This window comes from Salmo trutta, chromosome 24 (genome assembly GCF_901001165.1).
Source record: "Salmo trutta chromosome 24, fSalTru1.1, whole genome shotgun sequence".
NCBI lineage: Eukaryota > Metazoa > Chordata > Actinopteri > Salmoniformes > Salmonidae > Salmo > Salmo trutta.
In genome coordinates, this window is record NC_042980.1 from 9,924,387 (window position 1) to 10,192,398 (window position 268,012).

The following is a 268,012-nucleotide window of genomic DNA, read 5'->3' on the forward strand; positions in this document are numbered from 1 at the left end:
GATACATTGAAGCAACACCTCAAGACATCAGTCAGGAAGTTAAAGCTTGGTCGCAAAGGGGTCTTCCAAATGGACAATAACCCCAAGCATACTTCCAAAGTTGTGGCAAAATGGCTTAAGGACAACAAAGTCAAGGTATTGAAGTGGCCATCACAAAGCCCTGACCTCAATCCTATCCAAAATGTGTGGGCAGACTGAAAAAGTGTGTGCGAGCAAGGAGGCCTAGAAACCTGACTCAGTTACACCAGCTCTGTCAGGAGGAATGGGCCAAAATTCACCCAACTTATTGTGGGAAGCTTGTGGAAGGCTACCTGAAACGTTTGTCCAAAGTTAAACAATTTAAAGCCAATGCTACCAAATACTAATTGAGTGTATGTAAACTTCTGACCCACTAGGAATGTGATGAAAGAAATAAAAGCTGAAATGAATCATTCTCTCCACTATTATTCTGACATTTCACATTCTTAAAATGAAGTGGTGATCCTAACTGACCTAAGACAGGGACTTTTTACTAGGATTAAATGTCAGGAATTGTGAAAAACTGAGTTTAAATGAGTTTGGCTAAGGTGTATGTAAACTTCCGACTTCAACTGTACATCTAGGATACTCTTCCGTGAAAATGAAGTTATTGAAACTCCCTACCATATTTCTTTCCACTTCAGACATTGTTTCTTTAATGAAGTACAATATACCACAGTAGGCCTACTGGCCTTGTAGTCCGGTAAGAAAATTCTCTCAACTTTTTTCTCATTCATCTGGTGTGGACAGTGCGCATGGGCTGTTTATTTTTATTTGTAAATATTGGCTGAACAAGAGATCAGCTGGCGATAAACTAGTGGCCAACCTTTGTTGCAATAGGCCCCTATGTTTATCTAGAAAGCTAGTATCCATGTGTTCTTTCAAAAATGTCACCTTGGATAATCAAATCTATTTGTACTGTTTGTCCATTTTAGAGCGGTTTCAGATAGCAAAAACAACCTTGATTCTCTCCTTATCTTCTCCCTCAGTCATCAGGTGTGGACGGTGTGTTCGCTGAAGTGAACAGCAATATTTACAGCTAAAAATAAACAGCCCGTGCGGAAAAGTATTCACACAATAGCGCCAGCAATATGCTGAGACCTTGGAGCACAAAGCCAATTTTCACCATGGCAACAGAACACTTTGTTGAAAAAAATGGGGGGAAAGTATGAGAATTATTGGCATGGTCTCTAAGTGAAATAAACTGCAGATCAAAGCGCTCTGTGCAGTACAGTCCATAATGGGATTATTGAACTGAGCCCATTGAGAGTTTGATGTTAATTTCAGGGTTATTGATTGGTTTGAAATGTAATAGAATGAAATGCATTTCTGAAATCAATTGCACATCTGAAACAATAGAAGGAGGAAGAGATACCTTTTTGCTCGGTAGCATTCTATACGATCTTTGGCAGGATTCTGATCTCAAATGTGAGGAGAGAGAGGTGAGCCGAGAGAGGAGGAGGAAAACACCCACGAGTACAAGAGCTCCAGGGCTACCTAAAACCCTGAGTTAATGAAATCAGCTGCAGTGGGGGAGGAACTGGTGTGTGTGTGTGTGTGTGATGGGGGAGGGAAGTGGCAAGTAGATAGGAAAGAGGTGGGCTTGTATATAGAATATCTGCCAGTGTGTGTGCGTGCGTGTGTGCGTATACAAACCACCATGTGTGAGATAAGTGTGCTGCCGATGTACAGAGATACATCGGCTGATGGATGAAGCAGAAATTGTTGCTGCTATTTTTATCTGTCCTCATGGAACAGCCACTATCTGCGGCAGAGTGGGCCATGGAGTTGAGTGAAAGGGGGATAGGAGTCAGCCAGGACACACACATTCAATGGACAAGAGGTCTATTATTCCAGTTTAAAGCTCTAGCTTTTCTCTGACCCAGTGCTGCAGTTGTGTTAGTTGCAGCAATGAAGGTCTTGCTGGTACACAATCTGTGTGTAGTGCAAGTGAAAAGGGACTGAGATTTAGGTCCAATGCACTCACAGATACGCAAACACACACACACACACTTAAATACATACACACACATACACAACCGTTGTGTATTCCCCCTAACCATTGAGCCTGAACGAAATACAGCCAACTCTCCATCACTACCACATGAAATAAATGCCGTACCCTCTGCCTATTCTGAACCGTCCTTACTCCCATCCAGTCCTCCTCATCCCATCCTCATCCACTGACTTTGGGTCCCTATACCTTTACGCATAGGCTATTTATATCCTTCTGCCACTTTAAATAGCTCCATCATCCGGTGCACGGCTGGCACCCCACATCTCCTCTGCAGCATAGAGCTGCAGTACATCGGGCTGGCAGTGCTGCACGGGTACACCATGGCAGAAACAGGATGAATGGCAATGCAGTGTGTGTGCTCAATGCAGGGGGTTTCAGTGCCTAGAGCACACAGAGAGAGAAGAAAAGAGAAGAAAAGAGAAAGTGAAAGGGTAAGAGAGAGAGAGAGAAAGAGATACTACTCCAAACAGCAGGAGAGTATGGAAAGGGAGAGCAGAGATTTTGAAAACAGATATCCCTTTGTGATAGTTTTTGTAGACACTTGGTTATCACTGTAATTTCCTTCAAAGTGAGTGAGGATTGCCATCCAACCATCTTACCCAAACATGAAGATAATCAAAAGCACACAGTGCACACACTCCATCTCTACCCCAAGACTCACAAACAGACAGGAAAAACGAACCCAAAGCTTACCTGGGTGTGTGTCCTTCTCTTTGAGCCAGCGATATGTTTTCTTACCTGAGTTATTTCACTCTCTAAGGTGTGCTCTGGATTGTTCCGTTATAATTTATACCCAAAGTAAACGTAGTATCAGACACATTGGTCCTTTATTCAGTCCACAGATGGACTCAGTCCACAGATGTCACCTCGTGGCAATTTTATGACTACAACAGACATATTTTGACGAATGGAATGAAAAGTAGAGAACACATCAATATTTTGATATTAATATTTTACTATTTGCTGTGTTTTTGTAGCTGTGATCACAACCTTATTTTTTGCTAGTTCTGCAACCTAGTGTTGTTAGGACACGTCCATACCACATAGAAAAACAATGCTCCCAATAGACGGGTTAGCGGAGATCACGAAAACAATGTGCATGCTTCCATGGAGCAGAAGTCAGCGTGTTGTTGTGATTCTGGATGGCCAGACTGCTAGCAAGAATGACAAGAAACTGCCATGTGGGGAATTGTAAGTGGATCGTTTCAGCTCATTTCATCTTGTTATTGATACTGTTTCTTGTTTCGAGGTGTTTTGACTGATTTCATATCAATGCTTATATGACTAAAATTTGCTAGTTAACTAACCAACAACTGTAACATTGTATTTGAGAGACAAGTGCTCATTGTGCAAATGTATTTATGTTTTCAATAAACATTGTAAATGAAATATAGCTTACATTTTGTGAACAATCTAAGCCAACCCCACTGTTTTGCCCCATAATTGCACATGCCTCGGTTTTGTTGCTAAACCATTAGAATTAGAGAAGTCATTCTACTCTGGTAGAAGATCTTTAAGTGATAATGCCCGAGAAGCATTATCTTGAAGGATATAATGGACAACACCAGCTTCGAGGGCATTATCACTTTTATACAACGGGTTACCAACATATTCAAATCATTATTGACATATTTTCATAAATATTCATATATACTATTTCAACCTTCCAAGAGACATAGTCCCGACACAAATCTAAGACTGGATGTTCGTTCGATCGGCTCGATTGCCAGAGACGCGACCCAGTCGTTAAGTCTTTTTGTTCTGTATCTATGGATGTGACCCAGTCGTTCGTTGTAAATGTTCCATTGCCATACTGGCTGGCAACATTCTTACCCCTTGCTTGCTAGCTAGCCAACTCTGGCTAACTTACAGTCAAGTTGAACAGTGCAGCCAGAATAACAGCAAATTAGCTGCATATGTGTTTGTTTAACCGGTTTTCTAGTTGCATTTATTTGGATACATCCATTTTGGGCTCCCGAGTGGCACAGCGGTCAGTGCAAGAGGCGTCACTAGTGATGCACCGATATGACATTTTTGGCCGATACCGATATGTCTGAGTGTTTGAGCGCGCCCCTGGCTATCCGTCAGAAATTTGTGCAGTCTGGTTTGCTTAATATAAGGAATTTGTAATGGTTTAAAACCAAATACTTTTACACTTTTACTCAAGTAGTATTTTACTGGGTGTCTATCACTTTTACTTGAGTCATTTTCTGTTAAGGTATCTTTACTTTTACTCAAGTATGACAGTTGAGTACTTTTTCCACCACTGTGAACGACCAACTTGACAGAGCTTGAATAAATACTGTACAATCCAGGTGTGGAAAGCTCTTAGAGAAAGACTCACAGATGTAAACGCTGCCAAAGGTGATTCTAGCATGTATTGACTCAGGGGTGTGAATACTTATGTTAATGAGATATTTCTGTGTTTAATTTTCAATACATTTGCAAAAATGTTTAAAAACATGTTTTCACTTTGTCATTATGGGGCATTGTTTGTAGATGGGTAAAAAAATTGTTTTTAATCAATTCTGAATTCAGGCTGTAACACAGCAAAATGTGGAATAAGTCAAGAGGTATGAATACTTTCTTATGGCACTGGATGTAATGTACAGTGAGGGAAAAAAGTATTTGATCCCCTGCTGATTTTGTAAGTTTGCCCACTGACAAAGAATTTATCAGTCTATAATTTTAATGGTAGGTTTATTTGAACAGTGAGAGACAGAATAACAACAACAATATCCAGAAAAACTCATGTCAAAAATGTTATAAATTGATTTGCATTTTAATGAGGGAAATAAGTATTTGACCGCTCTGCAAAACATGACTTAGTACTTGGTGGCAAAACCCTTGTTGGCAATCACAGAGGTCAGACGTTTTGTCTATGGGATTTGTGGGTAGTTGTTCCTTGTGTAGCTGTGTGCCTTACAGTACTGTTTCTCGTCGTTGTTTTGTTGTATTAAGTGTATTAAGTATTAAGTGTATTAATTGTTTTGTTTTCTTCTCATTAAATAAAGAAGATGAGCATACACATTCCCGCTGCGCCTTGGTCCCATCTTTACAACGAACGTGACAGAACTACCCACCACCAACGGACCAAACAGCGGGCCCAGGAGGAGCAAGGATCCTGGGCCAGGGAGAGAAGGGAGTGGAGGACATCATGGACATGGGAGGAGGTAATGGCAGGGGACAAGACCCTGCCATGGAAACAGGTAGAGACAGCGAGGGAAGAATGGCGTCAGTACGAAGAGCGAGCCCAACGAAGGAAGCACGAGAGGCACCCCCAAGAAATTTGGGGGGGGCACACGGGGAGTGTGGCTAGGTCAGGCAATAGACCTAAGCCAACTCCCCGTGCTTATTATGGGGAGCAGCGGATCATGAGAGCGCCTGTCTATGCGGAAGTGCGCATGATCTCGCCCATGCGCACGCACAGTCCGATGCGAGCGATTCCAGCCCCTCGCAAGTGCCATGCTAGAGTGGGCATCCAGCCAGGTAGGAGTATGCCTGCGCAGTACATCTGGCCACCAGTACGTCTCCTAGGCCCAGGCTACCCTGCGCCTGCTCTACGCATGGCAGCCATCAGGCCTCTGCACAGCCCAGCTCGCCCTGTGCCAGCACTCCGCTCGTGCAGGGCTACTGTTACCACCCAGCCAGGATGGGTTGTGCAGGCTGTGCGCTCCAGACCTCCAGTGATTGTTCATGGCCCGGTGTATCCAGTTTCTGCTCCTCGCACTAGCCTTGAGGTGCGTGTTTCCAGTCTGGCGCCTCTAAAGCCAGCACCATGCACTAGGCCTCCAGTGCGTCAGCCCAGTCCAGTACGTCCTGTTCCCGCTCCTCGCACTAGCCTTGGGGTGCGTGTCTCCAGTCTGGTACCTCCAGTACCAGCCCCACGCACCAGGCCTTCAGTGCGCAGTCCCCGTCCAGAGCTTCCGACGACAGTTCCCCGTCCAGAACTTCCGGCGACAGTTCCCCGTCCAGAGCTTCCGGCGACAGTTCCCCGTCCAGAGCTTCCGGCGACAGTGCCCCGTCTAGAGCTTCCAGCGACAGTTTCTCGTCCAGTGCTTTGGGCGATGTTCTACAGTCCGGAGCCTGCAGAGACGGCCCACAGTCCGGAGCCTGCAGAGACGGCCCACAGTCCGGAGCCTGCAGAGACGGCCCACAGTCCGGAGCCTGCAGAGACGGCCCACAGTTCGGAACCGGCGCAGCCAGAGTCGCCCCACAGTCCGGAACCGGCGCAGCCAGAGTCGCCCCACAGTCCGGAACCGGCGCAGCCAGAGTCGCCCCACAGTCCGGAACCGGCGCAGCCAGAGTCGCCCTACAGTCCGGAACCGGCGCAGCCAGAGTCGCCCTACATTCCAGAACCGGCGCAGCCAGAGTCGCCCTACAGTCCGGAACCGGCGCAGCCAGAGTCGCCCTACAGTCCGGAACCGGCGCAGCCAGAGTCGCCCTACAGTCCGGAACCGGCACAGCCAGAGTCGCCCTCCAGTCCGGAGCTCCCAGAGTCGCCCTCCAGTCCGAGGTCTCCAGCGACGCGCATCAGCCCGAGGTCTTCAGCGACGCGCATCAGCCCTCCGAGGTCTCCAGCGACGCGCATCAGCCCGAGGTCTTCAGCGACGCGCATCAGCCCTCCGAGGTCTCCAGCGACGAGCCTCAGCCCGAAGTCTCCAGCGACACGCATCAGCCCTGAGTCTTCAGCGGGGGTGGACAGGTTAGGTTGGGGACTAAGGCCGGGTCCTGAGCCACCTCCGTAGTTGGAGGATTGGGGAGGGGGGGTGTAGCACGGGAGCCGTCGGTGACAGTAGCCACCCTCCCTTCCCTCCCTTTAGGTTGGGATTATTTGTTTTGGGGTTTATTTTTGTGTTTTTTCTGTTTAAGGTGCATCCGGGGTCTGCACCTTTGGGGGGGGTACTGTCACGTCCTGACCAGTAAAGGGGTTGTTTGTTATTGTATTTTGGTCAGGGCGTGGCAGGGGGTGTTTGTTTAGAGTGTTACGGGGTTTTTTGGTTCATGTTCTATGTTAGTGTATTTCTATGTTTGTTCTAGTTAGTCTATTTCTATGCTTAGTTTATTTGTTTGACCTTCAATTGGAGGCAGCTGTTTCTCGTTGCCTCTAATTGAAGGTCCTAATTAATAGGGGTGTTTTGTCTATGGGATTTGTGGGTAGTTGTTCCTTGTGTAGTTGTGTGCTTTACAGGACTGTTTCTCGTTGTTGTTTTTTTGTATTAAGTGTTTTGTTTTGTTTTCTTCTCATTAAATAAAGAAGATGAGCATACACATTCCCGCTGCGCCTTGGTCCCATCTTTACGACGAACGTGACATCAGTACTGTATTAATGAGGTTTGTGGAGTATTCTATAGGCCCAAAACAATATCACCGCATATTGGCTTTGCTTGACTTGCTCTGCCAATGCCAACCATTTAAAAATATATATATATAAACATTTGGGATAGGCTATATGATAACACTGGTAATATATCAGTTGTTTTATTACTTTTGAAGCACAGCTGAGTGAGCATACATTTAAATAATTTGCTTTTTATTTTTATTCTACTGGGATGGTGGTGCCTGCATCTGATGGTCAGTGTCAGTGGAGGGAGAGAGCAGCAGTCTGATGGTCCACCTCAGCGTCCCTCCCCTTACCCTTTCCTCCTCTGACACTGACTAAAAAGGGACACACACTTTCAGCTGATGGCAAAACTCGAGTCGTACCGCCTCATGCACAAATTCATGTTGTTACTCCTATGAAAAGAGAAAGTAAAATATTCCTCAATATTAAAAAAGACCCATGCCATTAATAATAACAACAACGCAAGCCTATAGATACACTTTCCTACTCATTCATTACAGCTGCAGTGCTGGTTGTAGCTCAAGTGGAAGTATGAAGAACGTGCATTTTATGGCATATAAAAGTGTTGAATAAAAAGACAGTGCTGAGTAAGATCTTAAACATGAACTTGCTCATAAAAACAGCAGCTCTTTGCTGTATTCATTGGCAGTTTCGCTCTGGTTATGCTTTTAAACGTTTTGACATTTCACAGTAATAGCATTCTTTTACGCCTGCTACGTTACTGAAAACATGGTAATCTGAGCCATCCGATTGGCCAGCAGTAGGCCTATAGTGCACTTGAATTGCTCTCTGGGCCTGCTGGGAAGGCAGAGTGTGAAACTCGTCAAAAGGAGTAGACCAAGGTGCAGCGTGTTGAGTGCTCATGATAAATATGTATTATTATACTCAAAACACTATACAAAAACAATAAACAAAGAAACACGAACGTCACGTTCTGTAGGCTTCACTGGGCAATACAAAAACAAGATCCCACAGACCCAGGTGGAAAAAAAACCCTACTTAAGTATGATCTCCAATTAGAGACAACGAGGACCAGCTGCCTCTAATTGGAGATCATCCCCAAACCAACATAGAAATACAAAAACTAGAACCTAACAACATAGAAATAGAATAAACCCCCCTGTCACGCCCTGACCATGGTCAGGATATGACACAGAGTGTATCTTCAGACACATGAAATGGCGTGCAGGACAGGTGAATCCGGTGCACCTACCACCAACAGCGCTAGACAAATGTAAAAAAAATAAAAAATAGGAACGCAAGACTTAATCGTAGGGGTTTTTACATAAATGTTTGGCGATCGAGTAGAAATGCCTTGGAGATCAACCGGTTGGTGACTACTGGCCTATGGTGTCATGAGACTTCTCAAGTAACCCCTATAGAAAGGCCAAGTACCCCCAGGGGTCGCAGTACCACTGGCCTACAGAGTAATATGAGAAGAGTGCAATTGCTGAACTTATGTAGATATTCTAAACAAAGTGTTTTGATTACTTTCAAGTGTAACAGTTACGTAGAATAAACCATCTTTCACATAATACTGTAGAAGCCGTGTTCTGCTAATATAACAGTGTGCAAATATTATACTTGTCTTTTATCTTGTATTGTCAAGCCGATACAGATGCTGTACCTATCAGCATTTTGTTGAGTGGTGCTGGGGCTACCTTGCCGAACATGAGTGCAAGATCTCTCACAATTCAGACCATAGTGTCAACCTGTCTGTCAATCAGAGGACTCCATTGGAGAATCTCAATTGCATACTCCTCGCCTCCACTCCCCTCGCCTTCTCAAAACCCATTGGATGAGAAGGTCCCTCCCCTCTGACCTCCAATGGGTTTTGAGAAGGAGGCGAGGAGTGAGGATGCGAGGAGTATGCAATGGAGATTCTCCCCATGACAAAAGCATCTCTTTTGTCCTCCATCTGTAGAAAAACGACGAAGAGTTGATGAGTGATACACTAAACACTTGTGATGTCCTGTCTTATTAGTAATCACATTTTGTCCCTTCTGAGGTGTTTTCCAACTCCTGATTGGCATGGCAACATAGATCAGCTCCAGGCCCCCCGCGTCAGAGATACTGGTCATGAAGGAGCCTTACTTCGGCATCCTATATCATATATGCGACCCAGTTCCTATATCACAGAGGGAGGGAGAGAGAGAAAGACTGGCACATAATACTGTAGTCATGGAAGCCAACAGTAAATACACAGTTGAACATAGCCAATCAGAGATCCTCATTCACAGTTATTCACAAGGGACACTTGCCAGCATGGCACTGACTGGTTGGCATTAATCACTCAGACCCAGGAGTAGTCCATTGGCACAGTGGAAGGGGGCACCTCCTTACAACATACAAGACACACATCTACACACAATACTGATTACATTATGAATGGTGGTTAGGTGAACTCCAAGACAGATACTGTTTTGACCATTGACCAGATCAAATTTTACCATCCTGATTCAAGAGTCCATTACTCTGAAGCGGGACTGGTGCCACTGCCTCAGCCTTTTATAATTGCTCCTGATATGATAAGGGGGTTCCCACAATGCTGCTGAACAACAAATTGAGAGCTTGGGACTATAAGGTTCTATCTGCAAAAAGATGATTCTGTAATAATTTGTCTTTAAAGTTCCAAACCGTCATTGGTTTGAATTGTGTCAGCAATTTTTATCTTGTATTCTTTTGAACTTGAAAGCTAATGTTAACTAGCTAACGTTGCCCATGAAAGGAAGTTAGGCTAGTAAAAAAGCATTTTAGCCAGGTAGCTAAAATGTAAGCGTGTACTGTGTAAGAGTCATAGATCATCAACATTAATTTATCCTTTTTAATTATCTCTCTTTTTAACCTCTCTGGGCTCAACAGCCAGTGTAATCCCGTGGCGCGATATTCAAATACCTTAGAAATGCTATTAATTCAATTTCTCAAACATATGACTATTTTACACCATTTTAAAGACAAGACTCTCGTTAATCTAACCACACTGTCCGATTTCAAAAAGGCTTTACAACGAAAGCAAAACATTAGATTATGTCAGCAGAGTACCCAGCCAGAAATAATCAGACACCCATTTTTCAAGCTAGCATATAATGTCACATAAACCCAAACCACAGCTAAATGCAGCACTAACCTTTGATGATCTTCATCAGATGACACCCCTAGGACATTATGTTATACAATACATGCATGTTTTGTTCAATCAAGTTCATATTTATATCAAAAACAAGCGTTTTACATTAGCATGTGACTAGCATGTGACTAGCATTCCCACCGAACACTTTTGGTGAATTTACTAAATTACTCACGATAAACGTTCACAAAAAACAACAATTATTTTAAGAATTATAGATACAGAACTCCTCTATGCACTCGCTATGTCCGATTTTAAAATAGCTTTTCGGTGAAAGCACATTTTGCAATATTCTCAGTAGATAGCCCGGCATCACAGGGCTAGCTATTTAGACACCCAGCAAGTTTAGCACTCACCAAAGTCAGATTTACTATAAGAAAAATGTTATTACCTTTGCTGTTCTTCATCAGAATGCACTCCCAGGACTTCTACTTCAATAACAAATGTTGGTTTGGTCCCAAATAATCCATAGTTATATCCAAATAGCGGCGTTTTGTTCGTGCGTTCAAGACACTATCCGAATGGTAAAGAAGGGTGACGAGCACGACGCATTTCGTGACAAAACATTTCTAAATATTCCATTACCGTACTTCGAAGCATGTCAACCGCTGTTTAAAATCAATTTTTATGCCATTTTTCTCGTAAAAAAGCGATAATATTCCGACCGGGAGTGGTGGTTTTCGTTCAAAGAGAGAGAAAATAAAAACATCTCGTGCCCTCGTGCACGAGCCCCAGTCTGATGGTCCTCTGACAGGCCACTATCCAAACGCGCTAATGTGTTTCAGCCAGGGGCTGCCTCGATATCATTCAGCTTTTTCCCGGGTTCTGAGAGCCTATGGGAGCCGTAGGAAGTGTCACGTTACAGCAAAGATCCTCAGTCTTCAATAAAAAGAGCCAAGATGAACAAGAACTTGTCAGACAGGCCACTTCCTGTTCAGAATCCTCTCAGGTTTTTGCCTGCCATATGAGTTCTGTTATACTCACAGACACCATTCAAACAGTTTTAGAAACTTTAGGGTGTTTTCTATCCAAAGCCAATAATTATATGCATATTCTAGTTACTGGGCAGGAGTAGTAACCAGATTAAATCGGGTACGTTTTTTATCTGGCCGTGTAAATACTGCCCCCTATCCCCAACAGGTTAAATTGACACTATGAAATGCAATAACAAACCTTTTAACCTTTTTAAATGCATCACGTAGCCCACTATTTATTATCACCTTTCATAAACTGTGTGGTTCAAGCCCTGAATGCTGATTGGCTGACAGCCCGTATACCACGATTATGACAAAAGTTATTTTTACTGCTCTAATTACGTTGGTAAACAGTTTATAATAGCAATAAGGCACCTCGGGTGTTTGTGATATACGGCCAATATACCATGGCTAAGGGCTGTATCCAGGCACTCCGCTTTGCGTCGTGCATAAGAACAGCTCTTAGCTGTTGGCGTAACGTGACTATTTATTCATGTGAAGACTGTTATATTATCAAATCAATTCTCTATGTGTAATTATTTCGTGATTAAACTAATCATGTAAACAGTAATCAACTAGGAAATCGGGGCACCACGGGAAAATGTTGTTTAAAGAGTTACTATTTCCCGAATTTAATTCTCTTCAGATATTTTCATAACTTATCAATTACAGTCACGTATTAATGTATTATTACCTCAGTCATATTCTGAATGTCGCAAACCCTTGGATATATGCATGAACCCTAGCATAAATGATGAATCAGCAATATCCAAATTAGTTTAATTATTTATTTACTAACTAAATAATCACACAGAATTACATGAACACACACACAGGATAGGTTATACATTGGTTACTACATATTGCAATGAAAAGATGCCTTGGTAGACAATGGAAAGGGGTGGGGACAAATATAGAGTGCGAAATACAGAATGGACCCACTACACAGAGTTGATAACTATGCTCATGGAAATGCTAATATTTTACAGATGAACAGCCACTCATTCAAAAATAAATAGCAATTTACATATTTACAAGTGTAGGCCTTTGTTATCCTGTTGAGGATCTTATCCCGATCTAATCCCGGTATTGGGATTCATTGTCATGTGACCATGGCGGGGAATTCAAAACTGCAAGAGTAATCATTTCAAATAATCAAATAATCAACTATTTTCCTCCATTTGAAAGATATATCTCCTAAATCTAACCACGCTGTCCGATTTTCAGAGGCATTACGGAGAATGCATAAAGTTAGGTTATGTGAGGAGAGTACATTGACAATAGCTGCGTGTAATGTTTAGCCAATTCAAAGAAGGGCATCAACAGACAGAAAACTAGCTAGAATTATGCACTTACCTTTGACAATCTGCATCAGATGACACTCATAGGACATTATGTTAAACAATACATGCATTTTTAGTTCCATCAAGTTCATATTTATATCCAAAAACAGCATTTACAGTCGCGGTGAAATTCAGAATTTTTTTCGGCTCGAATGCACCCAGTGAATCCAGCATTACAAATCACGGAATTACTATTCGAAAACATTGGTAAATTATAATATTGTCATTCAAAGAATAATATATTATCATCTCGTAATTGCTACCGAATGGCCAGATCTCAAAATAACTTTACTGGGAAATCACATTTTGCATAAACTGGGTACTATGCTAACAACAATAAGCTATATGCTAAGCTAAGCTAAGCTATACCGTTAGCATTAGCATCATCTAATATCGATAATAACATTCTAAATATCCCCTTACCTTTGATTATCTCCATCAGAAGGCGCTGCCACAGATCCCAGGTCCAGAACAAATGTGGTTTCTTTTGACAAAGTTCATAATTTATGTCCAAATAGTTAGCGTTCAGTAGGCTCCCACAAAATGAGGTGGGCAGTGTAAAGTCACGTCGAAAAGCTAAAGAAAACCTAGTAAATAATCTATTTACGTTTGTTTAAACATGTCAAACGTTGTTTAGCATGAATCTTTTGGTCCATTTTTAACGTGAAACATCAGTAAACATCGGTAATATTTTCACACAACCTATCAAGTGTCTAGAATAAACGATTATGACAAAGGCACTCTTCTCAGATTCATGCGCAGGCGCAAAAAATGAAGTGATGACGTGTCAACTTGTAAGCTTTCTAATTCGGTCTGTATTCATGACAGATGCTTCCAACAACTTTCTAAAGATCGTTGACATCTAGTGGAAGCCGTAGGAGTTGCGAACTGAATCCTTTCTCACTGTGGTATCTTTAAAACAATGACACTAAATAGTACAGTCACAAAATTCTCATTTTTTTAAATCTATTTTTCACAGGTTTTTGCCTGCAATATGAGTTTTGTTATACTTACAGACACCATTCAAACTGTTTTAGAAAATTCAGAGTGTTTTCTATCCAAACCTAAACAATAATATGCATATTCTAGCTTCTGAGTTGGTGTAGGAGGCAGTTAAAAATGCGCACATATTTTTTTCCAAAATTCTCAATACTGCCCCCTAGCCCGTAGATTGGTGGAGGAGGAATAATGGTCTGGTGCTGTTTTTCATGGTTCGGGCCCCTTAGTTCCAGTGAAGGGAAATCTTAATGCTACAGCATACAATGACATTCTAGACGATTCTGTACTTCCAACTTTATGGCAACAGTTTGGGAAGGCCTTTTCCTGTTTCAGCATGACAATGCCCCAGTGCACAAAGCGAGGTCCATTCAGAAATGTTTGGTCGAGATTGGGGTGGAAGAACTTGACTGGCCTGCACAGAGCCTTGACATCAACCCCATCGAACACCTTTGGGATTAATTGGAACGCTGATTGAAAGACAGGCCTAATCGCCCAACATCAGTCCCGACCTCACAGTCCCTGCAGCAATGTACCAACATCTACTGGGAAGCCCAGAAGAGTGGAGGCTGTTATAGGAGCAAAGGGGATCAACTCCGTATTAATGCCCATGATTTTGGAATGAGATGTTCGACTAGCAGGTTTCCACATGCTTTTGGTAATGTTGTATATTTAGCTTACAATGATTTCTTTGCGACTTGCGGTAACTCGCCATGGTTCTAAATCAATAGTTGTTAAGTATTCTAAAAATGTTGGAAAGATTAACTTGCTTGACCATGCTGTAGGTTATGTAACTGTTTGTTACATGCAATATGCTTTGTGGACTTCACCGGACAGAGGTTGTTCTCCGGTTTTGTGATGAAACAAAGGTGTGGTTGAATTTATTCTGCCACTGTCTCTTGCTAGTGTCTCAGACTTAAGCATATATATATATATAACGGTTGCAAGGCATATGAACTAACAGGTTATAGTGCAAACAACGCAATTATCACAACACAAATATGTAATATGCTTTTTTTCTGGCTTGGCTTCCCCAGTGATTTTACCTACGCACCTCTACTGTACACGATAGAATTTAACAGAGGGGGGCATCGTTTACTACCTAAATTACTTGGATCATCTGGTTACCTGTCACGATTGTCGTAAGGAGTGGACCAAAACGCAGCGGGAAAATGTATACTCATCTTCTTTTTTTTTTTTTTGAAGAAGGAAAAAACAAAAATAAACACATATACAAAACAAACGACTCCAAACAGTCCCATCAGGTGCAACAAACACTAAACCAGGAAATAACTACCCACAAACCCCCATAGAACAAACACCCCTATAAATAGGACCTTCAATCAGAGGCAACGAGAAGCATCTGCCTCCAATTGAAGGTCAACCCAATAAACACCACATAGAAATAGACCAACTAGAAATAACATAGAAAGACACTAACATAGAACATAACCCAAACAACCCCGAAACACCCTAAACAAACACTCCCTGCCACGCCCTGACCAAACTACAATAACAAACAGCCCCTTTAATGGTCAGGACGTGACATTACCGTGCAGCTCAGTTGGTAGAGTATGGCACCACGTTTGTGGGTTCGATTCCCATGGGGGACCAGTACGAAAAAAGTATTAAAATGTATGCACTCACTACTGTAAGTCGCTCTGGATAAGAGCTATATTACTAAAATGTTACCACCTGTGTTTTGAATACATTGAACTCAATGACAAAACAGACTGTGGAACGCCTTTTCACGCATAGATTTATTTGTCAAGGGGAGGGTAGAGTGAGGATTGAGGAGGAGGGGTGACACTTGACTAGTGCAGGGTTAAAACTTGACTTGGTGAGGTCTGAGGAGGATGAATGATGAAGTTCCCAATATAGTTCCTCCTGAAAAAACCCAACCTCTTCAAGGTCATAATACTAAAAATCAGTGCTTGACTTGGGCAGGAACTCACCGGAGCTGAGTACCGGAACTTCACATTTTCTACTGCTTGAACTCCTGTTCCTCTTTATAAAGTATAAGCTTAAAAGTATTGTGGAGCTCCTGCACCTAAATATAAACAGTACCAGCACCCAAAATGAGTACCGGCACCTACTTCAGTCCAAGTCAAGCACTGCTTATAATAATATGACTATTTTGTGTTAAAATAGCAAATATTTCCTTGTTTCTAAAGCCAATTCTAAAGTATAGCTTCACCAGGTCATCTAACGTAGACATTTAAACAGTGACTCAGAGCAACAGAGAGCCAGGGAGGCATCCCACTGGACAAAACTGGTTGAATCAACGTTGTTTCCACTTCATTTCAACCCAAAAATGTAATGTGATGACAATGAATCAATGTAGAAAACTGATAGGATTTGCAAAAAGTCAACATGGGAATGTCTTGTTTTTTTCACCTAACTTTTAAGCTAAATCCAATGACAGGGTTACATTTTTGTTTTATTTCACATTCAATTCACGTTAGTTGACAACTCAAGCAAATGTAAATCAAAACTAGATGCTGAACTGACGTCTGTCCTCAGTTGGATGCAATTAAGCAAATCCCCTACTTTAATATTAAGTATAAATTCATACAATTTTGTCATGCCCTGACCAGCAGAGGGTGTTGTTGTGTAGTTTTGGTCAGGACGTGGCAGAGTATGTCTGTGTATGTGTGTTCTGGGTGTTGTATTTCTATGTGGGTCTGTGTGGCTCCCGATCAGGGACAGCTGGTGATTGTTGTTCCTGATTGGGAGTCATATATTTAGGAGTATGTTTGTCACTTGGGTTTGTGGGTGGTTGTGCTAACACTGCTTTTTGTTTGTAGTAAGCCTGTTAGCCTGCCGTGAGTTTCGTGTTTATTGTTTTCCTGTGTATACTTTGCTTTAATTTATTATTCTTTACATTAAAAGATGAGTATCCACATTCCACCTGCAGTTTAGTCTGTTCAACAATTATGACAAATTTTGACTTTGTTCTCAAAATATTCTGAGTTTATTCTCAAAGTTTAATTCCAACTTTATTCCCCAAATAATAATAGAAATTGAGATTTTGAAGTACTATTCATGCAGGAAAAAAAATCCATCACATCTTTTTATAATTTTTTTGCTTGGCCCTAATACTCTTTCAGTACAAATGTGTAGCCTACAGGAATATTGCATTTGATAAATGACCATGTTTTATTAGGACAAGTAAAGTGATTAATGGTTACATCAATTGGAAACGAAAAATGGATCCTACGCCATGATTTCTTCTATTCATGTCACGTTCTGACCAGTAAAGGGGTTATTTGTTATTGTAGTTTGGTCAGGACGTGGCAGGGGGGGTATTTGTTTTATGTGGTTCGGGGTTTGTTAATTAATATATGTGTTTATGTAGAGGGGTGTTTGGTTAGAGTATTCCGGGGTTTTAGGGTTATGTTCTTTATTTCGTATTTCTATGTTCTGTCTATGTTGTGTATATCTTTGTTGGCCTGGTATGGCTCTCAATCAGGAACAGCTGTACATTGTTGTTGCTGATGAGAGTCATACTTAGGTTGCCTGTTTTCACCTGTCCCTTGGTGGGAAGTTGTGGTTGCATAGCTGTGTATTTTAGCCTGCAATCCTGTTCGTTCGATGGTTTTCTTTGTGTTCAATAAAAGTCATTATGAGCACTCAACCCGCTGCGCCTTGGTCCACTACGTACGACGACCGTTACAATTCATAAAATGTGTATGGTATGGCTCATTGCCATGTTGATTTGCCATGGGTAAATGAGGAAATTAAATACTTTATTTTATTTGTACGGAATGATTGTCAAATATATAAATCAACCTTAGTCTGCTCAAGAAGCAAGATTAAAATGTTCCGACGATAATACCCACCAGAGGGTGAAATCGTCTTGAAAAATGTTGCAATCAGGACTAAAAGATAATGCCTAATCTGATAGTTATGAGCGGTAAATCGGTGGTGAATGATGATTGCAATTAAGATCAGCTGTGCTGGGGATTTTAGAGCATGGTTGAATGAGAAATCAGCTGGCGAAAGTCTAGCGGCCATTAGTGGTTGCAGTTGGCCCCTTGGAATTGCAACCTGTCAAAATCCTGAGGGATTGAATGTTTAGGTTGTAAACCGTTTACCATACCGACTTTTCTGACACTCAAAATAGGTATTGTATGTGTATTGTCTCTAAACTGTTTCATAGTCAACTTTTCCAAAATATGGAGACATAGTATACTATCACCAGTGACATCTTGTTTTGTGATGTCTATATTTTTACATCTACTCTCATGTGCAGGATAACGAACGGTATAAAATTGTGTATCAATAGCACTTTTTAGTCAATATTTTTTCAGAGCCACAGTTCATTTTAAAGGGGCAATCTTGGATTGATAGATTCATTTTGGACTTTTAATTAATGATATATAGCCATTGATTGTTTAAGAATGTAACTCACAAATGCATCATGAGCATAGTTCAACTGTCTTACTTCATCACAACCATAAATATAAGCTTGTTTTACTCCACTGTTTGTAAACCATCCAATTGTAAACAAAGACTGTATAACTTGAAAACATGGTTAAAACGGTCATTTTGATCTCTTGGATGATCAGTCCTTCCATCCATAGCTCTGTCTATGAATTTGAGAGTGGTTACATTTATTGAGCCCCACCCCTCAGCTGTTGTAACGGCCGTCGTCAGAATTAGACTAAGGTGCAGCAGAGGATGTGTTCATCATTAGAATTTTAATTCAAAAAGAGAACACTTTACCAAAATTACCAGAAACAGTCCTGTCAGGAAACACACTGAACAGAAACAATTACCCACAAAACCCAAAGGAAAAACATGCTCGTTATGTGTGACTCCCAATCAGCAACAACAACCTTCAGCTGTGCCTGATTGGGAGCCACACACGGCCCAAAACAAAGAAATACAAAAACATAGAAAAAGGAACATAGAACGCCCACCCAATGTAACACCCTGGCCTAACCAAAATAAAGAACAAAAACCCCTCTCTATGGCCAGGGCGTTACAGCTGCTCACCAAAATGTTGCCGGGTGTCTGCTTTGTTGTTGTTTGAATCCCAGAATGCCCCCTTTTAACTTACTCTGGTGTATGACAGTTTGAGAATATGTCTTCTCTAGGCCTCAACCTCCAAGCTATCTTATGATAATGGTAAATGAATCAATGAACTAAAATGAATGTATTTATAAACTAATGTCACAATAGTCAGTTCTACCCATAGTCTGACACAATAACATCCAGATAGCCTTGTTGCCACATTTTAACTTCCTCTTTCAGAATCATGTACTGTAGCATTTCAGTTTACATTTACTATGACTGTGATGTGGTTGTCTTACCTAGCTACCTTAAAATGAATGCACTAACTGGACTTTGGATAAGAGAATCTGCTAAATGACAAAATGTCAAATGTAATTATACTTTGTCAGAAGTTGTCTTGTTCAGCTTCTCTTGTTATGATGGTAAGTATCAGGAAATTCCACATATACAAAATTATGCTGAGACTCACTTTTTCACTTACAAATGTATGCCAAGCAAACCATTGTTTGAAAAGTTAAACAAACCATACAACTCTATGCACAAGGACTACTAAACAAACATGCCTTCCAGTTGTTCTATAGCTCACTCAAAGAGGAAGGTCATAAGGTCATAGTTCTACATCCCTATTACACACATGCCTGAGATGGTTCATACCAAAGATGATCTATTATTATGAATATTATAAACTGGGTGGTTCGAGCCCTGAATGCTGATTGGCTGAAAGCCGTGGTATATCAGACCATATATGTATGCCGAAACATTTATTTTTACTGCACGGCTAAAGGCTGTGTCATAGAACAGCCCATAGCCGTGGTATATTGGCCATATACCACACCCCCTCGGGCCTTATTGCTTAATTATATTATACACTGTGTGTACAAAATACTTGCAGTGGATTTAACAAGTGGCATCAGTAAGGGATTATAGCTTTCACCTGGATTTACCTAGTCAGTCTATGGAAAGAGCAGGGGTTCTTTAAAAGTGTTTTGTACACTTCCTCTATGTTCATACTATTTCCCTCCATAGCCTTCCTGTCATGTGGGTGGTTGTGTTTCACAAGCTAACTGACATTCATCTCAAGCAGTCAGTCACCCACATAGAGAACACACCCATGACAGTGAGTTGAGGGTTACATAGGAGCTGCAGCACCTTGACTTTTGTGAGTAGCATCCTTACTGCTGTATTTAAGATGTATGTTTGTTGATTCATGCAAGGTTACTGGGCACAATAACCTTTTTATTAAGCCTACTTTATAACTGATTACTAAATGTAACTAATGGGACATTCTATCTTTAGGAAAAGCATACAGATACTAGTTTTTAATGTGATAAACTAGAGTTGATCAAAGTAGAAAATAATGTACTTTTGTGGTATATCAGATCAAAGATTTAGGTTCAGGATTTACAATTGTCAGACTATAAGGATTTATATAAAATATATCAATCAAATGTATTTCTAAAGTCCTTTTGACCTCAGCAGATGTTACAAAGTGCTTTACAGAAACCCAGCCTAAAACCCCAAACAGCAAGCAATGCAGATGTAGAAACACTGTGGCTCGAAAAAACTCCCTAGAAAGACAGGAACCTACTATAGGAAGAAGAGAGGAACCAAGCTCTGTGAGGTGTAAAAGAGAGAACCATTACACTTGAGCCATATACTGTATGATTATTCCATATACTACAGCACATATTTGGTTCTTTCTATAAAATCTGCCCATTTTTTTCATGTCATTACATTGAGATATAAGGGGGAATCATGGCTATATTCAATAGAATTCATGAATTGATTTAAAACCTATGTTTAATCTTTTATCATGGTTGGTGTCGTGATGGATTTGTCCAAAATCATGTGACATAAACATTACTTTTCTGTCATCAAAAAGAAAGGAGGACCAAGGCACTCTTCATATAATTAATTGAAATGCCTTTATTTGTATGGCATGTTCAATGGAAACTAAATGTTAAAACTCTGACGTGTTTCAGCGGCATAGCCTTTGTGAAAGAGCACCTTCTGTCTACTAAAGTCTACTACTGTGTACCTTAGCAGGGCTTCCCTTCCTTTTGTATTACTTTTCTGTCCTTGCATTGTAAGTTGTCCTTATATCATATATTAAGCATTAGACATTGAACTTCAACCCTGTAATAATCCTGGATCTAGGTGTTTTTTGTATAGAGATCTCAGAAATGCAGTGTAACTATGTAACATTTGGCGTCTTCTTATATTACGGGGTGAAAACAGTTTTCATAGGCACACTAATTCAAAATAATAAATGCAATTGCTAAATCAAATGCCTCTAAATGAAAGATACTTAAAACGTGCATTGATACTTATTGAATGCGCATTTGGTGTCCAGCTGATTTGTTACGCCTTGATATTTTCACATATCATCATCTAATCTATGAAGGAATTTCCCGAATGACAGTCAAGTGACGAACAGCTGTTGTTTTCATATGTTTTTTATGCCTCTGATTGGACACTGAGTCAACTGTATGCAATTGTGTAGGCTAAACTATTGTGCAACACCCAACGCTATTCCTATTAATTATTCTGGGTATAATGACAACAAAATACGTAGCCTAGAGGGTTAATTCACAATATGATCTGGTAATGAAATAACATGACAAATATATTTATTTTTCCATGTTACACCTGCAATTTTAAACAATACAAGGGGCTTGAAGAAGCCTACTTTAACTTGAATTTGGAGTTCAGAAATGTAAGTACTGGAATAGGCCTACCTTGTAAACCAGACATTTCCTCGACTTGTTGCTTGAAAAGTTGTAGCCAATTTCTAAGTTCTCCTACTCCTTTACAGTTAGCCAATATTTCATTTTTGATCCTTTTTGGGAGAGATGTGGCCACTTTCATTGGTTTCCCGCCACTTCAATTGAAGGGTGTTGTGCGGTTATTATGAGGACGACAACAGGTAATGCTGGCTTCAACTTGGATTTCTTGGATTTCCATACAAATCCTTCCATTAAAAAAGGAGCCTGGTTTATGGTCACTTTCTCATTATAAAAACAGCAATGGTGAGATTCAAATGGTGAGATTAATGCTAGAGCAATTCATGGCTGTATTGTGTGCCTGTGTCGGCCACATAGGCTATAGAAAAATCGCCATACATGCAACAAACATAATATTTTGTCAGGCAATGTCCACATTATTCTCACATATTTTAGAATGAGGTAATAATTTGAATGTTTTCGTTTCAAACCATTTTGAAATGTTTATCCCAATGTCACACTTTGGCCCATTATTTTTTAGAAAGACCTATTTACAGCTAGACGTTGACCCAATGTTTAACTGTCATAGATCATTTCGTTGATTTATCAATACATATACAAATAAAGATTTGCAAGAGGAACTAACATTGTAACTCTAATGCAATGTCTTTGGAGGAACAGAAAAAACTCCTAAGCAAAGATGACTCTCGATGAACTAGAAATAATGTAAAATATCATAAAATGACAGTAGCTATCCAATAGTATACAAACAAAAGCTCACAGACTGTTTTTTCCGGCTAATATTAGTTTCTCTATAGCCTAACGTGGAGCATTTAATGATTCTAATATTAACCCATTTAGTTGACACACATTTGTGGCGGATTGCTCACCACTTACTAAATGATAGTGAGGCAAGAAACATTGCTTAAGTACTGCGAGTTAACCATTTGAGAAGTGAGATATTTCACAAGAGTATGGGTCGTTCCAACTTAAAAAGCAAAAGAAAGAGGATTTCAACACCCACCGTCTCAGATTGTTCTAAAATAACTTCTGTAGTTAGTAACATATATGATTAGCATTCCAGAAACATTATTTTGTTGAAATATAATGTGATCTCTGAGAAATTAAGCTAATTTAAGCAAATATAACTCAGAAGCCAAATGAGAAAATAAACCAAATTAGCCATTTTCATTTATAGGATTCAGATAATATTCAATACATGTAGTACCCAACATCCAATTTGGATCTTCCTACATTTAAGTATGAATTAAACATGAAGAATCAAAAACAAATGGTCAAAAGCCACACACGGACCCTCCACACCACATGCCAATCACACCCCAACAACAATTATACAGTATCATTCTCTATGTCTGACAAGTAGTATGAAGCTGTGGCTTGGAGTATTGCTTCTCCATAATATGTAATGTACTCCCTGTGAATCTGGTGATGTTTTTTCCCCCTGATCAGAGAAATTGTCATTGAAGTCACTTCCATTATTTACCATAACGTACCAGGTTCTGAACACTAGATGATGCTGTTCCTGCTATACCATCACACTGTTATCCATTTTGCTGGTCTCTTGTGTTTATTAAAATAGAGCACAACATTTCCTTTACAACTTTGGGTAGAAAACCAATAGATTTGTCTCAATATGAAAATGTATTGTGTGATCATCCTCACAATTCAAGCCAGTCCTATATAGTGTACTGTATTTAACTTCTATGGGCTAGGTGGGACGCTAGCAAAAATCTCATCATTTCATTTTCTCAAACAATCAACTATTTTACACAATTTTAAAGATAAACTTTTCGTTAATCTAACCACATTGTCCGATTTCAAAAAGGCTTTACGGCGAAAGCATAAAATTAGATTATGTTAGGACATAAGCTTCACAAGAAAAACCACACAGCCATTTTCCAAGCAAGGACATGCATCACAAAAACCAAAAATACAGCTAAAATATTCACTAACCTTTGATGATCTTCATCAGATGGCACTCATAGGACTTCATGTTACACAATACATGTATGTTTTGCTCGAAAAAGTTCATATTTATATCCAAAAATGATGTTCAGAAAATGTATTCCCACCAAAACTACCGGTGAATGAGCACATCAATTTAGAAAAATACTCATCATAAACGTTGATAAAATTTACAACAGTTATTGAAAGAATTATAGATATACTACTCCTTAATGCAACCGCTGTGTCAGATTTTAAAATAACTTTACGGAGAAAGCACATTTTTTCAATATTCTGAGTACATAGCTCAACCATCAAAGCAAGCTATACAGATACCCAACAAGTTCTGGGGTCAACTAAACTCAGAATTAGTATTATAAATATTCTCTTACCTTTGCTGATCTTTGTCAGAATGCACTCCCAGGACTCCTACTTCCACAAGAAATGTTATTTTTGTTCGAAATACTCCATATTTATGTCCAAATACCTCTGTTTTGTTCGTGCGTTCAGATCACTATCCAAAGGCATAACGCGCGAGTGTAAATCCAGACACGAAAAGTCAAATAGTTCCATTACCGTTCGTAGAAACATGTCAAACGTTGTTTACAATCAATCCTTAGGGTCTTTTTTAACATAAAACAACGATAATATTCCAACCAGACAATAGCGTATTCATTACAGAGGAAAAAGAAGGAGCGGTGCGCAAAACGTGCCCACGCAGTAAACAACTCACTGGTCCCAGGCAGTCCACTCATTGACTGAGCTCCTATTTTCTGCCCAGTAACAGGAGAAGGATGAAACACGTTTCTAAAGGCTGTTGACAGCCAATGGAAGCCTTAGGAAGTGCAACATGACCCCACAGACACTGTAGTTTCAATAGGGATTCAAAAGAAGAACTAGAATTCTCAGATTTCCCACTTCCTGGTTGGATTTTTCTCAGGTTTTTGCCTGCCATATGAGTTATGTTATACTCACAGACATCATTCAAACAGTTTTAGAAACTTCAGAGTGTTTTCTATCCAAATATACTAATAATATGCAAATATTTTACTCTGGGCCCGAGTATTAGGCAGTTTACTCTGTGCACTCTTATCATCTGAAAATGAAAATACTATCCCATATACCTTAGAAAGTTAATCTAATACCTTTGGAATATAGACCTTGTAATATAAGGATTTAATCCTTTTCCCATGATTGGATGTTGAGATCCGAGATGAATATTTCATTTGCTGATGATCACATACTTTTCATGGGTCAATCAAGCTGCCATCTGGCATTATAGTTCTATAGGCGGAACTTCTATATTGTGAGCTTATCTGTCCTCTTCTGAAGGATTTACCATAGAAATACATATGCAGTGCCTGTGGATGTTGGCTCTTAATTTGACATATATTTATTGAAAATTATCTGACTCCTGTAAAATCGCCAATTTGGGTGCAATCAATTAGCTTAATTTCTCAGAGATAAAATAATATTTCAACAACATAACGTTTCAGGAATGCCAATCTTACTTTTTTCTAAGTGAAGCAACAATTACAGAACAATCTGAGATGGTGGATGTCATGGATTAATGAAATGCTAGAATGACTCGTATGGGCCTATTTCCCAGAACCAGATCAAACCTATTCCTGTATTAAGAGTACTCTCAGCGGAGATTCTACATTTTTTTTACCTTTATTTAACTAGGCAAGTCAGTTAAGAACAAATTCTTATTTTCAATGATGGCCTTGAGCATAGTTTTCAGCCCCATACAGTGCCTTGCAAAATAATTCATCCCCCTTGGCATTTTTCCTATTTTGTTGCATTACAACCTGTAATTTAAATTGATTTTTATTTGGATTTCATGTAATGGACATACACAAAATAGTCAAAATTGGTGAAGTGAAATGAAAATATATACTTGTTTAAAAAAAAAAAAAAAAAATGTAAACTGAAAAGTGGTGCGTGCGTATGTATTTACCCCTTTTGCAATGAAGCCCCCGAAATAAGATCTGGTGCAACCAATTACCTTCAGAATTAGTTCAATAAAGTGTGTGCAATCTAAGTGTCACATGATCTCAGTATATACACACCTGTTCTGAAAGGCCCCAGAGTCTGCAACACCACTAAGCAAGGGGCACCACCAAGCAAGCGTCACCATGAAGACCAAGGAGCTCTTCAAACAGGTCAGGGACAAAGTTGTGGAGAAGTACAGATCAGGGTTGGGTTATAAAAAAATATCTTAAACTTTGAACATCCCACGGAGCACAATTAAATCCATTAATAAAAAATGGAAAGAATATGGCACCACAACAAACCTCCCAAGAGAGGGCCGCCCACCAAAACTCACGGACCAGGCAAGGAGGGCATTAATTAGAGAGGCAACAAAAAGACCAAAGATAACCCTGAAGGAGCTGCAAAGCTTCACACATTTGCTCATTATTCTTTTAAAAATTATTCAAGCTCTGTCGAATTGGTTGTTAACCATTGCTAGACAACCATTTTCAGGTCTTACCATAGATTTTCAAGTACATTTAAGTCAAAACTGTAACTCGGCTTTCAGGAAGATTCACTGTCTTCTTGGTAAACTACTCCAGTGTAGATGTGGCCTTGTGTTTTAGGTTGTCCTTCTGAAAGATGAATTCATCTCCCAGTGTCTGGTGGAAAGCAGACTGAACCAGGTTTTCCTCTAGGATTTTGCCTGTGCTTAGCTCCATTCCATCATTTATTTTCCCTGAAATATTCCCCAGTCCTTAATGATTACACACATACCCATAATATGATGCAGCCACCGCTATGCTTGAAAATGTGGAGCGTGGTACTCAGTAATGTGTTCTATTGGATTTGCCTCAAACATAACTTTTTTTTCCTGAATACAAAGTGTTAATTGCTTTGCCACATTTTTGCCAGTATTACTTTAGTGCCTTGTTGCATGTTTGGGAATATTTGTATTCTGTGCATGCTTCCTTCTTTTCACTCTGTCAATTAGGTTAGTATTTTGGAGTAACTACAATGTTGTTGATCCATCCTCAGTTTTTGCCTATCATAGCCATTTCACTCTGTAACTGTTTTAATGTCGCCATTGGCCTTATGTTGAAATCCCTGAGTGGTTTCCTTCCTCTCTGGCCACTGAGTTACGAAGGATGCCTGCATATTTGTAGTGGCTAAGGGTGTTGATACACCATCCAAAGAGTAATTAATAACTTCACCATACTCAAACGGATATTCAATGTCTGCTTTTTTTTACCCATCTACCAATAGTTGCCTTTCTTTGTGAGGCATTGGAAAACCTCCCTGGTCGTCGTGGTTGAATCTGTTTTAGAAATTCACTGTTCGACTGAGAGACCTTACATGTAATTGTATGTGTGGGTTACAGAGATGAGGTAGTTATTCTAAAATCATGCTAAACACTATTATGGCAAACAGAGTGAGACCAGTTTAATCCATTGTACATTCAGGCTGTAACAGTAGCTATGCTTTGGAATGATCATTTTATCTTCTTTAGTCTCTCCATTCTTATTAGTGGATTTGTCTTCAGTATGTGTGGTTTTAGTTCATGGAGTTCCATATGCAAACCCTCTTTATCTGTGTTGCTGTCACAGTTGTGTGGAGAGACGGACCAAGGCGCAGCGTGCTCTGAGTTCCACATATTTTATTGAGTGAAACTTACAAAACAAAAGGAAACAAACAACTAACCGTAACATCAGCGGTGCTACATGCACTAACTCAAAACAAGATCCCACAAAACACAGTGGGGAAATGGCTGCCTAAATATGATCCCCAATCAGTGACAACGATAAACAGCTGCCTCTGATTGGGAACCATACCAGGCCAACATAGAAATAAAACACCTAGACAGAAACACCCCCCCCCCCCCCCAGTCACACCCCGACCTAACCAAAATAGAGAATAAAAAGGCTCTCTATGGCCAGGGCGTGACAGTTGCTCACTAATTTCCATTATAGCAGCCCAATGTCAGAAAATGGAACTATTGATTCCTCCATGAGAAAAGATTAAGTGTCATGTAAGCAAAATGGATATTTAAAGTAATTAATTTACAAAACACAGTGTATAACCATGTATGGCCTGTTTACTTCAACGCTGTAATGGTGTGAAGCCGTGAGTCCACAAAAACAAGTAACTATGGCAATAGTAGTCTCCATTACCACAAACAGAACGAGCACATAATCATTATGACCAGTGCTAATAAATGCCAGAGCCATATATTTAAAGAGTTACTTAAGTCCAACTTTTAGAGTTTTAAATATTGTTTTAATTCTAGACATTCAGTTACATACTGTATAACATTGTTTAACCTGTCTGGGCTAGGGGGCAGTATTGAGAATTTTGGAAAAATATGTTCCCATTTTTAACTGCCTCCTACACCAACTCAGAAGCTAGAATATGCATATTATTGTTCAGGTTTGGATAGAAAACACTCTGAATTTTCTAAAACTGTTTGAATGGTGTCTGTGAGTATAACAGAACTCCTATGGCAGGCAAAAACCTGACAAGGTTTCAAGCAGGAAGTACCCTGTCTGACAAGGAGTCGTGCGTCTTGCATCTTTTTATTGAAAAGTAAGGATCTTAGCTGTAACGTGACAATTCCCAGGGCTCCAATAGGCTCTCAGAGCCCGCGAAATAACTGAAGGTTTACGAGGGAGCCTCAGGTTGAAACATATTATCGCCTTTTGTAAGTGGATGCTCCGAGGACCTTTGAATGATGCGCGTGCATGAATCGCTTCTGAGGAGAAATTTTATTCGGCTGTTTAGGCTCAATGCATACTCCCGGTCGGAATATTATCACTTCTCTACGACATAAATGGCATAAAAATTGGTTTTAAACAGCGGTTGACATGCTTCGAAGTACGGTAATGGAATATTTAGACATTTTTGACACGCCAATGCGCCATGCGCGAAACCGGGAAGAAGCATTCTAGAACTCACGAACAAAACGTCGCTGTTTGGATATAACGATGGATTATTTGGGACCAAACCAACATTTGTTATTGAAGTAGAAGTCCTGGCAGTGTATTCTGATGAAGAACAAGCAAGGTAAGAACATTTTTCTTATAGGAAATGTGATTTTGGTGGATGCTGACCTGGGTGGGTATCTAAATAGCTAGCCCTGTAATGCCGGGCTATGTACTTAGATTATTGCAAAATGTGCTTCATCCGAAAAGCTATTTTAAAATCGGACATATCGAGTGCATAGAGGAGTAATGTATCTATAATTCTTAAAATAATTGTTATGCTTTTTGTGAACGTTTATCGTGAGTAATTTAGCAAACTGTTAGTAAATTCAACGGAAGTTTGCCGGGGGTTATGCGTTTTCTGAACGTCACATGCTAATGCAAAAAGCTGTTTTTTGATATAAATATGAACTTGATTGAACAGACATGCATGTATTGTATAACACAATGTCCTAGGTGTGTCATCTGATGAAGATCATCAAAGGTTAGTGCTGCATTTAGCTGTGGTTTGGGTTTATGTGACATGATATGCTAGCTTGAAAAATGGCTGTCTGATTTTTTCTGGCTGGGCACTCTGCTGACATAATCTAATGTTTTGCTTTCGTTGTAAAGCCTTTTTGAAATCGGACAGTGGGGTTAGATTAACGAGATTCTTGTCTTTAAATAGCTGTAAAATAGTCATATGTTTGAGAAATTGAAGTAATAGTATTTCTAACGATTCAAAAATCGCGCCACTGGAATATCAGTAGCTGTTACGTAGGTGGGACGAAATCGTCCCACATACCCCAGACAGGTTAATACTGCAGATATAGAAACAATCGAAAAAATACATCCACAGGGAAAATCACACGCAGGATATCAAAGTTATATGCTTTGTATTTGTAACGGCTGTCGTGAGAGAGAGTAGACCAAGGTGCAGCGGAGTTAGTATTCATCATTGAATATTTAATAGCAGAAAGAACACTATACAAAAATAAGCAAACCGACAGCCAAACAGTCCTGTCAGGTGCAAACACTAACAGAAACAATTACCCACAAAACCCAAAGGAAAAACATGCTCCTTATGTGGGAGCCACACACGGCCCAAAACAAAGAAATACAAAAAACCTAGAAAACGAACATAGAACGCCCACCCAATGTAACACCCTGGCCTAACCAAAATGAAGAACAAAAAACCCCTCTCTATGGCCAGGGCGTTACATTATTTTAATTTATTTAGAGCCAGCACATTAACACCCATTTTTGTGCTAGCTCTAAAGAAATGAAAATATTAAGCATATAACATTGATATCCTGCGTGTGCTTTTCCCTGTGGATGTATTTTACATTTCCTCTTTTTTGGAATTTGCACAGCAAACATTTTACTTGGAACAATTTATTATGATCTTGGCTGCAATGAGTTTTGTTTGAAGATACTTTTTGAAGATACTTTTTGAAGATACTATTAACAACAAGCACTGTGGGTGTGAATGTTTGTGAAAGTTTCCAGGCCTGGCGATATTGTGGTGGCTATTGTTGATGTTCTCTTTTTTTCTTCATTTCTTTGACTCTGAACTTCTAATGGATCCATCTCAGTTTTATTTTGTTCAACTGCCCTTAAAAGTGAGACTGTTGATCACATCCACCAATATTGTTTTTGCTCAGACAGTGCGTTGTACAGTGGCCATATAATGTGCATCAGATTGTAATGGTGTAAGACCTCTTAAAGTGTATGTTCATCTACAGCGCATGCATCTTTTACTGGTACTGGAATGGTAAAAGATATATCACTGGATATCTAAAAGGTGTGCCTGTAATAGTCTTCGACATGGTCAAGGTTGATGGACTGACGGCTGTTCCCTCTTTCTGTCACCAGGAAATGTATAAGTGTGTGTCTCTCCTACTCCTGCTGACGGGCAGAGGTGGTAAGTTTTTACAGTCATCAAATCCCCTCTTGATATTGAAAAGTCTCACAATTACAAAATGAGAGTCATCCTGCGTGTGTGTGTGTGTTTACCCTAGTTCTCTCCCAGGAAGTGGAAGTATGTTCCAAAACGGTGATCAACTCCTGCAGCGACTGCATCAGATCAGGAGCGTACTGCACGTGGTGCAAACAACTGGTGAGGAGCACAAATATGTGTGACAGTAGTGCTAAAACTAGAGACGTAAACTACGAGAGTAAGGTGTGGGCCCAAATGCTAACACCTTTGTGAGTTCCCATGTATGTATAAAAGCTGTGTGGGTACACTAGGTGTCGGTGGTGGAGAAAGTACCCAATTCTCATACTTGAGTAAAAGTAAAGAGGCATTACCTTTTTAGAAAATAACTAAAGTAAAAGTGTAAGTCACCCAGTAAATTATTACTTGAGTAAAAGTCTAAAGGTATTTGGTTTAAAATATACTTAAGTATCAAAAGTAAAAGTATAAATTATTTCAAATTCCTTATGTTAAGCATACCAGATGGCACTCAGACATCATTTACAAATTAGTTTTTAGTGAGTCCCCCAGATAGGAGGCGGTAAGGGTGACTCGGGATGTTCTCTTGATAAGTGTGTGAATTGGACCATTTTCTCATCCTTCTAAGCATTTAAAATGTAATGAGTACTTTTGGGTGTCAGGGAAAATGTATGGAGTAAAAAGTACAATATTTTCTTTAGGAATGTAGTGAATAAAAGCAAATGTTGTCAAAAATATTAATAGTAAAGTACAGAAGCCACCAAATAATGACTTGGTGGAGTATTTTTACGTAATTACTTTACACAGCTGCTAGTTGCTAGCATTATGCATTTGGCTGTCTATGTAAAGAAGTATATGCAAACAGAGCTGAGAATATGCATGAAGGTGTTAAGCCACAGTATGTGGGTTGGTGTGCTAGCATATGCATGTGAAGACCCCATTTTATTTCCATCATTTGAATAATAGTCATTTACATCTAAATGTGTAACTGTGCACAAGGACAGTCAACTGCAACAACGTTTACAGAGAATGGGCAACTGAAGAAAAAGTAACATTTTGAGTTACAGGATAGTTTGTTGATAGTCTGATAGAGCGTCTACAGACATGGTTGACATATCTAAGGGCCCTAACCATTCAAAATTAATCCAAACACACTTATTTTAAATCCAGAGTTTATGTCTGTCCCATTCCCAGAACTTCACCAATCCAGGTGAGCAAGAAGCGGCTCGCTGTGACACCCGGGCTCAGCTAGAAAAGAGGGGCTGCATTGAAAAAGACATCATATCCCCCCAGAATAACCTTACTGTGACTAAGAACACCCCCCTGTCCACCAATGCATTTGTCAAGGACGAACCCATCCAGCTGCGTCCTCAGGAGGTCAATCTGGAGCTCAGACCAGGTGGGTGTTCTCAAAATGGCCAAATTGTCTTTTTCTTCTTCTTTGGTGGAGTTTAACGGTGGATGGCTTCCAATGTTAGTGGTGCATTACAGCCCAAACTGGGTTCTAAGATGACTGGCATGTTTTGAAAATGGATAAAATCATGTAGTTGGATGAAGGACTAAAAGGCTGTTTTAGCATGGGCAGCGCTATTATAGACTTTCAGCATTTTGAAGTAGTCAACTGGGTGGGACTTCCTATGGGTTAAGGAAGGATCATAGAATTACATCCAGGTCACCACCAGGGATCTGCCAATTAATTAAACTCCTCAGCAATCATTCCATAACTGCGTGTGGCAGTAAATACCTAACCTTGGCTTTATGCCCTCTGTCCAACTCTATGGCTGGAACATATTAAAAGTAGCCCTAAGTAATCAAACAGAATGAAATTATCTTAAAATAGCAAATAAATAACCTACATTTCATCATCACATTATCATCACATTATCATCATGTGCTTTTGACTTTACATATTTTTATGTGCTTGAGATTTCAGTTTTCACCTTGATTTTGCTTTGTTCAGGGCTGCCTCGGACGTTCAGACTGGACTTTCGGAGAGTGGAGGGCTATCCTGTTGATCTCTACTACCTGATGGATCTCTCCTACTCCATGGAGGACGATCTGAGGAGCATCAAGACTCTGGGAAACGAGCTCTTTAAAGCTCTGCAAGGCATCACAAAACAAGGGCGAATAGGTGATATCATCAAATATTATTTGACTCTTTTATTTGCATTTGTTTTAGCATACCTTGGGTGCCAGGTTGGTGGGATTTACCCTTTTGGGACGTTTCTATTAATTCCATTCCAACAGCAGAACTAAAGTATTTCAAATTATTTCAAATAGTATTTGAACCAAGGTCTGTCTCAGCCTCAATTCCTAGTCTATCTATGAGTGTCCATGAACCTTATTTTTATAACCTTTATCTTTTGCTGCAGGCTTCGGCTCTTTCGTAGACAAGACTGTCCTGCCTTTCACTAACACCAACCCAGAGAAGCTGAAGAAGCCATGCGCCGAAAAGGAGCAGTTCTGTCAACCTGCCTTTGGCTACAGGCATGTTCTTAGCATGACAGAGAACAAAGCTGACTTTAATAGGGAGGTAGACAAGCAGCGCATCTCTGGGAACTTGGACTCCCCTGAAGGGACGCTGGACGCCATCATGCAGGCAGCAGTATGTGGGGTAAGAGTAGTCTAATCCCACAGGGAAAAAATTGATTGAACCAACGTTCTATCAACATACTGACATTGAACATCAATATAATGTTTGGTTAACCTATTGTCAAAGCAGCATTGTGTATCATAGATAAGTACATTCTGTAGATAGATAGGTAGATGGGGAAGTAGTTCACTTCTGTAACACCAATCTCTTTTTGCTATCTTCAGACACAACACTCCCTCACACATGATAGGCTGAACATAGCACTGCATGAGGCTTGCATGCGGGAACAGTAGATAAAGTGACTCACACTTCCTCTGTGAGTGTGACTCAAAAAACTCCAATGTGGGATGTAGACTTTTTCACATCTTTTCCATCCATTTTACATGAAGCCTCCAATTGTTTTCCACAGGACAGGATTGGCTGGAGGAATAGCAGCACTCGGCTAATCGTCCTGAGCACCGATGATGGCTTCCACATGGCAGGGGATGGCAAGCTGGCTGGCATACTGGAGCCCAACGACGAGAGATGTTACATGGACAACCAGCTGTACACTAAGAGCAATGACATGGTATGTGATGGTGACATGGGACACATTCAGTATGATTGGTCCTTACCAAGACTTTGATATACTGTACTGGATATGAAAAATACCATAAGAGAATATAAAAAATATGTAATGAATGCAACAGCATGACTGGACTGAACTAAAGCCTGTACTGTATATTCCAACCGTTTTGGCCCTAAACAATTACATTCTTGAGGTTGTACAAGTTAAGTGTCTCTGTATGTAGGACTACCCATCTGTTGGTCAAGTGGCTTCACAGTTAGAGAAGAACAACATTCAGCCAATCTTTGCTGTGACAAAGAGCATGGAGAATGTATACAGGGTAAGTGGACTCTTTCTTTCCTTCGATCTTTCTTTCTTTTTTCTTCCTCAGTTTTTCTATTGTTATAAACGCCAACATATGTAATGCAGTAACCTATTAATACTGCCACATAATAATGAAGAGTATCCTAAATAACTCTCACAGTACACCTGACCCCCCCCCCCCCCCCAACAAAAAATACTCTGTTGAGGGAAAATGTACTTGATTCAATTGTGATGTGTTGTTGTCTCGCCTAACTATCTTCCAGGAACTCAGTAGAATGATCCCCAAGTCTGAGGTGGGAGTATTGTCAGAGGACTCCAAAAATGTTGTTGAATTGATCCAAGCTGCCTACAATGTAAGACATTTACAATTGTTGTTTCATTCTTATTCAGATATTTACAATCTTTTGTTATTCATTTAACAAATCTCTTTTAAAAAGATGGTACTCCAATAATTATGTGTTTAATGTGTAGAACCTTACTTGATTTTTATCATAAACCTCTAGTATCTCTAGGAATAAAGTGTCAGTTTGGATTTGCTTGGGATGATTTATTTCTGGTGATATAGCATTGGTGTCAACTCTGAGACTGTTTTGTGTCTGACACAGAGGCTCTCCTCCAAAGTGACGGTGACACATGATGCTCTCCCTGACAATGTGAGAGTCACTTACACTCCACTCTGTCCTGGAGGGGGACCCGCAGGGGACAAGGGGGTCTGTGATAACGTCAAAGTAGGAACATTGGTAAGAGCTCAGAAGCAAAAGACTATCACATACCAAAAGATTATATGGTAACACTTGATAATAACTGAAGTATTAATCAACTATTGATAAAACAGTAATATGTATTTCATTTTTTGTAAACACTTATGTACATTTATAGTAATTATAAGCAACATAATTAATAGAATGGCTAATTAGTGACATTTATTATAAAGTGTTATACTTTGGTATTTGGAATTTTATTAGGATCCCCATTAGCTGTTGCAAAAGCAGCAGCTACTCTTCCTGGGGTCCACACAAAACATGAAACATGACATAATACAGAACATTAATAGACAAGAACAGCTCAAGGACAGAACTACATCAATTTAAAAAGAGAGATACTGGTACAGTATGCATAGTAATTATATCAGCCCTATGATTACAATGAAAAGCAAGACGTGCCGCTCTGTTCTGGGCCAGCTGTAGCTTAACTACGTCTTTCCTTGCAGCACTCGACCACACGACTAGACAATAATCAAGATAAGACAAAACTAGAGACTGCAGGACTTGCTTTTTGGAGTGTGGTGTAAAAAAAGCAGAGCATCTCTTTATTACTGACAGACCTCTCCCCATCTTTACAACCATTGAATCTTTATGTTTTGACCATGACAGATTACAATCTAAGGTAACACTAAGTAATTTAGTCTCCTCAACTCCTCAACAGCTACCCCATTCATTACCAGTTTCAGGTGAGGTGTAGAACTTAGGGAATGATTTGTACCAAAAACTACCAAAAAGAGATGTTCAGGACCAGTTTATTACTGCCCCCCCCCCCATTCCAAAACAGACTGCAACTCTTTGTTAAGGGTTTCAGTGACTTCATTAGCTGTGGTTGTTGATGCGTATATGGTTGAATCCTCAGCATACATGGACACACATGCTTTGTTTAATGCATGTGGCAGTTCATTGGTAAAAATATAATAGAGTAGAGGGCCTAGAGAGCTGCCCTGTGGTACACCACACTTTACATGTTTGACATTAGAGAAGCTTCCATTAAAGAAAACCCGTTGAGTTCTATTAGATAGATAGCTCTGAATCTACAAAATGGCAGAGGTTAAAAAGCCATAACACATACAGCAGCAGTCAAAAGTTTAGACACAGCTACTCATTGAAGGGTTTTTCTTTATTTTTAATATTTTATACATTGTAGAATAATAATGAAGACATCAAAACTATGAAATAACACATATGGAATCATGTAGTAACCAAAAAAGTGTTAAACAAACCAAATATATTTTTGATTTTTGATTCTTCAAAGTAGCCACCCTTTGTCTTGATTCAGCTTTACACACTCTTGGCATTCTCTTAACCAGCTTCACCTGGAATGCTTTTCCAACAGTCTTGAAGCAGTTCCCACATATGCTGAGCACTTGTTGGCTGCTTTTCCTTCACTCTGCGGTGCGGTCCAACTCATCCCAAACCATCTTAATTGGGTTGACGTCGGGTGATTGTGGAGGCCAGGTCATCTGATGCAGCACTCCATCACTCTCCTTCTTGGTCAAATAGCCCTTACACAGCCTGGAGGTGTGTTGGGTCATTGTCATGTTGAAAAACAAATGATATAGTAGTCCTACTCAGCGCAAACCAGATGGGATGGCGTATCGCTGCAGAATGCTGTGGTAGCCATGCTGGTTAAGTGTGCCTTGAATTCTAAATAAATCACAGACAGTGTCACCAGCATAGCATCCCCACACCATCACACCTCCTCCATGCTTCATGGTGGGAACCACACATGTGGAGATCATCCGTTCACCTAGTCTATGTCTCACAAAGACATGGCGGTTGGAACCAAAAATCTCACATTTGGACTCATCAGAACAAAGGACAGATTTCCACCGGTCTAATGTCCACCGCTCGTGTTTCTTGGCCCAAGCAAGTCTCTTCTTATTATTGGTGTCCTTTAGTAGTGGTTTCTTTGCAGCAATTTGACCATGAAGGTCTGATTCACACAGTCTCCTATGAATAGTTGATGTGGAGATGTGTCTGTTACTTGAACTCTGTGAAGCATTTATTTGGGCTCCAATTTCTAACTCTAATGAACTTATCCTCTGCAGCAGAGGTAACTCTGGGTCTTCCTTTCCTGTGGCGGTCCTCATGAGAGCCAGTTTCATCATAGCGCTTGATGGTTTTTGCGACTGCACTTGAAGAAACTTCCAAAGTTCCTGAAATTTTACGGATTGACTGAAGTAATGATGGACTGTTGTTTCTCTTTGCTTATTTGAGCTGTTCTTGCCATAATATGGACTTGGTCTTTTATCAAATAGGGAGATATTCTGTATACCACAACTACCTTGTCACAACACAATTGTTTGGCTCAAATGCATTAAGAAGGAAAGAAATTAACATTTAACAAGGCACACCTGTTATTTGAAATTCATTCCAGGTGACTACCTCATGAAGCTGGTTGAGAGAATGCCAAGAGTGTGCAAAGCTGTCATCAAGGCCAAGGTTGGCTACTTTGAAGAATCTCATATATAAAATATATTTTGATTTATTTAACATTTTTGGTTACTACATGATTCCGTGTGTGTTATTTCATAGTTTTGATGCCTTCATTATTATTCTACAATGTGAAAAATAGTCAAAATAAAGAAAAACCCTTGAATGAGTAGGTGTGTTCAAACTTTTGACTGGTACTGTATGTTTTTTCAACAACAGGTTATGGTCAATATTATCAAAGGCTGCACTGAAATCTAACAGTACAGCTCCCACAATCTTCTTATTATCAATTTCTTTCAACCAATCATCAGTAATTTGTGTCAGTGCAGTACATGTTGAATGCCCTTCTCTATAAGCATGCTGAAAGTTTGTTGTTAATTTGTTTACAGAGAAATAGCATTGTATTTGGTCAAACACAATTCTTTCCAACAGTTTACTCAGAGCTGGCAGCAAGTTGATCGGTCTGCTGTTTCAACCAGTAAAGGATGGTAGCTGACTCTATAGCCACTCATATCTGTCATATCTTTCATCTGAGCCTACAGGAAAGTCTTTGTCCTCAGGCCTGTAGGGAAGCCAAAGTAATTACCACTCTTGGGTAGCGAAATTACTTTGGCTTCCCTACAGGCCTGAGGACAAAGACTTTCCTGTAGGCTCAGATGAAAGATATGACAGATATGAGTGGCTATAGAGTCAGCTACCATCCTCAGTAGCTTTCCATCTAAGTTATCAATGCCAGGAGGTTTGTCATTGTTGATCGATAACAATCATTTTTCACCACTCCCACACTAACTTTACAAAATTCAAACTTGCAATGCTTTTCTTTCCTAGTTTTTTTATGCATGAATACAATGGCTCACTGTTTGTTGCTGGCATTTCCTGCCTAAGTTTGCACACTTTGCTACATGTAAGGAAGTAATCATTAAAATAGTTGGTGAATAAGCCATCTGATTCGATGAAAGATGGAATTAAATTTGTTTTTCCTGCCCATAATTTCATTCAAAGTACTTAAAAGTTTTTTTCCATTATTCTTTATATCATTGATCTTGGCTTTATAATACAGTTTCTTCTTATTTTTGTTGAGTTTAGTCACATCATTTCTCAATTTGCAGGAAGTCGGCCAGTCAGATGTGCAGCCAGACTTATTAGCCACTCCTTTTGCCCCATCTCTTTCAACCATACAGTTTTTACATTCCTCATCAATCCATGGAGCCTTAACAGTTCCAACAGTCAGTTTCTTAACAGGTGCATGTTTATGAATAATTGGAAGAAGCAATTTCATAAATTCATCAGTTGCAGTATCTGGATGCTACTTATTAATCACATCAGACCAACAAATATTTTTAACATCATCCACATAAGAGTCAAAGCAAAATCTTTTGTATGATCTTACACAATATTTTTTTACACTCTTATTCACTATTTTAGATCCATTTAGTTAAATGATAATAAATAGCAAAAAACATTATCCAAACGCAAACCACAAATGTACTCATTGCGTCTCCTGAATTCCTCTCAGGTGTCTTTCAACGTAACAGTGACGGCAGATGAATGTATAGACAGGGAGGTGTCTTTTCTGATTGGCCCATTGGGCATTAAAGACAAGATGAAGGTGAGCTTGTCGACTCACTGCGAGTGTGAATGTGATGACCCCAAGGAGAAGAATCACACGTACTGCAACAATAAGGGCAAAGTCAACTGTGGCATGTGCAGGTAAGACGGGCATTAGCTGGGATATAAAACAAATAGCATGTGCTTTTGTTTTCTCAATATTTTCCAACTTATGTTGATATAGTCAATATTGAATCCAATATATGATGCATGATTTCCCCTTCATCCCCCTAGAAGTGCATTGAGTCACCTGAAAAACCAAGGGCCTTCTGAGAAACATGGATTGATATGATCCATCTATTCCATTCTATTTTCTATACTGTATTTCTATTCTCTGTATTCAGGGGGAACAAAAAGCCGACACAATTTTGGGGGGTGGTAAATGTAAAGTCTTCACAAGCAATCAGTACAGTAGGCTATTTCCTCCCAACTCTGTGCAGTTGCAAAGCCGGCTTCGTGGGTCAGAGGTGCGAGTGCTCCATTGGGGAGAAGGATGAGAGCTCTCTGAGGGCGGCATGCCGGAAGGACAACGGCACGGAGTGCGAAGGACGAGGGGACTGTGTGTGTGGCATTTGCCAGTGCTACGCCCTACAAGGCGGCAGCACCTACTACGGCACGCACTGCGAGTGTGAAAACGAGAGCTGCGAGAAGTTTCAGAACAAACTGTGTGGAGGTGCAGTCTGATAAAATATATGAAAATATCAATAAATAAATAAAATAGATAAATAGATATATACAGAAACATTGGAAATATAGATGGAAATATATTTACAGTACATGTACTGTATAACAATAGAAAGAACAACTGCGATCTGTTAATGACAGTCTCATTATGACTGAGGGTACACATGTGAAGTATTAAAATAATACAAAGAGGAATTCTGACCTAAAATCACGTCTCTGTGTTGAAGGGAACGGGAAATGCCGTTGTAAAAATTGCGACTGCAGCCCCGAGTACGAAGGCACCGCCTGCCAATGCAAGAAGTCGGACGAGCAGTGTCGCACACCAAGCGGGAGTGTGTGCAGCGGCAGGGGCACATGCCAGTGTAACCAGTGCAAGTGTATGGAGGGCTACCAGCGGCCCTACTGTCTGACCTGTCCCGCCTGCCAGATTCCCTGTATAACCAAGGGGTAAGACGGCATGGGCCCACCTTTTTCACTCACTCAACCACTGTCTTCACTGGCCCCTTTAGGTGATGTTGTTGGATCCATCGTGTACATGTTAAATTGCATCACAACCATAGGACAAACAAAGATGGTTACCATTGACCGTAAAGGATGACTGGTAGAATAGAATGTAGCACTTAAAAATATAATTTCTGCGTGTTGCCATCTTACTCAAAACGAGGGGTTTTGGAACCAAAGCATGTGTTAAAGTCCTTAAGGGAGAAGACAAAATGTTGAGCAAGGAAGTTTTCCACTCTCTCCCTCGTTCTTCTATTTTCAGGAAGTGCATCGAGTGTCTGGGCTTTGCGACAGGCCCGTTCAGTAAGAACTGCTCCCAGACCTGTAAGAGTATTAATGACTTTGAGATAGTGGAGACATTGCCACCTGGTAAGCCTTGTGACGTGAGGGATGTGGAGAACTGCCGGGTGTTCTTTACCATTAAACAGTTGGATGGAGAGGACAACTACTCTGCCCAGATACTAAAGACCAGAGGTAAGAGACGTATGTCTTGTGCAACTAAAAAGTATGCCCATGTTACCTTCATTGCCCACAGAAAACAGAAATGTCTGCTAGGGTTTTAATTGACTGACCACGTTGTTTGATGGGCATCAAGATAAAGCCTCCAAGGCACATTGAAAGCATCTGAATCACAGTGTCCGAGAGATGTTTGCTACCAAATGTTTTCACAGTAAACGTAACATGCTATAGCCTTCAGGACTGCCTAAAAATGTATGGTTGTTAATGTCTGTCATAATTGTTTTAGAGTGTCCGGAGTTGCCAAACATCTACGCCATCATTGGAGGTGCCATTGCGGCCGTGGCCCTGATCGGCTTAGTGATCCTGCTCATCATCAAAGGCTTCCTCTACTGGAGAGACGTGAAGGAGTTCCGCAGGTTTGAGAATGAGAAGAAGAAAGAAAAGTGGACGCCGGTGAGTGACATTTGCTACTTCATAGAAATCATCACTTTGGCTCAGATTCATTATTCCCTTTTTATGCGCTTTTCTCTCGATGCGTAGTCTGACAAAGAACTTAAGCATGAGAATAACATACTATTCACACACTATTAGTTTGAAGTGGAGCTTGAATAAATGAATACGTGACCTTGAATTGGTTCCCTAATAATTCTACCACCTTTACGCGTGAGGAAACCATGAATAAGATCTAACCAACCTACCAGTTCCAAGTGGGAAAAGCATTTACTTCATTTCTTCTGATAGAAATAGCACCATTCTCCATGCACTGTAATCTACAACTTGATAAGGTCTATTGATAAGAGCTATGTAAATGAGTAATCCATTTGGAGAAGGGGATTGTAAATACATATAGCAATTTATTTTAGATGATTTTTCCTTAAGATCCCTGGACACTAATGGGAAACCAGCCATATGGAAGCAAACTGAAAATCTTACCAACATGGCATGTACTACACAGTGAAATGGGATATAAATAGCAGTGCCGATCAGAATTCTGATTGTGTACCCTTCTAATATGTGTGCATGAAATTTGGAGACCCAAGCTATAGGCTTATGTAGGATCGAACCTGCCGAATTGATGTATGCCAGTGTTTCCCAACTTGGTCGTGGGGACCCCAAAGGGTGCATTGCCCTAGCACTAGACAGCTGGTTCAAATAATCAATGCTTGATGATTACTTGATTATTTGAATCAGCTATGTATGACAAAAAACTAAATGTGCACCCTTTGGAGTGCAGAGGACTGAGTTTGGGAAACGCTGATGTATGAGCTTTAGAATGTTTTGATTATATGCCCAGGCTTTTCTCCATTTTATTTTACAATTTGTATCATGTTAAATATTAGCCACTATCGGTAGCCACTGTCAGTAATACCCACAGACATTTATTTTTGCATTATTCCATTCCATTCCGTTTTACCTTCCTTTCCCCTCTCATGTCCTTGTAAATTGTTCTTGAGGGTCGCTAGCATTAGTGGATCATCTTAGGCTAACGTTGTGTAATAATTTAGGACATGTAGCCTATTTGAATCATTATGGAACTCAGACCGCAGGTTATACCTGGAGCCTGGCACATGGTTCACAACAACTGGACCGTTGTCATACAGTTCCATGATTAGTGAGAATTAGGGTAGATTTATAGGATTATTTTTCAACCCCTATTGTACTTTTTTCCACATTCCAATATTTAATGGATTGAACTTTAATATGGTAACTTTCAGAAGGAATCAAACCACTGTATTTTCTGTACAGTATTTTGTGCGTAAATGCTCTCCAAGTTTTTTTAAAGGATTCATACATACTTTCCTAACCCAAAAATGTGCCTAAATAATCTACAAGATCAGAGTCTTTTTTTAAATCTACCAGTTGGTGCTGAAACGGAGATGAATATGCATAGATGGCTTTCTTTCATTGACCCTTATATTCTGAACCCGTTCTCGCAATATATTCTATTGAGTCTGTCGACAAAATTCTAATTAAAGGTGCATCATATTTAAAGGGATGGCTTAAGACAAAAGTACTGAAAATCCCACTGAATGAAAACTCCAAGAGGAAATATGTTGGCCGCAAGCGGGATGGTTTACAGTGGTTGAATTAAATGTATTCAGAGTGCGCAAAGTAGCCACACCTGCTGAGCGCGTTACTCGACTAAGTAAGGTAAGTCTGAATAACAAATACTGAGAAGTGCGTAGGAAAGGTATGTGTAGGAAAGGCATAAATTCTTAATTGGGATCGGGCCCTTTGAGAATAGATAGAGCTGTGGTCTCCGGAACCTGAGGAGACTTGTAAATAAAGCGTGTTTGCAAGATTTTATCAGTAACTGTGCGTAAGTCGAAATCCTTGCCAATGTTGTGATTTGCTATAAATGTATGGCTGGAAAAGACAGCAGCTATTTAAAACAAGACACCGCATTTATCACTCCAGATATTTGAGTTCCATACATTACTGATTTTTCATCATATGTAATTTACTGTCCCTCTCAATAGGGAGACAATCCACTATTCATGAACGCGACCACCACCGTGGCTAACCCTACCTTCACTGGAGAATAAGATCAGCAACATCAGTCAGCCCAGACAATCAGTTGGATTCAAATGCATGTACATTTATTGTTTCTGTATTAATGTAATTTTTTGTTGTTGTTGATTTCTTCCTCCATTTATAAGTTGGTGTACAAATAGTATGTTTTTATGTGTTCCAAGACTGAACTCAGGAATGATCATGCACTGATTGGAAAAAAAACTGCTGCAATGTTGCTACAGGGCCCTTCCACCTTAAAAAGAACAAGAAAGAGGATTTTGACACCCACCGTCTCAGATTGTTCTGAAATTGTTTCTGTTAACATTAACATTCCTGCAACATTATTTTGTTGGAACAATATTTAATCTCTGAGAAATTAAGCTAATTTATTGCACTAAATTGGCCATTTTAATTTATATGATTCATATAATATTCAATAATTATAGTACCTAACATCCGATTTGGACCAGACTTTTTCTAACAATGGGTAAGACATGAGGAATCAAAAGAAGTGGTCAAAAGTCATCCACGGACCTCCCACACCCCACGCCAATCCCACCCCAACAACGAGTATATAGTGTCAGTTCTCTATGTTCGACAAGTAGTATGGACATGTGGCTATCAGTATTGTTTCTTCATCCAATGTAATGTATTCTAAGTGAAAAGAGTGATGTTTATTTCCCCTGTTCAGAGAAATTAGTCATTGAAGTTGTTGGGTCCTACATCCTGACCACTAAATGGTGCTGTTCCTGCTATTTGGGGATAATTTATTAATGATTTTCGTACCCTGTAAGCAGTCTATGGACCAAGTATGACAGCAACCCATTCTTTGGTTTTGTTTACCTTATCCACTGTTTCAAATGCTAACTTTTTAGCATTTGTGTCACAAATCCAATGCAAGTTAATGGTACCTGTATTAGGATAATTCACGCTTTATATCCAAATCATCCTAAAGTTTCAAAAAATGTATTGTGTAACTCAATGATATTACTTACAGCAATTATTTTTGTAGCTTTTATTTACTTATCTACAATGTACCATGACTCGACATATCCTATGAGGAAATATTGTGTAAAGCAGCAAATGATCACTGATATTTTTCATTACAAATAAAACTTTCTCTCTTGCTTTGATGGACTCCAGCTCATGATTCAGAGAAAGAGAATGTGATACACTCTGCAGTCATCACAACGACAGAGCATCTACAAAGATCTACTATTGTGTACACTGGCAGCGCTTCCCTTCCTTTTTTTCCCCCTACATTTTAATAATATCCAAATTCATATTATCAACAAATCTACTATCTCATCTTCCTATTATGCAAAGCTTGATGTCAGGAAAATACCTGACTTTCAAATCTTCACAAGACAGAAAGTTCTGCAACCTGCAGCTTCCCAAGCGCTCACAATCCTGTGTAACCTTGCCTTGCCAGCTGATCGGCCCATTGTGTTAGAGACGGGGGGAACAGGAGAGGGAACTCGGGAGAGAGGCAGGGGGGAGCTGGGTCTCCTACGCGTGATTATTGAGGTTGGGTCTTATCCCCTCCTCTGAGGGCCTTCGACACTCCGTAGCACTTTCACAAAGGAAGTGCCATGGAGCTGAACTAGTCATTCACCCAGAGCCACGGAAGGGGGGTGAGGGTCCGCCAGCCCAGCCCCAGGAAAGGAGCACCCAGTGGCAGCCACTCAACGGGGGATACAGGCAGCTCCGAGGTGCTGGCTCTCTTTATCTCCTTCCAGGCACCACCACCACAGCACCAAGGGGTTGGTTAATGAGTTGGAGGAGGCAGAGGGAGTGGCTGTACACAAGGGGCTGAAGTTCACCGAGACACAAGCAGCAGGTGGAGGGAGAGAGAGAGAGAGATTGTGAGAGAGAGCCTGACGCACTGACGCTGTCAAGGAGACACACAAACCCTCCACCTGACTGAGGTAGGTGAAGCAGTGTTTGACGGGTGAATGCTCCTTGTTTGTTTCCTTGTGTTTCTAGGGGGGTTGTGGTGCACGACGCCGGTGGGAACAGGCTTTGATTTAGTGTGGATTGGATACCAATGGGAAAGTGAGAAGGTTGTTTAGTGAGTAAACGAAACCTGGAGTCAAATCCTTAGGGCTGACTTTCCACCTAAGGGCTTCAGAGCTGTCAGCAGGTGAGAGCATGTGTTTGTGTGTAATGTGTTAGTGTGTCCGTTTGTATGAATGTATAAGTGTATCTGTTTCTGTGAGCCTGCTTACATGTGTGCACTGTTCGTGTGCCCCAACTGGCATTGTTTGCATGTTGTGTCTCTGTATGTGCCTACTGTGTGTGTGTGTCTGTCTATCTGTCTGATGTGTGTATGCAATCACAGGTCATTGCAAAGCTGTGGGGAAGTGCACCGTACGTATGGCGCTGCCTGCAATGTTCCTGTGTCTCTGTAGAAAGCCTACTGTTTGTCTGTGTATGCATGTGTACGTGCATGTCTGTACATCATGTGTAGCCTGTGTGTCTGAGTGCTGTCCATAGATAACTTTTGGTAACCTGTCTTGCTCTGAATTTTCCCATGCCGTCCCTCTTCTCTAATCAGCAGCGTTTCTGAGGGGCTCCTGTGTTGAGTTGTTGCATGACTTCAGGGGAACAAAAGTCCGGCCCATTAGAGGACCAAACAGCTCCCTACTGTAGCAGTGCACCTCCCATTTAGCATTCGCCAAATTTTAATGGTCCATTTAACTTTGTGAAGTTCTTTGAAGATCCATTTGGCCCAGGGAAACGGAGGCAACCCGGTCCAAATGACACAGAGTCAGACCATAGTGGTCCGATCTTCTGGACAGTGGTCAGACAGAGAGGCCAGCGAAGAACAAGGAGAGAGAGAAGAGAGTGGTTGGCTGAGGGAAGGGGCCCCTATAATAACAAGAAGGCTTGAATAATAGCCTTCATTCAATATTTGGTTCAGCTGTAGTTCATACTGTACATCATGCTTAGCCTGTAGGTGGTTAGGGTTTGTAATTTGTTGTGGTGTGTGCATGTGTGCGTGTGTGTGTGACGTGTGTGTATACATTTACAGGTCATCATAAAGCTGAGGGGAACTATAAGGGTTAATCATTTGTGCATTTCAGACCAGATTTTGGATTATGGTCAGGAGACCCGGAGGGTTGATAGAACTGCACATTTTAGAGCAGCCTTTTATCTACCTATTGCCCCCAGAACAAGGTGCACCTGTGCACTGATCAAATCCAATTTATTTATAAAGCCCTTCTTACATCAGCTGATATCTCAAAGTGCTGTACAGAAACCCAGCCTAAAACCCCAAACAGCAAGCAATGCAGGTGTAGAAGCACGGTGGCTAGGAAAAACTCCCTAGAAAGGCCAGAACCGAGGAAGAAACCTAGAGAGGAACCAGGCTATGAGGGGTGGCCAGTCCTCTTCTGGCTGTGCCGGGTGGAGATTATAACAGAACATGGCCAAGATGTTCAAATGTTCATAGATGACCAGCAGGGTCAAATAATAATAATCACAGTGGTTGTCAAGGGTGCAACAGGTCAGCACCTCGGGAGTAAATGTCAGTTGGCTTTTCATAGCCGATCATTGAGAGTATCTCTACCGCTCCTGCTGTCTCTAGAGAGTTGAAAACAGCAGGTCTGGGATAGGTAGCACGTCCGGTGAACAGGTCAGGGTTCCATAGCCGCAGGCAGAACAGTGGAAACTGGAGCGGCCAGGTGGACTGGGGACAGCAAGGAGTCATCAGGCCAGGTAGTCCTGAGGCATGGTCCTAGGGCTCAGGTCCTCCGAGAGAGAGAGAAAGAAAGAAAGAAAGAAAGAGAATTAGAGAGAGCATACTTAAATTCACACAGGACACCGGATAAGACAGGAGAAATACTCCAGATATAACAGACTGACCCTAGCCCCCCGACACATAAACTACTGCAGCATAAATACTGGAGGCTGAGACAGGAGGGGTCAGGAGACACTGTGGCCCCATCCGACGATACCCCCGGACAGGGCCAAAAAGGCAGGATATAACCCCACCCACTTTGCCAAAGCACAGCCCCCACACCACTAGAGGGATAACTTCAACCACCAGCTTACCATGATCATGATCATGACCACTGATCATGCTGTTTAATCAGCTTCCTTACATGCCACACCTGTCAGTTGGATGGATTATGTTGGCAAAGAAGAAAAGCTCACTAACAGGGATGTAAACAAATTTGTAAACAACATTTGAGAGAAATAAGCTTTTTGTGAGTATGGAACATTTCTGGGATCTTTTATTTCAGCTCATGAAACATAGGACCAACACTTTACATGTTGCATTTGTATTTTTGTTCAGTGTACATGCAGTTGTTGTCAGCAGCAGCCAAAAGAGAGATCTTCTGCCGCTGGTAGTTCTGGGCTACTGCAAGACAGAAAAAAATTGTGTGTTAAAAGTCATGTAATGATTAACTAGGCTATTGAATCACTGATACTTATTTTACATAATGTATTAGAAATCATTTATACATACCTCCTCTCAGTCAGCAACAGCCTTCTAACGGCTTCATTAAACATAGTCCCCTCAACTGGCTCCACACTGAAATACTGAAATAAATGAGCAATTAGCTAATTGCCAATGTCAGGCTGGGTCTGTAGCTCTATTTGGCATATTCCATTTAAAAAATTTATGTTTATTTGAAAGAGTAGCTAATTAAAGTAGCCTAGATTTTGGTTTATATAGCTAAATTAGCTAGCTAGCTTACAAATAGGCTCAAATTGTAAGAACGTTTAACTTTGTCTAGCTTATAGTTTATCATATGATTTTGCCTTCATATATTTGAATTAAATAATCAACTTTGCTTACCTTAATACATTGAAAAAGAATGTGTTTATTGGTAGGGTACTTGCTGTTGGTTTAGCCACTGTCCTCTTGCATGTTCATGCTGGACTGGCAGTTGGTTTTTGAATCAGAATGGCAGTTATATTTTTAATTGACCAAAAGGTTCTATACAGAACCCCTTTGAGTTCCCAGAAAATGTCCATATGCACAAAAAGCTTATTTCTCTCAAATGTTGGGCATAAATTTGTTTACATCCATGTTAGTGAGCATTTCTCCTTTGCCAAGATAATCCATCCACCTGACAGATGTAGCATATCTAGAAGCTGATTAAACAGCATGATCATAACACAGGTGCACCTTGTGTTGGGAACAATAAAAGGCCACTCTAAAATGTGCAGTTTTGTCACACAACACTATGCCACAGATGTTTAAAGTTTTGTGGGAGCGTGCAATTGGCATGCTGACTGCAGGAATGTCGAACAGAGCTGTTGCCAGAGAATTGAAAGTCAATTTCTCTACCATAAGCCACTGTCATTTTAGAGAATTTGGCAGTACATCCAACCGGCCTCACAACTGCAGACCACGTGTAACCACTCCAGCCCAGGACCTCCACATCTGGCTTCTTCACCTGTGGGATCGTATGACGGTGGGGGGGAGATTTCTGTCTTTAGTAAAGCCCTTTTGTGGGGAAAAACTCATTCTGATTGGCTGGGCCTGGCTCCCCTTTGGGTGGGCCTGGCTCCCAAGTGGGTGACCCTATGCCCTCCCAGGCCCACACATGGCTGCTCCTCTTCCCAGTCATGTGAAATCCATAGATTAGGGCCTAATGAATTCATTTCAATTGACTGATTTTCTTCTATGAACTGTAACTCAGTAAAATCTTTGAAATTGTTGCATGTTGCGTTTATATTTTTGTTCAGTATATATATATATATAACCTTTTTTAGTAAAGGGTTCCTTAATCTCATCCAAAAAACCAAAAGGTTCTATATAGAACCCCAAAGAACCCTTTTTTCTAAGAGTGTATAACCTACAGAAAACCATAATACAACCAACGAAGAACAAATAACACACACTGTATTATCTGCATCATAAACTGGGTGGTTCAAGCCCTGAATACTGATTGGTTGACAGCCGTGGTAAATCAGACCATATACAGTGGGGCAAAAAAGTATTTAGTCAGCCACCAATTGTGCAAGTTCTCCCACTTAAAAAGATGAGAGAGGCCTGTAATTTTCATCATAGGTACACGTCAACTATGACAGACAAAATGAGAAAAAAAAATCCAGAAAATCACATTGTAGGATTTTTTATGAATTTATTTGCAAATTATGGTGGAAAATAAGTATTTGGTCAATAACAAAAGTTTATCTCAATACTTTGTTATATACCCTTTGTTGGCAATGACACAGGTCAAACGTTTTCTGTAAGTCTTCACAAGGTTTTCACACACTGTTGCTGGTATTGGCCCATTCCTCCATGCAGATCTCCTCTAGAGCAGTGATGTTTTGGAGCTGTCGCTGGGCAACACGGACTTTCAACTCCCTCCAAAGATTTTCTATGGGGTTGAGATCTAGAGACTGGCTAGGCCACTCCAGGACCTTGAAATGCTTCTTACGAAGCCACTCCTTCGTTGCCCGGGCGGTGTGTTTGGGATCATTGTCATGCTGAAAGACCCAGCCACGTTTCATCTTCAATGCCCTTGCTGATGGAAGGAGGTTTTCACTCAAAATCTCACGATACATGGCCCCATTCATTCTTTCCTTTACACGGATCAGTCGTCCTGGTCCCTTTGCAGAAAAACAGCCCCAAAGCATGATGTTTCCACCCCCATGCTTCACAGTAGGTATGGTGTTCTTTGGATGCAACTCAGCATTCTTTGTCCTCCAAACACGACGAGTTGAGTTTTTACATTCTCCCAATCCTCTTCTGGATCATCCAAATGCTCTCTAGCAAACTTCAGATGGGCCTGGACACGTACTGGCTTAAGCAGGGGGACACGTTGAACAGGCTCTGTCTTGATGTAGACAATTAAGGTGAAATGTTGACTTGGTTACTGTGGAGCTGTCACGTCCTGACCCTTGTAAGATGTCATTTTCTATAGTAGAGTTGATCAGGGCGTGACAGGGGGTGTTTTGGGGTTTTATATGTTTTATATTTCTATGTTTAAGTTCTAGTTTTTCTATTTCTATGTTGAGATTGTTTGGGTTGATCTCTAATTGGAGGCAGCTGAACCTCATTGCCTCTAATTAGAGATCATATTTAAGTAGGAGTTGTTCTTCCTGGGTTTTGTGGGTAGTTATTTTCTGTTTAGTGTAGTTCACCTGACGGAACTGTTGTTGGTCGTTTTTTTAAAAAAGTATATCCATTAAAAGTAAATATGAGCACTCTACATTGTCACGGCTGTCTAGGACCAGTGGAGATGTGGAATCAGGAGCAGGAGACAGAGGGCCGGAGCAACTGTGTTTTAATAATAATAATTGCAAACGCAATAGCCGTAGGGCACAGGGCGCGTGGCGAAGTCCGCCAGGGGAAAACACATTCCCAAAATAAGCGCACTGAAGAAAAAAAACGCACAGGGCGCAGCCCGGCAATATAATGGACAATAATAGCGAAAGAACAGCTTACACTCGCAACTGTCCTGAGTGGACAATAAACAATCCCGCACGAGAACCCCAACTGAAAATACACACTAAATAACCCCCCACTAATGACAAACACAAAACAGGTGCGGGATAGACAGACAAAATCAAAAGACACAGAAACAACGATCGGTGGCAGCTAATAGGCCGGCGACGACGACCGCCGAGCGCCGCCCGACCGAGGAGGGGCGCCACCTTCGTTAGATACTGTGACATACATGCTGCGCCTTGGTCCCCTTTATACGACCCTCGTTACAGAACTACCCACCACAACTGGCTCAAGCAGCGTGCTCGGGAGGAGATGGACACCTGGTCACATCAGGAGTGGATTGAGAGGAGAGACTGGACTTGGGGCCAGGTAATCAAGCGTTATCGGAGACTACCTGGGAAGCACGAGAGGCTACAAAAACCCAAAGATAATTTTTTTTGGGGTGGGCACATGGCGCAGTCGGCGGAGCCGAGGAGCAAACCAGAGGAGCAAACCAGAGCCAATCCGGGAGAAGAGGGAGAAGGGAGAAATGGAAGAGCTATTGAGTTGGTGGAGGACGCACAAGTTTGGTGCCACCTGAGTCAGCTCCCCGTACTCAACCTGAGAAGTGTGTGGAAGATCCGGAACAAGTGATACCGGCGATACACACCAGGTCTCCAGTAAGTCTCAACAGCCCGGTATGTCCTATGCCTGCTCCTCGCACTCTCCCTCCAGTGCGCCTCCATAGTCCAGTACGTTCTGTGCCTGCTCCTCGCACTCTCCTTTCAGTGCGCAGCCATAACCCGGTACAGCCAGTGCCTGCTGTGATTACTCGGCCCTTAGTGCATCTCCCCAGTCCGGTGAGACCGGTTCCTGCTCCCCGCACTCGACCTGAGGTGTGTGTTACCAGTCTGGCGCCACCTATGCCAGTCCCACGCATCGGACCTCCAGTGCGCATCCCTAGTCCAGATCCTCCAGCGGCGGCCTGCAGCCCAGATCCTCCAGCGGCGGTCTGCAGCCCAGATCCTCCAGCGGCGGCTTGGAGGTCGGAACCTCCAGTAGTGGTCTACAGCACAGTGATTCCGGTAAGGATCTACAATCCGATTCCTCCAATAATTATCTACAGGCTTATGTTACAGAAGCAGAGGAATCTATGGGCGGAATGGAGGTTTCGCCATGAGCCAGAGCCACCTCCGTTGCTGGAGGATCGGGAGAAGAGGAAGGTTCTGGGTGTTGCGTATGAGCCGCCATAGACTGTTGTCACCCTCCTTACCCTCAGTTTTTTTGTTGTTAGTTTTGTTGCATTTGGAGTCTGCACCTTTGGGGGGGGGGGGGTGTACTGTCACGTCCTGACCCTAGTAAGATGTAATTTTCTATAGTAGAGTTGGTCAGGGTGTGACAGGGGGTGTTTTGGGGTTTTCTATGTTTTATATTTCTATGTTTAAGTTGTAGAGTTCTATGTTGAGATTGTTTGGGTTGATCGCTAATTAAAGGCAAATTAACCTCATTGCCTCTAGTTGGAGATCATATTTAAGTAGGGGTTTTTCTTCCTGGGTTTTGTGGGTAGTTTAGTGTAGTTCACCTGACGGAACTGTTATCGGTCGTTTTGTTAAGTATATTCATTAAAAGTAAAGATGAGCACTCTACACGCTGCGCCTTGGTCCCCTTTATACGACCCTCGTTACAGGAGCCTTGGAGAGATAGGCTAAGGAAAGCTGACCTGTGTTAGATGCTGGTATCGGGTAAAGTAGTGAAAGTTTCAACCTGCAAATGTATTGATATTGGTCATAGGAGACAGACATCTAAATGACTGTACAATACTTCAGCTTGACGCATTGAAAAAGGATGGATCGCTTTAGATTTTGGGCAACAATGGTGAAAGTCTTCATGCCGTGACATGGTTTTGCTGTATTAGATACACTAGACTACTTTTTAGCTTTTGTGATCCGTTTCACAGCTAGCGTTTTGTGCATATTTTCCTTTGTATTTTATACATGTTAGTAGATGGCATGAGAAGGGTGGAGAAAGCAGCCTAATGAACCAAAACCAAGGACAACTAGGGCATGATCACAGGCACAGTCCCTTAGAAATTAGGCAAAGCGTGGGCTTAAAAACTAGGACGTATCCTGTCTACACACAATGTCCAGACTATTAAACTTGTGCAGCTTTCTAAAATGGGGACTTTACTGATCAACCAGGTGAAACAATGTCTTAAGGTTGTATGAGTTATTGTAGTTCACTGTAGTCCACATGTTGAGGGGATGTACACTACCGTTCAAAAGTTTGGGGTCACTCAGAAATGTCCTTGTTTTTGAAAGAAAAGCACATTTTTGGTCCATTAAAATAACATAAAATTGATCAGGAATACAGTGTAGACATTGTTACTGTTGTAAGTGGCAGAATTGTTTTATGGAGTATCTATATCACTCCTGTGTTCCAATGGCACGTTGTGTTAGCTAATCCAAGTTTATCGTTTTAAAAGGCTAATTGATCATTAGAAAACCCTTCTGCAATTATGTTAGCACAGCTGAAAACTGTTGTCCTGATTAAAGAAGCAATAAAACTGGCCTTCTTTAGACTAGTTGGGTATCTGGAGCATCATTTGTGGGTTCGATTACAGGCTCAAAATGGCCAAAAACAAAGAGCTTTCTTCTGAAACTCGTCAGTCTATTTTTGTTCTGAGAAATGAAGGCTATTCCATGCAAGAAATGTCCAAGAAACTGAAGATCGCAGTGCGACACAAACACAGAGTTACACATGGAATAAACAAATGCGCAGTCAATAAGACAATAGAAAAGTCTGTGCGAATGAAGAAAGATTAGGGAGGTAAGGTAATAAATAGGCCATAATGGCGAAATAATTACCATTTAGCAATTAAACACTGGAGTGATAGATGTGCAGAAGATGAATGTGCAAGTAGAGATACTGGGGTGCAAAGGAGCAAAACATATATAACAATATGGGGATGAGGTAGTTGGGTGGCTGTGTGATAGACTGCCTCCAATTTGTTGAGTAGAGTGTTAGAGGCTATTTTTGTAAATGGCATCGCCGAAGTCAAGGATCGGTAGGATAGTCAGTTTTACAAGGGTATGTTTGGCAGTACGAGTGAAGGAGGCTTTGTTGCAAAATAGGAAGCTGATTCTAGATTTCATTTTGGATTGGAGATGCTTAATGTGAGTCTGGAAGGAGAGTTTACAGTCTAACCAGACACCCAGGTATTTGTAGTTGTCCACATATTCTAAGTCAGAACCGTCCAGAGTAGTGATGCTAGACGGGCGGGCAGGTGTGGGCAGCGATCGGTTGAAGAGCATGCATTTAGTTTTACTTGCATTTAAGAGCAGTTGGAGGCCACAGAAGGAGAGTTGTATGGCATTGAAGCTCATCTGGAGGTTTGTTAACACAGTGTCCAAAGAAGTGTGGGATAGTAGTCCTGTTATGTGGACGTTTTGTTCCTATATGTTGTTGGGGATTATATCTATCTGATATTCAACTCAAGGCTTTTCGCAGTGGACATTTAAATACAGATTAAACATAGGCTAGTCCAGGACAAAAATACATGCCGAATTTCTATTGAAATATTTTTTTTTGTTCAGGACTAGGCTTAGCCTAATGTCCTGTGATCAGATTGTGTGCAGATGACCAAATTACGCAAGAGTTTACTTCATGGTTAACAGAAATTCGGTTTAGCCTACTCTGTGTCTGAGATACCGGTCCTAAAGGTTTAAAGCCTTGATAAGGTCATTGTTCTCCATCTCTCTCTTAGATTCATAGAGAAGAACTTGGCTGTCATAAGAACTTGGCTTCGGCTCGCAGCAAAATGTACCAACTAAATGACAAAACATAAATGTGTCATTCCAGCATTTTCAGTTTTGAGAGATTATAATTAGTCAAATAAGCCATGAGACCATAGCAGTATAACCATTATAGACACTGTAGTAAGGCACCATGTGTTTTGGCACTCAGGAAATTGGAGAAGGCTGTATGTGTTCAAGGATGTGGTAACATTTGGGCGGTACTGAGGCTTTCACTTCCTTCGTTGTGGCCAACTGTTTACAATTCTCCTGCAATGGTTTCTTCAAAATAAGTGGTTCTTTTGAGTAGGGTCCCACCCTGATTTTGCCAGTGCAATGAGCACATAGTGAGATACTCTTGAACAGTATACTCCCATTACCATTCTGTGACCTGAGACAGAAAATGAAATAATCTACTAAGGTGACATCATTGACTCAGCAAATGATCAACTCAAATATATAAGGGTCAACTCCTCCCCTTAGTAAGTCATACAAGGTAGCGGAGCCAGGTAATGCAAAGAAATAGTAGAGTTTATAGAGTTTGTATGTTTTGATGATGAGGTTTTAAGGTTTTCAGTATTCTAAGTTCTCTGTGTCATGGTATGGAATACTATTGAATGTGTATACAACAGAATATATTAAGGTTAGCTAGTTCCATTAAGACATAGTGAACCACACAATGACCCCCCCCCCCCCCCCCCCCTTCCTTCTAGGTATCTTATCTAAACTGAATCTGGCACCATGCCACAAATGCAGGTCAAAACCCAAGTTGCAAAAGTCCTGAATAAAACCACGCCAGGGCTGCAGATATGGAGGATAGAGGTGAGACACCAGAACATATATATTTTATCACTACACTCTTAGAAAAAAAAGATGCTACATAGAACCTAAAATAAATATTTGGCTGTCCCCATAAGAGAACCCTTTGAAGAACCCTTTTTTGGTTCCATGTATAACCCTTTTGGTTCCAGGAAGAACCCTTATGGGTTCCATGTAGAACCCTTTCCACAGAGGGCTCTACATGGAACCCAAAAGGGTTATACCTGGAACCAAAAAGGGTTCTCCTATGGGAAGGGCCGAAGAACCCTTTTGGAACCCTTTTTTTATAAGAGTGTGTAATGAATATGATAGCAGAACAAACGTCTAACATGTAAATGCCATTCAAAGTTAGGCTCTTAATCTAAACTTTTTCACACAAGGACATTAAATGCTATTGAACTTGTTTCCTTATTGGTCAGGACATGGAGATGGTGCCCTTCCCTTCTAAAGCATATGGACAATTCTATGAAGATGACAGCTATGTCGTTCTATACGTAAGTAATCAATGTAGCATTATGTATGTGTATTCAAAACTACTCCAAAAAAGTGACCTTTACAGACAAAATACACAATGGCATCCCAGTAACATATTTCTGTCTGATCCCGTAGACCAATAAGATGCGCAGCTCGTTCACCTACGACCTCCACTATTGGCTGGGAAAGGCCACCTCCCATGACGAGCAGGGGGCGGCGGCCATCTACACCACCATGATGGACGAGCACCTGGGAGGCATGGCTGTGCAGCACCGTGAGGCGCAGGGCTATGAGAGCGACACCTTTCGTGGATACTTCAAAAAGGGCATCATGTGAGTGATGTACAACAAACTACACCTGCCTACTGTATGGATGATATGTAATGTCAAACTATTTATAGACAAACAACTTCAGTTCCTTCAACTCATTATTCACACGTGTCACGTCCTGACCAGTAAAGGGGTTATTTGTTATTGTAGTTTGGTCAGGATGTGGCAGGGGGTGTTTGTTTTATGTGCTTCGGGGTTTGTTGGGCTATGGACTTATGTAAGAGGGGTGTTTGTTTTATTGTGTTCTGGGTTTTTTTGGTCTGTTAGTGTACTTCTATGTTCAGTCTAGTCTATGTTTAGTTCATTGGATTGACCTTCAATTGGAGTCAGCTGTTCCTCGTTGCCTCTGATTGAAGGTCCTATGTATAGGGGTGTTTTTGTAATGGGATTTGTGGGTAGTTGTTTCCTGTTTTGTGTCAGTGCACCTGACAGGACTGTTTAGTGTCGGTCGTTGTTTTGTATACGTGATTTGTTTCTTTTTCCTTTTGATTTAATAAAGAAGATGAGTATACGAGTGATTTCAGCTGATATACGAAGGGCTAGATAAATAAATTTGATTTGATTTATACACGTTCCGGCTGCACCTTTGTCCAATCCTTACGACGCCCGTTACAACACGTCATCAGAGTGCAATGTATATTGAACACTGAACGAGAGACCTCGGTTTATTGTTTGTGTAAAGTTGTGACAGTGTTTCCTTGCAAAGTTTAATTTATATACTTTTTGATTTTGTGACCACTACCATCTGTCCCGGGATTGCCGAAGCTAGCTACGAGCCTAGCTGGGAGCTATCAGTGTCAAACTAGCAGGGTTTTCCACAAACAGCTTGAACACAGTATGTGACACAGTTAGCCCTTGTCCCACGGTTATTGTTGCTGTATTCCCTGCTGCTTTTCCCCTGCAACCTGACCTGGCTGGAACTACATTGTATAGCTACCAACATCAGCGATGCTGCTACCAACTGTATGTGCAAAGATACTGCTTTCGTCCTCACTGCTGTGAGCAAATCTTAAGGAGGACACATTTCAGATTTTTAACATAATCCAGGTAGAATCAGGAATTCCCCAGGGCAACTATCTAGGCCCCTTACCTTATTCAATCTTTACTTAAGACATACAGCTGGCTTTGAGTAAAGCCAGTGTGTCTATGTATGCAGATGACTTAACACTATACACGTCAGTTACTACAGCGACTGAACTGACTGCAACATTTAACAAAAGAGCTGCAGTTAGTTTTACAATTGGTGGTAAGGAATAAGTTAGTCCTAAATATTTCAAAAACTAAAAGCATCGTATTTGGGACAAATCAGTCATTAAACCTTAAACCTCAACTAAATCTTGTAATGAATAATGTGGAAATTGAGCAAGTTGAGGTGACTAAACTGCTTGGAGTAACCCTTTTCTTGTAAAATGTCATGGTCAAACATGTTCATACAACAGTAGCTAAGATGGGTAGAAGTCTGTCCATAATAAAGCGCTACTCCTCATTCTAAACACTATCAACAGGGCAGGTCCTACAGGCCCTAGTTTTGTTGCACCTGGACTACTGTTCAGTCATGTAATCAGGTGCCACAAAGAGGGACTTAGGAACATTACAATTGGATCAGAACAGGGCAGCATGGCTGGCCCTTAAATGTACACGAAGAGTTAACATTAATGATATGCATGTCAATCTCTCATGGCTCAAAGTGGAGGAGAGATTGACTTCATCACTAGTGCGTAAAGAGATGGCTGCCGTTTTACGGGCTCCTAACCAATTGTGCTATTTTGTGTGTTTTTTTGCGTTGTTTGTAACTTATTTTGTACATAATGTTTCTGCCATCGTCTCTTATGACAAAAAACAGCTTCTGGGTATCAGAACAGCGATTACTCACCTCGAAATGGACAAAGATTTTTTCTTTAACTTCTTTGGGAACGGGGGCAGCTTGGATGAGTAAGGTGCCCAGAGTAAATTGCCTGCTACTCAGGGCCAGAAGCTAGAATATGCATATAATTAGTAGATTTGGATAGAAAACTCTAAAGTTTCCAAAACTGTTAAAATAATGTCTGTGAGTATAACAGAACTCATATGGCAGGCAAAAACATGAGAAAAATCCAACCAGGAAGTGGGAAATCTGAGGTTTGTAGTTTCTTTTAAGTGATTGCCTATCCAATATACTGTGTCTATGGGGTTAGATTGCACTTCCTAAGGCTTCCACTAGATGTCAACAGTCTTTAGAACGTTGTTTCAGGCTTCTACTGTGAAAGGGGAGCGAATAAGAGCTGTTTCAACCAGGGGTCTGAAAGCCTTTAGTTGTTGATCGTGCGTGGCCGTGAGCGCGAGCTCCATTCTCTTTCCTTTCTAAAGACAAAGGAATTGTCCGATTGGAATATTATTGAAGATTTATGATAAAAACATCCTAAAGATTGATCATATACATCGTTTGACATGTTTCTACGAACTATAATTAAACTTTTTTGACTTTTCGTCGGGACTTTGTGAGCGCGCCTTGTCCATTTGGATTACTGGACTAAACGCCCGAACAAAAAGAAGGTATTTGGACATAAAGATTAAATTAGCCTTTTTGAAATCTGACACAGCGGTTGCATTAAGAAGTTTATCTTTAATCGTATGTTAAACATTGATGAAAGATACAATTGTTTATGATGAGTATTTCTATAATTTGATGTGGCTCTCTGCACTTTCACCTTTTTTGAGACAATGCATTTCTGAACATAACGCGCCAATTTCAAATGAGGTTTTTGGACATAAAGATGAACTTTATCAAACAAAACACACATTTATTGTCTAACATGGAGTCCTGGGAGTGCCATCCAGTGAAGATCATCAAAGGTTAGTGATTAGTTTTAATGCTATTTCTGTCTTTTGTGACACCTCTCCTTCTTTGGAAAATGGCTGTATGGTTTTCTGTGGCTAGGCGCTGACCTAACATAATCGCATGGTGCGCTAGCGTCCCAAATATCCCAGAGAGGTTAATGAGTCAGACGCAAAGGATTTACTCCAGATACCAGACCAGGCCCAAATCCCCTTCATTCTCATGAAGAAAAGATGCCGATACGGGGGACCATCCGTCCTATTGGCTAACGTGCAATCATTGGAGAATAAACTGGATGAGCTCCGGTCAAGACTATCCTACCAACAGGACATTAAAAACTGCAATATCTTACATGGATAATATACAGTTGGCTGGTTTTTCTGTGCATCAGCAAGACAGAACAGCTGCCTCCGGTAATACAAGGGGTGGCAGTCTGTGTCTATTTGTCAATAACAGCTGGTGTGCGAAATCAAATATTAAGGAATTCTTGAGGTGGAGTATCTCATGATAAGCTGTAGACCACATTATTTACCAAGAGAGTTTTCATCTATATTTTTCGTAGCTGTCTATTTACCACCAGAAACCGATGCTGACACTAAGACCGCACTCAACAAGCTGTATAAAGCCATGAGCAAACAAGAAAATGCTCCTCCAGAAGCGGCACTCCTAGTTGTCTGGGACTTTAATGCAGGAAAACTGAAATCCGTTTGGCCTATTTTCTACCAGCATGTTACATGTGCAACCAGGTGGAAAAAAAACTCTAGACCACTTTTACTCCACACACAGAGACGCTTACAAAGCTTTCTCTCGCCCTCCATTTGACAAATCTGACCATAATTCTATCCTCCTGATTCCTGCTTACAAGCAAAAACTAAAGCAGGAAGTACCAGTGACTCGCTCAATACGGAAGTGGTCAGCTGATGCAGATGCTAAGCTACAGGACTGTTTTTTGTTCCGGGATGGCATTGAGGAGTATAACACAGCAGTCACCGGCTTCATCATAAAGTGCATCGATGACATTGTCCCCACAGTGACCGTACGTACATACCCCAACCAGAAGCCATGGATTACAGGTAACATCCACACTAAGCTAAAGGGTAGAGCTGCCGCTTTCAAGGAGCAGGACTCTAACCCGGACACTTATATGAAATCCCACTATGCCGTCAGACAAATCATCAAAGAGGCAAAGCGTCAAGACTAAGATTGAATCCTACTACACCAGCTCCCACGCCCGTCGGATATGTCAGTGCTTGCAAACTATTACAGACTACAAAAGGATGCTCAGCCGCAAGCTGCCCAATTGCACAAGCCTACCAGACGAGCTAATGTAGGTATTACAGCCATAGACTGTTCTCTCTGCTGCCGCACTGCAAGAAGTACCGGAGCGCCTTTAAAAGAGGGGTCTCAAATGAACATAGGGGGTTTAAAGGGTGTGTGTGTCTCAGTCACCAGATCGCAACCCAAGTGAACACTTATGGGAGATTCTGGAGCAGCACCTGAGACAGAGTTTCTCGTGGCAGAATGGTGTCGCATCCCTCCAATAGAGTTCCAGACACTTGTAGAATCTATGCCAAGGCGCATTGAAGCTGTTCTGGCAGCTCGTGGTGGGTGGCCAAACACCCTTTTAAGAAACTTTATGTTGGCATTCTTGGCAGTTACTGTAGATTGTATTGATATTATATAGCCCCCTCCCCTCTACAGCAAAGGCCGTTTCCTCTTGTAGTGTTTCTTTATCTAATCTTGTTACTACATCAGACAGGATAAAAAATAAACACTGTGAGGAACTTAACACAACCATCACTTCTGCATTCTGGCTTCTGAAAAAAAGCATAGTGGTCAGGCAGAAGAGTATGTAGGGTGGAGTGGAGTCAGAGTGGTACAGCACAACATAAATAACTTCAGAACCAAACAATGACGCACAACGCAAGCTGACGTACCAAATATGTAATGGTATTCAGCAGGGTTCAATTTAAATTGAAGCCAGTCAATTCAGGAATTGAGTTGAATTTTACATTTAAAAAAATGTAAAATAGTTTATCCATTTATCCATTCTATTAAGAAGTCATTGAAAATATATGCCTATTTTTCAATTATTGATTTAGAATTTCAGTTTACTTCCAGAATTTACTGACATCAATTCAAATTGACCATAATCCTGGTATTAATTCCATATAACATCAAAAGGGGTTTCAAACCATCATTGATGCCCATTATCTGACAACACTCCTTGTGTGTGTTTTTCCACAGCTACAAGAGTGGCGGCGTGGCGTCTGGGATGAAGCAGGTGGAGACCAACACCTACAACATCCGCCGCCTGCTCCATGTCAAGGGAAGGAAGCATGTGGTGGCTGGAGAGGTGAGAAAGCTCACAGCTGCATCCCCAACTCAAGCCAATATATCCCTAGTGGAATATTTTACTTCCACACAGCCTCGGCTCTGCCCTTGACTAATGTCTTCTTCATTTACTATATTGCCTTCTTCAATTCGACTGGACTAGAAACAGCTCTCCACACCTCACCTCAGAAGAGATGCGGAACACTTGGGTTCAAGTGCATAAATGATTAGTCACATTTGCTGTGCCACTGACTGGCTCTGTGTAGCTCCTCTACAACTGGCATAATCACACTTAAAGACTGTCAAGAAATCACACTGATGTGTCTTTATGATCATCCCAAGGTAAATGTACTTCTAATTGTGAAAGCTGAGTACAATGTCTTATAAGGAAAAATTGTTAACCCTTAGAGATCTCTAACCCTTAAAGAGATTGTTGGTCGACACATCAGTGCAATTTACTGTTAAAAACCTACAGTATCAATCAGGTGCGTCATACACCTATTATTTTAGAAGCGACACAAAGTATGTAAGGATGGAGGAGGGGGGTTGAATAATTTAGCATTTTTCAAACACCTGAAACAGCTTTTTCCTGAAATCTAGAGCCATAATCGTTATGCCTAATTTTATGTAAAACAAATGTGCATATATACAGTGCATTCGGAACATATTCCCTTGACTTTTCCACATTTGAATACGTTACAGCCTTATTCTAAAATGGTCAAAACATTTTTTTCCCTTCATCAATCTACACACAATACCCCATGATGACAAAGCAAAAACAGGTTTTTAGAACTGAAATATAACATTTACATAAGTACAGAGTGAAGGGTCTGAATACTATGTTGAAGCACCTTTGGCAGCGATTACAGCCTTGGGTCTTCTTGGGTATGACGCTCCAAGCTTGGCACACCTGTATTTGGGGAGTTTCTCCCATTCTTCTCTGCAGATCCTCTCAAGACATTTTATTCATTTAGCAGACACTCTTATCCAGAGCAACTTACAGTAGTGAATGCATACATTTCATACAATTTTTTTATGTGCTGGCCCCCCGTGGGAATCGAACCCACAACCCTGGTGTTGCAAACACCATGCTCTACCAACTGAGCTACTGTCAGGTTGGATGGGGAGTGTCGATAGCACAGCTATTTTCAGGTCCCTCCAGAGATGTTCGATGTTCGATGGGGTTAAAGTCCAGGTTCTGGCTGGGCCACTGAAGGATATTCAGAGACTTGTCCCAAAGCCACTCCTGCGTTATCTTGGTTGTGTGCTTAGGGTCGTTGTCCTGTTTGAAGAATCTTCACCCCAGTCTGAGGTCCTGAGCAGGTTTTCATCAAGGATCTCTCTATACTTTGCTCCGTTCATCTTTCCCTCGATCCTGACTAGTCTCCCAGTCCTTGTCGCTGAAAAACATCCCCACAGCATGATACTGCCACCACCATGCTTTACCGTTGGGATGGTGTAAGGTTTCCTCCTGACGTGGCACTTGGCATTCATCAGACCAGAGAATCTTGTTTCTCATGGTCTGAGAGTCTTTAGGTGCCTTTTTGCTCCAAGCGGGCTGTCATTTGCCTTTTACTGAAGAGTGGCTTCCGTCTGGCCACTCTACCATAAAGGTCTGATTGACTGCTGCAGAGATGGTTGTCCTCCTGGAAGGTTCTCCCATCTCCACAGAGGAACTCTGGAGCCTGGTCAGAGTGTCCATTGGGTTCTTCGTCACCTCCCTGACCAAGGCCCTTCTCCCCAGATTGCTCAGTTTGGCCGGGCGGCCAGCTCTAGGAAGAGTCTAGGTGGTTCCAAACTTCTTACTTTTAAAAATGGTGAAGGCCACTGTGTTCTTGGGGATCTTCAATGAGACAATTTTTGGTACCCTTCCTCAGATCTGTACCTCGACACAATCCTGTCTCAGAGCTCTACGGACAATTCCTTCGACCTCATGGCTTGGTTTTTGCTCTAACGTGCCCTGTCAACTGTGGGACCTTATATAAACAGATGTGTTCCTTTCAAAATCAGAATTACTTACGCAAATAAGGCATTTCAGATTTGTAATTTCGAAAAACCTGTTTTTGCTTTGCCATTATGGGGTATTGTGTAGGGGTTCTGAATACTTTCTGAATGCACTGTATATATTTCCTTTCTTCATAACTTATCTTAGTGTAACGTCCGTCGTTAAAGGTAGACCAAGGCGCAGCGTGAGTTGGGTTCATCTTTCTTTATTTTAAATGTGAACCAGCAAAACAATAAACAATACAACGAACGAAAAGCTATGCGTGCAAACACATGCAATGCAAAGACAACTTCCCACACCAGACAGGTGGAAAAAGGGCTACCTAAGTATGGCTCCCAATTAGCGACAACGAAGTACAGCTGTCCCTGATTGAGAGCCATACCAGGCCAAAACACAGAAATACAAAACATAGATAGGGAACATAGAATGAACATAGAAATATAAAATATAGAACATACATCAAAACCCCAAAACACACAAAACAAACACCCCCTGCCACGCCCTGACCAAACTACTATAACAAATAACCCCTTTTACTGGTAAGGACGTGACACTTAGCTTACCTCTGTAACTGTTCAATTGTCATTTTAATTAATGATGCACATTTATTGATTAAGAAGTGTTATGCCTTGGGAGTTTACATTGCTTTAATTATTTGTTTATGATACCAATTTTAGTTAATTGATAGTTATGATGTTGGGAGATTGGGAACCTATTTAGCTTGTTAGCTGAAGCCAATTTCATAAAATTGCTAGGTGGCTAGTATTAATGAGAAACAACATTTAAATTGTATTTATTCATCAAGAAGGAATCAATAGGCTACATAAATTGAGAAAATTAATTTACAAGCATACCGCCGTCAGCTAAAATCAAGTAAAACGCTGTGTGTATGTCCCTCTCTCTCTCCTCCTCCACTGACGATAAGGGAACTCACTAGTGACTAAAGTATCTAGTGACCTGACTAAGCATCTCTTTGCTCCGTGCACCTGGGAAGGAACCACTTACTAGGGAGAATAGGGGGGGGGGGTACTCTTTGCCTGATCCAGTTAGTGTGCCCCCTCTGCCAAATACCTCTGACCGGTCGTTTAGTAAATAATAATGATAAAACGTGGGCTTAGAAATTACGTTTAGTCATGAATTTAACATCTGAAAAAGTAAAAACGTGACAAATATGAGGAGGCATGTGCCTCTGTACCCCCTATGTTACTTGATATAACCACGTCAGCATTGAGTAAAAGCCTCAATCTCCCTAGTAAGTGGTTCCTTCCTGTTGCTGTTTGTATCATATTGTTAATACAATTCAGGGAATGTTATAATGACATTAATCTGTGTGTCCTTTCCATCCCCATCCATCACCTTTTCCATCACCATCCATCCATCCTTGAGCACAGGTGGACATGAGCTGGAGCAGCTTTAACAAGGGGGATGTGTTCCTGCTTGACCTGGGCAACCTCATCATCCAGTGGAACGGACCCAAGAGCAACCGTATGGAAAGACTCAAGGTAAGGAGACATTTTATACCACAACTATAGAGAAATACAGTACTAGATGAACATAACTTTATGGGTGACAATGTCTTCATCTAAACCCCAAGTTTTCAGGAAGTGAAACAGTGGAGGGGTGGCACTTTTAGTTGTTTTTTTAAACTTTGGTGCATAATGAATGTGTGATAGGTGAAATCATGGGTCAAACAACATTGCCTTCACACCTCCAGGCATATCAGATCAGTGATAACCACGAAGAAGAGAAGTGAGGAAGGGTGCATTTTTTAAGGATTCAAACAAGGCCCCTAAGTAGGAAGACCTCTGCCTATAAACTTAGCCCTTACCGCATGGAAAAGCATAAAATGAAGACTGGATTGTGGTTTCAATGGCTCAGTGGGGTAGAAGAATCGTGAATGTCGACCGTTCTGTAAGGTTGATGTTGTCGCGGTTGTTGTTCTTTGCAGGGAATGACTCTAGCCAAGGACATCCGTGACAGGGAAAGAGGGGGACGGGCGCAGGTTAGCGTGGTGGAAGGTGACGACGAGAAGTCTTCCGAGGAGGCCATGAAGCTGATGAAGCAGCACCTGGGAGAGACGAGACGAGACATCAGGGACAGCATCGCGTCTGATGACGTGGTCGACCAGAAGCTGAGGTCCAGCGTCAAGCTCTTCCAGTGAGTGCTGACCACTTCAGGGATGTTTATAACCTCCTTAGGATCTGTCATAGACATTATAGCCCCTTTGTGACCTGTCATAGACATTATAACCTCGTATGACCTGTCATAGATATATACTGTAGCAGATGTGAACTAGCTAGTGAGAGTTAGCCATCATGCAGTATGTTACCCGGTTGGCACGCTTCTCATTATTATAGAATTTTTGTGAACAATAACAGAATTATGTTTGTTCTGTGCAGTATCTCAGATGCCCAGGGGAACCTTGTGGTGCAGGAGGTAGCAGTAAAGCCTCTGTCTCAGGACCTGTTGAATCACGAGGTCAGACTCCTTGTCAATCATGGAAAGGGGAGGGAGCATGTTAAAGGGGAAGGGTTTTGGTGGCACTTTAGCTTACTGTGCTGAAATAACAGGGTAATGTCCGGAAAGTAATAGGAAACAACAGAGAAATAAGGCAGTAACGACCAGATACGAACGTGGTAATAACCCATTAATAGATTGCTTGGAGCTGCTAAATACTTACAGTACCAGTCAAAAGTTTGGACACACCTACTCATTCAAGGGTTTTCCTTTATTTTTACTATTTTCTACATTGTAGAATAATAGTGAAGACATCAAAACTATAAAATAACACATATGGGATTATGTAGTAACAAATCAAAATATATTTTAGATTCTTCAAAGTACACACCCATTGCCTTGATGACAGCTTTGCACACTCTTGGCATTCTCTCAACCAGCTTCATAAGGATTGCTTTTCCAACAGTCTTGAAGGAGTTCCCACATATGATGAGCACTTGTTGGCTGCTTTTTCTTCACTCTGCAGTCCAACTCATCCCAAACCATTTCAACTGGGTTGAGGTTGGGGGATTGTTGAGGCCAGGTCATCTGATGCAGCACTCCATCACTTTCCTTCTTGGGCAAATAGCCCTTACACAGCTTGGAGGTGTGTTGAGTCATTGTCCTGTTGAAAAACAAATGATAGTCCCACTAAGCGCAAACCAGATGGGATGACGTTTCACTGCAGAATGCTGTGGTAGCCATGCTGGTTAAGTGGGCCTTGAATTTTTAATAAATCACTGACAGTGTCACCAGTAAAGCACCCCTACACCGCCTCCTCCATGCTTCACGGTGGGAACTACACATGCAGAGATCATCCGTTCACCTACTCTGCGTCCCACAAAGACATGGCGGTTGGAACCAAAAGATCTCAAACTTGGACTCATCAGACCAAAGGACAGATTTCCACCGGTCTAATGTCCATTGCTCGTTTTTCTTGGTCCAAGCAAGTCTCTTCTTCTTATTGGTGTCCTTTAGTAGTGGTTTCTTTGCAGCAATTCAACCATGAAGGCCTGATTCACGCAGGCTCCGCTGAACAGTTGATGTTGAGATGTGTGTGTTACTTGAACTCGGTGAAGCATTTATTTGGGCTGCAGTTGAGGTGCAGTTAACTCTAATGAACTTATCCTCTGCAGCAGAGGTAACTCTGGGTCTTCCTTTCCTGTGGTGCTCCTCATGAGAGCCAGTTTCATCATAGCGCTTGATGGTTTTTTCAACTGCACTCGAAGAAACTTTCAAAGTTCTTGAAATGTTCCGAATTCACTGACCTTCATGTAATAAAAGTAATGATGGACTGTTGTTTCTCGTGGCTTATTTGAGCTGTTCTTGCCATAATATTGACTTGGTCTTTTACCAAATAGGGATATCTTCTGTATACCACGTTCGTATCTGGTTGTTGCCATCTTATTTCCCTGTTGTTTCCTGTTAATTTCCGGTCGTTACCCTGTTGTTTCCACAGCTACATACTAACTATTAACAGGTCATTACCACATTCTTACCTGGTCATTGCCGTCTTATTTCCCTGTTGTTTCCTGTTACTTTCCGGATATTACCCTGTTGTTTCAGCACTTTTATCCACAATTTAAAGTATGTGGGCGTGCGCCATGAAATCATATTGACTGAGCTTAAGCATAATAAAATGATCAGGCTCATAAAAGAATGAGAAAATGATAAGGATATACTCTTAGACGTGGTGTATTGGCCATATCACAACCCCCCGAGGTGCCTTATTGCTATTATAAACTTCTACCAATGTAATTAGAGCAGTCAAAATAAGTGTCTAGTCAAACCTGTGGTATGCGGTCTGATATACAACGGCTGTCAGCCAATCAGCATTCAGGGCTTGAACCACCCAGTTTATAACAAACATTAGGAACACCTTCCTAATATTGAGTTGCAACCCCCAGGTTCCCCTGGTCAGTCTATGTAATGGAAAGAGAAGGTGTTCTTAATGTTTTGTTCACTCAGTGTACATCTCCTTCAATATTACATCTCCGTCAATATAACTAGCCGACAGATGAACAAATTATATGTTGGAAAAAATGTAAGTGAAAAAATAGTGGCTCAGATGAAACCATCCTGGCATTAGATACAGCTCCTTTAAATGTTGATATTTGGTTGTTGTCAACCAAACACAATGCACTATTACTTTTGTACATAATACAGTAAATAGCTTAAAGTTAAGCGGCAATCAGCAGTTGCTACATACATTTTTGGACTTATAAATTCATGATAAAGTTGAAGTCGGAAGTTTACATACACATTAGCCAAATACAATTCCTGACATTTAATCCAAGTAAAAATTCCCTGTCTTAGGCCAGTTAGGATCACCACTTTATTTTAAGAGTGTGAAATGTCCGAATAATAGTAGAGAGAATTAATTACTTCAACGTTTATTTCTTTCATCACATTCCCAGTGGGTCAGAAGTTTACATACACTCAATTAGTATTTGGTAGCATTGCCTTTAATTTGTTTAACTTGGGTCAAACGTTTCTGGTAGCCTTCCACAAGCTTCCCACAATAAGTTGGGTGCATTTTGGCCCATTCCTCCTGACAGAGCTGGTGTAACTGAGTCAGGTTTGTAGGCCTCCTTGCTCGCACACACTTTTTCAGTTCTGCCCACAGATATCTATAGGATTGAGGTCATGGCTTTGGGAAGGCCACTCCAATACCTTGACTTTGTTGTCCTTAATTAAGCCATTTTGCCACAACTTTGGAAGTATGGTTAGAGTATTGTCCATTTGGAAGACCCATTTGCGACCAAGCTTTAACTTCCTGATTGATGTCTGATGTCTTGAGATGTTGCTTCAATGTATCCACATAATTTTCTTTCCTAATTTCCTCCCTCATGATGCCATATATTTTGGGAAGTACACCAGTCCCTCCGGCGGCAAAGCACCCCCACAACATGATGCTGCCACCCCCGCGCTTCACGGTTGGGATGGTGTTCTTCTTGCAAGCCTCCCCCTTTTTCCTCCAAACATAACAATGATCATTATGGCCAAACAGTTATATTTTTGTTTCATCAGACCAGAGGATATTTCTCCAAAAAGTACAATCTTTGTCCCCATGTGCAGTTGCAAACCGTAGTCTGGCTTTTTTATGGCGGTTTTGGAGCAATGGCTTCTTTCTTGTTGAGCGGCCTTTCAGGTTATGTCAATATAGGACTCGTTTTATGGTGGATATAGATACTTTTCCACCTGTTTCCTCCAGCATCTTCACAAGGTCCTTTGCTGTTTTTCTGGGATTGATGTGCACTTTTCGCACCAAAGTACATTCATCTCTAGGAGACAGAACGCGTCTCCTTCCTGAGCGGTATGATGGCTGCGTGGTCCCATGGTGTTTAAACTCGCGTACTATTGTTGAACCTTCAGGCGTTTGGAAATTGCTCCCAAGGATGAACCAGACTTGTGGAGGTCTACACTTCTTTTCTGGGGTCTTGGCTGATTTCTTTTGATTTTCCCATGATGTCAAGCAAAGAGGCACTGAGTTTGAAGGTAGACCTTGAAATACATCCACAGGTACACCTTCAATTGACTCAAATGATGTCAATTAGCCTATCAGAAGCTTCTAAAGCCATGACATCATTTTCTGAAATTTTCCAAGCTGTTTAAAGGCACAGTCAACTTAGTGTATGTAAACTTCTGACCCACTGGAATTGTGATACAGTGAATTATAAGTGAAATAATCTCTCTGTAAACAATTTTTGGACAAATTACTTGTCATGCACAAAGTAGATGTCCTAACCGACTTGCCAAAACTATAGTTTATTAACAAGAAATTTGTGGAGTGGTTGAAAAACGAGTTTTAATGACTCCAACTTAAGTGTCATGTCCTGACCAGCAGAGGGAGTAATTGTATTAGATTTTGGTCAGGACGTGGCAGTAGGGTTGTGTTGTATGGTTTTTCTAGTATGTCTGTTTCTTTGTTAGTCTGTGTGGCTCCCGATCAGGAACAGCTGGTTATCGTTGTTCCTGATTGGGAGTCATATATTAGGAGTGTGTTTTTCACCTGGGGTTTGTGGGTTGTTGTTTTTGCATTGCGTTGGGTATAGCCTGCAAAACTGTTCCTGTCGGTCGTTGGGTTCTTGTTTTTTTCTTGGTGTTCACATTGAAATAAAATATGATCAGCACGCAACCCGCTGCGTATTGGTCCACTTTTTCCGACAGCGATTTCTCTATATCTTCAGACGAAGAGGAGCGTTACACTAAGTGTATGTGAACTTCCGACTTCAACTGTATATACCCATTGATTCTTGAAGAATACAACTTTTAGCTTCGTTCAACTGTCGTACCCAATCAGAACCTCGAATATAAGCTTGTTTTACTCCAATGTTTGTAAACAAAGTAAATGTAAACAAACACTATACTGTATAGCCACAACATGCATAAAACTATAATTTTAGTATCCATAGCTCTGTCTATGAATTTGAGACTGGTTACATTTCTCCAGCCCCATCCCTCAGCTTTTTATCGAAACAGTGCCAAGGGCATGCAGTGAATGGAATGGTATCAAACAAATGGAAACTAGGTGTTTGTGTTTGAGACCATTCCATTGATTCCGTTCCAGCCATAACTATGAGCCTCTCCTCCCCATTTAAAGTGCCACCAGCTACCACTGCTTTTAATGTAATATTAAAATGCAATCCAGGTGGTTAGGTTGTGCTATTATATGAAGCACAGTGATAACACATTAAGTTGTTGTATAAACACAATTTATCTGACATTGTTTTTCAATTGGAACTTGGTTGTGCTTTTCGAAGGCTGTCTTTTTGAGTGGGTGAATTTGAACAAAATGTCCACCTTGAAATGTCGTAGTGTGCCAAGTGGGCTGAATCTGTTAGAATGGTTACAGATATTCTGATTATGCCACACAAGATTTGTGCAGCAATGAATAATGCAGTGCTGACACTCATTTAGGCAAACAGTAAACCTCTTTAGTTGGCAGTAGAGGTATCAATAAATTAAATTCTATTAAGTGAAACATCATCTAAATGTACTAATTTCACAGGATTGCTATCTGTTGGATCAAGGTGGTATACGGATCTTTATCTGGAAAGGAAAGAAGGCTTCCAAGACAGAACGGTCCGAGTCTTTGGATAAAGCAGAAGTGAGCTGCACCTCGACACATTTTAGTTTCACAATGCTTTTGATATCCCTTTGCTGTCCCCTGGATGCTTTTTAGTTGAATACAGGGCGGTCCTAAAATATCACCCCCTCCCCTTTTTTTGTACAACCCAGATACTTAAACAAGTTAACCCTAAAAATCACCTGGATACCTGAAACACATCTTCCGGTCCTGGATCACAGATACACGCAATCACACACAATCACTTACCAATTTAACTCTGACACCCATATCTCTTTACCAACCTAATTTAAGAGTACTTTTTTAAAAAAATGGAAGGGGAGTGATATTTTAGGACCCCTCTGTATTCAACTAAAAAGCGTCTTGTAATTCTAGGCATACAAGAAGGCGAAGGGCTACCCTATCTCCACCTACGTCGAGACGGTGAACGATGGCGCCGAGTCTGCCGTGTTCAAGCAGCTGTTCCAGAGGTGGAGCGTGAAGGGTCAGACTGTGGGGATGGGGACCACAAACAGTCCAGGCAAAATTGGTGAGCAAGTCACACAAAAAAAACAAAAAAAAAACACTGAATGAGTCAACATTGGTATCTCTAAATGTTTTTTTTTTACAATGTAGCCAAGGTTGAGCAGATCAAGTTTGATGCTACTTCCATGCATGCAAGGCCTGACGTGGCTGCCCAGCAGAAAATGGTCGATGACGGAACAGGCGAAGCAGAGGTTGGTAACAACCTGTAAAAACTAGCTTTGACAAAATAATTATTCTGTATATGTCATAACTGTTGAAGCCGTGTTAAATGGACCAAACTGCAGGCATCTTTTAATGTAAAAAATAATAAATTAAAGCAAAGTATACACAGGAAAACAATAAACACGAAACTCACGACAGGCTAACAGGCTTACTACAAACAAAAAGACTAGCAGTGTTAGCACAACCACCCACAAACCCAAGTGACAAACATACGACTCAAATCAAATCAAAATCAAATCAAATGTATTTATATAGCCCTTCGTACATCAGCTGAAATCTCAAAGTGCTGTACAGAAACCCAGCCTAAAACCCCAAACAGCAAGCAATGCATGTGAAAGAAGCACGGTGGCTGGGAAAAACTCCCTAGGAAAAACTCCCAATCAGGAACAACGATCACCAGCTGTCCCTGATCGGACGCCACACAGAAATACAACACCCAGAACACACATACACAGACACTCTGCCACGTCCTGACCAAAACTACACAACAACACCCTCTGCTGGTCAGGACGTGACTGTACCCCCCCCCCCCAAAGGTGCATACCCCAAATGCACCTAAAAAAAGAAACAACAAAATCCCCCAAAACCACAACAAAAACAAATACAAATACCCCCTAAACAATAAGGGAGGGAAGGAAGGGTGGCTGCCGTCAACGACGGCACTGTGCTACACCTTCCCTCCCCAACCCACCTATCCTGGAGGTGGCTCTGGTTCCGGCCTCCTGCCCTCCAGGTTGTAGGCAGACTCATTGGGGTCCGGGTTGTAGACAGACTCAATCCGTTGTGTATCGTGGGCAGGTTCCCTCATTTCCACGCTGTAGGCAGACTCATTCAATATACAGTTAGTCACATTCAGTTCTGAGTCGTAGGTAGACTCCTTCGGTTCCGGGTCGCAGACAGACTCCCTCGGTTCCGGACTAGACACTGTTGCCGGATACTCTAGACTGCACACTGGTGCCGGATACTCTGGACTGCACACTGGTGCCGGATACTCTGGACTGCACACTGGTGCCGGATACTCTGGACTGCACACTGGTGCCGGATACTCTGGACTGCACACTGGTGCCGGGCTCTTGAGGCTGGGCCGACGCACTGGAAGCCTGGTGCGTTGGGCTGTTAGAGGTGGTACCAGGCTGAAGACACGCACCCTAGGGCTAGTGCGAGGAGCGGGAACAGGCTGAATAGGACTAGGCTGACTCATGGGAGGGTTGGTCCGGGTTGCTGGTACTGGTCGTGCCATACTGGAGGTACTCACTTCCGGGATAGCACGAGAGGCGGGAACCGGAAAGACTGGGCCATGGAGGCACACAGGTGGCCTTGACCGCACCGCCTGCACAACCCGTCCTGGCTGGATGGAACTAGCAGCCCTGTACGAGCGGGGTGCTGGTACAGGGCGAACTGGGCTGTGCAGGGGCCTGATGGTTGCCGTGCGTAGAGCGGGAGTAGGGTAGCCTGGTCCTAGGAGGCGTACCGGCGACCAGATGCGCTGCGCAGGCATCCTCCTACCAGGCTGGATGCCCACTCTAGCACGGCATCTGCGAGGGGCTGGAATGGCGCGCACCGGACTGTGCATGCGTATTGGTGAGAGTGCGCACCTCAGCAAAACACGGCGCCCTCCACTCCATACGCTCCTCCACATAATCACGGGTAGCTGGCTTATGGCTCTTCCTTGGCCTAGCCAAACTACCCGTGTGCCCCCCCCAAAACATTTCTTGGGGGTGCCTCTCCGGCTTCCTCGCCAGTCGTGTACCCCGGTAGCATTCCCGGTCCTCACCAGCCTTTCGCCGTTCCTCCCTCTCTCTTTCCACCTGTCCCCATGGAAGGTGATCCTTTCCAGCCTGGATCTCCTCCCAAGTGTAGGAGCCTTTTCCCTCCAAGATCTCCTCCCAGGTCCATTTCTCACCATAGTCCATGTACTCAGCGTTCCTCTCCTTCTTCCGCTGCTTGGTCTTGTTAAGGTGGGTGGTTCTGTCACAAATGTTGAAGCCGTGTTGAATGGACCAAACTGCAGGCGGAATGCGGATACTCATCTTTTAATGTAAAGAATAATAAATTAAAGCAAAGTATACACAGGAAACCATGAAACTCACGACATGCTTACTACAAACAAAAAGACTAGCAGTGTTAGCACAACCACCCACAAACCCAAGTGACAAACATACTCCTAAATATATGACTCCTAATCAGGAACAACGATCGCCAGCTGTTCCTGATCGGGAGCCACACAGACCCACATAGAAATACAACACCCAGAACACACATACACAGACATACTCTGCCACGTCCTGACCAAAACTACACAACAACACCCTCTGCTGGTCAGGACGTGACAGTATATCCAATGGATATCAACACTTCCCATTTTCCTCCAATCAGGTGTGGAGGTTAGAGGACAGTGAACTGGTGCCTGTGGAAAGGAAGTGGTTGGGCCACTTCTATGGAGGCGACTGCTATCTCATCCTCTACAAATATGAAGTCAGCAACAGGAGTCACTACATACTATACATATGGCAGGTCAGAACACCCTACTATCCAACATTCCCTCTTTGGCATTATCGGCATAGCTCTCTGTCTGCCTGGCAATCAAGCTTTGATAATACCAGAAATGTTTTATATGAGCAGAGCTTAATTCCATGACTTAGTCTCTGGCTTGCTTGCTTTCCATGCAACCTTATGCAGAAAGGTACAGTAACTATGGTGTGTTTGATGTGTACAATGTAGGGTCGCCATGCGAGCACCGGAGAGCTGGCTGCCTCTGCTTTCCAAGCCGTGAACATCGACCAGCAGTACAGCGGTGAGCCAGTTCAGGTCCGAGTGCCCATGGGGAAAGAACCACTCCACCTCATGGCCATATTCAAGGGCAAGATGGTGGTCTATGAGGTAGGCTCTTCATGGTATTCCTTTGTCTCATCTTACAAGAGGTGACTGAAATATGAGACCACATAGATCTTATTCAATTACGAGACAAATTAAAAAAGTCCAAATTATGTTTGACATCCTCTGGTTCCATCTTGGTGATTGGAATCTCACCATGAATGTTATCCTATCTCATCAAGATTGTAATCACGGTTTGCAGGAGGGGAGCTCCAGGGCCAACTCTACACATGTCCAGCCGGTAGTTCGTCTCTTCCACATCCACGGCACCAACGAGTTCAACACCCGTGCCATCGAAGTGCCAGCACGCTCCTCATCCCTCAACTCCAACGACGTCTTTGTGCTCAGCACTGACACTTTCTGCTATCTGTGGTACGGAAAGGTAAGCACCATTTCAGATAAACGCCATAAACTTGTAATCCAGGTTTGACAATGTAACAGTTCTCCAGTTAAGCACTGATGAGGAGAGTACAAGGGCTGTACCTAGTTATGCGACAGGTATGACTCTTATCCCTTGAAGGGCTGTAGTGGTGATGAGCGAGAGATGGGCAAATCCCTGGCAGACATCATCTCCAGGAGGGAAAAACATGTAATTGCAGAGGGCCAGGAGCCAGCTAACTTCTGGGTCAATCTGGGAGGCAAGACACAGTATGCCAACAGCAAGAGGTACCACACTTGATCCCTTGGTTTTATAGTTCCCTAAGGGCCCTATTCAACTGAACTCAGTTAGCGAGTTTAAATGTAATTTATTCATAAACCCATTGTACTAGACAGCAAAACACTGTCTAGTACAATGTAACTGAAAATGACATCCCCTTCTGATGCCTTCTGCCTGGATCGTCTGTGGTCTCTACCAAGGCTTCAGGAAGAGCACAACAACATCACCCCACGTCTCTTCGAGTGCTCCAATCAGACAGGCCGCTTCCTGGCCACGGAGGTCACCAACTTTAACCAGGACGACTTGGACGAAGATGACATCATGCTGCTGGACATCTGGGATATGGTGAATACCTGACTTTTTAACCCTGGAATCTAAACTGATGTGCTGTGTTTCCCCGTTGTTTCAGTTTGGTCTTCAGGCAGGATACTACTGTACTGTCTTTTGGTCGTCTCTATCAATTAGTGCTGAGCGATTAGTGCTTTTTGGGGTTGGTTTGGTTTCAGTTAGATTATTAAGATATAATCACGGTTTTCCATTTCGGTTTTCGATTACTTGGGTTGAATGCTGTAACACAGAACAAAACAATGAATTAAAGTTCCATGATGGTAGTGACTTCTCATTACTGCTTATTCCTTTATTAACCATAATTTATTCACATTACTTCATAAAATATTTCAGTTGAGGTGTATATTACATATGTTTTATTTGATGACTTCATTATTTCACTCCAAGTCATCATCTCATCTCTATAGAGCTGCTGCCTATGCTGTCTGACAAAATCACTCTTTTGTAGATCTTCAAAGTGAATAAAGCATACTTTTATGACTGCTGAATACCAACTATAAATCACTTTGATAATGTCTTTTCAGGTAGAGATGCCTCGCGAAGCAACAGCTGCTCTCTATGTGCCCTCACGATTGCGCATTCTTGTCCCTTCCGTATCAGGCTAAAAGAAACACAGACAAACAAAAGATTATGGTCGTTGTAGTTAATTATCACGCTTTGTGCACTAAACTAGGTAGATTATTGGACTGTTGGAAACTTCAACACCCTACTACATCGCACAGTTGAGGCTAGATCTGATTTATCTCTAGAGAAACTGTGCAATGTGCGCATTGAGCTCACAAAAAAATGGAATTCAAATAATTGAACCACTGTCAGTCAATTAGTTGTTTTAAAAAACAAAAATAAAAGACATTTCGGTTAATCGATCAGCACTACCATCAATCTACGATCTGGAGGTTTGGTTCTTTTAAAACACAAGAGGTCCTCTTCCTCCTCAGGTGTTCCTGTGGTTGGGCAAGGGAGCTAATCAAATAGAGAAGGAGAATGTGGTCCCCACGGCACATGAGTACCTGAGGACCCACCCAGGTGGTCGAAGTATGGACACCCCCATCGTGCTGGTCAAACAGGGCTTTGAGCCTCCCACCTTCACAGGCTGGTTCCACGCCTGGGACCCACACATGTGGAGTGTATGTAGCATGCTTTGTAGTCAGGATAATTATGAGATGATAATACATATTGTAAGAGGGTCAAATACGTATGACAAGCCTAACAATGCATTCTAACTGCATAATGATGCGTTACACCGCTTGGCTTCAGGCAGTGTTACCAAAGTCTCTTTACTCAGGGCACAAAAGATTGAATTAAACAAGCTGCTTTGCTTTCTATATCTACAGGGAGGGAAATCCTACCAGGAGTTGAAGGCTGAGCTTGGGGACGCCACTGACATCATCCAGATCACCGTGGTGAGTCTCTAATCCACCAATAAAGTTCCCAAAGGTCTAGCTACCATTTGACCAGGTGTTCTAACCTAGCCCAGTCATTTACAAACAATTATTGCATCATCATAGAAACCACAGTCAGATATTATTTTCTGCTCTGGTTAAATGAATGGTCTGTTGTCTGTTTATGGCTACAGGACAGAACCACATCCAACTCCACTCAAAAGAACTCCAAGAACATTGGAGAACCACTGCTGTCCCCCACCGTTGGGGCCACCTTCCCTGCAGACAAGCTGTTGAACCGCCAGACAGAGGACCTGCCCGATGGGGTTGACCCCACCAAGAAGGAGGTAAAATAACAATGGATCTCCATGATTGGTCTCTCGCCAGTCTGTACTTCAGTGTAGCTGTCAGCTAAATTCCTGATTATTGTAGTCAGTCACTCATCTATTTTAACATGTACTATACCATACCTCGATCTTTTCCAGGAGTATCTGTCCAATGATGACTTTGCTCTGATCCTGGGTGTGTCCCGGGTAGAGTTCTACTCCATGCCCACCTGGAAGCAGCAGAATCTGAAGAAAGAGAAGGGTCTGTTCTAGGAGAAGAATATCTACACCTCAGGTCTTATTTTGACAGAGTAAAATGGCAGCGTGCTGTTGTCAAATCACACTGTATCTCCTCAAATACTCTCCTGGGAATCTATTTCATAGGGAGTTTGGAATGCAAGAACTATATATATATCTTAATTCTGTATCTTGAATTTGCACCGTTATTCGTGCATCCTTAAACTCCAGAAATATTGCCCCTGCGTAGACTTTGCATCATTCCAAATTAGATCCACTAAAACAAAAGTATAGGGAGAATTTCAGACATGGTTAACACTAGCACTGTTTTTTTGAGGTGTCAAAATTAGGCCCCTCATGTTTTGTCATCTAGCCTTGCAATTCACACGTTCTCAGATTGACTAACAGTAGGTTAGTTATCAAATTATTGCGCTTTAGGATTGTTTTTGTTTGTTTCTCAAATGTTGCTGTTGTAATTTAAATAATCAAGTTAGGAAGAGGAAAAGTGTAGGTGATAGGAATAATTATATACGATTTGTTATCTGACATTTATCATAGACACAGTAAGCAGCACCTTTCCCCTGAATTTCTACTTGTGTCACTGAATTCTACCTGGATATGTAATGTAGGTGTCAAGCATTTAAGATTAAGCAGGAGATGATATTGGTTCTATACTTTATTTTCACAATGAGCCTTAACATTGAAAATGTATCTTTGTACTGCCAATATTCAGAGGACCGCAAGGGCTTAGTTATATGTTGTAATGCAGAAATATAAAGATTAGTTACTTCATATGCTTTATAATATAAATGTTTAGATCTAATGTATCAATGAAATTCAAGATTGTCAAATGGGGATAGCTACTGCGGTATTTCGTTTTTGCTATGTTGGATAAACACAGATTAATATGTCTTTATATGAAGACCCTTCAGATGCCATGCTGAATGGCAGTCAATAAAGATAATATTCCCCCCTTTGTTTAAGTTCAATACCTTCAGCAAATCATAATAACTAAAATTGGATGTGAAAAGAAATAGCAAAGTGTGGTAAAATACAGTTATTAATCAGTTCCCATGCTTTTAAAAAACGGTTCTGTTCAGTAACAGTATAAATCACTTTCGTTTCCAGTTCAGATTCTGTTCCTCTAATAATTTCTCTGTTCTGTTCCCTGAACCGGTTCCAACTCCTGCCTTTACTTGTATAAAAGCTGTGGATATAAACGTGGTTAGTTGACATACACTCTGAATGGCCTGAATGATAAATCCCATATTGGTCTTTCACAGTCAGGCCAACCTCTGTACTGTGCAAGTAGGCTAAAGGTAGACCTACTATTGAAACTGTAAAATTTTGTGAGGGTCTAGATGAATCTCTTCAGCCTCCTGAGGTTGAAGAGGCGCTGTTGTGCCTTCTTCACCACACTGTCTGTGTGGGAGGACCATTTCAGATTGTCAGTGATGTGTACGCCAAGGAACTTGAAGCTTTCCACCTTCTCCACTGCGGTCCCGTCAATGTGGATGGGGTGTGCTCCCTCTGCTGTTTCCTGAAGTCCACGATCAGCTTCTTCATTTTGTTGACATTGAAGAAGAGGTGAGGGCCCTGTCTCGTCATTGTTGGTAATCGTCTGCAAACTTGATGATTGAGGCGTGAGTGGCCATGCAGTCATGGGTGAACAGGGAGTACAGGAGTGGGCTGAGCACTCACCCTTGTGGGGCCCCTGTGTTGAGGATCAGCGAAGTGGAGGTGTTGGTTCCTACCTTCACCACCTGGGGGGGCCCGTCAGGAAGTCCAGGACCCAGTTGCACAGGGCGGGATTCAGACCCAGGGCCCCGAACTTAATGATGAGCTTGGAGGGTACTATGGTGTTGAAGGCTGAACCATAGTCAATGAACAACATTCTTACGTAGGTTTTCCTCTTGTCCAGATGGGATAGGGCAGTGTATGTTACTGTCCCTGATTTCTCTCTGGAAGGAGATCCTCGCACTTAGCTCGTCCACTTTATTGTCCAGAGACTGAACATCAGCGAGTAATATACTCGGAAGTGGTGGATGGTGTGCACGCCTCCTCAGTAGAAGTCCACTCCGAATACCTTTTCTCTGCCAAAGGCGTCTTGGAGCAGCCTCTGGGATAAGTTCAATTGCCCGCTCTTTTTGTGTTATTACATACAGCCGAAAATATCTTTTGGATATCAGAGTGACCGTAACTCACCAGCATTACTACCAGGAATACGACTTTCCCGAATTGGTTCCAAATCGTAATGCTGGTGAGTTACCGCCGCTCTGATACACAAAAGTTATTTCCGGCTGTATGTAATAACACAAAATAACGTTCTGGGCTAATAATGTAGGAAATAACACACAAAAAAACTAAATACTGCAATGTTGCTTAGGAGCTAGAAGCAGAGCTACCATGTCTGTTGGCGCCATCTTCCTGTCAAGTCTTCCTGTAGGGATGAATGGTGTCACGTGATCGATGGAATTATCCATTTATATAATCTATGGTGCGAAACCGTTGGAGGATATCTACAGACCCCACCTTAACGACAGGGTGAAAGGTTAAACAGGAATGTCAGATATCTCAGTGATGAGATATGATGGCCACACCTCTCTCCCACACACCCAATGATAGACACTGACCTGTACACCTGAGTGATAGACAGACGTGACACACACCTCACACACACCTGACCCACCATCTTCTCGTCCAGGCTCTCCATATGTCAGGCCTCCCGGCATGTGATCCAGCCGCAGAGGACGGTGGGATGGCGGGCCACTGTGTTGAAGCCACATATCTTATACCATATGTCTCTCCAGGCCCCACCCTCTGACTGAGAGTGCTGGTATACCTCTTCATCCTCCCCTGCGTCCCACACCAATTGGATCCTGACCCATTCGTGGGACCAGAACCTGTCCTCGAATCGCAGGTAGATCTTGTCCAATATGCATCGGCCTTGGACTTTGGGAAGGCTTGCTTGAACATGGCTGCCACATTCTCTTTCTGAAAGCCTAAAGGGATGGTCACGATGAGTTGGTCTGCAGTAAAGCACTGGTCCCCCTGGCACAGCACTCTGGCTGGATGGGTGTGGCTCTCCTTCTCCACAGCCCATTGGATACTGTGTACTGGTCTGTCACACAGCATGGCTCCAGAGTTAAGGCTGTCCAGGAGAGTGTCTGCCAGGACCCAGAGAGTTGAAAAAGTCCCCTTTCCAAGGCCATGTAGTGACCCAGCTGCAAGGGAGGACCTGGCCTCATCCGTGCATTTGCTCCTCTTGCACCACTCAAACACCCCTGGGCAGTCCTCTAAGGCCGGAGGGGGGCAACTGGGTGACCTCCTCGTCCAAGTAGCCTCTCAAGCTCTGGGTGGTATGCCTCATCTCCGAATAAAAAGCGCTAGAGGTGAGAACCTACTGAAGAGGGCACATACCTGCTCCACCTCATCCAACAGCAGCTGCCTCCCGCTCTCCTCGAAGAACAAGTACCTAGGGGTGACGTAGACCTGCAGCCACATGATGCTAGCTGAGCCCCGCTACCTGGGTTAGCAGGAAGAGAGCAGTGGTGGCTGGTTGGAGGCGATAGAGGACGATATGCTCATTGTAATTGCTGGAATAGAATAAATGGAACGGTATCAAACAAATGGACCCCACATGACTCCGTTCCATTGATTCCATTCCAGGCATTACAATGAGCCTGTCCTCCCATAGCTCCTCCCATCAGCCTCCCCTGGAAGAGTGGATTGTCCTCCTGGATCCAGTTGGCCCCCAGCTCAATGATATTCTGGACAAAGGGTTTGGTGGTGTGGACGCGGCCTCCAGGCCTGCTCATAGCCTCCAGGACTTGGACCTGCTGAAAGCCTGCTTTGACCAGGGTGGATGCTGCAAATAAGCCTGCTACATCAGCACCAACAACCACCAGAACTGTGCTCACTCATTCTGCAGTAAGCTGTCTCCTGGGGGAAGTAGGTGAGAAGGGTAAGGTACCGTTTTTGCCCTGTCACCATAGAATTGCTTGGGACACATACCAAACAACTCTTTACTAATGCATGCTGTACTTCTACAACTGTGTAACAATAATAGACAATTCCAGTTGCTCAACAGTTTAGCCCAAACTGTATCCATGTTTTCCATATTTAGAGGCTATTCTATGATTTTCCAAAAGTTGCATGACTGTATTAGCATTTTTTACATTCAACATCACTCCGTCAAGGGAAATATGCAGTGCCTTTAAAAGGTATTCATACCCCTTGACTTTTTGGGAGAAATGGGAGAAACTCCCCAAATACAGGTGTGCCAAGCTTGTAGCGTCATACCCAAGAAGACTCAAGGATGTAATCGCTGCCAAAGGTGCTTCAACAAAGTACTGAGAAAAGGGTCTGAATACTTATGAAAATGTAATATTTCAGTTGCAAAAATGTATAAAATCCTGTTTTCGCTTTGTCATTATCGGTTATTGTGTGTAGATTGAAGAGGGAAAAACATGTATTCATCAATTTTAGAATAAGGCTGTAACGTAACAAAATGTGGAAAAGTCAAGGGGTCTGAATACTTTCCGAATGCACTGTATATGTAATTTCTACCACACCCAGGTGGTAATGCGTATACTGTGTATAATTTATATTGATTGATTTGTTGTAGATAGGGAAATAGATATGATTGTTGTAATAAAATCACCTCATTACCTCAGTAGCACTCAATATTTAATCGTCACCTTATTCAGTCTCATCTGTAAGTTGTCAATTCTTGGTTATCTTCACGAACCCTGGCTAACAAGTTGAATCAGCAATACAACATTCGGTTTAATTATTTATTTACTAAATACCTAAATAATCACACAGAATTACATCTACACAGAATGGATCATACAATGATTACAAATTATGTCATAAAGGAAAATGTCCCTGGCGGACGGAACAGATATGACAGCTGGTTACACAAAGAAAGGGGGTTGGGTTTTGAATGAAAGAGCGGGAAGACTGAGGAACAAAAATACTTTGTGTCTCTATCGGGCCGTAGGCAACTATGCTATCGTAAATACAGTATCTTAAGCATTCTAAATAACCGCCCATTTGAAAAAGGAAAATGCAATAAATATTTACTCTGAGCTGCGCTTCGGTAGATTGGCCGTAGATAGAAGGCTGGGTTGTCCAGCATGGATCTCTTGTCCTCTGAAGAATGTCTAGTGGTGAACTGGAGCGTGCTAACGCAACGGCTAGGAGGTATCACTTCTTTAGTGAATAAGAGTTCAAAGTTCATTCCAAGTTGCCATACTTTAAGCTCATGCTATATTCTGGCTGGTATAGTCGAAATTCATCCTTTCGGCGTGTGGATCGCTATCTTCACGTTGAAATTCGATGCTAATTTCGTTAGGTTCTTGTCGTTCAACCAGAGCTCACGCTGAGGTTGGCTTAGTTCTGTTGGTGATCTTGTCCTTTTAACGTGGGGACCGCCGTCCTCTCGTCCTTGGAACACAAAGTTGGATTTTTGTCAACGGGCTTATATCGGGGTGAAGAGAAAGGTGTGTTTCATAGTTTACAACCAATGTCTGTTCACTTGGGCTGGGCCTCTGAGTGAGCAAAGTTTCTCTATGACAAACCGTTCTCTCATTTAAGAAGCTAAAATTACATTGAATCTTTTCACAGATAGTTTCATATTTAAACATTTAAATTGCACAACAATTCCATGTGAATCTGATAACTAGAATGTGTCGACTTTCCAAGATACAGTTTGTCATCCTGTCATTAGTAGTAACGTCTCAGAAAACAACTGATCTGAGATCATATTCATTAAGTACCAATGCATATTTTCAACTGGTTGGATTACCGAAATATGGTTCCGTTTTCCACCTTTTGATGTTACCAGACTCTATGTTACAAAGGCTTTACAAGAGTCAACTCTATAAAGTAGAGAGAGAGAAAAGGGGAAAGGTATTTATGGGGGTCATAAACCTCCCCCAACAGGCCAACGTCATGACAATGGCTATCTGGGGAAAATGACAGAAATATATGATTCCCTGAATAGTACGATCACAGCCATTATCAGATATTGTTTCTAGACAAATCAAAGATAAATATAATACTGGTTAAAGGGTGTTTCAATAACTTTTAATTTCTGAATTTCAAATCCCCAATCAAGCCCATTAACCAGATTACCCTGGATACCAGACTTAGATGAGTGAAATCTCAGTTGTAGAATGTTGTGATTGATGAGAATTAATTAACAAAATCTATTGACATTCAGAATGGATTGAACTGAACATCCTGTACTATAGTTTTGTGACCAGAGACAAATCTTCAAAGGCATAGTATTCATTTATACAGATGGTACATAAATTCACAGTCTTTATTTATAGGATCCTTCACTTTACACTGCGACCTGTATGCTCTCGTTGGCTGGCCCTCGCTTCATACTCGTCGCCAAACCCACTGGCTCCAGGTCATCTACAAGACCCGGCTAGGTAAAGTCCCCCCTTATCTCAGCTCGCTGGTCACCATAGCAGCACCCACCTGTAGCACGCGCTCCAGCAGGTATATCTCTATGGTCACCCCCAAGGCCAATTCCTCCTTCGGCCACCTCTCCTTCCAGTTCTCTGCTGCCAATGACTGGAACGAACTACAAAAATCTCTAAAAATGGAAACACTTATCTCCCTCACTAGCTTTAAGCACCAGCTGTCAGAGCAGCTCACAGATTACTGCACCTGTACATAGCCCATCTATAATTTAGCCCAAACAACTACCGCTTCCCCTACTGTATTTATTTATTTATATTGCTCCTTTGCACCCCATTATTTCTACTTTGCACTTTCTTCCACCACAAATCTACCATTCCAGTGTTTTACTTGCTATATTGTATTTACTTCGCCACCATGGCCTTTTTTGCCTTTACCTCCCTTATCTCGCCTCATTTGCTCACATTGTATATAGACTTATTTTCTCTACCGCATTATTGACTGTATGTTTGTTTTATTCCATGTGTAACTCTGTGTTGTTTGTGTCGCACTGCTTTGCTTTATCTTGGCCAGGTCGCAATTGTAAATGAGAACTTGTTCTCAACTTGCCTACCTGGTTAAATAAAGGTGAAATAAATACAAAATGTGCAGCTACTGCAGTTGTTTGACGCTGTCGATAATTGTACTTCCTGGTGACTGGTATGTTACTGCCATCTGCTGGACATTATTGCAGCATCCCTGACAGGTACCAATGACTGATTTTGTGACTGATCAACCACAATGTGCTGTTTTGGTGCACCTGTATGAAGTTAAACATCCACATAAGAAATTGAACAACTTCACAGATTTTTTTTTTTAAAGCAGGCCTACTCACACAGAGGGGGACGCAGATATCAAGAACTACAACATCACTGTAGTGAATTTATTGACAGAAATAGAAAATACTTTCCATAGTAAGAAAATACATTTTCATCAACAAAATAGAGAATAGTTTGGTCTAGATATAGTTTGGTCTAGATATAGCAATTCGTATTGCACATAATAATATGCCATTGTAAAGCCTTTTCAGAATTACCAACATAAGTAGGGAATTAAAGCTGAGCCCCAGAAACGACGAAAACAAACCTTCAATACAACAGTATTAGGTTGGAGTGTAACAAGTTGCCATTTCAGTCCGGCTTCCCCCTGCGTTCAATACAATGTCAAACTATTTATGTAGGTTTATTTCAATTCAACGATAGATATATTGAAGGCCTTTATAGCATTGCTACTTGAGTACATGGCTATCACCCAGCTTTAACAACTCAAAGTGCAGCTTTGTTTTGTTCTCTCCATGAAGTGCAGATTGACTTGTCTGTCTGCTACTAAGACGGTGCGATTGAGGGCTTTCACCTCTCCTATGCTGGGGTCCGGTCTGATTTCAAACAGCTTGATTATCTGGGGGAGAGAAAATATATATTTTTGTCATTGTCTGGGTCTCTTCAGGGGTAGCCATGTTCACTTAACATCCATGTCCGATAGGCTCATTGACCACACCAAGTTCATGCCTCCACCACCTACCACAAATGTATGAAACCATACACCCTAGGGTATACACACTATTGGAATTTGCTGCAGTAGCTTACACATGTACAGTATGTTCTGTTTTTGTATTTTAATGTAATTCACGGCAAAGTGTGATTATAATGTCCACCTAGGCCTTCATTGTATTTGTAACTGAAAAGCAATGGGAGGGAAGCAATTTGTAACTGAAAAGCAATGGAAGCCAAGGCAAACTTTTCATTGTGGGACTACCCAATGGACAATACACGTTTCTTCAATACTTTTAATAAGTAGCTTGATGATGGTGAGTTCAAAGTTGCCAACTTGCCGCGCAAGACAAGTAGCCTGTTATTGCACAGCTTGGTCAAGCATCTACAGCAGTGTATATAAAAGCATTTGGTTCACCTGTCGGGATCACATTCAGGCTGCAGTTGATTGAAAATATGACCGCTCCTCTGTGAACATTGGCTACGGAGGATAATAAGGTAGGCTATGAGTTGTTCCAATAGTTTGTTAACAGTAGAATAGGTCTAGTAGGCTACAATCGCATGTAGCCTAGTGATTGAAGTAGCCTAGCTTGCTAGAACTGTTGATCAACTCTGCTATCCGCTGTGCTGCTATCCACATTCTATACTTTTCCCTCAGGTATAAAATCTCTGGCTCTTACCCGTGACAGAGCCAAGTACATCTCCAGTTCAGCTATACGACGACCTACACAGCCCCGAACCCCAAACCCAAACGGTATAGAGCCAAATGGGTTTGGTCGAACTCGGCCGTCCCTCAACCATCGTTCGGGCTTGAACTTCGATGGTTCTGGGAATGTCTTTTCATCCTGGCTGATGGCGTAGTGACACATTGTAAACGAAGTCTACAGGCACAAGACATCAGGGAGGGAATTAATTGCTACAGCACTTCTTCGACAAAGACATGATTTACATTCATTCAAATGGTGTTTTCTTTTAATGGTCGGGCCATGTTTAGGCCATTAAAGTGAATATGTTGATTGTTCCCCTAAAGCTAGACTAACCTTCTTGGTAAAGAAATGTCCTCCAATTATGATATCATTCTCTACCATGATACGTGCATTCATCGGGACCACAGGGTACATTCTGGTAAACAGGACATACGGAAAAAATGGTGTTATAGAAAGGTAATGGAACTTTCAAGAACTCAATCCTTTCCAAAGAAAATATCAATGCTGACATACAAGAGCTAAATTAGGCAATCATACTCATGATGTATACCCCCTCCCCCCACCCCACCAACCCCCCGTGCATGTTTTGTTTTTTGCCCTATGACTACACAGCTGTAGTGTTAAGTTAAAAACCAAAAAGCTTGGTCCTGGAGGGGACCAAACCCTGATGTACCCGACCACTTCCACAGTTCTTACCTCAGTGTTTCCTTTATGACGGCCTTGAGGTACGGCATACGGTTAACGTCTTGGGCAGATGGAATCTTGTCTCCTGGTATGCAGTGGGACACCTCCTGATAAAGGGTGTCCTGCGCATTGGGGTCCCTGGACAGCAGGTGCATGGCCCACATCATAGTATTGGATGTCTTCAAGTGTGACAACAACAACAGTGTTAGTGAATACAAGCCCTTACGCTACAACACATTGAGATTGTAGTGAAGCTCCATGGATTTGCTAACCGTGTCCACTCCAGCCAATAACAGCTCAGCGACGCTGCCGTACACCTCTTTGTTGGTCATCTTGGTGTTGGAGAGGAGGTACGTTAAATATTCTCCCTCGACTTCCTGGTCTGTTTCCACTCGCTTCTGAATTGCCTCCATCTTCATGTCAATCAACTTCCCAGCTGAAAAAGTCCAGCATTATCTACCTCAGGGGTTCCCAAACGTTTTCACTTCCAGCATTCGGGAACATCCCGTGCCAACCCCTGCGGGTCTATTTCTATGGGCACAAGCACTGTTCATGACACAAACTGTTCACACCCCTCTTGTTGGTGGAGATAATTTAGCTGTTTTAAAGCAAATTTTCTTGCAATTCTATACATTTTGCCATGTCTAATGTGTATTCTTGTGATATTTCAATGGATAAAAAATGACAACAAAATCTAAGCGCTAAAAAAACAATATAAAAAACGGGCTAGTTGATCTGGACATTTCTGACAATAAATATCTCTAAGGTTTTCAATGGCTGATATGACAGGAGGAAAACTGATGATGCTCTACCCAATTTTGAAATTGCACCTTGTGCATTCTGCTAGAGGAAGAGGAAGTTTAAAGCTGGACTGCGTTGCTTAAAATGTTGTTTTTATATATATATATATATGTTTTGTTGTTGTTGTTGTTGTTGTTGTTGTTGTTGTTTATAATGTACTTTTTGGGGGGGGGCCATGCCGACCCCCAAAGAACCACTGATCTACGTGACCTAATAGGTCCAATATCACAATGCACTCTCCAATCCAATGCTTTTTAAATTATTGAAAAGGTATGAACAAGTGACGGAATGTCTTGTCCTAAATAACTCACAGAATTTGAAGATGCCCTCCCAGCCAGCGATGTAGCGCCTGTAGATTGGCAGGATGTTGCGGCTCCACTTAGGTAGCATGGCCACCGGCATGCTGTAGGAGAACATCTGAGCGATGGAGTCGATGAAGTCCTGCGTCTCTACCGGGATCTCTTCCTCCAGACAGCCGATCCGTGTCTCAAACAGGATGGAAGAGATTCCTGAAGAACAGAGATTAGATATTTATCACTGAAACAGATGCAGGCAATTCTCATTTGATGGACCAGAGCTGTATGTAGTAACTTACTTTCACTAAAACCAACCCTCACAAAAGTATTTTGCTTTAAATGCTGTAAAGACCCACATATTCTGAAAGACATCAGGCTTTCCTCTCATAGGGACATTTGTTCATAGCAAGGCAAATCAAAAAGCACAAAATATCAAACAAGATAACAAAATATAAGGTAAAAATATTTGGCAAAAAGTAGGTGTGGAGGAGGAAGGAAGAGAACAACTGAAAATGTCAAAACAAACATCTTCACATTTTCAGATTTTTGTAAATATTAAATAACCGGTAAGATGACCGTATAGCAGTAAGTAGCAGTAGAAATATTGTTGTCCATTAGTTTACTCCAGTTAGGGTGAAGATGGTAGGGTAACGGGGAAAAGTGTAGAGAAAAAAAACACTTAATAAAGGGATTAAAAATTATGCCAATACTTACATTGATAGAACCTACAATCTATCTGCAATATTAAAGCTGGTCTTAAAATTTTAAATATAAACTGTGTATCTGTGTCCGCTATTGCTGTCCATTGGCTGGTTCAGGAGCCAGTTTGGTCCAGAGGCGGTCCCAGAAGGCAGGCTGCAGGGCCGGGTCCTGGGGCTAGTCCAGGTAGGTCCTGGTCTTGACCAGCCTGGCCAGCCTGTGGTGGGTAGAGAGCTGACGAGGAGGGATGTCCTCCAAGAAGGCCAGGATGAGGATGTCCCTGTGCCCCACCAGCAGATGGAGGGTGGCCAGTCACAGCTCCAAGGAGCACCAGTTACTGCGTCGGTAGTGATGACTCACCAGACGCCACTGCCATAGACGCTGTCTGTGATGTTTTCCACAATGACCTTCACAACAAGTCCCTGTTGTGCAGACTGAGACGCAGGAACGGAGAACTTCTCTGCTTGAGGCCTGGCAGCAGTTGCTACACCACCCAGTGTTCATCTCTGCCGCTATATGACACAAAGGCATTGTAGCGGTATCGCTCCCTGGGGTTGGGCCTCCGCACGGCCTCCTCCATGACAGCCGCAAATGATTTGGCAGAGGGCCAGCAGGTAGTCTCCAGCCAGCTGATTGAGCAGGACCACAAGTATGAAAAGGAGCAGGCTCATGGAAGTGCATATGAAGAGGATAAAGCCCATGTCCAGGGAAGAGTTGGCCTCTTGGTGAAACTCTGAATGCCATCTTAATTGTTGCACGTATTGCCAGCTCCCCAGCATGCCATATGATGACCTGGATTTGTCTCTGACCCCTGGCCCCAGTTCTCAAGCCAGGCGTTCTCACAGCTGCAGTGCAGGCGAGGATAGTAGAACTCCACATACCTAAGGCTGGTCAGGTTCTGGGAAGTTCTCCATCACACTAAACTCCTCTGTCACGTCCACATATAGGAGCCTGAGGAAGTGCAGGTCTATGCTCAACTCCTCCCCCAGAGGAAGGATTCTACAGTAGATCAGACTCAAGCTCTCCAGCCTGGTCAGGTCATTGTAACATGACGCCCAGTGCTGGCTGAGCGATGAGGTCCACGTTCATTAGCTTCAGATCACTTAGCTGCACTAGTGTTTTTAGGTCAGTCAGGTCCAAACTCTGTCGAGGAAACCAACTGAAATTCAAACTCCTGTAGGGAGGTGAAGTACAGGTCAAAGAAGTCAGACCCACACAGGAGTATTCCTGTCTTGACATTGAGGTAGACAACTGACCGAAAGCATGACCTCCAGCAGTCCTGGAAGATCACAGTCGACGGAGAGCTGAGTTAAGGCGAAACCTGGTTTTGGGGCTCTGTTGCTGACAATGATGATGGTAAGAGGACACCAGGAGCTAATGTTCATGTGAGTCAGACCTTGAGGGAAGACACCAAATATGTGTGTCAGATTCCCATTTGTCTCTAACTCACTGGTTGGAGGGTGAAAGTCCAAATGTACTTCAGCAAAGTAAGGTGGATGAATGCAGATGCTTCAATATGTATAAGTGGGTTATCATACAGCAGTAGGTTTCCAAGCTGTGCAGGCCAAATAAACTGTTCTCAGATGTTGCGTAGTTGTTCCTGAATTTAGGATTAAGTAACAACATTTGTGTCATTGAAAGTTTGCATCTCACAAATTGATTGAAAGGAAATGTTTTCCTCGTCCAAGTAAAAAGTATCTATTCTGCTGATTCTAGACTGCAGAAGCTGTCTGTCTGCTCACTAATGTCGGGCAAATCGACAGATGAAATGTTTTCAAAGCTTCTGAATGCTCCTTTCGATAAATTATGTGCAATAGGGAATTCATTTTTTTTTCAGATGATAGAAAGTGTCTGAGCAATATTGGTGTCTCAAAATGAAAATCCCCTTTGACTCAAAGTCCAGGGTCGTCAATGGCCGTGATATATCGACTATCCTGCATAGCAAATCAGAAAGCTCCTGTGTACAGCTGTTGACTGTGATTTTCTTCAAAACAGGGATTCCCCCATTGTGTCCATTACCATCACAGAAAGACCGTAGTTCTGAATGGACAGTTCCTCCATATTAGCCAGGTCACTGAATGTGTTGGTCGGAAGGGATGAATTGTAACACTGTAGCTCACAGAAAAGAGAAAGTGCCTTCACGCTGGACAGCCCCTTGAAGGGGCCAAGGAGAATCGGGGGCAGACAGCCTTTGACATTAAAGATCTCAAGGACGCGGAGTCAAGAGAGAGCGCCAGGCTACATCACATATGCATTCCTGATCTGAATACAGAGGGTCTGGTAGTGAGACAGGACAATGGATAGGTTGAGTTTGAGGTCACATACCGTTCATCCCAGAAAATGGCAGATAGGCTGTTGTAACGACAATCCATTGGGTGAAAGATATCCCAGGTCCAGACAGACTTATCATATAAGACACATTTATTACTCAACCAACCCCAGGATCCAATGATGCAAACTGCTAATTGTCTCAAATGAACACAGTGTAGCCTCATCTTTCTTGTGAGGTGGAGACACTGGTCAATCAAATCACATTGAATTTGTCACATGCACCGAATACAACAGGTGTAGGTAGACATCACTGTGAAATGCTTACTTACAAGCCTTTAACCAACAATGCAGGATTTTACAAATTTTTTAAGGAAGAAAATATTTGCAATTTTTTAAATAAACGAAGTAAGAAAAAGAAACACTAAATGTTATTAAAGAGACTATATACAGAGGGTACCGGTACTGAGTCAATGTGCCCAGGTACAAGTTAGTCGAGATAATTGAGGTAATGCAGTGCATTTGGAAAGTATTCAGACCCCTTGACTTTTTCCACATTTTGTTATATTACAGCCTTATTCTAAAATTGATTAAATCGTTTTTTCCCCTCATCAATCTACACACAATACCCCATAATGACAAAGCAAAAACAGTTTTTTGAAATTTTTGCAAATTTAACTGAAATATTACATTTACATAAGTATTCAGACCCTTTACTGAGTACTTTGTAGAAGCACCTTTGGCAGCGATTACAGCCTCGAGTCTTCTTGGGTATGACGCTACAAGCTTGTCACACCTGTATTTGAGGAGTTTCTCCCATTATTCTCTGCAGATCCTCTCAAGCTCTGTCAGGTTGGATGGGGAGTGTAACTGCACAGCTATGTTCAGGTCTCTCCAGGGATGTTTGATCAGGTTCAAGTCCGGGCTCTAGCTGGGCCACTCAAGAACATTCAGAGACTTGTTCCGATGGTCAACCTTCGCCCCTAGTCTGAGGTCCTGAGCGCTCTGGAGCAGGTTCATCAAGGATCTCTCGGTACTTTGCTCCGTTCAACTTTCCCTCAATCCTGACTAGTCTCCCAGTCCCTGCCGCTGAAAAACATTCCCACAGCATGATGCTGCCACCACCACGCTTTACCGTAGGGATTGTGCCAGGTTTCCTCCTGACGTGACGCTTAGATTTCATGCCAAAGAGTTCAGTCTTTGTTTCATCAAACCAGAGAATCTTTCTCATAGTCTGAGTGTCCTTTAGGTTCCTTTTGGCAAACTCCAAGCGGGCTGTTACATGCCTTTTTACTGAGGAGTGGCTTACGTCTGGCCACTCTAACATAAACGCTTGTTTGGTGGTGTCACGTCCTGACCATAGAGAGCTCTTATTTTCTATGGTAGAGTAGGTCAGGGTGTGACTGCGGGGTTTATCTAGTTTATTTCTTTCTATGTTGGGGTTTTTGTATGATTCCCAATTAGAGGCAGCTGGTCATCGTTGTCTCTAATTGGGGATCATATTTAAGTAGTTGTTTTTCCCACCTGTTTTTGTGGGATATTATTTTGAGTTAGTGCATGTTGCACCTCTGTCGTCACGGTTTGTTGTTTTGTTTATAGTATGTCTTGCTAAGTTTCACATATTAATAAAGATGTGGAACGATATTCACGCTGCGCCTTGGTCCTTCTCTACAAACGGACGTGACAGGTGGAGTGCTGCAGAGATGGTTGTACTTTTGGAAGGTTCTCCCATCTCCACAGAGGAACTCAGGAGCTCTGTCAGAGTGACCATCGGGTTCTTGGTCACCTCCCTGACCTAGGCCCTTCTCCCCCGATTGCTCAATTTGGCCGGGTGGCCAGCTCTGGTAAGAGTCTTGGTGGTTCTAAACTTCTTCCATTTAAGAATGATGGAGCCCACTGTCTTCTTGGGGACTTTCAATGCTGCAAAAGAATGTTGGTACCCTTCCCTAGATCTGTGCCTTGACGCAATCTGTCTCTGAGCTCTATGGACAATTCCTTCGAGTCTCAAAGCAAAGGGTCTGAATAGCTATGTAAATAAGGTATTACTGTTTTTTATTTTTAATAAATTCGCAAACATTTCTAAAAACCTGTCATTATGGGGTGTTGTGTGTACATTGATGAAGAAAATGCGTATTTAATCAATTTAAGAATAAGACTAACGTAACAAAATGTGGAAAAAGGGAAGGGGTCTGATTATTTTCCAAGTGCACTGTATGTACATGTTGGTAGGGGTAATGTGACTATGCATACTGTAGATAATACCTAGACTTGGCGCTCCAGTACCGCTTGAAGTGCAATAGCAGAGAGAACAGTCTATAACTTGGGTGGCTGGAGTCTTTGACATTTTTACATTTACATTACATTTAAGTCATTTAGCAGACGCTCGTATCCAGAGCGACTTACAAATTGGTGCATTCACCTTATGATATCCAGTGGAACAACCACTTTACAATAGTGCATCTAAATTAAATCTTTTAAGGGGGGGGGGGTTAGAAGGATTACTTTGTCCTATCCCAGGTATTCCTTAAAGAGGTGGGGTTTCAGGTGTCTCCGGAAGGTGGTGATTGACTCCGCTGTCCTGGCGTCGTGAGGGAGCTTGTTCCACCATTGGGGTGCCAGAGCAGCGAACAGTTTTGACTGGGCTGAGCGGGAACTGTGCTTCCTCAGAGGTAGGGAGGCGAGCAGGCCAGAGGTGGATGAGGTCCTGGATGGCGGGAAGCTTGGCCCCAGTGATGTACTGGGCCGTACGCACTACCCACTGTAGTGCCTTGCAGTCGGATGCTGAGCAGTTGCCATACCAAGCGGTGATGCAACTAGTCAGGATGTGCAGCTGTATAACTTTGAGTATCTGAGGGCCCATGCCAAATATTTTCAGTCTCCTGAGGGGGAATAGGCATTGTCGTGCCCTCTTCGTGACTGTCTTGGTGTGTTTGGACCATGATAGTTTGTTAGTGATGTGGACACCAAGGAAGTTGAAGTTCTCGACCCGCTCCACTACAGGTTCATGTGAATGGGGGTGTGCTCGGCCCTTCTTTTCCTGTTGTCCACGATCGGCTCCTTTATCTTGCTCGCATTGAGAAAGAGGTTGTTGTCCTGGCACCACACTGCCAGGTCTCTGACCTCCTCCCTATAGGCTCTCTCATTGTTGTTGGTGATCAGGCCTATCACCGTTGTGTAGTCAGAAAACTTAAATGATGGTGTTGTAGTCATGCGTGGCCACTCAGTCATGGGTGAACAGGGAGTACAGGAGGGGACTAAGCACGGACCCCTGAGGGGCCCCCGTGTTGACAATCAGCGAGAAAGATGTGTTGTTGCCTACCCTTACCACCTGGGGGCAGCCCGTCAGGAAGTCCATGATCCAGTTGCAGAGGGAGGTGTTTAGTCCCAGGGTCCTTCACTTTGTGATGAGCTTTGAGGGCACTATGGTGTTGAACGCTGAGCTGTAGTCAACGAACAGCATTCTCACATAGATAGGTGTTCCTTTAGTCCAGGTGGGAAAGGGTAGTGTGGAGTGCAAGAGAGATTGCATCATCTTTGGATCTGTTGGGGTGGTATGCGAATTGTAGTAGGTCTAGGGTTGCTGGGAAGATGGTGTTGATGTGAGCCACGACTAGCCTTTCAAAGCACTTCATGGCTACAGATTTGAGTGCTACGGGGCAGTAGTCATTTAGGCAGATTACCTTGGCATTCTTTGGCACAGGGACTATGGTGGTCTGCTTGAAACATGTAGGTATTACAGACATGGGCTGGGACAGGTTGAGAATGCCAGTTGATCAGCGCATGCTCTGAGTACGCATCCTGGTAATCCATCTGGCCCTGCAGCCTTGTGAATGTTGACCTGTTTATAGGTCTTACTCACATTGGCTACGGAGTGCGTGATCACACAATTGTCACTGGGCAGCTCGCAGTTGGGTTTCCCTTTGTAATCCATCAAAGTTTTCAAGCCCTGCCACATCCAATGATGTGACGAGCGTCAGAGCCGGTGTATTAGGCTTCAATCTTAGTCCTGCTTTGCCTGTTTGATGGTTCGTCAGAGGGCATAGCGGGATTTCTTATAAGCGTCCGGATTAGTGTCAGATTAGCTCAGTGCGGATGTTGGCTGTAATCCATGACTTCTGGTTGGGATATGTACGTACAATCACTGTGGGGACAGCGTCATCGATGTACTTATTCACGAAGCCAGTGACTTCTCCTCAATGCCATTGGATGAATCCCATAACATATTCCAGTCTGTGCTAGCAAAACAGTCCTGTAGCTTATCATCCACGTCATCTGACCACTTCCATATTGAGAGAGTCACTGGTACTTTTTTTTTTTTTTTTTTTTTTTTAAATGTGGGCATTCGAGGGCATTATCACTTTTATACAACAGGTTACCAACATATTCAAATAATGATTGACATATTTTCATTAAATATGAAAGATTATTGATTAATGTATTCATACTATTTCATCCTTCCACAAGATAGAGTCCCGACACAAATCTGGGGTTGCTACCCAAGTCGGCTGATTGTTTGTTGGTTCCATTGCCATACTGGCTGGCAACAATCTTATCCCTTGCTTGCTAGCTAGCCTTCTACGGCTAACTTACAGACAAGTCCAACAGTGCAGCCAGAATATCAGCAAAGTAGCTGCATTTGTGTTTGTTTAAGCTGTTTCAATTTAAATGTATTTGGATATATCCATAACAATGAGCTAATGAGGCATGATTTCACCTGGCATATGTGCTCTCTCATAAGGACACTGTTGTTCAGAGAAGCTAGCCAACAACACAACTAACACAATCACTTCAAACTGAAGCTGGATAGACTGCAAACTAGCTGCATTTCATTTCATTTGACCTTTTTTCTTTTCTTTGTATATATCCATAAAAATGTGGCCAGCTGATTCATGATTTTGACTGGCTGAGAAACGTTGCCTGCCTGTCTGTCTCGTCCCGACTCCTGACATTTTCATTACTATGGGACAGCTGGAGATCGAATTTCAATATTGAAACAATGTTGTAAATGTCGGAGAGACAGACAGCAAGGTTTATACAAATCTCCACTTTTGAAAACGAAATGTTAGTCTAAATAAAATGTGAGATAATGTCTATATGCTTTTTATAGTGGAGATCAAGTTTATAAATTGCCTGGCTGGGCTGATGAGACAATGGATTGTGCTGTCAGATGGAAAAGAGTAACGTCATAGATTTAGCCGATGGTAAAACAGACACCGGCAGGAATTTGGTTTTAACCAATCAGCATGCAGGATTAGAACTCCCCGTTGTATAATTAAACATTACATAGTACAACTGATCATGACCTGGGGCTGTATATCCACAGTGTCACACCAGCCTTCTCTTTGGCTCCCCCTCCTGTTCAGCTCAGGCGTTCGGCGTCACCGACCTTCTAGCTGCTTCCGAACCTGCTGCTGGCAAACGCCCTTCACTCATCAACCCCGGACTTGTCTCGTCATCATTACACACACCTGGTTCCAAATTCCCACTCTATATATACTCCCTCTGTCATTTGTCTTTGTCGGTCATTGTACATGTTGCTTGTTTTCCTGAGAGGAATCTCTCCTATGTCCTGAGTACTTTATTATTTTGCACTTTGGGTTTTGTCCCGCTTTTATTTATATAGTGCTTTAATAAACTCAGTAGTTCTAAACCTGCGACTGCCTCCTGCCTACTCCTCTCTACACTTGTGACACACAGACTATCAAGGCTGAACGCATCTCATGTATGGTAAAATCAGCATCCAAAAAAAGAGTCAACAGTATCCCTTTTCTTATACACATTAACATGAGACTTTAAAATCTCACACCTGAGTTACTTATATACTTTGTCCAAAGTAACCCCACTATGTAGCCTAGAAAATGTCTTCCCCGACAGGTCAGCTTTCATTTATCAGTTTTTTATTTTTTGACCCACAACCAAAACTGGAATTCGAGTGGACTTGCTTCTTCCAGTCATCTTCTTCAACATAGACCATACTTACCCCAACTCAGTACCCTTGCCTATTGTAGAGCAGAACTGTCTCCATGCAGTTCTCTTGACAGACTTATTGATACTCTGTTGCTGCTTCTACAATGGTCTTCAACTTGGCAGTTCTTCTTTCGACAAACGCAGTCAGGATGGTAAGCTTTCCAATGAAGGCTATAAAGTCAATCTGATTAACAAACAAGGTGTTATTTGACATGACACATTTGTACGAGCAAGATTTCCTCCATCATTCTGTCTAATAGTTCCACCAATCTGCCTTGCAGCCTCTGAATAAGAGACATTATAAGTGATTTTATATCTTTGGGCCTCTCTAACCTCTTTCTGCACCTGGGATACATTAAATGCTGTGCTCAGTTCCCCCCCAGAATTATAACAGTTAACGTTGACATTGTTACCACATTCACCATAATCATGTTCCCCTCTACACTTGGCACATCTTTTTTTCATTTGCACAGAAATGCTACTTATCCCATTTGTTGTCATTAGAAAACAACTTAATGGGGGGCCAGCACAGAAAAAAAATGGATGAAATGTATGAAATTGTATGAAATGTATGCATTCACTACTGTAAGTCGCTCTGGATAAGAGCGTCTGCTAAATGACGTAAATGTAATGTAAATGTAAATGTTAAATGAGGTGGGACAAACTCTAACAGTGAAAGCCCATCTGTACTTAGGCAAAACCTTATCAAACATTGAGTACTGACAGGCTTTCACTTCTCTGCCCTTCTTTCTTACTGAACCACCTCCACATTTTATTTGATATAATCTATAGATAGTGGAACGCCAGAAATGACCCCACTAAGCTTAGCCAAAGCTCCAGGGACATGACCTGTGATTTTCTTCCCATTGAGAGTTTTCATTTTCAGAATCTTCCCTTGCTGAACATGGTCTGCACAAAATATTAACAGTCTACAATTACCAATGAACCGGGCAAATGTGACTTCATCTCTTTCTTAATGGTATTGGTTAATCGAACAAGGTGTCACGTTGGTATAAGGATCGGGAGACAGGCGCAGGAATGCGTAATAGTTTTTTTTATACCTACCCAAATTACAGCGTGCCATGTAAAGGCATGGGAACGAAGACCAAACAAACACAAGGTTGAGACCCAAACAAAAGAGCGAGGAGTACCTCGAATAAATACGTGGGACGAGATCCGTAATCATCTGTGCAATACAAGCGGCACGAAAGCCAAAACACAGCACAGGTACTCACACGACCAACGGACATTGGAAAATAATCGACAAGACAATGGTGAACAAAGGACACACTTATACAATTACTAATTAGGGGAGAATATGGGGACCTGGTGTGCGTAATGACACAGTTCAATTCCTTGAGGCCGGTGACGTAGACCTCCGAAACTGGTGCACGGAATGAGCAATGAGGGCTCCGTGACAGAAGGTGTAGATGAGACCCTGTGGTTGCATCAAACACGATTACAACTTTCCTCTCCGTTTTTCACTACCTTCACACTCTTCACGCTCGCAACACTAGAAGTGCCACTGCTGTCAGCAGCACTTATAGCAGGGCCATTGTTTTTACTTTTACTCTTCACCACAGACCATCCACGTCCTTGACTTTCATCATCCACGCTCATACCATCAGAACTATCATCCATTTCGACCACAGTCCAGCAAAGCTGTTGCTAGAGACCACAAACACGTTTTCCCTTTGCGAAGCTTCCGACAATGTCTGTAGCTCCGGATTCAACATTAACGCTCAAGCTCGAGTGGATGTTCGTTCTGTAGTTTGTTCAAGGGAATCAATTTCAATCGCAATTTTCTTTTGTCCAGTTGAATGCTGTTTGATCCAGTCAATTTATCCAATGAGATTATCAGAATGCTCCTCTATCCAATGGAATAACACATTGGTGGGATTGCTTGTCTGATGGAATGAAGACCTTCAGTTCTTCCACTGCTTTGTCTGCTAGCTGTGTTTTGTTTTTGTGTGCATCTTCTCTTTGTCTTGTTATATATCGTTTACTAGACACTTTCCACAATTAGACACTTTGAGAGAGGCTGTAGGTTACAGATTAGATTATTTTTTTACTGAATGTATTCTCACTTCCTCTTACCTACAGTACGCCAGAGGTAGTGATTGGCATTATCTGTACATCTGATATGCTAAGATGTCAGACACTACTTAAAGCATAATTTTCCGTATTATTATAAAACAACACTTTACTTCTAGCATCCAAGTGTAATGCATTATCATGCAGTTGTAATGCATTGTAAGATTGTCATGCAGCCTGGTCTCATAGACTAGATGTAAAATAGTAAATGTAAATCTGGTACACACAAATTAATATGATATGTTACTTTAAGCATGGTTACATAAGACAGAAGGTTACTTAAGACGAAAACGAAAGGAGGGTGGTTGGTCAGGATGGATGGGTGAGCAAATCTCATCATGGTCAACTTTAGCATTTTAGATAATTACCAACTTTTCAACTACTTATTATGTTTTAGCAACTTTGCAACTACTTACCATGTTAGCTAACCCTTTCTCTAACCCTAACCTTAACCATCTTAGCTAACCCTTCCCCTAACCTTAACACTAACCTTAACCCTAAACCCTTGCCTAGCTAATGTCAGCCAGCTAGCTAACGTTAGCGTTAGCCACCTAGCAAACATTAACAACAACACATTCTAATTTGTAACATATCATACGTTTCGCAAATTCGTAACATTTTGTTAAAATTGCAATTTGTGACATATTGTACAAATTGTAATTCGTAATATATCATATTAATTGTAACTCGTAGCTATCATATGAAGTGGATGATGGACATTCACAAATGAATACATACCATGCGAAACATAAGGTATTATACTAAATGTAGTGTTAAGTACAGAATAATACGAAGTGCTCTGAGACCAGGATGTGTCATGAACATGCTTGGCCCTGTTATAATATCTTATAATCATCTCAATGAGCTGGACGAAGTAACAGCCAGTTTGAGGCAGTTGAAAATGTTATGCATGGCGATAGCCTACATGAGCCTCACACATGCTTATAATTAGTTATTTAGCATTATACCTGATTCTTTACAATTTAACTTCAAATGAACTACAAATAAGGGTGAAAGAATCGTCCCCTCACACACAGGCAGGATTTCCACGTACCCTCCAGGGAGAATCGGTAGAGCTCATTGGACAGGTTGGTCACAAGGTCTCCCGACGGGCTTATCCGGCGCAGGTGGTAGATCCTCTTGATCAGGTCACTGACCACCTCGTTGACCACGTCTCCGTACTGCACCGAGTCTTTGGGGTGCATCATGCGCTTGTTCAGCACAGTCCGCAGCTTGTACCACTTTTCCCCTTCCCTGTCAGAAAACATAATATATCAGGCACTGCATGACACACTCACAGAACATTCACAGCAAAAGCAATGATATGGCAGGATAATACATTTTCATTAGTTGGCACTTATTGGAATATAGCGCATTACTGCTAATTTATATGGCTTTACTCTTTTTGAGCATCCGTTTGATTCACATGACTGGACTTTGACCTACAGTCACGAGTGCTGTCTTCAAAATCCCTGTCATAAAGGAGCAAAGGCGCAGCGTGCCGGTCATTCCACATCTTTATTGAAGGAAACCAAAACAATAAACAGGTACGCAGCAAGAAACGTAACGCACTGTGCCGTACACACAGAGAAATAACAATAACCCAAAAACATAGGTGGGGAAAAGGCTGCCTAAGTATGATTCCTAATCAGAGACAACAATAGACAGCTGCCTCTGATTAGGAACCATACTCGGCCCAAAACAAAGAAATACAAAAACAACATAGACATACAACACATAGAATGCCCACCCCATGTCACACCTTGACCTAACCAAACAGAGAAAAACGACTCTCTCAGGTCAGGGCGTGACACCTACAAAGGGTCTTGCAGGTCTTGCAGCATTTGGAGAACACAACTGAGGAAATGTAGTCAGAATGTCTGCCGTGCTTATCTATTTGAAACATTTATGTTGGTATGCATTTCAAATCTCACTAAGATAGATGGCTGCTTAGGCCAAGTAAGATGGCTGTAGGCTTATACAGTTTGATGGTTCCAAAAGGAAACTCCCAGTGCAAACTGTGCTGTGTAAGTCTTAGGTCATGTTTCCTGCCTTGCACTCTTGCATGGCCTATGGAAATGGTTAATGACACAGTCTTTCTGGATCACTATTGATCACTATCTGTGGCAATCTCTTTCATGACAGAGCACTAGTGTATCAATTATGTCCCTGGGTGTGATTATAAGACATGTACTGTGTATGTACAACACTCTAATGTAACTGTTTTCCATTTCCCACTGCTATGTCCCTCTCTTATGTGATCTCATCACTGCCTGCCAACAGAAGGCGAAGCTATCATTTGGTTGAGGCAAAAGACCAGCAATGTACAGGGATGTCATTGTCACCACCTGTCAGGAGACAGTGGCCATCCCTGAACCTTACTCAGTAAAGGGGCCGTAGCCGATGCCCCTCAGGTCCCGGTACTCTGTCCAGAGGGACATATCTCCTCGGCTGGGGAACTTCTCATCCTTCCTAAGTAGCTCCTCCAGGAGCTCCACACTGTTGAGTGCGATGGAGTTAAACCTGCCCATGCCCACTTTGTACATGGGTCCGTACAGCTGTTTCTCATACACCTAGTACAGAGAGACAGAGAGAGACAGAGAGAGACAGAGAGAGAGAGAGAGAGAGAGAGAGAGAGAGAGAGAGAGACAGAGAGAGACAGAGAGAGAGAGAGAGAGAGAGAGAGAGAGAGAGAGAGAGAGAGAGAGAGAGAGAAATATATATATATCACTTTTATGGATTAAAATGGCACCGAGGAACATGGCTGATGTTTTACATTCTCCCAACCAATTGTGCTATTTTGTTGGTGTCACGCCCTGACCTTAGAGATCCTTTTTATTCTCTATTTTGGTTAGGTCAGGGTGTGACTAGGGTGGGTACTCTAGTTTTGTATTTCTATGTTGGCCTGATATGGTTCCCAATCAGAGGCAGCTGTCTATCGTTGTCTCTGATTGGGGATCATATTTAGGCAGCCTTTTCCCACCTGTTGTTTGTGGGATCTTATTTTGAGTCAGTGCATGTTGCACCTCTGTCGTCACGGTTTGTTGGTTGTTTCTTTTTTCCTTGTTGTTAGTTGTAAAGTTTCACTAAAATAAAATGTGGAACTCAGAGCACACTGCGCCTTGGTCCTTCTCTACACACAATCGTGACAGAAGATCCCACCACCAAAGGACCAAGCAGCGTGGCCAGGAGGAGCAGACATCCTGGGCCCAGGAGAGAAAGGAGGATCAACTGTGACTCCAAAGTTCACGACCCCGACGGAAGCCCGAGAGGCAGCCCCCCCAAAAAACAAATGTGGGGGGGGGACACACGGGTCGGTCGGCGAAGCCGAGGGGCGAGTCTGAGAGTGAAGAGGAATATTGGGAGAGACTGAGCGACGAGTATTGTGGGATAGTTGAGGGGAGTGATGAGGTAGAGTGGATGGTTTGGTGTCTGGAGCAAGACAGTCGCCGTGAGGAGCGTGGGACCAGTCAGGCACCATGTTTTGCGGAAAGACGCAATGTGTCAACAGTGCGCATCCACAGCCCACAGCCAGATGGATTACAAAGACGTGTACTCAAAGCATGTGCGTACCAACTGTCAAGTGTCTTCACTGACATTTTCAACCTCTCCCTGACCGAGTCTGTAATACCTACATGTTTCAAGCAGGACACCATCGTTCCTGTGCCCAAGGAAGCGAAGGTAACCTGCCTAAATGATTACCGCCCCGTGGCACTCCCGTCGGTAGCCATGAAGTGCTTTGAAAGGCTGGTCATGGCTCACATCAACAGCATCCTCCTGGACAGCCTAGACCTACTCCAATTTGCATACCGCCCCAACAGATCCACAGATGACGCATTCTCAATCGCACTCCACACTGCCCTTTCTCACCTGGACAAAAGGAACACCTATGTGAGAATGCTGTTCATTGACTACAGCTCAGCATTCAACACCATAGCGCCCACGAAGCTCATCACTAAGCAAAGGACTCTGGGACTAAACACCTTCCTCTGCAACTGGATCCTGGACTTCCTGATGGGCCACCCCCAGGTGGTAAGAGTAGGCAACAACACGTCTGCCACGCTGATCCTTAACACTGGAACCCCTTAGAGGTGTGTACTTAGTCCCCTTCTGCATTCCCTGTTCACCCACGACTGCGTGGCCAAACACGACTCCAACACCATCATTAAGTTTGCTGACAACACAACAGTGGTAGGCATGATCACAGACAACAATGAGATGGCCTATAGGGAGGAGGTCAGAGAACTGGCAGTATGGTGCCAGGACAACAACCTCTCCCTCAATGTGAGCAAGACAAAGGAGCTGATTGTGGACTACAGGAAAAGGCGGGCCGAACAGGCCCCCATTAACATCGACGGGGGCTGGAGTGGAGCGGGTCGAGAGTTTCAAGTTCCTTGGTGTCCACATCACCAACGAACTATCATGGTCCAAACATTCCAAGACGGTTGTGAAGGGGGCATGACAAAACCTTTTCCCCCTCAGGAGACTGAAAAGATTTGGCATGGGTCCTCAGATCCTCAAAAGGTTCTATAGCTGCACCATCGAGAGCATCCTGACCGGTTGCATCACCGCCTGGTATGGCAACTGCTCGGCATCTGACCGTAAGGTGCTACAGAGGGTAATGCGAACGGCCCAGTACATCACTGGGGCCAAGCTTTCTGCCATCCAGGACCTATATAATAGGCAGTGTCAGAAGAAAGCCCATAAAATTGTCAGAGACTCCAGTCACCCAAGTTATAGACTGTATTCTCTGCTACCTCACAGCAAGCGGTTCCGGAGTGTCAAGTCCATGACCCAAAGGCTCCTCAACAGCTTCTTCCCCCAAGCCATAAGACTGCTGAACAATTCATAAAATCGCCACCGGACAATTTACATTGACCCCCCCCCCCCCCCCCCTTTTGTAGTATGCTGCTACTCGCTGTTTGTTTGTTATCTATGCATAGTCACTTCGCCCCCACCTACATGTACAGATTACCTCAAATAGCCTGTACCCCTGCACACTGACTCAGTACCGGTGCCCCTGTATATAGCCTCGTTATTGTTATTCTTATTGTGTTACTTTTTATTATTACTTTATATTTTAGTCTACTTTGTCAATATTTTCTTAACTCTTCTTGAACTGCACTGTTGGTTAAGGGCTTGTAAGTAAGCATTTCACGGTAAAGTCTACACTTGTTGTATTCGGCGAGTGTGACAAATAAAGTTTGATTTGGATTTGATATTTGGAAAAGGGGTCAACAAACCCCTCAACATGCATTCTGGCAAAATAAATCTAAACCTCTGCCCTTTTGTAATCCTAGCTGTGTCAATGGAGATGGCCCTTGGGATAGTATTTCCAAAGCAAAGGCAGCTCTTGGAGAAGGTAAACACTGCATGTCAGAGAATACCTGTTAGCCCACTGGGTTAAATCCATTATACTCTCCTCTATGCACCATAACAGTCTCTGTGGGTCAGCTTTGACTAAACACAAACGCCTCACACAGATCTCATGTTTCAACTCTAGTTAGTGAGCAGTAACAGAGAAACACACAGTAAGGTATCGGAAACTTACTGTACCCAAAACATAGAGAGGGGTAAATATCAGCAGCCACCTTAAAAAAAACAGAGCACACTTAAAAAACACACATTTCCATAGAGGGCATAGCCTTTTTACTGTACCTGTAGCTCATGTAGGCGTTTGTAGTAGCCTTTGACAAACATTCTGTAAAACATATCCCGGGTTTTGATCCTGGGGAGGTCATCTGCAGTCCGAATCTTACCCTGGGAGGTGGATGGTAGGGTGTTGGAGGGAGAACCGGTGCCTCCTACCCACCTGGTGCAGACCAGAGCTGGGGCTGTGGGGCACAGCAGGAGCCAGCGGCCGCTCCTCTGCATCGCACTCTGGGCCAGATGCACGGCCATGATGGGAGCAGTAAGAGGAATTGTCTAAAAACACAGGGCTCCTGTTTCAACAGTGAGACTGGGGAGTGGCCATGTCTTTGGGAGCCTGGGGAGGTTAACCCTTCAGCTTCAACATGAAATAACAGGAAATAAGGCTGTCTTGAAGAGCAGCCCTACTGGAAGAATGTTTACTTGGAACACGTAGAAATAACTAGTCTCTCTGGTCACATGTACTGCACCAATGTTCCAGCACATGTCTGGGATTTCCGAGAATAATAGTAAATGCTGAAATGGACAATGTGTTGAAACATTTAAAGTCTCACATCAAACTGATATAATAAGGAAGTTAATAAAAATGAATGTTAGATTAAAATGAGTAGAGTCTTTTCTGAAACACTATTGTAGTCTAATGAATCGATTTTAAACAGTGTAACACTTTTGTTTTATAAGGAATATTGACCAGTCATGTTCTTGAGTGACTTTTATTTGCTTGTTCAAATAGAAAACACGAAAGCAAGTATGCATATAAATGATTATATAAAAATATATATATATATAATTCAGTACAAAAAAAATAATTATGAAATGTATGCATTCACTACTGTAAGTCGCTCTGGATAAGAGCGTCTGCTAAATGACTAAAATGTAAATGTAAAATAATTCAATCAATTAAGGTCCGACTTTTTTCATAGCATTTGGATTTTTGGCTACAAATGAAACAATATTAAAATAGAGTAGTATCTTGAGCAATTCAAGCAGCTGCTTAGCAGAATGTGCAGATGACTGAAAACAAATTATTGTGTGTATACGTTTCTCTATACATTATGCAACAATACGTTTCACATAAAACATTTAATGGGACATACATTTATAATTGATTTGTGTAATCACAAAGGTCATAACAAAGCGCTAGTAGCTTACAGTGCATTCAGAAAGTATTCAGACCCCATAACCTTTTCCAAATGTTGTCACGTTACAGTCTTATTCTTAAAAAAAAAAGCCCCATTTTCTCCCCAATTTCGTGGTATCCAATTGGGTGTTACAGTTTTGTCCCATTGCTCCAACTCCCGTATGGACTCGGGAGAGGTGAAGGTTGAGAGCTGTGCGTCCTACGAAACACAACCCAGCCAAGCCGCACTGCTTCTTGACACAATGCCTGCTTAACTCGGAAGCCAGCCGCACCAATGTGTCGGAGGAAACACCGTACACCTGACCCGCCACATGAGTCGCTAGTGTGCGATGGGACAAGAACATCCCTGCCGGCCAAACCCTCCCCTAACCCGGACGGCGCTGGGCCAACTCTTTCCAGAAGAGTGGAGGCTGTTATAGCAGCAAAGGTGAGACCTACTCCATATTAATGCCCATGATTTTTTTATGAGATGTTCAATGAGCAGGTGTCCACATACCTTTGGTCATGTAGGGTACATCTACAGTGTATTGCCCAAAACCTCAATGGCGGCAGGTAGCCTGGCGTGTAGGAGCGTTGGGCCAGTAACCGAAAAGTTGATGAATAGAATCCTCGAGCTGACAAAGTAAAAATCTGTTGTTCTGCCACTGAGCAAGGCAGTTAACCCAATGTTCCCCAGGCGCCCGTGACGTAGATGTCAATTAAGGCAGCCCCCCGCACCTCTCTGATTCAGAGGGGTTGGGTTAAATGTTGTTTCTAGTTCATTAACATATTTTGAGGCATGCCTTGTAAAGAGGCCTCTTGAAGTGCAAGTGATTTTAAACACCAAATCCATTAATATTCTGTAATGTGTTAACACTTTATCTAGCAGCCAACCTGCTTGCACCAATCCCTTGTAATTACAGTTAAATACTGTGAAATACAAACCCCTCCCCTCAATGAATTTCATTCATTCCGATTACGGTAGCATTTACCTTTTTACAGTACAATACAGTCAATTTTAGGGTATTGTACAGTGTGTCATTACACAGTACTTGCTTTAATACCGTACTTATATTACAGTAGGTGTACTGTACTGTAATATGAAATACTGAATGTTACTCGCCACAAAGCTGTCTGTAATATGCTGTCAAATTCATGCCAAACCCTTCACAGTTTAGACTCTGACCTGTCCAATGAGCCAAACTGATTAAAGAATCCCACAGTACCCAAACACTCTTACCTTACCCTCTCTCTCTCTCTCTCACACACACACACACACACACACACACACACACACACACACACACACACACACACACTGTAAGCCCAGGCCTAATGACACCACTGTAAAGATTTTCTGAAGGGAATGTAGAGAAAAACAAATAACAATTTATAACATTTTAATATTTACTGATCAATATTGTATACCATCTATACATTTTTTGCCAGTGAAATATACATTTTTGTTTCTGTAATGGAATTAGAAGCACAGTGGTGGGATACATTACATCATTATCATAAGGTGATAAATCATAAGGCCTATAGACTGTCCTTCTTAACCATGTGAGTCAGGGAGGCTGTGGGTGATGGGATCTGAACTGATCCTACCTCTGTTCAATGGTTTTCTCTGTTGTCTGTCGTCAGATATGAGCATAGGTCACATCATCCCTGGCTACAGCTGCAGAACCGCCTGTGGTATTGACTATAATCTAGCACTTGACATCTAGTGCTGCTTACATGCTCACATCCGTTTACCACATACCACATACCCCCCCTTCCCACACATTCACCCTAATCACTGAAAAGACTGAAGCCTTCTCAAAACACGTTGTGTACACTCTTAGAGAAAAAGGTTCTGGATAGAACCAAAAAGGGTTCTGTGCTTGCTTAATAAATGGCACTCTTAAAGGGGTTCTATACGGAACCAATTTTGGCTCAGTGAAAGAAGAAACCTACAAAAGGGATCTACAGTGCCTTGCAAAAGTATTCATCCCCCTTGGCATTTTTCCTATTTTGTTGCATTACAACCTGTAATTTAAATAGATTTTTATTTGGATTTCATGTAATGGACATACACAAAATAGTCCAAATGTGTGAAGTGAAATTTTAAAAATTAATTGTTTAAAAAAATTCTAAAAAATAAAAAAACGAAAAGTGATGCGTGCATATGTGTTCACCCCTTTTCTACGAAGCCCATAAATAAGATCTGGTGCAACCAATCACCTTCAGAAGTCACATAATTAGTTAAATAAAGTCCACCTGTGTGCAATCTAAGTGTCACATGATCTGTCACATGATCTCAGTATATATATATATATACACATGTTCTGAAAGGCCCCAGAGTCTGCAACACCACTAAGCAAAGGGCACCACCAAGCAAGCAGCACCATGAAGACCAAGGAACTCTGCAAACAGGTCAGGGACAAAGTTGTGGAGAAGTACAGATCAGGGTTGGGTTATAAAAAAGTATCAGAAACTTTGAACATCCCACGGAGCACCATTAAATCCATTATTAAAAGATGGAAAGAATACTGCATCACAACAAACCTGCCAAGAGAGTGCCACCCACCAAAACTCATGGACCAGGCAAGGAGGGCATTAATCAGAGAGGCAACAAAGAGACCGAAGATAACACTGAAGGAGCTGCAAAGCTCCACAGCGGAGATTGGAGTATCTGTCCATAAGACCACTTTAAGCTGTACACTCCAAGGAGCTGGGCTTTACGGAAGTGTGAGCAGAAAAAATCCATTGCTTAAAGAAAAAAATAAGCAAACACATTTGGTGTTTTCCAAAAGGCATGTGTGAGACTCCCCAAACATATGGAAAAAGGTACTCTGGTCAGATGAGACTAAAATTGAGCTTTTTGGCCATCAAGGAAAACGTTATGTCTGGCGTGAACCCAACAACTCTCATCATCCCAAGAACATCATGCTGTGGGGCTGTTTTTTGTCAGCAGGGACTGGGAAACTGGTCAGAATTGAATGATGGATGGTGCTAAATACAGGGAAGTTCTTGAGAGAAACCTGTTTCAGTCTTCCAGAGATTTGAGACTGGGACGGAGGTTAACCTTCCAGCAGGACAATGACCGTAAGCATACATCTAAAGCAACACTCGGTGGTTTAATGGGAAACATTTAAATATCTTGGAATGGCCAAGTCAAAGCCCAGACCTCAATCCAATTGAGAATCTGTGGTATGACTTAAAGATTGCTGTACATCAGCGGAACCCATCCAACTTGAAGAAGCTGGAGCAGTTTTGTCTTGAAGAATGGGCAAAAATCCCAGTGGCTAGATGTGCCAAGCTTATAGACATACCCCAAGACACTTGCATCTGCAAAAGGTGTCTCTACAAAGTATTGACTTTGAGGGGGGGGTGAATAGTTATGCACGCTCAAGTTTATTTTTTGGTTTTATTTCTTGTTTATTTCACAATAAAAAATATGTTGCATCTTCAAAGTGGTAGGCATGTTGTGTAAATCAAATTATACAAACCCCCCAAAAATCTATTTTAATTCCAGGTTGTAAGGCAACAAAAATGCCAAGAGGGTGAATACTTTCGCAAGCCACTGTATATACAGTAAAACCTTTAGGGGTGCCATGATGCTAGCAATATAACCCTTTTTGGTTCTATCTAGAACCTTTTTCAACTCCTGCAAAAATGTCCATTAATTATAATCCACATAATAATTCACATGTCCTGTTGGTGCAGGATTATTTTTACAGTATGGCACAATTTAGTTAGTTAACAATAGTAAGACTCTCAGTCTTACTTGCAACTGTCACGACCTGAACAGCAGAGGGAGTAGTTGTGTAGTATTTTGGTCAGGACGTGGCAGAAGAAGTCTGTGTATGTGTGTTCTGGGATGTCTGTTTCTATGTTGGTCTGTGTGGCTCCCGATCAGGGACAGCTGGTTATCGTTGTTCCTGATTGGGAGTCATATATTAGGAGTGTGTTTGTCATCTGGGTTTGTGGGTTGTTTCGTTAGCACAGCTGTTATTGTAAGTATAGCCTGGTAACCTGTCTTTAGTCGTGCTTGTTTTTCTGTGTTTGCTTTATTCATTATCCTTAAAAGATGAGTTTCACATCCCGCCTGCGATTTGGTCACTTCAACATTACGACAGCCGTTACAGCAACACGTATCTTCAGCACTGAGTAAATTGCCTCTGCATGAGGTGCATTTGTCTGGCCTGACATGTAGGATAATTGAACACCATTATAAAGACAGCAATGACTAAAAAAAATGCAGAGGGTACTAACATTCACACATAATATCGCATTATGGATCAGCTGACTGGGAACGGTCACAGTGTATGATGGCTGTTGATCCATCCCACTAACACAACTGTTTTGAGTAATTAACTATCGATTCAATTGGTCTTCCTCAATCATGTTTAATCAGGTGTTACAGCCGGTCTGGAACAAAAACCTGCACACCCCATCCTGCAGCCCTCCAGAACCAGATCTGCCCACTTCTGCCTCAGATGAATAAAGACCAATCTTTTCAATAATTCAATAATTCAGCGTGATTGAGTTAAATAATTCATGTGAATTTAAATCAATAATTAATGTAAATTAATTATCACATGGCAGGCTAATTGAGAGAAAAAAAATAGAGATCAGATTCATAGCTTTACATGCGTCATAGAGTACATCAAATCAAATGTTATTTGTCACATGCGCTGCATACAACAGGTGTAGACCTTACAGTGAAATGCTTACTTACAAGCCCTTAACCAACAATGCAGTTTTAAGAAAAAAAAGAAAAAAAAGTAATAAATAATTAAAGAGCAGCAGTATAATAGCAATAGTGAGGCTATAGACAGGGGTACCGGTACAGAGTCAATGGGTGGGGGCACCGGTTAGTCGAGGTAATTGAGGTAATATGTACATGTAGATAGAGCTATAAAGCGACTATGCATAGATAATAACAGAGAGTAGCAGCAGCGTAAAAGAGGGGGGGGGGGCAATGCAAATAGTCTGGGTAGCCATTTGATTAGATGTTCAGGAGTCTTATGGCTTGGGGGTAGAAGCTGTTTAGAAGCCTCTTGGACCTAGACTTGGTGCTCCGGTACCACTGGCCATGCGGTAGCAGAGAAAACAGTCTATGACTAAGGTGAATGGAGTCATTGACAATTGTTAGGGCCTTCCTCTGACACCGCCTGGTATAGAGGTCCTGGATGGCAAGAAGCTTGGCCCCAGTGATGAACCGGGCCATACGCACTACCCTCTGTGGTGCCTTGCGGTCAGAGGCCGAGCAGTTGCCATACAAGGCAGTGATGCAAACCGTCAGGATGCTCTCGATGGTGCAGTTGTAGATCGTTTTGAGGATCTGAGGACCAATGCCAAATCTTTTCAGTCTCCTGAGGGGGAATAGGTTTTGTCGTGCCCTCTTCAAGACTGCCTTGGTGTGCTTGGACCAGCCCCATCGATGAGAATATGAGCAGGCTCGGTCCTCCTTTTCCTGTAGTCCACAATCATCTCCTGTGTCTTGATCACGTTGAGGGAGAGGTTGTTGTTCTTGCACCACATGGTCAGGTCTCTGACCTCGTCCCTATAGGCTGTCTCGTCGTTGTCGGTGATCAGGCCTACCACTGGTGTGTCATCGTCAAACTTAATGATGGCGTTGTGAGTCATGCCTGGCCGTGCAGTCATGAGTGAACAGGGAGTACAGGAGGGGACTGAGCATGCACCCCTGAGGGGCCCCCGTGTTGAGGATTCCTTTTGTCCAGGTGTGAAAGGGCAGTGTGGAGTGCAATAGAGATTGCATCATCTGTGGATCTGTTGGGGCGGTGTGCAAACTGGAGTGGGTCTAGGGTTTCTGGGATAATGGTGTTGATGTGACCCATGACCAGCCTTTCAAAGCACTTAATGGCTACAGACATGAGAGCTACAGGTCGGTAGTCATTTAGGCAGGTTCTTGGGCAAAGGGACTATGGTGGTCTGCTTGAAACATGTTGGTATTACAGACTCAGACAGGGAGAGGTTGAAAATGTCAGTGAAGACACTTGCCAGTTGGTCAGCAAATGCTCGGAGTACACGTCCTGGTAATCCGTCTGGCCCTGCGGCCTTGTGAATGTTGACCTGTTTAACCTCTCTAGGGCAGGTGGCACCAAATCGTCCCACCTACGTAACAGCCAGTTGAATCCTGTGGCGCGATTTTCAAATACCTTAGAAATGCTATTACTTCAATTTCTCAAACATATGACTATTTTACAGCTATTTAAAGACAAGACTCTCGTTAATCTAACCACACTGTCCGATTTCAAAAAGGCTTTACAACGAAAGCAAAACATTAGATTATGTCAGCAGAGTACCCAGCCAGAAATAATCAGACACCCATTTTTCAAGCTAGCATATAATGTCACAAAAACCCAGAAGACAGCTAAATGCAGCACTAACCTTTGATGATCTTCATCAGATGACACACCTAGGACATTATGTTATACAATACATGCATGTTTTGTTCAATCAAGTTAATATTTATATCAAAAAACAGCTTTTTACACTAGCATGTGACGTTCAGAACTAGCATACCCACCACAAACTTCCGGTGAATTTACTAAATTACTAACAATAAACTTTCACAAAAAACATAACAATTATTTTAAGAATTATAGATACAGAACTCCTTTATGCAATCGCTATGTCCGATTTTAAAATAGCTTTTCGGTGAAAGCACATTTTGCAATATTCTAAGTAGATAGCCCGGCATCACAGGGCTAGCCATTTAGACACCCACCAAGTTTAGCCTTCACCAAACTCCGGTTTCCTATTAGAAAAGTTTGATTACCTTTCCTGTTCTTCGTCAGAATGCACTCCCAGGACTTCTACTTCAATAACAAATGTAGGTTTGGTCCAAAATAATCCATAGTTATGTTCCAACAGCGACGTTTTGTTAGTGCGTTCAAGACACTATCCCAATGGTAAATAACGGTCATGCGCACGGCACATTTCGTGACAAAAGATTTCTAAATATTTCATTACCGTACTTCGAAGCATGTCAACCGCTGTTTAAAATCAATTTTTATGCCATTTTTCTCGTAAAAAAAGCGATAATATTCCGACCGGGAATCTGCAATTAGGTAAACAGCCGAAAGAAAATACAGCACGGGGTCGAATCGGGCACGCGCCTAATTCCTTTGTCCTCTTATCGGCCACTTGGCAAAGGCGATTATGTGTTTCAGCCTGAGGCTGCCTTGTCATCGTTCAACTTTTTCCCGGGCTCTGAGAGCCTATGGAAGCCGTAGGAAGTGTCACGTTACAGCTAAGATCTCCACTCTTCAATAAACAGAGACAAGAAGAACGACTCCTTGTCAGACAGGCCACTTCCTGCATGAAACCTTCTCAGGTTTTTGCCTGCCATATGAGTTCTGTTATACTCACAGACACCATTCAAACAGTTTTAGAAACTTTAGGGTGTTTTCTATCCAAAGCCAATAATTATATGCATATTCTAGTTACTGGGCAGGAGTAGTAACCAGATTAAATCGGGTACGTTTTTTATCCGGCCGTGTAAATACTGCCCCCAACAGGTTAAAGGTCTTACTCACATCGCCTGCGGAGAGCATGATCACACAGTCGTTCGAACAGTTGATGCTCTCATGCATGTTTCAGTGTTAGTTGCCTCAAATCGAGCATTGAAGTAATTTAGCTCGTCTGGTAGGCTCGTGTCACTCGGCAGCTCTTGGCTATGCTTCCTTTTGTAGTCTGTAATAGTTTGCAAGCCCTGCCACATCCGACGAGCGTCAGAGCCGGTTTAGTACGATTCGATCTTAGTCCTGTGTTGACGCTTTGCCTGTTTGATGGTTCATCAGAGGGCATAGCGGGATTTTTATAAGCTTCCTGGTTAGAGTCTGTGATAGAAGAATGAAATACTTTCCCGATTTGTTGGATATTTAACAATTATTTACTTAACAAACAGTTAGATATTTCTGTCCTGCTAGTGCTGTGTTTTATGATCTTCACTCTAACACCCTGCAGCTGATCTGGGCGTATGGTTTAACTAGAGATAGCTTGAGCTGACAATTGATGGTTATTTTAGTGATAAAAACCACATTCCATTCTATGATTAGTGGTGCATGTGAGACACGTCTCCGGTCTGATTGAGCCTGCATTCCATAGACAAGATATGGTGTATGTTTAGCCGGGATAGAGATAGGCTGGAGGAACAGAACAAAGGCCTCAGTATTACTAATTAACCTGGCATCTGGGAGACAGTACCAGAGGCAGATGACCAGAGGATGAATCCAAAGTGGCTTATGGTGCCCCCAATCTACAGTTGAAGTCGGAAGTTTACATACACTTAGGTTGGAGTCATTAAAACTCGTTTTTCAACCACTTCACAAATTTCTTGTTAACAAACTATGGTTTTGGCAAGTCGGTTAGGACACTTTGTGCATGACACAAGTAATTCCTTCAACAATTGTTTACAGACAGATTATTTCACTTATAATTCACTGTATCACAATTCCAGTGGGTAAGAAGTTTACATACACAAAGTTGACTGTGCCTTTAAACAGCTTGGAAAATTCCAGAAAATTATGTCATGGCTTTAAAAGCTTCTGTTAGGCTAATTGACATAATTTGAGTCAATTGGAGGTGTGCCTGTGGATGTATTTCAAGGCCTACCTTCAAACTCGGTGCCTCTTTGCTTGACATCATGGGAAAATCAAAAGAAATCAGCCAAGACCTCAAAAATAATTGCAGACCTCCACAAGTCTGGTTCATCCTTGGGAGCAATTTCCAAATGCCGGAAGGTACCACGTTCATCTGTGCAAACAATAGTACACAAGTTTAAACACCATGGGACCACACAGCCGTCAAACCGCTCAGGAAGGAGACGCGTTCTGTCTCCTAGAGATGAACGTACTTTGGTGCGAAAAGTGCAAATCAATCCCAGAACAACAGCAAAGGACCTTGTGAAGATGCTGGAGGAAAGAGGTACAAAAGTATCTACACTGCTCAAAAAAATAAAGGGAACACTTAAACAACACAATGTAACTCCAAGTCAATCACTCTTCTGTGAAATCAAACTGTCCACTTAGGAAGCAACACTGATTGACAATACATTTCACATGCTGTTGTGCAAATGGTATAGACAACAAGTGGAAATTATAGGCAATTAGCAAGACACCCCCAATAAAGGAGTGGTTCTGCAGGTGGGGACCACAGACCACTTCTCAGTTCCTATGCTTCCTGGCTGATGTTTTGGTCACTTTTGAATGCTGGCGGTGCTTTCACTCTAGTGGTAGCATGAGACGGAGTCTACAACCCACACAAGTGCCTCAGGTAGTGCAGCTCATCCAGGATGGCACATCAATGCGAGCTGTGGCAAGAAGATTTGCTGTGTCTGTCAGCGTAGTGTCCAGAGCATGGAGGCACTACCAGGAGACAGGCCAGTACATCAGGAGACGTGGAGGAGGCCGTAGGAGGGCAACAACCCAGCAGAAGGACCGCTACCTCTGCCTTTGTGCAAGGAGGAGCAGGAGAAGCACTGCCAGAGCCCTGCAAAATGACCTCCAGCAGGCCACAAATGTGCATGTGTCTGCTCAAACGGTCAGAAACAGACCCCATGAGGATGGTATGAGGGCCTGACGTCCACAGGTGGGGGTTGTGCTTACAGCCCAACACCGTGCAGGACGTTTGGCATTTGCCAGAGAACACCAAGATTGGCAAATTCGCCACTGGCGCCCTGTGCTCTTCACAGACGAAAGCAGGTTCACACTGAGCATGTGACAGACGTGACAGAGTCTGGAGACGCCGTGGAGAAGGTTCTGCTGCCTGCAACATCCTTCAGCATGACCGGTTTGGCGGTGGGTCAGTCATGGTGTGGGGTGGCATTTCTTTGGGGGGCCGCACAGCCCTCTATGTGCTCGCCAGAGGTAGCCTGACTGCCATTAGGTACCGAGATGAGATCCTCAGACCCCTTGTGAGACCATATGCTGGTGCGGTTGGCCCTGGGTTCCTCCTAATGCAAGACAATGCTAGACCTCATGTGGCTGGAGTGTGTCAGCAGTTCCTGCAAGAGGAAGGCATTGATGCTATGGACTGGCCCGCCCGTTCCCCAGACCTGAATCCAATTGAGCACATCTGGGACATCATGTCTCGCTCCATCCACCAATGCCACGTTGCACCACAGACTCTCCAGGAGTTGGCGGATGCTTTAGTCCAGGTCTGGGTGGAGATCCCTCAGGAGACCATCCGCCACCTCATCAGGAGCATGCCCAGGCGTTGTAGGGAGGTCATACAGGCACGTGGAGGCCACACACACTACTGAGCCTCATTTTGACTTGTTTTAAGGACATTACATCAAAGTTGGATCAGCCTGTAGTGTGGTTTTCCACTTTAATTTTGAGTGTGACTCCAAATCCAGACCTCCATGGGTTGATAAATTGGATTTCCATTGATTATTTTTGTGTGATTTTGTTGTCAGCACATTCAACTATGTAAAGAAAAAAGTATTTTATAAGATTATTTCTTTCATTCAGATCTAGGATGTGTTGTTTAAGTGTTCCCTTTATTTTTTTGAGCAGTATATATCCACAGTAAAACAAGTCCTATATCGACATAACCTGAAAGACCGCTCAGCAAGGAAGAAGCCACTGCTCCAAAACCACCATAAAAAAGCCAGACTATGGTTTGCAACTGCACATGGGGACAAAGATCGTACTTTTTGGAGAAATATCCTCTGGTCTGATGAAACAAAAATAGAACTGTTTAGCCATAATGACCATCGTTATGTTTGGAGGAAAAAGGGGGAGGCTTGCAAGCCGAAGAACACCATCCCAACCGTGAAGCACGGGGGTGGTAGCATCTTTGCTGCAGGAGGGACTGGTGCACTTCACAAAATAGATGGCATCATGAGGAAAGAAAATTATGTGGATATATTGAAGCAACATCTCAAGACATCAGTCAGGAAGTTAAAGTTTGGTTGCAAACGGGTCTTCCAAATGGACAATGACCCCAAGCATACTTACAAAGTTGTGGCAATAGCTTAAGGACAACAAAGTCAAGGTATTGGAGTGGCCATCACAAAGCCCTGACCTCAATCCTATAGAAAATCTGTGGGCAGAACTGAAAAAGCGTGTGCGAGCAAGGAGGCCTACAAACTTGACTCAGTTACACCAGCTCTGTCAGGAAGAATGGGCCAAAATTCACCCAACCTATTGTGGGAAGCTTGTGGAAGGCTACCCAAAATGTTTGACCCAAGTTAAACAATTTAAAGGCAATGCTACCAAATACTAATTGAGTGTATGTAAACTTCTGACCCACTGGGCATGTGATGAAAGAAATAAAAGCTGAAATAAATAATTCTCTCTACTATTATTCTGACATTTCACATTCTTAAAATAAAGTGGTGATCCTAACTGACCTAAGACAGGGCATTTTTACTAGGATTAAATGTCAGGAATTGTGAAAAACTGAGTTTAAATGTATTTGGCTATGGTGTATGTCAACTTACGACTTCAACTGTATATAGGAGAGGTGGAACCAAGCATTCTGGGTATTAGCTCTATAAACTGTGCATTGTCTGTAAAGGGGAGGCTCTCAGTCCAACAGTCAAGACTGTTGGGTTGACGGTTTCATTATTGCAATAATTAATCGATATTAAATAAGATGATTGTTTGAAGAAATTACTAAGTCTCTCTCTGTACTGAATTTCCAACACATTTTTTGCGACGAGGAGGTGTTCTGCAACTTCATCTGTTGACCGCTCCTGAAGATCTGGGTAAACTGTGCACAGGGGATCAGAAATTGGGATCTCAGGGTAAACCACGCTTATTATTGAGCCCCTGGACCCGCCTATGATCTGAGAGGTAGCAGGCACGGGATACCAGATCTCGGACGTAGTACTGAAAGAGGTAGGCTTGGACAATCTATCAATAAGGGATGAAATTATAAAGAAAAAAGAAAGAAAAAATTAAAGCCCCTGTTGAGGGTACGCTCAGAATGAGGTCTTCCTTAAGAGGGCCATAGCTGAGGTAACTAGCAGGACTGAGTTGAGTTGATAAGAGTGTTCTTAAATGGGGTATCCTTGGGCACAATTGTTAGTTAGCCAGTTGCGGGCAACCAAAAGTCCAGATCTGTGGTATTGAGTTGATCACAGTAGGATTGGTGAGGTTAATGTAGAGTGAAGTTTTGAAAATAAGGGAGCTCAGATGCAAAAATGTCATATCCAACATTTCGACAGCCAAGCTGTCTTCATCAGGGTATAATCACAAACACTGCGAGATGACTCGTTTATATAGTAGTATCAAAAGACACACAGGTGTCTGTAATCATGGGCAAGTGTGGCCTAATATCATTGGTTAATTCTCAAATATAAAAATGGCATACAAAGAACAGCATACAAAAAAACTAATGGATAGCATACGATCATAGATTCATTTTAGACTACACAAGCTTACAAACAATTACAATGGCAAAGTCACAATAATCACAAGAATGGCTTAAGATCAAAGTCTATGTTGAGACCGAAGGGTCTTTAAATTAAAGATCCAGGCAGCCTCTCGTTTTAACAATAAATTATCAAGGTCACCCCCTCTCCTAGGGAGGGTGACATGTTTGATGCCAATATAAAACGCAGAGACGAAATCGAGTGGTTTGCTTCCAAAAAGTGGGCCGCAACTGGGTAAGTCAAGTTTTTGCACCTAATGGTGCTACGATGCTCTGAGATACGTACTTTTAATTCACGCTTTGTTTTACCCACATAATTTTTACCACAAGGACAAGTTAAAAGATAAATAACTGCCTTAGTGGAGCACGTAATAACACCTTTGACTGGGATCGATTTCCCTGTTTGTGGGTGTTTGAAGGATCTACATTTATAAGTGCCATTGCATTGAGCACAGCCATTACACTTGTAATTTCCATCCAGTAGGGGCGCAAATAGACGTTGTTCAGGAATATCTTGGAGTGATAAATCAGAGTGTACCAATTGGTCTCTGAGATTTCTGCCCCGCGAGAATACGACCAAGGGAAGGTCCGAAAACACATTACCGAGACTATCATCGTATTTTAGAATGTGCCAATGTTTGTGAACCATTCCCTTAATTTGTTCAGCGCGCTTTCAATAGCGGGTAGTTAGAACGCAAGAATGCGTCTTTTTGCGAGACTGACCTTGAAAAAGGTAATGTCTCGTTTTGTTTAAAATTTTATCAATGGCAATATTAATCTGATCATTTTTGTACCCCCTCTCCTTGAACTTTCTTTGCGTCTCAGCCATATTTCTGTCGAAATTTGATTGTTTTTTGCAAATTCTTTTGATTCGACAGAATTGGCTGTAGGGCAAACTATTTTTCAAGGGAAGTGGGTGACAACTGTCAGCCCTCAACAAACTGTAACGATCATTAGGTTTCCTGTAATGATCAGTGTATAGAACATTATTTTCACAAAAGATCAGAAGTCAACAAAAGTAGATAGAGGGGCCGTTACTGTATCATTGACCGCTACAATAGGGCGCTCTGGAGGTTTTGTAACATTCTTGTGTAATTTCGGCAAAGTATAGAAAGTGGTATTTTAGGGTGTTGAATAGCCAAAAAGTCATGTTCTTTTTTGGTTATCTGACCAGAACTTAAATACCCATCTAGGACAGTAAAGATAGTATTCTGAAATTGGGAAGTAGGGTCACTTCTGAGTTTCTTGTAAAAGGTGTTGTCAAGCAGTTGTCTATGACACTCATTTACATAAGCTGTCCTATCCATGAGTACCACCGACCCACCCTTATCAGCAGGACGAATAAGGACTGACGTATCAGATTGTAAATCAAGCATAGCTTGTTTTTCATCCTTAGGTAAATTATGGAAAGATATGTACTCCTGTTTATTCTTAAGGAGATGAACAACATATTTTTCAACGAGTCTGCAATATGTCTCAATAGAGTGATTGTGATTGGCTGGAGGTACAAAATAACTCTTACTTCTGAAAGGAGTCGGAGTATGTGCAGGTGAGTAACCTACTTGTTCAATAGAAACATCACGATTAGGGGAGCTAAAGTATTCCCTTAAATGGATGTTTCTAAAAAACTTAAACATGTCTACCTTAACATCAAAATCGTTGCACTGGGTTGTAGGCACAAAAGATAACCCTTTATTGAGCAAAGAGACATGGGCAGGGTTCAATATCTTGCTTGATAAATTAAAGACACTCAGTCCCGTGAGTTCGGGGACCATGTGAACGGTCTCCTCTGCCTCTGATAGTCGTCTCTTCTTACCCCGTCGGGTGCGGCATCTCGTCGGTGCGCGTGTCCACGGCCACCTCCGCACTTCCGTCGGCCCAGTCTCTCATTGAGTAAAAAACTACCACTGGAAGCCGATGAGGCGCTAGTTGTAGAGTGTTGGTCAGACGGGGGTGGATTGAAGTAAGCGTCATCCCTCCTGCGTCTGCCATGGAGAGTTGGAGCAGGACCTCCTTTGTCAGGGTTTCTCCAGATGTAGACTTTATCCTCGGTCTTGTCTTTTTTGTCTTTGTTGAATTTCTTGATTTTAAGTTCCTTTATTTCTGTAGACAACTTGTCCTGGAGCGCTTGGCTAGTTTTCATCAGTTCATTGAATATGCCATCATCATTAACAGCTATTTGTTGAGCTGTGTGTTTGTCTTCAATCGTATTATCCATTTCACTAAAATCCTTTTTCAACTGGTCAACAATTAATGTCATTAAATCAATAGAGCATTTGTTCAGGATGGCACACCAGCGCTCACAGAAATCATCTGTGCGCTGTCCCAAGAGTGAAGGACTAGAGTGAAGAGTGAAGGACTAGAGCGCGGGTAATCTTGCGAGAAAACTCAATGATTGTTTGAAGAAATGACCAAGTCTCTCTCAGTACTGAATTTCCACGACAAGTCCCTCTCTTTGAAAGCTGCAGCTCTACACTTTAGCTCAGTGCGATTGTTGCCTGTAATCCATGGCTTCTGGTTGGGGTATGTACGTACAGTCACTGTGGGGAAGACGGTATCAATGCACTTATTGATGAAGCCAGTGACTGATGTGGTATTCTCCTCAATGCCATCGGAAGAATCCCAGAACATATTCCAGTCTGTGCTAGCAAAACAGTCCTGTAGCTTAGCATCTGCTTAATCTGACCTGCTTCCTGCTTTAATTTTTGCTTGTAAGCAGGAATCAGGAGGATAGAATTATAGTCAGATATGCCAAATGGAGGGCGAGGGAGAGCGTTGTACGCGTCTCTGTGTGTGGAGTAAAGGTGGTCAGAGTTTTTTTCCCCTTCTGGTTGCACATTTAACATGCTGATAGAAATTTGGTAAAATGGTTTTAAAAGTCCCTGCATTAAAGTCCCCGGACACTAGGAGCACCGCCTCTGGCTGAGCGTTTTCCTGTTTGCTTATGGCGGTCTTAGAGCCAGCATCGGTTTGTGATGGTAAATAGACAGCTACAAAGAATATAGATGAAAACCCATTGGTAGAGAGTGTGGTCTACAGCTTATCATGAGATACTACCTCAGGCGAGCCAAACCTTGAGACTTTCTTAGATATCGTGCACCAGCTGTTGTTTACAAATATACATAGACCGCCACCCCTTGTCTTACCAGAGACTGCTTTTCTATCCTGCCGATACAGTGTATAACCCGCCAGCTGTATGTTATTCATGTCATCGTTCAGCCACGACTTGGTGAAACATAAGATATTAAAATTTTTAATGTCCGTTGGTAGGATATATGTGCTTGTGTTCATCCACTTTCTTACCCAGCGATTGTACATTGGCCAGTAGTACCAATGGCAAAGGCATGTCGGACCCCGCGAACACTTGATCCTGGGAAGTACACCACATCCAAATAACTGCATAACACAACACACAGCTGTCTGTACGGGTCGCTAGAATATCATTACTTTTATTTATTCATTGTTGTTGTTGTATAAAAAAACAGATTGCTTGTTTTTAATTTAAAGCTAACTTATTAGAATCATTCACTGTCCTGGTTTTATTGTGAGAACGTCCGTCGCGCTCATGCAATGCAACTTCTGGAGAAGAGTGAATGCGATCTGTAAGAGGGTTCCAATATATTTATAAAACATATTTGGGAGCAGTATAACATTGAGTGGACATTCACCGTTTGTCTTTATATTGGATCTTTGTCCAGCTACAGCGAAAAAATGTTGATGTGCGTAAAACCCTCCATAGTCTGCGTTGTTATAATATTATAATCTATTCTAATTTAATCTTGCTTATTGACAATGTTTTGCATTTCCATGCTCAGCCATAATGCAATTTACAGTAGCCCCAATATCAGTGTGAATGCTACCAGTCTGTCACGACTTCTGCCGAAGTCGGTTCCTCTCCTTGTTCGGGCGACGCTCGGCGGTCGGCGTCGCCGTTCTTCTAGCCATCATCGATCCACTTTTCATTTTCCATTTGTTTTGTCTTGTCTTCTCACACACCTGGTCTCAATTTCCCTCATTACATGTTGTGTATTTAACCCTCTGTTCACCCCATGTCTTTGTGCGGAATTGTTTATTGTAAGTGCATGTGCACGTTTTCTCTGGGGCGCGACGGGTTTTGTACCCATTTGTTTGTGTTTCTGGTTACCGGTGGTTTTTTGAATAAAACTGCTCCGTTGATTACCAAGTTTTGCTCTCCTGCACCTGACTTCCCTGCCGCCAGTTACGCACTCCCTTACAGAATTCCGCATCGCTAATGGAGTCAGCAGGAGCAGGTGCCCCTGGTATAGGGGCACGCGGCGATGCTCCACCATTTTGGCACCTGCCAAGATGAAAAAAAATGGAACTACCCAGAATATGGAACTGCCTAGAGCTGGCCGTTCGACCAAACTGAGCAACTGGGCAAGAAGAACCTTGGTCAGGGAGGCGACCAAGAACCCAGTGACCACTCTGACAGAACTACAGAGTTCCTTGGCTGAGATGGGAGAACCTACCAGAAAGACAACAGTCTACAGCACTTCACCAATCTGGGCTTTATGGGAGAGTGACCGGACAGAAGCTACTCCTGAGAAAAAGGCACATGGCAGCACGCCTGGAGTTTTCAAAAAAATAAAGCATAAGATCTGTGGTCTGATGAGACATTATTTAAAACAGCCAATTAACGGTGTGTAAAACAAAACTGCAAACTGACATAAAATGAATGGCAAGAAATGTGCTGTTGAAAAATATGTTTAACCAATGGGAATATAGCGTTCAATAATATTTTTTTAAAGACAGGTCTTTCATTTGTATCTTTATTTACAGAGCTCTATGCACATAAATACTTTACAGTTGAATACTTTTACAACATGATTCTTTAGATACTGATATAGTTCCATGCCACACTTTGAGAAACTGTAAAAAAGGACTAATTGTTTATACAATTAAGTTACTCTACCAGCACACAGTGCAACCGTTGAATACTTGGATGGTTATAAAACAGGGATAAAAAAAAGAGGCCATTGCATAGTCTGTTACTCCAAAAGGACTTGTGAACCCAGCCAAGTGGTATTGAACGTGTCATGTCAAAGAAGCTAACATTGGGCTCAAGCATTTCTTCATTGATTTCATCTCAGTTATCTGCGTGGGTGTCAAACGTGGACCGCTATATGATTTGACGCACTCCCATGACATTCAAGTTAAAAAAACTCTGATTATTTTTTAAAGATTATATATTGGGGAAATAGCAAAGAATCCCTTAAATGCTGAGAATTCCCAGGTAAGGCTGTCTAGGCCATGAGACAAGTGGTTTTTCATCTTTCATCAGTGTGAGGCCCTGCTGATGTTGCTTGAACAGAAATTGTTATTTAAGCAGAAATGATCTAAAGCAGTTCCTTTGGCATATAGATTTAGCTTTAAAAACTGATAACAGTATTATTGTAACCCTCCCATGTGATTGGTGTTTGTGGCATGTTATTCAGCCAATCATTGGGCCATCAGACTTCTGTTGTTAGCTCTGAGATCTTGATGTTGACAAACAGAGAAGACAGAGGGATTGCCGTCCCATCTTTGGACAGAAGGTGGATATGGCGATATCCTGTGAAGTGTGGGGAGAGGAGCCAGAAGAAATTCAGCTTGTTGTCATGAAGAACCACTTGGAAACCATTATTCATACAGTAAAATATGTACATTAGTACATAACAGGCTTAAATTAAAACACTCAGCAGGGATGCAAAATTCTGACAAGATTCATCAATTGATTTAACCTTTATCGAGTCAATAGGATAAAATTATTTTGTACAATCATTTAAAGAAAACTGCAATTGGGATTTACCCAGTTGTCCAGACTTCACCCTCAGGTGTAATATGATAAGGTCAATCTTACCTGGCTGAATACAGGTGAAGGGCACAGTGAACTGGCCCATGAAGTCGTTCCTGGAGGCCTTGTCATAGTCCTCCACCACAAAACGCACCAGGGCCAACTCAGGGACATGGACGATAAAATTGAGGGTCTCATTCCACAGAGGGTTAAAACCTGTACGCAGGGGGCAGCAGAGTCCAGGTTTTAGACAGCCAAGAGAAGTACAGAGGTTCAATGTCGTGTTCTATCTAATTCATTAAAACATGGCATGGTGTATAATACTTACATGTAATAATAATGGTAATGCATTTTTAAAATGTTTTATTCAGTAACAGTCAAAAGTTTGGACACACCTACTCATTCAAGGGTTTTTCTTTATTTTGACTATTTTCTACATTGTAGAATAATAGTGAAGACATAAACTATGAAATAACTCATATGGAATCATGTAGTAACCAAAAAAGTGTTAAACAAAAACAATTAAAGAAAAACCCTTGAATGAGTAGATGTGTCCAAACTTTTGAATGGTACTGTATATTTTTGAAGTCTTAGTTTATTGGATAGAAGATAGAGGAGAGTGTGCTGAAATAGCATTGGGGCGAATTGGAACCCATGCTGCTGCACTTCATGTGCACTGGAGGAAGATCACCTTAGGCCACAATGCATGCATTTTAGTCCAGGAGTAGGCTGGGTCTGTACAAAGACCCCAATGAATGTGTTTTGCCAGTTCTTGAAAGCTGGTCCCTCACCATTGTTGTCAATGTAACTAGTTTCTTGCTTGGCTTGGTCCTGAAATACTCCGTAGATCTCCACTCTAACTAGAGGGTCAACGATAGAGCCCTCCTTCTGGTTCACCTTTGGTAGCTGCTGCCCACTGATCACCTTATGGACAAACACATGCACATAAAATTAAAACTTAGACAAGGATACGTACTCAAAAACATTGCAAATGAAACCGGCAAAACACACTAACTGTACATGCACATGCACAGGCACACAACAAAACACAACAGATAGTTGTATGATACAGAGCAGTTGTTTCTGGACCTGGATAGACAGGCGGAGTGATGTGTAACCATTCCGGTCCTGGGGTCTCTCTGGATCAAAAGAGTCATCATTCCTCATGAAGTCAGGTTTGAGGACGTAGCCGCAGCAGCCGTTCTGACTGAAGAGCCCATCGTTCAGATCCATCTCTAGCCCAGCCGTCTGGAAGTTCAGAGCCACTATGAGAACATCAAATAAATGAACATAGCCCTTTTCACAAATTTGTCACAAAGTGAAGAACAGTGAGGAGACAATGTGTTTGTAGTCTTTAACGCTCCTTGGCTTGCACCCTGTTTCTCTCCAGACCCATCTACAGGATGTGTTACATTGCCATTTCTGGCAGTAAACCTTTTCTTTCTTCCAGTCAGGAAGCAAGCAATGCATGTATGGATGTATACGGTGTGTTTCACCAGGCCTAATGTAACATATAATAGAAACAACAGGTTCTAGGCCTGTTTAAGGTAAATCGTCTGGGACAGAGAGTGTATAAAAAAAACAAGCAAAGTTATGTGCTAGCTGGGCTATGCCTGAACTAGCCCAGCTAGCACATAATGTTCTAAGAACATACATTCTGTTCTCAGAACATAAAGAAAACGTTCCATAAAAACCACAAGAAAACCTTCGTAACGTTCAGAGAACGTTCTAAGAAAGTTATTTAAAAACACACACATTCCGTTCTCAGCATCAACAGAACTCCCTCTATCCTCTATCTTGTGAAGTGTGTTCAGGAGTGTTGGCCTCGCCCACTAATTGGCCACACCCGATCTTAATGAGTGCTTGTTTTCTTTTGGAATTGGGTCTGTTTGAATAGACTAAAATGAAAAGCTTTGTATGCATAAAAAAACATGGCATGCTAGCTCCATCCTGGTGGCACAGAGGACTAATTCCATGGATAGAGAACAGAAGATTATGGGCTCTATTTTCGGCTGGCATTAAGGCGGCGCTAGCGTCGAACTCATGTTCGTTGGCAATTTCAACCTGTTAAAGCCAGCGCTCTGCTATTTTCAAACTGTTGGCAATTTACCTGCCTTATATCAGCTTGCTTGCGCTCAGATGGGAGGGGTGGAAATATTTGATATGTTGATATGTATATGTTTCCTTAAAAACGTGATCCAAAGTTCTCATTTCAGGCAGGGCTAGTAGGGATATGTAAGACCAATCGTAGGGATATATAAGACCAACCAAAAGCTGGTTTTATCGGTAACACGGTTGGTTATGGCATGAATTTTGACAGTGGAAAAACACAGCTTATGTAGCCGTGACACACACTGTCCATATGCGCATGGAAGAAGAGTTTTAAGAAACATAAAACTATTGTTTTTTTCCCCATTTCATTTTATTTGATTGAAAACCAAGCATAGCCTCCCTTCCTCTCAATGAAGGTTGTTTATTTTTGTCCTGACCAATGCAATCACCAAGTAGTCAAGACTCTTCAAAAAAAGGGTTTTGTCTCGTGAGACCGCTTGGAAATACATTTTAATCACCAAAGCTTGTTAAAAGAGCTGACATTCCCTTTTTTATCATTGTATTGTAGGCAGGCCTACATTATTTTAGCCATGCAGATCCCTCGGTGAATACTGGTGAACCTCGTATTTAGAAGTTGATTTCCTGTAACAATTGCTTGTTTTTACGTTTCATATGTTCAAAACCCAAGCCCTCCGTAAGCTACCCTAGGCCAGGGCTGCCCAACCCTCTTCCTGGAGATCTACCGTCCAGCAGGTTTTCAGTTCAACCCTTATTTAACACACCTGATTCTACTAATTAGCTGCTCAACAAGACCTTAACTAGCTGGACAAAGGGGGAATAACTACTAAATAATCTAAAATATATTTTGATTTGTTTAACACTTTTTTTGGTTACTACATGATTCCATGTGTTATTTCATCGTTTTGATGTCTTCACTATTGTTATACTCAAACCCTTGAATGAGTAGGTGTGTGTCACGTTCTGACCATAGTAAGTTGTTATTTTCTATGGTAGAATAGGTCAGGGCGTGACAGGGGGTGTTTGTCTATGTTTTGTATTTCTATGTTCAGTTTCTAGTTTTGTATTTCTATGTTGGTTTTGTTTGGTATGATCTCCAATTGGATGCAGCTGGTCAATGTTGTCTCTAATTGGAGGTCATATTTAAGATGATGTTTGTCCCACCTGTTTTTGTGGGGCATTATCTTTTGAGTAGTGTTTATTTCTCTCTGCGTCACGGTTTGTTGTTTTTTTGTTATTCTAGATATTTGTGTATTGCAACGTTTCACGGAATAAATCAATATGTGGAACTACAACCATGCTGCACTTTGGTCCGATCCTTTAGACAACCGTGACAGTGTGTCCAAACTTTTGAATGGTACTTTATATATATCCATATTGAAGCCATGCAATTACTTAGAACAGTGTGGACTGCAAACAGGTTCAAGTTAACGTATCTAGCAAAGATGGGGCAGGTCTACATTTTGTAATTTCATTTCTGCAAGCTATTTAACAAACTATAATGGACTAACATTGGAATTGGAGTTGATTCCAAGGCAATACATAAGACTGTAAATACACAACTTAAACCAACCACATAATTAGCCACGGAGCATGTTCTGAATGGCCAGTGAGGGGTCAAGCCTCAACACACATACTTATTTATTCATCAAAACCCAACCCTTTCGCACCACCACAATCATTATTATTGGTTGTGAAAATAGCAAAATATTCACCCCGAACCTATAGCGCTACCGCATTTCTATGTGTCCTATCTGTGCTTGGAGTTCAACAAAGTTAACCCAAAATAAGCTAACAGTGTTATTAAAAATGTTATTGAACATTCAATTAAAGTTTTAAGGAAGCCTCAAAATAACCTATAATTTTATTTCTCAAAGCGTGAATAAAACCTCCCAGGAAAACATTCAAGGAACAGGAGCAAAAGTTCTCAGAACCTCCCTGCAACCTAAAAATAAACATTCCCAGAACAGACAACATTTTTACTTCCGTTCAACAGAACATTTAAAAAACATTCAGTTTTACAGGTCAGTAAACGTATGACTTCATTCCCAGAATCAATAGGAAACCAAAACGGCTAGCTTGTTTAAAAACAGATTTACACTACAACATTGACCTGAGTACAAAATGGTTTATGTGAAGAGGCTCTCACCTATCTGACAGCCTACGTTCCACAGCTCCTGTGGGTTGTAGTTGGAGGAATCGGTCCTCATGCCACTGGGGTAGACCCTGCTCAGCTGTCTGCTGTTGTGGCGCACAAACTCTGCCCCTGAGAAAGACACAGCCATACAGTGATGCTTTTTTCTATCCCATAACCCAGGGGACCAACAACAGTGAATGGTTGTGAATTCCTAACCAATGATCCTTGGCAATATCAATACATTGTTTGCTATGTAGGTATTGCTAAAATAGTTCAGGGCGCACCTGTGTCCTTTGCAAGTTTCCTGGCCTTGGACTCAGAGAAGGAGGACATCTCGTAACACTTGGAGTGCAGGCGAGAGTACTCAAAGCTGTGGAAATGAACACTCTTGCAGTACACCACCAGATCCGAGAGTTCCCTGGATAACTTGGATTTCTGAAGAGACAGGATGTTACATGTAAGTGAACAAATATCACCTGCTTTGTGGCTATTAATTAAACCACGGCATATCATGATTAGCTGGCAGGTCAAGGCACAGTGTTAATTGCTTGCTTAGTGTGTGATATTTTTTGCAAAATGGCAGAATGTATTGTCAGTAATAATCTAGTAATGTATAAGTGTAATAGTTGGTGCAGATGACGGCAAGAGGTTGCCAGTCGTTCACCTCCATCCATCCATCCATCCTTCCGTCCATCCTAACAGATCCATCCATCCGTCTGTCCATCATCCGTCCGTTCATCCTTCCAGATACATCCGTCCAGCCACATACCTTATCATTGAGATGAAGAGCCTCTGCAGACAGGCTCTTAGGGTCAGCCTCATCTTCGTCGCTGACCTCATCAGTGACCTCATCGGTCAGCGTTTCACTTTCTTCTAGGCCACCAATCTTCTTCGCTTTCAGCAGGACCTTTCCCTTCAGATCCTTATATGAGTATGCACGAATCCAAGGACACATGCGCGTGGGGGCGCACACACACACACACACACACACACACACACACACACACACACACACACACACACACACACACACACACACACACACACACACACACACACACACACACACACACGTGTATAGATGACAATGTATAATAACTGATGCCAATGAATAGATGATGTAATGTACTGTACGTAGATGACGCCAAAGGAAATACTGTGCCATGTTTGAATATGATTGTTTTTAGTGTCTCAAATCTATTTGAGTGGCCCACAATATGTTTTTGTTTTATCTGTATTTTGTATAGTCAATTATTATATCATTTTGGAGTAACACTTTAATACATTTTTCTAACTAACTTAAGTCTAGCACACACATACACAAACACACACCTCATTGGATATTTCTCTTTATTTTAAGTGCTCTGACTGGAAGAAGAGTATGAAAATCACTGGAGACTTATGATTGTACTGCTCCCAGCATCACTGCTGAGTAAAAACCTGAACATAGTCATAGACAGGAAATCAAATCCTTAGAGAACGTCTTCTCAATTGACTTGATAAATAATTGACTTGCCTTGTTGAAAAATGGTTACAGTAGAGTAGATAAATAGAATAGAATAAAATAGAATAGAATATAATAAACTTTGCTTGCCCAGGGACCCCAACCCAGGCAAACGGGTGACCCAGGGACCGCCATCATATGTTAGCAAAAATAAACACACACATCTTGTCTTATCAGGTGAATGTAATCAATATTTTAAAATGAATCAATTTGGTAGACAGTTTCATTATTTAGACCTCCACACTGATCATTGGAGAGGAAGTGTAAACTCTAACATTCCATTAGCAAAAAATGTATCTTGGCTGCGTAGAGAAAATGTTGCTGTTGTAAAGCTCATTTTCTGCAATTCTATGCATTTTGCCATGGCTAATGCTTTGTTCCTCTGCTCAAACATTATCACAAAATCAATGGCATGTGCCCTGAATTTTTCAATTCTCCCTGATTGTCCAGCTTTTATTTGATTGTTAGCTCTCAAAGATGGTATTATTTAAGAATATAAATAGTTCAATGTTTTTTCTTCATGCTTTCTATCTGGTTTTTGTTGTTTTAAGTTGACACTGAAACTTTTTTTCCACACCAAAAAATGATCACTTAGATGGCCTTCCTAATCATTTTCTATACAGAAAAAAGCCTGTAATTAGCACCAATGACTGTAATTTCCTCCATATTAAAGGGATAGTTCGAGATTTTATTACTGAAGCCATTTATCTACTTCGGTGTCAGCTAGCATTCTAACTGTTCCTAGAGACTTCCAATCCTTGCGCTAACACTAGTTAGCGTTGGCTTGTGAAAGTACATCTAACTTCCTTTATGCTGGACGCAGAGACATAAAAATGGTATCCACAATGGTACTCTTTTGCAGCTAGTGATAATAAAATGTGTATCTTTCACCACAAAATCCCCAACAAATTACTCCCCCCTCCAAAAAAAAAGATTTGCGGAGACACTGCAGTACCACCCCGGACCCTGAGCAGTGAATTGAAGGGGTCCAGTGTTGGTCTTACCTGGGGAGAGGGCAGCTCTTGGGGAACCAGTCTGTCGAGGGGGGCAGTGAGCAATGTGTCCCCAAGGATGGTGTCCAGGAGCTGGGCCATGACCCTCTGCTGCTCCATGCTGCAGTGGTTCTCCAGGGACAGGATGACAGGAAACTCAGACACCTGGGATACAGGGAGAGGGGACGGACGGAATGCCTAAAAAGATGTGTTGAACTTTGAAAGTCATTTTTTTACAGTAGTTATTCTGAGAAGAGCTGAAGGCTGAAGACAGGATGTTTTATGATGCTGAATACTTGGTTGAAGAAAAAAACAATAAACGAAGACAAATGACTAGAAGCATAGAGCTGCCGTGGTCATGAAGGCTACAGTTAATTCAGGTATTGAAGTGCCCACCTTGAAGGCGTACTCCGCCAGTGTGGTGATGACGTCTCTGAAAAGTATCTTGGACGTGAAGGTGTGGCCGTGATAAACAACCGGCTCTCCATTTGGCCCATCCCAACAGTCCACCTCGACGCAACGACAGCCACGCTTCAGAGCCCTGCACACAGACATACTGAGTTAAACAGCGGTGTATATCAAAGGCTGTTTGAATAGTGCCTTACATGGCCTTACTGCCATGTAAGCCTTACTGCAATGCTGAGTGTTTTGTTCCTCACTGGATGTAGGCCTCCTGGCTGCTCTGTCCTCGGAGCTGGTCGTCCATCAGGTAGGTGTTGTGGGAGGAGCAGATGAAGTAGTGGCTGAGGGGCTGGCTCATGTCCTGGTGCAGGGCCAGCAGCTGGGGATCCAAGACCGCACTCTCCGGAGAGACCAGGTACATTTGGAAGCCATCTATAGACATGGCCCCGTGTTTCTTGGCTGTGAGAAGACATGGGAAGTTCTGTCTTATATAAGTCAACCCAATCAGAAAATGCTCAGTAATTACATCTCTCTGTTGATTGTGGTTGACAATGGCAGTTGACTACAATTGACTATGGTCAGTATAATTGTGGTCAATCATGGTTACTTGTTGAAAAATATATATATATATGGATATACAATATACAATACTTAATATAAGGACACATATATATATATATACACTGCTCAAAAAAGAAAGGGAACACTAAAATAACACATCCTAGATCTGAATGAATGAAATAATCTTATTAAATACTTTTTTCTTTACATAGTTGAATGTGCTGACAACAAAATCACACAAAAATAATCAATGGAAATCCAATTTATCAACCCATGGAGGTCTGGATTTGGAGTCACACTCAAAATTAAAGTGGAAAACCACACTACAGGCTGATCCAACTTTGATGTAATGTCCTTAAAACAAGTCAAAATAAGGCTCAGTAGTGTGTGTGGCCTCCACGTGCCTGTATGACCTCCCTACAACGCCTGGGCACGCTCCTGATGAGGTGGCGGATGGTCTCCTGAGGGATCTCCTCCCAGACCTGGACTAAAGCATCCGCCAACTCCTGTACAGTCTGTGGTGCAACGTGGCGTTGGTGGATGGAGCGAGACATGATGTCCCAGATGTGCTCAATTGGATTCAGGTCTGGGGAACGGGCGGGCCAGTCCATAGCATCAATGCCTTCCTCTTGCAGGAACTGCTGACACACTCCAGCCACATGAGGTCTAGCATTGTCTTGCATTAGGAGGAACCCAGGGCCAACCGCACCAGCATATGGTCTCACAAGGGGTCTGAGGATCTCATCTCGGTACCTAATGGCAGTCAGGCTACCTCTAGCGAGCACATGGAGGGCTGTGCGGCCCCCCAAAGAAATGCCACCCCACACCATGACTGACCCACCGCCAAACCGGTCATGCTGGAGGATGTTGCAGGCAGCAGAACCTTCTCCACGGCGTCTCCAGACTCTGTCACGTCTGTCACATGTGCTCAGTGTGAACCTGCTTTCATCTGTGAAGAGCACAGGGCGCCAGTGGCGAATTTGCCAATCTTGGTGTTCTCTGGCAAATGCCAAACGTCCTGCACGGTGTTGGGCTGTAAGCACAACCCCCACCTGTGGACGTCGGGCCCTCATACCACCCTCATGGAGTCTGTTTCTGACCGTTTGAGCAGACACATGCACATTTGTGGCCTGCTGGAGGTCATTTTGCAGGGCTCTGGCAGTGCTCCTCCTGCTCCTCCTTGCACAAAGGTGGAGGTAGCGGTCCTGCTGCTGGGTTGTTGTCCTCCTACGGCCTCCTCCACGTCTCCTGATGTACTGGCCTGTCTCCTGGTAGTGCCTCCATGCTCTGGACACTACGCTGACAGACACAGCAAACCTTCTTGCCACAGCTCGCATTGATGTGCCATCCTGGATGAGGTACACTACCTGAGCCACTTGTGTGGGTTGTAGACTCCGTCTCATGCTACCACTAGAGTGAAAGCACCGCCAGCATTCAAAAGTGACCAAAACATCAGCCAGGAAGCATAGGAACTGAGAAGTGGTCTGTGGTCACCACCTGCAGAACCACTCCTTTATTGGGGGTGTCTTGCTAATTGCCTATAATTTCCACCTGTTGTCTATTCCATTTGCACAACAGCATGTGAAATTTATTGTCAATCAGTGTTGCTTCCTAAGTGGACAGTTTGATTTCACAGAAGTGTGATTGACTTGGAGTTACATTGTGTTTTTTAAGTGTTCCCTTAATTTTTTTGAGCAGTATGTATAAAAAAAATCTTATTGGAACTGTAATGGAAATGTTAATGTTTGTGCTTTTCTTATAACTCATTTCTGTGTTCTATTCATGTGCTGTTCTATAAATCAATTTCTGTGTTCATGCAAGTGACTGACTGTACAAATCCTCGCTTATCAGTAGCTGCAATTTGGCAGTACGACCAGACCGTGTTTTGAGAACGAACAACCGTGTTTTGAGAACAAACGAAAGATATCTCAGTTTAAAGGTTTCAACTTGGAGAGAAAGAAGCCTCATAAGGTGTTGGTCTGTCCCATGTTATGAAACAGTATTGGTCGGTCACATGAATAAAACAAAACGGTAATGATGAATTAATTATTCTAAATCATGCAAATATAACTTGTCTGTGTATAGCCGTATATAAGACAATTGCTGGGACTGCCCAGGCAGAGCTCCTGATGTATATTATTGTGCATTGAGTTGTGTTGGAACCTCTCCAGCACGCTGACAATAAACAATGATTCATTTAAGATTGACTTTCAGTGTCCCTGTGTAAGAATTTACATGACAGAACCCCAACAAACAACAAAGTAAAAAAAATAAAAGGGCACAAAAAAACATACAACATATTTTTTATGAAACATGGCGACTTGTTGACCGGCCATTGTGGGCTCTTGTGGTTGTCATTCATTATGATTGACATTGTCTTAATGAGGCTATTAATGATCTCATTCATATAGTTGATTGTGGTTGACCACAGTTCCACAGTGGTCCTTACCGTTCTCTGAGGGTTCATAGCGGTCAATCAGCTCTTGGGCGTGCTCCAGACTCCTCTCCCCCTCCTGCTGCTCCTGCTTCAGGAAGTCCTCCAGCTCAGCGAGGGTTAATATCTGTCCGTCCCGAGAATAGTCCTGGAACACCCGCCACACGTCCTCCCTCTCCGTCAGCATCTTATAGAACTGGACAAACTCCTCGTTCTCCAGACAACCTGACTCTGACTTGTCAGCCATCTGGGCGTAAAAGGAAAGAGCAGAATACTTGTCTACTTCAGAGAAAAGGTGTTCCCATTACATTTTATTTTCGATTAGAGTTCTACCACCTTATGATGGTAGACCACTGACAGTGTAGTCACTTACGATGACATCATAGAAAAGCAACCAATGTTGGGGACAATTCCACCACTTACATCATCCACATTTAACTACTGCTCACAATACTTTAAGGTTGATTACATGTCAAATTCCACATGCCTAAATTCCAAATGAATGGGAAAGATGAGCACCATCCCATTCATTTGGGATTGAGAGACAAATAGCTGGATCTATACAAGAGTTAGCATGGGAGATGGACTCAAATCAAAAGTGAACAGTAGATGATGAAGGTAACCTGAAGGTAACCTCACCGTGAAAAGGCGAAGAGCGTACTCTTCATTCATGTCCACGTTCATCATCTTCAGTAGTGTGCGCACCTCCTTGAAGTTCATCCGTCCATCTTTGTTTTTATCTGCCTTTTGAAACCAGTCCCAGATCCACCTGAGAAGAGGAAGACGCTGGCTAAGGGCAACAATTAGTAAGAGATAAGATAGAACTGAGCAACGTTATAGACCCTCATTGGTTTGTATGGTTAATCAATCCGTATATTGTATTTAATGCTGAGCTTGGAACAAGGATACTGGTCGAGCCTCTCCTTGTCATTCATGCTCTCAGTGTTCTGGATCAGTTTGCGTACACCCCGGATCCAGACCTGCGCCTCGGACGGCGACTCCGCCACCAGGTCCAAGTTACTGCGGCGACCACGGAACACCAGGGTGAAACAGAGGTCAGCGGGGAACTCATCAGCGATACTCAGCAGGATCTCCGACTGGTGACCCTCGCGCACCACATCCACGTCAGCCACAGAGACTAAGAGAGAACATTAGGCATCATGTGAAGACATACTCAGGCTTTTTCTATGCTAAAGTGATTTCTCAATAGATGATTGTATGCCTCATCCTTTTTTCAAGTGAGAAATACTATGGCCGTTAATTCAACTTTTTATCTGCAGTCTGGTCAATTCTTATGCTGTTTCCTCTCTGCTTCCTCCACCCACCCACACCCACACACTTGCAGTACTCACAGGTGGAGTGGCCTGTCCCTGCCCACCTGGACTTGTACCAGATGGTCTGGCCATCCTCCTGCAGGCGGAAGTGCCGCTGCTTCTTCCAAGAGCGAGACTTGACCTTCCTCAACATTGCCCCCGCCTTCATCACCTGGAGGTCCTTGTCACCCTGGGCAACTGTGCAGGATCAGGGGTTAGTGATCAAGGTTGGGGTCAAAGGTCATCTTGACCATCCTTACAAATATAGTCTTAATCAATTTAGACCTTGTGTTGTTTCTCTATTCTGGTTAATGGAGGCTGATACAGTATCTGTACTCCAAAGTTCATTTTTAAGATTTTGATCAGAGGAAATTCTCTTAAGGATCCATCCGTTTTTTAAAAATTTTAGCCTAAAATGACATACCCAAATCTAACTGCCTGTAGCTCAGGACTTGAAGCAAGGATATGCATATTCTTGATATAATTTTAAAGGAAACACTTTGAAGTTTGTGGAAATGTTAAATTAATGTCGGAGAATATAACACATTAGATCTGGTAAAAGATAATACAAAGAAAAAAAACATGTTTTTAAAATATTTTTTGTACAATCATCTTTGAAATGCAAGATGAAGGCCATAATGTATTATGCCAACCCAGTCGCAATTGAGATTTTGGCCACTAGATGGCAGCAGTGTATGTGCAATGTTTTAGACTTATCCAATGAACCATTGTATTTCTGTTCAAAATTTTGTATCAAGACTGCCCAAATGTGCCTAATTGGTTTATTAATACATTTTCAAGTTCATAACTGTGCACTCTCCTCAAACAACAGCATGGTGTTATTTCACTGTAATAGCTACTGTAAATTGGACAGTGCAATTAGAGTAAATGTAAATGTAATTAACAATAATTTAAGCTTTCTGCCAATATTAGATATGTCTATGTCCTGGGAAATGTTCTTGTTACTTACAACCTCATGCTAATCACATTAGCCTACGTTAGCTCAACCGTCCCGCGGGGGACCCACCGATCCTGTAGAGGTTTTAAATTGTATTATTGCATTATTGATGCAACCTCATGCAACCTTTTAGTATCTGTCAACTTACACAAGCTTTGGGGAGATTCCATTGCTAGCCTTGACACATGCCCGTGGGAATTTCCTGCAAAAAAGAAGACAAAAATAATTGCTGTGATACATATTATGCTGTAATAGTGACAAAAGTAAAATTATTCCCTCCCTACTTCCTGATCAGTGTGGACATCCATGGCTGAATAATCGATCCAACTGTGTCATCAACATTTTAGCTGTGTTGCATGCAGAGCTCGGAAATCCAATCAGACTTATGCTTTCTCGTTCTATCTCCTGATTGACTAAGAGGGAGAGGTGTAGAAGATTGACAACCCAAAGCTTGGCATTTCTTACAGTTGGTGTACTGCATGGATTCAATTAAGTCTCCCTGGACTGTAGTTTGCACTGCAGAATTCTCGAGCAGTATAGGAGTGAATGCAGTTTAACCAGGAGTAATACAGAGAATGAACCAGGTATCTCATTCATGAATCTAAAAAAATCACACCAAAAGTAACAGGTAACTCTCCAATTCATATGCGAATTCTCAAGTCATATGCCATAACTGAATTGACTCCAACCCTATTCTCTATGTCCTTGTGATAGTATGACAACTACTTTTGGTGCTGCTATCAAATACAAGTGTATTAGCCTTTGGAAGAAAATATATTCAGCACCAATCAGCTGTCTAGTCCCCTAGGGAAGAGGTGCTCAACTCCTCACAGAGAGGAAACTCACAAGAACTTATTGTATTGTACACTCCAAACAGTCAAATGTTCCATAAAGGGAGAGTTCAAATGGCTTCTCTTCCTTCTTTTTTGGCTGTAGAATCTCCCTTTCCTCACATTGTCATTTTACAACCTTTGTAGAATAATGGCTAATTTTGATAGTATATTTTCTCTTTTTTTTTTTACCGTTCACAGCAAGGTAAATTGTTCCGTAGTTCAAAATACAACAGAGGCTTCTCCTCCCAGCCCCACTGTTAGTTTGTGAGCGAAATATCCACTCCTTCTTCAGCAATACAAGTGTAACTAAAGCATTGTCCCTGAAGTACTGCAAAGAAACTATCCGTTTAATATTTTTTAACAACACCAGTGATGTTTTTGATATGTGGTGTTTGTGAAAAGATGTGAAAGAATAGGAAGACCTCTCACAAAGCAGTCATTTTCATGGACCCCTCCTATAACTACAGTATATTCTACACATACAGTACACGCTCACGTGTACACACATAGTCATACGATTCTAAACAATGAATAAACTTCTATGTTAGGTTATTTGGTGGGCCGTTGCTAGTGTTTTGGAAAGAGAACTCTCTCAGGGTATATGACTAATACCCAGCCACGTGCCTGAGGGTGTCCACCTGACCACAAACACAGGGAGAGAATCCTGACTCACTGGCAAGTTGGTGTCATACTTTAAATGGGCTACTCACACTAAAAACTACTCAAAATATTAAAGAAATACTGTTTATCAAGTGAAGTGGCAGCCTCATCATATGCCCATATGTCTTCACTCTACATTTAATTACAACACCCCTTATTATAAACATCTGTGATATATGACTGTCATTGTAAATTAGGCCGTCATTGTAAATAAGAATTTGTTCTTAACTGACTTGCCTAGTTAAAAAAATAAAAATCCAAAATAATATATATATATATATATATATATATATATATATATATATATCCACAGGAATGTTCAATTTCCCCTTTCATGAAAGCTCTGTACTCAACCCTCAATGGGCTGTTGCTACGCTTCAGGAGGAGCTATGTGAAGAATCCTGTAAACAAATTCAGGTCCACCAGTCTTTTAGCACACATGTAAAATGTGCTTGTGCCATGTAGGGAGGCTGGCTGAAGGACAACAAAGTAGAACCAGATGCTGTAATATGAGACAGAATCAAAACAGCAACCAGGGGGTAAGATTATAATCAAACCAACAACCGCAACACTAAACCACAACCTGCGCTGAACACATAATGTAGTGTAGGCTATGCCTTTTACTATCAAGATGAGGCCAAATATAATGCGTCAAAGGAGAAGAAATGACACTTACCAAATTGTAGACCTCTCCCTCGGGTCTTTGTCCTGGCTCAGCTGGGGCTGCCACTGCTGTGAAGAGCTCCAGAATAGATTGGGATGTTTGGTGAGAGCCAGTCCAGGGAAGGGCTCCAGACCAGAATTAGGAAGTGTCAAAGACAGCTGGCCACCCAAAAGAGATAGGGGTCTGGTGGGGGTAGCAGGCCCAGTAGAAAGCTCCAGAACTATGGACGCCTAGAGAGTGTCCCGAGACCACTAGCCAAGCACTGGGCTCAGGAGATGGGGAGTGTCCAGAGGAAAGCTGGCTCAGTGTATATATCCTCTATGCTCTACTTTGCCTGCTTCATCTGGAAAAACGTTTCCCTAGTCAACACTGCCGCCTTCTGGTACACTCCTCCCCCCTCCACCTACCCCCCTCTCCTTCCTTCCCTGCCACTCCCTCTCTTTTCCTATTTTCCTACACCCTAGCATCTGATGAGGGCTGTTCAATTTTTCCAAGGCTGCTTTTTTTTATCCTTTGCTGTTTTCCTGTAGGCTGCCACAGTATGCTGCTGCTCACTTTAAATGTCTTGCTCTCTCCGTCTCCATACACACACTCTCTCTCTACCTTATCCATGAGCTGACTGCAGATTCGATTCACCCCTCTCCATTGTTTTAAGGACAGCAATCCAGACAGTACTCTTGTTTACCTCAGCACAGACAGATTACAGATAACTCAGTCTATGAGAGGTTGCCTGTGCAAGATCAAAACGCATGTAGAGAGTGGCATACAGTAGTCCAGTTCTCACATACCCAGACAATCCTTTCCATACCTACTGTACTTATCCCATCAATGAGTTAACGTCTATTGCACATGCAGCCATGGTTTACGGCGTTTATTGTCTATTATAAACTGGGTGGTTTGAGCTCTGAATGCTGATTGGCTGACAGCCGTGGTATATCAGACCATATACCACGGGTATGACAAAACATTTATTTTTACTACTTTAATTACATTGGTCACCAGTTTCTAATAGCAATTAAGGCACCTTGGGGGTTTCTGGTATATGGTCAATATACCACGGCTAAGGGCTGTGTCCAGGCACTCCGCGATGCGTCGTGCCTAAGAACAGCCCTTAGCCGTGGTATATTGCCCCCCCCCCCCCTCCCTGTGCCTTATTGCTTAAATATATTATTTTCCACTACATTGGTACCTACTTTATGTAAGCATCATTCCACCATCCTGTGGACCAAACCTTGCTCTGGTATACATGTATATGGAAAACAATATAATGGAAAATCCTGGAGGTTGGAGGTTGATGGTTAGGTTTAATGGCCTCTTTGCAACTAGAATGCAACCTACTTGTACTTGAAACATTTGAATAACTATTTTACAATCAAAATGTTTTTTTTCTTACAGAACTGCTTTTGATCATTATCCATTTTCAATATCTACAAATGTCATGCTAGCTTTCCTAATGCACACTCAGAATAACATAACATTGAGCGTTTCAGATAGGTGGATAGAACATTTGTTTAGTTGGCACTTGAAAACATTACACACATTTTAGCAGAGATCCTCTAGGGATCCAATTTATTTACAAATGGTGTGAATCTCACAATAAACAAAATTAAAATCCCTTGTATTGTTAATGGCACCTATGGAGGAAATGGTAGGCTAAAAACTGTTGAAGCAAATGCACAAGTGGGGTAGTGGAAACCTTTTTTTCTATTCAATAATGACATTGCACTTCAAGAAACTGCTCCCAGATCATTTCACGATAACTCGGAAATTAAGTTTGAAATCTCAATTTCCAATACCAGAGAATATATCAGTTATTCCTTCAACATTTCAAGGAGGTAAACAGCTTTTGCTGAACAACTGAGAGTGGGGCTTTGTTTTGGAATACGTATCAGTAGTACATACAATTGTTTAGCTTTTTTTACCTTTGACACAATTGCGCTTCATTGTATCAAGCTTTCTGTTGATGCCTGGCCTCAAGAAATCAAGTAAATGGATTAAGAGAAAATATTAAGAAAAACATTCCCAGAAAGAGCCTGTAGTTGCTTGTTCTGTCAAGGAGAGTACAAAAAATTGCGGGAGCAACACGCTTTTTAGCTAGTCTAAAACAAGGCCAATTTGTGACGTCAACGTTGATGTGCTTGTTGATAACATCAATGTTAAACCTCATATTACGCGCGTCTGCTGAAATGTAACGGCAAACACTTCCATAAGCATTTAGGGAGCACTGTGACAACGTCTCAGCGAGAATGCCATGAAAGCGGCAATTACAACTTATACTGTAGAGCTGTATAGTTTCTGTCACATCGGTTTAACTTTTTTCCAGTCCTAGCATATTTGTCTGACACTGTGACCTCTTGGCTTAAACGACATTCATAGCACAGCTCCTCTCAGTGGACATAAAGACACAGGAGAACAAAGGAAACTGACCCTTTCAAATTTCTCATATATTTATTTACATTCTGCACATTTTCAACAGACTGAAAATAGTTGTTATTTAGGCAAAATCATTGTGAGAAAATACTAACACATTATAAGGGCGTTATACGTGCTTATGGTTAGTCTTACAGTGCATTTTAACGGCATCATAATGCATAAACCTATACCCACTGGCGTTAATTTTTGTGTTGTTACCACTCTTTATTTACCTTGGATTATCAGAGAGGTGAAGGTAGCGTACAACATGTTTCAGCCGACATGCAGAGGGTTCCTTCGAGAACTGCAGCACCATTTCCCCCTGGAGACAAATAGAAGAAAAAACAAGTTTGGGATGTCACATAAGGCCACTTCAAAGACATGGCATCATAGAAAAAAAACGCCACAAAGTAGTACACCTCCTTCTGAAACAAATCATATTTACAAGAATCATTGCCACATGAGAGAAGCGTTCATACGTCTGGCATGTACGCCAGCCAGGTTTCGTCCATCACAATGTTTTTGAGTATGAAAGTAGCACCCTGACAGGGAGGAGAGATGGAGGGAGGAAGAGAGTGATGGGACAGATGAAATCATCAAAGATATGAGGCTGTGTAAGCATAAGCAACATTTTTGTCAGTCCTGTCTATACTGTCTTTTCAGATCCATAAGTGGGAGTCAACCAGGGCAGATGTGTGGAGGAGCGTCAACTTCACAAATCAATGCCGGACATCAACCACAATGAGAATACGCAAAGACCTGCCTTCACTGGCCAGAGAACACAAGAAGAGGGGGGCCACACACAGCAAGTTCCCAGCATAATAATATATAGTTTTTTATTTTCAATAAATGTATGTTTAAGTAACTTTAAACTATATTTTTGTGATTTTTAAATCAGAAAAAATCTCCTGTAACCAAGTTTTAAAAAATCAGGGGGGATGTATGGCCATGTGGTATGTTCATGTGACCTTAATGCTGCCAGATACTCTGCCAACATTTACAAAAATATGTGTTTGTGTTCAAGTAAATAAACTACTTTTATTTTGAAGCTTTTTGCGCTTAATGCAGCTAAAATATGTTGATTTCACTGAGCTTGTGTTTGCAAAGGGTCTTGTGATAGGTGTTCTTGTTATAGCGATAGATAGAGGACTCAATTTTGTATATGTGCCATTATAGCCAAATATATTAGAAAAGGAGGAGATAAGAATCACAGCTGGAAATTAATAGAGAATCATATAACGCCCCCCGCCCAGCAGACTGTCGACCAATTGCATTCATGTTGTCGTGCTGCACCAAAGTATGTAATTTTACGATTTCAAAGTTAATTATCTCAAATCCTGGAAAAGATTTGTAATGTTGAGCTTCTTGTTTACATAATTCATGCTCATGTTGGCTTTTTGTGCTAGCATCCAATTGATTCCCATTCCTTGAAGAAGAGATCTCCTTGTCTGAGTTTTCCAGAATGCACCGCACGACCCATTGAGATTCCCATCTACTCAAAAGTATCTCTGTTTTGCGTCTGCGACAGCATGGGCAGCACCATTGAGGCAATCTCCATTTTGAAGTAGTCCATTTTCTTCTTCACATTTGGCTGATCCTTCCTGGACATGACTCCAACAGGGTCACCAGGAGGGATCAGCCAATGAAGTTGGAAGTCCCACCCAGTTGACTACATTAAAATGGTGGATGCCTGCAATGGGGACTTGGCTGAGGTAGCTGTACCTGAAGGTCAAGGTTGGGAAATGGAGGAAGCGGATGTTTTGTTTGAATCAGATGGCGTGTCTAGTGGAGATGAGAGGAAAGAATTATTGGATTACAATGGCAAATACAAAAGGATATAAGAGAAGAAAAGTGGTAGTGGAATCCAAGCCAAGTAAGGGTTTTGGATCAATGTTACCTGAGAGATCAGTTTGAAGTCTCTATAAAAATGGATGCATTGGGATGCATTGGGTAAGTTGGCGTTGGTGAGAATAATGATAAGTTTTCTTTGTGTCAATAAATGCAAATTATATGGCCATGTGTCAAGTGTATGTAGAAGGGAGGAGTATCGTATGCCAGCTGAGCCTAAATTCTGCAATTGTGGTAGTGAACATGCGGCCAAATTTCTGAAGTGTCCTGTTAGGGTGAAGGAGACAGAGGTGGCAAGAATAAGGGCTGTCCAGCATGTCTCCTATCCGGAGGCATTGAGAAGAGCGGAAGAAAGGAGTGATGTTGAAGAACTAATGATAGTAGGAGTAGAGACACCAGAGATGATTCCTTGGTCAACAGAGGGAATCTGAAATGTTGCATGTAAAGAAGGGGGAAAAGCTGAGGATGTAGACAGTTGTGAGTGTGGCTGAGGGTTTTTTGGGACATTGGGATTTTACAGCAGAGGCATTACAATGCCTGTGTAGGGAAGTTATTTGAATTGTGACTGAAGGAGTAGAATGGGTTTTTAATAAAAATGTTGTATTTTGTATGTCTGGATTCCCCCCTTTCCCGCGATGGAATATTTTTGTTTCACTAACATTTACAGTAGGTGGCGGCAATACACCAGCAGGCTGTAGTCTACCATAATTCCTCAAAGTAGAAGAAGCCAGCAATGGCGACGCTCATGCTAATATGACCTTTTTGGCCAGTAGAGGCCTCTATCATTCTCTTAGGTTCCTCTATATCATTTCCGCTGTACATTTTCACATTCCCGCCATCATAGAGTACCGTAGGAAAACGTCGTGTGTGGACCACACTGTCAACAATATAATATTGGGGCCACCGAATGCCGGCAAAAAACTATTTACTACTCCATTAGGACTTATATATATTGTATTTTTTTATTTTATATTTTAAACGTTTCGGTTAAGGGATATTTCATCCAGGTAAGTGTTTCTTGTCTTGTAATTAAGTTTAGACGATGTTTTCATCTCAATCAAATGGCAAACACGCAAGTTAGCTAGCTAGCAAACGTTATATCCTCGGCCTTTTTAGTAGCCAGCTATCGTGCAGGGGAACATGGCTAGACTCTAGGTTCAATGTGCAACTATCCAGTTGTGTTTTGCTGAGTTGATAGGGGGCGTCAATCTAATTTCATCAAATTCAGTTGGCCCCGTTTTGTTAGCTAGCCAACGTTAGCTGTACAGTCGCTGGTTCATCACACCAGTTAACGTTAGCTAGTTAACTGACCCGCGTGTAATGGTTGGGTCCTCCCCCATGAACGTTAAGCTAACTAGCCATCAAAATCCGACTAGAGAAGTAATTAACGTCTAGTCGGATTTTTATGACTATCAACTAGCTGATCTGACCATCCACATTGAACAAGTAGATGATACAGTTGAATCTATAAACTCAACATATTTTCATGCAAGCGATTCCATAACGTTGCAGTAGCTAAACATCGTTATGCCAGTTCAATTATTAACCAGGTAATGTTAACGCTAACATCGCAAACTATTCTGACATCCAGCTAAAACCCTACATTTACAGAGCTATCTGAGAGCTTGCCCATCTAACGCTAGTTCCCTATGCAAATCAACAAAATTTGTTAGCTAAATTTCAGCAATAAGATTTACCAATAACTGTGTTATGTGTTAATAACATTTAGACTACGTTACCCAGCAGGCTATGCGGGAAGCGGAGGGTTGAAGAACGCCTTGCATGGCTAAACATGGAGTTTTCTAGCTGAAGTATATGTTCATTAAAAGTAGTTAAACCTACGCCCCGGTTTGTCATTATATAAGGAACAAACATAACATGGTGTCAGATTGGTAGTCGCTATGATGAGACAGAGAAAAGAAAGGAGTAACTCTCCAAATTTCCGCGACGAAAATTGAACATTCTACCACGAGTCAAGTGACGTGAGTAGTCGAAGATGCTAGCTTGCAAGAGAGAGGGCAACAAGCCGCAGCAGTGAGTGACAGCAGCGAGAGCGAGGCTGCATTGGAATCTGTTGACGAGCAAGTTGATTAGCAACATACTGAAGAGAAATTGACACTGTTCCTGTTCTCTCGTCATGGATAGGCTTAGTCCTCCTACTCCTATGCAGTTAACAGGCAATCTAGCTGACAATTGGAAACGTTTCAAACAGAGATTCAATATCTACCTAGCAGCCAGTGGTGCAGGGGGAGATGATGACAAATTGAAAGCTTCCATTTTTCTGCATGTTATTGGAGAGGATGCATTGGACATTTACAATAGCTTTCAGCAAGACGAGGCAAACTTGACATTGACTGTGCTAATGTCTAAATTTGAGGAGTACTTTGTACCAAGCCAGAACATCACGTTTGAGAGATACAAGTTTTTCTCTCATGATCAGAAACAGGGAGTCAGTTTTGACCAGTATTTGACTGAGCTGAACACACTGAGCAAAACGTGTGAATTTGAAAATCTGAAAGACTCACTAGTGAAAGACTGGATAGTCTGTGGCATACTTAATAATGGACTCAAGGAGAGATTGCTGCGTGAGCAAGATTTAACTTTGGATAAAGCAGTGAATATGTGTCGAGCAGCTGAAACCACCAGAGCACAAGCTAAAGAGCTGTGCAGGGATGAGATGTCAGTGTATGCAATAAAAAGAGAGGAGCACCACACACAATGCCTTACAAAACAAAAACAAGCAAAAGAGAGAAATCAAAACACTACATGTGGAAAATGTGGATTTATCCACAAGCCAAAACAATGCCCTGCATATGGCAAATCATGTAACAACTGTGGGGAAAAAATCATAATTTCTCAAAATGCTACAAAGCTGAGGCTACAAAGAAAAAAATTCACACAGTTGAGGAGATGGAAGAATTATTTGTTGATTCTGTGGAAATATGCATTGCAGTAAATGCTGAATGGATTGTGCCATTGACTGTGAAAGAAACTATAATACCATTCAAGCTTGATACTGCAGCACAGGTAAACCTGTTGTCTCTGGATGACCACAAAACACTGAAGGTGAAGAGCAAAATACACCTGGGGAAAATTAAGGTTACTAGTGGTTATACTGGGGAGAACGTACCAGTCAAAGGTAGCTGCATATGTTACATATATGTTACATAGTTACATATGGTCTCACATGTAACTTTACAGCACAAAGGAAAACAGTTCAGAGCACAGCTGCTGATTGTGGAAAAGAGTGTACAGCCTATTCTAGGAATCAATGCGTGTGAAAAGCTCAATTTGTTGAAAAGAGTGTATGTAGTGACATCACAGACTGAAAATGACCAAGAATTAGTACTGGCTGAGTATGAGGATGTGTTTGAGGGTCTTGGATGTTTACCAGGAGAACACAAAATATGTACTGATGACAAAATTACTCCAGTTGTGCATGCATGCCGAAAAGTTCCATTTGCGCTGAGGAAAAAGCTCAAAGAGGAACTCAGACGCATGGAAAAGATGGACGTCGTCACAAAAATGGATGAACCTACAGACTGGGTAAGCTCACTGGTTATTGTGGTGAAAAAAAACGGCGATCTCAGGATATGTCTAGACCCGAGAGATCTCAACAAAGCAATCAAGAGAGAGCATTTCAAGTTGCCAACCAGAGAAGAGATAATGTCACAGTTTGCTGGAGCAAAGTGGTTCAGTAAGCTTGATGCCTCATCAGGATTCTGGCAAATGAAGCTAGATGATGCAAGCTCAAGGCTATGCACATTCAACACACCTGAGGGCAGGTACAGATTTCTTCGTCTACCATATGGGATTCTCTCAGCGCCAGATGTCTACCACAAGACACTCCACATGATCTTCGAGCACATTCCAGGAGTGGAGACTATGATGTATGACATCATCGTCTGGGGGTCCACAAAAGAAGAACACGACGCGAGAGTGAGACAAGTGCTGGACCTGACACGGAAAGTCAACCTAAAACTAAACAAGGACAAATGCGAGTTTGGTGTGAAAACACTTACCTTCGTGGGAGATGTACTTTCAGAGGACGGGGTCAAACCAGACCCGAGGAAAACATCAGCCATCAACAACATGGAGCGCTCGAAGAACAAGGACGATGTGAGACGCTTCATGGGCATTATCACCTACCTTGCAAAGTTCATACCTCAACTGTCAGCACAGTCCGCTCCACTCAGATGTCTTCTGGAACAGAAAAATTTATGGAATGGTCCCATGAACAGGAAAACTGCTTCAAAAACCTAAAGAAGACAATCACAGAAGAGCCAGTGCTCAGGTTCTATGATCCAGAGAAAAGCACAAGGATTTCTGCAGAAGCGTCACAGTTTGGCCTGGGAGCAGTTCTTCTGCAACAGCATGACGACACATGGCAACCCGTCGCTTATGCGTCCAGAGCCTTGACAGGCGCAGAGACAAGGTATGCACAAATAGAGAAAGAACTACTGGTGAGCACATACACATGCGAAAGGTTTCACCAATACGTCTACGGAGGAGACTTCGAAGTAGAAACCGACCACAAACCATTGGTGTCAATCATGTCTAAGCCACTGAATGATTGTCCAATGAGAATCCAGAGAATGTTGGTCAGACTGCAAAAGTATGATGTGAAGATGATCTATACCCCGGGAAAGTTCATGTTCGCCGCCGACACTCTTTCTTGAGCAGTCGACAAGGAGAGCTTCGACACACAGAAAAACACTGAGATTCAGGCCTACGTCGACGTGATCGTAGCATCACTTCCTGTGTCTTCTGAGAGAATGGAGCAGATCAAAAGAGAGACCGCAGCTGACCAAACAATGACAGAGTTGAAAGAAACAACACTGATAGGATGGCCCGCACAGAAAAACAACTGTCTAAGGAGAATACAGGATTACTGGATGTGCAGAGCAGAGCTCACCGTTGTAGATGGCATAGTGTTCAAAGGCAACAAGATTGTCATTCCCATGACACTACGCAAAGAAATGCTACAGAAAATACACGAGGGCCACTTGGGTGAGGAAAAATGCAAACGATGAGCACGAGAAGTAATGTACTGGCCAAGAATGAACCAGGAAATCAGCCAGACCACTGCTTCATGTGAACTGTGTTTGACCTACAGGCCAAAGCAGCAAGCAGAGCCGCTAATGCCTCATCCAGTACCCAACAGACCCTACTACAAAGTTGGAGTTGACCTTTTTGACTGCAATGGCAAAAGTCACGTTGTTGGTACCGACTACTACTCAAACTACCCTGAAGTAGCAACACTGCCAACTACCTCCAGCAAAGCTGTAATCATCTACCTGAAATCAATCTTTGCAAGACATGAGGTTGCGTTTGAACTGTACTCGGCAGTTTTCAAGTTCCGAATTCCGATCGTTCGCTAACGACTGGGGATTCCGACACAACACCTCCAGCCCCAACTACCCAAGGTCCAATGGCTTAGCAGAGAGTTCAGTCAAAATTGTCAAAGGTCTGATGAAAAGGGCACACAATGGAAAGAAGGATTTCCTAAAAAATCTGATCTACCGCAGCGCACCGCTGCAGAACGGACTTTCACCTGTACAAATGTTGATGTGACGTCGCATCAGAACCAACCTACCCATCCATGAGGACTTGCTAACACCCAGAGGTGCTCACAAAGTCAAACTCGCAAAGGAAAAACAGAAAGACAAACAAAAACAGCGACACAACAAAAGTGCAAGACACTTACCTGAACTGAAACCTGGAGATCATGTACGACTCAGACATCACTACAGGAACCTGGATGCAGCAAGGGTGTGTGCAGAGAGACGTTGCACCGCGATCCTATGAGATCCAAACGGAGCATGGATCACAACTGAGACGAACAGAGTGGATCTAAGGCTTCAGCCATTCACTCAAGGGACTGAGGATCATCAGGAGGATACTGCTGAAGCGTCAAATGTCTTTAGAAATGGACAATTCAGTCAGAACACCCTGACTGACAATGAACGCTGTCCAACTGTTTCAGGAAGCACTTCAGCAGAACGACCAAAAAGGACTGTCAGAGCCCCTCAAAGGCTTATTGAGAATTGCTAAAAAATACAAAAAAGGGGCACCTGGACTGAATGTTTGGTTTATGTGAAAAGAAATAGAGCCACAATAGAGTATTGTTGGACAGATTATATTTAGTTGGGGAAAAAATTGGGGAAAGAAATGTGGTATTGAAAATTGCAGGTTGAGTAAACAAATGTGAAGTGACGTGTAGTTTTCTTTTCTTTTAAAGGAAAGATGTGTTAATAACATTTAGACTACGTTACCCAGCAGGCTATGCGGGAAGCGGAGGGTTGAAGAGTGCCTTGCATGGCTAAACATGGAGTTTTCTAGCTGAAGTATATGTTCATTAAAAGTAGTTAAACCTACGTCCCAGTTTGTCATTATATAAGGAACAAACATAACAATAACATTACCTATGCTTGCAACTTTAGCCATAATTAGGGTGTTAGGGGTTAATTCAACTTTGGTTCTGGTCTTATACTAAGTATTTCATGTTGTAGAGCTGCTTTTCAGGAACACAGAACAATTTATTTCATGAGGATAGGACTTACTATTGCTGAGATGTTTTATTTTCAATTGATCGGAAAAGCTCAAAGGTCGCGGTCATTGATGATCTCTTGTTGACAATAAAGCATCAAATCACCTGTCTTGAGTCTCAAATTCAATACCTTTTGTCCAATATCTGAAGATAGGGTGGCCATTTTATGACAGTCCGGGCTGATGAACATAATGTTTTTAAATGACATGAATTTGCAATATTATACAAATGAATTACTGTTAAATTAAGCCCAATTTAAGGTAGGATGGTCATATTATTAACCAATATTAAATTCTTTATGCAAAACTGAGTTGTAACAATTGGAACAATTTATGAAAGTAAACTTTATGACTTTGTGCAAATTAGATTTGTAATACACTGCTCAAAAAAATAAAGGGAACACTAAAATAACACATCCTAGATCTGAATGAATGAAATAATCTTATTAAATACTTTTTTCTTTACATAGTTGAATGTGCTGACAACAAAATCACACAAATAATCAATGTTAATCCAATTTATCAACCCATGGAGGTCTGGATTTGGAGTCACACTCAAAATTAAAGTGGAAAACCACACTACAGGCTGATCCAACTTTGATGTAATGTCCTTAAAACAAGTCAAAATGAGGCTCAGTAGTGTGTGTGGCCTCCACGTGCCTGTATGACCTCCCTACAACGCCTGGGCATGCTCCTGATGAGGTGGCGGATGTCCTCTTGAGGGATCTCCTCCCAGACCTGGACTAAAGCATCCGCTAACTCCTGGACAGTCTGTGGTGCAACGTGGTGTTGGTGGATGGAGCGAGACATGATGTCCCAGATGTGCTCAATTGGATTCAGGTCTGGGGAACGGGCCAGTCCATAGCATCAATGCCTTCCTCTTGCAGGAACTGCTGACACACTCCAGCCACGTGAGGTCTAGCATTGTCTTGCATTAGGAGGAACCCAGGGCCAAACGCACCAGCATATGGTCTCACAAAGGGTCTGAGGATCTCATCTCGGTACCTAATGGCAGTCAGGCTACCTCTGGCGAGCACATGGAGGGCTGTGCGGCCCCCCAAAGAAATGCCACCCCACACCATGACTGACCCACCGCCAAACCGGTCATGCTGGAGGATGTTGCAGGCAGCAGAACGTTCTCCACGGCGTCTCCAGACTCTGTTACGTCTGTCACATGTGATCAGTGTGAACCTGCTTTCATCTGTGAAGAGCACAGGGCGCCAGTGGCGAATTTGCCAATCTTGGTGTTCTCTGGCAAATGCCAAACGTCCTGCACGGTGTTGGGCTGTAAGCACAACCCCCACCTGTGGACGTCTGGCCCTCATACCACCCTCATGGAGTCTGTTTCTGACCGTTTGAGCAGACACATGCACATTTGTGGCCTGCTGGAGGTCATTTTGCAGGGCTCTGGCAGTGCTTCTTCTGCTCCTCCTTGCACAAAGGCGGAGGTAGCGGTCCTGCTGCTGGGTTGTTGCCCTCCTACGGCCTCCTCCACATCTCCTGATGTACTGGCCTGTCTCCTGGTAGCGCCTCCATGCTCTGGACACTACGCTGACAGACACAGCAAACCTTCTTGCCACAGCTTGCATTGATGTGCCATCCTGGATGAGCTGCACTACCTGAGCCACTTGTGTGGGTTGTAGACTCCGTCTAATGCTACCACTAGAGTGAAAGCACCGCCAGCATTCAAAAGTGACCAAAACATCAGCCAGGAAGCATAGGAACTGAGAAGTGGTCTGTGGTCACCACCTGCAGAACCACTCCTTTATTGGGGGTGTCTTGCTAATTGCCTATAATTTCCACCTGTTGTCTATTCCATTTGCACAACAGCATGTGAAATTTATTGTCAATCAGTGTTGCTTCCGAAGTGGACAGTTTGATTTCACAGAAGTGTGATTGACTTGGAGTTACATTGTGTTGTTTAAGTGTTCCCTTTATTTTTTTGAGCAGTGTATAATATGCTAATTAGTCTATACAGAATTTTAAAGAAATACAACATGTGAAACCCATTAATTTAAAGTCAGGTGGTCATATTATGCAGAACTGGGAGTCTACACTGAGGAGTAATGTGCCACCCAAGTGCATGCGTGCGCAAACACCAGTGGTTGGTAACAGAATACATATATTCTGGATTACATGATCATGAACAAAAAGCAGTGTTACCAATTATTAACAGTTGGGCTGTATGTATCAGTTATGCTGTATTCAGTAGCCCAAATAATACACCCAACCCTGTGCCACTTGATGGTTTCCTAGCAGATAATAGCTGGCTTTTGTCAAATATTTTCATTTTTTAGAAAAGCCTTTAAAATATTATTGGCACATGCTAATTGTCCGGGAGAAGGAAAAAAAATCCCATTGCGAAACAATGCTTTTTAGCCTATTCATTGAAGGAAATACATTTGACTGGTTGTGCTTATCGGTCTATAGGTTAATTTGCATAATTTAGTGGAATTAATTTGGTGCGTGTGGACAGTAGGCTATATTTGTTATGATCTTATTTATCACATGCATACAGAGAGATACAAAGCCTTTGAGTGGAAAATCTATCATACAGCGTAAGAGCTGCTGCTGCAGCATCTTGTGGTGCTTTCAAGACAATTGGGAACTCTGAAAAATACGAAGTCAAATCATGACGTCAGTGATCTTTACATCGAATGTCGGAGCTCTAGAAAGAGGCTTGAGTTGGAATTCCGTGTTGGATGACCGTTCAAATTGATTTTTCCCAGTTGTCTTGAATGCACTAAAGTCCCAGTTGTTTTGAACGTGGGATCAAACGGCAGCAGAAGGCAGGCTTCATCAGCATGTCACACACCACTTTGCAAGAGCAGGGGGCAGTATTTATTTTGAAAACATATACTTGTACTGAACAAAAACATAAACGCAACAATTTTGAAGATTTTACTGAGTTACAGTTCATATAAGGAAATCGGTCAATTGAAATCAGTTTATTAGGCCCTAATCTATGGATTTCCAATGACTGGGCAAGGGTGGGCCTGGGAGGTCATATGCCCACCCAGACTGAGGTCCTGAGCGCTTTGGAGCAGGTTTTCATCAAGTATCTCTTTTGTGCTTAACTCCGTTAATCTTTCCCTCGATCCTGACTAGTCTCCTAGTCCGTTCCACTGAAAAACATCCGCACAAAAGTGCAAATCAATCCCAGAACAACAGCAAGGACCTTGTGAAGATGCTGGAGGAAACGGGTACAAAAGTATCTATATCCACAGTAAAACGAGTCCTATATCGACATAACCTGAAAGGCCATTCAGCATGGAAGAAGCCACTGCTCCAAAACCGCCATAAAAAAGCCAGACTACGGTTTGCAACTGCACACGGGGACAAAGATCATACTTCTTGGAGAAATATCCTCTGGTCTGATGAAACAAAAATAGAACTGTTTGGCCATAATGACCATTGTTATGTTTGGAGGAAAAAGGGGGATGCTTGCAACCCAAAGAACACCATCCCAACAGTGAAGCACGAGGTGGCAGCATCATGTTGTTGGGATGCTTTACTGCAGGAGGGGCTGGTGCACTTCACAAAATAGATTGCATCATGAGGAAGAAAATGATGTGTATATATTGAAGCAACATCTCAAGACATCAGTCAGGAATTTAAAGCTTGGTTCCAAATGAACAAATGAACTTCCAAAGTTCAGGCAAAATGGCTTAAGGACAACAAAGTCAAGGTATTGGAGTGGCCATCACAAAACCCTGACCTCGATCCTATAGAAAATTTTTGGGCAGAAGTGAAAAAGCATGTGCGGGCAAGGAGGCCTACAAACCTGACTGTTACACCAGCTCTGTCAGGAGGAATGGGCCAAAATTCACCCAACTTATTGTGGGAAGCTTGTGGAAGGCTAAATGAAACGTTTGACCAAAGTTAACTTCTTACGGGCAGGTGGGACGGTAGCGTCCCATCTCGACAACTTCCTGTGAAATTGCAGAGCGCGAAATTCAAATTACAGAAATAGAAATATTAACATTCATGAAAATACAAGTGTCATACATCAAAATAAAGGTTACCTTGTTAATCCAGCCGCTGTGTCAGATTTCGAAAAGGCTTTATGGCGAAAGCACACCATGCGATTTATTTGAGGACAGCGCTCCGCATACAAAAGCATGAAACATTTTTCAACCAGGCAGGTGCGCCACGAAAGTAAGAAATAGTGATATAATAAATGCCTTACCTTTTTGAAGATCTTTTTCTTTTGGCACTCCAAAAGGTCCCAGCTACATCACAAATGGCCCTTTTTTTGTTCGATAAAGTCCATCTTTATATCCCCAAAAACTCAGTTTAGCTGGCGTGCTTCATTCAATAATTGACCGGTTTCCCTCCTTCAAAACGCATACAAAATGAATCCCAAACGTTACCAATAAACTTCTCCAAACAAGTCAAACAACGTTTATAATCAAACCTCAGGTACCCTAATATGTAAATAAACGATCAAATTTAAGACGGAGAATCGTTATTGTCTTTACCGGAGATAAACAACAGAACGCGCTCTCATCCATGCGCATGAAAACACTACAGCCAAAATGGGAACCACTTAGAAAAACTACAAATTCTAGGTCATTTTTCCAAAAACAAGCCTGAAACTCTTTCTAAAGACTGTTGACGTCTAGTGGAAGCCCTAGGAACTTCATTCTGGGATTGCATTATAATTATAATAAACATGACAGAACATTTTTGTTTTTGGGGTGGATGGTTTGTCCTCGGGGTTTCGCCTGTTATACTCAAACATTATTTTAACAGTTTTAGAAACTTTTGTCTTTTCTATCCAAATCTACGAGTTATATGCATATCCTAGCTTCTGGGCCTGAGTAACAGGCAGTTTACTTTGGGCGCGCTTTTCATCCAGATGTCAAAATACTGCACCCTACCACAGAGAGGTTAAACAATTTAAAGGCAAGGCTACCAAATACTATGTAAACATCTGAACCACTGGGAATGTGATGAAAGAAATAAACGCTGAAATAAATAATTCTCTCTTCTATTATTTTGACTTTCACATTCTTATAGTAAAGTGATGATCCTAACTGACCTAAAACAGGGAATTTTTACTAGGATTAAATGTCAGGAATTGTGAAAAACTGAGTTTAAATGTATTTGGCTAAGGTGTAACCTTCCGACTTCAACTGTACTATGGAACGCCGTTTGGGTCTTTTGCGTGTCAAAAAAGATGCACTTCAAATAACACAGTTCTATTATAGAATGTTGTGTGTTCTGAATTTGCATGTGCAAGCCAAGCGCCACCACTACTATCTGTAGCACTGTCAAAGCTGTACAAAAAAAGTCTGCGAACAAGCCAACACCGGCCACGAACGATGTGTTTACAATACCGCGTTGGTAATAAAACATTATTTGTTTGACCGCAACTTCTGGGGTAGCTAGCTAGCTAGCTTTAGCCTGAAAACAATGACTAGTAGAAACTGTGGTCATTTTAATTATTTTTAGCAATGATTTAGGAATCCTTGTAAGTATTAGCTAGGTAGCCACTTGTTGTTCACCTATTGAACTTCAGTTCATGAACATAAATGGCTAGCAAGCTATTTAACCCTGTTGCCCAAAGCTAATGTTATAAGCAGCCAGCTAGCTTCATCTGGCTAGTGAGGCTTGACCGGACCTGGTTATTTGTTGTGAAGCTAGCCACAATAAGGATTAGGCACAGTAGTGGAATTTGCGGTTTTCCTTCAAAATAAAAGTACCTATTTGAAAGTGATGCAGAGGGTTACAATTGGTGGAATCATGCCATATTTAGAAAGTGTTAAACAAGGTTGGAATGTGAGGCAACGAAATGGGGTATCAGTATACTCGGTGAAATCACCTCCCCAGTCAGCCTATTGTGTGTATTGACATTCATATTGCACTGTACAGCTTTACCTAAGGATTGGGGATCAATGAAATGGGGTATCAGTCTACTCAATACCCAAGATATTTTTTCCCAACGTCCTCAGAGTTATCAGACTCTAAAACATCCACGCAGTATTTATCCTCTGGAATAGTGTTCAATACACATAGGTTGACAGTAAATGTGGCTCAATTCACAGTTGTTTCAAAGTCCCGCAATAAGAGCTATGACGCTAATGTTCTCTGGGTGTCATTGAGTAGACTGATACCTGTGGATCAATGACATGGGGTAAGGCTGTACAGTGAAATAAGTGTGCCCCAATGCTATTCAAAAGTCTAATACGTCCAGTGTGATTTCCACAAATGTGTCAAATTAACACTTTCTTTTGTTGAATTTATATAACATTCCAACCTCGATTAGCATGATCTATTTAATTATGGCATAATTCTACTATTTGTATTAAAGGTATGGTGGGATTCGATATGGTCGGTGATCTGTTTTAACTTGGCTTTTGAAGATTTTAGAAGGGCAGGATGGATATAGGTCTAGAATGTCTCCCCCTTTGAAGAGGGGGATGACCGCGGCAGCTTTCCAATCTTTGGGGATCTCAGACGATACGAAAGAGGTTGAACAGGCTAGTAATTGGGGTTGCAACATTTTCGGCAGATAATTTTAGAAAGAGAGGGTCCAGATTGTCTAGCCCAGCTGATTTTGTGGGGATGCAGCTTTTTCAGAACATCAGCTGTTTGGATTTGGGTGGAGAAGCGTGGGGAGCTTGGGCAAGTTGCTGCAGGGGGTGCAGAGCTGTTGGCTGGGGTGGGGTAGGCAGGTGGAAAGCATGGCGGGTCGTAGAAAAATGCTTATTGAAATTATCAATTGTTGTAGATTTATCGGTGGTGACGACAGTGTTTCCTAGCCCCAGTGCAGTGGGCAGCTGGGAGGAGGTGCTCTTATTCTCCATGGACTTTAGTGTCCCATAAGTTTTTGGAATTAGTGCTACAGGATGCAAACTTCTGTTTTGAAAAAGCTAGCCTTAGTTTTCCTAACTGCCTGTGTATATTGGTTGCTGTCTTCCCTGAAAAGTTGCATATCGCAGGGGCTATTCGAGGCTAATGTAGTACACCACAGGATGTTTTTGTGCTGGTCAAGGGCAGTCAAGTCTGGGGTGAACCAAGGGCTATATCTGTTCTTAGTTCAAATTTTTTTGAGTAGGGCATGCTTATTTAAGATGGTGAGGAAAGCACTTTAAACAAGCAACCAGGCATCCTCTACTGACGGGATGAGGTCAATATCCTTCCATGATACCCGGGCCAGGTCGATTAGAAAGGCCTGCTCGCTGAAGTGTTTTAGGGAGCGTTTGACAATGATGAGGGGTGGTCGTTTGACCGTGGACCCATTACGGACGCAGGCAATGAGGCTGTGATCACTGAGATCCTGGTTTGAAAACAGCAGAGGTGTATTTGGAGGGTAAGTTGGTTAGGATGGTATCTATGAGGGTGCACATGGTTACGGATTTAGGGTTGTACCTGGTAGGTTCATTGATAATTTGTGTGAGACTGAGGGCATCTAGTTTAGATTGTAGGATGGCCGGGGTGTGAAGCATATCCCAGTTTAGGTCACCTAACAGTACGAACTCTGAAGATGGATGGGGGGCAATGAATTCACATATGGTGTCCAGGGCACAGCTGGGGGCTGAGAGGTGGTCTATAACAAGAATCAGTGGTGAGAGACTTGTTTCTGGAAAGATGGATTTTTAACAGAAGCTCGAATTGTTTGTGCACAGACCTGGATACTATGACAGAACTCTGCAGGCTATCTCTGCAGTAGATTGCAACTCCACCCCCTTTGTCAGTTCTATCTTGTTGGTTAATGTTGTGGATGGAAGAATCTGGATTTTTGGGTGGCCTTCCTAAGCCAGGATTCAGACACGGCTAGGACATCCGGGTTGGCGGTGTATGCTAAAGCAGTGAATAAAACAAACTTAGGGAGGAGGCTTCTAATGTTAACATGCATGAAACCAAGGCTTTTACGGTTACAGAAGTCAACAAATGAGAGCACCTGGGGACGGGAGTGGTGCTGGGGTGTGCAGGGCCTGGGTTAACCTTTTCATCACCAGAGGAACGGAGGAGGAGAAGGATAAGAGTACGGCTAAAGGCTATAAGAACTGGTCGTCCAGTGCGTTCTGAACAGAGGGTAAAAGGAGCAGGTTTCTGGGCACGGAAGAACAGATTCGAGGCATAATGTACAGACAAGGGTATGGTAGGATGTGAGTACAGTGGAGGTAAACCTAGGCATTGAGTGACGAGAGGTTTTGTCTCTAGAGGCAACAGTTAAGCCAGGTAAGGTCACCGCATGTGTGGGGGGTGGAACAAAAGGGCTATCTAAGTCATATTGAGCAGGGCTAGGGGCTCTACAGTGAAATAAGACAACCACTAACCAAAACCGCAATAGACAAGGCATATTGACACTAGGGAGAGGCATGTTTTGCCGAGTGATCATAGGGTCCAATGAGTAGCAATAGATGAGTCAGGGAGCCGATTCAGTAGTTGCCGCTACGCCAGGCGAGCTGGAGACACGGCGATTCAGACAGCTAGCGGGCCGGGGCTAGCAGATAGGCCTCCGGCGACGTCGCAACGGAAGAGACTGTTGGAACCACCTCGGATGATTACGTCGGCAGACCAGTCGTGCTGGATCGGCGGGGCTCTGTGTCGGCAGTAAAGGGTCCAGGCCAATTGGCGAAAGAGGTATTGTAGCCCAAGAATTGGCTTTTGGACCTCTTCGGCTAGCCGGGAGATGGGCCTAGCTCAAGGCTAACTGGTGCTTGCTTTGGGACAGAGACGTTACCCAGGAGTAGCCACTCTGATTGCAGCTAGCTAGCTGCGATGATCCGGTGTAAAGCTTCAGAGCTTGCGGTAGGAATCCGGAGATGTGGTAGAGTCCGATATGCTCTGGGTTGATATCGCGCTGTGCAGACTGGCAGGTATTGACCGAGCTGAGGCTTGCTGGTGTCCGAGTTAACGGTGAAGACCACTAGCAGTGGCTAACTGACTACTAGCTAGTAGCTAGTTAGCTAGCTAGTAAAGTATAAAAATAGCAGATCCGTACCACATTGGGTGAGGCGGGTTGCAGGAGAGTATATTCGGTCCGTAGATGGAAAGTGAGATTAAAATATATATGAAAGAAACGGAGAAGAAACTATATTTACACGGGACGGGACAAGACAAAACACACGTCCAACTGCTACGCCATCTTGGATGGCACGTTGTTACAAAAACGGCTAAAATTTCATAACCCATTTATAACTGCCTGTAGCTCAGGACCTGAAGCAAGGATATGCATATTATTGATACCATTTGAAAGGAAACACTTTGAAGTTTGTAGAGATGTTATATTAATGTAGGAGAATATAACACATTAGAACGGGTACAAAAATATTTTATTTGCATTTGAAATGCAAGAGAAAGGCCATAATGTATTATTTCAGCCAAGGCGCAATTAGCAGTGTATGTGCAAAGCATTAGACTGATCCAATGAATCATTGCATATCTGTTCAAAATGTATCAAGACTGACCAAATGTGCCTAATTTGGTTTATTAATACATTTTCAAGTTCATAATTGTGCACTCCTAAAAAAAATAAATAGCATGGTATTCTTTCAATGTGATAGTTACTGTAAATTAGACAGTGCAGTTAGCTTAAATTCTTGTTAATCTTTCTGCCCATAACAGATATGTCTATGTCTTGGGAAATGTTCATGTTACTTACAACCTCATGCTAATCACATTAGCCTACGTTAGCTTAACCATCCCGTGGGGGGGGACACTGATCCTTTAGAGGTTTTTATAAATGAAACAACCGTCCTCGAAAAGCACTAATCGCTCAGCACTATGAGGAATAGAGAGCGGTGGCGTAGGTATCTCTACCCAACAATACATCTAATTGATTGATTAGTTATTTAGCAGTCTTAAAAGTATGCCTTACCAACTTTTGAAGAAATAGTGATATCATCAAGGCAGCAAGCCAACTAGGCTAGCCTACTTGCGTGAAGGATGACTCCTTGGGGAGCACAGAGATAGATGGCTTTCTGGCTGCTACTGCCTGAGCACAGATGAGATGACTGAATAAAATAATAAGTAATCAAATAATATACACAACTGAAATATTTTAGTTTAGTAATGTGAATAAAGATGGTTTATTAAGTGATATGCAGTAATGGGCAGTCACTACCATCATTTGGGGTTTTATTAATAAATGATAAAGCCATCATAATACTAAAAACAAATATGTGATATAGACTACCCACATTTTTATTTAAGTAAAGTAATATTAATAAATTATGGCTCGAGCCTAATAAGTGTTAGTAATTGGCTGTCTCTACCATCAATTGTTTTATTCTGTGTTAAAGCATTTGTTTAAAAAACAATCGAAGCTGAAATTGAAAACATGATTATTATTTTTGGGACGGAACCGACTTCAAAAAGCACTAATCGTTCAGCACTAATACAGTGGCAAGAAAAAATATGTGAACCTTTGGAATTACCTGGATTTCTCCATAAATGTCATGAAAATTTGATCTGATCTTCATTGAAGTCATAACAATAGACAGTCTGCTTAAACAATTATGTTTTCATTTCTTTATTTAACACACCTTTTAAACATTCACAGTGCAGGGTGGGAAAAGTATGTGAACCCTTGGATTTAATAACTGGTTGACCCTTCTTTGGCAGCAATAACCTCAACGTTTTCTGTAGTTGCGGCTCAGACTGGCACAACGTGTTAACTCGAAATGACACAATGACAAGGTTCCAGTTTAACAAAGTTTACTATACTGTATGAACACACTACAAGGTAGCCATTCCACTCTAGGCTAGGTCCATCAACCCCAAGACTCTCTGCGCAGGCGCACTCTTGACTGAGTGATAGCCCCGTAATAACAGAAATATAGGGATACTTAAAACATGAACTTAACACAACGGTCAGGAGGTATTTTGGACCATTCCTCTTTACAAAACTGTTTCAGTTCAGCAATATTCTTGGGATGTCTGGTGTGAACCGCTCTCTTGAGGTCATGCCACAGGATCTCGATCGGGTTGAGGTCAGGACTGACTGGTCCACTCCAGATAGCGTATTTTCTTCTGTTGAAGCCATTCTGTTGTTGACTTCTGTGTTTTGGGTCGTTGTCCTGTTGCATCACCCAACTTCTGGTGTGCTTCAATTGGCGGACAGAGAGCCTTACATTCTCCTGCAAAATGTCTTGATAAACTTGGGAATTCATTTTTCCTTCGATGATGGCAAGCTGTCCAGCAAAGCAGCCCCAAACCATAATGCTCCCTCCACCATACTTTACAGTTGGGATGAGGTTTTGACATTGGTGTGCTGTGCCTTTTTTTTTTTATTCTCCACACATAGTGTTGTGTTTTCCTTCCAAACAACTCAACTGTAGTTTCATCTGTCTGAAGAATATTTTGCCAGTAGCGCTATGGAACCTCCAGGTGCTCTTTTGCAGCAATGTTTTTTTGGACAGCAGTGGCTTCTTCCGTGGTGTCCTCCCATGAACACTATTCTTGTTTAGTGTTTTACATATTGTAGACTCGTCAACAGAGATGTTAGCATGTTCCCGAGATTTTTGTTAGTCTTTAGCTGACACTCTAGGATTCTTCTTAATCTCATTGAGCATTCTGCTCTGTGCTCTTGTAGTCACCTTTGCAGGACAGCCACTCCTAGGGAGAGTAGCAACAGTGCTGAACTTTCTCCATTAATGGACTGATGAACATAAAGGCTTTCAGAGATACTTTTGTAACCCTTTCCAGCTTTATGCAAGTCAACAATTCGTAATATTAGGTCTTCAGAGATCTCTTTTGTTCGAGGCATGGTTCACATCAGGCAATGCTTCTTGTGAATAGCAAACTCAAATTTTGTGAGTGTTTTTTATAGGGCAAGGCAGCTCTAACCAACATCTCCAATCTTGTCTCATTGATTGGACAATTTGCTTTTGGAGAAGTCATTAGCCTAGGGGTTCACATACTTTTTACAACCTACTCTGTGATTGTTTAAATATATTCAATATAGACAATAAAAATACAATTTGTGTTAAAAAACACTGTTTTCCTATTGTTGTGATGAACAGATCAAATGTTATGACCAATTTTTATACAGAAATCCAGGTAATTCCAAAAGGTTCACATACTTTTTCTTGCCACTATATATTTAAAGAATATGTCCTTCTACTTTTCCTGTCCGTGAAGGTTATTTTGGAGAGCACCACCCTGACAGTCACCAATGGCAGTCGCCGTGCCCAAACTCTCCAGCGGTGCTGTTGTCAAAATCCGCTACAACAGCATAGATGTGGGCACCACTCGATGGAAGGAGGGGACCTTTGAGGTTCTTGAGAAGGATAACAAAGTCAACCTGTGCCTGAAGTTTAGTGCCGGTGGTGCAGCCAAAAGTTTCCAGGTATTGTATAATAGTGTTTTCCCCCATACGTGCTCATTTCACGTAACAAAATTGCATGCTTACATTGGACTTGAATAGCTGAGAAATTGTGTATGTTAAGGCAGTCTGAATGTATATGTTCATTATATATTTGTATGCTTTCAGCTCAACCATAATGTGAATAATGTCGTGATGCAGCCCATACACACTATGAGACGAATTGTGGTGACTCTGAAGGATGACAGCATAGTCACCCTTGAGAGAGTTCCCCCTGTTGTGGCTGAGAAAATGAAAGAATACCTTGAAAAGCTGAAGCATGGAAAATCAACCGGTAACAATCTATTGGAAATTGTAGATCATTGTCTTTTTTTTTTCTTTTTTTTTTTCTTAAGTTCTTTCTTAAAGTTGCAGCATGATTTACTGTGGACCAGTCCCTCTGCTGGAAAGTAAGTGTTGTTTTCTGGTAGTTCTAAAGACCTCCCAGGGAAGTGCCAGCTTTGGTGTGCTCGGGAATCGATCCGTAAAGAATGAGACTAGTCCGCCTGGAGAACGACAGGTAAATAATTGCGTTTAGAATACACCTGTCATTTTAAAACCACACTAAGTACCTCTGACAAGCTCATCAACTTAAACTCTGCCTCTGTCTCAAGACAACACCCAGGCGACCCATTGTGGACAACAGGGAGGAGACGATGACCCGCAAGCCCCTGGGTAGCCCCAGCAGAGTGACCTCCACACCTGCCCGCAGTGGGCTGTCTGAGACCAGGTAGTCATTCCCTCCTACAGACACACGCCCCCCACCACCCAGGTAGATAAAGCACTCGGGCTCCGTCCTGATTCTCCAGCACACTCCCGAACTGTGCTCTTGCATTCTCCCCCCTCACAGATTTAAAATGGAGGGACTTGTGGTGTAATGAATATGGTACATACACACACAGAGTGAGGACCAAAAGTATTTGGACAGCGACACCTTTTTGTTGTTATGGTTCTGTACTCCAGAACTGAAATGATACAATGACCGAGGTTAAAGTGCAGACTGTCGGCTTTAATTTGAGGGTATGTTCATCCATATCAGGTCAGCCGTTTGTTCTGGTTGTTCTGAACCGGTTTGAACCAAAATAAAGTACTGGTTTTATATAGTTCCTTCTTAAACCTCTTAACTCATCTTTTTTTTAGCTACACATTAAATTATTTCACCTATCATGCGGTGTGGACAGAGCATCGTGCTATGGAGCGGGCAAGCTATAGCTCAGTGAGTTGTTTACATACGTGATGTAAAGTGTAGGGCAACGAAAATTTTGCAGGTGGGGAGAGAGGGTGGAGGAGGTTTGGCTTGAAGCACTGGGCATATTGTGATGACATACATTATCTAAATTAGGCCCACAGAATTATTATTATTATTATAGGAACTTTGAATATCTTTGAACTTCAGAGTTGGCTTAACGTTGGACCAGAGAAGCTAGCTAGCTAACAAGCTTGTGTGTGCAGAGTGGCACCAGAATTAAAAACGCATCTTACTTTTTTGTAGTTTAATAAATCCAACGCTGAAAGGTGACAACTGTAGTATCCCTAACTAGCATTAAAAAAAGTTAATCCATTCTTCTCATGAGAAAATCCATTCTTCTCATGAGAAATCTCTCTCCCTATCTTCTGAATCACGCTTGTAATATCGGTAGGCTACAGATTTTCAGCTGGCTGGCAGACAATGGACTGGGGGGAAAATTATGTAACAATGTTATTAACTGGTTCCCATGCTTTTAAAATAATGGTTCTGTTCTGGAACAGTAAAGATCACTTTCGTTCTTATTCTGTTCCTTAACAAATGTTATTTTCCGTTTTTTTGTTCTGTTCACTGAACTGGTTCCAACCCTTGATGAAATACCCTCAAATTAAAGCAGACAGTCTAAACTTTAACCTTCATAGTCATTGCAACATTTCAAATCCAAAGTGCTGGAGTACAGAGCTAAAACACCCCCCCCCAAAAAAATCACTGTCCAAATACTTTTGGAACTCACTGCATGTCATTTAGCAGACGCTTTTATCCAATGCGACTTAGTAATGCGTGCATACATTTTACGTGTGGCCCCAACGGGAATCGAACCCACAACTCTTGGCGTTGTAATCGCAATGCTCTACCAAATGAGTCATAGGACCACCTTGCAACGCAACCTCTGTCCCAAATCTCCTCCCCTCTCACTAGCCTTTCCCCTGAGAGAACATTTCTTCACTTGACAGTGGCATTAGTCTTTTTGTATTTATTGGTCTCGTAACCACTCTTAATGCTGCGTTTGCCCCCTCAGGAATGAGAAGAGGAAGAGACTCCACATCTTTGACTGTGACCTGACTGAGGACTACCCCAAGGAGAATGACTCATCCAGGTATGACGAAGGCAATATGTTACTCTACCAAGCAAAGTTTTGGATTGATTTCACATCCCTCCCTGTCAATTTAGGAATTGATATGCTGTCCTATGAAAATGTCATGTCCGTAGTCCACTGACCGTTATTGACCAGGAATGCACCAAACACTGCTACCATTACTGGGAAATGAACACTATTATACCATGGGAAATAAATTAGGGGCAATGGTAGTGAAACCATTGTGCTCCACTTAATTTAAACTGTTTCTTTAATCTTTCTTTATATCAGCAACAACAAGGCCATGTCGGACCCCTCCAGGAAATTTCTGCTGAGCTGCAAAGACAAGCTGAAACAGGCGGAGGAGAACCGTAGCTCAGGTGAAGACCCTCAGTCAGTCTGGTACACATACAAAGTGGGATGTCCTTCTCCAGACTAGAACAGTGGCGTCTCCAGACGCCCTGTCTTTACTTGACTTTATTGTCCCCATGAGGAATTTTTCTTGGTGTCATGTACACGTCTGATAACTGTCTGGCTTTGCCAACAGTTTCACTGGTCCAGGCGCCACTTCAGCCCACGTCATTCTACGGCAGCCGATCGGCGACCAAAGACTACTCCGCGAGTCACTCCTTTCTAGACAGGTAAGTGTTTTTTTTTAAATATTATAATTGTTTTTTTTTATCTTTATTTAACCTCTCTTGGGTATGTGGGACGTGACCGTCCCACCTGCGGGACACACTATTCAACAGCCAGTGAAATAGCAGGGCGGCAAATTCAAAACGACAAAAATCTCATAATTCAAATTTCTCTAACATAGAACTATTATATCCCATTTTAAAGATAAGATTCTCGTTAATCCAACCACACATTAGATTATGTTAGCACATCACCTTGACAAGAAAAACCACACAGCCATTTTCCAAGCAAGGAGAAGTATCACAAAAACCAGAAATACAGCTAAAATTAAGCACTAACCTTTGATGATCTTCATCAGATGGCACTCATAGGACTTCATGTTACACAATACATGTATGTTTTGCTCGATAAAGTTCATATTTATATCCAAAAAAAAACATTTTACATTGGCCTGTAATGTTCAGAAATGTTTTTCCTTCAAAAACGTCCGGTGAATGAGCACATCAATTTATAGAAATACTCATCATAAACGTTGATAAAATATTAAACTGTTATTCAAAGAATTATATATAAACATCTCCTTAATGCAACCACTGTGACAGATTTCATGGGGAAAGCACACTTTGCAATAATCTGAGTACGGCGCTCAGAAAACAACATCAGGCAATACAGATACCCGCCATTTTGGAGTCATCTAAAATCATAAATAGCAAAAATATTCACTTACCTTTGATGATCTTCATCAGAATGCACTCCCAGGAATCCCAGGTCCACAATAAATGTTGTTTTGTTCGATAAAGTCCATCATTTATGTCCAAATACCTCCGTTTTGTTCAGTAAGCTACTCCAAATGTAGGAAGCGCACAGAAAATTTCACGACGAGAAGTCAAAAAAAGTTATATTTACCTTCGTAGAAACATGTCAAACGATGTATAGCATCAATCTTTAGGGCCTTTTTAACATAAATCTTCAATAATATTCCAACCGGACGATTCCAATGTCTTCAAAAATGTAATGGAACACAGCTACCTCTCACGTGAATGCGCGCCATTGAACTCATATTATTTTCTGAGTCACCAACTTCCCGGCCTTCTCGTTCGCTCTCTGTTCACTGTACAAGCCTGAAACCATTTTTATAAAGACTTTCGACATCTAGTCGAACCCTTGGAAGTGCAAAATGAACCCTAAGTCACTGTATACTGTAAAGGCAATCACTTGAAAAAACTACAAGCCTCAGATTTCCCACTTCCTGGTTGGATTTTTCTCAGGTTTTTGCCTGCCATATGAGTTCTGTTATACTCGGACATCATTCAAACAGTTTTAGAAACTCCAGAGTTTTATATCCAAATCTACTAATAATATGCATATCCTACCTTCTGGGCCCGAGTAGCAGAAAGTTTAATTTGGGCACGCTTTTCATCCAGAATTCCGAATGCTGCCCCCTAACCCTAGTGAAGTTAACCAGGTTGTTCCATTGGTGTTTATGATGCATTAGAGTGTATTCTTAAGATGCTGCCACACCTTCAGTTCCTCAACATTTGTTATCGTCGTCCCCCCACAGGCCATCCACTACATCCCTGACCCCCTCGGCTAAGAGAAGTCTCATGTTACCCAATCACTCAACCCCCTTAAAGAAAGTGCGCCCCACTCTGGACTACGGTGGCTGGAACAAGCCGAGACCGTCCACTCTGGCCCAGCCCCAGCCTCCACTGCAAGGGTAAGGAGACATCCCAGGGTTATAGTGGTGATTCTGAAGTTAACCTCCATAGTCAATGAGGGGCTGTTCTAGTGCTGCCTAACTACCAGAAGTGAGTAGTTTACTGTAACTGTTCGTGCTTGTTATGAGTATGCCAGTACAGACACTTTCATGTCACAACATGTATTCTTACCACCAGTGGTGGTACAGATTTAGAGTAGAACTCAAATGTCCTCTAACATCTTTGCTGCAGATTCTCCAACCTGGGCAACACGTGTTACATGAACGCCATCCTCCAGTCTCTTTTCAGCCTGCCATCGTTCTCCAATGATCTGCTGAAGCAGGGAATCCCATGGAAGAAGGTCCCAGCCAACGCCCTGCTCAGGTAGGCTGCTGTTAGTGCTTCAGCAGTCAGCCTCTTCAGCTAACCCCATAACTGAAAATAGGAAACTGTCATTTGTTTGATCAGTTCTTCAAATGTCCTCACCTTGTTTCTTCTTAAACACAAAAGATTTCTACTTTTCCAAGGGATGCACCTTTTTAAAATCTGTTTTGGTGTCATTTACCAAATGAACTGCTTATTTGACATGTGCAACTGCCTTACTCCCTTATGGACCCCTAACCCCCCCTCCCTCCCTCCCTGTGCATGCAGACGCTTTGCCCACTTGCTGGCCAAGAAGGACATCTCGTGCCCCGAGGTGAAAAAAGACCTGCTGAGGAGAGTGAAGAGTGCCATCTCCTCCACCGCCGAGCGCTTCTCCGGATACATGCAGAACGTAAGACCTACAATATTAACACAACCACCACCATTTAGACACTTAAGCAGCTCTGTATACTCGCTCACATGGTGGCTTCCTCATTCTCTCGCTCTCTCTATCTATAGGATGCCCATGAGTTTCTGAGCCAGTGCCTGGACCAGCTGAAGGAGGACGTGGAGAAAGTGAACAAGAGCTGGAAAAGCGAGTCGCCAGCGGCCGCGTGGGATGAGCCTCCCCAGCAGGCGGCCGCAGCCCGGCCCGGGGAGGAAGCGGACACCTCGCGCATCTACACCTGCCCTGTGGTGGTTAACATGGAGTTTGAGGTGCAGCACACCATCACCTGCAAAGAGTAAGTGAGTTGCCCCTTTTTCAGACTGGATTCCTGGGTGGTAAGTCCCTGATGGTGAATAAAATAATGGATCTCCATTACACAAAAATAGGTCAAAAGATTTTCTCTTGAGTCCATTCCTTTAGTTTTTGTGATATCACCTTTACAAAGCATATGAAATTGTCCTAAAGACTCACTGGATGTCATGTTATTAATGACAAATCATAACAGAGGTTGTGCTGATATGTGGTGTTTCAGCTGTGGCGAGGTGGTGACCAAGCGAGAGCAGTTCAACGACCTGTCCATTGACCTGCCTCGCAGGAAGAAGACCATCCCTCTCCGGTCCATCCAGGACTCTCTGGACCTCTTCTTCAGGGTGTGTGCCCACTGTCCCCACAAACCACCACCTGTCTATATATATATATATATATATATATATATATATATATATATATATTTAATCTCCACTAAAGGCAATGAAACAGTCCACATAGTATTCAAATCCTAATATGAAGTAGATTAGTTATATTTTCTGTCTGTGTATTCCAGATCGAGGAAATCGAGTATTCGTGTGAGAAGTGCAGCGGGAAAGTGGCGACGGTGACTCATAAATTCAGCCGACTTCCCAGGTACTCCCGTTTGTCTACAGCGGGGATCTTTAGCCCTGGTGTTAAGAACACCAACTCCATACTAAGCTGATCATTCACCTGGGTTGTCTTAATTGACATTGCAGCCTATTTCCTATTTAGTGCACGGGAATAGGGTGCCATTTGGGCCATTACCATGACCAAAGTGAATGAAGAAGAGGTATGGGCTTCTTCAGATAACCCTACATTGCTTTCTATCCTTTCCCTCACGCAGAGTTCTGATTCTGCACCTGAAGCGCTACAGCTTCAACGCCCAGCTGTCACTGAACAGTAAGCTAGGCCAGCAGGTGATGATCCCCCGCTACCTCACGCTGCTGTCCCACTGCACAGACGCCACGCGCCCCCCCCTCAGTCTGGGCTGGAGCGCAAACGCCGCCATGTAAGAAACACCCCCCCACCCCACCCCACAAGCACACTTGGAGACAGTGAACATTGTCCCAACTATTTGCCATTTTCTTTGGAAGTCACCACACAGACTGGTCTTAAATGTCCAAATAACGTTGATCACAATATTTTGTTTTCTAACCTACCACGCTCTGGTTTTTTTGTACAGGTCACGAACACTGAAGGCCTCCCAGTCAGTGAACTCCTCCTCACTACTTCGGTAAGCCAGTCTAAGAACATGGAATCACTAACACACACTTTTTACCTCCAACCCAGGAAGGCCAATCGTGTCCAGTGTTTCCTTGATGGCGCACAAAAGTGTGGATGTTTTGGTTCTTCTAACTACTGTTTTCATTTCCTTCCACCAGGAAAGTTTCTCTGAAGGCGGGGGGCAGCTCCAGCACTATCCTGGTGGACTCTGACAGCGAGGAGGAGCTGAGCCGGAAGGTGGTGAGCCACAAGCGCCGCCTCAGCGACTGTCTGCCCGACGACAGAGCAGACGAGGTTGGGGCACCAGAGGGATTGGGGGGGTATAAATTACTACACCCTAACTGCTGACGCATGCGGGGCCAGGTTGAAAGAACACTGTGTTTAGTGTGTGACATGATGAGCTCTGGCTGTGTGTTTAGGTCCAGCGAGGTGTCCACCACCCAGATGTGTCAGACTTGAACAGCATCAACGATGAGGAAATGCTGGCGGCGGTGCTGGAGATGAGTCGCCAGGACGCTGGGCTCTCCTGCCATGCCCCTGAGGACGAGCCAACCAGCAGCCCTGACACGGGCTTGGGCGACGCCGACGCCCAGGAGATGAACTACCGCCCAGACCTGCTGGAGACGGACACTAAGCCGTCTGCAGGTAACCACCAATCTCAGAAACACAGACACACCAGCCAGGAGGGACAGGGAGGAGTAGGCTTAAACAGTTCACTAAAATTATTTTTGAGACTACACACCAAAACAGCTCTCTGCAGTTACTTACTAGATGCCCATTCATTTCATTGAACTATGCTATTTTAAGACTATAGACTTTAATTATACAAAACGCATGCAGAAGCCTCTGTTTTTAAATGTGTGTTTTACCAACCCATGCTAAACGGAGTGTGTATCTGTGTGTAGACGTGCTGGACTCCCTGGACCTGACCATGGACGAGAACAAGGAGAACCAGACCCCCGAGGGGGTGCAGGGGGATCTGGACTGGGTGCAGCAGTATGGCCTGGAGCAGGAGAGGGAGGAGCAGGAGCTGCAGCAAGCCCTGGCCCAGAGCCTGCAGGAGCATGTAAGACTCAACACACTAGGACATTAGAGCGAGACCCCCCTATACAGCTCTACCATTGGACATTTTACTGTAGGGGAAACCTGATGTTGGTGGTTCACTGTTTTTGTAATGTAGGCTAATCCTCCTTCCGCTTCTGTAATGTTTTTGTGATCCACAAGAAAACAATCTGTCTTGAGCTCAGACCCACCGTCACTAGCACGCGCTCCAGCAGGTATATCTCACTGGTCATCCCCAAAGCCAACGCCTCCTTTTGGCCGCCTTTCCTTCCAGTTCTCTGCTGCCAGTGACTGGAACGAATTGCAAAAATCGCTGAGCTGGAGACTTATATTTCCCTCACCAACTTTAAACATCAGCTATCTGAGCAGCTAACCGATTGCTGCTGCTGTACATAGTCCATCTGTAAATAGCCCACCCAATCTACCTACCTCGTCCCCATATTGTTTTTATTTACTTTTCTGCTCTTTTGCACACCAGTATCTCTACTTGCACATTATCACTCCAGTGTTAATCTGCTAAATTGTAGTTGCCTCGCTACTATGGCCTATTTATTGCCTTACCTCCTCACGCCATTTGCACACACTGTATATAGACTATTTGTTTCTATTGTGTTATTGACTGTACGCTTGTTTATTCCATGTGTAACTCTGTGTCGCACTGCTTTGCTTTATCTTGGCCAAGTCGCAGTTGTAAATGAGAACTTGTTCTCAACTAGCCTACCTGGTTAAATAAAGGTGAAATAAAATGAATATATATAGGGCCAATGTTACCTATGTGAACTTTTGATAGAGCCGGACAGGACAGCTGGTTATTGCATCACCGCGATGCAAACCTGACCTTTGCAACGTGTGGTTTTTCCTACAGGAAGCCCAAGAGATGAGGGAGGACGACGACCTGAAGAGAGCCACAGAGCTCAGCCTGCAAGGTACAGCATAGACACTGCTACCCCTTTTTATGCCAATACGCAGCTTCACTAAAGTAAAGAAGTGTGTGTGTCTGTTTGCACATTTTTCCATGTCTTGATTCTCCCTCGTTTTTCTCCGCACTCCCAGAGTTCAACAATTCGTTGCCGGAGCTGCTGTGTTCAGACGAGGACTCTGGGAACGAGGAGGTGCTGGATATGGAGTACAGCGAAGCAGAGACCGAGGATCTGAAGAGAAATGCTGAGGTACGAAGTCTCCCTATTACTTTTCTCCCTCACACTAACCTTCACCAGGTTAGTGTCATTTATCAACTGCATAAATTTCACAAAATTCCTAGGATTTGCGCGGCAACAAAATATTGGGATTTCTCAAACTGTCGTATGCAACATATACGCGTGTTTTCGTTGATTTAATCAGAGCCCTACTATGTTTGTGCGCTCGTGACGAGCGTCACAACCCCGCCTGGAAAATACAATTTTACAGTAACAAAATATCTTCTTTTGCTGTATGATCTGGAGATGTTGAAACTGTGCCATGATAGTTTCTAAAAGAAAGTGCAATTTGATCAGATTTCTGTAGAAGTATGGGCAGAATGTTTTAATCTTTTAAAAAGTAAATGCTACAGCCCACACTTCTATGGAAAAAACAAATTGTTCAGTATTTTGTTTATCTCCTGCTTTCGTTATAGGCTCCGAGATGAAATAGGCTATGATGTCGCGTTCCTATTGCAATACTGTAGCCAAACAATACTGTCAAATATTTTAAATAGGCTACCGGTCTATTTACTTTCAAGCATGCTTGGCTATTGAATGAGAGATGGATAAATGGGAGCGTAATATTTGTTGTGTAGCAGAAATAAACCAGCCATGTCAGAAAAGGAGAGACATGTCCTGCAATATGATTATGATTTAGGCCTATATAATAAAAGTGAAATAAATATATTAGGGAACATGTGATCTCCTTACTAACGGCAAATGCATCTGTTTTATCATTAGGCCTATGTTTTAATGTTTTTATTAGCCTACCATTATTATAAATTCCCGTGCCTCAAACACCTCAATTTCCCCCAAAAATAACAATATTTGCTTGCAATACAGTTGATCAACCACTAGACGTTATGCATGATTTTGAGAAGTGCATGGAGATACGCAGACGATTTGGCATAATCTGAGGTTTTTGTGTTGTGCCTGCCATCGGTTGAAACACAGCATGCCCTGTCTTATTTTGGCGGATTAAATGTACTGACATGGTGCACACATCATAGAATGTTGACCTTGAATGGGAATATCTGTTTTAAGTTATACTGTCAATCCGCCATAGGAAACAGATTTTGAAATCATAGAAATGTAGATAAAAGAATACACATGACCATTTAAGTTGACGGTGGGTGGACCGGCGGCTGTTTTTGTGGTTGCAAATATAAGTTAAAAATTCTATTTCGTGTGTGTGTGTGTGTGTGTGTGTGTGTGTTAGAGGTCGACCGATTTATGATTTTTCAATACCGATTATTAGAGGACCCAAAAAAAGCAGATACCGATTAATCAGCCAAATGTTATATATATTTGTAATGACAATTACAACAATACTGAATGAACAATGAACACTTTTATTTTAACTTAATATAAACCATAAATAAAATAAATTGTCTCATAAATAATGAAACATGTCCAATTTGGTTTAAATAATGCAAAAACACAGTGTTGGAGAAGCAAGTAAAAGTGCAATATATGTGCCATGTAAAAAAGCTAATGTTTAAGTTCCTTGCTCAGAACATGAGAACATATGAAATCTGGTGGTTCCTTTTAACATGAGTCTTCAATATTCCCAGTTAAGAAGTTTTAGGCAGAAAGCAGAGCTTATCTGCATGTTCCCCTGTCAGTCTGCTCCTTCGCTTATCATAAATGATCCCCACCTCACTGAACACTCTCTCGCTTGGGACCGAAGAATGTGGGGGACAGAAACTTCTTTGCGAGTGATTGAAGTCTGTCCTCATTCTGCTTCCACCACTCCAAAGGCAAGCTGCTCTTTCTGTCAATGACGGGTGTCGTGGAAATTCAGTACTGAGAGAGACTTGGTCATTTCTTCAAACAATCGTCTTTATTTAATATCGGTTAATTATTTGCAATGGTGAGACCGTCAGCCCACCAGTCTTGACTGACTGTTAGGCTGAGAGTCTAGCCTTTACAGACGATGCACAGTTTTTATATAGCTGATACCAAGATTGCTTAGTCAGTCATTTCTAACCTTCCATAAGCCAACTTGGTTATCTACATTGGATGGTCGTTTACTTAGTCTCCCAGATGCCAGGAAGATGAGACAATGAGGCGTTGTTCTCAACTCTTCCAGGCTCTCTCTATCTCGAGTCACACACACCATCTATTGTGTATAGAATGCCAGCTTTTAGGTTGTCACCACCAACATCAATCAATTGTCAGCTTCAAGCTATCTCTAGTAGAACCCATGTCCTCAACACCCAGACTAGCTGCAGGGTGCTAGAGTGGAGACCATAAAACACAGAATTAGCAGGACAGATATCTTACTGTAAGTAAATAATTGTTACATATCCAACAAATAAGGTGAATACATAATTTTTCCCTCACACAGGCTCTGTGAGGTAACGCGCCAACTCAATTTCAAAACTGCACTGGACTTCAGCCCTGCTCTCTTGGCTTCTGAGGATTCTTGCATAGAGGCTGTCCACCAGACTGGGTGGCTGATCTACCCGGACTCTTTGCCTCTTTGCACCTGGTTCTGGGTCCTCCTCTTCACTAGTCCCTTCTGCTGTGGCTCTGGGATTTGGTTTCCTTAGTAGGTCAGATTCCTCCTTCAGCCACTCTTTTGCTTTCTCTAGTGCTGTCCCTGAGGTGAAGGCCTAGCGCTTGTAACGTGGATCCAGCACCACTCCTCGGCCTTGGAGAACCGCCTCGTCAGACTGTCCAACATGGTCTTCCGTAAAGTTTTGATGCCTTGAGTAGAAGAACCCTCCTGCTGCAGCTTCAGCAGCGACACACTGGGGATGATGCATGCGGCTGTAGAGTTGGACTGGCTCATCTCCAGTGTCACCTCCTCCATAGGTGCCAGAGTCTCACTTACGTTAGAGACAATGTCCCACTGTGCAACAGACAAACTGCTGATGTATCTGTATTCACCTGCATACACATTCAGTGCACGCCTCTGTTCAAACATCCTCTGCGACATGTGTAGTGTTGACTTCAAGCGTGTTTGAACTGCTTGGATGATGCTGTGTTTGAGAAGGCCCAAGCTCTTCCTGAATGGACCTCAGCCTCTGTTTGGCCAATACAAAGTGGTTAAAGTCAGTTGCACAGCTCTTCAACATGGCAATAATGTCTAGCACAGCTCTCTGACTGGATAGGCCATCATTGATTACGAGCTGTAGGGTGTGTGCACTGCAGCTGAAGTCTGGAAGCTCTGCCAGTCTCATACCTTTCACCATGTTTTCCCCACTGTCCCTGAGGACCAACACCACACGTTCTGTGTGGATTTCCCAGTATTCCAACATGGTCAAAAACATCTCTCTGTAGTTTCCTGTGTGTGATCCAGTCATAGTCTTGACATTCAGCACAACCTGCTTTCTTGTCCAGACATTGCCAATGAAATGTCCAGTAAAGCTCATCAGGGACTCTGTAGTACCTGACCAGCAGTCAGTTTTGAATGCCATGTGTGGAGCATTCACTGGTGCCACCAGATTCTTCACTTCACAACTCTTACCTGTGTTTTTATCTAGCATTTCTGTGCAGTTCAATGTTTCCAAATGGGTCTTTCAAATGGACAATGGCCTCAAGCATACTTCCAAAGTTGTGGCAAAATGGCTTAAGGACAACAAAGTCAAGGTATTGGAGTGGCCATCACAAAACCCTGGCCTCAAACCTATAGAAGATTTGTGGGCAGAAGTGAAAAGGCGTGTGCGGGCAAGGAGGCCAACAAACCTGACTCAGTTACACCAGCTCTGTCAGTAGGAATGGGCCAAAATTCAAACAACTTATTGTGGGAAGCTTGTGGAAGGCTACCAGAAACGTTTGACCCAAGTTAAACAATTTAAAGGCAATGCTACCAAATCCTAATTGCGTGTATGTGAACTTCTGACCCACTGAGAATGTGATGAAAGAAATAAAAGCTGAAATAAATCATTCTCTCTACTATTATTCTGACATTTCACATTCTTAAAATAAAGTGGTGATCCTAACTGACCAAAGACAGGGAATTTTTACTTGGATTAAATGTCAGGAATTGTGAAACTGAGTTTAAATGTATTTGGCTACGGTGTATGTAAACGTCCAACTTCAGCTGTATATGTAGAATGACACCTTTTCTGTGGATGTTCTTGTACCAGATTTTTCGTCACTGATCTTTTGAACAAATCACAATTTCGCAGGTGCACCACTTTTTTAGAATTTCGGAAGGAAAGGGGACATTTAGCCCATAGACTTGGTTGAGAGTTTCCGTTTTAAGGGTCTGGAGAATGGGGTTGGGTCGTATCCAGATTTGTATACCTTTAATACCATTCCTGTTCCATACCAGGGTATACGGTATTACGGGAGTGCATGCAAGGGCCGGTATTTCTTTCCAGATATTTTTTGTATTTTTTTTGCTTAACAAAAGCATAGCAAATTCTCATAGTTGACACAAGCTAAATGCTAACAAGCACAAGCGAACAAACTAAATGCAAGGACAGAGAACCCAGCTCATAAAGTTATACAACTATCTCAAAAGGCTACTCACACTTGAACCAGGAGGGGATTGTCTCTGCTGTCACCAAGAAGCTTGATCTTGCAAGCTAGCCACCTATAGCTAGCAAGTTAGCGAACCAAATGTGTTGCTAGAGCCCTGAGATGAAGAAAGTGTTTTTGAATGTATAGATAGTTGGTTAGTAATAAGATTATTTAGCTGGCAAACATCAGCAGTGAATTTGATCACCTCTTGTGATGGTCAACAGTGGATCTCACATTTGCTCTTTGTAAATAAACACACAATGTGACTGGTTCAATTTAATTTTTGTGAATAATATAATTGTTGTTAGTATAACATATTTTTGTGAAAGTATTTAAAATCATACCGCCGGTGTTTCAAAATACCCAGGTATACAGTATATGGCCCAAGATTAGTGGAGGCTTTGCTAGTCTTGTTCGTGTCTTTTCTAACATGTCCCCCAAGAAAATAAAGCATCTGGTGCAACTACGCACCATTTTAGTTCTGGGTGTCTAAGATTAAGTAGGGAGAAACGGCCCAGCTGAACACCTTCCTTTCTTGTTCCCAGAGCGGAGACTTGGCCAACTCGTTCCGGCTGATCAGTGTAGTCAGTCACATCGGGAGCAGCTCCTCCTCTGGTAAGCACTGCCCTGCCTATAGACCAGTCTGCTAAGATACAGTATATGCCCATGCTGCGAGATACACCGTTATTTGTGGTTACCAGAAATGAGTGCAAGAGATGTGAATGTTTTTGGTAACGACTATCTGTACATCTCATAACACACTACTGTGTAGCAGGAGCCACAGATTATCAATCTGTTCAAAAATGTAAAGCATAAATATAAAATGAGTCAGCTGAGGCAGCATATGAGCACGATACCACGAGAAGCCAAGACACCTGTGTATTTATAGTCTAATGTTAACCTATAATTATATCTCCGGACCCTCAGGTCATTACATCAGCGACGTGTACGACATGAAGAAGCAGTCGTGGCTGACCTACAACGACCTGGATGTGTCGCGCACGCAAGAGGCCACGGTGCAGAGAGACCGCGACCGCAGCGGATACATCTTTTTCTACATGCACAAGTTAGTCTCCCTCTACCAGCTTCAGTTGTGTGCTGGATTATATTAATTAGGGCAACAATGTGAAATTTGTCCAATAAGAAAGCATATTTTCATTTTCAGTTGCAAAATGTTTTTCTACAGTGTCCCCTACTGATCACAACCCTGTTCTCTTATGGTAAGGGAAAAACCACCAGCCTCCCACTATATGCCCTATACCAGTCTGTGAGTGACTGAGTATAATGCAGTGGAGGCTGAGAGAGACCCAGCTCTAGTAAGCAGGGTTGTCCATACAATTGTCAACTCTGAGCAGAAGCTGGAACAAAATGTCCCCTCTTTCATGCTATAAGAAAAGCTTATTTGTTGAAATTTCTTTCTGTTTTGTCAGAAAAAAAGAATGTGCCAAAGTAAAACCGTCTGGTAACTAGAAGTTTGCTGTGGGGTTTTAATATCAGGACATTAATAAAACTAAAATTCTACTTTCACTTATGGTGGGAGATCTTGTGGGGAACTTAATGTAATGTGTGTATCATTTTATGCACTGGAACCCACTGTAAGGGGTGTGGATTTGTTTCAGTGAGCCATGCCTTGACTGACGTGTGTGTGTGTGTGTGTGTGTGTGTGTGTGTGTGTGTGTGTGTGTGTGTGTGTGTGTGTGTGTGTGTGTGTGTGTGTGTGTGTGTGTGTGTGTACCCTCCTCTCCTCAGGGATGTGTTTGAGGAGCTGTCTGAGCTAGAAAGGACAGGGGCCAGTGGAGGAGCCTCTGAGGCAGGGAGGACTGTCCTGCAGCCCCTCTGAGCCACCAGGCTGTCATCAGTCACACACCAACCGACCAACACGCACTGAGCTCTCCCCAACACATGGTTTGGGATGACGGAGAACCTTTCTCCAGTACTACTGATCACCGTCCACATTTTTCTGTCTTCGGGCACTTTGTCCTTTTTTAAAACAAAACAACAGGCCATGGTAGCTTCTGTCGCGAAGGCGGGCTCAGACGTCAGCACACAGAGCCAACGTCCTTCTCTCCAGGTCTGTTCAGAAATGAGAGACAGCGCGCTCAAAAGAAAGAAAAGAGCTGACTGTTCTTTGTTTATTAAACCCTGAGAGATATTAGCCCTGAACTTTTCAGGCTTCTTTATTTAATTTTCTATGATTTGTTGAATTTGTTGTTGTACTATAGTTTTTCTTGGCACACATGATATTAACTGTCATGCATTTAAGAAATTAAATAGTAAGTGTCAGATGCTTGATGCTGGTGCTCCTTGGATTGTATGGTTTTTACTTTTTATTTCCAATATAATTTAAAATGTATTCTAAAATATAGTTTAGGGTAAGGAGGGTGTACATTTTTGTTCTATACAGTGCATTTGGAAAGTATTCAGACGCCTTGACTTTTTCCACATTTTATGTTACAGCCTTATTCTAAAATGAATTAAATTGTTTTTTTCCTCATCAATCTACACACACAATAACCCATAATAACCAGCAAAATCAAGGATTTTAGACATGTAAAAGCAGGTTCACGTCCGGGCTCTGGCTGGGCCACTCAAGGACATTCAGAGACTTGTCCCAAAGCCACTAATGCGTTGTCTTGGCCGTGTGCTTAGGGTCGTTTTCCTGTTGGAAGGTGAACCTTCGTCTGAGGTCCTGAGAGCTCTGGAGCAGGTTTTCATCAAGTATCTCTCTGTACTTTGCGCCATTCATCTTTCCCTCTATCCTGACTAGTCTCCCAGTCCCTGCAGCTGAAAAACATACCCACAACATGATGCTGCCACCACCATGCTTCACTGTAAGGATAGTTCCAGGTTTCCTCCTGGTGTGAGGCTTGGCATTCAGGCCAAAGAGTTTAATCTTGGTTTCATCAGATCAGAGAATATTGTTTCTCATGGTCTGAGAGTCCTTTACATGCCTTTTGGCAATCTCCAAGTGGGCTGTCATATATGCTTTTTACTGAGGGGTGGCTTCCGTCTGGCCACTCTACAGTAAAGGCCTGATTGGTATGCTGCAGATATGGTTGTCCTTCTGGAAGGTTCTCCCATCTCCACAGAGGAACTCTAGAGCTCTGTCAGAGTGACCATCGGGTTCTTGATCAACTCTCTGACCAAGGCCCTTCTCCCCCAATTGCTCAGTTTGGCTGGGCGGCCAGCTCTAGGAAGAGTCTTGGTGGTTCCAAACTTCTTTCATTTAAGAATGGATGGAGGCCATTGTTCTTGGGGACCTTGAATGCTGCAGAAATGTTTTGGTACACTTCCCCAGATATGTGGCTTGGTTTTTTCTCTGACATGCACTGTCAACTGTGGGACCTTATCTAGACGTGTGTGCTTTTCCAAATCATGTCCAATCAATTGAATTTACCATAGGTGGAATCAAACTGGTATAAACATCAAGGATGATCAATGAAAACAGGATGTACCTGAGCTCAATTTTGGGTCTCATAGCAACGGGTCTGAATGCTTATGTAAAATAAGGTATTTAATTTGCAAAAGATTCTAAACCTGTTTTTGCTTTGTCATTATGGGGTATTGTGTAGATTGAGGATTTGTATTTATTTCATCCATTTTAGAATAAGGCTAACAAAATGTGGAAAAGGGGAAGAGGTCTGAATACTTTCCGAATGCACTGTATGCCGCGAAACGTGGTGCAATATTTATGTTGTGGCATGGATTTGCCAATTCTGCTTGTATTTGTTTCAAGTCTGTTCATTTGAGTTAGGTGATAAAGGAAGTTTCCCATTTCTTTCAATGATTTACTTATGGACTGTTTGCTGTTTTATTCATGTTTTATAAATCTTAACAAGCTAAACAAAGTCACTTGTCTTTTATAAGCTTACAATCCTAGGGGTTCCCTGGTGTAGGGGTTTTCAAACTGGGGTCTGCACATTTTGTATATTCTTTTGGGAGGAAATATATATTTTTGAGGGGGGGTTGAAATATTTGATGAATATTGCTAGCTGCAACAATATCATCGTGAATACCATTTTTATGTCTGCGTCTAGTATGAAGGAAGTTGGAGGGAGTTTCATGAGCCAATGCTATCTAGCGTTAGTGAAATTACGACGTCTACAAAAGCGATCTTTTTTTAACATTTTCAGTTTTTTTTTGTTTTTTTTATCAAATTTATTTATATTGCCCTTCTTACATCCACTGATATATCAAAGTGCTGTACAGAAACCTGGCCTAAAACCCCAAACAGCAAGCAATGCAGGTGTAGAAGCACGGTGGCTAGGAAAAGTATCTTAGAAAGGCCAAAACCTAGGAAGAAACCTAGAGAGGAACCAGGCTATGAGGGGTGGCCAGTCCTCTTCTGGCTGTGCCGGGTGGAGATTATAACAGAACATGGCCAAGATGTTCAAATGTTCATAGATGACCAGCAGGGTCAAATTATAATAATCATAGTGGTTGTCGAGGGTGCAACACGTCAGCACCTCAGGAGTAAATGTCAGTTGGCTTTTCATAGCCGATCATTCAGAGTATCTCTACCGCTCCTGCTGTCTCTAGAGAGTTGAAAACAGCAGGTCTGGGATAGGTAGCACGTCCGGTGAACAGGTCAGGGTTCCATAGCCGCAGGCAGAACCGTTGAAGCTGGAGCAGCAGCATGACCAGGTGGACTGGGGACAGCAAGGAGTCATCATGCCAGGTAGTCCTAAGCCATGGTCCTAGGGCTCAGGTCCTCCGAGAAAGAGAGGGCATACTTAAATTCACACAGGACACCGGATAAGACAGGAGATATAACAGACTGACCCTAGCCCCCCGACAAACTACTGCAGCATAAATACTGGAGGCTGAGACAGGAGACACTGGCCCCTTGCGATGATACCCCGGACAGGGCCAAACGGGCAGGATATAACCCCACCCACATTGCCAAAGCACAGCCCCCACACCACTAGAGGTATACCTTCAACCACCAACTTACCATACTGAGACGAGGCTGAGTATAGGCCACAAAGATCTCCGCCACGGCACAACCTAAGGGGGGGCGCCAAACCAGACAGGAAGACCACATCAGTGACTCAACCCACTCAAGTGACGCACCCCTCCTAAGGAGGGCATGGAAGAGCACCAGTAAGCCAGTGACTCAGCCCCTGTAATAGGGTTAGAGGCAGAGAATCCCAGTGGAGAGAGGGGAACCGGCCAGGCAGAGACAGCAAGGGCGGTTCGTTGCTCCAGAGCCTTCGGGGCACATCCCTATTGATTTTAAAAACAATGTTTGAGCAAAGGAACACAGCATTAGCCATGCCAAAATGCATAGAATTACAGGAGATTAGCTTTAAAACTGCAAAATTGTCTCTCAGCTCAATGCTAAACTAGCATTTCTGGAAATTTGCATCAAAACAGCAAAGCTTTCTCAGCTCAATGTAGAAATGCTGAAAATTTGCTTTACAGCAGCAACATTTTCTCAATGCCGCCAAGGTACACTACCTTTTCTAGCTAATAGACTAGAGTTTACACTTCCTCTTCCAATGAACTGTGTTTAGGTCAAAATAATGAAAAAAGTTGACCAAATCTCAACATTTTAAAAAGTTGATTACTTCTACTTGCCATTATCATTCAACTGATAAGATGTTACTTTTTTTTGGCTAACATGATGGGGTGGTCCCTGGGTTGCTGGTCCCTGGGCAAGAAAAGTTTGAAATACCCGGCCCTAATGCCTCCCAGTGAAGAACCGGTAGTTTATACAGTTGAAGTCAGAAAATTAAATACACCGTAGCCAAATACATTTAAACTCAGTTTTTCACAATTCCTGACATTTAATCCTAGTAACAATTCCCTGTCTTAGGTCAGTTAGGATCCCCACTTTATTTTAAGAATGTGAAATGTCAGAATAATAGTAGAGAGAATGATTTATTTCAGCTTTTATTTCTTTCATCACATTCCCAGTGGGTCAGAAGTTCACATACACGCAATTTAGTATTTGGTAACATTGCCTTTAAATTGTTTAACTTGGGTCAAACGTTTCAGTTAGCCTTCCACAAGCTTCCCACAATAAGTTGTTTGAATTTTGGCCCATTCCTCCTGACAGAGCTGGTGTAACTGAGTCAGGTTTGTAAGGCCTCCTTGCTCGCACACACTTATTCAGTTCTGCCCACCAATTTTCTATAGGCTTGAGGTCAGGATTTTGTGATGGCCACTCCAATACCTTGACTTTGTTGTCCTTAAGCCATTTTGCCACAACTTTGGAAGTATGCTTGGGGTCATTGTCCATTTGGAAGACCCATTTGGAACCAAGCTTTAAATTCCTGACTAATGTCTTGAGATTATGCTTTAATATACCTACATAATTTTCCTCCCTCATGATGCCATCTATTTTGTGAAGTGCACCAGTCCCTCCTGCAGCAAAGCATCCCCACAACATGATGCTGCCACCCCCGTGCTTCATGGTTGGGATGGTGTTCTTCGGCTTGGAAGCATCCCCCTTTTTCCTCAAAACATAACGAGGGTCATTATGGCCAAACAGTTCTATTTTTGTTTCATCAGACCAGAGGACATTTCTCCAAAAAGTACGATCTTTGTCCCCATGTGCAGTTGCAAACCATAGTCTGGCTTTTTTATGGCGGTTTTGGAGTAGTAGCTTATTCCTTGCTGAGCGGCCTTTCAGGTTATGTCGATATAGGACTCGGTTTACTGTGGATATAGATACAAGGTTCTTTGCTGTTGTTCTGGGATTGATTTGCACTTTTCGCACCAAAGTACGTTCATCTCTAGGAGACAGAACGCGTCTCCTTCCTGAGCGCTATTGTTTGTACAGATGAACGTGGTACCTTCAGGCGTTTGGAAATTGCTCCCAAGGATGAACCAGACTTGTGGAGGTCTGCAAAAAAAGAATTGGCGGTCTTGGCTGATTTCTTTTGATTTTCCCGTGATGTCAAGCAAAGAGGAACTGAGTTTGATGGTAGGCCTTGAAATACATCGACACCTCCAATTGACTCAAATGATGTCAATTAGCCTATCTGAAGCTTCTAAAGCCGTGATATCATTTTCTGGAATTTTCCAAGCTGTTTAAAGGCACAGTCAATTTAGTGTATGTAAAGTTCTGACCCACTGGAATTGTGATACAGTGAAATAATCTGTCTGTAAACAATTGTTGGAAAAATTACTTGTGTCATACACTAAGTAATGTCCTAACCGACTTGCCAAAGCTATAGTTAACAAGACATTTGTGGAGTGGTTGAAAAACGAGTTTTAATAACTCCAGGCTAAGTGTATATAAACTTCTGACTTCATCTGTATTTATTTTTTCAAATGAGCTTCACTTTGAAAGATGTCTAGAATGTGTTCTTCAAACCTCGGAAAAACAATGCAGATTCCTGTATTACATGTGTAAGCTATCCCGAATATGCTTTGCTTTGAAGACGGCATAACAGATTTAACTATTTATACTGAACAAAAATAAACGCATCATGCAACAATTAACGATTTTACTGAATTACAGTTCATATAAGGAAATCAGTCAATTGAAAATTATTCATTAGACCTGAATCAATGGATTTCGCTTGACTGGGCAGAAGCGCAGCCATGGGTGGTTCTGGGAGGGCATCGGCTCACCCACTGGGGAGCCAGGCCCAGCCAATCAGAATTAGGTTTTTCTTCACAAAAGGGCTTTATTACAGACAGAAATACTACTGTTTCATCAGCTGTCCGGGTGGCTGGTCTCAGACGAAGCCGGACGTGGAGGTCCTGGGCTGGTGTGGATACACGTGGTCTGCGATTGTGAGGCTGGTTTCACATACTGCCAAATTCTCTAAAATGACATTGTGAGGCCGGTTGGATGTACTGCCAAATTCTCTAAAACGACATTGGAGGAAGTTTATGGTAGAGAAATGAACATTCTATTCTCTGGCAACAGCTCTGGTGGACATTCCTGCAGTCAGCATGCCAATTGCACACTCCCTCAACTTCTGTGGCATTGTGTTGTATGACACAACTACACATTTTAGTGGCCTTTTGTCCCCAGCACAAGGTGCACATGTGTAAAGATCATGCTGTTTAATCAGCTTCTTGATATGCCACACCAGTCAGGTGGATGGATTATCTTGGCAAATGAGAAATGTTCACTAACATAGATGTTAACAAATTTATGCACAACATTTGAGCTAAATAATCTTTTTGTGAATATGGAACAATTCTGGGTTCTTTTTATTTCAGCTCATGAAACATGAGACCAACACTTTACATGTTGCGTTTATTTTTAAGAATATTTTTTAGCAAAGAATTAAAAATTGCCAGCTCAGATGTCTCCTCACAATTTATTTTTTTTCTCCATCTGACAAGGCCAGTATTCACATCTTTTAGACATGCTTTTACTAAGATTAGGGTTTAGCTAGCTATTTTCTGGTCTCCTGCTTGCATTAAGTGAGGAGATTGAACGGGTTTCACGTTGACGTGTCTGATATGGAAAGCAAAGTGGATTAGCAGAGCTTTTTAGTTGTTCAGGCTCCAGTATTTGATTCTTCCTAGAGCGCATTTTAACAAAAATGTGAATTTTTTTTTAAATTGTCATCCATGTCAAGTTATAAGTAGTGTCCACAGTCAGTAGTGCAGTTTGATTGTGAAAATAGAGTTGTCTGCCTAGTTCCGTAGGTAATAGTCCATCAACAATCACAAAAGGGCTGACATGGTCCGTGGCTATCACTTTTGGAAATGGACAGTTAATTAATGATCAAGGAGTCGTCTGTGCAAGTTTCAAAATCCATTCAATGCAAAAGTCCATTAATTTCGTAGTCCTTCCATTACAGGTGGTTCTTCTTGGTGGAATACTTATGTAAAGGAGATATTTCTGTATTTCATTTTCAATCATTTTTCTAGGTTTTCTTAAAACATGTTTTCAGTGTGTTGTTATAGATTGTGTTTAGATGGTGAGAAAAAAATATATAATCTATTTTGAATTCAGGCAGTATCACAAGAATATATGGGATCAGTCCAAACTTTTGGATCAGTCAAGGGGTATGAATACTTTGATGGCACAGTAAATTAGAAGGATTCCTCTGGGAAGCCAAGCAGAATAAAGCTTCCTGGAACTACATCCCAGTAACTACGCTACTTCTAAATGCTATGCCTCATTTTGAAACTTCAATGTTTTAAAAGAGATCTGTTAAGACCTGATTTATGTAGTTTAACATGTATCACGTTGAGTACTTTTGTTTACAAAGTGTTACCGGACTTAAAAAAAAGTTATTGGCCCAAGGAAAACGCAGGCAAAAAGAGTGAATTTAAAATAGTGTTTGTTCAAATTGTCTCGTACAATGTCTTCTGAAAGTATTCTGACCCCTTGACTTTTGTTACAGCCTTATTCTAAAATTGATTAAATAGTTTTTCCCCCTCATTTACACACAATACCCCATAAATGACAAAGCAAGAACAGGTTTTTAGAATTGTTTGCTAATTTAATAAAAATATCACATTTACATAAGTATTCAGACCTTTACTCTGTACTTTGTTGAACCACCTTTGGCAGCAATTACAGCATCAAGTCTTCTTGGGTAGGACGCTACAATCTTGGCACACCTGTATTTCGGGAGTTTCTCCCATTTTTCTCTGCAGATGCTCGCAAGCTCTGTCAGGTTGGATGGGGGAGTGTTGCTGCACAGCTATTTTCAGGTCTCTCCAGAGATTTTCGATCAGGTACATGTCAGAGCACTGTCTGCGCCACTCAAGGACATTCAGAGACTTGTCCCGAAACCACCCCTGCGTTGTCTTGGCTGTGTGCTTAGGGTCGTTGTCCTGTTGGAAGGTGAACCTTCGCCCCAGTCTGCAGTCCTGAGCAGGTTTTCATAAAGGACTAGTCTCCCAGTCCCTTCTGCTGAAAAACATCCTCACAGCATGATGCTGCCACCATCATGCTACACCGTAGGAATGGTGCCAGGTTTCTTTCAGACGTGACGCTTGCCATTCAGGCCAAAAAGTTCAATCTTGGTTTCATCAGACCAGAGAATATTGTTTCTCATGGTCTGAGAGTCTTTAAGTGCCTTTTGGCAAACTCCAAACAGGCTGTCATATGCCTTTTACTGAGGAGTGGCTTCCATCTGGCCACTCAACCATAAAAGCCAAATTTTTGGAGTGCTGCAGAGATGGGTGAACCTTCCAGAAGGACAACCATCTCCACAGAGGAACTCTAGAGCACTGTCAGAGTGACCATCGGGTTCTTGGTCACCTCCCTGACCAAGGCCCTTTTCCCCAGATTGCTTAGTTTGGCGGGGTGGCCAGCTCTAGGAAGAGTCTTTGTGTTTCCAAACTTCTTCCATTTAAGAATGATGGAGGCCACTGTGTTCTTGGGGACTTTCAATGCTGCTGGTACCCTTCCCCAGATCTGTGCCTCAACACAATCCTGTCTCGGAGCTCTACGGACAATCCCTTTGACCTCATGGCTTGGTTTTTGCTCTGACATGCACTGTCAACTCTGGGACCTTATATAAACAGGTGTGTGCCTTTTCAAATCATGTCCAATCAATTGAATTGACCACAGGTGGACTCCAATCAAGTTGTAGAAACATCTCAAGGATGATCGATGGAGATTGCAGAGGATTTTTTAAATCCATTTTTGAATAACAAAGCGTAACAAAATGTGGGAAAAGTCAAGGGGTCTGAGTACTTTCGGAAGGCATTGTATGTGCTCTACAAAACCATGTCCCTCCTTGCTCATATGATTTTTTTTCTATCATAGTAATGTCAGCGAATAGTGAATATTGTCTGTTTAAAATATTGTATCTGGTTTGTTTTATGTAGAATAATGAAATGATTCCCATAGGAGAACATCTCATTTCTTGTTGTATGCCAAAATTAATAAAATAGCTGTCCAATTATGTTTTTGATATTTCAGTTATTGTTGGCCTGGGGGAATGCTAATTTGTTTATGGGTATTTGTTTATCCAAGCCGGTCTATAATTTGAACCCTGCCTAGTTTCCTCATAAAGTCAAGCATGCCTAAACAGTGATTTGTAGTAACCTAAAATCCAATTTGGTGCGTGTATGTATATATTGTCCCAGTAGATGGCAGTGTAGTCAATCTCAGCTTTTAAATGCATCGAGCGTTTATTTGATGGTGAATACGCCCCCAATGACGCTTACGAAAGTAACCAATCAAGAATAGTCTATTGCCTGCTGTCCAGGAAGGACTGTTCGTAAACTTGAACCATTTCTTGAAGCAAGCTGTGTGCTTTTCAAGCTAATCAGAGAAGGAAAAACGACACAATGTCAATAACTATTTGGAATTCTACGCACAGGTAGGCATACGTCTGCAAACGTTGATTTAAATGTATGTTTAGTCGATGAGGACGCCGTGCATGTAGCTAGAGTTGAACGTTAGCTGGCTAGCTTTATGTGGGGTGTTTTCAGAAGATACTGACAATACCGTTACGCTTGTTAACACTGAGCTGCACTGGGGTCTGAACGCAATCATGGTTACATTGAGACATCATGTAAAGAGTATGTGTATAAACCCTGGATGACTGACAGGGGGCTCTGTATTGAAGCTACCACACAGCCATCTTGGTACTCCTCAATTGTAAAAAATATTTTTGGAAGCTATAGAAATGCATTTATGTCTACATTCATTTTCTATTATATACCTTAATGCATACTTTTTAAAATTATGTAAGCCTAACATAAAAAAAAATATATATATATATATATATATATATATATATATATATATATATATATATATATATATATATACACATTTCCTTAAAGTATCTATTTTTTTTAAGTACAAATGTTATGGCCCCACTGCAACAAAAAAATACTTAAATACATGTAATTTTGTCCCTGAAACATTTCATAGAAATGCTATAGAATTCCATTCATTGTAATGGTGGACTGGTTCTATTTGGGAGTGCCAATATGGTCGACCGGTGGCTTCAAAGCCTCTCAATGGCCAATACATAGCATCCTCAATCCAGGGTTTAGATACATCATTGCCGTGGTGCCGGCGTGAGATGTAACCATGATTGCGTTCCGACCCCAGTGCAGCTCAGTGTAAACAAGCATAACAGTAGGTTCTGTATCTTCTGACAAATCCACTGTCAGAATAGTTTGTCTAGCCTCCCGAGTGGTGCAGTGATCTAAGGCAGTGCTAGCTGTGTCACTAGAGATTCTGGGTTCAGCCGGCCGCGACCGGGAGACCCATGGGGCGGCGCACAATTGGCCCAGCGTCGTCCGAGTTAGGGGAGGGTTTGGCCGACAGGGATGTCCTTGTCCCATCGCACACTAGCGACTCCTGTGACGGGCTGGGCGCAGTGCAAGCTGACACGGTCGCCAGGTGTTCAGTGTTTCCTCCGACCCATTGGTGCGGCTGGCTTCCGGGTTAAGTCGGCATTGTGTCAAGAAGCACTGCGCTTGGGTTGTGTTTCGGAGGACGCACGGCTCTCGACCTTCGCCTCTCCCGTGTTCGTATGGGAGTTGCAGCGATGAGACAAGATTTTAATACCAATTGGATACCATGAAATTGGGGAGAAAAAGTGATACTTTAAAAAAAAAAATAGTTTGTGTGAGTAGACTGTTGTGTTGCTGCCCAATGGTGCTTCAACTCTCCATGCATGATTACAGTAGCTAATATCTTGACATTGCATTCGTCAACCCATTAAGCCTTGTTCACATTGGAGTGACTCAAATAAAAAATGTTGCTTATCTGATTTGAATCAGAATTATTTTTCCTGCTGTGTTAACAGCCAAAAAGCACATGGAATCATATTTCAAGCCACATTTCAAACCACCTTTATAGGTTTGAAATCCGATACGAATCTGATTCCTGGCCATGCGAAAATCTGATTTTTATTTTGCCCAGAAGTGGTTTTTAGACTGTTATTTGGCATATCTTGTTACTTGCTAGCTACTCTGACAGTTTTGAAAAAAACATGTGGTAGCTAACTAGCTTAATTATTTACAGACACATTAGTGAATGGGATTAAAAGCTAAACTGCTACCTAGCTAGCTAATTGACTGCTGTGGCTAGCCAAAAAAATGACTTGTTTTGAAAGTTCAATCATCTTATCCTTTGAGGCTTTAAAAGTGGTCTTACACTGTGATTTTTAACATTCAAAGCAACTGGGAAACGTTCATGGCAGGCATTGTTGTCACCTTGGCTTGCTACATAACTTGTGAGTGATAGGAAGCATGAGCACCAGCACCAATCAGTCTACACCACTGCACGCACACCCGTTGTTACTATGATAACTAGCGTAGACATGCCAGCAAATGACTGCTGTCTGAACACACACACATCCTATTTGGTCAAAAGTAACTTGCTGTTTGGACCAATAATGTCTATCTGCTGACTGCGGTTACTACATGCCACACCTACTATGCTGCGCCCACTACCATTGAGGCTGCTATCGCTCTCTGGCTCATACTCCAGCACAGTCGGTGGCGGAAATGCACCAACTTAGGATGCCAACCAGGGCTCGACATTAAGGCTGGTCCGGAGCAAGTAAAAAAAAAATCACAATATCAAACAATTACTCTGATCAGGCAGCTGTGCTGCCGCAGGGCAGTGTGTGGTTGACATTCTGAGTAAATTGCCTATATTCCTATTTGCTATAACCTATTTCAATAAATATGTTATATTTACACAAAGCAAGAGAACAAAGACAGAGCTAAGAGTCTCACCAAAGCAGCGCAAAATATCCGGTCAGAATGTTTTTTTTTCTTCTTCTCCCTCTCAAATGTTGGATGATCTGGGTCAATAGCCAAAGTCTATTTTTATAGCAGACACTCCGGTGTCTTATTTTTGTAAAAGCCCAAATGTTCTATTTCCTCTCAATTTGAAATGAATATGACTTGGCCTATTAAGAAACTCTTTCAGTTTAATTGCGTGCTAGATTTCTCCTGCCATGCTGCTTCATGATCAAACAATGAATTAATCAAACGGAGTTCTAGTTCTACCTCAGAGTTTTAAGTGCTTTTTTTAATAACTCCAAAACATGGGAGACCTAAAGTAATATCGAGAGACAAAAGAAGCAATAGCAAGATATAAAAATCAAATGAGAAATTTAACAAAACCTTCAGACAGAAATTATGCATGCGTGTCCAGAAAATAAATCCTTCCTTGTTATTGCAAACCAAACGACCAAAAGCCTAATCCTACTAACTGAAATATCATTAAAGCATTAAGAGAAATTAAAGTTATGAAGAGGAATTTCCAAACTATACTAATAGTGTTTAATGACCAAAAGGTGAAGCTTTTAAATGGGAATAATTAGTCGGAGTATATGCTATTCTCATTCGCATATTTATTTTGAATTACAAATATTTTAGGCCACAAGAAGTGAAATTGAGCAAACAATGCCAAGATGGAAAAATCAAATGAGGAGTCAAAAGAACTTAGGTTACAGCTGAGGAATGCTTATGAAAGAAATGTATAGTTGGGCTAGGCCTATTTCCATATTATTTTAGCAATGTGCAACCTACCTACAACGCATATAGTAGCCTAGGCCTAATATGAGAGGAGGATGACGGGAAAAATGTGAAATCAGTTTCTAATTATCCAGTTCTGAGGACAGCAGGGTTGCTCTGCAACCCAGGATGATTTTACAACCCTTCACAAGACGCACAGCCAGCGAGACTCGTTGACTATGTCACTGGCTCATCTGCGTGCTTCTGCACACACAGGTAGCCAGATTGGCATAGCTGCGCAAAATAGGGGTGCTGAGGGTGCTGCAGCACCCTCTGAAAAATCGGAATATATTTTTTTAAATGATTAATAAAAAAGTAATATTTTTTTCTTCTCACAAGTACTGCATTGGGGCTTTACTAGTCCTGTATTAGTGACCGATATTGCTGTCTGTAGTGTGAAAAAAAAGAAAAATAATCTGCCCCCTTCTTTATTTTGGATGGCCGCTAGGGGCGATAACATCGTCTATGGCTGGGTTGTCAAACTCATTCCGTAGAGGACCTAGTGTCTGCTGGGTTTTCTGTTTCCCTTTCAATTAAGACCTAGACAACCAGGTGAGGGGAGTTCCTTACTAATTAGTGACCTTAATTCATCAAGTACAAGGGAGGAGCGAAAACCCGCAAATACTCAGCCCTCTGTGGAACAAGTTTAACAAGTGGACTATGGGTCTGTAGGCCGTCATTGTAAATCAGAATTTGTTCTTAGCCGACTTTCCTAGTTAAATAAAATAAAAAGTTATTTTTGATCCCTACTATATACTTCACTCATTTTCAGTCACCCTTTTGGCTGATGGTGTTACATACCTTTTTTTCGTTGGGACAAGTGACTTCAGCATTTGGACAAGTAAAAAATTTGTCCAAAGGACAAGTGGCTAAAAAAGTTAATGTCAAGCCCTGCCAGCCACTGAAACCCACCACCGAAGAAGAAAGAGGCTGGGCTAGAGGACACCGGTACACAGTATCCTTCGACCCCCGCCTGCCGTGCACTGCTTTCACGCAATTCTGCTAACGTTAGGGCGAGGTAAGTAGCTAGCCAGTGCTTACTCAACTCTCGTGTGGCACTACTGGGTAGTGATTACCCACGCGGTAACGTTCAAATAACTGCAGGAGAGCAGAACTCGGCAGGCGGTGGGTGCGGCGGCGAAGGTTAGTGTGTGCTGGTGTCCTAGCAAGCAAACCAAACTGATTTGAGCATTAAGCCCTGCAGTGTGAACAAGGCTTTAGTCTTCCAATTGCAAATTGTGTTTCTCCAAAGAGACTGTACTTTCTAGCTAGTCCTTATTATAATGCAAGGTAGAATAAACAGCTTTTTAAATAAATCAAGCCTTGTCATCTACCTCACCTCTTACATTGTGAGCCAATGTAACAGTAGGGAAGTCGAATGAATTGGCTGCTGCACAGTCACAATGGGAGCTCTTTCTAGAGCACCTGGTTAAATTGTGCATCAGAGCATTTTTTTTAAATCTCTGAATGCTTAAACTAGTGATGGGGGGTCGCAGGACTTAGAACTCTATAAAAAATGTATTTCACGAATAATTCGGGGTGGTCTCTCTATAAATGTCGCTGGCCACATACTAATACACGGATTTGACAGACAAACTGTCATTAAAATAGCAGCCAACCGTCGTCACTGTTGATATTCTAAGGTGGGTCGTGATTCGTTTGAGTTAACTAACAGAAAAAGTGGTTTGTTCCCTTTGGCAGACTCCCGAAATCAACATCTGCCATTCCAAAATATAGATAGCAGCCTTCAACAAATATTTATCTAACCAACCTGTTAGATCAACCCAATGTATATGTAAGGGGTTTAATACAGTTGTATTCCAGCCACTAGGGAGTACTCTGGTGAAGCCCATGGGAAATAAAGAAATATAGTTTAAGTGAATTGAATCGGCTGTTACCTGTGCTGACATGATTAAAAGGGAAGTAAACCGTACTTTTCGCGTTGTAGTTTATATGATAAGCTCATTGGAAGGGTAACATATAAGTTATTCCACATTTCCATGTGACCTTTGCATAATGTACGTTTAAACAGAACATACAACCAAAAAATGTTGCCCTCGTTCTATTGATTTCAATATGTAATGATGAGTGATTAACACACAAGTGTTGAGTTACTCTTACCCCGTTGATGACCCACCTCATTCAAAATGCAACGCTTCAAAGTGTGGCTGGTTGTCTTCTACAAGTTGTCCACTGCCAGTGATATAAAATACCCCGATTCCGTGTGGTTTTTGAGCTGTGCTAGTTTTAATAGGATGTCCATCCTCATTTTCCGCCCTCTCTCTATTGATATCAATGTGAAATTGATATGAGTAATTGACAAAACAGCGCTGCGTATCAAAATCTAACACTCTGAACTATAGTTGACTGTCTTCTGCCGGTTGTCCTCTAACCTGTGAGAAGAGAAAAAAAATCTCCTGTTTCCATGTTTTTCTTGTGTTAGTTTCAACAGCGTATATAACCAGATTTCCACCTATTTCGTGATTTATTGCCACTCGTCAAAACGATAGGGCTTTGGTGCTTGTGCATTTTTATAAGATGCTTTAAAAAAAATACAAGTAATGATGGCCGCATTCTACCTTCAACATTAATTTCCAATGGTATTGTACTTAATCAGGTAAAAACTGCTGAATGAGTCCAAAAAACGTGTTGCGATTTGATGTATTTTGACGATATACCAGAAATCACCAAATCAGGTTTGCCCTGCCTAATAACAGAGGTCAGTATGTCCAAGTTTAGTGTTCATAGGGTTTAATCACATTTAATCTCTGTCACCATTTTCACATCTTTCTTGTATTGTCTTTAGATTTAGGTCCCTCTGCAGATTGCAAAGAATTCGAGGGCAAATGGTAAGCACTTAATTCTTCTGTAAGACAGTTAGCTAGCTATGCAGCTATATGTGTGGTAATACTCCCTCCACAGAAGTGAAGGGGCGAGAGATGGACACACACGTTAAGCTATAGCTACGGTAGGTAACAGCACCACTTTATTGTATAGAATAGAAATCCTCTTCCTATGGTTCAGGAGTTTAAGTCAAACCTGTCATGCTCGTCCTACTGCTATACCTACATGTGTTTTCTCGTGTTACATTGCCTTTTTTCTCTCTGTGTGTGTGTTTGGTGGCAGATGACGAGCCAGGCGGGAGCTGAGATACTGGTGGAGAAAGTGGGGAATGCTGGGGTGATCACCCTGAACCGCCCCAAAGCCCTGAACGCCCTCAACATGAACATGATACGACTCATGTACCCCCAGCTCAAGGTGAGCAATAGTTACTTAACACTGACTAGGCTAACTGTCACTGGGACAGGGTGCAAGGACAGGCAACCATATCAGTCCTGCTGCGAACAACAGCAGCCATTTGTAGGAGTAGTTCATTAAATGTTGCAAATTGTTAAATGTGGCTTACTGTTAAGGCCTCTGGCCACAGGGCGAGGTAAGGTTGCGTTCAACATCTCAAACGTTTCAGAACCTGTTTTAACCCTTTACACTTGTGGGAATTGGCCTAAATGGATAAGAATACATTGAAGAGTGTCTTACAGAACAAATATGAAAAGCATATGCATAACCATGGTAGCATTTGAAAGGGAACAGTTTGGCGATGATGCGAAAATGATTAGGACAACGGTGAGTACACAACAGTTCACAAGACTGAATCCAAAACATTACACTGTTGATTTTATGTGCATTTTACATTTACTGTACTTTTCGCTGCATTTGTTGATAACGAAATCTGTAAACACTCTGGATACATTCAGTAACATGATAAGACTATTCCTGAAAAATGTGGGGTAGGTGCAACGGTATTTATTATAATCCTCAATGTTTCATCTTTGAAAATAAATAGTCATCTGAATTTACAGCGTTTTCCTCACTTAGGAAACAACAAATGTGCAAAAGTTGCCCAATTACCTGGAGGGATGGGGGCTCAAGTTCAGATCGGCTGTCAGTCAAAACCCAGAGCTCTGACGTCATGTATAGCATGTTACTGTACCGCCGCTACGTTCCAATTTAATTTAGGTGTTTATCAGTGCCCAAATCTGCCATTTCTAACCCGTATACGGGTACGACTGTAAAGGGCTAATGGCAATGGAAAGTGGACCTTGGAAATGCTTCAATGTCTAAACACACATGCATAGCTTGAATGCGATCAGGGTTACATGGGCATTGCAATGGGCAACGTAATACCTTGTAATGTACCACGTGTAAACTTGGATAGCAGTCAGAATTGACTTGATCCACATAATGTACTCAAACTGTTTTGAATCTACTGCATGTTTCATTGTAGAAATGGGAGACGGACAAGGAGACTGATATTGTTATTGTCAAAGGAGCCGGTGGGAAAGCCTTCTGTGCTGGTGGAGACATCATAGGTAAATAACAGATTGTCGAGAGTACACACGCGTACTCGCACAGCATCTTGATTTGTACTGTGCATGTCATCTTCGTTTTCAAAAGGGTCTTATCTCTACTGAGTGCATTTTGTAATCACATTTCCTCCTAGCTGTGACTGAAGCAGGGAAGATAGGAGATGCCCTTGCTAAGAACTTCTTCCGTGAAGAATACATCCTGAACAATACTATTGGTACGTGTCCCGATCTCGCCTCTTCCATGATTCTGCTAGAGGGGAAACATTTTTTAGAACAAACAATATGCCTGTGTATCACATAACGTTTGGGTTTCATTATGAATCTACGAGGACGGACCATTCTGTACATCCATGTTCTCTGATGGGACCAGTTATGTTTAGTATCTTGGGAGCACCAGTTTCCCTCCTTTGGCTATCTGTTCTGTTTTGACTTATATATTTTTTGATCTTTTAAGGAACATATCAGAAACCATATGTGGCCCTTATTGATGGAATAACAATGGGAGGGGTGAGTATCTTTAAAAAACAAACAATTTTGGTTACAATTTCTGGCCCAGATCACTAATCATACAGACAGATGACGTTGCATGTTATTGCTGTGGTGCACGTTTTCACCACAAGATGGCATCATGAGAGGGCATGATTAACATCATTTGCTGGGATCAGAGTGGCAGGGATGTATTGTGATCCTGGTGGTCGTTCTGTCACGGCAGCTTGTCTCTGTAATCTCTCTTGGAGGGGGGAAAATGATGGAACAACATAAAAACATAGGGGTAGGGTCTCTCAACCCAAATGTGGTTTGGCAAAACCCAACAAAATGGCAAATGGTTCCCAAACTAGAGTGGGTATTTGAATATGCTGTCATTTCGTGAATATCATGTCCCTTTTTGCGTGCTGAAATAAAGTGAGAATGCTAAGCCTTTGAGCCATTGCCAGTGACCCAGTTTCAGGTTTATTTGAAATGACAATGTACCACAAACATGGACTGATTTTTCCTTTGGTGGAAAACACTTGTACTGTGCGCGCATTAGATTACCGTCCACAGCAGTATTACAGTTCTTTAATTTGCTAAGTTATGGGACTGAGGTGGAAGAAATACTGATGGATTTTTGTTGTTTTGATTCAGCGGCCCTCAATCTGTCAAGGGAGTACTCGTGTATTTCACAAGTGCTTGTATTTCATTCACTTCAAATTAAAATGTACTCTCAGGTTTGATCATAGCTAAACTGTATACAACTAATTTACATGAAGCCCTCTAGAGCAGGGATCATAAACTAGATTCAGCCGCGGGACGATTTTCTTTTTAGCGCATAATTAAAAGTCAGACTGCAAATTGACCGCAAGAAGACCAAACCAATATAATATTTGACTAAAACATAATAATTTCAAACCTTGCTTATGTTTGTATACTATCACATACATCTCTCTATTATGCGTGGGAATAATTTTGAACCTATTTTCAAAATTAAAATCACTTTGAGCTGATTTGCTGGTGTTTTTAGTCTTTTATTTCCCCCCGCTCAGAAAACTTGGGAGGCCAAGTAAAATCACCCATGGGCCGTCAGTTGCTCTAGTGTATAATTTGTCCCTATAAATTCACATCACCCTCGTGTGTTTGCAAACACTGCTGCACGAGAGCGACGTGAGCCATATTGGTTGCAGAAGATGGGGGAGTTCTCATAGACCGGCAACAAAAAAGCCTCTATTTACATGTTGCTTATGAGTGCATTTCACACTACTTTGGGATTATAATTGACTTTTAAGGCTCGTATGAATGTTGTACTTAATATAAGCTTTGTGTCATCATCGCAAATGAACTGCATTATACTTAAACTTCAACCAGTAAAATGGCTCTTTGGCTAGGTCAATGAGAATCAGCGTTCTAGCTAACAACTGCTGCATCCAAAATAGGTATTTAGACTCGCTTGGAATGGGAATGAATACCTTGTTGTCCTGCAGTTTGCTAGAGGAGGAGAGACACTAGCTAGAATTACACAGATGGTAGTCATATCCTGAGCTGATGCCTAAGGCAGTCAATACAGCCATGAAAGCATACCGTTATAGGTCTTTCTGATATTAGAGTACAAGCCACAGCATCTTTTTTTTTTTATATGAGTAGATTGTTTTGGAATATAGGACTATAGAATGTCTCACTTATACGTACCTTGTTGTAACAACACATTTCGATCCACACAGATCCTTGTCAAGTCACGTCTGTAATTCTACAGCAGTAGTGCATTATTCTGCCCAGCCTGTCACTATAAGTGACGTATGATGGACGAGACACTGTGACAGTAGTCCCACCCAGCTGTCAGACTGTCGCTTCCTCCCTGGTCCCTGCCCGTCCTCTTGTGTCCTGCATGTTCACGGCTGCCCACCAAGGTCTCTGAGCACAGACGAGATGCGTGTGTCCATCGGGTAGAATGGTGTCGTGTGTTTGTTCTCGGTATCCCTCTGGCAGGGTGGAGTCACAGAAAGCTGTGAGAAATCTCTCTCTCTCTCACACACACAGATATGTCAATGTTCTTGTGGAATATGAAAGGGTTGGACTCATTCAGATGACTCTTTTTGTACAGGGTCAGACTTAAAACAAATCAAATCAAACTATTTGTCACAGGCGCCGAATACGTGTAGACCTTACCGTGAATTGCTTACTTACCAACAGTGCAGTTCAAGAAAGAGTTTAGAAAATATTTACCAAATCAACTAAAGTAAATAATTATAAAAAGTAACACAATAAAATGACAATAACGAGGCTATATACTGGGGGTACCGGTACCGAGTCAATGTCGTGGGTAAGGTTAGTCAAGGTCATTTGTACATGTAGGTAGTGGTAAAGTGACTATGCACAGATAAACAACGAGTAGCAGCAGTGTAAAAAAACAAATGGAGGGGGGTGGTCAATTTGAATAATCCGGTGGCCATTTTGATTAATTGTTCAGCAGTCTTATGGCTTGGGGGTAGAAGCTGTTGAGGAGCCTTTTGGTCCTAGACTTGGCGCTCCGGTACCGATTGCCGTGCGGTAGCAGAGAGAACAGTCTATGACTTACACACCAGTAAGGGGCGCTTTATCATCTTTATCACTATTGTTTATACTTTAGGGCTTCACTTTTGTTCTCTGTATATTTCCATGGGGGTGAAGGTGTGGATGTCTAGCGATAGACGACTGGGAAAAGGCATAAATTCAGTGGTTGGATGGTGGAAAGCAGTAGTTTAATGGAAGTTTTTAGCCCTGTCCAATCAGAACTATCTGTCCTAAATGAGGGCTTGATTTATTGCCCTTTCAGATTTTTAAGGGTGTTCCCACATCCCGGTCTAACGCAGCAAACAAGGACTACCTGTTGGCCTAATCAAACACAACAGAGCCACTGGGCTAGGCTATACTGACACAATTTATTAGCACTGTTAACCGATGACACTCCATCCACACACCTCACACACCTCTTTTCACTAAACATTGCCTGCCTATCACAAAATACACTTTCAAATTGTGTTTTCACAATTTCACCCGATCCCTGCATTTGGAAGACAGTATCGGTCTTACATTGTAGAGCGATTCCTCACTTTTCCACAAAATACAATCCATTGGTCCTTTTGGAGGAAGGATTGTTGACATGCATTTGTATCTAAAAGCATAATTGAAAAATAATGAATAAAAGTGAGTATATTTGTGACATTTTGGCCTTACCCAGGCCTCCTTTAAGACTCCATAATGTTTCATCTGTAGGTGCTACGAAGTAGAAATTGGTGTCGTATGAAGCGTTACTACTCATATTGAAGAGCAAGCAGTATTTTTTTCCCCTTTGTTTTACATTAATATATGAATATAGAAAAAATATAAACATGAATATTGGACAAATTATTTAAAATATTGGACACATTTTGACAAATGATTCTATATATTATTGAACATAATATACTCTACGGGCGTATCAAAGTTCCAGAGTGTTAGTTTTCAAGTTATGGCCCATTGTATACATAAAAATTGGGATAGTAGGCAGACCTCCTTTTTACTTGTATCATTGCAAATTCTGCAAATCACCAGCAGAGGGTGACCATTTTTTGAATACATTTTCACATTCACTCTGTTGGCAATGCTTACAAATTGGATCATAACTGTAAACGTAGAAGAAATTCCATTCTAGAACTTTGATATGCCCATACAGTATTTTATGTTCAACAATATATTGAAACATTAGCCAAGTCCAAAATGATTTTTTTTTCAATATTTATGAATCAATGTCAAAAAAAAGTTAATGGAATCAAAACAATACTCGTATTACAGAGCAAGCGGAAAACCTTCATGTGGCACCAATGTCTGCTTTGTAGCACTAACAGATAAAACATTATGAAGTCTTAAAGCTGCAATATTATTTTGGGACTCCCAAGTGGCGCAGCGGTCTAAGGCACTGCATCTCAGTGCTATAGGCGTCACTACAGACCCTGGTTTGATTCCAGGCTGTATCACAACCGGCCATGATTGGGAGTCCCATTGGGCGGCGCACATTTGACCCAACATCGTCCTGGTTTAGGGTTTGGTCGGGGTAGGCCGTCATTGTAAATAAGAATTTGTTCTTAACTGACTTGCCTGGTTAAATAAAAACATAAAAAATATGTAACTTTTTGGGTGAGCTGACCAAATTGACATAGAAATGGATTTATAGATTTCTCATTGAAAGCAAGTTTAAGAACATGTAGATCTGTTCAATGTGCGCTATTTCTATGCTTCGGTTCTTATGTTTCGTTTTTGCGTCTTTTACTTTGTTTTGTACACCAGCCGAAAATACATGTTTTTGAAAATATTTCTCAGTGGTTTAGATGGTACAATGACTCCCTCCACTATACTTGCTTGTTTTGTCACATAAACTGGAATTAGGCAAACTATTAGAATTTTTGCAACCGGGAAATGACGGAGCGATTTCTGCATATTGCACCTTTTAAAGAAGGCCTGGGTAACACCAACTTCACAGCTTGAATTTAAAATGGGTTAAATTGAGATATTTTGTCACTGGCCTACACACAATACCCCATCATGTGAGTGGAATTATGTTTTTAGAATTGTTTACAAATCAATAAAAAATGCAAAGCTGAAATGTCTTCAGTCAATAAGTATTCAACCCCTTTGTTATGGCAAGCCTAAATAAGTTCAGGAGTAAAAATGTGCAAGTTGCACTCTGTGTGTAATAATAGTGTTTAACATGATGTTTGAGTCACTACCTCATCTCTGTACCCCACACAAACAATTATATGAAAGGTCACTCAGTTGAGCAGTGAATTTCAAGCATGGATTCAACCACAAAGACCAGGGAGGGCACCTATTGGTAGACAATAAAAAAAGCAGACATTAAGATCCCATTGAACATGGTGAAGTTATTAAGTACACTTTGGGTGGTGTATCAATACACCCAGTCACTACAAATTTACAGGGGTCCTTCCTAACTCAGTTGCTGGAGAGGAAGAAAACCGCTCAGGGATTTCACCATGAAGCCAGAAAGTAAGTTTAATGGCTGTGATGGGGATAAAACTGAGGATGGATAAACAACATTGTTGGCCTACTCCACAATACTAACCTAATTGACAGAGTGAAAAGAAGGACGCCTGTACATAATAAAAGTATTCCAAAACATGTATCCTGTTTGCAACAGGGCACTAAAGTAATACTGCAAAAAATGTGGCAAAGTACTTGACTTTTTGTCCTGAATACAAAGGGTTATGTTTGGGGTAAATCCAATACAACACATTACAGAGTACCACTCTGCATATTTTCAAGCATATTGGTGGCTGCATCATGTTAAGGGTATGCATGCTTGCAATCGTTAAGGCCTGGGGAGTTTTTCAGGATGAAAAGAAACGGAATGGAGCTAAGCACAGGTAAACTTGTAGAGGAAAACCTGGTTCGTTCTGCTTTCCACCAGACACTGTGAGATGAATTCACCTTTCTGTAGGACAATAACCCGAAACACACGCCCAAATATACACTCAAGTTGTTTACCAAGACAACATTGAATGTTCCTGAGTGGCCTAGTTATAGTTTTGACTTAAATCGTCTTGAAAATCTATAGCAAGGCTTGAAAATGGCTGCCTAGCAATGAACACCAACCAACTTGACAGAGCTTGAAGAATTTAAAATAGAATAATGTGCAAATATTGTACAATCCATGTGTGCAAAGCTCTTACAGACTTACCCAGAAAGACTCAGCTGACAAAGGTGATTCTAACATATTGACTGGTGGGTTTGAATACTTATGTAATTTTCAATAAATTTGCAAAAACTTCTAAAAACATGTTTTCACAGTCATGATGGGGTATTGTATATACATGGGTGAGAAAAAAATGATGTGAATCCATTTTCAATTCAGGCTGTAACAATTTTTGGGGGAATAAGTCAAGGGGTATTAATACTTTCTGAAGGCCAACTTTGATAAATGATTTCTCAATTATGCTTTTACATACAAATGTCAAATACATGTCAACAATCCTTCCTCCAAAAAAACATTCTATGGATAACATTTCATGAAATCATGGTTGTCTTTTGTCCTGGTTTTGTGAGGAATCACTCTGTAGGTGTATTCCTATTGTTACATTTCATGCCCTTACCCTTGCTTTTACCCCTTGTTTGATGTGCTTGCCTGCAATGTTCACCCAGCAATATCTACATAGGTTTTTTTCTCATTTGGATTTGTTCAACTCCTGTGTCCTCTCTCGCCTACTTTTCAAAGGTTATCGAGAAGAGGCAGAGAGGGACGTGGATGGAAAAATGAGCTTGAAATGAGTATGAAATTAGATTCTCTCTCCACTCGCTTGTCATCAGGCAAATTACGTTTACAGGGGCGTATCCCAAAATAAATTAAGTTTGATGTTCAAGACACTATATAGATAAAATGATAAGTAGCATATTTTTTTTTAAAACATGTGCATGGTTTTCTTCTCCGAACAAAACAAAATCTGATTCAAAGGGGGTGTGGCAGATTTCAAAACTCTTCTGCAAAGGACTCCGGTAAGATACACATTACTATCCTTGACAAAAGGTGGCTGTCAAGGAGAGGAGGACACACTTCCGTTTGCATTTACATTGTATTGAGCCTTTGATGTTGCAGCAACATGCATTGTCTTCTGATGATGATAATTTACTGATGTAGTGTCAGGTTGATGATTCGCTATTGCATGTGACAATTGATCTTAGCTGACTGTCGGTATTGGATCGATAAACGGCATATTTCTGGCCTTGAACTGCTTGTTTTACTACATCTGCATGATTTTTCAGCAGTTCTCTGGACATTTGTTCATTGAAATTTTTATTAGGATGTGGAGGGACTGCTGGTGGCTGCCAGACGTTGTAGTCTATCAAATCAGGCATAGACAGTGTTCATCCCAAACCCCCAGATGCTTTTTCTGGAATGGTTCGCATTCGGATGTTTGATTAATCTGTTAGTGAGGTCAAAACAGTTCCCAAAACTGGGTCATAGTCGTTACGGAAGATGTACAGTTGAAGTCGGAAGTTTACATACACTTAGGTTGGAGTCATTAAAACTCGTTTTTCAACCACTACACATTTCTTGTTAACCAACTTGCCAAAACTGTAGTTTGTTAGGACATCTACTTTGTGCATTACACAAGTAATTTTTCTAACAATTGTTTACAGACAGATTATTTCACTTATAATTCACTGTATCACCATTCCAGTGGGTCAGAAGTTTACATACACTGAGTTGACTGGGCCTTTTAAACAGCTTGGAAGATGTCAGAAACTGATGTCATGGCTTTAGAAGCTTCTGATAGGCTAATTGACATCATTTGAGTCAATTGGAGGTGTACCTGTATTTCAAGGCCTACCTTCAAACTCAGTGCCTGTTTGCTTGATATCATGGGAAAATCAAAATAAATCAGCCAAGACCTCAGAATTTTTTTTTAGACCTCCACAAATCTGGTTCATCCTTGGGAGCAATTTCCAAATGCTTGAAGGTACCACGTTCATCTGTACAAACAATAATACGCAAGTATAAACACCATGGGACCATGCAGCCGTCATACCGCTCAGGAAGGAGACGCGTTCTGTCTCCTAGAGATGAACGTACTTTGGTGCAAATAGTGCAAATCAATCCCAGAACAACAGCAAAGGACCTTGTGAAGATGATGGAGGAAACAGGTAAAAAAGTATCTATATCCACAGTAAAACGAGTCCTATATCGACATAACCTGAAAGGCCGCTCCGCAAGGAAGAAGCCACTGCTCCAAAACCGCCATAAAAAAGCCATACTACGGTTTGCAACTGCACATGGGGACAAAGATCGTACTTTTGGGGAAATGTCCTCTGGTCTGATGAAACAAAAATAGAACTGTTTGGCCATAATGACCATCGTTATGTTTGGAGGAAAAAGGGGGAGGCTTGCAAGCTGAAGAACCATCCCAACCGTGAAGCACGGGGGTGGCAGCATCATGTTGTGGGGGTGCTTTGCTCTAGGAGGGACTGGTGTACTTCACAAAATAGATGGCATCATGAGGCTGGAAAATTATGTGGATACATTGAAGCAACATCTCAAGACATCAGTCAGGAAGTTAAAGCTTGGTCACAAATGGGTCTTCCAAATGGACAATGACCCCAAGCATACTTCCAAAGTTGTGGCAAAATGGCTTAAGGACAACAAAGTCAAGGTATTGAAGTGGCCATCACAAAGCCCTGACCTCAATCCTATATAAAATGAGTGGGCAGAACTGAAAAAGCGTGTGCGAGCAAGGAGACCTACAGACCTGACTCAGTTACACCAGCTCTGTCAGGAGCAATGGGCCAAAATTCACCCAACTTATTGTGTGAAGCTTGTGGAAGGCTACCCGGAACGTTTCAACCGAGTTAAACAATTAAAGGCTATGCTACCAAATACTAATTGAGTGTACGTAAACTTCTGACCCACTGGGAATGTGATGAAAGAAATAAAAGCTGAAATAAATCATTCTCTACTATTATTCTGACATTTCACATTCTTAAAATAAAGTGGTGATCCTAACTGACCTAAGACAGGATTTTTACTAGGATTAAATGTCAGTAATTGTGAAAAATTTAGTTTAAATATATTTGGCTAAGGTGTATGTAAACTTCTGACTTCAACTGTAAATGAGAATTTCTTATTGGACAAGTCCAATAAGTCCCTCCATGTTTCATAATGAACACAACCCACGTGTAGTGATATGACTGTGTCTGATTTAGGGTGAGGCTGCAGAATGAGGACTACACCTAAGCCCTTCCATTGGGACTAAATAAAGCTCTATGCTAACAACTGTCCCCCCCTCTATTGCTACCTGAGATGGAGTCCTTTATCAGGACCTTCCTATCAATGTTAGTAAAGTAGCAGGTAGAGGTGTTTACGTAAGTGTGACTTTTTCGTTGCTTTCTGTGTCAAAGGGGATCCTTTACTGTATTCAGTTACTTTGCACTGATGCCGTGTTAGCACCAGGCTAATTTTCCTTGTGATTGTAAAGGCTTACTGGCACGTGTGCCAAGGTGATGAATACCAGATGATCTAATGCCATGGCATGATGAATGCCCAACTCCGTTCAGAGGGTAATATCTTAGTGACGTTCTAGCTAGATCATCCCTGTTCCTTATCCTGTGTCTCCTAACTATTATGTAAACGGAGGATGTACAGCTACAGGAAAGACGACGTCAGGTTGACGTTTTAGTCATTTAGCAGACGCTCTTATCCAGAGCGACTTGCACCTAGTGCGTTCATCTTAAGACGGCTAGGTGGGAAAACCACGCCGCAGTCATAGTAAGTGCATTTCCCTCAATAAAGTCGATATCAGCGAAGTCTGAGCTAGTAAGAAAAAAGCTGACGATGTCATGATGACGCATCACGTAACGGTACTCAAATGTCTCCCTTGAATAGAATATTACAGGTAAATACTGATGCAATACAATGCTTCACTAACGATTGAGTTGCTCTGCGCAATCAAGCGCAGATCTTTTGATAATCTTATTAACAACCCTCTGCCAAGCATGCCTTTATAGTCTGAAGGGTGCCTTACATTGAAACAGCAAGACAGTGGTTGTGTGAGAAGTGCTTACACCACAATAATGGCTGGTAGAGTGCACTCAGCTCCTTCTCAAGAGTGCGGTACATTTCCATATTTATTGAAAGGCTCTAATATTGTGGGAAGACCAGAGAGGACTGTTCTGTGGCTAAAGCTTGGGAGTAATGGCTGCTCATTGATTGAGATTTGGCCCTGGTTAGTTGTGTGTATGCAGTCTTTACCTACCTCCCGGAGAAAAGCCTTCTTGTTCATTAATGTCTCTGTAATACTATCTGTGTGTTTCATTTAGGGAGAGTCGACTCTAACAGAGACCCTTAGTTTCTCCTTAGGGGGTTTTCCTTTCATTTTCATTTAGACTCCTGTTGAAAAGACAAGGAAATCCCTTAACCTTGTTTCAGTCATAGTTAGATTAGCCTGCCCCTCTCTCCTGCATTCATCAGATAATGGGGATAATCAGATAATTCCACACAAAGACCAGATTGTAATGAACTATTGTCAAATCCTGCAGCTTTTTGTTGACTTCAAAGGGAATACTTAGCAATTGTCTAGTAGAAAAAGGAGGAAGGGAAGCGCTACTGAGGTACACAATAGTACATTTTGGTAGACAGAAGGTGCTCTTTGGTAAAGGGGGTGAATTGGTCATCAAAAAGAAAGGAGGACCAAGGCACTCTTCATATAAAGAATTAAAATGCCTTTATTAGTATGGCATGTTCAATAGAAACAAGGTTAAAAAAAATCCAACGCGTTTCGGCTGCATGGCCTTCGTCAGGGAGTACAAAGAAATAATACAATGTCCTCTTTTTAACAGCTTTTCCAATTAGCCCTAATTTGAAGAGGGAGTGGTTACAAAATTGATTGGACACACCTAGTAAGCAATACTATACACATAAAAAAGTGAAACACTGTAGCTGTGCCATCACAAAAAAAGGAAGATAATACAACTCCAAGCCAGAGGCACTAGAACACCCAGCAAGGTAGTTCCAACCCTAAACATGTCTGGGAGAGATGTCAAGAACAAGAAAGCAATATATTCCCTAGTACACTTGAACACAACAAAACATGAACAACAACAGTCTAAACATAGCTGAGGGCAATTGAGAAAAAAGACCACTAGATGACAGCAAATGGACCTATCACAACCCTACAGGAATGGTGAGAAATCCAAATCTTCATTTAAACCAGGGTATTTAGTGGCCTGTAGTTTGTAAATCCAAAAACTTTCCCTTTGGTTTAACTGTTTAAGACGGTCCCCTTTTCTAATAAAGGCCGGAATATGATCAATACCCATAGCTTGTAGGGAGGCAGGGTAGCCTTGGTGTATGGACTTATAGTGCCTTGCCATGGGGTAGTCGTCATTGCCTACCCGTATGGCGTACTTGTGTTCCGCTAGGCGATCTTGAAGGCGTCTCTTTGTCCGTCCAATGTAGAAGACCTTGCAAAGTGGACATTCCAATCTATAGATGACATTAGTGGTTTTGCAGTTAATGAAATGCTTGACGTAATACTCCATTTTGGAAGCTGTGTCTACAAAATACTTTTTCTGTGCAATATTTCTGCAATGGTTGCACTGGTTACATTTAAAAGAGCCCTTGGGTTTGTGGTCATGCCAAGTTTTTTGAGAGTCAGCCGGAAGATAACTGTGTACTAATTTGTCATATAGGGTAGGACATCTTTTAAAGCTTATGACTGGTGGCTCAGGAAAGACTTGGCGTAGTAGAGTATCACTTTGGATGATTCCCCAATTATTTTTAATGATTCTTTTAATGTTCTCTGCTTCAGTACTGTATTTTGTAACAAAATACACTCTCTCTGATGTATCACGAGGCACTCCCCTTCGCAACAAGTTCTCTCTGTCAAGTAATCCAGCCCTTATACCTGCATCTTTCAGGACCTGGACGCTGTAGCCCCGATTCAAGAAACGATTCTCCAATTCAACAGCTTTGACACTAGTCTGTTTCCACTTTGCAAGGTGTTCTACATTGGACGGACAAAGAGACATCTCTCCCAGACATGTTTAGGGTTGGAACTACCTTGCTGGGTGTTCTAGTGCCTCTGGCTTGGAGTTGTATTATCTTCCTTTTTTTGTGATGGCACAGCTACAGTGTTTCACTTTTTTATGTGTATAGTATTGCTTACTAGGTGTGTCCAATCAATTTTGTAACCACTCCCTCTTCAAATTAGGGCTAATTGGAAAAGCTGTTAAAAAGAGGACATGTATTATTTCTTTGTACTCCCTGACGAAGGCCATGCAGCCGAAACGCGTTGGATTTTTTTTTACCTTGTTTCTATTGAACATGCCATACTAATAAAGGCATTTTAATTCTTTATATGAAGACTGCCTTGGTCCTCCTTTCTTTTTGATGACTTTGCAATTGTCTTTGCCTCTGATGCCATTCTAGTGAGCAGTAGGCTACTACAACTTAACTACTAAAGTAAAGATGCAAAGCTGAGTGAAAGTGGAATAAAGAGTCAGTGATTTGTTTTGGGAAGTGTCCGCTTCTATCATCCACATGGATATTTTTTCCTATAAAGGTGTGGAAAAACACTTCTGCAGAGTATTAATAGCTATATACTGTAGATGAGAATACCTCAGTGACTCCTGATGAAGTCATAGAATGTGAAGAACGAAATTTGCTAGGCCTGGGCTACACTGTGTATTTGACAAGTTTTTTTTTTGGACAAATCCTATGTTCCCAGGAATCCGAGTACCCTGGACGTGTAATTTGGTGGTACCGATAGATCATGTTGTTCCTTTACTTTTATGGGTATGATTTCATTTCATGGAATGTTAAATGAAGCGCTTCCCTTTCATGCTTCTTCATTCCGACCAGCAGTTCCCGTCGTTATAAAAAGTAGAGAGATATACAGCCTCAGATTCCATCCTGTTAAGGATTCTCCTTGAACCTTGGTGGGGGGAATCTGCTTTTCCACTCCCGTCTCCAGAGTCTGCACAGCCATGTCAATGGGTGGTATTTTCCACTTCGGAGGAAAGCCTGGTTAGAGCTGGCTAGACAGACAACTCTTATTCCATCCATTTGTTAATTGCTTCTCTATCTCTGGTGTCCTGATTCGATAGGAATGACTCAGAGAACCAAACAAGAAGAGAATGTCCTTCAACGGCCGTTTACACGCACAACACTTCATAAATAAGCCTTACCCTTCACATTCTATAAAAATTGTAATCAGAACTTCATGAAATATAGATTCATACACAATTTCATGCTAGTTAGAGGTCAAATATGTTGTAAAAGTCCCTAACTACAAGCTAATTTGGTCCTTGTATATAAATCATCCTTCAGTGCGACATACTGGGCTGCTGGCCATTGAAGTAATGACAAACTGTCGTTTCTCTTTGCTTATTTGAGCTGTTTTGCCATTTGCCAAGACTTGGTCTTTTACCAAATAGGCCTATCTTCTGTATACCACCCCTACCTTGTCATGACACAACTGATTGGCTCAAACACAGTTTTTTTTAACACTTTTTTTTTTAGTTCCTACATGTTTCCATATGTATTATTTCATAGTTTTGATGTCTTCGCTATTATTCTTATATAGGTCCTGGATGGCAGGAAGCTTGGCCCCAGTGATGTACTGGGCCGTACACACTACCATCTGTAGCGCCGAGCAGTTGTCATACCAGGTGGTGATGCTCTCGATGGTGCAGCTGTAGAACTTTTTGAGGATCCATGCCAAATCTTTTCAGTCTCCTGAGGGGGAAAAGGTGTTGTTGTGCCTTCTTCATGACTGTCTTGGTGTGTTTGGATCATGATAGTTTGTTGGTGATGTGGACACCAAGGAACTTGAAACTCTTGGCCTGCTCCACTGCAGCCACGTCAATGTGAATGGGGGGCGAGTTCGGCCCTCCTTTTCCTGTAGTCCACGATCATCTCCTTTGTCTTGCTCACGTTGAGGGAGAGGTTGTTGTCCTGGCACCACACTGCCAGTTCTCTGACCTCCTCCCAAAAGGCTGTCTCATCGTTGTCGGTGATCATGCCTACCACTGTTGTGTTATCAGAAAACTTAATGATGGTGTTGGAGTTGTGCTTGGCCACGCAGTCATGGGTGAACAGGGAGTACAGGAGGGGACAAAGTACGCACCCCTGAGGAGCCCCCGTGTTGAGGATCAATGTGGCAGATGTGTTGTTGCCTAACCTTACCACCTGGGGGCGGCCCGTCAGGAAGTCCAGGATCCAGTTGCAGAGGGAGGTGTTTAGTCCCAGGGTCCTTAGCTTAGTGATGAGATGTTCCTTTCTTTTCCAGGTGGGAAAGGACCGTGTGGAGTGCGATTGAGATTGCGTCATCTGTGGATTTGTTGGGGCAGTATGCGAATTGGAGTGGGTCTAGGGTTTCCAGGATGATGGTGTTGATCTGAGCCATGACCAGCCTTTCAAACAACTTCATGGCTACCGATGTGAGTGCTACGGGGCGGTAGTCATTTAGGCAGGTTACCTTTCTTGGGTACAGGGACTGACGGTCTCCTTGAAATGTGTGTATTACAGACTCGGTCAGGGAGAGGTTGGAAATGTCAGTGAAGACTCTTGCCAGTTGGTCCGTGCATGCTCTGAGTACACGTCCTGGTAATCCGTCTGGCCCCGCGGCCTTGTAATTGTTGACCTGTTTCAAGGTCTTGCTAACATCGGCTACGGTGAGTGTGAACACACAGTCGTCCCGAACAGCTGGTGCTCTCATACATGCTTCAGTGTTGCTTGCCTCGAAGCGAGCATAAAAGGCATTTAGCTCGACTGGTAGGCTCACTGGGCAGCTCGCAGCATGGTTTCCCTTTGTCGTCTGTAATAGTTTTCAAGCCCTGCCACATCCGACGAGCGTCAAAGCCGGTGTAGTAGGATTCAATCTTAGTCCTGTATTTTTTTGCCTGTTTGATGGTTCGTCTGAGGACATAGCAGGATTTCTTAAGTGTTTGTATTAGTGTCCCGATCCTTGAAAGCGACAGTTCTAGCCTTTAGCTCGGTGCGGCTGTTGCCTGTAATCCATGGCTTCTGGTTGGGATATGAACGTATGGTCACTGTGGGGATGACGTTGTCGATGCACTTATTGATGAAGTCGATGACTGAGATGGTATACTCCTCAATGCCATTGGATGAATCCCAGAACATATTCCAGTCTGTGCTAGCAAAACAGTCCTGTAGCGTAGCATCCGCGTCATCTGACCACTTCCGTATTGAGCGAGTCACTGGTACTTCCTGCTTCAGTTTTTGCTTGTAAGCGGGAGTCGGGAGGATAGAATTATGGTCAGCGTCTCTGTGTGTGGAGTAAAGGTGGTCTAGAGGTAGTTTTTTTCCCCCTCTGCACAGAGGTAAAACGGATTTAAGTTTGCCTGCATTAAATTCCCCGCACCACTTCTGAATGCGCATTTTCTTGTTTGCTTATGGCCTTATACAGCTCGTTGAGTGCGGTCTTAGTGCCAGCATCGTTTGTGGTGGTAAATAGGTGGCTACGAAAAATATAGATAGTATTGTCTACAGCTTATCATGAGTTACTCTACCTCAGGTGAGCAATACCTTGAGACTTCCTTAATATTAGAGCTTGCGCGCCAGCTCTTATTGACAAATAGACACACCCCCACCCCTCGTCTTACCAGACATAGCTGTTCTGTCCAGCCGATGCGCGGAAAATCCAGCCAACTGTATATTTTCCGTGTCGTCGTACCACCACGACTCGGTGAAACATAAGATATTACAGTTTTTAATGTTTCGTTGGTAGGATAGTCTCGAACGGAGATCATCGAGTTTATTCTCCAGTGATGGCACTTTGGCCAATAGAACTGATGGTAGGGGCGGGTTACCCATTCGCCAACGAGTTCTCACAAGGCATCCTGATCGCCGCCCCCCTGTATTTCCGTCTTAACGCGAATGACGGGGATTTGGGCCTGGTCTCAGAGAAGCAGTATATCCTTCTCGTCAAACTCATTAAAGAAAAACATCTTTGTCCACTTCAAGCAACATTATGTACAAAATAAGTTACAAACACACAAAACAGCACAGTTGGTTTGGAGCCCGTTAAACTGCAGCCATCCCCTCCAGCGCCATTCTATCCATTAGTACTCTAGGAGGCTCATTACACACACACACACAGAAGGTCAAAGGGCATAGCCTGGCCTTTACCTCAGTCTACATTTCCAATCTGTTACCTACCTCTCCGTCAATCACATCACTCATATCCATTGATGGATTGTTGCATGTCCCTCACTTAACCTTTCTTTCTCTTGCTCTCATCTCTTTCTCATCTTCTCTCTTTGTCTCTCATCTATTCGCTTTCCCTCTTTCTTGCCTCACTCTCTGTCTCTAGTCATCATGAATTAATTTGCCATCTCTCATTATCTTCCCCTCTCTTTCTCACACTCTAACACTCTCTCTGCTTTTCAGGGTGTGGGCCTCTCGGTCCATGGGCGGTTTCGGGTGGCCACTGAGAAGACTCTGTTCGCCATGCCGGAGACGGCAATCGGTAAGCCGGACGCACTGGCATCCGCCCCTTTCTTCCCCCGAGGTCCATGTTTGGTCTCATGTTATTGCGAGTGTGTTGCCTTGCTTTGCACGGTCGCTCCAGTGCATTAATAATAAATGGGCCATGCAGACTTAAGCATTGCAAGAAGAGCATCATCATCATCAGCCAGATATGAGCAGGCCAACAGGCTGTTCTACAGCTGTTTCTCTGCCGTTTTTATGTAAACATGAAAAAGTTATTTGACCGTCTCATACCACCAAGCAGCATATTTCCTCAGTTATATGGTCACACTTCAGGTGAAAAAGTAATTAGTTGGTTATTAGGTTATTAAATTATTGCATCTAAGCTCCTAGTGTGTGTGGCTTTTCTTTATCAAGTGACAAAGTAATTAGTAGCAAAAAAAATCTTAACACCTAGCTAATTACGCAATAGCTTGTTACCTGTTTAACCCCGAGGTCAACATCTGTCTTATTTGTTCAAACTACAGTAAGTATCTAAAATCTGAATATAAACCTAAGTGCACAAATTGATTTGGCTATATCAGTCTTATTATTTTAAGTGTTTATGGTTATGGGGTCCTTGGGAACCATAGGACAATACTGTTTTATGTGGAAACTGACAATATAAAGTTATGCCGTGTGAAATGATCACCTATCACATTTACATTTTAGTCATTTAGCAGACGCTCTTATCCAGAGCGACTTACAGTAGTGAATGCATACATTTCATACATTTTTTTATTGTACTGGCCCCCCGTGGGAATCGAACCCACAACCCTGGCATTGCACACACCATGCTGGCGTTGCAAACACCATGCTCTACCAACTGAGCCACAGGGAAGACCATAGTCACTCGGTCCTAGTGGGTACTACTTGCGATGGAAGGAAGGAATGCTCGCCCCGTGGCCAACCGCAAATCAAACGGTCATTAAAATGCTTGAGGCCAGTCTCACACAGAGCCTCAGTGTCGATCATTGGTCTCAGACAGTCACTCATACCCGCTTGCACTTTGTGCCTTGTTGCCAGGTGTGAGGTTGCCCAGAAACGGTTCCACTAGGCATAATGGACACCTTACACTCTACCTTACCGTCTCGATTGTCGAAGATGGGCCACTTTTCCTGAAACGATCGATTGTAATGAACAATAGAAAGCTTTCATGGCACCACGTGATAATGTGTCCCAGATAATTTCGGGAGTTTCTTTGCTTCTCTGTTAGGTTTTGATGATTGTCTTTACTAATCACACCATACTGGCTGATGCCGTAGTGGCGCTCTTATACTGTACAAAGATGAACAGCATAGTTATCGACGGAGGACATGTTCTGAATCGATCCAGATGCTTTGCTGTGTTTTTGGCAGGTTTTGTACTAGCCTGTAATTATCAGTGTGGTTTGCTGTGAAAGGGGTCATCTTGTATATCGACCCAGTAGTAATAGGCCATAGAGATGCATAATGTCTGAAATGGTACTCTTCTTCTATGGTTAATGAGCCTCCCCTCTTACGTTTGCTAGTCTCATCTCAGGGTTTCTCACAGCAATTAAGTTAGTTCTGGTGGTTGTCCACTCAATGCAAGCAAGCTGGAATTGTTTGTTTCTTTTTGGAACCCGCACAGTCTGTACACATGCTATAGGGCATTTGTCCCAAAATCTAAATAATCTTCACAAACTTTGAGGGCCATATATTGAACCCAGCGCATGTTCCTGAATCAAATTGAGATGTCTTTATGTTTTGGACTGTGACAGTTTGTATATTGTCAGTAATTCTTCTGAAGGATTGTGTGTGCTAGGTCTTTATCAATCACCTATACAGACTAAGGTTGGGCGATATTACAATAGCATTGTCTGTCGACGATGATTGACAGCCGTCGTCGATGGTGACAACATCGTGATGTGACAGACGATGGTTTAGCCTATTTGAACTCGAGTCTCGCAGGGCACAGCAGAGCAGCACACAAGTGTCATTCCGAGTAATTTGCTTATTCCTATTTACTAGAGCCTATTTCAATAAATATCATATATTCTACAGAACGCAAGACGGGAATGTAGGCCAGACAGAGTGGAGAATTCCACCAAAGCAGCGCAAAATGTCCAGTCAGAAAATATTGTTATTCTCTCTCTGTCAGTGCATGGGCATTTGGCTATAGCCTAAACTTTATATATATATATATATATATAGAATGGACACCAATGCAGCCGTTTTTATCTCAATATCAAATAATTTCTGGGTAACAGTTAAGTACCTTAATGTGAATGTTTTCAATTAAAATTGTCTAAAAGAGCAATTTCTCAAGCAAGAAATTTGCTTGGACTGTCTATGAGTGGTCTGAGTGGGGAGGGGAAAATGGAAAATTAGCTATTATAGACCCCTTTCTGTGTTTACAAACATTGTCACACGAGGACGATGCGAGCAAGTTGGTGGCAGAACAAGGCGGAGTTCTTTAAAGAACGCCAGCAAAAAAAAAATGTCTCAATTTACATTTTGCTTAGGAGTGCATTTCACATTACTTTTGGATCATAATTGAATTTTAAGTCTCTTATGAATATCCTGCTTAATATAATGTTTGTGTAATTATCTAAAATCAACTGTGTTATACTTAAAGAGCACTTCACACCAGTAAAATGGCTCTTTTGGCTAGCTTTTTCTACAGGCAAAACCATTTTTTTTTGCTAAGATCACAACCAATATATCTCAGCGACTGTTGAAGCAAGAATCAGAACATCATCGTAAGTGTATGAGGACCCCAAAAAAAGTGATTTTAGTTTAATGTAATAAAAACGTAAATGTTGAATGGGCTTCAGATGGCAATGGATTTCTTACTGTCGCGGACGTCTGTGTTTTCTTACTGCCGCCAAGAGTCGCACGCATCTGTACGTGACGTCAGTGTGTCATTTATTGCCAGAGGTTTACCATCTTATTGTTCTATTAATTATTTTCAAACAGCTGTTACGCTAAAAGGGCGTTGTCATCATATCATTCCAACCTCATAGCGTGTAAATGTATATAAAACATCGGGAAATCACGTTTTTGACTGCACTTATTCCCTTCTCTCCATTCGATAGGCTACAGTATGAATATGACTTAAGGATACACTTTATTCATGGCTTTCTCCAGATCAAACAATGAATGTCATTTTATTTGAATAGCCTAGAAACGTAAGGTAGCCAGAGGACTAATTAATGAGAAAGAACAGACAATATCAATAGCCTATAGAAAAATCGAATGACAAGTTTAATCAACAAATGGTCCATGCTCGCCGGGGAAATCCCTCCATGCAAGGTTGAAACAAAAATGGCCATTAACTTTTCTGAAGGAAGCGAGGTCTCCTCCCTCGCGAACGGAATCTCTCGTCCCAACCCCTCCCTTCACCTATGTTTATCATGGCCAAAAAGCAACAACAAAAAAAATCTGGAATTTTTAGATACAGACTGTTTAGATTTTGTGGCTGTGGAATGTAGTGGAAACTGCTTATCCTCCACACACGGGCTTCAAAATCACTGCACCATTTTTAAGCATTGCCTTCACCCAATCCTGATTCCTCCAAATAATCAACGACGAAAGCCCAGAACCAGGAACTACAGCTGCTCGTAACCTATTATAGCTCCGTGATTCGTAATCACATAATTCTACTTGAGCCTTGACAGATTCTCAACGTTTCATCTGTCCATGAGAATCAGTCCACTAGAGATTAGAAGACTGTCCAACCCATAATGTAGGCCTATCATCTAGCTCACTATGGTAACACAGCCCGTTACTCATCAGTCACTGCTCCACCAGAAAGGAATATTAGAAAAGATTTGCCATTGCCTGCACTTAGCCTCTGCCCAGGCTTTCAACAACATTATCTTTCGTCATGATTCATCCAGTTGCATTCAATTTCGTTTTATAGCCCAACTGCCGTTTTAGCGGAGGACAAAGGTTGACATCGCCCCAACTCTACTACACCCAAACACATCCTCTTTTTCAAGGACACTTGCATACAAATACACATCCTGAGACGCACATATAGTCGCTCTCTTTCTCCCTCTCTGTCCCTGTTTCTCTAACACACACACAAAGTTAACGGTCTCTCTCTCTTGCGCACGCACATGTACACACACAAAAGGACACGTCCGTGTGCTGGTTGAGCTGTCTCAATGATTACTTCCTGACTGTGCTCCACCTGAGCTGTGTGGTGTCCTTCACTGCAGTGAGGCTGTCTCCCACTGGAGATGGGACTGTCTCTGGAAGTTCTCTGATCTCTCGCTGTGTGTGTGTGTGTGTGTGCGCGCGCGCGCGCCAAGGTCTATCTTTTTCTTAGAGATGGACCAGTCATTGTCAGTTACGACTCTGAATTCGAAAGTAATGGAGTGTTTCCAAGGGTCCCGTTGTTTTCCGGATAGGCTACCACTGAAGTAAAGCCTTAAGTTCTTCATAGAAGAAAAACACTACATATTATGTCGTTTTTGAACACATGGCATGTGCCCCGGGACTGGCAAGACAGCAGAGGGAAAATAACAATCAGGATAATCATTAAATTGCACATACTGAGACCCGTGCGTGCGTGACTGGACAGTACAGACCAGCTATTAGCAGAGACAGCTTCTCGGGCGGCGTTAGACTTTATCTAGAACTGAGGGAATAATCCTCTTTTGGGCTGCCTGGCTTTCTACCCTGCTGCTTGGTCACACTTTTCTGGCCCAGAGCCACAAGCTGCAGTGCATTTCTCTTCACTTCACCCTCTACCTCTACAGTGGAAGGGCCAAAGCTTAAAGCTACAGCTCAAGTTTAAATTCTCAGAACTGAATTCATTTTTTTTTTACACTTTCTCTTGCATTTGAATGCTAACACCAATGGTAGGCCAACACTGCTTCCATCCGCTTGGAAGGTTCTTCTTTGATGTTATAGTGAAAGGAACTTTAAGAACAGGCCTTTAGGGATTTCCCTTAAGGAATAATTTTCCCTTACCAAAGGGCGTTGCATAGAGCCCCTCAAACGTTTTCCTTAGGTAAAGGCACAGAGTTTCTAAACCCAGAGACACAACATCGTGAGACTTCCGGGAACGTTCCGGTGTTTTCTATTTTGTGCCACACTGCAGCATCTGCTGAAAAACTTTGGAAAGGAAAACAAATGATTTGGGGTATTGGGATTTTGGTTACTGCTGTTTTTTTGCTCGTTCGTACTGCTTGTTTGAGGCTCGTCTGTTGCTACATCGGCGCATTGATTTTGTCCGGATTTTGTCCATCTGCCTAGCAACAACTAGTGGCGGGCTTGCGGGAAGATTTTCATGTGAGCATTGAAGTAACGCAAAGATTTCCCTTCTGTTGCCCAATGGTCGGATTGACCAGATGATTATCTGCATAATTGTAACAGGCTCTCAGCTACTTTTTCTCCCCAATTGGTAGTTACATTCTTGTCCCATCGCTGCAACTCCCGTATGTACTCGGGAGAGGCGAAGGTCGAGAGCCATGCATCCTCCGAAACACGACCCTGCCAAGCCACACTGCTTCTTGACAAACTGCTCGCTTAATCCGGAAGGCAGCCGCACCAATGTGTCGGAGGAAACACTGTACAACTGCCGACCGAAGTCAGCGTGCATGCGCCCAACCCGCATGCGCCAGGCTCGCTAGAGCGTGATGAGACAAGGACATCTCGACCGGCCAAATCCTTGCCTAACCCGGACGATGCTTGGCCAATTGTGTGCCGCCTCATGGTTCTCCTGGTTGCGGTCGGCTGCGACACAACCCGGGATTGAACCCGGGTCTGTAGTGATGTCTTAGACCGCTGCGCCACTTGGGAGGCCCTATTTGTGTAGGTTTTTTATTGCAGAGTGAAAACTAAATGGACACTTGTCAGAACCTGGGTATGGGATGGAGGGGGGAAATGGGAGGGTAGAGCGAGATGACAAATTCAGACATGCTACTTTTCTACAGTAAATGGGAGAGAGACCAATAGCTAGAATGTTATTTGACTTTTTAACTCTACTATTGTTTTAAATTTTGAAAAGCAGTTTTTCTTTACCGGGCAAAGCAAAAATAGTCGGCTGGTGACTAGTGATTACCGGGAAAGCAAGAGTCGCTTGTGCAATGTGTAGCCTATATCAGGGGTGTCGAAACCTTTTCACTCAGGACCCCCTTCCAGCATTGGGGAGTATCCCGCACCCCCCTTGCTGTGCGACATGTTTATTTCTATGGGCACAAGCACTGTTCAGGACACAAACTGTTCACATCTTCTTGGCGGAGAGACAACTTGGCAGGATTAAAGCTTATTTCCTGCAATTCTACACATTTTTCCATGCCTAATTGAGTGACTCAAACATTACAACAAAATCTATAGGCTAAAAAACCCAGCTAAAAACATTAGCTGACATGGGCTGGTTGAGCTGGATAATTCTGACAAATTATAAATGGCTCTCTAAGGTATGCAATGACTGACATTATTTTGGGGGGGCGGAACCCCGTGCCCCCCCTTGCCGACCCGGGGCGCACCCCACAGTTTGGGAACCACTGGCGTACAGTGGCAAGAAAAAGTATGTGAACCCTTTGTAATTATCTGGATTTCTGCATAAATTGGTCATAAAATTAGATCTGATCTTCATCTAAGTCATAACAACAGACAAACACAGTCTGCTTAAACTAATAACACACACATTGTATTTTTCTTGTCTATATTGAATACATCATTTAAACATTCACAGTGTAGGTTGGAAAAACACTGCTTTCTAGCACGTCAAGCTAACTTAGAGTAATTAGCCAGCTAGCCATGGATTGTGCACTTTCCATCATTTAGCTAAGTAGCTAGATAGCTATAGATCTAGCTAGCTGGTTAGGGCAGAGGAAAGCAACATTCACCTCCTAAAATGCTGTTTACATTTATATCAATACTGAATGAAGCACTTACGGGACCTCATGGGCACCCTTAACTTTTTCGCTTAATTTAAGGGGGTAAATTCACCTTCATTTTTTGTGCAACTGACTTAAAGTTAAGGAAACTTTAAGCGAACGGATGAGGGGAAAATGTCACCTAAGATTTAAGTTTTATGCAACCGCGCACAGGCCCTTTCAATCAATGACTCAGTTGAGATCATTGGCCTAGTAATATCCTCTTTTCTCACCACCACCCCCTGCCCCTTATCCCACCATTGCAGTCCACTTGGCTGGTGTCTTCGTAATCACTTGTCCAATTATCCCAAAAGCAGTGACAAGGAAAGACTAACGATTTATCTCAGACACCTTCCAATGTCCACACATGCTTCTCTGAATGCTTCATGCAGAGTGGGTGCTATAGAGCAAGTAGTCTCACTAGTCTTTCTGCACATTGACCAGAATTTAAGAGAAGCACAAATGAATCAGTGATTTTGTTTTAACCTGTGAGAAACATTATAATGGAACAGTCTTTCTCCATTTTGACCAGAAATAAGAGCCAAACAGAAACGGAAGCCTATTTTTAACACGGGTTTAGACTTTCCCAGTTCAATTAAGATATCATCACTGTATGTGCTGTCGATCTGGGATTTCACTTGGACGTTCCTCCCCCATCATCCACCGCCAGTACCTTAACCCCCTCCACTATAGGATTAAAAGATTGTGTTTGTCTTTAACCCTCCTTGCTTTAGGCTTCAACAGGATTTATAATCTGGTATTTATGATATTACATTTTCAGCCCAGAATCAGGTCAGAGATTCTAATCCCTGACCCTACTCTCTCTCTCTCGCTCTCTTCCTCTCCCACTAGTGTCATCATGCCATGGAGAAACCAAGCTCTCTTTATCTGCTCTGCTGTTGAAAACGATTGCCGCGTTGCATAATTTAAGACAGGAATACTCAAATCCTTTACAATTTGAGACATTCTTGAAATGTTCCCTAAATAACATGCAGATTATGGCAAGGATCTGAACAGTGACGGTTCCCCATCACCCGCTTTACACCTCACCACAATTGAGCCTCCATTAGAGATTTCTGGAAAGCTGTCTAATAAAGGGCCTATTTGAGTCTCTTGTTCTGGTGGCCAACTAGCACCAGCTTGATTCCAGGTGCTTGTCCATGTATTGAAGTGGCTCAACTGAAAGACGCTATTGTAGACACCATCTGTATCAAGGGAGGTTTGTCTGCTATTGTTTTCATTACTGGGCGGAAGTCTTTCTGGGCCTCACAGCAACAACCCAGGACCTCACTGAGAAGGAAATCTCTGGCCCTTTTGTCACTTGTGGGTGTAGGATCTGTGACAGGTTCCACACTGCCCTTTCAACTTATTGTATTTACTAGAAATTATAGAGCTTCCAACATTGTGTACCAATGACATTTCATTTTTATCGCAACAAATATATAAACAGTGGGGGAAAAAAGTATTTGATCCCCTGCTGATTTTGTACGTTTGCCCACTTACAAAGAAATGATAAGTCTCTAATTTTAATGGTAGGTTTATTTGAACAGTGATAGACAGAATAACAACAAAAAAATCCAGAAAAACACGTCAAAAATGTTATAAAATGATTTTCATTTTGATGAGGGAAATAAGTATTTGACCCCTCTGCAAAACATGACTTAGTACTTGGTGGCAAAACCCTTGTTGGCAATCAGAGGTCAGACGTTTCTTGTAGTTGGCCACCAGGTTTGCACACATCTCAGGAGGGATTTTGTCCCACTCCTCTTTGCAGATCTTCTCCAAGTCATTAAGGTTTCGAGGCTGATGTTTGGCAACTCGAACCTTGAGCTCCCTCAACAGATTTTCTATGGGATTAAGGTCTGGAGACTGGCTAGGCCACTCCAGGACCTTAATGTGCTTCTTCTTGAGCCACTCCTTTGTTGCTTTGGCCGTGTGTTTTGGGTCATTGTCATGCTGGAATACCCATCCACGACCCATTTTCAATGCCCTGGCTGAGGGAAGGAGGTTCTCACCCAAGATTTGACAGTACATGGCCCCGTCAAATGATGCAGTGAAGTTGTCCTGTCCCCTTAGCAGAAAAACACCCCCAAAGCATAATGTTTCCACCTCCATGTTTGACGGTGGAGATGGTGTTCTTGGGGTCATAGGCAGCATTCCTCCTCCTCCAAACACGGCGAGTTGAGTTGATGCCAAAGAGCTCCATTTTGGTCTCATCTGACCACAACACTTTCACCAGTTGTCCTCTGAATCATTCAGATGTTCATTGGCAAACTTCAGACGGGCATGTATATGTATTCTTGAGCAGGGGGACCTTGCAGGCGCTGCAGGATTTCAGTCCTTCACGGCGTAGTGTGTTACCAATTGTTTTCTTGGTGACTATGGTCCCAGCTGCCTTGAGATCATTGACAAGATCCTCCCGTGTAGTTCTGGGCTGATTCCTCACCGTTCTCATGATCATTGCAACCCCACGAGGTGAGATCTTGCATGGAGCCCCAGGCCGAGGGATATTGACAGTTCTTTTGTATTTCTTCCATTTGCGAATAATCGCACCAAATGTTGTCACCTTCTCACCAAGCTGCTTGGCGATGGTCTTGTAGCCCATTCCAGCCTTGTGTAGGTCTACAGTCTTGTCCCTGACATCCTTGGAGACCTCTTTGGTCTTGGTCATGGTGGAGAGTTTGGAATCTGATTGATTGATTGCTTCTGTGGACAGGTGTCTTTTTTACAGGTAACAAGCTGCGGTTAGGAGCACTCCCTTTAACCTGTCTGGGGAAGGTGGGACGTTTGCGTCCCACCCTAGTCAACAGCCAGTGGAATCGCGCGAAATACAAAACCTCATAAATGCTATAACTTCAATTTCTCAAACATATGACTATTTTACACCATTTTATAGATACACCTCTCCTGAATCGAACCACGTTGTCCGATTTTCAAAAAGGCTTTACAGCAAAAGCAAAACATTAGATTATGTTAGGAGAGTACCCTGCCAAAAATAATCACACTGCCATTTTCAAAGCAACTAGATGCATCACAAATACCCAAAACACAGCTAAATGCATCACTAACCTTTGACAATCTTCATCAGATGACACTCCTAGGACATCATGTTACACAATACATGCAATTTTTGTTCATTTAAAGTTCATATTTATATATAAAAACAGCATTTTCCATCGGCGCGTGACGTTCAGAAAATATACTGCTCAAAAAAATAAAGGGAACACTTAAACAACACATCCTAGATCTGAATGAAAGAAATAATCTTATTAAATACTTTTTTCTTTACATAGTTGAATGTGCTGACAACAAAATCACACAAAAATAATCAATGGAAATCCAATTTATCAACCCATGGAGGTCTGGATTTGGAGTCACACTCAAAATTAAAGTGGAAAACCACTACAGGCTGATCCAACTTTGATGTAATGTCCTTAAAACAAGTCAAAATGAGGCTCAGTAGTGTGTGTGGCCTCCACGTGCCTGTATGACCTCCCTACAATGCCTGGGCATGCTCCTGATGAGGTGGCGGATGTCCTCTTGAGGGATCTCCTCCCAGACCTGGACTAAAGCATCCGCTAACTCATGGACAGTCTGTGGTGCAACGTGGTGTTGGTGGATGGAGCGAGACATGATGTCCCAGATGTGCTCAATTGGATTCAGGTCTGGGGAACGGGCGGGCCAGTCCATAGCATCAATGCCTTCCTCTTGCAGGAACTGCTGACACACTTCAGCCACATGAGGTCTAGCATTGTCTTGCATTAGGAGGAACCCAGGGCCAACCGCACCAGCATATGGTCTCACAAGGGGTCTGAGGATCTCATCTCGGTACCTAATGGCAGTCAGGCTACCTCTGGCGAGCACATGGAGGGCTGTGCGGCCCCCCCCAAAGAAATGCCACCCCACACCATGACTGACCCACCGCCAAACCGGTCATGCTGGAGGATGTTGCAGGCAGCAGAACGTTCTCCACGGCGTCTCCAGACACTGTCACGTCTGTCATGTGCTCAGTGTGAACCTGCTTTCATCTGTGAAGAGCACAGGGCGCCAGTGGCGAATTTGCCAATCTTGGTGTTCTCTGGCAAATGCCAAACGTCCTGCACAGTGTTGGGCTGTAAGGACAACCCCCACCTGTGGACGTCGGGCCCTCATACCACCCTCATGGAGTCTGTTTCTGACCGTTTGAGCAGACACATGCACATTTGTGGCCTGCTGGAGGTCATTTTGCAGGGCTCTGGCAGTGCTCCTCCTTGCACAAAGGCGGAGGTAGCGGTCCTGCTGCTGGGTTGTTGCCCTCCTACGGCCTCCTCCACGTCTCCTGATGTACTGGCCTGTCTCCTGGTAGCACCTCCATGCTCTGGACACTACGCTGACAGACACAGCAAACCTTCTTGCCACAGCTCGCATTGATGTGCCATCCTGGATGAGCTGCACTACCTGAGCCACTTGTGTGGGTTGTAGACTCCGCCTCATGCTACCACTAGAGTGAAAGCACCGCCAGCATTCAAAACTGACCAAAACATCAGCCAGGAAGCATAGGAACTGAGAAGTGGTCTGTGGTCCCCACCTGCAGAACCACTCCTTTATTGGGGGTGTCTTGCTAATTGCCTATAATTTCCACCTGTTGTCTATTCCATTTGCACAACGGCATGTGAAATTTATTGTCAATCAGTGTTGCTTCCTAAGTGGACAGTTTGATTTCACAGAAGTGTGATTGACTTGGAGTTACATTGTTGTTGAAGTGTTCCCTTTATTTTTTTGAGCAGTGTATTTTCCCTCAAATGTTTCCGGTGAATCAGCGCTACAATTTACAAAATTACTATTAGAAAACATTGTTAAAATGTAATATTGTCATTCAAAGAATTATAGATTAACATCTCATTGCCAGATTTAAAAATAACTTTACTGGGAAATCACACTTTGCAATAAACAACGTGGTATGCTCAGAAAAATAGGCTAGGCGATACATGTTAGCGCCATCTTGGAACCATCTAAAATCAAAAATACTATTGTAAATATTCCCTTACCGTTGATTATCTTCATCAGAAGGCACTTCCAGGGATCCCAGTTCCACAACAAATGTAGTTTTGTTCGAAAAAGTTAATAATTTATGTCCCAATAGTTCCTTCTTGTTAGCGCTTTCCGAAGGCTACTCATAATGTACTGAAGCGTGCGGGACTTGTCGTCACGAATGTGCAAAAAATATATATTTATGTTCGTTCAAACATGTCAAACGTTGTATAACATAAATCTTTAGGGCCTTTTTCAACCAGAGCTTCAATAATATTCAAGGCAGACAATTGCATTGTCTTAGTAAACGTTTCGGAACAAAAGGTTTCCCATGGGCGCCCGCATCATAGTAGTAATAGCCCTCCCCCTGTGACCAACTTCCCAAGCCTCTCTTTGGGTCAGTTTCTACCATAGAAGACTCAAACCACTTTGTAAAGACTGTTGACATCTAGTGGAAGCCTTAGGAAGTGCTAAATGATTAATAAGTCCCTGTGTGTTTCAATGGCAAAGGTTTGAAGTGATTCCACACATCAGATTTCCATTTCCTATTAGGATTTGTCTCAGGCTTTTAACTGCCATATGAGTTCTGTTATACTCACAGACACCATTCAAACAGTTTTAGAAACTTTAGAGTGTTTTCTATCCAAATCTTATGCATATTCTAGTTACTGGGCAGGAGTAGTAACCAGATTAAATCGGGTACGTTTTTTATCCGGCCGTGCAAATACTGCCCCCTATCCCCAACAAGTTAAGAGTGTGCTCCTAATCTCAGCTCGTTACCTGTATAAAAGACACCTGGGAGCCAGAAATCTTTCTGATTGAGAGGGGGTCAAATACTTATTTCCCTCATTAAAATGCAAATCAATTTACAACATTTTTGACATGCGTTTTTCTCTATTTTTGTTGTTATTCTGTCTCTCACTGTTCAAATAAACCTACCATTAAAATTATAGACTGATCCTTTCTTTATCAGTGGGCAAACGTACAAAATCAGCAGAGGATCAAATACTTTTTCCCCCCACTGTGGTGTGTGTGTGTATGTTTATTATTATTATATATTTTTTTTTTTTTTTTTTTTTATTGCAACATATTTGCACCTGCTATTTGTACTAGGTTAATTAGCTAATCAATAATTGACTGAAACATGTGTTGCCAACCACTCTCCCAACTAGATATGTTTCACTGCTAGATATGTTGTTTTTTTAATCTAATTTACAGCACCATGACTTGATTTGTCTTGATTTGCCAGGACTGTTCCCTGATGTGGGCGGCGGCTACTTCCTGCCAAGGCTACAGGGCCAGCTGGGCCTCTTCCTGGCCCTGACGGGATTCCGCCTCAAAGGACGCGATGTCCAGAGAGCAGGAGTTGCCAGTCACTTTGTGGAGTCTCAAAAGGTACTGCTGGGGCTGGGAGAAGGGCGGGAGGTCAGGGCTCCAGTGGGGAGCCGGGTGCTGAGTCAGTGGGTCCATGGCCAACGTCTGCAGGTGCCAACAAACTCCTGGCACAAAATGGCTTCTCCTTTTTATAGCTGCCAAGACACTGTTGGTGTGAGGCTATTATCAGGGACTAGAGTTCATGTAGGACTACTACCTTCAACGAATGCAGGAGAGCAGCAGGGTTCAGATTTCCTGAATACAAAAACAACATTTTACCTTTGTGTAATACAAATAGCTGTAGCCCCGACTGGGGAAAATCATATTGACCTGAGAGGGTTCCATTTTGGAGAGGTGAAAGTCTTCAATCATGAGTCAAAGTAAACTCTTGTGGTGTGGTCAAGATCAAGATAGATCATTCTCTTCCCTCTTTTTCCACAGATTGCAGCCCTTGAGAAGGAGCTGGTGGACCTGAAAACTCCCTCCATTGAAGACGTCTCCAGAGTGTTGGACTCCTATCAGAAACGGGTAGGTTGCCTGGTTCCTGGCTCCTAACCAACTTTGTAGTATACTGTTTATCCTGAGGCTGCATTTATTTTAGCTGGGGACTATAATAAAGCAAATCTGAGGAAAACACTACCAAAGTTTTACCAACACATTGCCTGCGATACTCGCGCATCAAAAACTCTCAAACATTTCTACTCTCCTTTCCGGGACGGCTACAAGGCCCTCCCTTCAGCAAATCAGATCACACCTCCATTCTGCTCCTCCCTTCCTAAAGGCAGAAACTCAAACAGGAAGTACCCGTGGTAAGGTCTGTTCAACACTGGTCTGACCAATTGGAATCCATGCTTCAAGATTTTTTTGCTTACGTAGACTGTGATATGTTCCGGGTTGCCTCTGAGAATAACATTGACGGTATACACTGACACGGTGGCGGAGTTCATCAGGAAGTCTATAGGAGATGTTGTTCCCACCTTGACGATTTAAAGCCTATCCAAACCAAAAACCGTGGATAGATTGCAGCATTCGCACAAAACGGAAAGTGGAAACCACCGCATTTAACCACGGCAAGGTGACTGGGAATACGGTTGAGTACAAACAGTCCAGTTATGCCATCCGTAAGGCAATCAAACAGACAAAACGTTAGTACAGAGACAAAGTGGAGTCTCAATTCAACGGCTCAGACACGAGACGAATGTGGCAGGGACTCCAGATAATCATGAATTAAAAAGGGAATATCAGCCACGTCTCAGACACCGTCTTGCTACCAGCCACCTTCTTCACCCGCTTCGAAGGAAAATAAACAGTGCCACCGACGTGGGCCATCACTGCTTCCAAAGACTGAGCTCTCGTTCTCCCTGGCAGACGTGAGTAAGACATTTAGGCGCGTTAACCCTCTCAAGGCTGCCGGCCCAGACGACATCCCTAGCAATGTCCACAGAGCATGCGCAGACCAGCTGGCTGGAGTGTTTACGGACATATTCAATTTCTCCCTATCCCAGTCTGCTGTCCCCACTTGCTTCAAGATATACACCATTGTTCGTGTACCCAAGAAAGCGAAGGTAACTGAGCTAAATGACTATTGCGCCGTAGCACTCATGTCTGTCATGAAGTGCTTTGAGAGGCTAGTTAAGGATCATATCACCTCCACCTTATCCGACACCCTATACCCACTGCAATTTGCATACCACCCCTATAGAGCCACGGATGACGCAATCATCACACTGCACACTGCCCTATCCCATCTGAACAAGAGGAATACCTATGTAAGAATGCTGTTCATTGACTACAGCTCAGCCTTCAACACCATAGTGACCTCCAAGCTCATCATTAAGCTCAGGGTCCTGGGTCTGAACCCCGCCCTGTGCAACTGGGTCCTGGACTTCCTGACGGGCCAACCACATCGCTGATCTTCGACACAGGGGCCCCACAAAGGTGCGTGATCAGCCCCCTCCTGTACTCCCTGTTCACCCATGACTGCGGGGCCACGCACGTCTCCAACTCGATCATCAAGACGACACCACAGTGGTAAGCCTGATTTACCAACAGTGAGACAGCTTACAGGGAGGAGATGAGGGCCCTGGCGGAGTGGTGCCAGGAAAATAACCTCAACATCAACAAAATGAAGGAGCTGATCGTGGTCTTCGGGAGACATTAGAGGGAGCACGCCCCCATCCACATTAATGGCGCCACAGTGGACAAGATGAAAAGCTTCAAGTTCCTCGGCGTACACATCACTGACAATCTGAAATGATCCACCCACACAGACTGTGTGGTGAAGAAGGCGCAAAAGCACCTCTTCAACCTCAGGCGGCCCAAAAAAATGTGACCCTCACTAATTTTTACAGATGCACCATTGAGAGCATCCTGTCGGGCTATATCACCGCCTGGTACGGCAACTGCACCGTCAGCAATCGCAGCGCACTCCACTGGAACACTGGTCACTTTAATAATGTTTACATACTGTTTTACCCACTTCATATGTATAATAATGTATTCTAGTCATAGCCTATCCTGTTTAACTAATGCTGTACATATACTATTCTGTCCTACATATTCTTCAGATATACTACATATTCTACATCTGTATACCGTCCATCATTTCTATACATCCCATATATACTGTGTACATACTCACTCACTCACTCAGACATTGCTTATCCTTCTTTAGATTTGTGTTTATTGGTAGATATTACTGCACTGTTGGAGCCAAGCACACAAGCATTTCGCGACCAATAAATTTGATTTGATTGCTTTTTTTCCGTTTTGTGTAAATGTTCTGCTTCATACTAATCGGGTTGTTAGTCATATCTATGTAGGATCTACTGTGTGTGTGTGTTCACGTACCGTTAGTCTATGCCTTGGTTTGGTGTGTTCAGGGCTAGGGTTTTTATAGCCCCCTATGTGGGTTTATACAGGGGTAATATAAACTTGGACCTGCATTAAGCCGGTGGAGTTGAACACAACAGTATGTGCGGCGTAGTGTTGTGCCAACTGGCCTGAGATTTCCCTAAGTGTAAATGGAATTAATTGGAAACGCCATCAATATCTGCATTGCCAGTCCTTAACATTGTAATACACTCCCAAGAGGAAGAATGTGGAAACGAGAAAGTGTATGTATGTGTGTAACTAATATCCATGAATTCTGTCCACAGAGCAGTCTGGATGCAGAGAAACCATTTGTCCTTGAGCAGCACATAGACTTGATTGATAAGTAAGTCCTCTGAATACCACAGCCTTCATTCTTTTTTTCCTAGGTGGTCTAACTGACAAAGCCATGAGCCACACAATTTAGAAACGAGTTGGGTGAGGGTCAGAGAAGTGTATACAGCTTTTAACATGCTAGTTATAATACAGTATGTTGGAGAACAAAAGTCCCTTTGTAAACCTTTGTGAGCAGACTCCAGGAACAGATTGTATTAAAAACGAGTGCGACGTCTCTAGTGTCTTCACGCTGATTAATGATTCCTGCCAACGCTGTCCTTGTTTTACCGCTGGCTTATGCACCTCTGCTTGTGTGCTCACACACACACACACACACACACACACACACACACCCCGAGATGAAACCCAGCTCTTCAAAAGCATGGCCCCGTTACAGAGCGTAGCCCTATTTATTGTAATAACACACTGGAAAGGCAGGTTGTGTTCCCTCCCATACCAAACAGCTACAGAACATTTCCTTAGCACTAATTACTTTTCTCTGTGATTTACAATATGTGTCCATGTGTGACAGAGGCACACTCTGGCCTAGAGGACATTGGGCCGTGGTGTAACCACAGCCCTTGGAGCAGTACGTAAGCCTGAGTCGGAGTAGGCCAACTGTTATTAGCATTAAACGCTTCTCTCCGTTAGTTGCCCTGTGGTAGCTTGACGGCAGTGTTCTTTAATCATGGTTCTAGGTACCTGCAGGGTGTGTAGGCTTTTGTTCCAGCCCAGCTCTAAATGATGTCACACATGATTCATCTAATCAAGGGCTCGATAATTACTGGTGTCAGATGTTTTAGTACTGGGCTGGAACAAAAGCCAGCACACCATGTGCGTTTCCAGGAACAGCATTAAAGCACACTGCACAACAAACGGTTCTGTTACATTGAGCATTGGTGCCAGTGATTTATATATAGACTAGATGACTGACGGGGTGCTGTTTTGAAGCCACAGCACCTCCATCTTGGCACTCCTCCACCATTGTAAAACAAAAAAATATTTCGGAAGCTAGAGAAATGCATTTATTGATGTAAAAAAATGTTTTTACCAAATGTATTCTATTACAGACCCCTTAATGCATACTTTTAAATTATGTGAGCTAAATATCAAAATATAAAATGAAGAAATATAACATTTTCTTAAAGCATGATTTTTTTAAAGTACTAATGTTACTTTCCCCACATCAACAACAAATACTTAAATACTGTAGAATTCCATTAATTCCTATGGAGGACTGTTTCATCTGAGGAGTGCCAGTATGGCTGACCGGTGGCTTCAAAGCCTCTCATTGGCCAATACAAAGCATCAGCAATCCAGGGTTTATATACATCATTGATTGGTGCACTGCTAACACAGTTGGGGGCCTGCAGCACGGAGAGAGAGAGAGAGAGCGGAGAGAGAGAGAGAGAGCGCTTCCTTTTGAGCTGAGAAAGAGATCACCCCTAGTCGCTATTTATATGCCCTCTTATCGAGTACACCCTTCATTTTCACTTATCATCACTGGCCCTGTCTACCGTATGTGTTTGTTATGAAATGCTGTTGTGTAATGTAGGCTATTTTTCACACTTGTCCTTGGCTGTTTGCCGTTTTACTGACACACATACTCCTTCTAATGTCTCTCAGAGAATGATTGATGTGATGTTTAACTGTAGACAATTAAGGCCCCGGTGGATGTCAATCCCACCTGCACACTAGGTATTATAACATTGGTCTCGTGCCAAGAAAGTGCATATTTTATTCAAATAGTTTTTTCAGTGAGTAGTTGCATTGCTTTAAACATTTTGCACATAATGAAATGAAAGAGTGACCCCAACACATTCAGGTGCCGACATACGCTAGGTCAGTGTTTTCCCTGTTGGGGGTACTCGAGGACTGGCACTTTCATGTGCCAGTCCTCGAGTACCCCCAACAGCACACATTTTAGTTGTAGGCCTGGATATAAACACCTGATTCAATTTGTTAGCAATTGAGGTTATTCTTCAATAACACAGTTCCCCAAAGCAAATCAGGGGGAGAAAATAGATTTATTTCAGCAAGACAAATCATAGGTGCTGTGCTGAAAAGTAGACGCTCAGTCTTCCCTGTCCTTCACTTTTTTTCTCCACAGAACAAAGGACAGGATGCCACTTATACCCCCACCCACCCTAGCCTGGGTTTAACAAATCAGAAGTCCTTGCAGGACAACTTGGCCAATGGTCAAATAACAAGTATCCCATTAATCGTTAATCCTAGTCCTCTCGTTGTGTATTTATCTTCCAAGTATTATTACAAACTTGTCAACTAATCAGGTGAGTTTGTCAGGGGCAACCACAAAAATCTATCAAATTTTATTTGTCACATGCTTCGTAAACAACAGGCGTAGACTAACAGTGAAATTATTGCATACAGGTCCTTTTCCAAAAATGCAGAGTTGAAGATAAAAAATAAAATATAAGTAGTGACACGAGGAATGTCTTCCCTGTGGCTCAGTTGGTAGAGCATGGTGTTTGCAATGCCAGCATGGTGTGTGCAACGCCAGGGTTGTGGGTTCGATTCCCACGGGGGGCCAGTACAAAAAACAAATGCATGAAATGTATGCATTCACTACTGTAAGTCGCTCTGGATAAGAACGTCTGCTAAATGACTAAAATGTAAATGTAAAAATGAATAAATACACAGTGAATAACAAAAACAAGTAAAATAACGTGGCTATATACAAGTAGTACCAGTACTGAGTCTATGTGCAGGGATATGAGGTAATTGTGGACACCTGCTCATCGAACGTCTCATTCCAAAATCATTGGCATTAAACTAGATGCTGGAACATTGCTGCGGGGACTTGCTTCCATTCAACCACGATTATTAGTGATGATGTTGGGCACTGATGATGGTCGATTTTAGGCTTGGCTTGCGGTTAGCGTTACAATTCATCCCAAAGGTGTTTGATAGGGTTGAGGTCAGGGCTCTGCCGTCCAGTCAAGTTCTTCCACACCGATCTCGATAAACCATTTGTGACCCGTTTCAGGAAACTAGGCGTATGTCGTGGGTCACTACTTCACAGGAGAGCCGTTTGAACGTGAACTTCTTCATTTTTATCAAAATGCGTTTTTTTGCAGAAATGCCTTCTCGAACATGTGAACTTTCATGTGCCTTAATAACAAACTTGTATGCCATCTGTAAATACGAATAAAATTGTTAAATTACCAGCTTAGTTGGTTTAGCCACAGAAAAAGATCGCAACCTTCCAACTAGCCATGATTAGCTGAGATAATGAGTGGGCTGGACATGCCGAGAGATGAGTTTGGATTGGTCTGCCATATAGCACGCTTCTGTCTATTTGAGCTGGTCAGTATGTCTAGGTAATCCTGTCTAATGCGGTTTTACATATTTTTTTAATTCTGTAGTAAAACTACAGAAAGTATTTCTCTCCGCTTTCTGGAGGACCGAATTTTGAAATCAGTGGAATTCGAGTATGATAGCTAAGTAGATGGCGCAAACTCCGGATTACATCTTCAAACTAAGGGCAAACATGGCATCCGACAGGAGACGCGTCCATCCATGAATGATGTATACGGGTACATTTTCAGATATTACACATTTCTAATTTTGACAGAAAGTGGTTTCATTTCAAGGTAAAGTGTACTGTTAGCTAGCTAGCTAACTTTAGCTGGCTGGCTCGCTAGCTAACGTTACGTGTATGATCTATTTATATGTATTTTAGAGCCATTTACTTGGCTAGCTATAGCCTAATGTTAGCTAGCTAACATCAAACCTGGTTGGTTAGCTGCCTGCAGATTCATGCAGGGTAGTAATGTAATGAGTTGGGATTATGATTCATTATTTACCTAGCTAGCTACATGTCTTAACAAAAGACTCCACTATGCAAGTAACCATTTTGGGTGCGTTCGTAATTTCAGTCTGGCAATCTACTCAGATTTCAGAGCACTCTCGTCTGAGTGGACCAGACCGCAGAATAACTGATGAATTTACAAACGCTCAACACCTGTTGAATATAACCGGTGTCAGTAAACGTTGTCAAAAAAGTGTAATTAAATTGTTGCCAGCAGCACAGTTAGTCACCAACGCTCTAGATAACATGAAAACAGCCTAACCAGCTCTGCTAGGGCGAGTAAAATGGTCAGAGTGGGGTGTTCTCTCATTGTGTCTAAAAGTAGCTAGCAAGCTAGCCAATGTTAGCCAGTTAGCTTGGGTGCTTGACTGCCATTGTGAGGTCAGACCGTTCGGATCAACCCTACTCATCGGCCAGGGCGTCCAGTGTGCGCTCTGAACGCTCCGAGAGCGAAACATAGGATGCCACGTTGAAAGTCGCTGAGCTCTTCAGTAAAGCCGTTCCACTGCCAATGTTTGTCGATGGAGATTGCATGGCTGTGTGCTTGATTTTATACACCTGTCAGCAATGGGTGTTGCTGAAATGGCTGAATCCACTAATTTCAAGGGGTGTCCATATACTTTTGTATATATAGTGTAGGTAGGGGTAAAGTGACTAGGCAACAGGATGGATAATAGACAGTAGCAGCAGCGTAGGTGGTTAGTGTGAATGTGTGTGTGTGTGTGTGTGTGTGTGTGTGTGTGTGTGTGTGTGTGTGTGTGTGTGTGTGTGTGTGTGTGTGTGTGTGTGTGTGTGTGTGTGTGTGTGTGTGTGTGTGTGTGTGTGTGTGTGTGTGTGTGTGTGTGTGTGTGTGTGTGTTTGGGTACAGTCCAGTATGTGTGCATAGAGTCAGTGCAAGTGTTAGAGCAGAAATGGGTCAATGCAGGTAATCCATGTAGCCATTTGATTAGCTATTTAGCAGTCTTGTTTAGCAGTCTTATGGCTTGTGGGTAGAAGCTGTTCAGGCCAGGGTCCGGTTGGTTCCAGGTGCACTGGTACTACTTGCCGTGTGGTAGCATAGAGTACAGTCTGGCTTGGGTTGCTGGAGTCTTTGACAATTTTGGGGGACTTCTTCTGACACCACCTGGTATAGAGATCCTGGATGCAGCCAGTCAAGATGCTCTCAATGGTGCAGCTGTAGAACTCGACTTGGGCTCCCGAGTGGCGCAGCGGTCTAAGGCACTGCATCTCAGTGCTTGAGGCGTCACTACAGACACCCTGGTTCGAATCCAGGCTGTATCACAACCGGCCGTGATTGGGAGTCCCATAGGGCGGTGCACAATTGGCCCAGCGTCGTCTGGGTTTGGCCGGTGTAGGCCGTCATTGTAAATAAGAATTTGTTCTTAACTGACTTGCCTAGTAAAATAAAGGTAATTTTTTTTTTTTAAATAATAAATCAAACATTTTGAGGATCTGAGGGCCCATGCCAAATCTGTTCAGCCTCCTGAGGGGAAAGAGGCGCTGTCATTCCCTCTTCACAACCTGTATGGCTGTGTGTTAGTCCATGTTAGTTCCTTAGTGATGCGGACACCAAGGAACTTGAAGCTTTCGACTCGCTGCACTACAGCACCATCGATGTGTATGGGGGCGTGCTCATCCCTCCATTTCCTGTAGTCCACTATCAGCTCCTTTTGTCTTGCTGATGTTGAGGTAGAGGTTGTTGTCCTGGCACCGCACTGCAAGGTCTCTGACCTCCTTATAGGCTGCCTCATCGTCGTCAGTCCTACCACAGTCGTGTTGTCAGCAAACTTGATGAGGGTGTTGAAGTCGTGCGAGGCCATACAGTCATGGGTGAACAGGGAGTACAGGAGGGGACTACACCCGCCCCCCCAAAGGGCCCCAGTGTTGATAATCTGTTTTCGGTCATAGGAAATGATGGCGGAGACATTATGTACAAAAAAGGTTTGATCAGTGTAAAAGAACACACAAAATAGCAGAATTTGTCAGGAGCCCGTAAGACTGCTGCTATCCACTGCAGCGCCATCTTATATGCTGTTGGGGGTACTCAAGGACTGGAGTCGGGAAACACTGCACTAGGTGATGAGTTCAGATGGTGGAGTGAGTGAAGTTAGGGAAAGGAGCATTTGGGAGCTATAAATAGAGGGGTAGGGCTGTAAATTCCATGTGCAGCCCCTCACAAACACCAAGTGAGTGCTGCATTGTGTGTGTGTCTATCTGGGTGTGCATTCAGCCACATGTACTTCAACTGACCATGTCTCATCCCTGTACTCCTGCGGCCCTTAGGCTATTCCAGTCCAACAGCGTGGAGGGGATTGTACACAACCTAAAGACAGACGGCTCTCCATTCGCCCAGAAACAAGCTGAGGTGGGTCCAGTCTCAAGCTAGTTAGCCTCACCGCGACCTCCATCCCCCATCTCCCACACATACGCTAACTGGAGGTAAGGTGGGAGCTTTGGCTAGCAGAGAGAGGGGCTATAGAGGAACTAAATCTGTCGCTATGTAGAAATGTCTTTGGACTATGCTCTAAATTAGAGCGTTGGGCCAGTAACCGAAAGGTTGCTGGATCGAGTCCCCAAGCTGACAAGGTAAACGTCTGTCGTTGTGCACCTGAGCAAGGCAGTTAACCCACTGTTCCCCGTGCGCCGAAGACGTGGATGACGATTAAGGCAGCCCCCCACACCTCTCTGATTCAGAGGAGTTAACTGCCTTGATTCAGAGAGTTGTACAACTGACTAGGGATCTCCCTTTCCTAAATGACTTCCTCTTATCTTCTCCTTCTCAATGTGAATGAAACCCAGCTAGCCAGCCAGTCTTAGAGTATGAGAACATAACCCAGGCCGTTAGTCCAGCATTCAGGGCTCTGCTAACAGTAGTAATTGCCACTCTGTAAGCCCTTAATATGGTTAAGCTTACCACAGTGGCTCAATGAAAGACTCTAAAAAACACCCTTATTAAGGATGATCACTTGACCGAACTGTCCCATCGGGTCAGAAATGCCCAATCTCTCCCAACTGTCCAAAGTCCCCTGTTGGGCAAACACTTACCATGGCACAACCTTATCCTGAATGATAAATACCTCTTTAATAGTGGCAAAAGCCAAGCTGTCCTTGTTTGATTGGAAGCTAATGCTCTGTAAACCTGGATGCCATGCGAGAGAGATGTGCACAAGGATTGCGACGCATTTCCACGTTGCCTGAAATGACATTGTACGGTGTTGCCATCCCTGTTGCCGCGTGATCATAAGTGCCGATTCAGTGTGGAGAAAACTGATACGATCGCCTCATAATGTGCGGTGTCTACACACGTTTTATCACAGATGGTGTCGTTAATGAGAGAGGATGTGCTTGATCGTAAACATGCCTGAATCCAGCTGATGTATGAGCTGGGTGGAAGACACTGGTTATGTAAAACAGGAAATGGGCCCGCTCTTCTTGAAAGAGAGATGATAATGAAGCAACTCTCCTTATGAAGCTGGATGTTGTAACTGCTGAGTGGAAAGTGCAGCAATTGGTATAGTCCTGTCCATAAGCACAAACGTTTCTCTATTGGCTCAAGGGCACTAATAAGAGAAAAATAGTTAAAGTATCTATGCAGGCTTTGGAGGGAAATTCTGCCCTTATTTCATCACTGCCAATTATGGTACGAGAGTTACACTAATCAATGCAATGGCAGTAATTGTGGGTGACTACAATGATATAGGCTACTCACAATATCACATGAAAGAATTGCTAGTGTATTGAACATTAGGTTCTGCTGGCTAATAACCACCTGGGCTACAGCTAAGCAGGTTTTTTTTGTATTTGTGAATTTCACAGACCCTCGCCAAGATGTCTCCCACATCGCTGAAGATAACCTTCAAGCAGCTTCAGGCCGGAGGCGCCATGAGTTTGCAGGAGGTTCTGGTGATGGAGTACAGACTCAGTCAGGCCTGCATGGTGGTACGTGCCGAAAGGCCCCAGGCCTTTAATACTACCTCCTCTTCCCCGTCACATTTGATTTACTTTATCTTAGTTTAAAAGTTTTTCCATCTGAAGGTAATGCAACTCATTTACTGGGTTTTGGATAGGATAGACCCTCAACAGCTATGTACCCGTCTCCTGGTATTATTAGTTTAAAGCATATATGTGTGTCAGGATTTTTGATTCTTGTTGTTTTGCAGAAGGGCAGTGACTTCTACGAGGGTGTGAGGGCAGGTAAGGTGTTTGACTCTTGCAAAACACATTAATAAATCCCTTTTGAGATTTTACAGATTGAACTCTTATTTCTGTACAATGATATTGAGTACTAATTGGCAAAAACTGCTCCACGTCCCTTTTGGATTTCTGTGTTATTAGGATGTTTCTGTCAGTATGCAATTAGTTTTTTTTTGTTTTGTGTGCCTAGTGCTGGTTGACAAGGACCACAGCCCCAAGTGGAGTCCATCCACACTGAAGGAGGTCTCAGAACAGAGTGTGGAGGACTGCTTCTCGTCCCTGGGGGACCGTGACCTCAAGCTGTAAGGACACCTCCATAGACTAGAACAAGGGGTCAAGGGACACCACTTCCCGCTCATGAGGCCTTCTCATAGGAAGCGTCCTAGTTGCCTAAATTTTGTTTCCTTCCCTTGTATCCTTTCCTTCATGGCCACTCATCAGAATCCATGTTCTCACTGAGAGCTTTATCGTTGAAATAAGCCACCACTTTCACCCATCAGTGGTCATACAGTTGGAGAGGAGACAAAGAAAGGAAGCTACTCTAGAGTAGTCGGTCACAGCCATCAGACATGGTGCGCCAGTCACTGTGGCCTATCACAACAGCAGGACATTGGCAAGACTACACCCCAGTGCTGTGCCCATTTTGCAATGCATTTTTAAACAAATTGAATGGACTCTTCAAGTATGACTTCTCAAAGGCTAGCATCAGGCTAAAAGGCTAAAGTTGGATGGATACCAGACCAGTTATATAGACATTGAGTCAGACAACGTGTACAGTATCTCCGCTGTGCTGATGTACAGTATTATTTGCAAAAACCAATATTTCTCGGTATAGTTGGTGGTGCCAGGAAACAAAATGTTTGTTTCGGTGGGTATCTGGGTAAGGAAGAGCTTCTGTCCTGTTTGAAGTGTCATATAACTTGGGAGAGTACTGTCAGGTGGTTGTTATGGCCCTTGTTGAGTGTCATACTGTCCTGTTTATGACTGTCTTTCAGTCAGTCTGTCTCTCCAATACATTTCCTAGGGATTCAATCAAATACACATTGCTGGAAGCCTGGACTGGGAAAACACCATGTTAAAATGTACAGACTAATTTCTAACTAATTTGGATTTTTATGAAAGGGGGGATTTTGCAGTGCTTAGTAATTTTTCTGCCGTGTGTCTTCGAATGAATCTGGCCTTTTGCGTTTCTCTACCCAGCTCAAATCATTGATTATATGAAATCCCATTTGCAGCACTCAAACCCTCAGCACACAGTTAAGAGCTCTTGCAGGCTCCCAGAGAGAAATTAGGTCAGTAGCTAAAAGACCCACCACAAAGTTTGCTAAGTAAACAATGAACCAGCATAAACACTCTCCTGGAGAACACAGGCTCAGTAATTATCTTGGCTTCAGAGATAAGCTTTTATGGTTTAGGATTTGCCCTTCAAAAGGCACCAGCCAGGTGTCATTCTTAATGCCTTTTAGCTTTGTCATGTAGCTGGAGTGATCACTCGGCATTGCATTTTTCATTGCATTACTGTATGGCAAAGGCCAGAAGTTCTCAATTCATCGTGCGCTCTTCAGTGTCCAATTCATTGGATACAATTTCTCAACTAATAGCTGTAAAAAAAATCTCTTCTATAAGACATATGTTGATAAAGATGTGTATGAAAACCCGATTGTAAAAATTGTCATTTGATTTAATTGTTTGAAGTCATCGTTGATAAAAGCATAATTACGTTGTGCCTGCCTATGTAACTACACTGAACAAAAATATAAAAGCAAAGTGCTGGTCCCACGTTTCATGAGCTGAAATAAAAGATCACAAATGTTCCATATGCACAAAAAGCTTATTTCTCTAAAATGTTCTGTACAAATTTGTTTACATCCATGTTGGTGAGCATTTTGTCCTTTGTCAAGATAATCCATCTACCTGACAGGTGTGGCATATCAACAAGCTGATCATTACACAGGTGCACCTTGTGCTGGGGACAATAAAAGGTCACTCTAAAATGTGCACTTTTGTCATGCAACACAATGCCACAGGTGTCTCAAGTTTTGAGGGAGCGTGCAATTGGCATGCTGACTGCAGGAATGTCCAACGGAAGGGCCTCCCAAGTGGCGCAGCGGTCTAAGGCACTGCATCGAGGTGCTAGAGGCGTCACTACAGACCAGTGTTCGATCCCAGGCTGTGTCGCAGCCGGCCACGACTGGGAGACCCATGAGGTGGCGCACAATTGGCCCAGCGTCATCCGGGTTAGGGGAGGGTTATGGCCAGCCAGGATGTCCTTGTCCCATCGTGCTCTAGCGACTCCTTGTGGCGGGCCGGGCGCATGCACACTGACTTTGGTCGCCAGCTATACGGTTTTACGGAGAACGCATGGCTCTCGAACTTCGCCTCTCCCGAGTCCGTATGGGAGTTGCAGCGATGGGAGAAGACTAACTACCAATTTGGATATAACGAAAACGGTGTAAAAGGTACAAAAGAAAAGTATTAAAAGGAATGTTCGCCGGAGCTGTTTCCAGAGAATTTTATCGTTTTAGAGAATTTGGCAATACGTCCAACCGGCCTCACCCATAGACCACTTGTAACCACTCCAGCCCAGGACCTCCACATCTGGCTTCTTCACCTGCGGGATCATCAAAGGGGGAGGACTGGATGATGAGTATTTCTGTCTGTAATTAAGCCCTTTTGTGGGGAAAAACACTTTCTGATTGGCTGGGCCTGGCTCCCCAATGGGTGGGCCTATGACCTCCCAGGCTCACCCATGGCTGCACCCCTGCCTAGTCATGTGAAATCCATAGATTAGGGCCATATTTATTTATTTCAATTGACTGATTTCCTTATATGAACTGTAACAGCAAAATCTTTGAAATTGTTGCATGTTGCGTTTTATATTTGAGTATTAATTACCTAGAGACATTTACAGTAAAATGAGACCCAGTTGGATATTCCATTTCTAAAGTGGGATGTTAAACATCAGCTTTGAGTACAAAGCCTGTAGCGTTGAGCTCCTAAAGCAGGGTTCCCCAAATATTATTTGGCCCGCCAAAGCCCCCCAAATGAATTATGAATAAAAAAAAAATTCATAAAAAAAAAAAATTATAATCTTGGACCAGAGATGCAAAAAGTCTCAAATGCAATGTCCCAAGAAAGAAGTGACACTACCTAAATAATGCAAAAGTTACATTTTAACTTAATTAATGAGGAGGCCAAATGCAGGAGACAGTCAACTAATAAAGCTGGCAGCAGACCATTTTGTTGTTCTGAAATGTAAAGCTGCAACCGCAGCGCAATCAATAGGTGAACACCGCCTGGTGCTGAAAATATAGCTAACTTGTTATGCAAGTGTTGCACAGCAACAGATGGAGAAAACCTACACCAGTCGAGTAATTCATTTCAACAATAATCTTCATTTTAATTTGACTTCACAAACAACAAGCTGACTTGCCTAGTTAAATAAATAAAAAACAAGAGGGCTTAATTGGAGTATTTCTTCTGAGCCAAGGTCTATATAAAATAACTTAGCCTACCTCAGCCAGTTATGTGACTTTTAAAAGCATCTTTCACAGGACTGTAGGACTGTTTATTTTATTTATTAGGCCTACTTAAAATTGCAACTGGCCAAAAAGGTAGCGTTCTACATAAAACAATCATTTAAAGAAAAAAAGGCAACGTCTGTGTCTGAATGTCTGTATCGGGAGTCTCGGCATAACCTGCTCCTGTTACAAAACGAACAGAAAATACTGTCAGCATGAGACCTAAAATAGCCATGGATAAGCACTAACAATAATCACAATAATGTTAGTAGCCTATATGACTATTTATTAAGTACTAGGTTACTTAGTGTTTTCCTCTGAGCATGCTACCCAAAACACACAAGGACTCCGCACTCCTGAGCGCATCCGATTTGTCTCGACGTCTGGAATTCAATCAGCTCAGTTTGATTTGCGGCCTCATCCAGCGAGGGTATCGTTTTCTTAGCAAGGGAGGAGAATTCTCCACCAGGGCGGACTGTGAAAGGATCGCATACAAACGCAATGATATCCTTGGGCATGCTCTTGTAAATTAATCTGTTGTAATTAATCTGGTGGAGAAATTGTCCCTCAGGTGCTTGATGAAATCTTCCAACACCTCTGAAAATGCTGTGGCCTGGTCCCTCTGCCTGTCGTTTCTTCAGTGTGATGAAATGCAGTAGCCTTCCAGATGAACTCAAGCTTCCTAGTAAAGGCCTCAAGTTTTTCCACCATGTCCACGATTGTTGTCCCTCTTCCTTGTAATTGCAGATTTAACCCGTTTAAGTGACAGAATATGTCAGCCAAAAAAAAGCAACATTAGAGAGGAATTCCTTTCATTTCCAGAATACGAAGGTGGTCACTTCCCTCATTTAGCTTTTTCTGAGAAAACCCACAACCTGGTCATGCAGCTCATAGAATCTTTCTAGAGATTTTCCTTTACTCAGCCAGCACACGTCGTTGTGAAGCAGGAGATGCATAGTAACTTCGCCCCCACCTACATGTACAGATTACCTCAACTAGCCTGTACCCCTGCACACTGACTCGGTACCGGTGCCCCCTGTATATAACCTTGTTATTCTTATTGTTACTTTTTATTTTAGCCTACTTGGTAAATATTTTCTTCTTCTTGAACTGCACTGTTGGTAAAGGGCTTGTATGTAAAGCATTGCACGGTAAAGTCTCCACTTGTTGTATTAGGCACATGTGGCAAATAAAGTTTGATTTGATCATCATGGGTGGCCTCTGTCTTTTCCACAAGCTTGTGACAGAATCAATGTTAGGTGCTTGATGTCCCCCTGATAAAGTTGATTATGCGTATGAATTTATCCATCACATCTTTTAGCTCAGTGTTTAGTCTGGCACACAGCACACTGATGGATGAGACAATGCAAGCCATTCATTTTTGGGCCGATTTCCTTCAACCTGCTGACCAGGCCTCTGTGTCTGACCACCACAGCAGGAGCCCCATCAGTGAACACAAAGTTGACTTTTTCGAAATGACAGGCCATGCTGCGTAAACAATTATTCCAGCTTTGTGAATAGGATGTCCCTGGTGGTGTGTCCTTCGAGGGGAATCAGTGCCAGTAGCTCTTCTTTAAAGTTATTTCCATGAAAATAACAGACATACAGTGGCAAGAAAAAGTATGTGAACCCTTTGGAATTACCTGGATTTCTGCGTAAATTGGTCATCAAATTTGATCTGATCTTCATCTAAGTCACAACAATAGATAAACAGTGTGCTTAAACTAATAACACTGTATTTTTCTTGTCTATATTGAATACATAATTGAAACATTCACAGTGTAGGTTGGAAAAAGTATGTGAACCCCTAGACTAGTGACTTCGCCAAAAGCTAATTGGGGTCAGGAGTCAGCTAACCTGGACTACAATTTATTTTTTTCTTTCACATGTATTTAACCAGGTAGGCAAGTTGAGAACAAGTTCTCATTTACAATTGCGACCTGGCCAAGATAAAGCAAAGCAGTTCGACAACATACAACAACACAGTTACACATGGAGTAAAACAAACATAGTCAATAATACAGTAGAAAAATAAGTCTATATACAATGTGAGCAAATGAGGTGAGATAAGGGAGGTAAAGGCAAAAAGGCCATGGTGGCAAAGTAAGTACAATATAGCAAGTAAAACACTGGAATGGTAGATTTGTAGTAGAAGAAAGTAGAAATAGAAATAATGGGGTGCAAAGGAGCAAAATAAATCAATAATTAAATACAGTAGGGGAAGAGGTAGTTGTTTGGGCTAAATTATAGATGGGCTATGTACAGGTGCAGTGATCTGTGACCTGCTCTGACAGCTGGTGCTTAAAGCTAGTGAGGGAGATAAATGTTTCCAGTTTCAGAGATTTTTGTAGTTCGTTCCAGTTATTGGCAGCAGAGAACTGGAAGGAGAGACGGCCAAAGGAGGAATTGGCTTTGGGGGTGACCAGAGAGATATACCTGCTGGAGCGCGTGCTACAGGTGGGTGCTGCTATGGTGACCAGTGAGCGGAGATAAGGGGGGACTTTACCTAGCAGGGTCTTGTAGATGACCTGGAGCCAGTGGGTTTGGCGACGAGTATGAAGCGAGGGCCAGCCAACGAGAGCGTACAGGTCGCAGTGGTGGGTAGTATATGGGGCTTTGGTGACAAAGCGGATGGCACTGTGATAGACTGCATCCAGTTTGTTGAGTAGGGTATTGGAGGCTATTTTGTAAATGACATCGCCGAAGTCGAGGATCGGTAGGATGGTCAGTTTTACGAGGGTATGTTTGGCAGCATGAGTGAAGGATGCTTTGTTGTGAAATAGGAAGCCAATTCTAGATTTAACTTTGGATTGGAGATGTTTGATGTGAGTCTGGAAGGAGAGTTTACAGTCTAACCAGACACCTAGGTGTTTGTAGTTGTCCACATATTCTAAGTCAAAACTGTCCAGAGTATTGATGCTGGACAGGCGGGCAGGTGCAGGCAGCGATCGGTTGAAGAGCATGCATTTAGTTTTACTTGTATTTAAGAGCAGTTGGAGGCCACGGAAGGAGAGTTGTATGGCATTGAAGCTCGTCTGGAGGGTTGTTAACACTGGGTCCAATGAAGGGCCAGAAGTATACAGAATGGTGTCGTCTGCGTAGAGGTGGATCAGAGACTCACCAGCAGCAAGAGCGACATCATTGATGTATACAGAGAAAAGAGTTGGCCCAAGAATTTAACCCTGTGGCACCCCCATAGAGACTACCAGAGGCCCGGACAACAGGCCCTCCGATTTGACACACTGAACCCTATCAGAGAAGTAGTTGGTGAACCAGGCGAAGCAATCATTTGAGAAACCAAGGCTATTGAGTCTGCCGATGAGGATGTGGTGATTGACAGGTCAATGAATACGGCAGCACAGTATTGTTTCTTATCGATGGCGGTTACGATATCGTTTAGGACCTTGAGCATGGCTGAGGTGCACCCATGACCAGCTCTGAAACCAGATTGCATAGCGGAAAAGGTGCGGTGGGATTCGAAATGGTCGGTAATCTGTTTGTTGACTTGGCTTTCGACGAGCTTAGAAAGGCAGAGTAGGATAGATATAGGTCTGTAGCAGTTTGGGTCAAGAGTGTCCCCTCCATTGAAGAGGGGGATGACTGCAGCTGCTTTCCAATCTTTGGGAATCTCAGACGACACGAGAGGTTGAACAGGCTAGTAATAGGGGTTGCAACAATTTCGGCAGATAATTTTAGAAAGAAAGGGTCCAGATTGTCTAGCCCGGCTGATTTGTAGGGGTCCAGATTTTGCAGCTCTTTCAGAACATCAGCTGAATGGATTTGGGAGAAGGAGAAATGGGGAAGGCTTGGGCGAGTAGCTGTGGGGGGTGCAGTGCTGTTGACTGCGGTAGGGTTAGCCAGGTGGAAAGCATGGCCAGCCGTAGAAAAATGCTTATTGAAATTCTCAATTATAGTGGGTTTATCGGTGGTGATAGTTTCCTATCCTCAGTGCAGTGGGCAGCTGGGAGGAGGTGTTCTTATTCTCCATGGACTTTACAGTGTCCCAGAACTTTTTTGAGTTTGTGTTGCAGGAAGCAAATTTCTGCTTGAAAAACTAGCCTTGGCTTTTCTAACTGCCTGTGTATATTGGTTTATAACTTCCCTGAAAAGTTGCATATCACGGGGGCTGTTGATGCTAATGCAGAACGCCACAGGATGTTTTTGTGTTGGTTAAGGGCAGTCAGGTCTGGAGAGAACCAAGGGCTATATCTGTTCCTGGTTCTACATTTCTTGAATGGGGCATGGTTATTAAGATGGAGAGGAAGGCATTTTTTTTTAATAACCAGGCATCCTCTACTGACGGGATAAGGTCAGTATCCTTCCAGGATACCCGGGCCAGGTCGATTAGAAAGGCTTGCTCGCTGAAATGTTTCAGGGAGCGTTTGACAGTGATGAGTGGAGGTCGTTTGACCACTGACCCTATCCGGTTGCAGGCAACGAGGCAGTGATAGCTGAGATCTTGGCTGAAAACAGCAGAGGTGTATTTAGAGGGCAAGTTGGTTAGGATGATATCTATGAGGGTGCACGTGTTTACGGCTTTGGGGTGGTACCTGGTGGGTTCATTAATAATTTGTGTGAGATTCTAATGTTCTAATGTTAACATGCATGAAACCAAGGCTATTACGGTTACAGAAGTAATCAAAAGAGAGTGCCTGGGGAATAGGAGTGGAGCTAGGCACTGCAGGGCCTGGATTCACCTCTACATCACCAGAGGAACAGAGGAGGAGGATAAGGGTACGGCTAAAAGCTATGAGGATTGGTTGTCTGTGACGTCCGGAATAGAGAGTAAAAGGAGCAGGTTTCTGGGGGCGATAAAATAGCTTCAAGGTATAATGTACAGACAAAGGTATGGTAGGATGTGAATACAGTGGAGGTAAACCTAGGCATTGAGTGATGATGAGAGAGATATTGTCTCTAGAAACATCATTGAAACCAGAAGATGTCATAGCATGTGTGGGTGGAGGAACTGAGAGGTTGGATAAGGTATAATGAGCAGGGCTAGAGGCTCTACAATGATATAAGCCAATAAACACTTACCAGAACAGCAATGGACAAGGCATATTGACATTAAGTAGAGGCATGCTTAGCCGAGTGATCAAAGGGTCCAGTGAGAATTAGACAGCTAGCCGAGCCATAGGTAGCAAGCTGGTAGAAGATGGAGGGAGGTCTGTTTTTAGCCACCTCGTGCGTTTCCGTCTGTAGATTAGCGGGGTTCCGTGTGGTAGGGGGGACCAGTCCAATTGGCAAAATAGTTATAGTGGCCCATGAAAATTGACCGATAGACCTATTCAGATAGCAGCCGATAAGACGGCTAACGATTAGCGGGCCGCAGATGGGCGTTCAGGTTACGTCGCGACGGAGGGGCCAGTTGGATAACTCCCTCGGGCAGATAACGTCGGTAGTCCAGTCGTGAAGGCCCGATGGGGCTCCGCATCAGCAGTAAAACGGATCCGGATAGGTGATTGTAGCCCAGGAGTGGCTGATGGAACTCTTCAGCTGGCTAGCTCCGGAATAATTAATGTTAGCTCCGGGACCGACGTTTGCCAATAGTCACTCAGGTAGCTGCTAGCTAGCTGCAAGATCCAGGTGTAAATGTCCGGAGCCTGCGGTAGAAATCCGGGGACATGGCGAGAGAATAGGTCCGGTATGCTCTGGTCTGAGTTGCGCTGTACAAAACTGGCGATAGCTTTTCGAGCTAATGGATAGCTGATGACCGCTAACCGTGGCTAGCTGAACTCCAACGTTAGCCAGTGAACTGGCCAACCTCTGGCTAGCTTCTGTTGTGGATTTCAGATTTGAGGTAAATAATATATAGATTTTTTTAAATTGGTGAAGCGGGTTGCAGGAGTGTTTTGAGGTTGAGTTTTTAGAAGAAAAAATCATATATACAATCATTGAGATGAGATTGGCGATGTTGGTTAGAGCTGCCTTGCCCTATAAAAAACACTCACAAAATGTGAGTTTGCTGTTTACAAGAAGCATTGCCTGATGTGAACCATGCCTCGAACAAAAGAGATCTCAGAAGACCTAATATTAAGAGTTGTTGACTTGCATAAAGCTGGAAAGGGTTACAAAAGTATCTCTAAAAGCCTTGATGTTCATCAGTCCACATTAAAACAAATTGTCTATAAATGGAGAAAGTTCAGCACTGTTGCTACTCTCGCTAGGAGTGGCTGTCCTGCAAAGATGACTGCAAGAGCACAGAGCAGAATGCTCAATGAGGTTTAAAATGTTGTTAAAAAAAAGTAGTGGACTACATTAGGCTACGTACAGCAGACCTGTTTTTCCCCACCAATCAACGCACAGAGAAATGGACTAAAAATATTAATTGAATAGAGACATTGGTGATTTTATGAGCTTAATCAAATCAAAATTATTGTTATTTTCACTGAATTAATGATGTACTAATACGACGTGTTAATGTTGTTCTGTTCAATTTGTAGTGTAGGCCTATTAATTGTGCTAATATTATATGTTAATTATGTTCTGGCTTGCCGACTATGAGCCCAGACAAAATTTGGCCCGAGGCCAAACCTAGTTGGCGAACCCTGTCCTAAAGCTTCTGAGCCACTATATCAAAGCTAGTTGGTGTGATCCATTAATTCCATTAAGTCGTTTAGACATCTCCTGGACCTGACCGTCTATCAGCTAATCTAATGATTAAATAAATGTTACAGGGACATAATACAGGTGCAGAGGGAGCTGTTGGATCTGCATAGGCAAGGGTTGACCACATGATGAAATCTGAGTTCAAACCATAGGTAGTGGATATTCAAACGGCAGATCCAAAGGTTAAGGTTAGGCAATAGCTATATGGAAATTGAAATTGGTTGAGGTTAGTGTAAAGGTAGCCTTGATTCCAGCCGTCCTAAGTGAGTCAAGCCATTCTCAAATGAGAATACAGTGTTGCAGATGAGGCTGGTGGGAGAGGCTAAAAGAGGACGAGCTCATTTGAATGGAATGAGCTCGTCCTCCTATAGCTCCTCCCACTGCCTCCTCTGCAGTGTTGAGATCTGGTAAAAAAAGAGACTAGGGTTAGGATCATTATTGGATAATAACCTTGGATGATGCTCTGGATCAATGGCCCCATTTATACAGGGTGCTAACTGGCATCCTGATCTTGCCCACGTTCTGATTGTGCCCACATCTTTAAAAAGGTGTAGATGATTAAAATAGCTGATATTGATCAGGTCTTCCTGACCATTTCGGAAATAGTCGGGATGAATTGATTGGTTCGATGGATTAAATAGATTTTTTTCTCTCACCCATCTACACATAATACCCCATAATGACAGTGAAAATGTGTTTTTAGATATTTTAGATTTTTGGGGGGAAAATGAAATACAGAAATATCACATTTACATAAGTATTCTCAACCCTGAGTCAATACATGTTAGAATCAGCATTGGCGGTGATTACAGCTGTGAGTCTTTCTGGGTAAGTCTCTAAGAACTTTGCACACATGTATTGTACAATATTTGCCCATTATTTTCAAAATTCTTCAAACTCTGTCAAATTAGTTGTTGATCATTGTTAGTCAACCATTTTCAAGTCTTGCCATATTTCTAAGCAGATTGAAGTCAAAACTGTAACTTAGCCACTCAGGAACATTAACTGTCTTCTTGGTAAGCAACTCCAGGTTTTAGGTTATTGTCCTGCTGAAAGGTGAATTCATCTCCCACTGTCTGGTGGAACACAGACTGAACCAGGTTTTCCTCTAGGATTTTTCCTGTGCTTAGCTCCATTCCTTTTATTTTGTATCCTGAAAAACTTCCCAGTCCTTAACGATAACAAGCATACCTATAACATGATACAGCCACCACTATGCTTGAAAATATGGAGAGTGGTACTCAGTAATGTGTTGTATTGGATTTGCCTCAAACATAACATTTTGTATTTCAGGACAAAAAAGTTAATTGCTTTGCCGTTTTACTATAGTGCCTTGTTGCAAACATGATGCATGTTTTGGAATATTTGTATTCTGTACAGGCTTCCTTCTTTTCACTCTGTCAATTAGGTTAGTATTGTGGAGTAACTATAGTGTTGTTGATCCTTCCTCAGTTTTTTCCTATCACAGCCATTAAACTCTAACTGTTTTAAAGTCACCATTGGCCCCATGGTGAAATCCCTGAGTGGTTTCCTTCCTCTCCGGCAACTGAATTAAGGACGTCTGTATCTTTGTAGTGACTGGGTGTATCAAAGTCACCATTGGCCTCATGGTGAAATCCCTGAGTGGTTTCCTTCCTCTCTGGCAACTCAATTAAGGACGGCTGGATCTTTGTAGTGACTGGGTGTATTGATACACCATCCAAAGTGTAATGAATAACTTGCTCAAAGGGATATTTAAAGTCAGTTTTTTTAATTTTTACCCATCTACCAATAAGTGCACTTCTTTGCGAGGGATTGGAAAACCTCCCTGGTCTTTGTAGTTGAATCTGTGTTTGAAATTCACTGTTCGACTGAGAGAACTTACAAATTATCTGTATGTGTGGGGTACAGAGATGAGGCAGTCATTCAAAAATCATGTTAAACACTATTATTGCACACAGTGAGTATACGCAACTTATTATGGAACTTGTTCAGCACATTTTTACTCCTAAATGTATTTAGGTTTGCCATAACAAAGGGGTTGAATACTTATTGACACAAGACATTTTCGTTAATTTAGCTAAACATGATTCCACTTTGATATTATGGGGTACTGTGTGTAGGCCAGTGACACAAAATCTCAATTTAATCCATTTTAAATTCAAGCTGTAACACAATTTTTTTTGAAAAAGTCGAGGGGTGTGGTGAATACTTTCTGAAGGCACTGTATAATATATTAAAGGCACAGTGCATTCAAAATGAGGTTTTCCTGTGTTTTATATCATATTGTACAACAGCTAATGAAGCTAACGTTGTAAAAGTGTTTTTTTTTTAAATCAGTGTTATTTCTTGATAGTTGCTAGTTGAAAATACAATCTACACAGGACCTTCTAATCAGCAGATTTGCATGGGTGGGAGTTTCGGCTTTCCATGGTGACATCACCATGCGGTAAATTGGTTAATAAATTGGTCCAAACCTCTCTGCCCATAACAGCTAGTTATCAGTTTCCCCTCCCCACTCAGACCACTCCCAGACAGTCCTAGTAACATTCTCACTTTTATTTTATCAGGTAAGTTGACTGAACACATTCTCATTTACAGCAACGACCTGGGGAATTGTTACACGGGGGAGGATTGGGAAAGAATGAGCCAATAGGAAGCTCGGGATGATTCGTTGGCGATGATGATATGAGGGCCAGATTGGAAATTTAGCAAGGACACCAGGGTTAACACTCCTACTCTTACAATAAGTCTCATCCAAAAGACGGCCCCCTACACAGGGCAATGTCCCCCCATCACTGCCCTGGGGCATTGGGATCTCCTTACACCAGAGGAAAGAGTACCTCCTACTGGCCCTCCAACGCCATTTCCAGCAGCATCTGGTCTCCTATCCAGGGACAGACTCTGCTTAGCTTCAGAGGCAAGCCAACAGTGGGATGCGTGGTGCTTGAGAAATTTTATTTTAATGGAAATCTATTCTCTGTAGCTCAGTTGGTAGAGCATGGTGTTTGCAACGCCAGGGTTGTGGGTTCGATTCCCATGGGGAGCCAGCACAGGAAAAAAAAATGTATGAAATGTATGCATTCACTACTGTAAGTCGCTCTGGATAAGAGCGTATGCTAAAAAAATGACTAAAATGACTATTACAGTAAGGTACTTAAATTGTTACCCAAAAATGATCCCCCCCTTTCGCCAATGCCCTTTCTCAAAAAAAGATGAAGTCACTTTATTAATGGTAGAAGGCATAGATTTCAGCTTTATTGTCATCACATTTTTTGTCATTGATTTATTTACAGACCTGTACAGTGCTGCAGGTTAAATGTATATGATATAAATATAGATGAGTCCTTAGATGCTGGGGAAAAAGAAGCATTAGGATCTCCCAACATACTTTTTTTTGCCCATAATCAAACTAAAGGCTTGACTGGAAGACTGATGTTACAAGATGTTACTGTTCCCGATATTGAAATATTTAGAAGGAAGGAATCCAGGTATACCTAATTTTGTACATGCGTTGGTATACCTTTGTGTTTCTTTCAAGCTGTAAGCATTGTGAACTGCAACATTGACCATATTATACAAAGCATTTCAATTCTGTGTTCGACATAGCTTCAAAGGCAGAGATAACACCACTACCATAGACGGCTATCACAGTTTTATTATGATGATAGGGGCTTGATATATGGCATGCAGTGCTAGCTGTCTCCTGCATAGTAAAACATAACTTGTATCAACCAATTCATCCGAGTGAAAATCAAGCTTGGAATTTTTTTTTTTTTCATTATGTTTTTTGCAGCGTTATATGTAAATTGTTTAAAACATTAGCTGAAGCAGTGATAAGTGTTCTGTTTCTAAGCCACGTGTCAAACTCATTCCCTGCAGGTTTTCGCTCCTCCCTTGTACTTGATTGATGAATTCATTTCACTAATTAGTAAAGAACTCCCCTCACCTGGTTGCCTGGGTCTTAACTGAAAGGAAAAAACTAAAACCAGCAGACACTAGGCCCTCCATGGAATGAGTTTGACACCCCAGGTCTAAACTCTCCACCTTCCAATTCTTAGATTTAGGAGTACAGTATGGGAAAGAAAATTGTCACCGCTAAGCTTTTCAATTTGTTTACATAATTGAATGGGTTCAAGCTTTTAACTGTAACGGATTTTCGGGGGGTAGCATTTGAAGCACACCACCACCATTTTCTTTACTGAGCATACCTAATGGATTAGCAGCCGAATCTTACTTGAGATACACACGCCAAATGTCCTTTTCCAGTGAAATAATGTCTACTTGTTCTTTGTGGTGTGTATACAATAGCACCCTGATTTAATGCTCTGTGTACGTTACCCAGCCTTGACGAATCCGCCATTTAAAGCTTCTTGAACATCAGTTGTTGTATGGTAGGAACTGACCTGCCGTGACTGACTAAAACCCACTGATATGACCTATCTTATAAACGCCATAGGAAAGCCCATCGAACGAATTGTGCTTGTATTACCATTCATTAAGGACTTTGACAGTTGTTCTCCTTTTCCAAACAACTCCACTCTCCATTGTGCGTATGTGTGTCTATGGCCTGTTAAAATAACATCATACTATTTTGAGAAGCCATTTGCTCTCAATAAAAATACCATGGCCTTTGAGAGTTGCATATTTGCGCTGTAAATTCTATGGGGCTGATGGCAGTAGTTCCTCATTATGTAGAATACAATATGTTAAAACCAGGGTGCTTGGCCCAAGACATTTTGGCGAAAGCAAAATGTATTTGTGAACCCGGAACTCGTTTTGTGTACAAAAGCCAAGTCCCAGTAAAAGTGTGTCAATCCATCCTAGTGCCCTGATTTCCTCAAGGCATGGGGGACTTAGCCAGCCCTCAGGGATGTCCTATTGTCAATGGCATTCAAATTCATAGAATGGGAGGGTGCTGAACCTCTGTAAAACATTCCTAAACATAGCCGCAGGAAGTAGGGGTGCTGAGGGTGCTGCAGCACCCCCTGATAAATCGAAAAAACATCATTAGTGAACTTGGCCTTTATTACTCCTGTATGAGTGGAGAAAAATACTTATCAGCACCCCCAACCCAAAACATCTTCTCACGGCCATGTTCGTAGAGCATCATTTCGTCAAAGTGACCGTTGTCAGGTCCTTGGTTGCTGCAGCTCGTCGTCGGACATGCTTAATGGGTAGGTGGGCAGGATGAATAATGAGCTCTCCTTTGTTGGTTGACCACAGGCCCCCTGGGATGCCATTATCCAAGAACCCTGAACTGGGAGCTTCTGTCTGAGCAGACAGATGGAGAGGGAGGCATGTACCTGCTGACTCCAGCAAAAAATCTCAAGTGAAAAACATTGGCCATTTGAGGTGCTAATGAATAACTTCCTACATCGAACCTGCTATTTGGCCACAGGATGTCAAGCGGAAACGATAGATATTCACTGAAAGGCAGAACCGGTCATTTTCAAAGCAGGATTCAATGATACTCTTCTTCTTTATCGGCTCCCAAGACAAAGCTATCACACACCCCAGCTCGGAACTCTCATCATCTAGCTAACGATGGAGACAAGCACATGGTCTGGATTGAAAATGAGAGGATTAACCAAGGTCTTTGTCCAAGTATGAATTAAACAGAGAAATGGCTTTGGACCATCGAATGGCATCAACATCTTGCATCAGCTAGTAGATCTTCGTAGTGTATTGTTTCAACCTGAATGAGAGTGATGTCTGTCTGTCCGTCTGTCTGGCATCCAGTAGTCCTCTTTTCCCCAGAGGTTCAAGGTAAATCCCATAACAGAAATACCACTCTCTGGCAATGCCTTTCCAGTTGGCCGATGCCCCCCCCCCCTCATGGCACATCACACTCAATGTAGGGGATGTCAATGTAGCGGCTGTCCACCTCCAACCACTGCTGCACGGCCCGGGCCACTATCTCCTCCGACAGCCGCTGGGCATACTCCAGCAGGATGGGGTCGACCCGGGCAGAGTCGACCGCGGACCCCGTCTCATAGTGGACCAGCAGCGTGTTCTCGCCCTGCCACTTCCCAGGATTGCCGTCCGCCTTCACCGAGTTGGCGTACTGGATCGGATCACTCTTCTTGGATTTGACGCATCCCATTATATAAATAATGGAGCATTGATCTCAGAGAGGAGGGGAGAGAGAAGGTGGTGAAGGAGGAATGTGTCGGAGGGGGGCTTGGCCCCTGGTTAAGAAGCGACGGCTAGGAAGCCGATTCTTGTCTGAAGTGAGCTGCGCTGAAATAGTCCAGACAGTCAGCCATGCTCCTATGCTGCCCTACTTATATCTTCCCCTGTGCTGTAAGGAGAGAGAAGAGGGAAAGGATTTCAGTGATTTATTTTCCATCAGAATCTGCCTAAAATGACCAAATGGCAGAGGAAAGAATTGAGAGGCCTACTATTTAGACAGTGACTTAGCATCATTACCCCTGTTACCACACAGCAGCAGTAGCTACAGGTAACTGCCAAAATAAAGGAAAACACTAACATGAAGCCACCACGAGTCAGAACAACTTTAATGCACCTTGGCTTACATAGATTTTATGCTCATCAAACCATTCAGTGATCACTTGTGCCCTGTGGATGGGGGCATTGTTATCCTATGGGGGCATAACCACAGTAGCCAAAATAATGGCCTGCCTAGAATTGGTATACTTGACCCTAAGCATTATGGGATGTGAATTTCTTAATTAACTCGGGAACCACACCTTTGTGGCAGCACTTGCTTTCAATGCACTTTGTATCCCTAATTTACTTAAGTGTTTCCATGGCAGTTACCTGTATCACCTAGCACACAAAGCCTAGACTAGGCAGTTGTAGTGACCTTTGGGGAAAAGGTGAGTCTATGACAGCTGCTATTTGGGCTTACAGTAGTTATTTTGAACATCACTTGTATGTATTACCCATGATCTTGTTGTTTGTATCCTCAAGTCTTTTCAGTCTTCATAAATAGACCACGTGACTCTAGGTTTAACGCACAAAACACTGATGTTATTTGCTGTAGTCTCCATCTGTCCTGGTGTGTGTTGCCTCAGTCCTGCCTGATCCAGACACACAGCGGCGAGCGTGTGATTATTTCTATTAGACAGAGCAGCACACTATTATATCATCCTGTTCATCTCTCACATAGGAGGAGCTTTTTACCGAAGCTGCAAAAATGATGCCATTGTAGCTTATGCTTTTTGACAGAGGCTACTGCTTATCTAACTACAGTGCTGAGCCATAAAACGTCAACCAGATTTTTGTTACATGTACACATCATTTCACATTGTGGGAAAATAGGATATTGTCTGTTACATATATCTCAAGCACGTCACTCTAGCCCTGATATCATGGGAAGCGACCCTTGAAACCCTCTCCCCACCTTTAACTATAACCCACATTTATTGAATTAATAAAGGCATATATATGGAAGAATGTCACTATTCAAATGTGAACATAAAATGTCCAGGAGAAATACTAGCCCGGTTGGAGGAAGGGCGAAATGGTTGTCAGCGTTGGGAATAGGCTTCTGACAATTCCTACATGAGCGTATTTCTGTTCAATATACCATATGTTTAGAGGTAGCGTCTAGTCCATTTCATACAGTTACCAGAAAAATAGGTCCATAGAATATTGCTGATGCGTGGGATAGGTAGCCTACCTTCAAGAAGACTCTTGGAAAAGTAGGACCGGATGCGTTTCCCTCCATGAATATCAAATTCATCCAGCAGGAAAACGCATCGTTTTCTCTTGAACGACACGTTTCAATAAAGAAGTGTCATACATCCACACGGTTTGTGAACCGAAATCACCAAACGTGCCGCCTCTCGGACTGTATCTACTCCGTCCCAAACCGCCGAATATGCGTCCAAGGCTTGAACGTGAAACTTGTCAAGGCAGCGAACACATTGGTCAGGTTTCTCTCTCAGCACGACATTTACACGAAGTTACCAAACTGGGCATTCAATGGTCCACCACACCACCTTGTGCAGTAATCCCACTAAATACAAACATCGATTTAATTAAACTCTTAAATACTGGAATAGTCGGACATGGAGGACTATTCCTTCTTCTTGCCATCATTCTGCTGGAGATTTTACATAAATCATCGTTGAAAGCGTTGCCTGTTTGACTCAACGTTCTGAAGGCAGTTGTAGGACATATTTTCCTATATGTATTAAACAGCAGTTAGTAAAGTGCAGAACGGGTTGTGGAGATAAATTGTGCGCGTTCACACAGGCTACTGTTACTTGTAGAATATCACCCTCTTGTGGAGCCTGGTGGCTCCATGCTTGACTCCTCAGTGACTATTGAAATGTTTAAAGTAAGGAATATAGTCAGCTGTTTCTATAATGCTATCTATCTATAGATTATATTCCTGTCTCTTGCCTTTGATGGAAGTGTACCCACGTTTAGCTTCCTTGTATCAAACTTTTCTAAGGCTACCAATGCGTCGCGGAGAGGTCTGGACCATTATGACACGAGGTATATTAGCGAGCTTTCCCAATAGCCACTGCAGTCGCACTGTGTCAGATTTTCAGTTATGAGTTATCGGATATGTTCAAAACCAATTAGTGTCATTTAAAAAATATATATGGCGAATTCGTAAAACTGTAAAACTCGTTGGACGAGTGTGCGTAAAACGGTATAATGTACATTAGTTAAATTCCTTTCACATAAGGGTTCCAGCCTCAAATTCGATAACGATAATAGGCTATAATTAAACCATTCATTGACCTAACATAGTGCCATGCCATTCATATGGCTGAGTAACATGTGCATAACGTGGGCGAATTGATTGACTCTTGTGAGCCATACACATATTCTAAATGTCGTTTGCATTGATCTAAATTAGAATCCATATGTTACTGTTTATTTGTGAAGGAAAGTAATACCTCATAACTTGTGCGTAATTTTGCAACTGTTGTTGATAAACCGCACGATGGCACTAAATGTCTGGACTAAAAAGCTTTCGTAAATAGTAAGCACAAACACACCTCAAGACAACAATATCCAGTAGCCTATAGTTTAATACAGTATCGTAGGCCTACAGAAAAACCCATTTCGCCATAAATGGTCAATGCAATAGTATCTATCCTATAGCCTATTGATAAAATAACTTAGCATTTGGAAACAAGTTTAGAAAGAAGCAGGTCTACTCCATGTAGCCTATATCAATATAGGCTAAAGAGTGGTCCCTGTCATATTTGTAAATTAATATACCTTACATTTTCGAGAGAACCAGATTTACAGAGTTAGGCAAACTGGTCATATAACTAACTGATCGTAATGAAGGGAAGTCATACCACCGATTCATTTGAACCCTGTCACGTTGATGGGATGAGCGGAATAAACGCATTTTCTCAGTGGCGTTCCTATGGTGACAGGCTGCGGATTTAAGTTTACGCAATGAATCAATATAACCGCATCCGTAATTTTATTTGACCATTTGCAGAACAGTCTTGTCTTTGATTGATAGTGTAGTTGTCTCAAAACTATTCCGAACCTTGCCATACCTCTTTTAAGGTTTGACAGAAAAATACAGTTGATGTCTGTCCGTTAAACTCATTGTTGCCAGCCCAACCAATCATCGATTTTGACGACACAAAAGAGAGGCCAAAGTTGCAGTATAAAAAGGGCTGACGAATTAAAGTATGCCACCTATCAGTGTAGAGCCTGATTTTAAACACAGGCAACTCTGTAGTCCGCCTTCACGCAAATACATATTCACTTTGGGATTTTTTTTTTTAAATAGCAAACTCCGCACCTTAGATAATGCATGCGATGCAGGTTCTAATTTCTCTGAGTTTTATGGTTGCTTTCGGTCCAATGGGTCTTGGTGATCAAACGGCGCACCACCAATCCCCGGCCACGGATGACGGTGAGCAGTGCTCAACCTGCGAGGTCCGACAGCAGATCAAAAACATGAGATTACACGCCATCAAATCACAAATTCTTAGCAAACTGCGACTCAAGCACGCGCCCAATATCAGCCGAGATGTTGTCAAGCAGCTCTTGCCTAAGGCACCACCTTTGCAGAAACTTCTTGACCAGTATGATGTACTTGGAGATGACAATAAGGATGGAGTTATGGAAGATGATGATGAACATGCCGTCACAGAAACAATCATGACAATGGCCACTGAACGTAAGTTGTATATGCTATTATTCAATGCAACACTATATGTCTCAATATAATAACTTTGAAAAGGCAACAGAGCTCAGCTGTTTTTTTTTTACGCATGGGGCACAGAGCGCACCTTCACGTCTGATCGCGTATTAGGCTACTTGCACCACTATGTTGGAAATAGGTTGAAACTTAATAGGAATTATTAATGATTTGTTTATCTGTCATTTCATGTTGACTTGAAACAAATATATAATTTGACGTGCGAGCCGAGTTCCATCTTACAAGGTGCTAGTGGCTCTGGTGTTGTGTGGCGGTTCTAAAACTATATAGGCTGTGTCAATGTGTCATGACATTGTAACTTTAAATATATATTTTGAAAGTGGTTTTCCAAGGGGTTTCGGTAACGAAAACACAATTGTGAATTGTGTTACATACAACCGCAACAAAAAAAAGCAGTCATTTAATTTAGTTTAGAAATGTAGTTTAATTGAGAAAATAGATAAGACATTTGCATATTATAATTCAAGTTCTAATTTTTCTCCTCCAGCCGAATCCATCGTCCAAATCGATGGGAAACCCAAGTGTTGCTTTTTCTCCTTCAATTCGAAGATTCAGGCGAACCGCATACTTCGGGCACAGCTATGGGTGCACCTTCAGCCAGCTGACGAAGTCACCACCGTGTTGCTGCAAATCTCCCGCCTGATCCCTGTCACGGACGGGGGCAGGAACATACAGATCCGGTCTCTAAAGATCGACGTGAATGCAGGAGTCAGCTCTTGGCAGAGTATCGACGTGAAACAAGTGTTGTCGGTGTGGCTGCGGCAACCGGACACGAATTGGGGGATCGAGATTAATGCGTTGGACTCAAAGGGAAATGATCTGGCGGTTACCTCAACTGAAGCCGGAGAAGGACTGGTGAGTTTAGATTTATCTCCCATCGAAGCAATTTACAAATAGGTTTGTAGTTTATCCTCGTGGGATCTATGGGAAGTAATCCATAACCAATTTATTAATGCATAATAATGCAATATCAACATTTAACACCCTTGGCAAGAGGGCAAATTCATGTTTGTGTCAAATTGTGTAACCAGACTAATTTAGAACCAGGGCTTCAAATACCAGTTGTTTATAGATACCTACTGATCAGAGGGGTTTTGGCACTCTGTGGATTTGCTCTCATGTGCTCATATTTTAAAATATCTTAGAAGCTTTAATATAAACACACATACCTAATTTAAGGAGTTCATCTGTGACAGAATATTTGCCCTTGCCACCAATAATCTCATGTCCTATCACCTGATTACATAAAAATTCACATTGTTCACATGGCCAGAACTTCCAGAAGTCTTCTGTGTGACTGTGCTAATCAGAGTAATTGCCTACAGCCTCTGTTATCACACACACACGCACACACACACACAGTCTTGTACAACTAACCGTGTGGGGACACAATTCAGTCCCATTAAAAATCCTATTTTCCCTAACCTTAAACCTAACCCTAACCTTAAGCATAACCCTGACCTTAACCTGAAAACCAAACCTTAAGCATAACCCTGAACCTAGCTCCTAACCCTAAAACTAACCCTAGCCCCTAACCCTAAACCTAATTCTAACGTTAACCCTAAACCCCCTACAAATAGCATTTGACCTTGTGGGAACCAACAAAATGTCCCCAGTTGGTCAAATATTAGTTTGTTTACTATTCTTGTTGGGACTTCTGGACCCTACAAGTATAGTTAAACACACACACACACACACACACACACACACACACACACACACACACACACACACACACACACACACACACACACACACACACACACACACACACACACACACACACACACACACACACACACATACATTCTGGTGCAATTAGAATACTTTTTACCAAACCAAGCATTAAAGTAGTGTTTAAAAATGCAATAATTTCAGTGGCACAAAGTATCACAACACCCAAGTTTGAAACCTTGATGTAAAGGATCAGCAATATTAGATTGGAGTAACAAACTCCAATATGTTTCCCAATGTGTCATGTTTCTGTATTGTGTCCTCACAGCAACCCTTCATGGAGGTGAAGATTTCGGAGGGCCCGAAGCGCTCCAGGAGAGATTCGGGCCTGGACTGTGATGAGAATTCCCCCGAGTCCCGCTGCTGCCGGTACCCCCTCACGGTGGACTTTGAAGACTTTGGCTGGGACTGGATTATTGCCCCCAAGCGCTACAAGGCCAACTACTGCTCTGGTGAGTGCGAGTACATGCACCTGCAGAAGTACCCCCACACCCACCTGGTGAACAAGGCTAACCCTCGCGGCACCGCGGGACCCTGCTGCACCCCCACCAAGATGTCCCCCATCAACATGCTCTACTTCAACCGCAAAGAGCAGATCATCTACGGCAAGATCCCCTCCATGGTGGTGGACCGCTGCGGCTGCTCGTGAGCGAGAGTTCTGCTGGGGAAGGGGAGGGGCTTAGCCAGGGTCTCCACCCTGGACTTTGGGACAGATCCATCCATCACTACCAGTGCTTTCTGCAGAACACAGTGCAATAGAGCCACAATAGCGGCTAAAGAAACACCTGTCCATTCGCTGAGCAGGCTTCAACCACGGACATGTCTCGTTAGTTTTTTTCATTTTCATTTTCTTCTCTCCTCCAATCACATGTTCGCGCCACAATGGCCTAAAGTCAGAAGGATGTAGGAACACAATGCCTGTTGGACTTGACATGGACACACACCAGACCTAGGTTCAAATAGTATTTGTTTTTTTTCTGCAAATACTTTAACGTTTAATGGAGAAGGGTGGGGTTTGCACTTTGGGGAATAATCCATTGGTTCCATTGAACCAGGCAAGCTCAATCAAGTGCAGCTTAAGTATTGGAAATAAAACAAATCATATTTAAACCCAGGTCTGACACACATAGACTAATCCCCCCCAAGCTTTTACAGCGTACGCTTAACTATCGGTGTGATAATCATATAAGCAATGTTTGAGAGTGAAACCGGGAATCCTCAAGGACTTTTGAAAGGGCTTGGAAAACTATAGCTGAGGACTCAGTCTGAACTGGCCTTCATGCACAATGCCATAAACACCATATACACACACAGCAACAGTGCATTCTTATTCAACTTTTAATCATAGCTTTACCACCATTCAACTGCCTGAACTGCCCTACTCACTTGAATTATTCTTATTGTAAATCAACATTACTGGACAGGAGGACTTGAATCGGAAGCACAATGAATGCAGTCTACACATTGAGATGTGTTTAAGACAGAGAAATATATTTTGAATGTTAAAACCACGTTTAAACTCTGTCTTACAAATAACACAGTTTGCACTATGGCAAACCAATAGAAAGAATTGGTTGCTACAAAAGTTGTAAAAACTGATTTTGATACGTTTGCTAATTTGTATTGTATATGCCATTTTTTCCATTAGCAGTTGCCTTTCTAAACCACTGTTAGTAAATGTATAAGATCACAAACTAGCAAGAAAACTTTACAATAGCGACTGTATACCTGTTAAACAAATAAAGGTGCTTGCTTATATGTTAAGTTCAGTTATTTCATACAATAGCTTGGTAATGGTATTTCAATGCACAAGGAATACTAGGGGATGTGAATGCCTTCTAAACAATGTGCCCTTTCAGCAATGTGTACTGACTGACACAAGTGACATGTAGAATCATATAGAGGTCATTTATAACATTCTTGTCCATGTGCATTTGGTCACAAGCCTCAGTCATGTAAATCTAATCATAAGATGAAGGTTCTCGTGATAAACACATGAAGACTAATTTATCCATACGGTTCCAATTCACATACAATAAACATGGTACATTATAGACAGCAATATAGTTCATTATTTTCTGCCCCAAATAGGGCTCAAACTTACAATGTTCTGCACAGCACAACTTATAGCCAACTGTATTTGCCATCAGAGCAAGAGACATGTCTGTCATTCCATGAGTGACAATTGGCTTTAGATCTCATGGACGGGGACATCACCGATACACTCTGGCCAACATGCTACGGTCAAGTTTCTCATCCACTACACAGACAATTTAGTCAAAGAGCGCAAGCCACAAAACCATCCCATCCATGGTCCCAATGAGTGTGCCCAGGCTAAGGAACAGCACGGCTCTTACCATACCCTTTCAAATGATTGGAACAACATGGTGCCTTTCAGCTGACCAATCACACAGACCCAGCCACACCTGGTGTTACCATTTCGTTTCATCATCAAAACAACATAAAATAATCAGAGTAGTCTGGATAACGTACAGTGGGATCCGAAATTATTGACAGCCTTGATAAAGATGAGCAAAAAGTACCATATAAATAAGTAGTTAAAAGATTGAGCTATATTGTAAGCACCCAAAAAATATTTTATACTAGTACAATTTTACACTAGAAACTTGGCTGCGGGTGGATCTTCCAGCACAATAACCACAAGCACACATCAAAATCCACAAATAAATGCTTAATTGACCACAAAATCAACATTTTGTGATGTCCATCTCAGTCTCTGGATTTGAAACACATTGAAAACATGGTTTGAATTGAAGAGGGAAGTCCAGAAGCGAAGACAAAGGATAGAAAAGGATCTGGAAGTATTATGTTTGGAGGAATGGTCTAAGATCCCTCCCAAAGTGTTCTCCAATCTCATAAAACATTTGAGAAAAAGGCTCAGTGCCGTTATTTTCGCAAGGTGAGGTATTGAAAATGGTGTCAATAATTTAGAAGAAAAATTATTATTACTTGATATTACTATTTTTCTGAGCAATTGTATTAGAATAAAATATAATTTCTCCAAAATGTTTAGCATAAAATATAGCTCAGTATTTTAATAATTAATTTTATACAGAAATGTTTGTCAATTTTATCAAGCGTATCAATAATTTCAGACCCCACTGGATGTCTCATTCAGTTGAGTTTATCCACCCTTATTCTTTCAACAGATGTCTTCTACTGATGGATAAGCAACAGGAGGTGTGTGAGTTTGTGTGTTCTTGAGTTTGTGGTCAGAAGGCATTGCGGTCTAATGAGAGGATGTGAACTCTTGCATTCTGTCAGCGTGACTTATTGGACTGATGGCTTCATGGAGGCTTCACTTCCGCCCAGCAGAGGGCGAACTGAGCAATGGCCCAGAGTGACTTCCTTTCCTGCTGTGAGTTGGAGGCCTGCCATGACAGTCAGGTGGGACTCTAACAGAAGGGTGCAGTGGATTCACAGAACAGCTTTCCTTGAGAGTCAATCTGTTTTTCAAAAGCTTTCCCTTGCCCACTGCCACCCATACTCATGCATACGGACACGTAACAGGTGCATTTCCAGGAAGGAAAGATCTAAGGAAGCAAGTTCTACACATTACATGGGCCCTATACTGTAATAGTGTGCATATAGGCTACATAGCAATGGAAGGAGGTTCTAGGAAAGACCACAAATAGTAGTAGGAAGGTAGAATATTTAAGAAATCCTGCCACATCCAAATCATTCTCAGAGGTAGATGTGATCAATTCAATTAAAACATGCAATAAAATGACATTCACACAAATAACACCCCATTGAAAGTTATGAATACAATGCCAACATTATATATGGCGATTTTCCACAATGTTTACGATTGTTGAAAAATTACATCTAGTTCAATGTAATACCTGATGTAACACTTTACAAAATAGACTAAGAGATTCATGAACACAAATGAATCCTGTAGTTAGCACAAATACATTATTCATTATGTTACAAAGCATTGAGTATTCTTTATGCCAACATCACATATTTTCCACCAGGTTCATCTATTTCATTTTACCGAGATTGAGCTTTCAGAAGTTGTAAAGGAACTCAATTCTATTGATATTAAGAAAGCAGCTGGCCCGGATGAATTAAACCATTATTTAAAAAAAAATGGTGCAGAGATCAATGCTGCCCCACTCACTCATATATTAAATCTTTCATTGGTGAGTAATACCATTCCAAAAGTCTGGAAAACAGCCTATGTCATGGCTTTACATAAGGGTGGAGATCCGACGCAGTTGGATGACTATTGTCCCATATCTAAATTGTCTGCACTGGCAAAAGTTTTGGAAAACCTGGTGAACTCACAGTTGAAATACTTTCTTTATAATAACTCAGTGTTATCTCAATTTTAGAGTCAAGCATAGTACAATTACTGCTGTAAGGTTGTAGGTGATATTCTAGATACTCAGGACAAGAAAAATCAGTTTCACTTTTTATTGACTTATCGAAGGCCTTCGACAATGTTGAACATGCCCTGCTGTTGTATAGACTAAAAAAGGGTGGTTTAAGTGTTGATGCATTTTAATTGGTTCCAAAACTACCTTTCTGACAGAACACAGTGTGTGTAGCTCAGGAGGGTATGAAATCTGAGTTTTGAAGGCTTACAAAAGGAGTTCCCCAGGGCTCAATTTTAGGTCTGATCTTTTTTACACTGTATATAAATGATATAGGGAAGATTGTTGATTCTGCAAATCTCCATCTGTATGCTGATGACACAATTATTTATTCTAGTGCATCTAATATTGAGAAGGCTTTTCAGGACTTACAGTTGGTTTTTGATGTTATTTTCCAATTAAAACTTGTGCTTAATGCAAGGAAAACAAAGTTTATGGTTTTCTCTGTCCTGAAAGTAAACAGATGGAGTCACTTGCAGATTTTAACTATAAAAGGCCAGCAAATTGATAGGGTTGCCTCCTATAAGTATCTTGGGATTTGGTTAGATGAAAGCTGAATTTTAAACAGCACATTGATAACTTGACCAAGAAACTGAAGTTGAAATTGGGTTTCTATTACAGGAACAAATCTTGCTTTTCAATGTTAGTCAGAAAAGATCTTGTTCAAAGCACTTTTTTTAATCAGTGCTGGATTATGGTGATATTGTTTATATGCAGGCCTCCGCAAGTAACCTGAAAACTCTGGACACAGAGTATCATGGTGCTTTAAGATTCATTACAAATCCTAGATCACTCACCCATCACTGTGATCTGTATGCTATGGTGCATTGGACCTCTCTCTCCACCAGGAGGTTAAAGCACTGGTACACTTTTGTTGTACAAAGTATTGAATACGTTGTATTCGTTCAAACACTGAAAGTAAAACATGGAGTCGTCTCGTGCACGCGCGCTCCAGTGTCATTGTTCTCAGAAGGACCACTCACAAAAACCCCTGCTGTTTTTCGCCCAGAGACTGGAGAGCTCTCATTCCACTTTCTGGCGCCTTCTGAGAGCCAATGAAAGCCTTAGAAAATGTGACGTTACAGCAGAGATGCTGTATTTTTGATAGAGATGCCCTAGAAGGAGAACAAATTGTCAGACAGGGCACTTCCTGTATAGAATCTTCTCAGGTTTTGGCCTGCCATATGAGTTCTATTATACTCACAGACACTATTCAAACAGTTTTAGAAACTTTAGAGTGTTTTCTATCCAAATCGACTAATTATATGCATATTCTAGTTTCTGGGCAAGAGTAGTAACCAGATTAAATCGGGTACGTTTTTTATCCGGCCGTGAAAATACTGCCCCCTATCCCTAACAGGTTAACATGAGTCTTCAAAATTCCCAGGTAAGAAGTTTTAGGTTGTAGTTATTAGAGGAATTATAGGACTATTTCTCTCTATACGATTTGTATTTCATATACCTTTGACTATTGGATGTTCTTATAGGCACTTTAGTATTGCCAGTGTAACAGTATAGCTTCCATCCCTCTCCTCGCTCCTACCTGGGCTCAAACCAGGAATACATCGACAACAACCACCCTCGAAGCAGCGTTACCCATGCAGAGCAAGGGGAACAACTACTCCAAGTCTCAGTGCGAGTGACATTTGAAACGCTATTAGCGCTCACCGGCTAACTAGCTAGCCATTTCACATGGGTTACACCAGCCTAATCTTGGGAGTTGATAGGCTTGAAGTCATAAACAGCGCAATGCTTGAAGAATTGCGAAGAGCTGCTGGCAAAAAGCACGAAAGTGCTGTTTGAATGAATGCTTACGAGCCTGCTGCTGCCTACCACCGCTCAGTCAGACTGCTCTATCAAATATCAAATCATAGACTTAATTATAATATAATAAACACACAGAAATACGAGCCTTAGGTCATTAATATGGTGGAATCTGGAAACTATCATCTCGAAAACAAAACGTTTTTCCTTTCAGTGAAATACGGAACCGTTCCGTATTTTATCTAACGGGTGGCATCCCTAAGTCTAAATATTCCTGTTACATTGCACAACCTTCAATGTTATGTCATAATTACGTAAAATTCTGGCAAATTAGTTCGCGAAGAGCCAGGCGGCCCAAACTGTTGCATATACCCTGACTCTGCGTGCAATGAACGCAAGAGAAGTGACACAATTTCACCTGGTTAATATTGCCTGCTAACCTGGATTTCTTTTAGCTAAATATGCAGGTTTAAAAATTATATACTTCTGTGTATTGATTTTTAGAAAGGCATTGATGTTAATGGTTAGGTACAGTCGTGCAACGATTGTGCTTTTTTCGCAAATGCGCGTTTGTTAAATCATCCCCCGTTTGGCGAAGTTGGCTGTCTTTGTTAGGAAGAAATAGTATTCACACAGTTCGCAAAGAGCCAGGCGGCCCAAACTGCTGCATATACCCTGACTCTGTTGCAGAGGTGACACATTTTCCCTAGTTAAAAGCAATTCATGTTAGCAGGCAATATTAACTAAATATGTAGGTTTAAAAATATATACTTGTGTATTGATTTTAAGAAAGACATTGATGTTTATGGTTAGGTACACGTTGGAGTAACGACAGTCCTTTTTCGCAAATGCGCACCGCATCGATTATATGCAACGCAGGACAGGCTAGATAAACTAGTATGTGTAGTTAACTAGTGATTATGATTGATTGATTTTTATAAGATAAGTTTAATGTTAGCTAGCAACTTACCTTGGCTTCTTACTGCATTCGCGTAACAGGCAGGCTCCTCGTGGAGTGCAATGTAAAGCAGGTGGTTAGAGCGTTGGACTAGTTAACCGTAAGGTTGCAAGATTGAATCCCCAAGCTGACAAGGTAAAAATCTGTCGTTCTGCCCCTGAACAAGGCAGTTAACCCACCGTTCCTAGGCCATCATTGAAAATAAGAATGTGGTCTTAACTGACTTGCCTAGTTAAAAAATATTTTTTTTTAATTAAAAAAATTATCGGCAAATCGGTGGCCAAAAATACCGATTGTTATGAAAACTTGAAATCGGCCCGAATTAATCGACCATTCCGATTAATCGGTCGACCTCTACTCCAAACAGCACCCTTCTATAGAATCTCCAAAAACGCTTTGCTTTGTCACAGTGGTGGAAAAAATACTCAATTGTCATACTTGAGTAAAAGTAAAGATAACTTAATAGAAAATGACTCCAGTAAAAGTGAAAAGTCACCCCGTAAAATATTACTTGAGTAAAAGTCTGAATCATTTCACATTCCTTATATTAAGCAAACCAGACACCACGATTTTCTTGTTTTTTAAATTTACGGATAGCCAGGGTCACACTAACACTCAGACATAATTTACAAACGAAGCATTTGTGTTTTTTGAGTTGCCAGATCACAGGCTATAGGGAAGACCAGGGATGTTCTCTTGATGTGTGTGAATTGGACAATTTTTATCCTAAGCATTTGGGGCTCCTGAGTGGCGCAGCGGTCTAAGGCACTGCATCAGGTTCAATTCCAGGCTGTATCAGAACCGGCCGTGATTGGGAGTCCCATAGGGCAGCGCACAATTGGCCCAGCGTCGTCCGGGGTATGCCGTCATTGTAAATAGGAATTTGTTCTTAACTGACTTGCCTAGTTAAATAAAAATCATTGAAATGTAACACTTTTCGGTTTCAGGAAAAAGTGAACCGTACATTACTTTCTTTAGGAATGTAGTGAAGTAAAAGTAAAAGTTGTCAAAAATATAAAAAAGTAAAGTACAGATACCCCAAGAAACAACTTAAGTATTTTTACTTAAGTACTTTCCACGACTGCTCTGTCACGGTAGCAATAATACTGCACGTGTTGGATTGTTTTCCTGGTCTGCTGCTTAATCAGGGGTGTCAAACTCATTTTGCCCTGGGGGCTGCATTCGGTCTTCAACAAGGTCCGGAGGGCTGTACTAATTTTTACATTTTTATTTCCTCGCTGTCAGAATTTTTTTTTTTTCTCTATCCATCGTTTTAGGATCTTTTAATGCTCCCTGATTGTCTAGCTTTCATTTGAGTGATTATTAGCAGTGTCAAACAGGGGTGAACAGCAGCCGTGAAATGTTTTGACTAATCATTCCTACATCTGTCACTGCTAGTTTTTTCCAGAGAAGTGATGCTGTCAACAACATTCCGTGCTTGACAGGTGAGGAAGTGACAGTGAGAAAAGTGGAAGGAAGGGAGGCGGGGGGAACCCCAGAGGTGGCTAGGGAGACAGCTCAGGATTCCCCTTCGTCTGGTCCACCTCCTACCAGTCCCAGATGGGACAGAGGGCCACGAACAATCCAACATCTGGAGCCTTCGGCAGACGTGCAAGACATACGGAATCTGCTAAAATAAACATCTGTGGAACACTCTGGCAGGCACCTCTGTGGGACGGAAGGACACCCTTGTTAGGTACATAGGTTGATAGGGAGGATGAAGCTGTCGCACTTGACAAAACCCTTCCGTGTTGCGAGTCTTCGCATGTGTTCTCTAACTGATTGGGGAATGTCTAATGGCTGAGTTGTCGTCAATGGCTAATCACTACTATTTCAGGTGTGAAGGAGACTTTTGGGCAGCCATACTAGAGGGACAAGCACTTTGTTCTGGCTCTTTGGTAACTGGTGTGGATTTGATCCTCTGTGTGCTCATGCCCTATCTATTTATCTAGTGACTATGTATGGGAAATCTTGACTGCCCATTGTCTAATTCCTAAGTGGCACATGAGATGGTTTAAAACAGGGGCATCAGCTCCAGTTCTCAGGGGCCAAAGTGTCAACTTTGCACTTCATTGATCAGACACTGATTCAAAGGAGCTAAGACCTGTGCTAATGCGACTCGGGGAGCTAATGCAAGTCCTCAGGTCTCAGGAAGGTTACTCATCACACAAGTGAACCACTCAACCACCTACACTTTATTTCATGCAGAGACCCATCCAGGTCACAGCACCAATGTGACAGTGGGGTTCAAACCTGGGTCTCCTACAAACCAGCAAGTATTCAGGTCTCAAGAAGGTTACTCATTACGCAAGTGTGAGTAATGAATTGAATCAACGTAGATAGGTTAGACACTGGCATAAAATTGCAGCAAGAGATGGGCCAATCAACCACAGAGAAGACTGGGAAAGCTTCTTAATCCTGGAAAGCCTCTCAATCCTCACACTGCTTGGAATCCAGATACCTGCAGATACGTAGTAATCACTAAAATAACCAGGAGAGGACGAGAATCAGGGGCCAGCTGAAAGGTTGTCTGTTAAAGTCTCTCTGGGTCTAAAGAAAACAATGAAATGCAATAAAAGGAGCCAGTCTGGAACAATGGGAGCCAGATGTGAAGCTGCCTGTCATCAGGCTGCAATGATTTATCCTTCCCGTCCATACTGCTGCTTGCTTTTTCACTTAGCGGAAGAATCAGCGCTCCCATACCAAAATATACTGACCTCTGTGAAACCATCACATGATTAATGGCATTGTAAAGCTACTGGAAGTTGGCAGATGGGATATTGTTGGTATCCATTCAAGAACAATTTAAATTGCAAATGTTTTGTCATTTCTCTGATATCACAGAGCTCCATCATCTGCAACAATCGTGTTCACAAAACGTCTAAATATCTATCTTGGTTTATGAAGAGGACAGTGACTAACATAAATTCATCTTAAAGACAGCCAAAGTCCAAGGCAATTAAGCATGTGTTCTCAGGGGGCTGTGGACTGACAATGATGAAGGATAGATGTTCCTCTAAGGTGACAGGGAAAAGTCTGGCTCACGGAAACTGAACGTCTCCCACCGTCATTCCAATGGATGAAGAGGAATGTCACCTACAGTGCCTTCAGAAAGTATTCACACCCTTTGACAGTGCCTTCAGAAAGTATTCACACCCCTTGACAGTGCTTTCAGAAAGTATTCACACCCCTTGACTTTTTCAAAATTTTTACAGCTTGAATTTAAAATGGATTAAATTTAGATTTTGTGTCACTGGCTTACACACAGTACCCCATAATGTCAGTGGAATGATGTTTTAAAAATGAATTAAATATCTTGCGTCAATAAGTATTCAACCCCTTTGTTATTGCAAGAATAAATAAGTTCAGGAGTAAAAATTTGCTTGGACTCCCTCTGTGTGCAATAATAGTGTTTAACCGGATTACCTCATCTCTGTACCACACACATATAATTATCTGTAAGGTCCCTCAGTCGTGCAGTGAGTTTCAAACACAGATTCAACCACAAAGACCAGGGAGGTTTTCCAATACCTCGCAAAGAAGTGCACCCATTGGTAGATGGGTAAAAATAAAAATAAAACAGACATTGAATATCCCTTTCAGCACATATCAAAGCTGCAGGCTAAAGTTAAATCTAGACTTGGTTTCATCTATCTTAATCACTCCTCTTTCACCCCAGCTGCCAAACTAACCCCGATTCAGATGACCATCCTACCCATGCTAGATTACGGCGATGTAATTTATAGATCATCAGGTAAGGGTGCTCTCGAGTGGCTAGATGTTCTTTACCATTCGGCCATCAGATTTGCCACCAATGCTCCTTATAGGACACATCACTGCACTCTATACTCCTCTGTAAACTGGTCATCTCCGTATACCTGTCGCACTGGTTGATGATTATTTATAAAACCCTCTTAGGCCTCACTCCCCCCTATCTGAGATATCTACTGCAGCCCTCATCCTACACATACAACACCCATTCTGCCAGTCACATTCTGTTAAAGGTCCCCAAAGCACACACATCCCTGGGTCTTTTCAGTTCGCTGCAGCAAGCGACTGGAACGAGCTGCAACGAGCTGCAACAAACACTCAAAGTGGACAGTTTTATCTAAATCTCTTCATTCAAAGACTCAATCATGGACACTCTTACTGACAGTTGAGGCTGCTTTGCGTGATGTATTGTCTCTACTTTCTTGCCCTTTGTGCTGTTGTCTGTGCCCAAGAATGTTTGTACCCGGTATTGCCGTCATTGTAAATAAGAATTTGTTCTTAACTGACTTGTTTAGTTAAATAAAGGTTAAATAAATAAATAAAATAAAAATGGTGAAGTTAATTACACTTTGGATGGTGTATCAATACACC

General features: G+C 42.3%; 7 protein-coding genes, 1 long non-coding RNA gene and 1 pseudogene across 11 annotated transcripts; 5 read left to right on the top strand and 4 right to left on the bottom strand.

Moving 5' to 3' along the window:
• The first annotated feature begins 19,889 nt into the window (after window positions 1-19,889).
• LOC115160650 (integrin beta-2) lies at window positions 19,890-43,971 on the top strand. The gene is made up of 16 exons (XM_029710892.1): window positions 19,890-19,997; window positions 30,333-30,381; window positions 30,479-30,576; window positions 31,606-31,810; window positions 32,372-32,542; window positions 32,784-33,025; window positions 33,414-33,572; window positions 33,796-33,891; window positions 34,139-34,228; window positions 34,481-34,615; window positions 38,592-38,785; window positions 39,124-39,356; window positions 39,595-39,814; window positions 40,131-40,342; window positions 40,614-40,780; window positions 42,808-43,971. Exons 2-16 carry the CDS (start codon window positions 30,336-30,338, stop codon window positions 42,871-42,873), a joined length of 2,334 nt encoding a protein of 777 aa, XP_029566752.1. The 5' UTR covers window positions 19,890-19,997; window positions 30,333-30,335; the 3' UTR covers window positions 42,874-43,971.
• Window positions 43,972-44,204: 233 nt separating this feature from the next.
• On the top strand, window positions 44,205-77,934 carry LOC115160648 (villin-1-like). 4 transcript variants are annotated; one of them, XM_029710888.1, is made up of 20 exons: window positions 44,205-44,769; window positions 54,739-54,847; window positions 55,264-55,338; window positions 55,454-55,650; window positions 60,710-60,818; window positions 64,193-64,303; window positions 64,750-64,958; window positions 65,201-65,279; window positions 70,309-70,407; window positions 70,762-70,915; window positions 71,002-71,102; window positions 73,510-73,647; window positions 73,855-74,013; window positions 74,210-74,389; window positions 74,528-74,673; window positions 74,866-75,010; window positions 75,952-76,140; window positions 76,348-76,416; window positions 76,590-76,742; window positions 76,881-77,934. In XM_029710888.1, exons 2-20 carry the CDS (start codon window positions 54,767-54,769, stop codon window positions 76,992-76,994), a joined length of 2,508 nt encoding a protein of 835 aa, XP_029566748.1. In that variant the 5' UTR covers window positions 44,205-44,769; window positions 54,739-54,766; the 3' UTR covers window positions 76,995-77,934. The 4 variants fall into 4 exon arrangements, with proteins under 4 accessions (XP_029566748.1, XP_029566750.1, XP_029566749.1 ...); XM_029710889.1 differs by lacking the exon at window positions 44,205-44,769 and adding an exon at window positions 44,792-44,984; XM_029710890.1 differs by lacking the exon at window positions 54,739-54,847 and having other exon boundaries at window positions 44,206-44,769.
• On the bottom strand, window positions 47,070-47,806 carry LOC115160651 (uncharacterized). Its single transcript, XR_003869096.1, has 3 exons — window positions 47,649-47,806; window positions 47,316-47,389; window positions 47,070-47,207 (listed from the first exon to the last, which is right to left on the bottom strand). It is a non-coding gene; the product is annotated as an uncharacterized LOC115160651 (long non-coding RNA).
• Window positions 77,935-84,289: 6,355 nt separating the features above from the next.
• On the bottom strand, window positions 84,290-104,370 carry LOC115160652 (sterol 26-hydroxylase, mitochondrial). The gene is made up of 9 exons (XM_029710893.1): window positions 104,100-104,370; window positions 100,824-101,014; window positions 99,496-99,695; window positions 87,429-87,626; window positions 86,589-86,752; window positions 86,329-86,495; window positions 85,966-86,047; window positions 85,606-85,806; window positions 84,290-84,833 (listed from the first exon to the last, which is right to left on the bottom strand). Exons 1-9 carry the CDS (start codon window positions 104,340-104,342, stop codon window positions 84,693-84,695), a joined length of 1,587 nt encoding a protein of 528 aa, XP_029566753.1. The 5' UTR covers window positions 104,343-104,370; the 3' UTR covers window positions 84,290-84,692.
• Window positions 88,981-90,844, bottom strand: LOC115160653 (uncharacterized; annotated as a pseudogene).
• Window positions 104,371-122,380: 18,010 nt separating the features above from the next.
• LOC115160654 (1-phosphatidylinositol 4,5-bisphosphate phosphodiesterase delta-4) lies at window positions 122,381-138,258 on the bottom strand. The gene is made up of 16 exons (XM_029710895.1): window positions 137,941-138,258; window positions 135,920-135,973; window positions 134,853-135,011; window positions 134,410-134,638; window positions 134,140-134,269; window positions 133,516-133,747; window positions 130,763-130,964; window positions 130,500-130,644; window positions 130,116-130,268; window positions 128,377-128,529; window positions 127,892-128,042; window positions 127,620-127,736; window positions 124,490-124,665; window positions 124,192-124,324; window positions 123,467-123,616; window positions 122,381-123,178 (listed from the first exon to the last, which is right to left on the bottom strand). Exons 2-16 carry the CDS (start codon window positions 135,939-135,941, stop codon window positions 123,078-123,080), a joined length of 2,253 nt encoding a protein of 750 aa, XP_029566755.1. The 5' UTR covers window positions 135,942-135,973; window positions 137,941-138,258; the 3' UTR covers window positions 122,381-123,077.
• Window positions 138,259-142,968: 4,710 nt separating this feature from the next.
• On the top strand, window positions 142,969-177,059 carry LOC115160655 (ubiquitin carboxyl-terminal hydrolase 37). Its single transcript, XM_029710896.1, has 24 exons — window positions 142,969-143,195; window positions 160,834-161,041; window positions 161,186-161,351; window positions 161,488-161,576; window positions 161,671-161,786; window positions 163,321-163,398; window positions 163,669-163,757; window positions 163,925-164,018; window positions 165,575-165,730; window positions 165,963-166,094; window positions 166,362-166,485; window positions 166,593-166,816; window positions 167,054-167,171; window positions 167,345-167,424; window positions 167,657-167,821; window positions 167,996-168,046; window positions 168,195-168,330; window positions 168,456-168,681; window positions 168,942-169,102; window positions 169,964-170,024; window positions 170,152-170,267; window positions 175,298-175,367; window positions 175,680-175,818; window positions 176,502-177,059. Exons 2-24 carry the CDS (start codon window positions 160,868-160,870, stop codon window positions 176,590-176,592), a joined length of 2,856 nt encoding a protein of 951 aa, XP_029566756.1. The 5' UTR covers window positions 142,969-143,195; window positions 160,834-160,867; the 3' UTR covers window positions 176,593-177,059.
• Window positions 177,060-185,874: 8,815 nt separating this feature from the next.
• Window positions 185,875-236,320, top strand: hibch (3-hydroxyisobutyryl-CoA hydrolase). The gene is made up of 14 exons (XM_029710897.1): window positions 185,875-186,010; window positions 191,986-192,028; window positions 192,306-192,437; window positions 193,465-193,549; window positions 193,681-193,761; window positions 194,001-194,053; window positions 209,955-210,033; window positions 223,148-223,293; window positions 223,714-223,800; window positions 226,431-226,489; window positions 232,595-232,676; window positions 234,128-234,250; window positions 234,472-234,505; window positions 234,696-236,320. Exons 1-14 carry the CDS (start codon window positions 185,979-185,981, stop codon window positions 234,809-234,811), a joined length of 1,152 nt encoding a protein of 383 aa, XP_029566757.1. The 5' UTR covers window positions 185,875-185,978; the 3' UTR covers window positions 234,812-236,320.
• A 17,665-nt stretch (window positions 236,321-253,985) lies between these two features.
• On the top strand, window positions 253,986-258,308 carry LOC115160657 (growth/differentiation factor 8). The gene is made up of 3 exons (XM_029710898.1): window positions 253,986-254,749; window positions 255,279-255,646; window positions 256,794-258,308. Exons 1-3 carry the CDS (start codon window positions 254,377-254,379, stop codon window positions 257,172-257,174), a joined length of 1,122 nt encoding a protein of 373 aa, XP_029566758.1. The 5' UTR covers window positions 253,986-254,376; the 3' UTR covers window positions 257,175-258,308.
• Window positions 258,309-268,012: the final 9,704 nt, after the last annotated feature.

Bases quoted from the DNA above. Each gene is read 5' to 3' on its own strand.
- LOC115160654 (XM_029710895.1), bottom strand. From the start codon at position 135,941: ATGGAATCTCCCCAAAGCTTGT. The intron at 135,012-135,919 runs GTAAGTTGACAG...GATCCTGCACAG, and splicing joins GGAATCTCCCCAAAGCTTGT to TTGCCCAGGGTGACAAGGAC. The intron at 128,530-130,115 runs GTAAGACCAACA...TACTCATATAAG, and splicing joins AAGAGCTGCCCTCTCCCCAG to GATCTGAAGGGAAAGGTCCT.
- LOC115160657 (XM_029710898.1), top strand. From the start codon at position 254,377: ATGCATGCGATGCAGGTTCTAATTTCTCTGAGTTTTATGGTTGCTTTC. The intron at 254,750-255,278 runs GTAAGTTGTATA...TTTCTCCTCCAG, and splicing joins CATGACAATGGCCACTGAAC to CCGAATCCATCGTCCAAATC. The intron at 255,647-256,793 runs GTGAGTTTAGAT...GTGTCCTCACAG, and splicing joins CTGAAGCCGGAGAAGGACTG to CAACCCTTCATGGAGGTGAA.
- hibch (XM_029710897.1), top strand. From the start codon at position 185,979: ATGTCAATAACTATTTGGAATTCTACGCACAG. The intron at 194,054-209,954 runs GTGAGTATCTTT...TCTGCTTTTCAG, and splicing joins ATGGAATAACAATGGGAGGG to GGTGTGGGCCTCTCGGTCCA. The intron at 226,490-232,594 runs GTAAGTCCTCTG...TGCGGCCCTTAG, and splicing joins CACATAGACTTGATTGATAA to GCTATTCCAGTCCAACAGCG.
- LOC115160655 (XM_029710896.1), top strand. From the start codon at position 160,868: ATGGCAGTCGCCGTGCCCAAACTCTCCAGCGGTGCTGTTGTCAAAATC. The intron at 167,172-167,344 runs GTGTGTGCCCAC...TGTGTATTCCAG, and splicing joins CTCTGGACCTCTTCTTCAGG to ATCGAGGAAATCGAGTATTC. The intron at 169,103-169,963 runs GTAAGACTCAAC...TTTTTCCTACAG, and splicing joins CCCAGAGCCTGCAGGAGCAT to GAAGCCCAAGAGATGAGGGA.
- LOC115160648 (XM_029710888.1), top strand. From the start codon at position 54,767: ATGCCACAAATGCAGGTCAAAACCCAAGTTGCAAAAGTCCTGAATAAA. The intron at 65,280-70,308 runs GTCAGACTCCTT...CTAATTTCACAG, and splicing joins AGGACCTGTTGAATCACGAG to GATTGCTATCTGTTGGATCA. The intron at 76,743-76,880 runs GTAAAATAACAA...GATCTTTTCCAG, and splicing joins TTGACCCCACCAAGAAGGAG to GAGTATCTGTCCAATGATGA.
- LOC115160652 (XM_029710893.1), bottom strand. From the start codon at position 104,342: ATGGCCGTGCATCTGGCCCAGAGTGCGATGCAGAGGAGCGGCCGCTGG. The intron at 87,627-99,495 runs GTACGTGGAAAT...TCTGTTCTTCAG, and splicing joins CTACCGATTCTCCCTGGAGG to GAATCTCTTCCATCCTGTTT. The intron at 84,834-85,605 runs GTAAGAGCCAGA...TCTCTCCCCCAG, and splicing joins TGTACTTGGCTCTGTCACGG to ATAATCAAGCTGTTTGAAAT.
- LOC115160650 (XM_029710892.1), top strand. From the start codon at position 30,336: ATGTATAAGTGTGTGTCTCTCCTACTCCTGCTGACGGGCAGAGGTG. The intron at 30,577-31,605 runs GTGAGGAGCACA...TCCCATTCCCAG, and splicing joins GCACGTGGTGCAAACAACTG to AACTTCACCAATCCAGGTGA. The intron at 40,343-40,613 runs GTAAGAGACGTA...TAATTGTTTTAG, and splicing joins CCAGATACTAAAGACCAGAG to AGTGTCCGGAGTTGCCAAAC.